This window comes from Glycine soja, chromosome 4 (genome assembly GCF_004193775.1).
Source record: "Glycine soja cultivar W05 chromosome 4, ASM419377v2, whole genome shotgun sequence".
NCBI lineage: Eukaryota > Viridiplantae > Streptophyta > Magnoliopsida > Fabales > Fabaceae > Glycine > Glycine soja.
Window position 1 is genome coordinate 48,912,611 of NC_041005.1, and position 233,813 is coordinate 49,146,423.

The 233,813-nt window shown below is 31.8% G+C and overlaps 25 protein-coding genes and 2 long non-coding RNA genes across 47 annotated transcripts; 13 read left to right on the forward strand and 14 right to left on the reverse strand.

The window, feature by feature from the left end:
* Positions 1-1,424: 1,424 nt before the first annotated feature.
* On the reverse strand, positions 1,425-6,111 carry LOC114410175 (probable LRR receptor-like serine/threonine-protein kinase IRK). The gene is made up of 2 exons (XM_028374002.1): positions 3,982-6,111; positions 1,425-3,173 (listed from the first exon to the last, which is right to left on the reverse strand). The coding sequence occupies exons 1-2, from the start codon at positions 5,466-5,468 to the stop codon at positions 1,724-1,726; spliced, it is 2,937 nt and encodes a 978-aa protein (XP_028229803.1). The 5' UTR covers positions 5,469-6,111; the 3' UTR covers positions 1,425-1,723.
* Positions 6,112-16,872: 10,761 nt separating this feature from the next.
* Positions 16,873-23,637, forward strand: LOC114410176 (aminoacyl tRNA synthase complex-interacting multifunctional protein 1-like). 3 transcript variants are annotated; one of them, XM_028374003.1, is made up of 12 exons: positions 16,873-17,090; positions 17,609-17,704; positions 18,554-18,724; positions 19,051-19,116; positions 19,647-19,712; positions 20,978-21,094; positions 21,695-21,858; positions 21,992-22,082; positions 22,178-22,246; positions 22,359-22,450; positions 23,167-23,230; positions 23,330-23,637. In XM_028374003.1, exons 1-12 carry the CDS (start codon positions 17,022-17,024, stop codon positions 23,432-23,434), a joined length of 1,170 nt encoding a protein of 389 aa, XP_028229804.1. In that variant the 5' UTR covers positions 16,873-17,021; the 3' UTR covers positions 23,435-23,637. The 3 variants fall into 3 exon arrangements, with proteins under 3 accessions (XP_028229804.1, XP_028229805.1, XP_028229806.1); XM_028374004.1 differs by having other exon boundaries at positions 19,653-19,712; XM_028374005.1 differs by lacking the exon at positions 19,647-19,712.
* Positions 23,638-29,968: 6,331 nt separating this feature from the next.
* LOC114410177 (two-component response regulator ARR17-like) lies at positions 29,969-31,643 on the forward strand. Its single transcript, XM_028374006.1, has 5 exons — positions 29,969-30,274; positions 30,494-30,570; positions 30,908-30,985; positions 31,078-31,148; positions 31,269-31,643. Exons 1-5 carry the CDS (start codon positions 30,148-30,150, stop codon positions 31,354-31,356), a joined length of 441 nt encoding a protein of 146 aa, XP_028229807.1. The 5' UTR covers positions 29,969-30,147; the 3' UTR covers positions 31,357-31,643.
* A 151-nt stretch (positions 31,644-31,794) lies between these two features.
* Positions 31,795-32,637, reverse strand: LOC114410179. Its single transcript, XR_003666277.1, has 2 exons — positions 32,400-32,637; positions 31,795-32,302 (listed from the first exon to the last, which is right to left on the reverse strand). It is a non-coding gene; the product is annotated as an uncharacterized LOC114410179 (long non-coding RNA).
* Positions 32,638-46,001: 13,364 nt separating this feature from the next.
* LOC114410180 (WRKY transcription factor 55-like) lies at positions 46,002-50,289 on the forward strand. 3 transcript variants are annotated; one of them, XM_028374007.1, is made up of 3 exons: positions 46,002-46,569; positions 48,589-48,726; positions 49,428-50,289. In XM_028374007.1, exons 1-3 carry the CDS (start codon positions 46,127-46,129, stop codon positions 49,864-49,866), a joined length of 1,020 nt encoding a protein of 339 aa, XP_028229808.1. In that variant the 5' UTR covers positions 46,002-46,126; the 3' UTR covers positions 49,867-50,289. The 3 variants fall into 3 exon arrangements, with proteins under 3 accessions (XP_028229808.1, XP_028229809.1, XP_028229810.1); XM_028374008.1 differs by having other exon boundaries at positions 48,592-48,726; XM_028374009.1 differs by having other exon boundaries at positions 46,003-46,569; positions 48,595-48,726.
* A 5,097-nt stretch (positions 50,290-55,386) lies between these two features.
* Positions 55,387-57,951, reverse strand: LOC114410181 (WRKY DNA-binding transcription factor 70-like). Its single transcript, XM_028374010.1, has 3 exons — positions 57,432-57,951; positions 56,608-56,709; positions 55,387-56,112 (listed from the first exon to the last, which is right to left on the reverse strand). The coding sequence occupies exons 1-3, from the start codon at positions 57,794-57,796 to the stop codon at positions 55,626-55,628; spliced, it is 954 nt and encodes a 317-aa protein (XP_028229811.1). The 5' UTR covers positions 57,797-57,951; the 3' UTR covers positions 55,387-55,625.
* A 17,120-nt stretch (positions 57,952-75,071) lies between these two features.
* Positions 75,072-81,139, reverse strand: LOC114410904. The gene is made up of 4 exons (XM_028374807.1): positions 80,969-81,139; positions 77,357-77,425; positions 77,080-77,262; positions 75,072-75,216 (listed from the first exon to the last, which is right to left on the reverse strand). Exons 1-4 carry the CDS (start codon positions 81,137-81,139, stop codon positions 75,124-75,126), a joined length of 516 nt encoding a protein of 171 aa, XP_028230608.1. The 3' UTR covers positions 75,072-75,123.
* Positions 75,223-77,062, forward strand: LOC114410182. Its single transcript, XR_003666279.1, has 2 exons — positions 75,223-76,041; positions 76,086-77,062. It is a non-coding gene; the product is annotated as an uncharacterized LOC114410182 (long non-coding RNA).
* On the forward strand, positions 81,027-84,347 carry LOC114410183 (transcription elongation factor TFIIS-like). Its single transcript, XM_028374011.1, has 3 exons — positions 81,027-81,143; positions 81,254-81,431; positions 82,982-84,347. The coding sequence occupies exons 2-3, from the start codon at positions 81,276-81,278 to the stop codon at positions 83,930-83,932; spliced, it is 1,107 nt and encodes a 368-aa protein (XP_028229812.1). The 5' UTR covers positions 81,027-81,143; positions 81,254-81,275; the 3' UTR covers positions 83,933-84,347.
* A 1,154-nt stretch (positions 84,348-85,501) lies between these two features.
* On the reverse strand, positions 85,502-88,462 carry LOC114410184 (protein NETWORKED 4A-like). 3 transcript variants are annotated; one of them, XM_028374012.1, is made up of 2 exons: positions 88,310-88,462; positions 85,502-87,163 (listed from the first exon to the last, which is right to left on the reverse strand). In XM_028374012.1, exon 2 carries the CDS (start codon positions 87,153-87,155, stop codon positions 85,695-85,697), a length of 1,461 nt encoding a protein of 486 aa, XP_028229813.1. In that variant the 5' UTR covers positions 87,156-87,163; positions 88,310-88,462; the 3' UTR covers positions 85,502-85,694. The 3 variants fall into 3 exon arrangements, with proteins under 3 accessions (XP_028229813.1, XP_028229815.1, XP_028229814.1); XM_028374014.1 differs by having other exon boundaries at positions 85,502-87,155; positions 88,310-88,455; XM_028374013.1 differs by lacking the exon at positions 88,310-88,462 and adding an exon at positions 88,039-88,219.
* A 12,088-nt stretch (positions 88,463-100,550) lies between these two features.
* LOC114410185 (methylesterase 17-like) lies at positions 100,551-103,871 on the forward strand. Of its 2 annotated transcripts, none has more exons than XM_028374016.1 (4): positions 100,551-100,916; positions 101,078-101,218; positions 102,605-102,739; positions 103,383-103,871. In XM_028374016.1, the coding sequence occupies exons 1-4, from the start codon at positions 100,671-100,673 to the stop codon at positions 103,674-103,676; spliced, it is 816 nt and encodes a 271-aa protein (XP_028229817.1). In that variant the 5' UTR covers positions 100,551-100,670; the 3' UTR covers positions 103,677-103,871. The 2 variants fall into 2 exon arrangements, with proteins under 2 accessions (XP_028229817.1, XP_028229816.1); XM_028374015.1 differs by having other exon boundaries at positions 100,568-100,916; positions 102,602-102,739.
* Positions 103,872-106,608: 2,737 nt separating this feature from the next.
* Positions 106,609-111,874, reverse strand: LOC114410186 (probable inactive receptor kinase At5g58300). 4 transcript variants are annotated; one of them, XM_028374020.1, is made up of 5 exons: positions 111,533-111,874; positions 111,287-111,367; positions 111,054-111,109; positions 108,316-109,719; positions 106,609-107,482 (listed from the first exon to the last, which is right to left on the reverse strand). In XM_028374020.1, exons 4-5 carry the CDS (start codon positions 109,604-109,606, stop codon positions 106,851-106,853), a joined length of 1,923 nt encoding a protein of 640 aa, XP_028229821.1. In that variant the 5' UTR covers positions 109,607-109,719; positions 111,054-111,109; positions 111,287-111,367; positions 111,533-111,874; the 3' UTR covers positions 106,609-106,850. The 4 variants fall into 4 exon arrangements, with proteins under 4 accessions (XP_028229821.1, XP_028229819.1, XP_028229822.1 ...); XM_028374018.1 differs by having other exon boundaries at positions 108,316-109,725; XM_028374021.1 differs by lacking the exons at positions 111,054-111,109; positions 111,287-111,367; positions 111,533-111,874 and adding an exon at positions 110,089-110,999.
* A 3,333-nt stretch (positions 111,875-115,207) lies between these two features.
* Positions 115,208-119,964, reverse strand: LOC114410187. The gene is made up of 3 exons (XM_028374022.1): positions 118,779-119,964; positions 118,329-118,601; positions 115,208-115,817 (listed from the first exon to the last, which is right to left on the reverse strand). The coding sequence occupies exons 1-3, from the start codon at positions 119,247-119,249 to the stop codon at positions 115,548-115,550; spliced, it is 1,014 nt and encodes a 337-aa protein (XP_028229823.1). The 5' UTR covers positions 119,250-119,964; the 3' UTR covers positions 115,208-115,547.
* Positions 119,965-120,303: 339 nt separating this feature from the next.
* Positions 120,304-122,816, reverse strand: LOC114410188 (60S ribosomal protein L10). The gene is made up of 4 exons (XM_028374023.1): positions 122,680-122,816; positions 121,121-121,622; positions 120,744-120,825; positions 120,304-120,553 (listed from the first exon to the last, which is right to left on the reverse strand). Exons 1-4 carry the CDS (start codon positions 122,687-122,689, stop codon positions 120,476-120,478), a joined length of 672 nt encoding a protein of 223 aa, XP_028229824.1. The 5' UTR covers positions 122,690-122,816; the 3' UTR covers positions 120,304-120,475.
* A 3,682-nt stretch (positions 122,817-126,498) lies between these two features.
* LOC114408231 (hydroxyacylglutathione hydrolase cytoplasmic-like) lies at positions 126,499-129,433 on the forward strand. Its single transcript, XM_028371295.1, has 5 exons — positions 126,499-126,782; positions 127,497-127,575; positions 127,783-127,896; positions 128,675-128,851; positions 129,139-129,433. The coding sequence occupies exons 1-4, from the start codon at positions 126,529-126,531 to the stop codon at positions 128,693-128,695; spliced, it is 468 nt and encodes a 155-aa protein (XP_028227096.1). The 5' UTR covers positions 126,499-126,528; the 3' UTR covers positions 128,696-128,851; positions 129,139-129,433.
* Positions 129,434-131,394: 1,961 nt separating this feature from the next.
* On the forward strand, positions 131,395-138,130 carry LOC114410189 (E3 ubiquitin-protein ligase RNFT1-like). Its single transcript, XM_028374024.1, has 8 exons — positions 131,395-132,433; positions 133,389-133,465; positions 133,590-133,758; positions 135,610-135,698; positions 135,801-135,965; positions 136,086-136,163; positions 136,920-137,023; positions 137,727-138,130. The coding sequence occupies exons 1-8, from the start codon at positions 131,842-131,844 to the stop codon at positions 137,830-137,832; spliced, it is 1,380 nt and encodes a 459-aa protein (XP_028229825.1). The 5' UTR covers positions 131,395-131,841; the 3' UTR covers positions 137,833-138,130.
* Positions 138,131-144,591: 6,461 nt separating this feature from the next.
* On the forward strand, positions 144,592-155,820 carry LOC114410190 (autophagy-related protein 18c-like). Of its 4 annotated transcripts, none has more exons than XM_028374026.1 (6): positions 144,592-146,879; positions 150,030-150,114; positions 151,158-152,002; positions 152,573-152,831; positions 153,591-153,714; positions 155,341-155,820. In XM_028374026.1, the coding sequence occupies exons 3-6, from the start codon at positions 151,220-151,222 to the stop codon at positions 155,432-155,434; spliced, it is 1,260 nt and encodes a 419-aa protein (XP_028229827.1). In that variant the 5' UTR covers positions 144,592-146,879; positions 150,030-150,114; positions 151,158-151,219; the 3' UTR covers positions 155,435-155,820. The 4 variants fall into 4 exon arrangements, with proteins under 4 accessions (XP_028229827.1, XP_028229828.1, XP_028229826.1 ...); XM_028374027.1 differs by lacking the exon at positions 144,592-146,879 and adding an exon at positions 149,603-149,778; XM_028374025.1 differs by lacking the exon at positions 144,592-146,879 and adding an exon at positions 149,603-149,774.
* A 4,419-nt stretch (positions 155,821-160,239) lies between these two features.
* Positions 160,240-164,085, reverse strand: LOC114410192 (quinone oxidoreductase-like protein 2 homolog). The gene is made up of 6 exons (XM_028374029.1): positions 163,661-164,085; positions 163,469-163,577; positions 163,263-163,354; positions 162,717-162,975; positions 162,203-162,346; positions 160,240-160,632 (listed from the first exon to the last, which is right to left on the reverse strand). The coding sequence occupies exons 1-6, from the start codon at positions 164,002-164,004 to the stop codon at positions 160,540-160,542; spliced, it is 1,041 nt and encodes a 346-aa protein (XP_028229830.1). The 5' UTR covers positions 164,005-164,085; the 3' UTR covers positions 160,240-160,539.
* Positions 164,086-166,834: 2,749 nt separating this feature from the next.
* Positions 166,835-168,450, reverse strand: LOC114410193. The gene is made up of 2 exons (XM_028374031.1): positions 167,766-168,450; positions 166,835-167,550 (listed from the first exon to the last, which is right to left on the reverse strand). Exons 1-2 carry the CDS (start codon positions 168,220-168,222, stop codon positions 167,006-167,008), a joined length of 1,002 nt encoding a protein of 333 aa, XP_028229832.1. The 5' UTR covers positions 168,223-168,450; the 3' UTR covers positions 166,835-167,005.
* A 230-nt stretch (positions 168,451-168,680) lies between these two features.
* Positions 168,681-170,579, reverse strand: LOC114410194. The gene is made up of 4 exons (XM_028374032.1): positions 170,030-170,579; positions 169,889-169,947; positions 169,193-169,249; positions 168,681-169,118 (listed from the first exon to the last, which is right to left on the reverse strand). The coding sequence occupies exons 1-4, from the start codon at positions 170,525-170,527 to the stop codon at positions 169,019-169,021; spliced, it is 714 nt and encodes a 237-aa protein (XP_028229833.1). The 5' UTR covers positions 170,528-170,579; the 3' UTR covers positions 168,681-169,018.
* Positions 170,580-175,565: 4,986 nt separating this feature from the next.
* Positions 175,566-183,182, reverse strand: LOC114410195 (cytochrome P450 714A1-like). The gene is made up of 5 exons (XM_028374033.1): positions 182,588-183,182; positions 179,507-179,733; positions 177,700-177,953; positions 176,770-177,154; positions 175,566-176,152 (listed from the first exon to the last, which is right to left on the reverse strand). Exons 1-5 carry the CDS (start codon positions 182,892-182,894, stop codon positions 175,727-175,729), a joined length of 1,599 nt encoding a protein of 532 aa, XP_028229834.1. The 5' UTR covers positions 182,895-183,182; the 3' UTR covers positions 175,566-175,726.
* Positions 183,183-187,050: 3,868 nt separating this feature from the next.
* On the forward strand, positions 187,051-191,574 carry LOC114410196. Of its 2 annotated transcripts, none has more exons than XM_028374034.1 (8): positions 187,051-187,523; positions 188,209-188,356; positions 188,463-188,613; positions 189,638-189,763; positions 189,865-189,945; positions 190,172-190,364; positions 190,442-190,712; positions 191,010-191,574. In XM_028374034.1, the coding sequence occupies exons 1-8, from the start codon at positions 187,323-187,325 to the stop codon at positions 191,279-191,281; spliced, it is 1,443 nt and encodes a 480-aa protein (XP_028229835.1). In that variant the 5' UTR covers positions 187,051-187,322; the 3' UTR covers positions 191,282-191,574. The 2 variants fall into 2 exon arrangements, with proteins under 2 accessions (XP_028229835.1, XP_028229836.1); XM_028374035.1 differs by having other exon boundaries at positions 191,013-191,574.
* A 2,279-nt stretch (positions 191,575-193,853) lies between these two features.
* On the forward strand, positions 193,854-201,678 carry LOC114410197 (protein stum-like). 5 transcript variants are annotated; one of them, XM_028374037.1, is made up of 11 exons: positions 193,854-194,116; positions 194,878-194,985; positions 196,767-196,952; positions 197,041-197,152; positions 197,233-197,266; positions 197,449-197,489; positions 197,642-197,676; positions 197,762-197,914; positions 198,037-200,522; positions 201,015-201,104; positions 201,250-201,678. In XM_028374037.1, the coding sequence occupies exons 2-11, from the start codon at positions 194,915-194,917 to the stop codon at positions 201,315-201,317; spliced, it is 3,276 nt and encodes a 1,091-aa protein (XP_028229838.1). In that variant the 5' UTR covers positions 193,854-194,116; positions 194,878-194,914; the 3' UTR covers positions 201,318-201,678. The 5 variants fall into 5 exon arrangements, with proteins under 5 accessions (XP_028229838.1, XP_028229837.1, XP_028229839.1 ...); XM_028374036.1 differs by having other exon boundaries at positions 193,854-194,109; XM_028374038.1 differs by having other exon boundaries at positions 193,854-194,102.
* Positions 201,679-203,175: 1,497 nt separating this feature from the next.
* LOC114410199 (SET and MYND domain-containing protein 4-like) lies at positions 203,176-214,649 on the reverse strand. 2 transcript variants are annotated; one of them, XM_028374042.1, is made up of 14 exons: positions 214,438-214,649; positions 214,061-214,360; positions 213,295-213,499; positions 212,788-212,906; positions 211,347-211,736; positions 211,111-211,245; positions 210,735-210,875; positions 210,449-210,604; positions 209,291-209,503; positions 208,395-208,555; positions 208,069-208,183; positions 207,310-207,390; positions 204,617-205,024; positions 203,176-203,518 (listed from the first exon to the last, which is right to left on the reverse strand). In XM_028374042.1, exons 1-13 carry the CDS (start codon positions 214,564-214,566, stop codon positions 204,800-204,802), a joined length of 2,370 nt encoding a protein of 789 aa, XP_028229843.1. In that variant the 5' UTR covers positions 214,567-214,649; the 3' UTR covers positions 203,176-203,518; positions 204,617-204,799. The 2 variants fall into 2 exon arrangements, with proteins under 2 accessions (XP_028229843.1, XP_028229842.1); XM_028374041.1 differs by having other exon boundaries at positions 204,608-205,024.
* Positions 214,650-216,433: 1,784 nt separating this feature from the next.
* LOC114410200 (membrane protein of ER body-like protein) lies at positions 216,434-223,031 on the forward strand. Its single transcript, XM_028374043.1, has 9 exons — positions 216,434-216,960; positions 217,866-218,447; positions 218,829-219,008; positions 219,405-219,761; positions 220,302-220,421; positions 220,721-221,092; positions 221,264-221,488; positions 221,932-221,993; positions 222,373-223,031. The coding sequence occupies exons 1-9, from the start codon at positions 216,543-216,545 to the stop codon at positions 222,835-222,837; spliced, it is 2,781 nt and encodes a 926-aa protein (XP_028229844.1). The 5' UTR covers positions 216,434-216,542; the 3' UTR covers positions 222,838-223,031.
* A 3,223-nt stretch (positions 223,032-226,254) lies between these two features.
* On the reverse strand, positions 226,255-228,166 carry LOC114410201. Of its 2 annotated transcripts, none has more exons than XM_028374044.1 (4): positions 227,986-228,166; positions 227,819-227,894; positions 226,637-227,357; positions 226,255-226,533 (listed from the first exon to the last, which is right to left on the reverse strand). In XM_028374044.1, exons 1-4 carry the CDS (start codon positions 228,051-228,053, stop codon positions 226,493-226,495), a joined length of 906 nt encoding a protein of 301 aa, XP_028229845.1. In that variant the 5' UTR covers positions 228,054-228,166; the 3' UTR covers positions 226,255-226,492. The 2 variants fall into 2 exon arrangements, with proteins under 2 accessions (XP_028229845.1, XP_028229846.1); XM_028374045.1 differs by having other exon boundaries at positions 226,623-227,357.
* A 2,801-nt stretch (positions 228,167-230,967) lies between these two features.
* On the forward strand, positions 230,968-231,691 carry LOC114410202 (protein RESPONSE TO LOW SULFUR 3-like). Its single transcript, XM_028374046.1, has one exon. The coding sequence runs from the start codon at positions 231,101-231,103 to the stop codon at positions 231,464-231,466; it is 366 nt and encodes a 121-aa protein (XP_028229847.1). The 5' UTR covers positions 230,968-231,100; the 3' UTR covers positions 231,467-231,691.
* The last annotated feature ends 2,122 nt before the right edge of the window (positions 231,692-233,813 follow it).

A 233,813-nucleotide genomic window follows, 5' to 3' on the forward strand; every position in this document is an offset into this window, starting at 1 on the left:
GTATTATGATGATTGCCTTAAACCACACTCTAAAACACTACATTATTACAATAAAATAATGAAAATACTATGTAAAAATATACTGATCACAAGATATTTTTAAAACTAACCCTGTCTTTGTTTTTATGCAGAAAAATATTTCATGAACACTCATAAAAAATAGAAAAAACTATGTATTATAAAATTGATGATGTGATAAAAAAAAAGAAAAAAATATTGATAATATATTCAAAATAAGTAAATATCTTTATATCATTTTTCTTTTATATATGTCAATCATTTGATTTTACGCTTGAAGCTAATATATCTTATCATTATTATATTTTTACAGATTATTTTTATTATTTTATTCTAATAATGTAGTGTTTTAGAGTGTGATTTAAGGCAATCATCATAATACTAATTTACAATAAGATTACAACAATTATTTGTCAATGGATATAACCCATCACCTACTAAATTATGTAATTAAGTATAAGGCATTCTCACAGGAATTTAATTTTCTGGTTATACACAAGAGAAAATTTTATTAAAAAAGATAAAATTTAGTTTGATGATCACTATATTTAAGGGTTAATCTCATAATTTTCGACTATATATATACTTTCTAAAAAATAAAAGTATAACAATATTGAGTTACAAAATAAAGTAAATTGCACATTCAAATATATTCAAAATCACAATTAAAAAAAAAAACTAAATGAAAAGCTCAGCACGAGAGCTAGGAAGTAAGGAATTCAAAAAAAGAAAAAGAAAAAGCAAGAACATGGGAAGCAATATAACACTGAAAAGAGAGCTTCTATTCCGACAGCATCATATCGGGTAATATTCTATAATCCAATAAGAGAGATTTACTATTGTCGTCGTGATCTTTAGGCGTGCTATCTGCATACGCTCACTTTTTTCCCCCACGACCTTTTTTCTTCCCATTCCATTATATGCAAAATGCAATGCTGGCATTCCATTATATGCATTGCTGATTAGATTTTAAATTAGGTGCTAAGAATATAGTAAGTCCCGAGGCTCTTCTTAAATCACTTTTGACTTCTAAATTGGCACTTTATTTTATTCCATAGTCAGTTTTATCTGTCAAATTCATTTTAGCAACAACCACATCATTCCAGCACGAAATCAGTGCAAGATCAATTTCAAACTAAAGACAATACAATGTTGATTCCATTTTTCTCTTGGGCAAGTTGACCTCTTGAATAACTCAAATTATTGGATGCCAATAACTTTTTCCCAACATTCCCTCCTCAAGTGGAATAAAAAGGCATAACAAAATGATGCCAATGTGTGCTAGTGTGCTAGTGTGCTAGAGCTTGCGCTCTTTGCATAAGCCTCATACCAAAAGCGCACCGACAAAATATATATGGATCATTCCTAGATATATAGAAAAGAAAAAAGCTGGCCAAAACAATAAGTGCGACACCAAAACAGACAAATCAGAATATGAAAGATCAGTAATTCAGCAACAATTTTCAAGGGGGGGTCCAAAACGGAACCCGGTGAAAAGGAATCCGGCATCCTAGGTGTAGTAGCATAACACGAGAAATCTTAAAACAAACAACTAGAGACTAATTAACAAGGGAAAAAATACAATGAAAAAGTAAACATTTTGCAACAAAATAATTCCTCTCTCTCTTATAATAAATAAAACCGGATTCTTCTTCCCCGGACAACCCATTGTCTATCCTCCTAATAAAGAAAATCGCAAGTTAATTCATGCCAATTCTTCTTGTCCTTCAGAGGGACATCTTATCAGCTCCAATATGTTAACTACCTCTCCCATGTCAGGCCTGTTAGATGGCACCTGAGAAGTACATATTAAGCCTAACTTCATCACAGGAATAGCTTCTTCTGCTGGGAACTTCCCTTGGAGCCTCTCATCAATGCATTCCTCCACCCTGCCCTCTTCCAAAGCCCCTCTCACCATGTCGCAAAGTACCACCACATCATCCTCCATGTATTCAACCGGCCTCTTCCCTGTAACAATCTCCAAGACCAAGACACCGAACCCATATACATCACATTTCTCGGTGATTTTCACCGTCTTGCAGGCAAACTCTGGTGCCATGTAGCCGAGTGCGCTTTGAATTTTGCTGCTCAAAACGTATCGATCAAGCATTGGCAGCAGTCTTGCCAGGCCAAAGTCCCCTACTTTTGGTTCACCATAACTATCAAGAAGGACGTTGGTTGACTTAATGTTATAGTGAATAATGTTGGAATGGTGCAAGTGTGCCAAGGCCTTTGCGGTTCCGAGAATCACATTAAACCTCTCGTTCCATGAGAGGAAATTTCCACCAGATCCTTCATGGAGATGCTTATAGAGACTACCACCAGAGAGATACTCATATATGAGGAGCTGCAGTGATGGAGTCCAATAATAACCCTCAAGTTCAACGAGGTTTTGGTGTCTGATTTTTCCTAATTTCTTCACTTCTCTTTCAAAATCTTCTTGAGACTTGACAAGGCTTGATACTGTGAGCTTCTTTATGGCAACTGAATGTCCATCTCTAAGAACTGTTTGGTACACTGCTCCAAATCCTCCACGTCCAAGCTCACAATCCTTATTAAGCAAAGCATGAGCACCAGAACTGAAATCAGGCTCACCTGAAAACATGACAAGCTTGCCAGAGTTAGCATCTGTAGTCGGGGAATGGCTGAATTCGTCCCCTGCAGAAAATGTGAGGGCAGCTGCATCACGAGATGTAGAGGAGCGAACACGGAGATTGAGAACTGTGATGCTTATAACACCAATTACAATGACAGCTGCTGCACCAATGGCAATGAGTGCAGAAATGCTGAGAATGATTCTTTTGTGACCCAAATTTGGAGGCAATGAACTAGGGCCGGTGTCAGTAGAAGTGTTGGGATTTAGAACAATAGGCTTTGGGAGAACAGCAGGGCATGATTTGTTTACTGCAGCGCCACAAAGAGATGGATTGCCAGAAACAGAGGAAGGCGTAATGGTGTTGAAAAAACCACCAGCCGGCAGTTCACCCTGAAGGTTGTTATGAGATAAATTGAAGGTAAGAAGATTGGCAAGGTTAGCCAATTGCTTAGGAAGGGCTCCAGTAAGATTGTTAAACGATACATCCACAGTTTGTAGGTTGGTAAGTTTTGCAACTGCTGCAGGTATTGGACCACTCAGCTTGTTCTGTGACAGAATCCTACAGAATGTACCAAAAGAGAAAGGGGTAAAGAAAACAAAGCAAATCCGGGGAAGTCAGAGCAATAATAAAAAAAGGAACAGTTGGATCTCATCTTACTGTATGAATTTTAAAAATTTACCGCAGGACTACAAAACCTACATAATAGCTCCTACTAAAAACAACAATGCATGAAACTGCAATGCCATAAACATTAAAGCCACATAATAATAACAGTTATTTATGTACCAAGAAAAAAATATAATGAAAATCATTCATGTCACTGACACCATCCATTCCCCAAGATGAATTATTGACATCTTTTCTTCAACCTCTATGCTTTTTCTATTTTGTAGGGTATACAAAAGTTTAGAACTTAGAAGTATAAATGAACTTAACCAAGTTGCTGCTGCTAAATAAATAAGTATTGCATTGTGCATGTTTATGCCAAAATACCAAAACTACATGCTAGACTAATTCAAAGCCAAGAGTTTCAATTGTCTTGCATGTGTGTTATGTTACTTATGTATCATGTATTATCATAAGCAACACATCTCAATAGAACGTGGAATAAATTATAATACAAAGAAAAGCTTCCATCAAGGGCGTATGAACAATGAACAAACAGGCTGGCTTTAGTTAAATGCATCAAAAGGTATATTAAAGTGAGTTAAACACCTTTTTCACCAAATACATAGCATGCAGATTAGCTAAATCCGTCTGATGAAACTTAAAATTATAGTGAGAGCAATATAAATGTGTCTACTGTAAATACAAGCACATCTATAAAACGCCAAAATGAAAGATGGCACAGGGAAAAGGAACTTACAAAGTTGTTAGCAAAGAGCAGTTCTCAATTGACGTTGGAATTTTCCCATTTAGGAAGTTCTTTTCCAGTACAAGTTCTTTCAAGGACACAGCTCCTCCTATTTCCCAGGGTATGCTTCCATTCAGCTTATTATAGCTCAAATCAAGACTCGAACATGTTTTCAACTCACCAACGGCAGGTGGTATAGGACCTCCCAGAGAGTTATTTGCCAAATTCAAAACCTGCAAGCTGCTTAACCCTCCAACAGCAGACGTGATTTCACCAGAAAATGCATTGTGAGACAAATCCAAAACTTGAAGACTTTGAACGGCAAGTTCAGCCATGGCAAACAAAGGGCTTTTCTTGCTCCCACTCTGTACATTTTCTGACACCAAAACCTTGTCCAAATCTGACTTGAAAACCCACAACGGAAGCCACCCCGACATTGAGTTCCGGCTGACATCCAACACCAAAAGTTTCGTACAATTTGCCATAGACTCCGGCAGACTACCAGTGAGACCATTTCCAGAAAAATTCAGCATCTTCAACGACTGAAGATTTCCAATAGAGCTTGGCACCTGACCGGTAAACCCATTGTTTGAAAGGTCCAACGTCTCAAGCCCTCTCATCTCCCCAATCCACTGAGGAACCCCTCCCGAGAAAGCATTCCCGCGCAAGCTAATGTAACCACACAATGTAAGTTCCTTAAAATCACCAGGAATACTCCCAGAAAAAGAATTGTCCCCTAAATCAATGGACCTCAAAAGCAAACAACTTCCAAACCCATAAGGAACATTCCCAGTCAACCGGTTCCTCGCCACGCTAACACTCCTCAAATTCTTCATCGCCTCAATCCCCTTAGGAATCTCTCCCTCCAACAAGTTATCAGACAAATCCAGAGACCTGAGAGCACTCAAAGACCAAACCCTAGAGGGAACAGAACCAGAAAACTGGTTATTAGAAAGGTCAATAGCAGCAAGAGCAGAACATGCCCCCAAAGTAGAGGGAATGCTCCCAGAAAACCTGTTCCTGGCCAAGGAAACAGTCCTGAGAGACCCACATTGTCGGAAAACATCCTCAGACACCTCTCCTGAGAGACTATTCCCACTCAAGTCAATGACCCTAAGGTTATCTATTCGAGCAATGTTGGGGTTTATCCCCCCAGTGAGGTTGTTATTCGCCAGAGAAAGCTTTCTCAGAAACTGCAACCTTTGCAACCCTCTACCTATTCTCCCAGAGAGAGAAAACCCATCAAGGTTAACCTCCACCACTCTATTGGATCTAGGGTTGCACTTCACCCCAACCCAACTACCCCCACATGCGCTCTCATCGTCCTCGTTCCAAGACGCGAGCTTCCCCTTTGGATCTCGTATGTCAGCTTTGAACACAATCAGCCCCAAAACGTCGTCGTTCAGAGAAGGGTTCACGGCGGTAACCGCCACGCAAAGCAGCTCCAACAACCACACAAGACGAAGAAAAACTCTCATGCTTGAAAACAACGCTTGCATTTTGGAATACTAAACACCCATGTGAAATTGAGCTGGGGGAAACAAGTAACGAAGATTAAAGACTCCGAATTTGGACAAGGGAAACAAAACCCAGAAACCCAAATTCAGATTAAGCACAAGCCAAAACCAAAAAAAAAAAAGCTGGTTATTTTTTGGTAACGGCTAGATTTGAGAGTGAGGGAGCAAAAGGGAATGGTGTGGAACACGACTAGAAAGTAGTATTTTCGGGTGAGGGAATTCAAGGAAACGTTACAAAGAACCCAAAAAAAAAAAGTAAACTAAGATAAGAAATGGTCACAGAAGATAAAGACTAAAGAGTAACCGAACTCTAAATCCCACTTTGCAAGTAAGGTACTTTTTTTTTTCCTGGGTGTGCTTCAAAGTTAAACAAAGAAGAAAAAATGAAGAGAAACAGCACCAAGAGTGTTGTAGAAGACTCGATCCAGAAACCGAGAAATGCAGGAACGGGGTATTCGGAGTTCGCCGGAAGAGTTTTCAACTGGAAACGGAAAACAGGCTTTCCGGCGAGAGTGACCGAAAATTCCTCGCCGGCGTTAAAAAGCAACGTCTCTCTCTCTTTCTGTTTCTCTCTCTGCGTAGTGTCTCTCTCTGGTGTGGTGCGAGTAACATTCAGTTTTTATTAACGGCACAAAGGGGTCCCGGTTGGTAGATAGGAAAATAAATTAGGACAATGCCACGTGGCATATCCATGCCGAGGTTTCGGTCCTACTTGTCTGACACGTCATCAATCTCAGTTATGCTTTTGACGTGGAAGCTTACCTGGCCTTCCATTTTTCAACATTGCCCCTTCCATTCCTACTTTGTGTTTTATTTTATTTTGTTAATTAAAAATTGTTAAGACGTCACTTGGCTGTGATTTCCGATTGGAATTAGAAATTGTTGGTGGAAAACAGAGATATTAAGTTGTTCTTTCCTTTATACCTTTCTGCTTAGAAAGGAATATTGCTAATTGTATTGACCACAATACTTTTTTCTCAGTTATCTGGAAAAACGCTGCACGTGATTGCACGAATAGAAGTGTGTTTTTTATAAGCATTTAGAAGATGTAACCATTGATCATTGATTACTTCTGGTAACATTACTTTTATTTTAAAGCTGGGAAAATAAACATAACGTAGTGTACTTAAAAAAAATTACTTTTGCCAGTCTCAAATATGTAATTTTTAATATATTTAAAATCTTTACAGCAATAGTATTTGTTCACAAATGACAGTAGTGTATGCTTTTGCGAAGTTTCGAAAGGTTTTTTATTTCTCTCCTTAAAACACATTGTTATTGAATATTAACCCAAATTGAAGATTTTTTCACTTTAACTATTACTTGCATTAAGCTTCAGTAGATACTTTGTATTTTTCTTGCTTAATAAAAGTAAAATGTTTCGTTTAATCTAGTATTTAATTCCGATTGCTTTTTTGGGATGACAGTCTTAAATTCTATCTCTTTAATCCCTATTGAAACGTAACTTTAGTAATTAAAACGCATAATTTAATGCCGCGGTACATGGTTATTTCACGAACAGGAATGGAAAAAGGAATGAACACGAGCTAGTAAAAGGCTATGAAGTATTATTATACTGTACTAGCTTATTACTAAATTTTTAGAGTGGCTAGGTACCTGCTAAATGACAAAATTCAAGCATAGGGTCTTGAACTACCACGACAAAGCATGTAGTAGTAGTTTTCTTCAAAATTGAAAGACTACCATAAACCAAAGTAGAAAATGTGAACCAGCTGAAAAATCCTGGTTGACTAGAGGCGTTTCCTTTGGTTGAGTGCTTTGAACTTTACCGCTGATTTAAGATATTATGTCTTAACAGAAAATGAGATTTTCAGTTCATGAAAAAGCTCCTCTTTGACTATATAATTGTGGTTTAGCTAATAGACCGCATAGGGTATAGTGATGATAATACTTGCAATGTAGATGGCATGTAAGTTTAATTTCGAATGGGGTGTAGTAACAATAGTAATATAGGAAAACAAGAAGAGCATTTATAAGTGTACTTTTAGAGTGAAAGTTGGTTGGGTTGAAAGTGTCCTGTAGGAAAGAAAAAGAAAGGCAATAAAAGCAAGTAGGTGGCTATGGTGGGTGGTGCAATTAAAAGAAAAGGGAGAAAGATGGTGGGGGATGAATGGTGTAGTAGTAACTGTGTTTCACATTTATCAGAGTGTTGTTTAATTTTACCATACCACTGCTCAGAATGATGGGGGTCATATAATAGGGTTGGAGTACTACAATAAAGTGCAGTTCAAAAAGAAAGATTTCATTAAAAGAAATAAGTTAAGTTTTTTAATTGAGAATAATTATCAATAAATTGATAGACATTTGATATCTATAATATTATAGTGAATTAAATATGATTTTGTTCTTTCAAATTTGATCGATAATATTGTAATGGATTGAACATTGATTTTAGTCTTCTAAAAATAATTTTATTAAATTTGGTCATTGAAGTTTTTAAAATTCTCTTTTTAAATTCTTTATTTAATTTTGTTAATTTTTTGTTAAATATAAACGATCTCTACCTATTGTAGACAACATACATGCTTGAGACTCAAATTGTTATAATTAATGCACTTATTTATGGTTGTTTCTAGAATCAGAATTTGCATTAGTTAACGAGAGATTTAAAAACATATATTACCAAGAAGTTATTGATAATATTATAACTTAATAAGTTATCAACGTATGTCACAGAATGACGTTGTTACTTAACACTTTGTCTTATAGGGACAAAAATATTATTTATGTCTTTCTTTTAATACAAACTTATTCCTCTTAAGACTTTAACAATTTTATTTATTTGTTATTTTTTCAACTTATTTTTGTTAAAAAATTTGTTTTTATAATAATTTATAAAAACCAAATTTATTGAATAAAAATGCATAATATATTTAAAAATAAATTTATTATAGAACATATATACAGGTTGTCACTCCCTTTCAACGTGTTATTGATCAATACAACATCTTTTGACCATCACCTGTTTGCTAAATTTAGCTTATACAGTAGCTACAAGCTTATAAATTATATAAGTAACAATTAATTAAAAAAATTATATACTTATAAGCCAGCTAAATGTATTAAAATGGATTGATAAGATTAGTTGATAAATTAGCTAATAGATATAAATGACATTAAGGAAAACCTATTTGGTTATTAGAGGTAAGAAAATTAAAATAAATTATTAAAAATGAGAATGGAAAAAAAACTAACTTACATTTGATAAAATTAATTGATAAACTAAGAGTTAAAAAACTGAAAATTTATAAACTAATCAATTTAATTAAAAATCTCTGGTAGAATTAGTTGATTAGCTAGCTAATAAATGTCGAATGACTATATTTAACATTTAGGTAAATAAACTATTTAACCCCTAAATTATGCATTCATTAAAAATTTGATTCATATATTTTTAAAATAATCAATTTAGTCCATAAATATATAAATATTATAAAAAAATTTAGTCAAACTCTTATACATACTTATAATTGGATCCTTAAAACACGGACATTTAATGTCAAGATGATTTTCAAACTACATTACTTATTAACAAATTAGCACATGCATACATGATTTATAGTAAACGATTAACTAATTTATCACAACCTTATGATTAAAGTATCAATACATATAAAAGTACAGAAACATTGACTAAGTGTGAAATCTAAGACATGATTAAAAATATATTTTCCCTGTATGAAATGTGCGTAAATTTAATTTACTAAACAAAATTCTCAAAGGAGTACTTAAGAGTAGTGTGAACCGTGAAGAGGTGGGGAAAAGGTAGAAGTGTGAAGAACACGAAAGCAGTTATTTGGATGTGAACTGTGAAGAGACAATAGAAGATAAGAAGATCGAAGCCCGTGAGTTCCATTCAGAGGCACCACCAACAACAACAGCACCATCTTCTTTGTAATAATCAACAACAACAACATATATGCTCGTACTCTGCCACTACATATATATTTTGTGGCTCTGTGGTTGACTCCTATGTCCTTTCCCTCTGTGCCTTATTCTGCAACCAACACAATACGACACCCAAATCAATTCTATATTTGCATCCAGTTTGTTCAGTCTTGCTCCTGCCATGGGAGCAGGTACCCATCATGTGGGTTTTTATTTAGTTCTAACAAAATGCATGCCCTCCCTCTTTTAATTAATGTCACATTTTTTTTTAATTATTTAACATGGATGATGTTATTAATAACTTATATTAGTTTGTGTCTCTTAAATAAGTAATTCTAGTTTAAATCTTGATTAATTTTTTATTATGAAATAAATTATATTGTGAGAAGAATATTTATCTTGTATATATTTAAATTTTCGATAAAAACTAATCACCAACTATATGCTTTATACTAATACCATCATAAAAAATGAAAAACTTATTATATATGTTAGGCAATTATTTACACGTTACAACTAATAAATTGATGCTAGCTCAATTGCAAAGCATGTGTAGACCACATCAATTTTTAAATTTGGTTGACAATGACAAGTAATGAATGTAGAGCAACTTACAATGGAACTAAGTTTGTATTTGGATAAGTATTAATAAAATTGATTTTGAAGTGAGTAATTTATATTTAGATGTTTTATTATAAAATCTAATTATGAGTAAAATGTATTACAAAATTTTGAATCCAAACAAAAGTTACTTAAAATTATTTTAATCCGGTATAATTAATTCTAGATCCATAATCAATCATAAATTGTTCACTAAACATTTAAAAATATATCTAAAATAATTGATAAACTCAACATCAATTTTTTAACATGAAATCACTAACAAGAGTTTGTTTGGTTTGATTCACATAACTACTGAACGAACAAGTTGCAGTAAATGCCGTATGTGGGAGAAGAGTGGAGGGAGACAAAATCCGAAGAATGTCAATGGAAGAGAGATGGCGATAAAACGACCAAGCACTAAACGACAAAAGACTGGTGCCTTTAAGGGTCCTTTGAAATGAAAAAAAAAAAAAAAACAACATTTGCGACTTCCAAAATCAAAGTGGACGAGAATCTCACAGCTTTAGCGATTGTGTGCATTGGTCAATCCTTACGCTTGCAGGCTTTACAGCAATGCAATTTCTTGTCAAGCTTTTGCTGCTTTTCTATCTATCGTTGTCAAAAACTAAGGACCCTTCTACTTTTCACTGTTTGGGCTTTGGTCTTTCTTCGGAAGCTTTTGCTTTTTTATAAGTGCAAGTTTGATTAATGTCTTAGGATGAGTCGGACTTGTCAGCCGGAAATCTTTGGCAACATTTTCTTTTAAGAATATAAATTACACTTATATTTTTGAAAGATACTTACTTGAATTACATTATTACTATTACTTTTTTAGAGAGAGTGTCATTCTTCAAATGGTTGAAAACATTACAACTACATTTATTATAACATTTTTTCCAAATGAGACATTATCTAATTTATATAACTTTTGTATTTTGTCTTTTAAAGTATTTATTTTGATTCTTACTCTTTATTTAAACCCATTGATTTGACTGAAAATATAATATTTTCTTTGATAGTGAATGGAGAATTGATGGAGGGAGAAGTCGTTGTTTGAATACCCCTCCTAACAAAAAATGAAAATACTAATTTGAGCGTTAAAATACTTGTTAGTACATTTCATAAAATAGTACATTGCTTAATAGAACTGCGACAATAAAGAAAAATAGCATAGAAGCTATAAATTGTATCTTTCCTTTGAAGCATGTTGAGATATTTTTAGTCATTTTATTGGTGTGAATTGATAACTTAAAACTTGAAGGGATCCAAACCAATTCTACTAGTATGCACATTGAGATGATAAAACGATAAATATCAAACATGTAATATGTAGATAATCAATACCTGTGCTTTATCGCCAAGAAAAATAAAAACAAATAAAACTCTACTTTATCCATTATATGCATGCTTGTTTGGTCACATGTGTTGGACATATATTTTTGCATCAATTAAGAAGCTGGGCTATGAATTGTAGCGTCCACGTCATTCTACTACTTGACAAGAATTTTGAGGCAAATTGATCAAATAGGTTTTTTTTACAAAATATTTCTCAAAATGGGTCCCTTTTCAAACAAATTATGCAGGGGATTCCTTTTTACACGGATTCCGCTATACATGTTTGCGAGATAAATACTAACGTGGAGCACTGAGAGGGGTTTCTCCATTGACATTGGCAAAACCCATGACGTAGGTGCAGCAGGCAACACGTTGCACAGACAGGGGGCAGTGCAACATGCCATGCACGTTTCGTCAGTGGTAATGGCAAAACTTGTGTAGTTTTGCTTTTGCCATTTTGAGTGGTGAAACATGTGGTGCAAACCCCTCTAAATAGTAAGCCTTCATTGATGCTTTGTTGTGCCTTGAAAATTTGTATTCATTTATGAAGAAAGCCTTCAAGTTTTTCAAGTTAAGTTTCTAAATAATTCTTCTCGCATCATTCACAAATTATTTATTTAAAGTAATAATTTTTTTGTTAGAATGAAATTTTAATCTGAACTTTAAGTGTAGTATTTTTTGTAATTAGATTTTTATTTTGAAGTTATTGTTCTTACGGTTAATTATTTATAAGCATTCGTTGATGCTTTATTCTGCCTTGAAAATTTCTACCTTCATTTCTGACCCTTCACAAGTTTTTCAAGTTAAGTTTCTGAATAATTCCTCTCGCATCATTTTTTTTTTGTTAAAATGAAGTTTCAATCTCAAGTTTAAGTGTAGTATTTTTTGTAATTAGATTTTTTATTTTGAAGTTATTGTTGTTATGATTAATTATTTATAATATTATTTTTGTAGGTATATGATGAATTCGGTTATAACAATCTTGTATTTCAATGAAAGAGTATATGAAGAAAATGATGGCGTAATATTTGAAGATAGTAAAAAAGCAATTGAAATTAAACATGAAATTAGTTTCAATGCTTTGGAAAAAAAAAATTGAAAATAAGGTAAAGTTAGAAAATAATGAAATTATTTCTGTTATAAGTTGTAGATTTTTAGTTTCAGGAAAATATGTGGCGTTGCACATTTGTGATGACAGAGATGTTAAAACGACTAACATGTGGTCGAGTGATTTATTTTCTATTATGGGAGCAATCCTCTTTGGAGCGAAAGTTGTACATCGTTCTCATGCTCACATTTGTATTAAAATGTTTAATTTAATCATACTACCTTGAAGTTCACCTTCTTGTGGTCTCACTTCTAACAATTTTTCACATAAATCAGCCCAATTAAGATTTGTTGAACCAATTAATGGTGACCCATCAATACGGAGACCTAATAAAACAGAGACATCTTGGATACCGAAACAGATGAATAATTTCGTCTGGTATTTCTTTTCAACCTTGATACGTGGGAACAACTCGTCTAATTTATAATTTTCTACTTTCTCATCCCAAATATGTTGTGAAACATGCTTATCTTGCATCCATAAAACGTCACCATCAATTAAATTAGACTTCATTTTTATATTTGGTGAACATGATGAGGAAGATGCCATTGATACTGCAAAATAAAATATAATACAATAAGTTGACAAAAAAAATTTATACATTATTTGTACATAATATAAAAAAATTAATATATATTTTAAAAACAAAATATATTATACAAAACAGAATATATATATTTTAATTTATATATTTTAATAACAAAATATATTATACAAATAACAAAATTTAAATATATTCTACAAATAAATTAAAATACATGCAAAGATAAATTTAAATAAATAACACAATATATATATTTGAATAATAGAAATTAATATGCAAAGACAAATTTAAAAAATATATGTACAAAATTAACACAGTATTAACACAATATATATATTTGAATAATAACTTAGAAGCTATTTGACACAAATAATTAACTAAAGGTGTGTAATATTAACACAAATAATTAACCTAAGGCACCAGAATATTAACACAAATAATTAACTTAAGCTATTTGACACAAATAATTAACACAATATTAACCTAAAACAAATAATTTAAATATCAACAACAGAATAAACAGAACACAAAAAATATTAACTAAGGTACCAGAATTTGACACAACCAAACTGGAATGACCACCACAACGTAACAGCACAAGCTATTTGCTATCACACAGCACAAACTTTTCGCCACCATCACAAGCCTAACAACACCAAGAAAGTAGAAGATGAATGTGTTCATTCATTCGCGAGAGCATTTTACATAACAAAACCATGCACCACGTGAAAACGTGAAAAAGCTTATTTCGTCACTACCAATTATGCACAATTCTTTACTAAATATCTAACACTTTCTCTACATATATACATTATCAACGAATAACACAATTCATTATTTCATGTAAATATACAAATTGCATGAAAGCCTTTTCGTCATTTCATTACTACCAATTTCAATATTTACAATGCACTTCTCTTTATTATTTGGCCATGGCTAATATCAAGAGTATTCAACTATCATACATAATAATAATACAAAATAAATATATGATACATGTTTATAATAAAAAAATTTAAATAACAACAACACAAAAAATACTTGCCCTAGAAGTGTTTACCCACCACTTGAACCCGCACCTCAAGGATTTTGCTATCACCTTTAGCGAAACAAGGAAGGCAAAAAAATATTTTGAGCACGCAGCACCACCAGCGATGCGTTAAATAGCGAAATCTAGCATGACTTGTTTTGCTAGTGGGAATGGCGAAACCAACATGGCTTGTTTCACCCGCCGTGCTTACAAAACCTACTGCACCCTGCAATTGCAGCTGCACCTTGTGCGCCTACCACCTGCACTTTGTGCACCTAGTCCTGCATGCCTACCTCAGCTGTATTGCCAGGTTGATTGATGGAATCACTATTTCGCAAGTGGCATTGGTGAATCCGCCATGTGTCGCGTTCCGGCCATGTTTCACCAGTCTTCTTGGCGGAATGTGTTTAAAAAAAAATCTCCTTTGAAATTTCTTTCAAAAGAGACTCACTTTGAAAATTAGTTTGTAAAACTAACCCCATTATATCAATTTGCCTAATTTTTACATCTATAATAAGGTAGATTAAAACTATATAACTATACCCAATCGTCAAACACGGTATAATTTTGACTTTGGTAAAGCTCCGTTCCCCACATATCATGATCCACCAAACAATGTTAATATGAAATGTTTTTTTTCTCTGTCAGTTGTTTTGTTTCTCTCGATTGTTTTCACTTCCTATGAAAAAAATTGTAAAGTTGGAAATATTAGTATAAGCAAAGGGGAATTGGAGGTACGTATCGAATTTTAATCAGCAATTGAGGTCGATAGTTTGTGTACTAGACAGTCGTTCACTTCCATTTACGTGGTGACAGATCCACGTGTTTATCTATGGTACGTATCATATAATTTAAGTGTGTATACTGTATGGGGTACGTATTACTGTTAGCTTGTTGTTCTCTACGAAAATCCATATAAAATACCGATAAAAATTTAAAATAGTTCATATTGTGATCATTATTATGTTGGCAGTGACTAAAAAGGCAGGATAAAAAAAATACGAGAAAGGGAGTTAAACTCTAACTGATAAATGATCAGACATTTCGAAAAATGGATAAAAGTATTTAATAATCTAAGCTCACTTTAAGTCTAATGATGTTGCCTTTTTTTTTGTAAAAGTTTTATTTTAAAATTTACAAAACTATTATAAAATACATAGTTTAACTTTTTTGTTTAATCAACCAACTGACAATAAAAATAAAGAGATAAGAAAAACAACCACAATGTATATATTTTTTTATTCATCTTAAAATCATGTGAGTTGTAATCTTTGATCATAATTATGATTTTTTTAACTATACTATAGTTTACAAGGTAATAAACCTTACTTTCTCGAGCATTCTTAATTAGTTCCATTCAAGCTAAAATTTAAATATTGTTTTATAGCATCTTCAATAGAGTTGCTTAACTTGATTCTTAAAATTAAGCAACTTGCAAATATTATTGGAGGAAACAAGTTCTTAAATATATTTGGTTAACCGTTCAAACAATGTTTTTGGATACTAACATTTCTTGAGAATAAACTCAATTTGGTGACATATTTAGTAACTCTCAACTATATGTATTTTAGTATTTTAATTTGTCTAGAAATTCAGTTGTGTAGAAGTAAGAGTTGGATTGTTTTTTAAATTTAAGTTATAAATTTTAATCCAAACATACACCAGACTGTTTACTCTCACATAAATTACTTATATAAATAACTATTGGCAATGCTGCTTAACTATTATAATTTTTTAAAAAGTAAAAAAGGAAGTTGCTAAGTCAGTAAAAAGGTAAAATAGGACCCATTAAAAATAAGTTAAGAATTTAAACTGAGTTCTATCATTGAAGTCAAAATAGTAAACATTCTTAAATCTTATGCAACACTAAAAGATACATTTAAAAAAATTAAGATTTCAAATTGAATTCTTGTACTGGAGACACTCTTAGGTTTGTATGTTTACTCCCTAAGGTATGAAAAGTAATTATAAGTTATTTTTCAGATGAAATATAATCAACAAAAAAGCAAAGATAAGTCAGCAAAAGAGCCTCTAAAAGAATTAATTTGCATGGTATATAGAGAAATAAATGAAATTGTGAATGCAGAAGGAAATGTTAAGTGTGGTTCATCTAAACGCCCAAGCATATACGAGTAAAAATCGAAGACCATGAACTCGTTTGAAGTCTCAGATAATTTGAACGCTAAATCTTGCATTAGAACGCTAAGTCTCCTTTTGTATCAAAGATGGTGCTCAAGAATTAGCTAGCGCTAGAAATAAATTTTGTTTATGGAAGTCAATTTTCTTCCTTTTTTTTTTCTTTTAGGTTAACTTGCAATTTTGTTTTCCCTTTAATTCTTGATATGCTATTTGAGTTTCTTTATTTTTTTTTTGGTTTTAGTCTCCACATTTTAAAAAATTCTCAATTTTGCATATATTTTTTATTTTTATATTTTAATTAATCAAATTATTTCTTGATTTTTTTGGTACATCTTATCTATTCTTATACAATATTTTTTATGATATCTTAAATAAATATGGTAAATTTAGGGCTTTATTTTATTTGTTCGGCAATTGTTAAATACACCCTACTAAATTAATAAATATTCCCCTTCCCCCCCTTTTTTCACTATTTTTCCTAAAGCATCCTTACAATTTCGTTCCCAATTTCAATTCCTTTCCGGAACCCTTTATCCCCTCTTTCCTCCTAAACTCACCCTCTTTCTCTGTCCGAAAATTTCTATTTTTATCAAGTGTGACGAGCCTTCCCTTCAGCCCATGCAATTGTTATTGGGCCTAATGACCATACTGGACAGGCCCACTGTTGAAATGCAAAGGATGTTAACACGACACCGTTTTTGACAGCGAACAAAATCCCAGAACAATTAGGAAGACAGAGAAATCGGACAAAAACCTAAACCTAAACCCTGCAAAGTGTTGAATTTACAGTTTAGTAGTGAGTGAATTGAGAAATCGAAGTTAAAAAGATAATAGATAGTAACAGCACCATTCAATCACTCATCAGAGATGGCTACCATTGAAAGTAGAAGGAAATCAGTGGCTTTGGCTCTCTCCAAGTACTTTTCATTGGATCCTGTAAGTGCATGCTATGGTTTCCAATTTGCCACTCATATTTTCATTGAGCACTTCAAAACCAATGCAGAAAAGTTTCATGGGGTTGGGGTCGCATTGCATTTACCTGTTAGTAAAATTTTGAGTTATTATTGACTTGATTTTACAGAAAACCAAAACGGTGTTTTCTCTTTTCGAAATATCCAACCAAAATCGAGACAAGGCTCTGTTTGTATAATTTTTTCTATAATCACTTAAAAGAAAAGAAAACAAGAAGGTGAAATGAAGTGAGTTTTTTTGGAGAAGTTAGATGAGAGAGTTTCTTTCTATAAAAGTTAAGTGCATATATTTAGCTTACAAGAGAAGCTCAATTCATTTTACCTTCTTATTTTTTTGTCTCCTATAAGTGCTTATGGAGTAGTTGATTTAAACAGGACCCTAGATAGATAGTAAAAATATTAGTTGAGTCCTGTGTATGAGTTCTCCACTTCTGTATGATAAATATGATGATGCAAATTCTGATGCTCTAGCTTTGCTTGCAGAGTGTTGTTCCAGCCGATAGTTCAGACAGTGATATTAAGAGTCTTTACTTGAACATCATAGCGGTTTCTGGACATAGGGTTAATCACTCTGATGAGGTAACCAGGTTATAACTCAATTTGATTAGGCCATTAATATCATCAGTGCCACATGCTTCTGCTTCCCTTGCTTATTCCCTTCTTTTCCTTTTTTTGGATTCATAAGAATACTGCATCTGGTTATGCCCTTGATCCATCAGAAATAATATGATATGCTAACTGTGGTTGTTGGACGCTAAGTGTATGTTTGGATTAGTTGTGATTTTTTTTTTTTTATTTCATTTCAATAATTGCTTATATGGAATAAGTTTAATGTTTCATTTGGATTGTTTGGAAGAATCTTTTTTATGTAGTAAAATTACAAAAATGATTTTGAAGTTTTTTGAAGTAGTTGGTTTTGTATTTAAATTAATCAATTGTTGGGGATAAAATGGAAAAATAAAGGTTAGCTAAAATATAAACTGTTAGCTTTTCATCTAAGCTCCCAAAATTTGTTTATCATCAAAAAACTATTTCCTTTGTTGAGATTATAATGTTTGATTGTAGTCCAAATTACTAAACTTATTTTGAATAATATCATCAACACTTTTTTTCTTCTATCAATCAGGTTATGTGTCCATTTGGCAAACCTTCATAATAAATTCCTCCCATTGTGACACACGTTTGAGTGTCAAATCTGTGGCTGAGATTAATCAAATCCTCATTACATTCAATGCTAAAAAATAATTCCATGAAAATCAATTTCACCTAATTTTAACAGGCCCTGTAGTCTTTAAAAGCAATCTAATCCAAACATGTTATATATTTGAATGTTCCTTTAACAAAATTGATATGCTCCCCAGAACTTGCATGTTTTGTGCTTTTCCTGTTAATTATCCTGAGTTGTATATTATTCAAATTCAAATTTAGGTGTTGAAGTGGGTAGCATTTGCAGAAGCCTTCCCCGTGGCCCTTGATGCATGCTTTGAGAATCTCAAGAGATTAAATGATGAACTGTCTGGAAAGGCTGTGCTTCTGGGCAATGGATTGAACCCCTCTGAAGCTGATGTTATAGTGTATTCAGTGGTTCATTCTTCCCTGGTATGCATTGTCACATTCATCAGACTCACCATGCTTTCAGAATAAAGGACTGCTTCCTCACCCCCCATGAACTAAAGTAGTTGGCCAAACAGGATTTTTTGGTCTTTAATGCTCTTGCTTTCTTGTTTTGTTAGGATTTGTGTATCTAACATATCAATTTGTATAAAATTCTTGATTCTTGATTTGTGTTGAAGATATATCTAACCATTTTGTTGGACTAATGTTATCTTAAATCTTCTTTTGTACTGAAGAGTTGATGATAATCATGCTATAATTTTAATAATCATTTAGGTTTTAATTAGATATCTCTGGTTGCTTATTGCCAGATCAACCTTTCAGATACAAGCAAGGAGAAACTGCCACATGTCTTGAGATGGATGGATTACATCCAGGTAATGCTACACCTTAAATGTGCTTTATGTTCATGGCTATTTATGTGTAAGAGATTATACTACGTTGCTACTCATACATGATATATTCTGCTAATTGGTGCTACTTCCACAGTAAATTTTAGTAATCTTGAGAATCTGTGACTGTAGTTGGTTAGATGAAGGCCATTTTTATCTTTTCATCTCTACAACAGATGACAAAGATCAAAAGCTAAATTATCCTATCAAATAGTACATAAATTGAGTAGATTGTTATTTACTGAGGTGACACCCCTCCGCATTATAAATGAACTTATTTTATTTGCATTTTTATGCTTTCAACTTTGTTTCCAATGGGACATTAGGCCATGTAGGACTCCAAGGCCACAGTTTTAAATGGTTGAGATACTTGCATCAAGTTTCCTCTGAATTGTGGCATATGTTGTCTAGTTATGTGGAGTTTACCAAAAAAATGCATTTATGTAAATTTTACTCTCAACTTTGTAACAAGACCATTTATTAATTGTTCTGACTGTATGTTATTCTTTTACCAGCACAAGCAAGAATTTGTAGGTTTATTTGAGAAAATATTGTTGAAGAAGCCTGAATTTGAGCCTCTGGTGAGACATCATTGCATTTTTGCTTTTTGATTTTCTACATATAGATTAAACAAATGTAATCCACAAAGTATTCAGCTGTAGTCATTTAAGGCATTCCTTTAATAACATTTTTGGAAAATAAAGAAAAGATTTAAACAAGTTAAATTTGTATTTTTGTTTGTTGTTTTAGATTTCAACAATTCATTAAAGAATTAGATATCAAATGTCAAAATAAAAATAGGTTAAGTTTCGTGCAAATATTCCTTAATTTTTTTTTATAACTAATTGGTCTAATTCACAAAGAATTTTAATGGTATTGACATGGTAGTCGGCATTGCCCAACAATTTGCTGATGTGTCAGTCAATATCTATCTTGACAGTTTTGGTTCCAAATTCCAATTGAAATGAAACATTTTGAAAAACCAGTTGAATCCTTTTCATTGATGGACTAAAATGAAAAATTACATACTTTTTGGGGACTCTGTAATTAAATCTTCTGGTTAGATTGATTATAATATAGACATCAATGAGTGCTTGTATCAACTATCAAGTTCTGGATTTTTATGTACTCAGAGCGTCCCATTATAATTGTCATGTAAGAGAAAAAATTTGTCCCAAAATAATTGTCATTTTAGCTTTTCAATGTAACATTAATAATGTTTTTCCACTCATATCCCTTATAATATTAATGGCGGACAACAAAATCTATAAATGAATTAATGATGATACAAGGATCTCGAACTTAATGATTTGGATAGAAGTATGGTACTTGATAGAACATTATGGCGGAAGTTGATCCATGTAGCCGACCCCACCTAGTGGGATAAGGCGTTGTTGTTGTTGTTGTTGTAATACTCTCTTTCATCTATTTATTGCTTTTTCTTGGTCTATCTAAAACAACCTATGATGTCTATTATTTTGGGACGGAGGGAGTATTATTTGGATTTAATCTGACCTGGTGCTAAGTTCCTTAAGTATAGCCTTTGTATTTTGGCATGCAGAAGCTACTGTTAACTGTCTACTGCTAAGTGATAACTAAGCTGAAGCAGTGTAAATAAAAAAACTCAGCATGTCCTCTTCAACTTAATGGTTTTTTCTATCTAAGACAATGAAAGTTTCCTTAAAGAATTGTGAAAGCTGTTTGAACTTTGAAATGAACATTGTGTATATGCCCATCAACATGCCTTAAGAAGTTCAATCATGCACCCTAAGACAGGCATATGTAGATTTGTGATGCTGATGCCTAATAGCTGCTTTGTTTTTTTATTTCCCTGATATTTTTGAAGGTAACAAAACCTGTTGGTGCTGTGGAAGCTGATTTAAAATCAAACAAGACTGAGCAAAGTATAAAGAATGTCAACAAGTCCGAAGCAGATTCAAGCAAGGATAAAAACAAAGCTGAGGTAAATTAATGTATTTCTTTTTCACAACAGTCCCAATTCAATATATATTTTTTGCTTTTATTTTTCTTTGTAGGAAGACAACCTAGATAATGAGATATGACAGGATGAGGTTATGACCAATGACAATGATAAAAAAAAAGCCTTTTCTGGAGAAAAAAATTGTAGGTTAACTAGTATTGTAAATGTTGGGTAAAACATCTGTCTTGATCCATATATAATAATGTATAACAAATTAACCGTTTCTTAAATTTGAAAGTAAATTTTAGTCAAAACTGATACCAGTAACTTCATACAAAAAAAAAAAAAGAATGACAGAAACTAAGAATACTAAATTGATTTTAAATACAAATTTAGGCTATCAATTCTTGATGCACAAGATTGGAATGGTGATAACTGGTAACTTTTTCACTCATAATTTGAATATCCCTCAAGGTTGATATTTATTTGGATAGAACAATACAATCTATATGTTACTCTAGAAGATTGAGTGTTATAAATGCTGATTTGTATTACAAACTCCATGTACTTTTATAGCTATATTAAAATACAGTTTTTTCACTCTGGCTTTACATTTGATTTCATTTATTTTTGGACAATAAGGGAAAGGCAACAGGAGGAAAATCAACTGGAGACAAAGAACCTACCAAAGGCAAGGCAAAACCTGCTGACAAAGTGGCTGAGAAAGAGAATGAAGTTAGCGTCAGTTTGCTTAATATTCAAGTTGGATTAATTCACAAAGCGTGGAAGCATCCATCTGCAGATAGGTCCTTTGACAAACTTATCTGAAAAGCTTTTATAAATAAACAGAATGTTAAACTGACAGCAATAGAGTCTGATGCTTCTGTATTTTGATAGGTTTGAGGTAAATATTAATATCATTGAACTTAAATTATGCAGTTTGCTAGTTGAGGAGATAGATGTTGGGGAGGCCAAAGTGCGGCAGGTTGTTAGTGGTTTGGCAAAGTACTACAGTCCTGATGAGTTGATGGTATTGTAGTTTCCTAACTGCGTGCAATGGTTGGTTGTATTGATTTTGCATTGTAATTAACTCTTATGTTTCTGCTGTTTGATCTCACTATACAGAATCGTCGTGTTGTACTTATAACAAATGTCAAACCTGGAAAACTACGGGATGTGATGTCTGAAGGACTGGTATTGATGCTCATTCTTGTTGCATGTGTTAAATTTTTTTGCTGTGTGTAGCTTTTGATGGTCAAGCAATCTTAAGGGACATATGTATTTGGCTCCCCGTTCCTCTTTACAGGTCTTATGTGCTTCGAATGAAGGTCCAACCATTGTGGAGCCCTTGCTCCCTCCAGAAGGAGCAAAAATTGGTGAACATATTTCTTTTTCTGGGTAAGCTGTTAAAAATCTTTTAGACAAGGCAGTCAGTAATGTATTTCATGGTGGTATATTTTTTTTATCATTGAGTAAGGGCCAGTTTTAGAAAAAAAATTGTTTTCTTTAACACTTGGTTGGTTAGCAGGTGGGTTAGTGGGTCACATCTGTTTAATCTACAGGTTAAATGAGCCGGGTTTGTAAACTTGTGTTTACATAGACCTGCTAATTGCCCAGTTTTAATGACCCCCAAAAAAATGCCTAGTTCCTATCCGTGCTGGTTGAACAATGACAATTTTTTCCCGTTTGATTTCTCATTGCCCTTAACTGAAGCAATTTATTCAATTGTGTCAAAGTATTAGCAAAGTAGGAAAGCAGAGACAAATTATGTTTGGGAACCCATTTAGTTTTTTTGATATATCATCTTCATATCATAGTTTGCCAAATACCTCATCACTTTGTTTTTTAACTATATGCCTTTCGTTGGGTCTGGAGACATCACTTTAATAATCATGATAAGATTGAATTTAATGTAAGCATCACTGTGCCAGCCATCAGTCAAACTGAAGTATCAAACAATAGATATGTAGTGGCCTCATTCCAACTGTATAGCACTTAACTAGAAACTTGCATGTGGTTCAAATTTAGTTTGTAGCACTTGTTGTCTTATTGTGCTATAGATATAACTTACTTGAGATGATTCATTATACCTATGCTTTGTCGTTCTAATATAGGATTGATGGAAAGCCAGAAGATGTACTAAACCCAAAAAAGAAACAGCTGGAGAAGATTACACCGGTATTTTCTTTGCACTCGTTAACTTTGCATTTTTAAACTTCATAATGTTCATACTAGAAGTGATGATGTTCACAAGCTCATGATACTTTTTCCATGCAGCATCTTTTCACTGATGACAAGGGGGTGGCCACATACAAGGGAATACCATTTATGACGTCTGGTGGACCATGCACATCATCCATTCCCAGAGCAACTATTAGATAACGGAGATATGGCCCATTCATTGTTCTTCACCACTACAGATTTATGGTACCACAAAATATTTAAAAGTTTTAATTACGTGAATGAGACGTTACTATCCTGTTGGCAAGTTTATGTTGCAGTTGCACTTGCATGGTCTTAAATGCTACAAATATAATCTTGAATCCAATTATTCTTGAGTTAATACCATAGTAACTTCATACACATTTTGAAAAGAACGAAAGACTATTTTAAAATTATACAACCTACTTCCAACCAAGGGTTATTATGCAGGTCTTCAATGCTATCGAATCCAATGAGTCGAGTTAATGCTACAATAACTATATACAATGTCAAAGAACACAAGGCTTAAATTATAAAACTAGGCAGCCCAGGATTGTTACAATTCTTCATAATTATACAAGAGTTGAGGCTGCGAATATTTCTCTTGGATTAAAGAAAAAAAATGCACCAATGAAGATGGCTACGAGGAATTTTGATCAAACATTATTAAGATGAATTTACCGAAATAAAGGGGGAAAAAAGAATTGATTTGAGGCTGCAAGATTGAGGTAATTTTTCTCAAGTTGGTATGTTGATAACTTGATTTGGTCAAAGGTCTACAAAAATTATAAATTAGGTGTAGCAAATATGTAAGGACAAAGATGTTTGAGCCGGTGGAACAACATTATTAAGATGAATTTACCGAAATAAAGGGGGAAAAATAATTGATTTGAGGCTACAAGATTGAGGTAATTTTTGTCAAGTTGCTATGTTGATAACTTGATTTGGTCAAAGGTCTACAAAAATTATAAATTAGGTGTAGCAAATATGTAAGGACAAAGATGTTCGAGCCGGTGGAACAACATATTCTGTTTTAAAAATGTAGAAATAACAAAGCGGTTCAATTTGTGCTCACTCTTTCCACATAATTCACCCGTCAATAAGAGTTGAAAAATATTATTGTTGATATATGAATATCTTTTCGTTATAAACACTTCGTTAACATCTATAATTTTTTTACTGTCTATCACGTTATGATACATATTATATTTATATTTTTCTTTCTATATCTCTTTATCTTTTTAGGTGTCGAATAGGATAGAAATGCCCGTTAATCATTTTTCAAAAATATTATTGATAAATGATAATTCACCCCTTTTTTTTAATAACCATAACAGCTGTACTAATTTTTTATGTTATGTGAAACGGTGTCATTTGAAATCATGTAGGCAACAAAAATATATAAGTTAAATGTTTTAATAATAACGTTTAAAATAAAAACCAAATTGATAGGTTTGTACGCAAAATTTTTAAAAAATATTACTTTTAAAATAATAGTTTTTATAAATGTATCTCTGGAAGACAGGGCCAGGGTGCAGTACGTATCATTCTGGTCATGACATTGGGAAAAAGAAAAACCGTGAATGAATGACATATCTTTCCGCATTTCAAAGGTGTTTGTTTGGCGAATCTCTGTCAAAACTGTAGCTTTGGATTTGATTAGGGTCAGCCAACTTACTTTCACAGGTTGACTGTGTCACTCCAAACATTCACAAAATGTCAATCCAAATATATATTCATATTTCATCCACTTACACCCTTCGTTATTCGCTTCTTCGTGTCTTTACAGATTTAGAAATAAAAGTATAAGCGACCATATTGTATTGTGAGGCCAGTGCTACTCTGCCTCAATCAACTACTCAAACATTCAAGATTCTATAAAAAAATAAGAGGAATTCTATTTTGTTTGCTTATGAAAATATTCATATTCATATCCCTTATTGTATTCGGAATGTTGTTTTAATGGAAAGAATATTGTATCCCTTATTGTAGTCTTTTCATCCACTATTTACCTCGGTGTACAAACTACGGAGTGCTTATTAGAGCATAACAATGTCAATTATGGTCCGTGAGTATTTTAAGTAACGAATGATATGTGAATATTTATTTTACTTTAAACACTTCATTGGATTTTGGGTCCTTTAAATATTATTTTATTTGAATTGTTTTAAAAATCATTTTTTATGATGGAATTACAAAAGGAACACATGAAGTTATTTATAATATTGATTTTGCATTTTTTTTAACATAATAAGTGAGGAATAGGATCGAGAAAAAATTTAATTAATTAAAAATAATTTGATAGCTTCTAATCATATAAATTTTGCTTATCAAAAAAACTTTTTCCTATATAAAAGCCTTTTTATTACTTCGAAGTGAGAATCATTTTCGACGCCAAATTTTACCAACCAGTAAGCACAATTTTTAGCTTACCTCAACATGTGCTCCCAAAGGATATGATGTTCCAATTTCTAGAAAGGAGATCTCTTACGTGAGCAATAATCCATGCATGTCCCACAGACTGGTGGACGTTGTTCTTGACCAGATCAATAGCCATCTTTTAGTCACAATTGCAAACTAGGTTACGAAAAAATAAAAGAAAATGAATAAGAAATTTAATGTCTTTCTTTGTTCTATTTATAAAATGAGAATGATCATGCTAATTTCATATCAAATGAGAGAAATAAAAAGATCATTAAGGAGACAATTTTCTTATTTATGCAAATCCCACGTTAATTTGTTTTCTTCTTTTCCATTGTCTCTAATATTTTCTAAGGCTGTGTTCGTTTTCTAGCAAAGAAAAGGAAAGAAAGCAACTCCAACAATGAAAAGGGATGAAAGACGGACTTTCACTTGTTCGGTTGAGTTCAAAGTTACAGGAAAAATGTGATTCGGTGGTTTTCCAAATATAACCCTGTCAACCATATTCGATTATGTGCAGCCATATTCGATTATGTCATTAAACTGTGATATGCCAAAATCGAATATGTTATCCGCTTGTTATATATGCCATATTTGAATAGGCTTTGTTGATTTTATGCACCGCAACATGTGAATATAATTATAGAAAATAAACTATTATTTAAACGTAAAACTTAAAATAAAAACTGTTAAAGCTTTAAAAATATACAAACATAAGGATAAATCTGAAATTACAAATTTGCTTAAATTTTATTTTTTATTATCTATTATATTATTTTAATTTAAATCTTTGTTCTCTTTTTCTCTTCATTTCATCTCAGACTAACAATTTCATTTTTCATGTCTCACTTTTACTTTTTTTTTTTTTTTTCTATCCTTTCGATCAAACACTACCTTAAGATTTGCACTCTCAGTTTTACACGCCTGATGCAAAAAAGGAAAAGAAAAGAAAATTTCATCCTCTCTGTATCTACACTACTCTGCTCTGGATTCTGATAGATGGGACCATGAGCTAAAGTAATTTAATTTCCCCAAGTAAAACCAAGTTTTTGATACTGTTTTTGACTCTTATATGATATATAGCACTGACACGTTCAAATTTCAATGGCTGTTATTGACGCAGGAAGAACACTTAGACACGGATTTGATACTAGATTCTATAGACTGAATTTCTCTCTTATTCTGTAACTAGGTATAGTAGCACCTTGATGACACAATCACACGCTCACGTTGGACTTCATTTCTGCATCCTAAGACGTGATCATGTGATCTGTACGGTTAAACACTCAGTGGAGTCATAATTCCAGAAAAAAGAAAGGAAAGCAAAAACAAATTAGAGATTTCTGATCCACAAAACATGTTTATATTTTCTTTCTTTTGAATTCTACTTTAAAATCATGTGCACGTTTTATTACCATTATATATACAAATATGATATAATATACACACATCAAAATTCCGTCTGACAATGAAACCCTTGATATGCATAGATTCTATCCAGATGCTGGAAGCAACTTAAGATACGATCTTTTGTGTTGGACAGATCCTATATGAGAAAATATGAAAACATCAAATCAAATGTCCCAAAACAGTTTGATTTACTTAAGGTACGGATAGTGCACTCCAATCATAGAGCAAAGTAGCATAAGTCATTTCTACCTAAAAAAAGTGAGCACATGCCATTTATCTTTTATACGCGCGTACCTAAAGTGATCATAATAATAATATATTCTCATATTAATATCTTAATTCATTGCTGCTACTTTCCTCCCAGATTCCACTTTTTATTTGTTTTCCAACCTATGGATTTGTTTCGGCCTCTTTTCCTTATTATTTTGAGTTGACTTTTGGGCCATTCAAAAAAGTGAAATTTGATTTGCGATGAATCTCCGTGTCCCATGAATATTGTTTTCGTGATGAAATACTAATGAAGTTACACGAAGAGCTATCACTTTCTTATTAAGGTAGAATTGTTGGCAGGCAAACTTAGTTTGTTGAGTTAGTTAATGCATGTTTGGATTATAATTTGTAAATTTAAGTATTTCACTAATTGTTTCTCTCAAACTGAATTTTCAGCTTAAATTTTAGTCCCAACTATTTTTTTGAAAAAAAAATCAAATATGATGTCAAATTCTTTTTTTTTCTTCAAACTGAATTTGAAACTTCCCAACCAACAAATCAAACATTGTCTTAGTTGAATACGTATGATCATAAGGGATTTAGAAATGATAATTCAAAGAATATGTGACCATGTGCACTATTATTGGTTTACATGTATGAGCATGTGTCAGAGTTATAGGAAATTAACACACAATACTCTATCATTTAATGAGTGAAAGAAGACCCTTGGGATTCTTGAGTTGGACCTTGAGAATGTGTGGACACTTAAAGGCCAAATTTTCCTTTGACCCGCTTAAGCTGTGATAGAGGAAAATTTGACCTTCAAGAGATTAGAGTTGGCTTAAGCTACAAAAATTGGCTCGCCTGAGCTACGGTAGAGGAAAATTGGCCTTCAGGGTAAGTTGGCTTAACCCGCCAAAATTGGCTCACTTAAGCCAAGACAATGGTTTCAAAGATCTTCAAAATTCCTAATTAAGTTTGTGATAACTCTTCAAATTAATAATCTCTCCGAATTTCCCTTCAAAGTGGTCCCTTTGCAAAACAACTCAAAACAAAACAAAACAAGTCAAGATCATATGGAAAAAGCACAAAACCTAAATTCCTAACTAACAAAAAGCATTTATTCAAGGATTAACCAAATTAGGTAAAAACATATCTTACAAAAGCATAAGAGATATACAATAATTGCACCAAAAAATACTACAGAATGCAAATATAGGTGACAATTATCTTTTATACCGTTATGGAGATTTTTTGGAAGTCAAGTGACTAGCTGAGTGAAAGAAAGACATGATATCGCTTAACACCGGACGAAATTGTCTAAGAAAGAGAACAAATATTTCAAATCATCCTCCAACTTGTGTTTAATATAAATGAGTTACATATGTTTTTTGATCCGTAAGTATCAAACTTAAGTATTAAGAAGTTTACATCAACTCATTCAATTGAGCTATTCCAAATATTGATGAGGTAAAAGTTGCAAATAACTATTTAAGTCATTCTTATTTTTGTTAGTTTAACCTTAGGGAGTTTTTGCGTGAAATATCTATTATATTGTTGTAAGATATTGGGATTAGATAAATATCGACGGGTTGAGATGATTTATACAAATTATAGATTTAAACTTTATCGTTTCTATTTTATAAAATAATAAAAAAACTGGTCATTTCACATACTATTGTGAAAAGGGTAAAAGATAACTAACTAAAAATATTCTCCCACTCCATGAATGGAAACAACAAAAATAGATAATTTTTTTATAAAAAATAAAAAATGAGAAAAAAGTAAGATTTGAAAGGAACCTAAGAACAACGAATATAATGTGTATAATATAATTGATAAATAATTTTATTTCTTAAATATATAATCAAGATTTCGATTCCCTAACCTATACGAATGAACAAACATTTGTGAAAAGATATCAAATATTTAAATAAATTTTGATATTTTGAAAATTTAATCCTTCATTTTTGACTAAGTATTATCCTCGTTTAAAAAAAACTAAGAGACTAGGAAAATCACTAAAAGGAGGTAATTAATTAATATAGCCATGAGGGTGGGTAGTATTTAGATTTTGCGTTTAAGAATATACTACTACTATCTTATAGGAGAGGAGACAGACGGTGTGAGCATCTCACAAACGTGCATGAATGCTGAGATCAGAGTGCAGACAGTGATGCTGAAATCTCGTCATGAGAGACAAAAAATTAAGACAGAAACTATAAATGAAATGAGAGAGATGAATTGATGATGGATGAGATGAGAGTGTAGGCTTTGTTTTGAATACGCGAGCTAGGTGGGGACTGAATCAAATCCTAGATACCCCAAAAGGATCACGATATATCTGTGACTAGATTTTTATCTCTCAGATATAAAGTCTGATTCTCTCTCTCTCTCTCTCTCTCTGGTTTTTCTAAAATTCTTCGCCCACCAATCACCTTCGAATTCATATCCATTTACTCTCTCTCTCTGTGTAAGTGTACATATATATAGGATATCGGTTACGTTCATACAACTCTTGTGACTTTCAACTTATGTTTTCTCTCTGCATTTATACATATACGTCTTGTCAACCTAAGCGTTTTTGTTTTTCTTTTCGTCCTCTTCTCTTCTCCACAATTAATATTATTAATTGCAACTGCGTTTATTAGTTTACCTTCTTGTGTAAACAACATGCTAGTAGTACATACCTTCTTCCTTCCCCCGTTACCATCTTTTACTCATCACTAGTGTAGTTGTTGTGGGGGAAAAGGAAGAAAAAAACAACAACATAAGAGAGAGAGAAGGAAACGAGGACACAGTAGTACCATTTATTCCTCTGCTTATTTATTAGCTATCAGCAACTGCTACGCATGGCTGCAAGTTCTTCTTCAAATTGGGTCATGGAAAGTGGTGATGTTCCTCATGTTTTGGCCGTTGATGACAACCTTATTGATCGCAAACTCGTTGAGAAACTCCTGAGGAATTCTTCTTGCAAAGGTACACCTAGCTAGCAACCGCTATCTATTCTTCTTCTTCTTCTTCTTCTAAAACTGGCTAGTGTTGTACGTTTCTTTTGTGGGGAGAATAAAAGTGTTCAGTAACACCTTTGTTTATGCCTCTTTGAGTGGTGTTTGATGCGTTCATTTTGGGGTTCTGCTTGGGAAATAGTTTTCAATGGGCCTTTTTTTGGTTGCTAATGCTGTTTATTTGCTGCAGTTACAACTGCAGAAAATGGGCCAAGGGCATTGGAGTTATTGGGCTTGACAAGTGGTGGACAGAACAACATGAACGGTGTAAGTCTTCTCTTTTCAGATTAATCAAAGTTTACCAACATGCGTGACACTGTTAACAGATATGTAACCATGTTTCTTAAACATTAGTTAGATATTTGATTCTGGGACTAGTGTATGGAAAAACATTAAATATTTGTAGAAAAATGTCTAACACCTTAAATAGTTCCAAATTTTTAATATCCTGAAGTATTAGTCTTCTGGCTCAGGGGACTCCCTGGATATTTTTTTTAAGTTTAATTTAATGAATTTAAAAGTGATAAATCAGAGTGTTCTACTACATACATTTTAACCTAGCTGATACGTGCTAACTAATTATAGACTATTTGCTACTTTGTAGAGATCCAAAGTAAATATGATAATCACAGACTATTGCATGCCAGGGATGACAGGCTACGAGCTACTTAAGAAAATTAAGGTATTTTTTAGCTTTTTATTCTTTTTGACTCATAGATGCATTCAATCATGCGATATTAATAGCAACCACAAACTGCATTATTTTTTAAACAGGAATCGTCTGTAATGAAGGAGGTTCCAGTAGTGATCATGTCATCTGAGAACATACCAACACGGATTAACAAGTAAAATTCTTAACATTAGCTATATATATAGTGCTACCATATATTTGTCTCTAGAACTAGAAGTGTAGATGTATTTTTCTATTGTTAAATCTGCACTGTCATTGTTCTGCTGAAAAACAGGTGTCTGGAAGAAGGAGCTCAGATGTTCATCCTAAAGCCCCTCAAACAATCTGATGTAAGAAAACTGACATGTCAGTTAATGAATTGAGAAAGTGAGATTTGACTTTTAAGAGAGTCTAAGCTTAAGCAAGAAGGCAAACACTATAATGAGATCTGTGGTCTGGTAATGTGAGCAGCAGCACTCCAGAACCCTGCATTTGTCATGGCCGTCTTTTGCTAAAATCTATAGGCCTTAACCAGAATGTTACCCTCTAATTTTAGTACTAGTTTAGGTGTAGGATTTCATTTCATTGTTTTTGAAGATGCTTTACTTTCTTGTAGACCTACATATTCCAATTTATTTTCCTAGAATATAATTCATGTTCTTTTTTTCAATGTTTAATTTACTAGGTGTTGGAAGAAGTTAGTTTTAGTGCCACAATAACTCCCCCCCTCAATATGAATATCTCTTGCTGCAGAAAATGGTGGTTAATACAGACTTTTCCTGTTGCCATAATGCAGAATCATTGCGTTTACATGCACTATCTATGAATAATTTGTTGACAATTTTCTATAACCAAAAGAGATGGCTGAATTGCATATTGGAGAGCAATAAGACCTTAGAACAACTCCTCCAAATTTCCAAATTGTTTATCCATAATGAAAAGAATGATGTAAAGCTATGTACTAGTATTACTATCACCAGAGGAAAGATAACAGAACCAAAGTGAGAACTGAACCATTTATTCATCCTTCTCAAAATTTCCTAAATCCCTCCATAAGAATGCTTGAGTCTATTAACCATTTTGGTTGGTGTCACCAATCAAAGTGCTTGCAATGATGGTGGCGATGTCTATGTTCATCCAAGCCCAAGCACTGCACAACAGGGTAACATGTGACAAACATGCACCTCCCTATACCTCGGAACATGCACGTTGCTGCACGACAGGGGCAACGACAACATATCATTAACTTGTTGCGCTTGTTCACTTTACTACTACTCTTCCTCTTCATCTCCTTGCTACGCTTCTGCCTCTCAACTTGTTGATCCATTTCTAACATTAAAAAAGAACACCCAGAAAATAGAAAACCAAAAAGATAAGAAATTTGGATAAACATGAATTAAGACAACTAAACAAGGTGTCTCCTTACCTTGAAGTCTTGAACTTTTGGTGAGGAACCAGCAAAATTGCCGTCAAGATGATGAGGGAAACAGCATCGGATGCAGTGGCGGTTGGAGAAAGAAAAAGATAGTGATTCTATAAAAATATTATGAAAATTTAAGCAAAGAATATTCGTTTTGAGAGGCTACCACTGAGTGAAAATTGTGGCATAGGTGAGATCTGAACAAGAGACTAGAGAGAGCCTTTTACGCGTTTTCGTCTTTTGATTGCATCCCAAATATATTAATTCTGTCCTTGTTCTTTTTACTATTCTTCTCATAACATTTTTTATTTTATTTTATTCTTTTGGTTGTTCATTATGGCAGCTTTAATTATTGATATCATTTTTTCATCTTACAGGTTGCAATCAAACTCATCTATTGTAATCATGAATGTGACTATTCGCATTTCAATATGTTACATTTACTTTCCTTTTTACTAATTTCGATAAGCATTTAATTTTTCTCTTCAAATACAAGTAAAAATTAATGTCTACTGGTATTCTTTCGTTTCCATTTTTTTTTTAAATTCCTTATTTTTCTTAAATCAAAAGTATTTGAGTTTACTATGAAATACTTTAAAATGTATAAATAAATAAATCAATACATTTTTTATGCACAAAATAAAAAAAACCTATAATTATAAATGAAATAATTTGAATGATGAAATACTTAAACAAGAGTAAGTTTGGAAAGTAAAGTAGAAAAAAAAGGGAGGAACATAAATACTGTATAGACATATTGGAGTGCCAATAGTCCTATAATTGTTATATTCATTTAACTTAGTTGTAACCAAAATTATTAACTCTGTTATTTCCAATATTTTATTTACTTTCCCAACTCATCAAGTAACCTTAATCATGTCAAATTTTGATTGTTCTTTTGTGTCAAATTGATCCATTGTTTCTCTTTCTCACCTCAATTTAGTGTTGTGAATCCAACCCCCAAGCCTTCTAAAAGGTCTTTGGTGAATATCATGTGTGATGTAAGAATATATAGAAAGGGGCGATGGTATGTGGTGGTTTGGAAGGCAAATAATGCAGCATGATGGATGATAAATCATAATTAGAGGGTGGGATCCTCTATTTTATGTCACAGTGAAGAAGAAGAAAATAAATTTTATAAAGAGTTGCTGCCATGATTTGGTCCTATAAACAAATAAAAGCTGGTTGAATAAACTTCGGGAATGAACAAGAACAGTGAGAGAACCGAAAGGAAATGTGAATTGTAGTAATCATTTCATATTTATTTTTTATTCCCACGAATATAAAAAATGAACAAAAACTCTACTATAAAGTGCCCACAAATGTCAAGAGAATATTCAATTCATTTAATTAACAAATTCATTTAGGATAGTGGTAAATGATAATTAAGTACTTTACACTATCAAAAGAAGGGTATTTCCTTTATAAAAAAATTAGTATCTAGCATTATGATACGTGTTTATTGATTAAAGAACTTAAAATATAAATACTTTTATTTAGAGAAAAAAAATTATGTTACTTATTATTTTTTTATGTTTTCTTATGATTTATATAATATAAATATTTTTTTTCTTTTAGTTATTTGTTAATAAGATGTTTAATTTTATTATAGTTTAAAAGTTAATTTATTCCTTGTCGGTAAGTTCCTCTTTTCGTATTCGTTAGTGTCAAGGTATTCTTTACGTATACGAATTGGAAATGACAGCAAAAACTAACGTAGGGAGGCCGTGATTTGCTTTCGCAATTGGAGGTCAAATTAAGTTTCTTAAATAGTGCTAAAATGAAAAATGTAGAAACAATACAAAAATGGAATAACATTGTTATCATGTGCATTGCGACATGCCAATTGTCAAATTAAAGAGTTTGATAATGACTGTCCCCCAATCTAATATACCATAATTGTTGTTTAATAAATCATAATTTATAGAAAAATGAAAACTATAAATATACAATAATTGTTATATAATAACTCATAAAATAATCACAAGATAAAATAACACGACTCCTAAATTTTTTACTAAAGATTAATTATTTATGTAATACATGTTTGATTAAGTTATTATCTTTTAAACCGATTAATATAGCTTATAAACTATTGTGACTTACCAAACATATTATAAATTTGTTTGGCTGATGCTAAATAGTTTTATAAATTTCTTGAAACCAAAAAATAAGAGTATTTTTAGTTGAAACTTTAATTATTTATCAATGATATAATAAAAAAAGTAACGTAGTATTTTATCGTAATAAAACTTTCTTAAACTATAAAAAATTAGATATTCACCTTCATGTGAGAACAATTTTGAGAAAAATATAACTAAAAAATATTAAAAAAACAATATTTTCTGATAATGTTGTTTTAAAAAAAAGTAAACCAAACATGAAAAATAAGTTTTCCAACTTCAGATTTTTTGAAAAATTAAAAATTTCTCTTATACCAAATAACCCCTAAGTAAAATGATTGATTTCTTAAGTTCATGTGTTAGCAAGGACGTTAATTAAACAAGTTATAATTATAATTATAACAATATTTTTATATGTGAATCTAAGGTATCTTTTGATAAAAAAAAATTAGGGATTAATTCTTCGAGATAGATCTATTTAATTGTATGATATCTCCTGATGTATGTCATTTCATATATATTGACTTAAATATCAAACTTTTTACCATATATATAAGGAACACAACTATCTACTAATCATACAACACTATGTAATGGATTATAACAACAGTAAATCATTTTATCATCGAAGTTAGCTAGCTAGCTATACCATGTATTTTTCCATATATTTTTTAGGTGCATGTAATTTTTTTAATCGTTTTTTTAAAACTTGTTCAATTGAATTAATGTATTATTTGAATCTATATATTATTTTTACGAATAACTTAATACATCTAAAAATTTTCTTTGAATAATGTTAGTAGAATACTTAATTAGTATTTAAACATACACTCGAGATCTACTTTTTTCTTTGTTGCGTCTTATTTGTACTTCAAATTATTTGTGTGATGCTTTATTACATGATACGCAACTAGCCGGATATTTAATTACATGTAAAGGACTTTGTGCGTGTTTTTAACGTGTGAAGGCGAACAACTAGAAGTTTAATTGGCCCTGGTTTCAGAGGTTTGGTCAAAAGTTGATGGATTGTTGATAGATAAAAATTTGGTAAGGGCATAAAACTATCCATTGCTTCCTAGTCCTTATTCTAGAAAATCAAATATCTTTTTCTTTTACCATTGAAATCAAATCTCCTTTTCAAGTTAATAACCCTGATTTCATAGGTTTTTTATTTTGAAGAAAATGGTTTAGGAGAATTTATATGATCACAAAAAAAAAAATCAGAAGAAACGAAAAAAAATGGCAGCACCCTCTCAAAAACAACAGAAAAATAAAACCCTTATTCATATATTTGTAAGACTCAGAAAAGAAAAGGATGCTAATTAAGAACAACATAGAGCAAAACATGTCTATTTACTAGGAATTGTACGAAAATTGTGTAATTTTTTCCATAAATTACTAAAATGGATAAATTTTATAAAAAGTTAAATAAATGAGTAAATCATCTTTGGAAAGACGATTTCAACATAAAAAAAAACTGTGTTCCCAAGAACAATTTCTCTTTTCCAGATTTTAGTTTTTTATAAAAATTGTGATAGTTAAAAAATCATTACAAATTAATTCTAAAACCCCCGGTTTCCTTTGCTAAATAAGAAACAAATAAATGCTTATGGGGACTAAAGAAACAATTTGTGACGGTTGTGACCTCCACAATTTTTATAAAAAAAATTGAAAAAAGTAAAATCACCTTTTGGAGCACATGCAATTTCTTCATGTTAAAATTATCTTTTAAGATATGATTTGCACATTTCTGTAATTTTTTTAATATCTATCCATTTTAGTAATTTATGAAAAAATTACAGACCATTTTTTCAATCCAACAATAAGAAACACCTAGTAGAAGAAATTGCAGCATATATGAAACTGCTCCTTCGTTATAATTAAATTAATTGGAAAAACAGAAAAATAAGCAAGATGACTTAGATGAGCATACAAAGGATAAAAGAAATTGAAAGACAGACAAGTAAAAGCTAGGTTATAGTATAGCTCATATATTGCAAAGAGAAGAACAACATTGCAACTTGGCCATCATCATATGGTAAACTCTCCACCCAAACAAAAGGCAAATAGAAAAGACTCTCTTTCCCATTGCCTAGCAAAAGAAAATTGGAGGCCTAAAAGAAACTTCTGTAGCTAATGATTGCTTGATAACAACCACAAGTAAGCCTCAATTTATAAAATTTCATTTACAAAAGCTGGAGCTGATTGCAATTTATATATTAGTCTACCAATTTCTTGTAAACACTCAAAAGCGTCATCCATTAAATGTTGCATAATATATTTTCTTTTTAATATTGTAACTTTCTACCAAACAAGGCTTAAACCATTCTCATAGCTATAGCGATCGTTGGGTTGAAGACATTCACATATTTGAGCAATTAGTGATTTTGAAGATAAAGCACACTCCTTAAATAAGCTAATAGTCATTTGATCCTTGACTATAAAAACTTCGTACCCCATTGTCCGGAGGCTCTTCGCTATGCGAAGGTATGGGGGAGGGATGTTGTACGCAGCCTTACCCTTGCATATGCAAAGAGGCTGTTTCCGGATTCGAACCCATGACCAACAAGTCACCAAGGCACAACTTTACCGCTGCACCAAGTCACCAAGGCACAACTTTACCCATGACTATGTAAATGAAAAAAACTTTGTTGATAGATGTGTTACCCACTTCAATAATCTCGTCTCTCCAAATAAATTAGTCTGCAAATGTGGGCTTAGAGATATCTTTCATGCAAAAAAAAATTCTCACTCACCCTGTTCTTTCCACTTATTCAACTTTTTTTTCCTATTTGATGCCACTGAACAAGAAAAACACTTATTCACTTAAGACGCTTGTTTTGTTGCCTTATTTATTTTTTTTTTCACTCTTTTACCATACACAACCCGGGACCGCCACAGAATCCTTATTCCTTAGGTTGTCCGGTGGTCCAAGGCCATCACTGACATACTATCAATGATGAGGTTTTGCCCCCATTATCTTAATTGAGGCAATTGCGTAGGTATTGCTTTCTTTAGTTGATAGACAACAAGAATTTTCACTTTCAAATTTTGTACTCAATGTTCTCACATCACTTATTGATCTATATCTTTTGTATAGGCCACACATAACGAAAAGAATTGCTCTTGTATGTTACTAGCTTGCCGTGCCCATATGTAAATATCCGTACATGGACGTTCCTGAATCCAAGTAATATAATCTGATATCTATCTCAGCATGAGCTATACTTGGTGTCATTGTGCATTTCTTTTGTTCAATGGCTTCTTGTGCTGCAGAAGGATAGGGTCTAGGGGAAGTTAAGGCTTAAGAAGCTTGTGCAGAAATGCTCATGTTAGCTGTTCTACCAAATTAGAGGCACTGCAATTGATATCCTTTCTGACAATTAGTGCATGAATGATTTAGTTTATTTTCGAAACTAAATGCATAAGCCCACTCTACCCAATATCGTGTGTTCGTGAACCCATACTTCAATTAGCTTGTATGTAACACTAAATAATGTGATACATAAACCTTTTGAAATACTTTTATACATACAATTGTTAGATCTTTAGATTTTGCTAGAGCGTTGGCATCAAAAGACAAAATGTGCAAATACTTCATCAGCAAGTAGCTGGCTTCAAGTCATTTAAGAATTACAATTAGCACATTCGTTAGACATTTTTTAATTTCATATCATACAAGAAAGGGCCTTAGTTTTTATTCAATTCTTTTACAATAAGAATCTACATTTGATCATCTAATGTCTTGTTAACCAACGTTTCGTTCCGAATAAATGAATGGATAGATTTCCTGCTTGCTTTTACTCTGTTTGCACTATTTATACTTGGTTTCCGTTTCTATGGTATGTCAAAGTTAAACGATTGTGTATTTAGATTTAGGTGTAAACAGTCAGCTTGTGATCTCCGAAGGTGTTACAACATAGTAGAGTTGAAATGGAAGATGCACTCAAGTATGTTGTTGGGATAGTGGAAGGTGAAGAATCTTGGTAACATCACAGTGGTTACCCTGAGGCATAATCAGAAGTGAGAATAACTTTGCAGCCACGGGGTTGTGCAACTCTTAGAATTTATGAAGTGTATAGATCCTAGACTATGCATAATCTCATATATATATATATATATATATATATAGTATACTTGTCATAAATATAGTTCAGGAGTATGGATGGACTAGGGCCCAAATTATACGCAGAAAATGATATATAAACTAGGGGGATAGTAAATAATAACATAGTCAAATGCGGAGTTCATCATTCCTATTAGGTGGTGTGGGTTATGTGGGTTCTAATTGCCAATGACCTTTGTTTATATGAATCATGTAGGTCCAGGATCTTAAGGTATTCTTCATCATGTTGAAGTATGCTATAAGATAATGGAGATTCCCAACTTATGTACTATTCTGCACTTCTTGTGCTTATTAATAATATTGTTTTTGCCTACCAAAAAAAAAAGGGTGGTGTGGGCTAGGATGGGAAGCAGCCCAAACTGAAACTGTCGTGCTTAATTATTGCCAAAAGCTTAAAACTATTGCTAAAAGTATAGGCAAGGACTTGAGAACAGTTTATCAAGTGTAGTCTATGTGATTGTTGCATTTTTTTTTCAACAACTTATGTAATTTGTTCAACCAATTAAGTTACATTTCCTTGATTGGTTGTATTTTCTTATAGCTAATAACCTTTTTCTTCTTCAGTCAGGAATTAGGGTTCCTAGTTTCTTATTAATATGTGAAATATTTCAAGTTGTATTTTAGGTGGAACCTAGCTTATCTATAACTAATAAAGGTAATAGGAAATTTTGGTTTTTGCTTTTATTTATTTATTTATTTAACTAAAATAACTTTCAATTACACATACTGTTATTTTATAGAGTTAATTATATACTACTCTTATTTTCTACTCAACTTCCTCGATCTCTCTCTCTCCCTCATCTTCAATCTCTTATTTTATGTTTTATTTTTAAAAAAAAAGAATGTAAAGACTCTCTTTTCCCTACTAACCACTGAATTATACCTACCTTTTATTATAATTCTTATACATTATTATATTTTTTACATTCTTGCTTAGTGTATAATAATTAGGCAGAGATAATTTTTTCATTATTATTATATTATCTATGAGGAACATTCCACTGTGATTCTTTTTCAATAAACTTTAACTATTCTTAAAACTTATGAGAACATTTTTTCTCCATATTATATATGATAAATATTTACGGAATAATTATATAACCATTGTTAAATCCTCTAAGAGCTATTTTTTATATAGTTTATGATAAATGAATATGCAATAATGATTTAACTATTGTTCAAATAAAGAAAAATATAGAGGTTAAGACTTATTTTCTATTAGTTTGTAAAATTAAAGGTTTTTGACAATTTCTTATTTTATAATAAGATTAATGCTTTTATGAATATATCAAGTGTGACGTGGAATACTAAAGGGGTTTAAGTTAATTGAATCATGTATGTAAATTGTTGTAACCTTTAATTTCTACTATCCAATGTTTGATTTCTCTCTTTAAAACCAAAAAAATAAAAATTGCTGTGGAATGCAGTGTCCATCCTTTCTTATATAATCAAACTCCTATATCTTAACTCATTTCTTAGAGACCATTTTTATAAAAAAATCCACTTTATATCGATTTAATAAAAATAATGGTGATTCACTTTTTTCATTTATTTTTTTTAAAAAAAAATCAGTTGTTTCTCAATTCTTATTGCGGCACCAACCAAACATACTGCGGCACCTTGTTTTGCTGCCCCGTCTTTGTCTCCTCCTTTACACACAAAAAAAAAAAAAGAAGAAGAAGAAATAATAAAGAAAATTCTCACCAACCATTTTATTACTAAAGACACAATCAACTTGTGTACATGAGTCCAACTCTATACAATTAATATCAGGCGTAATAGAATAGCATATTCATGCAGCTGTAATACTATAACGGTTCGATTAAATTTGTAACTTTCCTCTCTTTTCCATTCTTCTTAAATTTGAAATAAATGTTTTAATCCTTATGAAATAAACAAATTTTAATTTATCTTTGTAAAATATTTTTCTTTAATTTCTATTTTTCTAAAATATGAAAACAATATTTTTATGTTAACCTTAATTTTAATGTAAATAAATAACAATGATCTAGAAAAAGAATAATTAAAGGTATCATTTGCTGTCATAAAATTACATACATTAGTGGATATTATTTGATATTATTATTTAAATTTTCGTTGAACACATAAATAATTAACAAATGTTAATTAATAGTAGAGGAAAAAATAATTATTTAAACCTTTTGAAGGATGGAAACTGTTTTTTTTTTAATAAAAACTAAAATCAAAGGTAACTTATTTTACAAGGATCCAAAAAATAATATATATATATAGGAATCAGGTCATTAAATTAAAATAAAAGATCACTTACTAATTATTAATTAAGACTACACGTGCATCACAATAGAAAGGATTGGGAATCAAGGGTGAAAAATACCGGTGAGAGAATAAATATTAAATATATGTATAATTTTAGTTAGCAATTAATTTTGAACCTTTTATTTTAATTTAAAAACGTTATTTAATCCTCTTATCTCTCATGCTAAAAACACTTCTCTCGACTTACCCCTATATCTAATATCCTTAAGTTATTATTGTAGTATGAAGGTAGCTAAAGGTTGGACACTTGAACGGGCATCAAGCAGTAATGGACGTTTGACCCCTTTCCAATAAACAGACATAATTTTAGTTTATTCCACAAACCAATGACATTGGTTGTAGACTTGAAGAAGATTCTTTCTAGAGACAAGTGTAGACTTGAATGCACGACCTGGTAAATGCGAAACTCTATATTGTTCGCTTCAACCAACTCCTAGGAGTTTAACTTTATTTAAGAAAGTCTTTTTCATTTTTATTAATTTCTTTTAAAAAAGAAGAGTATTCCTTCAAAATTATAGATTAAAAATTGAGCAGTGGTGCGATGTGTGACAGATCAATCACACATTTTGGAAGCATATGTTCTTAACATTCCAATTCCCATTAAGCGTGGTTGCAAACAACACAGAAAGCTGTGTGATCGCCACTTTCACATAAATACACAGCCTTCAGTCTACTCTTGTAGACCCGTAGTTATGGCCAAACGATCCAGGCTATTTTTTTTAATTATTAAATGGGGATAAAAATATTTAAAAAAGAATAAATAGTATGATATTTCACAAATTCTGACTTTTAAGTCAGTAAATTATTTTATGATTTTTATTTTTTTTATTGAAATTGTATAAATATTTACAACTTTATAAATTTTCAAATTTTTTATTTAATATTTTCTATATTTTTATTTAATATATTTTTTATAAATGAATCACTAATAAAATGAAATTGTGGTTATATGTATGGCTTTAAAGTTAAGCTAGTTGCAATCTATTATAATTAATAAAAAATCCTTAATATTAGAAAAAAAATATAAAATAAAATAATATATAAAATATTAAATAAAACTAAAACTAAAACTAAAAATATTAATTTAAATAAAATTATTTACGATTTCAAAGTGGAATTTAAAAATAATTAGAAAGTCGTAACTTTTTTTATAATTTCATTAGAAAAGAAAACAAAAAATAAAAATCATAAAATGATTTACGATTTTGAATTCAAAAATCATGAAATATCCTATTATTTATTATTTTCTGAGTATTTATTTAAAATTTATTGTTTGATAATTTAGAAAATAAAATTAACCCTTTTAGGTAATTTTGTCGGTAGTTATCAACATTATGAACATTATCTTGCTCCTTAAGCTACTTTCATACTAAAATACTACTAATTAATAACTTACTCTAAACACTCGGTTAAAAATTATATTCAGTTGGAGTTTTTTTTAAGAAAAAAAAAAACTAATGTTTTTTAACTTATCAAGACATACATTGCTAATGGTATTACTCATGAGTTATCAAGAATAACTCTATTGGATCTTGATCTCTATATTTTTATAATTATATGAGATAAGTATTATTAAGTAAAAAAAATTATAAACTGATATTAATAAAATAATATTAAAATTATATAATACACAAATTAAATAGTATTAAAGAAACATATATGATATCATAATTTTATGACATTAAAAATTAAAATATAATTTTATACTCTTATCATGTCCATATATCCTATCATATTCTATCGTATCCTCAATCAAACCAGTCCTAAAGTACATATACAAGTTCAAATCAAATATGTATTATAATATTTAGGTCTAAATTTCAAACAATAATGTCCATTAAAAACAAGTTTATCTCTAAAATTAAAAAGGAAATGATATATAGCTTTTTCCATTTTATTCAAGAAAAAAAAACATATAACACTGTATTAAGCATTTTTCATTGACCAGATGTATATCAGTTTTCTGTCGGTTCTTCATTGGTTTTCATCGAGTTTTCACATTTTGTCTGTTTTTTTTTGTTCTTTAATCGGTTTGTCTATAAGTCGGTTCAGTGGTTTATTTGAACCAGACATTGGCTAGTTCAAGTACTATTGTAGTTTTTTGGTCTAAACGATCCATTCGATGCAATTTTCAAAACAGTGAAAAAAACAACTCCTCACTATACTACGAAGATTACCATTATATGCTAAGAGAAGATAAAATGGCCATTGAGATATTTCTTTTTCATTGATACAAACCCTGTACTAATTATAATTATAGGTCTACATGGAATAACAACTATGACATCATCTTCGTTTAGGAAAAAAAATCCTAAATTCATCGTATAAAATACTTAATTTTCCTTCTTTTGGATCTTCTTTAAATCGGCCTATCATTTTTAATTAATAATCTATATGTATTTAATTAGCACAAAAGTCCGTGCAAAATACGATGGTTATTTGTGTATATATTTATATTATATAATTATATATTATTTATATTTTCATTTTTAATGATAAATTTCTTAACTTGGTAGGGGATATATATATATATATATATATATATATATATATATATATATATATGTTGATACTTGGTAGGCTATATGCATTGACAAAAAAAACTATTAAATTCATTATGATTTTAACCGTATATGAAATTGTTTAAAAAAAATCAAGGAAGAAGATAAGATAAATAATAAAAAATAATACATTTCACAGAAATTAATATGAATTTAATTGAGATAAAAAATTACATTGACAAATAATTATGGACTTTCATATTATTAAAAATTATTGAGTTTTATAATAATTACTTAAAAAGTTATATATAATTATTATTAAATAATTGATATGATGAAAATATTTACATTACTAATATAACAAAATTAAACACAATAGAGATTAATATTCTATAAATACTGTATTTCTTTGGTCCAAGCTATCAAAATTGCAACGGCCACTGACCAAATAGTTGACTGATAGTTATTAATAAATCAAATTTATTTTATTTTTTAAAAAGATATTACACACAAAACTTAGCTAGCATTGACGGTATGTTTAGAAACATTTAGTTATGGGTAAGTTTAGACTTCATAATGGAGCTTTTTAGTCTTTACACCTTTTTTTTTTTGTAATGTACGTAGGAAATAAAAGACAAAACAAACAGAGAAAATGCATGGGTCCATCTCAATTGGTTAGTTAAACATGCCTACCAAATGCATGGGTCCATCTCAATTGGCCTTTTTATTTTCTTAACAAGAATTGACCTGAGTTTATTGGTTTATAAATTGAACAAATCAATAGTATATATACTTCTTAGTACAATAAAATTTTATATTACTATTTAATTATAAATTATTAGATTTGAAATTTATTAATTAATTTTTATAACAACTATCTTAGAAGTTGTAATATTATAATGAAAATAATATTTAATTAGTTAAGTTGATTGTGTGAAAAAATAAAATATTACGCTCCTAGTATTGGCTTTTTAAACTCTTATAAATTTCCCTACCAAAAAAAAAACTCTTATAAATTTAACTGCTTAACATGCATGTGTTACACGGGATGATGTCGACGCGCCAAAGTCTATGTTCGTGATTTGTAATTTAATAAAGTGAAAGCTAGTAAGTAATTCTTTGCTCTTCAAATTTTTTACTCAAGTTACGCGCGTACCAGTTATTTGGAAATTGGAATCAACTAAAATAGCATGAACAACCAATAGAGACTGTTTTTTTTTTGTTTTTTTTAATAAAATAAACTTATTTTTAATTTAAATTTTTTTAGAAATTATACAATAATTAAATATTTTTTAAAAAGGAAAAACATAAAATCTTTATTTTAATATTTTTTTAGAACCCTAAGAATTATAATAACTTCTAACAATTAAATGTGTGTGCGATTAACCAACTGCCCAAATTTACGATTTTTTTCATAACCTTATATAAAAAATACATTTAAATTATGTGAGTGATACTTTAATGGTCATCATAAATATCAATTTTATGATTTAAATATTTAGTAATATATAATATAATAATAAATATTTACCTGTATTTTAAATACCATATTGTACATTAAAATAAAATAATGTGAAGAAGTATGAATTAAATTTTAATTTATATAAAATACTGTAAATTTGATCTTTTTAAGTTGAATAATTGGATTGATAAAATATTAAAATATATATATGTTTCATTAAATATCATTAAATGTATTATTTGATTAAATTTGACAATTAGGTAATCAATGGTTATTTCAAAGTATATTATTACATTACCAGGAACGACATTCGTATAGGAATGTCATATTTAATAATTTTTTTCTTGATTGAATTGAAAATGGAAGTTAATAGTTAATTAAAAAAATAACTTTTCATATTTTCATACGGGTGCTGCATGGCCACTCCTCTCTGATAGAATACAAATAAAGCATGGTAAGGTAATATTATTTCTTTATGAATCAACAACACCCACAAGCCACAATTTATTTTAAGCCTGTAAAAGAAAAAAAAATGTCACATTTCTGAATTTACATTCTCATGAAATGGTTTTGTGTTAATGTTTGAAGAAATTAACAAGCACAGTGTTAATAACAAACTATATATTAATTTGAACAAAAAAAATATATATATATATATATATATATATATATATATATATATATATATATATATATATATATATATGTGTGTGTGTGTGTGTGTGTGTGTTGTTCAACGGAACCGAGTATATATACTAAGAAGTGAGATTAAAGGATCGTTCCAAGAACGTAGGAATTAATTAACAATCGCATAGTGTACGCCGAGAAGAAAATTTCCAAGTTGGGTCTAAAACCTAGAAAATTCATCTAAGGGGTCCAAAAAAGTAATCGTTTCAATGGGGCAAATGGGGTCTTCGTCTAGACCCAAGGAAAAGATCATCAACTTTGAAATTTCAAGTAGCTACAATTCTTAACGACCAACGACTGAGTCGTCGTTTCCACGCACCCTTTTTTTCAGCGCCGTGTAAATGGAAACATATATGCATGTTCTCTTTATATTATTGCTTCGATTTTTCCTTACACCACAGCACCAACGTAGAAACTTAGCACGAAGCTTTCAGTTTTGACAACAAAACTAAACATATAAATATAATTATAACCCTTTGTTTATTTTTAACCAACCCCATGAAAAACACAAACCACGACTAGAATTAGAAACAATTATGGAAGAGGTAATAAATTCGATTCGACGCGCTTGTGTACTGGCCCAAAACCTTGAACAAGACCTACCCAACTTGGCGAACCAACCAGCTATGCTGTCCTTGTCCATTGATCAGATAACTGAGGCTTTCAGTGGTGCCAAGGAAAAGATGTTATTATTCTCCCGACAGAACCAAACCTCGGACGAATCTCCTCCGACGTTGGTTCATGAAACGACCACACAGCAGTCTCAGATGGATGCTAGTCTAATGCAGGAATGGCTAAGGTCTAGTCATGCACTGACAATGGATCAGTTGTTTCAAATGCATCAGTTTCATGCTGCAAGGAGCACGCTGCAGCAGATTGGTGAAATGGGAGGGAAAGATGGGGAAGATTCTGAGAGAAACAAGGGATCTGAAGGGGAAGTGCAGGGAATCCACGCGTCACCCTCGCGGCCACGAAAAAGGTATATTAATTATATAATCATACATAGGTTTAATTAATCGTTTCATCTCTATAATTACGCAAACATATGTTAGAGAATATGTTGCTGTTACACTTCAATAGTCTTTCATTTCACTTTTGTATGATTCTGATTGTTTGATTGATGATGGTGATTCATGACTACGTGTGATTGAAACTAGTTACTATAATTATTAATAACGGGTTCCTTCTGGTGCATACAGTACTGCCTTGCACCACGGGTAACTAGGTTATATGCAAAATTTATATTGAACAAAAAATAAATTGAGGTATTTGAGAATTGAGAAGGAGATGAAATAGTGATAGTAGAGTGGAAAAGGATTAGGGTTCTTGCTTGAAATGACAGCCTAGAGAATGGGAAAAAAAAAAATGAATATCGCTGAGCGCATTACAATAATTTTCTAAAGTGATTATAATGAACATGTATGTAATGACTGCCAGTATTCCCACCCTACATAATTTCGACCATGTAGTATTACTACATCCCTTACACTTTCTAACCTAAGCATTCCATGAAATCCATTAACCATTTATAATTAAACGAAAAGGAAAAATTAGTTTCCTACTAGCTAGACAATTAAACCCAATATCTAAATTTTATCATCAACTCAAATAAATTCAAGATTAAAAGCATCATTAATTTGGAATATAACTATTTCTATATATGCAACCATAGAGATCGTAACAAATTAACAAAATAAACCACCTTGCCTTCTTAAGTTTCTTAACCTGCAAGTGTGTTGTAAAAAGTGGTGTTTAGGCTTCATGGGCATCCATACACTTAATTTATACTCTTCATTTTCTTTTAATCGAATTATATGTACTTTTATTTTATAAGCAAAAATTTTATAAATAAAAAATACCTTTGATTTTAAGCACAATGTGTACCAAAATAAAGACCCATGAAAAAGATACATAAAGGAGCATCAATATTATTTATTGCCTTCGAATTATATTAATTATTACATCTATCTTTCTCTCTTTATTACCACTTTCTCTTTTTTCAAAGTGTCTGCATCGTTTTTCAATTTGTTAACGCCCTTGTGATAAAATATTCATTGGTGTGATTGAGATCGAAAAAATATATATATTTTCGGTCTCTTCCCCTTAGTTAGGGGTATAGTATAGAAAATGCCTGATGGGTAGTTTGTGGAAGAAATAAATAGAAAAGTGCAAGATAAATGAAAAAAATTGTGAGTGTGATAAATAAAAATAGACGTAAAGGAGAAAAGGAGTGAAAGAGACTATTTTTAAGGGAGATGTAAAGGAATCTGTAATAAAAAAAAATGATGTAAAACAATCATGCATGATTGAATACAAAAGGGAGGAGATGCAGTATTCAAGAAACACAAAAGGTATTTAATCTGAATGTCGTGATATTGGAAAAGGAAAAATAAAAATAACAATATTTTCCTCAATAAATGCTGAGAAATCAATTTTATTACAATTTAGAAGTATATATATCAATGACATTTTAACGGATGCAGTTAAATAAGTTTTACCAAATTATGGATATAATGAAATGCAGAAGCTAGAGCTTATGTCCATCCTCATGAATTGTAGACGACTTACACATATACAACCACCGACAATGATTAAAAGAAAAAAGAAAAAAAAAAAAGAGGAAGATCGAAAACAAAAGTTCACTAGTGGAAAGCATTTAGGTTTTTTCCAGCTGGCTAGCTAGCTAGCTAGCTTTAGTTTATCGTAGACCGTAATCGATTATTGAGATGTATCCGAATGGGTACTGGCCTGGCTAGCTTAAAAGTATAACGAAACTTTCCAACATCTTTCTTGGTAATTAGGCAACAAGTCACATAGATACTTCTTATCAACTACACTGTTGGTTAATTAACAATATTATCTTGTACTATAATTTTGACAAGCTATATTGAATAGTACAATAAATTAATGGCTTTTACAAAGTAGCTTCTTAGACGACATTATATTTTTATCCATATGATGATTATATTTCGTCATTATTAATATATACATTAACTAGAAGCAGGGAAGCTAATCAAGAGAAGAGAAAAGTGATGGTTCCTGCCCCACAGTTTGGAAACACGGAGGTGCCACCAGAGGATGGCTACACTTGGAGGAAATATGGCCAGAAAGAAATACTTGGCTCCAAGTACCCAAGGTATGGTTGGTGATATTATTATTGGTAAATTAATCACACGACTTGATCAATTCAACTCATTAATGCAACTTATATCAAGGACATCTTAGCTTCTTAAAAAAAAAAAAAAACTTATATCAAGGTTATCTACCTGCCAACATTGAAACGCCCAAATAACACGTCCCTTTTTTGTTGTAAACTTATACACACTATCTATATAGTAGTTTATGCCACACTCAATTCATTCTGAGATTTCTTGCTCCAGTCAGAAAAGTCGGAAATACCCCAGAAGTGTATAACTCCTCCCCACAGTCCCACGTAATGAATAACAAGTGGTTGAGGCATTTCTCTGGCATGCAGTGACCACTTGTTTCGCAAGTTGATCGAACAAGACAAATGTTTCTTTTTTATATTTACAACAACTCAACTACTACTGTATCAACCCTGACAAAGAAAATCACATCGAAAATGCCTTATCATGACTTAATCAATCATCCAGTCTTGTTTGATTGGTGTCTTAAAAGTACTACATGTAACAATACTTTTAACAACGACCCTAATGATTGTTTTTATTAAATTCTTTTTACTTATATTTTCGTAGATTAAGATACTCTTGGCAAAGAATGAAGGGAGAAGAGAGGGGCACTCTTTAGTAGATTAACTTTATATACGTAATGTTACTTCTTTTTCTTGATTGGAAATGGTTCTTTATTCCTTCTCAGGAGTTACTACAGGTGCACACACCAAAAGTTATATGAATGCCAAGCCAAGAAGCAAGTGCAAAGACTTGATCACAACCCTAACATATTCGAAGTAACATATAGAGGAAACCACACATGCCACATGTCCTCCACAGCACCATCATCAGTTCCACCACAACAACTACTGGTGGACATATCACAAAATAATAGTAGCACCATTTCCTCTCAGTTGTCTCCTACAATGAACCTCAGCCTCCACCCTGGTGGCGGAGGCGCCGCCAGCAGTGGCAGTGGTGGAGCCTCCACTTCAAGATACGGTGGTGATTATCCTGTGGTGGATATGGCTGATGCTATGTTCAACTCTGGTAGCAGCAGTGGTAACAACAGCATGGAATTTCTCTTCTCTCCCGCTGAGATAAAAGTGATCCAAAAATTGAATAGAACAAGAGATGAAGATTAGTTTGGCTGCTTAAAAAGGGGAAACATTACACCAGGAAGCAGAATATATATAATTTTACAGAGAATTATATAATTGGTTAATCCAATTATATAATCAACAAATAATGAATTAGTGTATAACTTCAGTACGTGATGACTTATTACTAGAAAATGATTTTTGATGTGTAACATTTTTCTTTTTAAATTAACGGGTTTTTTTTATTATCTCTGGCGAGGGAGTGGCGAGCAGAAAAGGGGCTCAACCTAGTCCTATGTTAACCAAAGTTTTCTTTTCATTTTTTTCTTTTGGAAATTTTTTGAATGAGGTTGCTAATGGGAAAGTGTGTTTCTTGGGTTTCAACTTTCTAAGTGTTAGGACAAGTAGGTTAGAGCATCTCTTGTGTAACAAGTTGAAGATTTGGTTATAGCTTCATAGTTTTTCTTTGTCATAATTCTTCGAACTTATATTTAGAGATGGGTTTCTTTTGAACATTTTGGGTATTGTTGTCTGCAAATGAATGTCTTGCAGTTTTGAAGTTAATTTTAGATTTGGTAGAGTGGGGATGAGTTTATTATAATTTTTTATAATTTAATAAAAATAACATTATTATTTTAACTGTCAAAATTAATTATTTTAAATAAGATAACTTATTCTAAAACTAACAAAGTTACTCTCAAATTCATAGAAAGACAATATTGACTCAATTAAAAGATAAAGAATCCAAATGATGAATTTTACTATAAAAAAATAAAGGATCAGAAATATATTTTAGCCTAAATTTTAATATCATATATAGTTTAATTAATTAGGAGAAGTTGGTTACAAATTATAAATAATAATTCTGATGTAAAATAATTTAGTGATTATTTATAGATTTTTTTAAAAAAAACCAAAGTTAGCTTATGTTTTTCATAATCAAAAAAGTATTTTTTTAGAATAAAAAAATATTTTTATGAGAAATTCTTCAAAATAACTTATAATTTTGATCGTACTTTAGATTTTTCTTAACTTAAAATTTTTTAAAAATGAAATACACACATTTTTTTAAAACGGTTGCTTTTTTATTTAAAAAATATTTTTTATGAAAAATTGTAACAAATGGGTCCTTAATTCTATCTTGCTTACTTCACTAATATTTTTTGTTTTGTTTTGTCATTTAACATTTTCTAAAATTTGAGTGAAAGGAAAAAAATAACTTATATTAATTTTATTCAATTTAGTTACAAGTTCAGGTTTATTAGACGTAGTTAAAATTTATGGTTATAACATTTTTATATTTTAACTCAAATTTTAATAAAATTCAAAGACAATTTTTTTAAAAAAAATTATTAAACTAGAGGAAGTAAAACACCATTTTCATATATAATCCTCATTGTCAGAAAATTGATGAACTCTAGTGGCTATATAGCAAGGGTGTATTTTTTTGGGTAAGGTAAATGGCATGTGTGTATTTAGATAAATAACTTAATTGGAAATTTATGTAACAAATGCTTATTATATAATCTAGCTCCTTTAAAGTGATATATTACGTGAGTAATTTGCTTTAGAAGATATAATAAATAAGTCATTGATTGAAAAATAAAGGCTGATATTAGGTGTACATACATTTGAAATAATGGATGCATAATATATCAACAATTGATTTTTTTATATAAATGTTAGCATTAATTCCTCTTTTTTATGAACAATTAAAATTATTTGATTTATTATCACTTTATAACTGTAATCAATTTTTGATTAGATAAGTTTACTAAAATGTGGTTTGAAAGGCCACTGGTTAAATTGGTGAATTATTAGTCACACCACATAAACTTATTTATTATATATATTTATAATTGTGTGTCTTAGAAAAATTATTTTTGTCATAATAGTATAACCTCCTTATATTTTGTGGTTGTTCTTGGGTTCGAATATCATTCACATTATTAAATTAAGTCTTTTTAACTTTATTTAAATTGTCTTATTTTTAGTACAAGTCCATCCCCTATGATACAGGCCTACTGAGCCGCACAACATTCCTCCTTTGTCTTCATAAAAGCGATTTTTCTTTTCACTTCATCTTCTTCTCTCTATTTGCATGTTTCTCTGTCCCTTTTCTCCTTATTTATTGTCCTTAATTTTTATTATATGATTTTGTAATTGGCATGTAGTTTAGATCTAATCAATAATTATTTTTTGGTGATTTATAGTTATTTACGATGATATAATGGAAAGTTGAGTCATCGAGTTATATCAATTTAATTTAATTCACCCCTAACTTGGATAATGTCAATAATGATTCAAAAAATAGATATGATATGATGACTTGACTTGATCAATCACAAGTTCGATTCTTAGTCACTAGTAGGAAGATTAATAGATTATACTATTTTTTATACTTTGTGTAGTATGCATGAGTGTTTCTATTCTCTAATGTTATATTTATTTTTAGGTTTAGGTTGATTGTTGCTTATGTTGATGGATATTATATTATTGGTGTCTATTTTGATTGTATCTTGCATTGATTTTTGAAATGTTAGGATTGAGAAAGAAGGTGTTCACTCAAAATTCATAGTTGGATGGTAGATAGAATGTGTCATGTGAATTTGCATCTTAATCCTTCTTCGGCAATTATGTTTCCACATCGATTTTATATTGAAGGTAAGTCTTTGAACATTGATTAATGTAAAAAATAAGATTTAACAAATATTAAAGTGGAAAATAATTGAGCACTCACTTTGTGTTCCACTTTATAGAATGTAGCATATGTTGTTCGTGTTGGATCAAGTGTTTACCACTAGGCCAAAAGATTCTTAAAGTTACATATAGCTTAAGTGGTTGTGCTTATTCTAGGCGTCATGAGGAGGAATGTTAAGCCCATCAAATCAATGGGAGGCTTTGGATGTTAAGCCAGCAATTTAAAATGCTTTTTTAAGGTTTATGCTAGTTTAACCATTGGAAATGCTAGCTATATTCATGATCAAGTCCAAGAAGCATTGTCAATGCCAGATGATTGAGGTGAGGTATACACATGCTTTAGTATTTAGATAGAGCTTAGTTTTGATAAACTTTTCTGCAAGCTCTACGTTTTTTTAATTATAGATTTAGTTTCATTTTTGTACTTGGTCTTAATTTCTAATTATGCTAACAAGTTATAGACATGCCTATGAGGTATAACATAGTAGATGGAGTGGCCAAGTTGTTGAAAGTTAATGACAAGGCTTCAATGTTACTTTGACTCTTACCTATCACCACATAAACAATGTCTTCCTTCTTATTCTCTTCTTCATTAATGGTGACCATAAAATTAGGATTCATTTCAACCTATGTTGAGGTGAAAAACTTATTTGCTTTGGTGTATATATTATTGAGTCTTATGATAGAGAAAGCTCATGTTATTGTAATTAATCTTATTGTTGATATAGCTTAGGTACTTTTTTATTTCTGGTTTTTTTTAGTAAATTTATTGAATTAATTATTGCATTAGTTTGTGAGGACCGATGCCTATTAGTTCACTTCCTAATGAGAGATGTATGTGGAAAAAAAAAATCTTATGCTCATTGTATCTATGTTAATATGTTATATGCATTATGGGTTGTATTTTTTTTCCTTTCCTATTTTCGTGAATTCAAAATCATGATAGTTGAACCTCCATGTAAGAAATTCCTAGAGTTGTTGTTGAGTGATAATTTTCTTAATGCTTGCAAGTTCTACCATAGTGATATGCCTAGTACCCAAGAGTTCAAAGAGAAACCTTTTGTAGTCAAATACCACAATATTATCACTATCTAGTTATGAAGGAAGCACCGACAATTATAGTAACAATTAATCAATGAAGCACTTGAAAACAAACAATTAATTTGTTTTTCATTTGTTTGCTCCTCATTGTTTCTATAAATTTTGGATGTTTCCTCCATAACTTAATGGTGATAATATTGTGGAATTTGGAAACAAAAGGTTTGTCTTTGATATCTTAGGTTTTTTAAGCAGCCATAATCCTTGTCTCCTTTTATTTCCATGTGTAAAGTAAGGGGAAATGATAATTATTTGTTTTATATTTATTTTCCTCCAATTTATTGAACAATATATTCTTTTTATTTACTTTCTCTTCTTTTCATGTTTTTTATGTATTTTCTTTTTTCTCATTTTTTTCATCTAAAAAAAGTTTAAATTTGATTAAACGGTTTATTAATTACTGGATAAGTCGTAAGAAAAAATATAATTTGTGTTATCGTTAGCCCTAATTTTACATTTATCTTTACAAACAGGCGCGCACCAGTTAAGCATAACTGTAAGTCTTCAATAGAAAAGTAAAAAAAAATAGTCTTTATAATTGAAAGCATGTATATTTACAAAACAAACAAAAATTAAAGGCATTGATTTAAGCAAAATACATCTAGAAACCATATACTACTTTTATAATTTCCTTTCCAGGGCAATAATTGTCTTTTTCCCATCGCTATTTCGTGTTAGGGAAGGAGTCTTGCGTTATGAAGAGATTCCAAAGGTAGAATCAAAACAAAGTCTTCAACAATGTACTATAGTTCTTGAAAAGACCCATTTTGTTCATTAGCTATAGCTTGAGATACAGCTAGTTTTGTTTGTCTGATTATGTATCTTACACCCATTAATTGCCTTCTCATTACGCATATGTCCTTGGACTCCACTTATTGACGACATTTCTGTCCCACTGGCTAAGTCTCCATGTCTTTGTGCTGAACATCACAGCCGCTTTGTGCGTGACTGATTAGTTCAAAGCAATGTCATGTTTTGCTTTGCGAAATCCTCTGTTTAATTCCATGCCCATCATAGTTCACAACCATTTTCCTACGCACACGCTTGCTGTTTGACTTATTTTGATGAAAAACAAAATATTTTAGGGTAATGGGATGGTACTAGTCTTGTAAAAAGGATGAGAGAGATACCAAACTGACTATCAAAGAAATGTCAAGAGGAATCTTATGATAAATAATATTCTTTCTAATTTTGGATTTTTAAGTATGTTGAATGAGATCACGTTATGCATATAGTGGATTCAATTATTAGGATAAGATTTTATTGTTATTGTTAAATATGTAGTCCAGACATCAAAATTCATTAAACTCAAAATATGTTTCATAGACTTAGGGTCTATTTAGATAATTTATTCCATAAATACTGAAAAGAAAATAAGAAAAAATGAAATAATTGTTTCTAGAAATTTAAAATTAACTTATACATAAATTAAAAATCAAATCAGTGTATAGACAAGTTAATACCAGAGAGAATTTCACAAATAAACTTATAAAGAAACTCTTCTTATTTTATTTTTGTAAAAATATCTATGGAGAAGTTAATCCAACAAATACCCTTACATGTAAACGAATAAGAGGCCTATAGCCGCAGTTTATCAAATTCAAAATTTTATTTTATTTTGTTTAATCAGCTCCTCTGTGTTACACTTAAGTACTTGGCTAATTGGAACCAAGGTACATGTCCCATAACCCTTTATAATAATCACACTGTGGGTTCTTAGGCTCATGCATGACACTGCCTTAAAAGGAGACAAAAAGAAAAGGAAGCTATATATATGCACACATATGTTTTATATATGTAGCACCCACAAATAATTGACTCAGTCTATGTTATTGAATCAATCTTTTCAAAGCACATTTCAGACAGACATTAACATACATTACATTAGACTGAAATGTGAGAATGATTAGTTAATTATTCTCTCCATAGTGTACATGAAACTTGGAAAAAGCAAATTCTAAAAATATTCAATCTGATCAATACATGGTTGAAGATTACGGAAGTAACTAAAGCAATTGGCTTTCATCAAAGTGGAAGTCCTCGGTGCTGCAGAAATGAGAAGAGAATATCCCAAAATCCATGTCCAAACTTCTCGAGCCAGTGCATGAATACACAGTATCTGCATTTTCAGATGCTATTTTCAAACCTGCAGGCTTGTCATTGGATAGTTCAAAATCCTTGAAATCAGACCAAAAGTTAGCATCTGTGAGATCACTTGGATCAGTCTCATCGTTGGGATATTCTTGTTTTACAATCAGGCTTTGTGATCCAATAGTGGAATCATGTTCATTCGGCACATCATTTGCGTCAGGACCAAGAAATGAGTCCCAAGTTTCAGAATGTGTCACCATTTGTGGAGCCTTGAGGGTGTCTTTGCATGTGTGAAAGCCAATGTACGTAATGGTGTACATATCAGGATTCTCTTGTATCCGTTGCACTTGTTTGGTTGCTCGGCAACCTTGTTCAAACTTCCTAGTGCACCTGAAGTAACTCCTGCAAAATTATTTATCAATGAAATGGTGAGTTAAAAAGTAATAGAAGACAAGTTTTTGAAACAAATTAAACTCATTGTGCCCACGGAAATACTGGTAAATTTGAGTGTCCTAAGAAGTAGTCTCAGTGTACAGCAAAGTTTCATAATTCGGGTTTCTGCATTAATTAGTTTCCAGTTGCCGTGTTTGAGTTTAGTTTCTACATTTGGTAGATCAGAAAAGGAAATGTTCATACTTGCAACAGAAATAACACAGAAAAAGAAGTGTTCTACTAGCATTTCCAATTATAATTAATATTCTTTTTAAGATGATGTTTCTATATAAATCACTCTGTTGGTCAACCTGTTTTCTTTGGCAATGGAAAGAAAGGAAAGGAACCAAAAATAGAAAAATACGATGAGTAGTGATGCAATTTTTGCACAAATTAAACGAGTGAATGTCTTTCCTTAGTAGGAAAAAAAAAGACTGTGCAAGAAAAATGGAAAATGATTATTACCTGGGAAATTGAGAATTTAGGATTTCCTTTTGTCCGTACTTTCTCCATGCATGATTATCATCAGTAGTTTGGGCAACTATGGTCCATGTCTGTTCAGTCTTCCTGCGCAGCAATTTAAGATATAGCATGCATGTTATTTGGTGTAATAATATATCATTGTTGGAGAATCAGAATATGCAAAGAAAAATAATCGTTCCTCGTTGTTTTTATTTTTAAATTATCAAATTATGTAACACAAGGTAAAAACAAAAAGGAGATAGAGAAAAAAAATACTTTTCAATATAAATATGAAGGAAAGTATATAAAAAAAATTATGTGAAATAATTGCATTGTGCCATGCGATCATATCAAGGCAGGCCACTCCACTATAAGCTAAAATAAAGGAACCCACTTGAAGCAAAACTCTTGAAAATTCCTAGCACTATCAAAATCAACGGATGAGAACTCACTACATTAATTCTCAGTATTAAAATATTTCAAAAGTCCAATCAACTTAACCTCAAAGCTTCAATGTTGTTGTTTTTTTTCGTTCAAGAAAGATAATCTTTACTCATATGTATAAGATGACTATAACTAGTAAACTGTCCGTACACATCTCAATTCACCAAATCCTCTAGGCACCACCCCAAATTCCTGACACACAACCTTTGTTGACTGAGGAAGTCATAAGATAACAACATCCACATAATATAACCCCATTTAGATAAGTTTCACTACAACTATTCTTAAGTGAAGAGAAAGAAAAAATTGCCGGAAACTAAAATTAACTTATGCATAACGTAAAATCAGTTTAGATCGGAGAAGGAGAAAGAAAAAAAAAAGACCTTCTTTTATAGGACCCTCTCCGATCCTTTGATCCCTTCTTACTCTCAGTTGAACCCTCAGACCTCGGATCAATGCTTTCCACCTGCGAGGCATCTTCTCCGGAAATTACAAGATTCTGAGCAACTTCGTCACGATGATGATCACCACTTATTGCAACCTCGGAAGAAGTCAACACAGAGAGAGTTTCAGTGAAAGATCTCAGCACATTGGCCACAAGTTCCTTGGCTGAAACAGACCCGTCAGGGCCAATAGGCTTCTGAAGCAGAAACTTGAGCTGAGTGGCATAATCTCGACCCTGAACAAGTTCTCTAATGACCCTTTTCCTCTTTGTTGCTGAGGAACTTCTTGGGAAGAGAATACTCATTACTCGGTCTCTACTGGATGGCTAAGGATCTGTTGTGTGTTGAAGTTGTGACTTGTTATATATTTTTTCTTGGAAATTTTTGGTTTGGCTATGGACTAGGGAATAGTGAAAGAAAGAAAGGGGTGGGGTTTTGCAAGGAAAGAGAGATACGAGTGAATGGAAAATGTCCGGAAGGGAGGGAGTGATGTTGAAATGTTGGAGAGAAAAAAAAATTCCACAGATAATAACTACTTTACTTGGCTTACAAAGCTAACCATGACGTTGCTTCCATGATGCAAGGGTGACGCTCCTGTAAATTTACTATTCCTTTATTTTTTTGTTCTTCGTGTGACAACTGTTTTTTTATTTTTATTAATACAGTTGGATAAAAAAAAAGGTCACTGTTTGGGTTGTACTCAACCAAGTTGCTCGTTTTAATGCTTATTAAATTCGATCTGTCTTTGTTTTTATCTGTGTATAACGGTGTATAATAACGGTGTATAATAAACTTACGTCATCATTTAATTATAATTTATTATATATAATAAATTTATTAATATTTATAATAATTATCATAAAAATACTTAATTATTTATAATTTAATAATAATATAATATAATTTTACACCATTAATATATTATCATTAAATTCAAAAAATAATATTTTTGCTTATAAATTATGCTAATTTTAAGTTAAATTATTTTATATTTTTTAAAATTAGTTAATAAGTTTTAATTGGATTTTAAATTATTTTTTTAATTGGATTCTTTATTTTATATTTGTTTCTTAATTAAAATCTTTCATCTAAATATTGTTATGAAAAATTAACCACGATAACTTAATCAGTCCATAAAGCTACATCGTCACATCTCTAGATGACGTTATTATTTCCAGAATTTAATATTATCACTTGTGCACTACAGTGATTTTTTTTATCTCTCCACGTCTATATTCTCACATATCCACTCTTTGGACAAGTTTTCTAGCATATGAAAGTTTTAAACTAATTTTCTCAATCATAGTTCCACTCAACTCAAATTTTCTTTTATAAGTTCATCAACCATTAATAAAGTATCCCCTTGTTCTTTATTTACCCAATGATAAAAATAAATATCAGATTTTGTGTACTACAAAATGTTATATACATATTAATGAATAAAAAATCTTAATTGTTATGTTTGTCCTTATTGGTATAATTTATGTTTCACAAAATTTGAACAGATAATACTTTAATTTTTTTATTAGATATTGAACAGATAGTACAAAATCTATTTTATACACATACCACAAATATCATAAAAAAGAAATATTGTCTAAGCTAACATAGGATCACTATGACTATGGTCTATGAGCCATTATTACAAAGTTTGTGCGAACAATCCAATTCATTTTAATAACAATGTTTAAATATGTTTTTGGCTAAGATAAATTAGTGTTTTTGTTAATTTTGATACTTCTAAATTTATTTTTTTAATTTTAGTTTCTGTTAATTAATGTTTTTCTTATTTTGATTTTTGTAAGTTTTTTTTAATCCTTTTAAGTTTGTGATTTTTAATTTTAGTTTCTTTAAAATTTATAGTCTCACAAGTTCGTGTTTACAAGAGAGACCAAAATTAAAAAAATACAACTTATATAAAACAAAACTGAACAAAATATTTTATAAAAACCAAAATTTATAAAATTTAAAATTAAACAAAATATTTTACAAGAATTAAAATTAAAAAAATTCACTTACGTGCACGAAAAATATATTTAAAGCTAATATATATATATATATATATATATATATATATATATAATTTTATCAGCTAGCCAGGACGGATGTAGGTTAGGGGGTGGGGGGCTGATTTTTTATAATCTTATCTTTTTACAATAAATGATATTTTAATATTATATAAAGTAATTGATTTTATAGACGATATTATAATATTATAGTAATTAATTTTATTTTATGGGTTTGAATTTAGACATAATAAATACTGAAATGTTTTTTATCTTTTACTTAATTTTGATAAAATATTTTATTATTCTTTAATAAGTGCCATTGTAAAGATAATGATATTTTACTTTATTTTTTAGATAAATATTTTATTTCCTTTTTATTGTGTTTATTGGAAGATATTTGTATTTTTTTTCTCTTTTTAAATAAACTACTGGAATATCATTTGTTTTTTCTGTATAATTTGTTATTACTATTTTAAAAATAATAAATTATTGTATTTTCAATCAAATGAGTTTACTAGTCTTTCCTTTATATTAATTTGAATATTAAATGTTTTGTTTATTAATCCTTGGCAAACTTATGTACACTAATATAAAATATTGACACCTTAAGTTTCAAAACATGCAAACTAACTTTCTATTTTTCTATCACAATTCTTTCTCTTTGTTTTTCTCCTCTTTTTATTGGTCATTGTTGGTGAGTTGCTAATGTGCCTTTTAAATTGAGTTCATGGATCTAAACACATTGATTTATAAACTTTGGAAAAATAAAATATAATTTGGTTAAAATAATTTACTTTTTCATTTTTATTTAAAATATTATTAATGCATGAAAATAACACTTGTTATATTATTTTTTATTTTGAAAATATTTATTTTGAAAAACACTAAAAAATTGAATGTAAATTCAACCATAAATATTTTTTATTATATGCAAAAGAGATGTTTTCATAAATTATTTATGTAAATAATGTTTTGAAATATATAATTACTAATAGTTTATATGAAAATTGATACATATATATTTATTGAAATATCTATGTAGAATAAAAAATAATTATTAAGTAAAATTAAATTTTATACTTGGTCCCCCCTCCCACAGGACTGTGGCTCCGTCCCTGCAGCTATCCAGATTGTATATATCAATTGATTAATTTATTAGTATGACATAAGTAAATATTAACACAATTAACAATTATAAAAGACACAATTAATAAATAATTTTTTTCTTAATCATGCTAACACGAATGAGGGTTTATCCTCGATTGTGTGTGTATATATACAGATAAATGTTAGAAGAAATAGAAATTGCTTTAAATTTTCTATCCCTCGAAGAAATTCAGTATCCGAATAAAAAGGGTCTGATAACATCACAAATCATATTATTAGCATGATTCCAGTTTAATTTTTATCTAAAAAAAGAATACACCAAGTTAAGCAAACTTGAATCTTTAAGATTTTTTATTACTGCCTAGCAATTTAAGGGGGAGATCCACCCCAGTATTGTTTTTTATCAGAAAAAAAAAAGGTTGTATTATGTTGTTGTACCATCCCTTTTACAGAGTGTATATTAGGAGCCCAACCTATATATATTATGCAGACTCCCTCTGCATAATGCAGAAATTTTGTGGATAAAACAAAACATTATAGTCAACAAACCCCACATGCTAAAATGACTATATATACAGTTACAACTCAAAAAAATTGTACTCCATATCCCTTTAAAGATTCCTTCAAAAAGTGTTCCTTATGTAAACTGTATCCAGTAATCCCAATATATTGCCCACTGTTATCTCCTTTCTCTCCATACCGTTCCACAGATGCCACCCAAAAATAAGTATGTACAATTACACGTCGTATCGTATAATGTTGATAGATAAAAAGAAATAAGAAAAAAATATACATTAAATTAGTTTAAAAAATAATGTGTTTTTAATTAATTTCTACAATTACTAAATGTTACAACTTTAATCCTTATTTTTTTGTAATTTCAAAAACGAAAAATAGCCTTCATTTAATGCAATAAGTAAAATTATTGTATATATTAAAATAAGATAAAAAAAAAAGTTATGCATTAAAAATATAAAAAATATTATCTACTCATTCAATCACAACCCACCATATATATATATATATAATAATTTTATTAACTTTTAAAATAATCATTTTAAAATAATTCAAATAATAATTTTTTATTGAATAACAATCTAAAATTACATTAAACTCTTAAAATAATTTTTCTTATAATTTCAAAATAAAATCGTCACTTATAATTTGTAAACCAATTCAATATTTTGACCAAATAAGCCAATTTAATATATTCCTCGACAGAAAAGAAAAATACATGACTGTTGCCAAATTTTATTGTTATCCGTCACGATCCAACTGTCCAACTAGCTAGGCATACGGTCTTGGACACACACGTAACCAAGCTTTTTACGAGTACCATTCATCATCACGATGTTTAATTAACTCTGCCTCCGATTTGGTTTTGGTGAATTAAGACAGAAATTTTCTCATACAAAGAAGAATCACGCTCTTGAAACCTTAAGAAAGGAGGATAAGAAAAATATTTTTCAATACATTTTTTTATACAATAAATTTTAACCAATAAAAAAGAATATATTTAGAGGAATATTAAATGTATTCGTAGCACCTCTCACCTTTAATAAATAATTAATAGAAAATTATGAATAGATACTACAATGTTATATTGTTATTTAACATTAAAAAGAGAAAAAAAGAAAAGAAAAATAATTCAATTACATAAATTATATTAGGTTTAATTATTCTTTTGTTCCTTACACTTATTCATACTTTGCATTTTAGTTTTTATACCTAAAAAATTTATATCTTAGTTTTTATATGAGGATTTTTTTATATATTTTAGTTCATGTCATTAGCTACCAAGTAATACCATTTGTGATAAATTCTTTAAATCGCCACAATATGAAGTTCTAAAATATTTAGAATTTTTTCTTTTAAAATGAGACAAAGTTGATTAAGACAAATGCTAATGTGCATGAAGCAATTTTCACAACCCGCTAGATTGGCCTAGTGGTGGAAGATTGAAATAGAATGTATGAAATCATAGGTTTAAACTTGAGTGAGGTCATTATAACATGTTAATTTGTGCATTTCGTGCAATATTCTTTCTTTACAAATAGCACGAAAGATTTGCATAACAACCCATAGTAAGAAAGTTAATAAATACAATAAATGATAGAAATAAATCACTATTGATATAGTTGATGGTTCCAAGAATAAATGTACAATTAAAATACAATCAGAAATTTTCATTCATATTTATTTTCATAAAAAAAAACTCTCATAAACGATGACGACATAATTTTTTTTACGGCATTTTAATTAAATTCATGTTTCTTTTAGTGATAAGTGCCCCTAACCATTCATTGAAATGATAATATTTAAGAATAAAAATGCCAGGCTACTACATGGCATAAATCACAAATTAAGGCTATGTGCGATAAAATTATATGAAAATTAGTTAAAAAATTAACTAATGATTAAAAACTGAAAATTATCTTATTAAATCATAAATATTTGTTTGTTTGGTAACATTATCTATCAAAGTAGTCAAAAATTATAAAATTATAAAAATAATAAATTTTTGTCTTAAGTATAAAAGATTAAAAAGAAAATCTAATAAATATTTAAGGATAACAAGGAAATAAATATAAAAAAGAAACTAAAAGCTAGCATTTTTCAAAACATACCTTAAGTAGTGTTTCAAAAAATATTAAAAATTATTAACAAGTGTTTGGTAAAACTAACTAAAAGTTAACTAAAAGTTGAAAAATCAACTGCTGGAAAGCTAGTTAGTAACTTAAAGCTAAAAAACTAATTTATTAAATTATAAGTGTTTGGTGAAACTAATTGTTGAAGTAACTAAAAAATATACAATAAAAAAATAATAAAGTTATGATTTATTTAAAAATGGTAACCAAAAAATTGGATAAATATATTGAGGATAAAAATGAAAGAAAATATAAAAATTTAGAAGTTAATGTTTTAAAAAACACTACTTCAAGAAACGTTTTAAAAAATATTAAAAGCTACTAAAAAAATTTGTTTATCGAATAATCAAACAAACTTTTCAGTAGTAAAAAAAAGTTAAAAACTAATTAAAATATCTTAAGAACATGATTAAAACTTGTTTACCAAACCATCAAATATATTTTTTAGCTTGAAGCAAACTTAAATACCTTGTTAAACACATTCTAAAACACTCTTTTACCTTGTGTTTGGATAAGAAATTTCAAAATTTCAAGAAATTTGAAATGTCTAGAATTTGAATTGCTTTGATTTTAATTTCCTTCATTTTTCAAATTCTTTATTTGAATAAATCAATTCAAATGTCTTCCATTTTAAATTCTTTGTTTGGATAGGACAATTCAATTTCCTCCATATGCAAAATTTCAATTTTCTCCATATGCAAAATTTCAATTTTATATTTTAAAAAGATGAAATTTTAATATTAAAACTTTATAAAAAATACACACAATCTAATTTTGAAATATTAATTAAAAAATCTTTTCAATTTTTAATAATTTATAAATATAAAATACTGATAATTTTGACTAGGGTTGTTTTACCTGACCACAACCAGTGATGTTTTTAAACCGACATCAACCAAGGCTATTTTTTGGTTGACATCAAATATGGTTTTTTTTGTCAAAGTATATCGGGAATATTTGTCAGCTGGCATCAACCGGGGCTATTTTTTGGCTAACGTTGGTTGAGTCTATTTTTCAGTCGATGTTGGCTAGATTTTTTTGCTAACGTTGGCTAGGGTTTATTTGGCCAACACCGGCTAAGATATTTTCGAATGACATTGACCAAGACTATTTTTAGCCAACGTCGGCCTAAAAAATCCTAGCAGGCGTTGTCTATCAAATATCGGCTAAAAAATAGCTTGGTCGATGCTGACCAATATAACCTGCTCGATGTCGACCGAAAAACATCATTGGTCAACATTGGCCGAAAAATCCCTAGTCGAAGTTGGCTAAAAAATAGCCCTGACCAATGTCAGATAAAAAATCCTACCCAACATCGGCTATAAAATAGTCTTGGCTGATGTTGGCTAAAAAAATAACTCTGACCGACGTCGATCGAAAAAACTCTAGTGGATGTCGATTGTAAGAACTTAGTCGATGTTAACTAAAAATAGTCATGTCCGATGTCGGTCAAAAATACCTAGTTGGTGTTAGCAGAAAAAACCTTAGCCAACATCAACCAAAAATCCTAGCTAAGGTGATTAAGAAATAACTATGGTTGATGTTAGCCATAAAAACCTAGTCGATGTCAGCAAAAAAATCCTAACCGACGTCGGCTAAGAAAATCTAGTTGACATCAGCCAAAACCCCCTAACTAACATCGACTAAAAAATAACCCTAGCCGATATTGGCTAAAAAATAGCTTTGGTTGATGTTAGCTGGAAAAACCTAGCTGACGTCGACTGAAAAACCCTAACAGGTGTCTACTAAAAAGTTAGTCATGATCGATGTCAGTAGAAAAAATCTAGCCGGCGTCGCCAAAAAAATCATTGGTCAACATCAACTGAAAAAACCTAGATGACAACGATCAAAAAAATCCTTAACCGACGTTAGCAAAAATTTCCCATGACTAATGTCAGTAGTAAAATAACCGTAACCAACATCATCTAAAAAAAACTTAGTTGATATTGACAAAAAATAGCTTTGGTTGACATCATACGAAAAAATTTTGATCGAAAAAACCTCGACCAACGTCAGTGAAAAATAACTTATGTCGATATCGGTCGTAAAAACTTTGGTCACCCGTAGTTGTGAGTGTTGGACGATAAAGAGTCGTGAGCAAGAACGTGAGTTAGATTGAGTATCTCCAAAAAAAGAATTTTAAATTCTATATTTTTTAGAAAATTTGAAATTTTATTGTTTTAGTCTATCAAAATGATTCATAATAATACTAAAAATTAAATCTCCTTACAAATGCTCTATCCAAACAAGCTATTTTATCCTGAATCATTTTAAATTTCTTGAAAAATGAATTCTCCTACTTAATTGCTCCATCCAAACACATTATTAATGATTACCAAAAAAAATCATTATATTTTTTAAATAAAAATTACCAAAACTCAGATCATTACACAGATTGGCCAAGTCATTTTTAAATTAAATAGTATTATTAGTTAGATTCTTGCCTTAACTATATTTTTTTTATAGTAAAGAGCAGTTATTTTGTTCAATGGAAGAACGAGCATTTACATCGTGTTGTTGCAGCAAATAGCTCTAAAATGCTAGGAGCCTCATTTATCCAGCAACTTTCACGTGTAACAAAAGCTCTAAAAAAGCCTTAACTAGACCTTATGTCGCATTGAATAATTAATTTATTTGGAGCAAATTATTTTCAATTCAGTATTTTTGGTTTTCGTACGTTGGAATCTGGTAGATGTACGTACGACTGGAGAATTGAATTTTTCAAGCCCCGTGCTCCTTAGACAGGCTTGCGTTTTAAATCACAAAATATATGTACAGGCATTAGGCTTAATTGACGAAAGGGCGTATCATTAAAAGAGAAAAATATGCAATTAATATTACAAAACATGGAATCAAAATGAGTAATAATATAAAAATATGAGATAAAATGTGTAACATTATAAAATATAAAAATAAATGTGAGAAACATAACAAATTATAAGTTTAATTATTCTTTTATTCTCTATTGTTGCAACAACTTTTCTCCTCGGGTTATACTCCAAGATGAATTTTACTTTTAGTATCATCAATTTTATCTTATAATAATCACCATTCAATGAGAATCTTTACTTGCTTGTTATTTTTATTTAAAAGTTAATCTCACAAATATATTGAAGAAACTAGCAAAAGAAGAAAAAATATCCAAAGATATATTTCACCATTAAAAATATCATCAATTATTGGTGTACTGACTAATGAACGAGACAGGTCATTAAAAAGATATAAATATCATTGGCCAGAGAGGCTCATTAAAATTTGGAAGTTACAAAATGGCCAATGGGATTTGCAGGGCCTACCAACCATATGATTGCAACTGAAAATTGCTTGTTCAAAGCCGAGTTCTTAGGATCTCTAATGTGTTATTGTTGTTTCCATAAATTTCAATTGTTAATTTTTGGTTATAGAGGAGAATCCAACCCATAATCTTCCTCTGAATCTCTTGTTTCTCAGCTACTCAATCCACATTATATCGTTTGTTTCATGTGTTTTGTGCGCCGGATTCAATTCGTGAATATGTCACATCTAACTCAATCCAATTACTTTCATTCGATTATATATAATTAAATTACTACAATAAAAACTTTAAATTAAGAACATTTCATTCTCAAGTTAATATATTTTTATTTTGAAGTAATATATTTTTTTATAGTTTATTTTAAGGTAATATATTTTTTTATGAATGATCCTTTGAGTATATATATGTTTATGATTTATCTTTGTTTATCTGTTTGTTATTTGAGTAGTATAGTATTTTATGAATATTATTTTTAAAAATATGTTACTATTTTGTCAAAAAAAACATCCTTATTATTTTTTAATTTAAGAATTTCTTTAATTTTTTAAGACTTAAAGAAATAATAATTTTTTAATAATCCAAAATGATAATTAGCCCAATCCAATTAAAATTAGATTAAATTAAATTGAATTAATAAAATAAAAAAAATAAACTCAATTCAACCCAATTAAATTTAATTAAATTAGATTAAAATATATATAAAACTCAACGTAACTCAAATCACCTACCCTCCTACCATTATCTATGCCATTTCCTCCAGGACTCCAACCATTGGTGGATCGTACCATCTTTTGGTTTATTAGTTGATGGTTACCCATCTTTTGGCCCCTTATAATACCCAACCTATTGGGTGTGCGGCAATTATATATGCCACATCTCCTCCAACCATAGGTGATCGTGTCATCTTTTAACCAATTATATAGAGAGAGATGTGATTAAATTATTCTTAAAACAAAGTTATGTGTTAAAATGAATTTATTTAATCAAGTATCAAATAATTTCCATATTTTATAAAAAAAAAATTGTACACTTGTGAACGGTTTTAGATTTTTTAGCCAACTTCAGGTCGAGTGTTGATTGAGTAGGCAAATCACATTTGAGGAAGAATACCTTATACCGATTTTCCCTCTTTGGCTTTCAAACTCAATGGTATGGGAATGCAATAGTCTTGAGCTATTGGATCGACCATAGGTCTATTGTAGACTAAGCTCAAATCAATCTTAATCTAACTCAAATTTTGGGTCAAATACTTAACTCTTTGGCTGACCTTAAGTTCATCATAAGATGATCTCAACTCTAGACCGAGAGTAAAATTTCCTGCACTCTTACTATTATTTTCTATACTTTTTCATTGCATTATGAAAAGTCCTCAAAATACAAGCTCGATGGACTATCTAAATAAATAATAATGAGTTTGATTTCATTAAAATTCTATTGAAAGCATGCATTAAATGGACTACATTTTATTGTTCCCTAAATTACTATCTATAAGTTGAATGGGCCAACTTACGTCAGTTAGCCCAATGAAAAGATGGTAACATTGCAACAAATTTTGTTAAACCACGATCTGCCTTATCGAACCAAAAAATATATAATATAAGCGCTGTCTTATTTTACAAGAATTAACTAAACCAGTAATTTTAAACCCAACATCGTTTTACGCTATCCTTTTTCCTTTTAACTAAAATAACAGTTCAATATAAAAAAATAACTAAAAGAGAATATATTATAATTTTGAAAAGTTAAATTATGTGTTGTTTTTTAATTTAAGGTGAAATAGAGAGTATACATGATTTCATTTCCTTTTTATTTTTTATATGTTTATATCTCTGTAAGGCTTTGATTATATGAAGCAAGAATACTTTGCTATATATTCCTGTGCACCATCACCAATTATTAGTATCGTGCTAGGGAAACAATAACATGGAAGCAAGATGGGCTTCTAGCCCCTTTTATACATAAAAATAAATAAATGAAAGCAAGGACCACATCAGTATTCTTTTCATCCCAATTCAATCACATCCATAGCTATGCATGTCATCCAGTAATAAGAATTTTTTTATAAAGTGTCATCCAGTAATAAGAATTTGATGGGCCTAGTTTTAAGAAGCAGTCAAGCCCAAGATTCGGTATTTTGGTAATGTAGCAATTTCAAATTCTAAACCTGACATTAGTGTTGTATTTTGTTTATTGGATAGAAATAGAAAATAAAAATATTTAAATTAAAGTTGACTGTAAAAATGCAGGATCCACTTAAAACTATCATTATTTCTCTCTTTAATAAACAGAGCCTAGAAGTGCAGTGGCTTCTACTAGTCTAATAAACAATAACCTCTTTGATTCCAGAATAAATCTGTGAATTTGACTGCTCCAAAACTCGGGGGCTATTTTAGTCTCTAAACTTGTTCTTTTTAAAAGAAATGCTTTCTTTAAAAAAAAAAGTTTGGCATAAATAGTTAACAGAAACGGAAAAATCTTTTATTTTCGTATTATTTTTTATAAACTAACACTCAATTACCCAATCAAACCGTTTACATTGTAAATTGTTTCAAGCCTAGTTGGTAGGTTATGAAGTTAACAACTTCTATGATAAAATTGAAAAGTGAGTAAAGTTCATAAAAAATAATCTCTTTTTCTGTGCTTTGTGAGCGCCATGATCTCAAAAAGGTGCAGGGTTAGTTATGCATTCATTTTTCATGGTGTTTATTTTTAAGTAAATCTTCATAGTATTATTTTTAGAAGCATTTTACTAACACATTTTTTCACACACTCGTTTTAATACATTATATTTTTTAATTTAATAAAATTTATAAAATTATAAATGAGTTTAATATATAAGGACTAGTATAACTCATGTGGTCAACTTAAAATATGTTATGTGGTTAACTAACATATTTACTAACTTTAAGTGGTGAGGGGAGAAGAGGAAGGAGAAGAAGTTGTAAGTTCAAATCCTCTATTAAAAAATGTAACAATTAACAACTAACATGTATTACTAAAAAACATAAACTTTAACAATACATTAATAAAGTTATTTTTGTTATAATGGTATAACCTCCTCATATTTTATGTTGACTCATGATTAATACAAGCCCGTCCAATATGATACAAGCCTAATAAGTTCATTTTTAATCCTAAATCTTTGAATCTTTTTTATTATGAGATGAGTCGTCACACAATTATCTTTTAATTTGTGATGAGTTGCATAGTTCTCCTCCTTGATATTCATAAAAGCAATTTTTATTTTCAAATCCTCCATCTTCTTCATTTTTCCTCTTTTCTTTACATATATGTGTCCTTGTCCCTTTTCTCCTTATTTCTTGTCCTTAATCTTTTTATATGGGTTGTTGGCATGTGGTTTAGATCTTATCAATACATATTTTTCAGTATAAGTTATTTTTTATGATACAATTGAAATTTGAGTCGTTGAGTTATTCAGATTAATTCAATTTGTCATCGATTTGATGACGTTAATACCAACTCAAAAGTATATCTAATTTGATGAGTTGACTAGACAAGTAACAATTTTGATTTGGTTTTGATCATTGGTAAGAAGATTAATTGATTATACTATGTAGTATGAATGATGGTTTCTAGTCTCTGATGTCAATTTCATTTCCAGGCTTAGGTTAGTTGTCGTGTATGTCAATGAATATTACTTAGTGGTGTCTATTTTGATTGTATCTTGAATTGATTTTTGAAATGTTTGATTAAAGACAAAAGACAATCGTTCTAAATTCATAGTTGGACGATAGATTGAACATGTGCTATGTGATTTTGCATCTTAATACCTCACTTGCAATTATGTTTATACATTGATTCTTCATGTGAGTTTTTGAACATTGATTAATGTGGAAAATAAGATTAAATAAATATTAAATTCAAAAATAATTAAACACTCACTAGTCACTTAATTATCTTCCACTTTATAGAATGTAGCATATGTGGTTTGTATTGGATCAAACACTTACTACTAGGCCAAAAGCTATAACTATTAGCAAGGGCACAACTTTATTTCCTTAAAAATTCTGAGAGTTGCATCAAGCCCAAGGGGTTGTGCTTATTGTAGGCCTCATGTTGCGGAGGAGTGTTAAGCCCATCTAATTCACGAGAGAAGTCATATGTTAAGCCAATAGTTTGAGATGCCTTTTTTTAAGCTTGATGCAAATTTAACCATTGGAAATGATAGTTATATTAATGATTAAGTCCAAAAAGCCCTGTTAGTAGCACATGATTAAAGTGAGTTTATACACATGTTTTGGTATTTAGATGAAGTTTAGTTATGCTTAGCTTTTCTAGGAGCTCTACCTTTTTAAAATTATATATTTAGTTTTAGTTTTGTACTTAGTCTTATTTCAAACTACCCTAACAAGTTATATACATGCCTACGAGGTATAGCATGGTAGATGGAGTGGTCAAGTTGTCGAAGGTCAATGACAAGGGTTCCATGTTACTCTCCTTTTACCTATTACCTTACACACAAGATATTCCTCCTTATTCTCTTCTTTACTAATGGTGACCATAAGATTAAGACTCATTTCAATCCACTGAATCTTTAGTTATATATGTATTTCCTATTTTTCTATTTGCAATAATGTATTTGTATGATCAATTAAGGTGAAAAAACTTGTTTGCTTCGGTGTATATGTTATTGTTGACTTATGAAAAAGGAAGAAGGAAAACTTATGCTATTGTAGTTAATCATCAAGCTTAGTTCACTTTCTAATAAGAGAAGTGTGTGGAAAAAACAAATGAATGTGTTCATTATATCTATGTTAATATGTTATCTGCATTATGGCTTATAAATTTTTTCTTTTTATATTTTCGTGAATTCAAAATCATGATAGGTGAGCCTCCACATAAAAAAATGCTAATAGTTGTTATTGGGTGAAATTTTTCTTAATACTTGCAGTTCCAACTATGGTGTTATGACTACTTGCCAGGAGCTCAAAAAGAAACCTTTTGTTTCCAAATACCACAATATTGTCACCATTAAGTTATGAATGAAGGACTCAAAAATTAAACAATAATTAATCAATTAAGCACTTGAAAACAAAAAAATAAATATTTTCCATTTGTTTACTAGTTGTTACTATATTTGTTAGGTGCTTCTTTCATAATTTAATGGTGATAAATATTGTGGTACTTGAAAATAAAAGGTTTCTCTTTGGCTGTTAAGCATAACACCATTGTTGGACTCATAAGCATTAAGAAAATTTTCACACAATGACAACTCTTGGTAATTCTGACATAGAGGCTCATCTTTCATGATGTTGAATTCACGAAAATGAGAAAACAGAATAAAAATTCATAAGTCATAATGCAAAATAACAAATTAGCATGAATATGTTAAACACAATAAATTTTTTTCATGTCTCTCTTGTTAGGATGTGAACTATTAGACATCAGTCCCCACAAGCTAAGACAATAATTACTCCAATCAAATTTACTAAAGAAGTCCAAAAATAAAAAAGTACACATGATATGACAACAATAAGATTAATTACAATAACATAAGTCTCCCTTGTTGCTTCTTCACAAGGCACAATAATATATACACCAGAGCAAAAATACTGTTTACCTTAAGTGGTGCACCAAATTTATTATTGTAAACATGAAAATATGAAATATATATATATATATATATATATATATATATATATATATATATATATATCAATGCAAAGTTTGAAAATGAGTCATAATTTTAATGCATAGTTCTTGGGGTTTTCTTATCTAGGACTTTATTTTGCTTTCTATGAGTTTTTTGTTGTAGGAAAATTTTGCACAAGTTATTTTTGCTCTAAGGATGAGCTCTTAAAGATTTTAAACCTTACGGAAAAAATTAATAACCTTTAGAAGCTCGAAAATCTACATTAGAGAACATATAGACCATCTAAGCACAAACATTGTTAAAAAACTTGAGGAAATCATGAAGAGAAACTCACCACCCTACGGTGGTATTCGCCATTCCTTGGTGGCACTCCTTTTGATGTTGTTGCTCTATTGCACATGTGTCACCAAATGGTGGTATTCACCATACCCCAATGTTGTTTTTCCTAATGCTAGAAACCTCATTCACACATACAACACTACAAGGATTTGACTTCTCTGTTGTTCCTTCCCATGCTGCCCCATTAAAACCATACAATTTTCATGATTTTTAAAATTAAATGTCACCATTAAATATTAACACAATTGTTGTGCATTATTATTTTAATGGGACAACACATGGACAACATGAAAAAGAACAACAGAGAAGCCAAATCCAACACCATAGGGTGGGGCCTTCACTGATGTTACATTCTTTTATTTTAGATCCACCACAACGTGGCGACACCCATCACTCTGAGGTGGCACATTAGAAAGTCTATTTGTTTTTATTACCTTGTTTTGATTTGGCTTGGACCCTAATTGTACCCAAATTATAAATTACCCTTGTAGAGTTATGGGAAATGTTTTGAACCTTTACGTTTAGACAGTGAAAAGTGAGACCTTGGATTCCTTTTTTCTCACTCATTTATGTTTGAACCCTATATTTTTTTCTTCTATTGTTTTATTTTACATGGTTATGCATAAGTAGTCATCTTATTCTATGTCTGAGGCTACAACTATTGATGTCTAATTTAGGTATTTTTATGTTTTTTTGGGTTTTTTTTTTATTTCTTTCTTGTTTAACTTTTCCACATGAGATGTTTGATCACCGTTTTTCATAATTTTAGACTTTTAAGGAACAATAAAAATGTGAACCTAATTGTTTGATCCATGATGAAAAAATTAGACATTAAATCTTGAATGTATGGATAAATTCAATTAGTTACACCTCTGTATTCTCAAAGACAGTGGATATTACCTTAGATTAATTCACCTTTATAAGAATCAATAAAAGCATAATGGTAAAACGATTTAGTCAATAAAAATTATTGATGTAAACCCTCCATCCTAGCAACTCCCTGGTCATTAAATTTACTTGATTTTAATTACTTGTTTGTTCTAAATTGATTCAAATCTTCTCTTCGCAAAATCAATCTTCTAGAGTTTTTTTTTTCCTTTTGCTTAATTCATATTGAATCGTGATAATTATAAAGCTACACATGTGATTCTTGTGAATTTATTGTTTATTACTTGATGACAACCATACACTTATGATTATCCTCTATCATGTTCAATTATTTTTATTTTCAATTTAATATTTTTGAATTCTTTTTCCCACGTTAATCAATGTTCAAAGACTCACCTTTGATGAACAATTAATGTAAAAACAAATTCAATCATAGTTTAACTATGAATTTTTTAGTGAACACCTTTTGTCTCAATTCCAATATTTTAAAAATCAATGCAAGATACAATTAAAACAGACACCACTAATGCAACATCCATTGGCATGAACAACAACCAACCTAAACCTAATAATGAATTTCACATTAGAGACATGCACTTATATAACACAAAGTAAAATCTATTAATTCCTACTCAATCATATCTTATTACATTTTTTAACTGCATGACTGGTTTAAAGTATTTATCAGTTTCGTTGATAATTAATTTATATTAGATGATTTGACTAGACATTTTTAGTGAAATTTACTCTATCAACTATTTTTTTATTTATAATACTCAAACCCAAAACATTACTTAAAAAATTTGAGTCTAACTCGACTCAAGTGACTTATTAGTTTCTTGCATATTAAAAATTTATAATTTCTTTATATAACTTTATTTTTACATATTTTCTACAGTGAAAATTTTCTACAGTGCTTTCACTATTAGTTTAATTTTCATGATTTATTTGTATAAATTATTTACATTAGTAATTAATTTAAAATATAATTTTTAAAATAATTATTATAAAAATTAATAAATTTATGATACATAATAATAAAATATTAGATGATAATGTGAAAAATCTTTATAGCGTGAGTGTATTCTAATTAAATCCTTATATTATTAATATATTTTAATTAATTTTTAATAGCATGCAATTATAATTTTTTTAGAGACACAAATAAGGGACTATTTTGCTCCAACTAAGTAGAACCGGAATGGAAGGTAAAATAATTCCATACAAATTAATTAATGTGTTTAGTAATATAAGAAAAGTTATAATAAAGAGTTAGTTTATTTTTTTTAACAAAAGTAAATCCTTAACAAAAAAATAATTAATACAGTAGGTTTATCTACACACAAATAAAAAATTATACTTTTACTTAAACTTTATTATTTTTTAATAAGTCATTTTACATTTAGATAATTTTTTTTACTTTAGATGCCACATTAAAAAATTACTGTAACTTCAGAAAATAATCTTTACGGCCTTTTAATCATTGAAAATAAAAAAAAATATTTAATAATTAAAAACTACTTAACCATTTAGGCATTTGCCTTTAAGCGATTAAATACTTTTCTAAAGAGAATAATATTAAATGAAAATTATCCGACACTGTTTGTTTCATCTAATAAATAATTCTGGGACCTTTGACAATTTAATTGAAATTGAAGAAGCGGTGTTTCTAGGGTTCGCTTTCGCAGTTGAGATTTGAGAATTCACTTTGAGAATCGAGAAAATGGCCGGTTTACCAGCGAGGATCCGTCTCCAACCCACCGACGTCAAAGCCGCCGCCTTGTGGGGCGTCACTGCCGTCACCGGCGCTCTCTACCTCGTTCAGGTTAACATCCCCTTTTTGTCCCTCCGTTATTACGATTTTCTTTTTTCTTTTTTAATTTTTAGCTTAGGAAAATTATGTCTGATTTAAGGATTTGTGCCCTATGCCTTGTTTGGCTCCTCGCATTCGGCGACGTAACATGCTGATCTGAAATTTAGTTCTCGAATTTCTGCTTCGATGTAGCCTATTCAAAACTCTAATTCGGATTGCGTCGTATAAATTCGCATTCTGAACTTTGTGGTTTTTATAGATTGTGTTTATTTTACGTCTTGGAGCGTTTTCCATTTCCCCGATCGCTCGCCGATGTGCTGTCTGATTGATTGATTCTATAATCACGTGTTGGAGATTGTGTTAATGGCTTCTTAGGTGCAGTCTTGTCATAAATTGCGTGAAACTTTGGATCTCCATTGCGTATAATTCACTCTTAACTTTTAGGGATTTTGTTACATTCTTAAAATTCAGTGTGAAAAATATTCAGGGGTGAGTTTTTCATGTAAATTTCAGTTTCTTACTTTCTTATCTCCTTAATAGCATAAAAGAAAATAATTGAGGGACGGAATCCATGTGCTCAAACAATGTGCATGAAGAAAGACAGAAATGGAATAAAGAAAGATACCAATTTTTTTTTCCTTTTCTTTTGAGTTTCGGTGCCTTCCCCCCTTCTTTGTGATTGGAATGTGAAGAAAGTGGAAGAAGATAACAAAGTAGGCAGGCATAATTTCTTACCAGATATTCATTGATGCAATGGAGAGATATAAGTTTTGTGTGATTTTATATGCTCTTTTAGCTCTAGCATTTCTCTTTTCTTCCTGCTGAATTTTTAATAAGGTATACGAGTATTTCTCTTTTCTTCTTGCTGAATTTTTAATAAGGTATACGAGTATTTAAATAGTAGTTTCATAAAATTTAGTGCATGTTTGTTTACCATCTAAAATCAATTTTACAGTCTGACACTTGTTTCAATGTAATTTTTTTTTTGTTAAAATTAATTTCGACACACATGAATAACATTCTGACAGTTTAAAAATCAAAATCGGTTATACCAAACTTTAAAACCAATGAGCACATAATTTATTTAAGATTCATTGTCGTTTGGTTGATATTTTTAAGTAGTGCCTTATACAATTTTGGTAGCTTTCGTGATGGACCAAATGTGTTTAGTAGTTTTTGTTTGTGTGATGATGATGGAAATCTTCTATGTTACAAATTATACTCCAAAGTGCCAACAAAAAAATTATTCATGTGATCTGCTTTTGATGGGTGTCCCATTTCATGTTCCCCTGCTTCAACTTTAAGGATGAAGAGTGATATAGCGGGACAATGGTGCTTGGGTCCACAAAATGACCCCAACTCTTTGATATAGATCTTGATTTTAATGATGTTGTTTGTCAATAACCTTTGACAGGGACTGATTTTTACTGGTAAAAACAATGGAAACTGGCACCTTACACAAATAGCAATTGCAGAAATTAAAAGATAAATCTAGAGTTTTGCTGATGCTCAGAACCTCTAGCCCAAACCCATTCCTTCTTCCCTTCAAATCATGGCTAACTGCACTTCCTATCTTCCCTCCTTTACTCTCAAACTGACTTCCAACCTTCCTCATCCCTGTTCAGTTTTTTAATAGAACAATTTCGTGAGCCTGTTTCAGTGCTCTTGACCAACTTTCTTTAGGATGTTGCAAGAAGCAGGCTTAATATTCTTCTTGTCTGTGTATTAATATCATGGATATTCATGGGTTTCTCTATTTTGGTAATTTTGTCTGTGCTACATTTTGCTTCATATGCATATCCATATCTATTTTCTGGTTGGTTCTGAGTGCAGCCTTGATTAATTTTTTTGTTTTTTTGTTTTAATCATTAACAGCCATGGGGATGGTTGAAGAAGACATTCTTGGAGAAGCCAGATCCTGAGCAAAAATGAGTTGGCATCTGAGAGAGTGATTTGAATTTTTTGATCATGCAAAGGATGGGTCAAAGAATAACAGTTGAATAATGTTATTTTCTGCTGAGGTCTTCTCGCACCTGTATTGCGTTCTGAATTTGGATATTAATTTTTAATGTTCTGTGCTGGTTTTCACTTGGAGATTTTCTGTTTTAAATCATCTTCCTTCTGGCTCAGCCATGTTGAATGAGTGAACTACAGAATTTATGGCAATAGGATTCTTTGCTGAGGATGATAATGCAAGATATGTTTGGGAATTCTCACCTTTCTATAAAGGATCACAAATTAACAGTTCGAAATAGTTCATAAAAAAACCTAACGTACCTCAATGGCTGGAGACTCCTCACTGTGAAGGTACAGGGGATGGTCCTCAATCACCACGATTTGATGTGTGTGGGTACCCTTCACTTATTTTTATCACTCACTTAGCTATTTTAAATCAATTATGATTTAAATTTTTAAGAATGAAAACTCAAAATTTTCTTTGTAGAACCATTTTAGACATGTTAATGTAGCTTATGCAATTATTATTGAGGAATCTTTGTAATTTACAGAAAATTTCCTACAACCTTAAAGATAATATTCTAATTATGTTTTCACGTTTAGAATATCATCGTATCATGTTTTTATATATATCTTTAATTTTTTTTACCCTTATTACCTATATGTGTAAATATTTGAGGATTTCAAGGTATGATGTAAAGAAATGTAAGATCATTTTGTTTAACCTTATTTATTAAAATAAATGTTTATTTTAATAAAATAAGAAATTTTATATTTTTTAATATGTTTGTCTAAATTGTTTCTATCTGAAAAATAATTTTCAATTTATTTTAAGAAATAAATTTTATCTGTTTCTTAAAAAAATACTTATATAAAAAATATTTATTTTGAAGTTTTTTTTAGTTTAAACCTATTCATCCGTAAGGATAAATTAAAAATATTTTCAATGTTTTTATAAGTATTGCATTTAACAAAAATTGAATTGAATTAATTTTGAAATAAATTTACATTTATTATCAAAATAAATAAAAGGTTTTGTGAATTTAATTTTTAGTTTTAAAAAATATTCTAACCATCATTATTATATCACCACCACCATTGCTCCCGTTCTTACCATCAACACTAAATTGTTATCGTTAGAGTACCATTTCATCATCACTACTTTCAGATTTCGTCATTGTTGTCTTCATCACTACCACCATCATTCCACCGTTGTCACTCCTATTCCACTATTATTATTACTGTCAGTGTTGCTACCACTACATCACACTGTTGTCGTCATCGTCACCATTTCATTGCTGCTATCGTCACCAAGGCCACCATTTTGTCGCCTCCATCATCATTGTCGTCACCATTGTCACTATTCTATCTCACCACCATTGATAAATTTTAAAAACTGAACCGATGATCAACCCGATTAAGGCATTAGATTACTGACTCAATGGTCGAATTAATGGATCACTAATTGACTTGCATGCCTAATCTTTATTAAAAAAATTAAAATTTTATACTCAACTTTAATTGACTCAACATGTTTCCTCCCTTGGATGCGACCTTACTGGGTCAGTCTTAAAACACAACATCACCATTTTATTGCTATTACAATTATCATCACCATCATCTCATTGGCACTATTTCATCCCACCACTATCTTCACTATTACCACCACCGTCACCGTTGCTACTCTCACCTTGCTACATCTATAATTGCCATTATTTCATGGTAAAATGAGATAAAATAAAACAATTGACTCATTTTATTTGTTTTCAATTTGTAACATTTATTAAAAACTAAAAAAAAGAATAAATTGAAACTCAAAACTCAAAATTTTGATTTTAAAAAATTTCAAAACTAAAAACGAGAAATCACCTCGAGTAGGACCTAAGATTTTCAAAATTATTTGTACCACAAACTTGCAAGTTGCATTTTATGTCCTACAACTTTTAGTTGGCCCTTACAATTCACCCTCCATCCTGCCAAATGGGAAGTATCTTTTATCTTTTTGTTGGAAGCAATGTATTCATATAGTCGAAAGTCAGAGACTAACCTTCAAAGTGTAGAAATCACGAAAGTGAATTTTATCTTTTTCAATAAAATTTTCTTCATATGCACGATGAAAGAATGAGATCCCTCTCAGTATACTTGAGAAACTCAATCATATATCAACTATATTAAACCTTGTTATTACAAAAAAAAAAAATTATATCATCCACGGATATTTATCTTAGTGAGAAGCGCTGTCATGTTTATTAAAGCAATAGTATTGATATTTGTACATCTAAAATATGTACTTCTAATATTCATCTAACAACTGCGACTAATTATTTATGTAAACATTAATTTATTTTACGTGTGATTAATTATTATTAAATATTTCAATGATTTACTACATTCAGGCATGCGCACTTCAAATTAGTAAAAAATATAATGTCATTAACATTTGTTATTCTATTTCTATTTTAAAAAAAGTGTAACAATGACATTCTAATATATTTATTCGAACAAACATGACCTTCTATAACTTAGTGAGGGGTATGTTGTTGCACATTTTATAGTTTGGATGGGGTTCTGCATGCTTATGGATTTGATTGGCACCTAATGGTCATAGTTTTGATTTAACATGATTTCCTTTTCTTCTTCTTCTTTTTTTCTTTTCCAAAATGGGTTTTAATCAAGTTTCCCACTTCAAATTCAAGGATGCTTATTTTGTCGTGGAAATGAAAGCAGTGACCGGTACTGTTTTCCTTTCCAAAATTCCAATTTAGGGTAACTCCTTGCATTGCATTGCACACACAGGTGAAGTGATCTGCTTTGAACTCTTAACAGACACCAAGTATCTTTCAAGTTCTAAATTCCCACCAAAAAGCAAACAAAATAACAGAAATACCAAACCTACACTACCTACCTACCGTGTCCTCCTAGATACTGAAAACAAAAAAAACCTTTGCTTCAGTTTAGAGTTCACACTCTTTTTATAAAGATATATTCTCATTCATCTATCCTCCTAAAAATAGGATAATAAAATTGAATATATATATATATATATATATATATATATATAACTGCCCACCGTATTTTACACACCTTATGACCCGTTCCAATCCCAAGTTTCCACCAGAAAATATAATATTTCAAAGCAAATAATGTTTTCAAATTCAGTAGCTCTTTAAATATTTCTTAATGATTTACATTTAAAATTTATAATCGTCAAATTTCAAAGATGAAAAGTGCTAAATATTTTATTTAAAAGAATTCTATGTAAAAATATAAATTGTGCAATAATACTTTAATACAATACCATATATATTAAATGACTTTAATTTTCATATGCTCTCTATAAAGATTTTATCGACTCCATCGTTTACAAATCATTTTAGATAAGTCTATTAATTTTAAATTATATTCATATCAAAATAAAAATTTAATTTCCATCTACTATAATTATAGGCTCAAATATATTTTTATTCTTTAAAATGAGTTTCTAGCAAATAAAGGACCAAAACAAACATTAATAAAGAAACAAATGACTACAAATATATTTTAACAATGTTTATATTATCAAGTAATTATTATAAATTATTAATAATTATTTTCTAAAATTAGATTATAAGAAATATTAAAAAATACAATGTCTTTTGATTAAAACTTGAATTTTAAATTTATATATGAAATAAACTGTGTTGTGGGAATATCTATCTTCTAAATAAAAAAAAATTAAAGAATCTTTACAGTCTCCCGAGTCCCAATATTTAAATTAGATTCAAAGTGGAAAAAAGAATTCTATAAAAGTTAACATTATCTGAATTACCGGATCGAGAATGTTCGATCCCCTAATACAACACGAACCGTCGGATCTGATTGATCTATGATGATCCCTCCGTTTATATGTGAGACTAGGTGCTATGTTGAATGTTCTCTTCCTCTCACTTGCCACACCACCGCCGCCGCAGGAGACAACAACAACAACAACACGTTCCATTCTCGTGTGTTTTCACTCTCTTCTCTAATGTCTAGTTCCACAATTTCTTTTCTTTATTTTATTCATTTATTTTGTTTCTTTGGGGTTTTGATCTGATTGGTTTTCTGTTTTCAGGAGGAGAGAGTGGTTGGGTTAGATGGAGAAGGAGTTGGTGGAATTGTACGAAGCGGCGAAGAAGGCGGCGGATGCGGCCATCTCCGGCGACGGCAAACATGAGGAAAGCCGATGCATCGATGCGCTCGAGCAGCTCAAGAAGTTTCCCGTTAATTACAAGATTCTCGTCAACACCCAGGTTATTTTTCTCTCATTCTTTTTCTCTCTTTATTGTTATGTTTTTTTTTTTAAGTTTTTTTTCCTGGGTTTTGATTGGTTGATGTTTTTGGATGAGTTTTTTTCACTATGAAATTATTTTTTGCGGGAGAAAGTGCAGAAAAAAGGGTAATTTGAGATATTGTTAGGTTGTGTGATATGATATTTTTGATATTTTGTAAAGGTTAGGTTTCAATTGTAAACAGAATACATCTCTCGTTATAATATGGTATGTGGTGTGTGATGTGCACTAACAAATAAATTTGTATTCTTTTAACATTTGGGGTTTTTACTTTTAGGTTCTGTAAATTGCTTGTGGTAGAAAGAATAAAAACCCTTTTTTTTTATGTGTGTTTGATGTTGGGGGCTGGAATTTCTGTTAAATCATTATTCAAAAGGTTTTTTGGGATGATTGGACTAATATTTTCTGCATTAATTGGGTCATGTAGTCATGAGGTGTGGTTTTTATGCTTACCAATGTTCAGAGAGTTGTTTTTCTAGGTTTTGGTAATGTTAGGTTGCAAAAGTTTTGCTAGTGTTCTCTCGATTAACTTTGTTAACCGAAGAGTTTTAGTATTGCTCTGAACGTTAGAATGAAGTTGAAGTTACCGAATGTTCCAAGGTTACTGTTTGTATAAATCTACAAATTGTTATAGCTTCCCAAGGCTGTCCTTGCAGTTGGGATCTATTATTTGGTAGTGCTTGCTAATGGCTATGGAATTTCTGTTAGGATTTGGATCATTTCCATTTCCTGCAAAACATGACACTGTTGTGTTTATGAGAGAAAACGACAAACTACTTTGCGTGGAATCTGTAGACCCTGAATTGGTAATGGTGGGCCTGACACAGTAAGCTTGGGCTTTCTCTTAAAACAACATGACACTGTCATGCTCTTTAGCAATAAGAGAGGACCCAAATTCATTATTGACTTGTTGTGCATAGTGCACTAGAGTATGAGGAAGTTTGAAAACTTCATCAGCAGTTTTATTTTTTTCCACTAATATAATAGGTATTTTAGTGGTTCCTGCTGTTTTGTATACTTCATACTTTGGATTTTTTTTTTTTTAAATCCAAGTTCTTGATCTATCTGGAGGTGACAGTGGAGGCTCCATCTGTTCAGAGATGAAATGGGGAAATAAACAAATTAAGTTAAAGCAAAAGTAAAAGAGGTGATTCAATATGAAAAAGAATTAGATAGTGTAGAAACTTGAGTATTTTGATTAACAAAAATAAAATTTTCTAGAATAATTGTAGAGTATTTAGAAGTTCACTTATGGATAGTTTTATGTTGCTGGATTCTGTGTTTGTGAACAACATTACGTTCTCATCATTGGGAGTCTTAAATTTGGGAGGAAATGTTCGAGATGGGTTTATCATACATTTTTCATTTAAGGTTCATTCCTCCCCCCAAAAGATATCAGAACACTAAACTGATCTCAAATCTGTATTGATTTCAGACTTGAAGATTTGTTTTACTTTTTTAATTTAATTTTCAGAAAGATTTGTTGAATTTTTTTTAATGTAATTTTTCAGGTGGGTAAACATCTTAAAGTTTTGACAAAGCACCCGAGGCTGAAAATTAAGGCCTTTGCTATTGACCTAATTGAGATATGGAAAGGCATAATTATCAAGGAAACAAGCAAAAATAAAAATGGGGGCTCTGATAGTAAGGTTGAGTCGGCTAATGGGGAGAAATCTAAAGCTGGGAAAATGCAAAAGAGTCCTTCGGTAAAGGTTGAAAAAGGTGAAACTGTTAAGGTTGAGAAAATTGATAGGAATGGTACAACAAAGTCAAGCTCAGAAAATATGAAAAAGGTACAAAACGATGTCAAGAATGAGAAAACTGATCGTTCTGCAAGTGTCAAGGTGGAAAAGATAGCCAAGGAGGAAAAGCCAGTTTCTGGAGCAAAGAAAATGTCATCCAGTTCTGCCGCTCCCCCAAAACTAAAAACTATGATTAAATCTAATGATGCAACACGAGACAAAATAAGGGAAATTCTCCACGAGGCTTTATCCAAGGTTACTGGAGAAGCTGATGAAGATCTTGTAGATGTAGTCAATAATTCTGATCCTATCCGTGTTGCTGTGACAGTGGAGTCTGTATTATTTGAAAAATGGGGCCCTTCTAATGGGGCACAAAAGGTCAAGTATAGGTCCTTAATGTTTAACCTTAAGGATTCAAACAACCCTGATTTCCGGAGAAAAGTTCTGCTTGGTGTTATTGAGCCAGAGCAACTGATCAACATGAGCACAGCAGAAATGGCTAGTGAGCAAAGGAAGCAGGAATATCAGAAAATCACAGAGAAAGCTTTGTTTGAATGTGAGCGTGGAGGTCCGCCAAAAGCTACAACCGATCAATTTAAGTGTGGCCGATGTGGTCAAAGAAAGACCACCTATTACCAAATGCAGACTCGCAGTGCTGATGAACCTATGACAACCTATGTCACTTGTGTTGTCTGCAATAACCGTTGGAAGTTCTGTTAGTGCAGTTGTGATTAGTGAGTCTCACTAGAGCTGTTGTCTTCTGTTACTGATTTAGGGTATGAAGGTGCGAGTATCATGGTTCCGAATTGCAATCGTGCCAGAATTTTCCATCAGACTGTTTAGATGTAGAAATTTTTAGGCAGAAAAATTGTACTTTTTATTCTTTCAGTTTTAACTCAAGTTTTCGCATTATTGTAGTTTGCTGTAACTTTACAAGTGATTGCACCAATGTTTTTCTCAGGTTCTACTCATCAGTAACTAAGTACTTAACCTAACGGCATCCAACCTATACGATTAGTTAACAGAATGGTCAGTTAGAGCTAGGTTTTATTCATAAACACTAAGTGCATTGTACTTAATTTTCTTTGTAAGCTTGCAGCACACTTTACAATGTAGTCTCTTCGTTTCATTTTAATTTTGGTGTCAGCTTAGCTTTAGTTGCAATGCGTTGCTTGTAAGCTGCGAACCCTTTCAATGCATCTGTAGTTCAGTGAAGAACTCTTACCTTAAGCTCACAAGCTCATATGAACTCCAAGTTTGAAAAGCCATGAACCATGTAAGATAACAGTACAAGATCCATGATAAATAACCAAACCTATCCTAACAACACAACGTTTTTCACTTTAAGCCTGATGCTCATCGAAAGACTTATCAAACCTCCAAGTTTAAGGGTGTGCGAGCAATCCTAATGAATCAGACCATACCTAAAGTCAACTTTTTTTATGGATTACAAAAGTTGATTTCTAATTAAAAATTAATAATGAAAAAAGTAAAAAAAAAAATAGAGATTTCAAATTGAAAAACAAATTTGATTGTTATGATTTAATAATATATTAAAAAAATATTGATTAATATGAAGAGAGACCCATAAAGTTGATAAGATAACATAAAATAGATAAAAAAAAATAAAATATTACAATACATGATGAAGAAAATCATAACAAAACTAGATGAAGAATGAAAAGATTAGAATTTTTTGACAAAAGTTTTGAAATTCAACTGAGTAAACTAAGGATTTCAAATTGAAATTAATATTGATTCAAATCAAACTTTTCCTTTTTTTAAAAAAAAGGTAGAATTAAATAAACTTATATTGTTTAAAATTAATTTTTAATATCTAAACGTTTCATTAATAATATTATCCTAAAACAAAAAATATAGTGTTGCTTCCCTACCTCCACAGAATCATCAAGGTTCCTATTTCTTCCTTTAATTTCATAATTTCATAAATTTACTTCCAACTCTAGTACCACTACGTGTTGCGGATCTCGGCCGCAGCAAAGATGGGGAAGGAGAAGCGAAAAAAAGAGAAAAAAAAAGTGATGCTGATGCTCTGGGGAGAGGGTATGCAGAGGAAGGTGAGAAGGAATCTAGTGTACAAGATACATGATATCAGTATAAATCTAAGATGAATCTAACGGTTATCAAAAGTGATTCATAATAGACCCCTAAATAGGTGGTCCACGGAAACCATGGCCCCAAAGAACATTATCCTATATATAATTTATTTTCACACCGAAAGTCTAGACTATGAATATAGAATAATGCCCTTCAAACAAACAGCAGAAATGAAGACTGAGAACTGAATATAGAGATTTCATCAACGTCAATTACCAATATAAAAAATGTTTGACCTAATTCGATAGGAAGAGTTTTAAGCAATGTATAGATGCACAACAAGAATAAGGGAACGACATGAAAAATTGATAATGCGCAAAGATCTACAACACAATAAAACGAAGAGACATGGGTGAATGCAACTTTAGGCAGCTGTAACGGCATGACGCTTGTGCCCAGAAAATGCTTGAAGAAGTTCTTTATAACCACTCCTATAGTGCTCAATTGAAAAGCATAGTTGTCGGATTGCCTCCCTCTTCTCCTCAGCCCTGTCTGAGATCACTGCATTCTGCCTAGTCACCTCTTTTTCAAGCTCATCAACTTTCAGTTTCAACTCATTTACAAGATTCAGTGTAGCTGCAGATCCTGTGATCAGCTCTGCCTTTTGTTCACATACCTGGATTATCTCTCTCTCCAGATTTGCAATGTGATTGTCTCGGTCTCTTGTCTCGGCCATAAGGTTATGAATCTTAGCATTGGCCTCATCTTTTTCAGTCATGAGCACGTCATACTTCTGCCTGTGCCTGTCAAATTCCTTATTCACAGCTTCAACATCATGTCTTCTCTGATCAAGTTCTTCCTTCAAACAACTGATTTCACCTTGCAAAACCATTTGTTGGGTGGCAAGCAGCTCTTCTAGTTTCAGTTTTTCCGCTTCAAATTGCCTTGATTTGTTTTCAAATATGTTGCTTCTAGACTTATATTCCTCAAGTCTGGAGCCCAGCTGTTTGTTCTCTTCTGACAAATGTGCAATCTCAGAATGCAACTGATCCTTCTCCAATGAGAACTGTGCTTGGGCATCAAGCATATCAGCCTTCAATTTTTGCACCTCAAGTTCATTGTTGGTTTCATTAGTTTTGTACCATGTAACCCTGTCTTCTAGGTCATGAATCTGCTTTCTCTCTGAGTCAAGTTGGTTCTCTAATGCAGCCACATTATCCTGTGCTACTTCAAGCTGACCTTGCAACTCACGAGTACCCAATGACCTGCTATTAAGTTCCTCTTCTAATCTTGCAATTTCATCATCTGATATCTTAAGCTGTTCTTCAGCCAACTCCAGCTGTGCCACTAACTTTGCAATTTTGAGGCTGCAATCTGGAACATGTGTTTCCAAATCAGCTGTCTTTTTTTGCAACTCCAGTACCTGTCCTTTTTCATACTCAAGATCTTCCTCTTTCACTTTTAATTCTACCAACGCATTATTAAGCTGACCCTCACTTTTCTCAATTTGAACCTTCAACTCTTCTTCTGAGAGCTTAAGTTTAAAGTTGGAAAGTTTCAGCTCTTCCTCATTTTTAAGGAATTCTTTAAGCAATTCATCATAACTTCTATTCTCACTCTCCCATGATACATCATCTGTTTTTCCCTCCCCAACTACTTGATTTTCTTGCTCTGAATCCGAGGATGATGAGGATGATGAAGATGATCCAGGGCCCTCTTTCATAGAAGCCGCAGAGCTATCACCACCTGAGCTAGGAGAAAACTCTATGTCAACAGGTTGAACACCAGATTTTGGTAGCACGTGCTTTGGATATGGGGTATAATATGGTGTCACCAATACATTCCCTTGGTCACTGCCTGCATCAAAATTTTCAGATCCCTCCATCTGAGGTTCTGAGGTTAAAATCAATCATAAGCACTTTGTACTAGAAGAAAAATGAAATCCTAAAAGATGTGAAATCTCCACTCAAATCATCAGCAAGCAGCAAAGAAAAACTATTTCAAGTTATAGAATTGAAAAAAGAAATAGAAATAACATGAGTTATATATCTGGATTGCAAAACCACTTAGTGACCATTTATTACCTTTTTTCTCTTTATTTTCCTAATATATGAATTAAATATAAAACAATATCCTACAACTTAAACTACTGCAATAACCAACTCTTTGCTGAAATTTCAAAATCCTTCAATCAAGTTACATAGCAAAAGGACAAGGCATACTTTGAATCTCTACTCTCCAAGAGAAAAAGTTAACAGGTGGAATCCTAGACATATAATTCATGTTATAGGTTCTAGAAAATCATGCCTTCTTGCAAGAGTGCATTTCTTAGTCTTCGTCAAGTAACCTTCCTAAATACATACTAACACCACTGAGTTTAATGAAATATATGAATATACAAACTTTTAATTCTCTTCCTTCCACAGTTAACTCCATTATTGAGCCCACAAATGATTAGTGCAAGTGGAAGATACAGAATTACATCATAAATATTAGTCCTATCTGAATGCTTGCAACTTGCACACGGCACACCTACTCGCATCATACATTGAACATACACAATTACACACTCGCTCTAGATTTTAAGAGCTACTTCATGCAGTCACAAGAAACAACTTGTTGATGATGCTACGCACAATTCATACACGTTAGTATGCTTATTTACAAACAACAACCACGATCTATGCTTTATGAACGATCCAAAGTCGAATTCCACAAGAAATTAATGAAGCTGAGCTTTAAAGGAACAACCAAAACCTAAGGTCAACCTCAACAGGAGTAAAGTAACTCAACTTGCGCTTCAGTAGTTGGAAAAAGGAAACTACGATGGAAACGCAAACGCAAAAGGTGAATTGAAGACATCGAGAATAAAGAAAATCAAGTAAGCAGAAAGCGAAGGAGTTAGTTACAAAATCACAGACATGAAATAATTGGAAAGAAGAAAGAATCGTAAAAGCAGAAAAGGATTAAAAAAAAGAGAAAAAGAAGAAAAAAGTGATAACGGAGATGAAGATGGAAATGGAGTTGAGTGAACCGTACCGTAGGAAATGGCGGAGAGATCGGAGAAAGAAAAAGAGAGAAGAAAGCAAAGTGGCTGTGAATGAATTTTGATTTAAAAGACAGAGAAGAGACGGAAATAAAAAGGAGTGACAGAGAGACGTGGCCCCTTAATTTGGGGATCCCGCCTTCCCTCTTCTCAAATTTCAATTCACTCTTTTTTCAAACATCAACAGTGACGGAGATGTTCAAGTTTTCAATTTTCTAATTTTAATTTAGTTTTAAAAAATAATTTTATTCTATTTCTGTACACCGTGAGTGTAAAAATTTGACATTGTCACACAGTAAAAAGAAAAGTGTAATAGGTATGTTATTGGTGAATTCTTTAAATTAAGTATTGGATAGGAGTGTTGCCAATAAAAAAATATCTAAAAGAATACTTCACAATTTTCTTTATTAAAAGAATAATTATTAATAAAATTGATAGATAGTATACATTAATGTCACGGTAATTTAAAATATATAATTAATATTGTTTTTAAGGTGATTTATATTAAAGTCAATAAATTTATAATATATAATAATTTATAATTAAATAATATTTATAAAAGTTCTTTGTACAAACCTAGTGCGTACACTATTTATTCATTTTGAATTGTAATAACTAAACAAGATAATTTTCCATCTATATACTTCAACGGTGTAAATGAATTAATTAATTCATACATTATTTGGATTCTTTCATTAAGTATTTTATTAAGTTTTTTTATTTAAATAATCGATTGTAAAGTTAATTGTGCAAATAAATTGTCATAAACTCATTCATTAAATTATAAAGGCGATAAACAAGTTAAGTTTAAATTTCATATGTTTTTAATAAATCAAACGATTGAACAAAAAAAACTCAATTTTAAAATTTTAATTGTTTAGATAAATATAATTCAAATGTAAACATCACACTTTTTTACAAACTAAATTTAAGTTTTAATACTTAAATTATCTCTCTTTAAATACTAAGGCCAGCCTAATAATAAAAGATTTAGATAGCATGTATCAAGTCATGGGTTATAATCTCACCACTAAAACAATATCTCTCTTCATTTATACTTCTAAGGTAAAGTAGATATACAATTAACTTGCATATAATGTTTTGTCATTTCTTGCAAATACATCACCCCATCTTCTATCAACTTTATAATTAATAAACCAAGCAGTGTCATTTAAATTAACAAATAAACATGTATTCTCTTGAAACAATTATAGTTAAAACTTGGTAATAAACAAAGTTATAATTACTCATAAAAAAATAAACAAAGTTATTAAATGTATATAATTCTAAGAAAATATAAAACTATTTGGCTATATTATCATTTTACTTTATTAATGTTTTCTTGTTTTACTTAATTCCATAAAATGACGATTTAAAAAAAAATACCTAAACGGGAAAATTGATGCATTTTTATATTGATAAAAAGAACGAAATAAAATATAATAAGTTCTTTATTCAAAATATCTAAAATAAATTGAAATCATTTTTATCCGATATCCCGTATTTTTTTCTTCCCTTTTAGTTTAAAATGCATGAAATGAAATAATTTTTACTTTAAGGGGGAAAATTGTAATTCTATTGCTTTATTTTATCAACCATTAATTATCCAATGTTTATATTACTCAACTAGTCAATGTTCCTTTCGTCCAATAAGAAGAAGTAGAGCATTGATACGTAGTACGAAAATTATCGGGCACGAATTGCATGAAAACAAAAATAAACGATGCTTATTTTTAAAGAATAAATATTAATTAAATGATTTGGAAACATGTGACACGGGATTTGTTACAAATGAAAGTTCGTGCGGTTACACGAATATAACATTTGTGTTAAATAACATTTTTCTAATAGGTATCGCGTAAGAAAAAAAAATAAATGTTATTTTAATTTTTTATGTAATATTAATTATTTTTATATATATTCTTATAAATTTTATGAAATTGTTATAATTTTTTTATATAAATTTTTCCTGGTCTACCTACAAAATTTAGAACGATATTTTTTTAAAAATTAGTTGTCCATTTTTATAATTTTTTAAGTATCTTTTGTCATAACTATTTTACAACAAATATTATAATTAAAAAATAAATTCATTTTTTCTCTTATGAGAATTGAAAAAAAAATTATCAACGCACATTAATTAATTAACTCAAAGAGGGATAGAGGGATAAGGGCCCAAGCCGCCTCTTCTTCTCTTGATACTTCTCATTTACATAGATATATATATTTATGTAAAATCGTATAAAATTATTTATCTAAATTATTATTATAATAATGATTAAATTTAATAATATAAAATTAGTTATATTTATTATTATTATTGTAATGGTTAAAATGATAGCTAAAATAAAATTATATAAAATTAATTGTATGTTTGTTATTTTTAATTTAAAATAAAAATTAATTTCAATTTTATGTGTAAAATCAGTAAATAAAAAATTATTACTTGTTAAAAGTTAAACATATAAATAATTACAGGAAGAAAAAATTCTAATCTTCTCTGATAGGTTTCATTATTAATAGATTAAATTGTCCTCAAAACTATGGCCAAGAAAAATTGCCCTTAAAATGTGGGGCATTGCCAACCCACACTGTCCGGTGGCCGAGAAGGATCAAAGTTCTGGCGGGAAAAGAAACAAATGTCGGGGGCACTTATCGGCGCTGGCCCAGTGGGCCCGTTTGTAATTGACTTTCTTTTTCGGCTTCAACTCTCGGTGGGATTTTAATATGACCAAAGAGAAAAGCCACAAAATAGTTTCATACTAACTTTCACAATTACAGTACCTACCTTCCCCATCGTCATTTTAATTTTGGATTTAACTTTGACGCAACATAATATTTTATAGATAATAATAAAAATTTAAAACTAAAAAAAAGCAGTATTCTCACATTAAGATAATTGCATTACTTTCATAATCAAGTCGTTTAAAAAACTAATTAAACACCAGCTACTGATAGATTAAAATACTCTAATTTGTTATAAATATTAGAAAGGATTTTTTTTTCTTTCAAAAATACCCATTTAAAGTAAGGAAATTTTGTATCTTCATGTGTTAAAAATGCAAAAGCTACTCACCAACTTATTCACGATTTATTGAAAATCATAATAATTTGGTAAAAAAATCATAATTAAGTCTCTTCGTATTTCGTAACAATTAATATTATAATACCTATTCGAATAATTGTATTTAATTAACTTAAGGTTAGATTGTTGCGTAGGTTTAGAATATTTGAGTATTTTTAATTAGATCTTTAAATATTTTTTTCATTAAGTGCTTAAATTTTTATTTGGATCCTTTTGTTTAACTATTATTAGTTTTGTTGATGAAAAATTAATAAGATGGACGTAATTAAAAAAAAAATACAAGTTTAGAAATTCAATTAAAAAAATTAACTAACTTAACTAAAATATTTAAATAAAAGAAGGGATCTACTTACTATAAAAATATTTTTTTAGAGTTACTTATTGTTTTGTTTATTTTCTTGTAATCTAACATATATGATTAATGACTTATTATAATAATTATATTTTAAAAAATAATAAAAATAAAACTCTTAAAGTAAGTGGATCACTCTTCTTTAAATAGTTCATAAGCTTATTAAGTAATTATAGAATTTTCCTTAGACTTTCACATTATTTTCTCAAACTTTTACAAACTGTTTTTGAATTCAATATTGTCACTTTTGAAGGTTTGTACTGAGTATTCTTGGCTTTTTAGGTAAATATTTTCATCTCTTCAGACCTATTTTTCGCTTTGTAACTTCCGAACTTATCAACTTTTGTAGTTCTTCAATGTATTTTTACCTCTACAAATTCACTTAAATATTCTTTTACAAGTCTTTCCAAGTAAATCCTACAATAACCTTATCGCAAATTCACACAAGGTAACTCACTCAAATGATCTTTCCTGCTTTTCACTATCAAAATTCAAAAGTGAAGAATAATGTGATTGGGCAAACTATTTATGTGAGTAGATACTCCCCTGTCTAGAAGCAGATCGAATCAAATCCCAGAATAGCACTAAGTTTATTGGCAATACAATACAATACAATAGTAGTGTTTCATTCATAAGTACTGTAGCTTAACCATCCCTATAAATACTCCACCCATTCAACGCCACTTATTCGCTATTTTCGGAGTTGTGGACATTCCATACTAATTCTTGGAGAACAAAGTTGTACCATCTGTCTCTAAGGTTCATAATCTATGTAATCACTAAAAACATAATGATTTCACGCTCACATTTAGTGTATGGTTGTTACTGAAATCTCCCCCATCCTTTGAATATTCTTCATAATTAATAAAAATAAAACAATTAGGCATAACTGAAGATGATAGTTTTACAAAAACCATCCCTCTCGCAGCAAGTTCCAAGCCCAAACAACATTTAGGACCCCGAAGCGAATCTTAAACTATACAAACATAAGACTTTCATAATTGAAGATACGAAACCTGCTTACAATTCCTTATCAATAATAACATTTAGAGACGAAACGGACCTATCAAACAAGTTGCTGGATTCGCTTGCCATTGCTGGAACAGAGAGGAGAGATCATTTATTGACATATTTAACCTTTTGATGTTATTGTATTGTATTGCCATTGACAAGGGCAGATAGATCTCACAGTATCTTGTTTAATTAGCGAAAAAGAAAAAGTATAGATATATAAATTCGCACTTGATTTGAGGGTTTATTTTTTTAAAAAAAATTAAAATATGTATAGGAAAAAAAATATTTTATAGTGTTATCGTGTTTTTTATTTGGAAAAGGTTAAAAATATTGATTTATTGTTTTTAATTTTGGATCTATTTTTGGAAAAAATGTTTTCTAAATTTTAAGCAAACATATTTTTATTTTTATTTTCTGATTTCTGTAAAAATGAAAACATAAAATATTCAATCCAAATGTCACTTAATATTTTACTTATTTTCTAAACCAATTTTGATCGTATACACTTCATGGCACAAGATTTGAAAATATATGATGTGCGTCCATGTGAGGGTCTTATAATATAAATAAATACCATCAGATTTCAACAAGCAGCCAATTCATACAATTAAATTAGATCAATCTATTTATCTTCTCGTGACGTGATAATCCTTCCTCTAAGGGTGTGTTTAATTAAGGAAGAAATAAGAGAAATAAAGAATAAATTGTGTGGATTCTATATGAATTTCACATATCTTACATCCTATTTTAATTGGATTTTTTTTTATTTTCATCCTCTAACTAAACACGTTCTAATTTCTTCACAAAACCTTATAAGAAACGTGATAAAAAAAAAATCATAAGTTGAACGTTCCACTTTCATCTTGATATCATGAAGTTCAACTATGTTTTATATGGGGCACTAAGCGGGCCATTTTTCTTCATATCTGGCCACTTAGGAATTGCCAAATTTGAGTGACTCACCAGTCACCATCCCCTCAAGTCCATTATTCTCTATATGCAGCACCAAACATTTCATTTGTTTTAGCTCATTTTTACCCCACTATACTTTTCCAAATTTTTTTAACCCTCGGAAGATTAGATGTTGCCGACACATTTTCCATTTTTTTTTTCATTTTGAGCTAAAACTGTTCTCTTCAATCAAATGAAGTTCAAGTTGCAAACAAGGGAAGTATACTGCTTCCAAAAGGTCATAGTAGCATTTTATTTGTTGTATATGTTATTTTTTTTTTTTTTTTGCTTTGGCTTCATTTTTTTTAATTCTATTATAACTTTAGAGCAAGGGTTTATAGAAAAATCCATCCAAACAGGACTTATATCAATATAACTTTAGTTTCTTTTCTTTTGAAGTATCAATGGGAAAAATTATCCAAACATGATTTATGTCAATATAGCTTTAGGAATGACTTTTCTTGTATCTTCGATCAAGGGTTAAATTTAGGTGGTTCTTATCACTAATCACTCTACTACATCCCCAAGGGATGCATAACCCTGATTTTGTTTTGGATGGACTATTGAGTGTCTCATTGCTTGGGTCCATAACGTGGGTGAGTGAGTGTGAGATGAGTTGTTTGACTATGCAATCAAAACAAGAGCATGCATGGAGGGAAAGTAGTTTTTTCTTCTTCTCTGTTATCAATTTTTTTAGGGCCTCTAGCTGTTTTCAATTTTAGGTAGTTTGATTTTTTGAATTAATTTTTCACAATAGTTTATGACAATGAGGGTTTGATTGTTTTGTTTTCTCCCTTATGAAAAGAAGACGCATTGCTACTAGGAGAAAGAAAGGGAGGATTGGAAGTATATTACTATATTGTATAGCTAACTATAAATTTAGTTTTGATTAGATTTAATTATAAAAGTTATTCCTATTTTATCTATTTTATCAAATCGATTTTTCTATTTTTTTAATTTACTATTTGAGTTTTTTATATTTTAAAATTCAATGAGCTTGTTTTAACCGTTGACTATTAAATTCTAAAGGTTAATTATACTAGAAAATTGACTAATATTTTCTTAAAAAATAAAAACTTAAAAAAATGATTGAGAAATGACTATAATATATAAAATAATGTGTCATTTACTTCAAGGAGAATAATTTTATTCATTCCTTAAACATTTATTAAGTTCTTATTTTTTTAAGAAAATATTTATCAATTTTTTAGTGTAGTCAACGTTTAAAATTTAACAATCAGTTAATCAACCATTAAAATCAGTTATAAGGACTAAGATAATGAATTTTAAAATATAGAAAAACTCAAATAGTAAATTTTAAAAAATAAGGAATCCATTTAGTGAATAAAAAAAATAGGAAAATGAATTTTGTGATTAAATCTTTTGAATAATCTTTACAAAATTAATTTCGATAAGAAAAACAGTTTTGAATGTTTGTGAATTGATTTATCTTTGAAAACTTTTATTTCTAAGTTTATAATACAACTTAATGTGTGTTAATTTGATTCAAATTATTTTTAAAATCAGATTCTTAAAAGAATTTTTAGAAAATAAATAACTATATCTGTTAAAAATACTTTATTAAATCAACACACAAAGCTATACACGCATATTTTTAGAACATACTTTTATGAACAATCTTGATTTTGATTAAAATAACTAAACATATATTAACACCATCTAAGATGTGTTTTTATGTTACTAACACAACTAAAACGGTGTTCCCTAAAAAAAACCCAACTAAAACAGTGCATATCGGAGACTGGTTGCAAACTTTATTTTAGATGATCTTATTGATGTTGATTTTACAGGATTATTATTTTTACCTGTCCTATTTTGTTTCACTTTCCAATGACAATAGTTACCCTACCATCCGACCATACATTTTTTTTTCTTCTTTTTAATCTATCACTCTTTTAAAATCATCCGTTTGATTCATGTGCAGATGAAAAGATTAGATTACCTTAGTTTCGAATCACTATATACGCAACTAGATTTCAGAACTATTGCATCATGAACTACTTTTTGAGCTTGTACTTTTCCGGTTGAAAACGTGACAGCAAAATCACCAAAACTCATAGACTCTTAAAAAAGCTTCTTTATTTATGTAAGCGAAATAAATTTCCTATGTACTTGGACCCCTTTTTTGGGGAAGGGGTTGTTATTGCAAAATTGGCATGAGTCAAATTAAATTAATGTTCCTTATTTATTCACTTTATAAAAAAACTTTGTCTTTCAATGCTGGGAAGAATCATGTATTATGCTTGGGATGAATTACAATATGCCAGAGTCCACTGGGGAACAAAATATACATTTCTAGGAAATTTCAAAGTCAGACTCAGTGCCCCCAACAAAAGGGCTTTCCACAAAAAATAAAAACAAATAAATAAATAAATTGCGTAATGTGCCTCTACTCTAGCATGTATGGGTAATTAAAGAGTCGGTGATGTGGGGAAAAATAAATGGCTTAAATATATTTTTATCTTGAGTTAATTTTTTTAAAGATATTTTGTTTATTTTTATCTTTTGTAAGTTTGTGATTTTTTAATTTGGATTTCTATAAATGCAAACTTATTAGAATTATAAATAAAAAAATAAAATCTTAAAGAGATTAAAATTAAAAAAACAAACTCATAAGACTAAAAATGAATAAAATATTTTACTTAGATCAAATTTGAAAAAATATAAACTTACATATAAAATTTTAAAAAATAAATTTAAAGGGACCAAAAGTGAAAAAAAATACTAATTTTACAGGATCGAAAATATATTTAAATCAAAATAAATTAACAAGAAAGTGTTTGGTGCTGACATATTTTCATGTTTTGTTCTTTTTTTTATTTGAAGAAATCAAATATAATACAAAAAATTTACAATGTCTCACATTTTAGTTAATAAACTAAATTAGACGTTTTTCACTTTCATGTTCACACAAAATAATATCCATGAGAAAGAAAAAAAAAGGAAAAAATAGAAATAGATAACCAAAGAAGAATAAATTATTGCTATACTTTAAGTAAAAGACAGCATTATCTTATATTTAATGTTGGTATAAAAATTAAAAGCAAATGAGTTTTATTCTAAATAAAAAAGTGGACTGTGCGTAAGTGAGCAAACAATAAAAATATTATAATATTTTATTTTAAAAAAATAATAATAACAATAAATGAATCTTAAGTGACTTAATTATTTTATGTTAAAAACTAGATTTAACTGGTATAAAAAGACAAAATATAATAGTTATTAATTATAAATTTGGTAATTAAGATTTTTATAAATTTGTAATTTGTATTGCGCGTTGATATGTTGCATTATAATTTAAAACATTAATCAATAGTTCTTGTTTATAGAGCATTAATCAGTCATTATTTTTTTTTACGTACGATGATGACAAACTACCGAGATTTCATACCACTAATTATTATTATTATTCAATATGTATTACTATACTTTATTATTTAAAATACATGACACTGTTTTAGAAAAAAATAATCCTTAAAAAATTAACTATCTGTATTCAATTGTAATAGTTTTCGGAAGACTTATTATTTTTTTTTGGTGAATTGCGGAAAACTTATTATGAATCAACTCTCCGTCCCAAACAAATATTTGACTACACCTCTGGCTATATAGGGATCAAATTCAAACCATTAATGTCCTATGTTTTATAAGGAAGAACTGGAAGGTCAAACACTTGGAACCATTGAGAGTTCGAAATGCTTATTATTAGATACGTGTGCTATCGGATTGGATTAATTGGATCAGATTAACAATTTAAAATAAAATCAATTAAATTTATTTGATTAGTAAATAAAAGATATTTTTTATCATATTAAAATCAATTAAATTTATTTGATTAGTAAATAAAATATATTTTTATTATATTACTGATATAGAATATTTATTGATGTTTTTATTTATTTATAAGATTTGAATATGTTGCTCAAGAGAATCCAAACTCAATATTACTTAAACCAATAATTTTGTGATAAAAAATAATAATTTTTGTTCTGTTTTTTGCTTTACATATAATCTGAATTATTGATAAAAACACTAATCTGAATTAATTTTTGAATTCTTTTTTTAATTTAATTAGAATAATGATGTGATAAATTATTTTTAATTTAGATTAATATATTTTAGACTTTAAAACTTCAATTTTTCTTTTATTTTTATTTTTATTTTACTTTGATCTTGTTATGATCTTATATATATATATATTGTTTCCAAGTGTCTTAATTTAATGATTTACAAAAAAAATAATCTTAATTTAACCATGTTCAATATATAATTTTGATTAATGGTATATATAGTTAGTGATTATAAAGTATAACCTAAAAAAAGGATTATAACGTAATAATTATAGGAAAAAAATATTAAATAAAATATATAACTAGTCATTAAAAAGAAAAAAATATTTTTTTTATCTTCTATTGGCAAAAATAAATATTTATGTAAAATAAAGTATATAAAATGAAAAATTGAAAAATATAATTATTTATTTTATCATAAGTCGTTAATTTGAATCAAATCACCTCGAATTTAGTATGATTAGCTTGCTCTAGGTTGGCCAACTTTTTTAAAAATCTAAATCAAACCAACCAAATTAAAAAATATCAGTTTAGATTTGGTTTTACTGTAAACTCAAACTATCTTGTCATGGTGATAAAAAAAATACTCAACTATTTCAACCTATGAATATCGTAGTGGCTTCGGGTTTTGTTGTTGTTGTCCTTTCGTGGAGCTTAGCTCTGGCCATTCATGGTGGACCAATTAGTTGTTTCAGTCGCTGAAAGGAGTATTAGTTTCGCCTTTATTTGAAGCTTCTATATTTTTTTAACAGTAGTGCTAAATCTTGTGTTGCTTGATAGGCAGAAAATGCTCCATTTATGAGCAACCTTGTTGCACGAAAGCTATAAAGGCAATCAACAAAATTATACTACTAATTTTAATATACAAATGGGCCTATGAGACTTAATATTAAGTGGGTCTGAATAGAATTTATTTATTTTTAAGTAAAATTTTAGAATAAGATTTTATGGAAAAAAAAACGTAGGAAAAAAGATTCACTCTGATTTTTTTTACTACAATTAATCTGATTTTTCAACAAACATTTTTTTAAGGAATTTTCCAACTAGTATTAATCATTAATAAATTGGTCAATAGTTTACACTTATAAAATAATAATAAAAATGATCTGATAACAAATGTCCATTATAAGTATAACTATAGCCAATATTTTATAGAAAAAAATAAGGATATTGTCGGCCAGCAATATCTAATAAAAAAATATGGATAACCGATATAAAATAAAGATTTTAATATTTAAGTAATGAAAATATAAAATAATTTTATACGATTATTTAATTATAAATTATTATTCAAATTATTTTAAGGTAATTATTTTAAAACTTAATATATTTATTATACATTATAATGTGTTGTAATTAAAAAATTATGTAAAACATTTTAATTTTCATTGCTGTATAATTCTTTTTCTCCGAGAAGAAATCAATGTGTCATAAACATTAGTAATAAAATGGATAATTAATGTATGTGCCAAAAGAAAACAAATGAAGATAATGTGTGACGACCGACCGAGTCCACTATCAAACGCTTATGCATTAAATAAAAAACAAAAATTCTTGCCGTCCCGTGGACGAAACACCATTTCCAAAGCTAAAATCTTCTTTGCACGAATGCCTTTCTTTTTATTTTAGTTAATTAAATGATAATGGAGTTTTTATTTATTAGTAAGTAGAAACTCTTTAAATTAATACTCGGTAAATTAATAAATTCTTTAAAATAATAAATTTGTTCGGTCCCGACTTGGGTCAATGTAAAAAATTAAAAAATTCGATAAAATAATAAGATAATAATTTTTTGTGAGATCCCTTTATAATTTTCTGTTCTAAGAAAATCATAAATTAATAAGATCATAATTTTTTGTGAGATTCTTAAATATTTGATTTGACATAGTTGGTTTTGCAACACCTTTTAGATGAGAAAACATCTTGTGAGATATGGTTTGAATACTCTAACACATTCATGTCATTTATATATGTCAAACTTATTTAAGAATATATTGAACACATTTGTTTCTCTTGTTTACATTTATTGTACTTTAAAAGTCATTATTGATTTCCAATGCATATGAACAGAATCGTTACTTTACGTTGAGTTTCAAGGTTCGCTGCAACATAATTCTAAGCGGCATAGACTAATTTGTCTTTTTATTTGGTATGTATAATATAATTACTTAAAAAATCTTTAAATTAATAATTATTAATTTATCGATAAATTAATAACTCTCTAAATTAATAAATTTCTCCGATTATTAATTTATAGAATTTTAACTGTATATGATATTCAAATGCTTTGTTATTTATTAAAATACCACATCATGTTCATTAAAAAGGAAATAAAAGTATAAAAAAATCCAAAAAAAATGTAAGAAAATATTTATTTTAATTTTTATTTAATATATATTTCTCCCAATAAATTTCTCTGTTTTCTTTTCTCTCTTTAATATTAACCTTTTTATTACATAAGTGCATTTTCTTTTATTAATCATTGTTGAAAAAGATTTTTTTCAAGATACTAAATTGAAATTAAACTATTGTACAATTTCAATCCTGTGAGTGCACCCTACGCCAGTGTTATGCAAGACTGAGTTATGCACCACAGATGTAATGTAAGCTATCAATCAATTTAGACATTTTCAAAGTTCTGACGATGAATGGAAATGACCCCAAGCCAAGAGGGAATATATATATATATATATATATATATATATATATATATATAAACCTCTGAATATCCGAATAATATTAAGAAGGAAAGTTACAAAGATAAACGTCATTACTTCTGCTGACCCTTCAACGCATACTATTGATTGTTATCCTATATATTCTCACTCACCAGCAAGGTTGAAAGCAAAACGATAGTGACCATGCCTAAGAGAGTGGAAGGAGTTGTTGCCATGAAGCAGCACTTTGTGCTTGTACATGGCATAGGTGGAGGAAGTTGGTGCTGGTACAAAATCCGGTGCCTTTTGGAGAATTCAGGCTGCAAGGTCTCATGCATAGACCTCAAAAGTGCTGGAATTGATCAATCTGATGCTGATTCCGTGCTATCTTTTGATGATTACAATAAACCACTTATGGATTTCATGTCTGATTTGCCTGAGAACGAACAGGTGGTAATTTGGTATCAATTATATATGTTAATTTTGGTCCCCCCCTACCCCTTTATGTGTCTCTTTCTGCACCTTATGTCATGTGGGAATATGTGATTGCATAGAGTGGCAACATCAACCTGAACTCAACGTGTATCAGTGATGTGATTTGGTTGCTATAGGTTATATTGGTGGGGCACAGCGCTGGAGGGTTGAGCATTACTCAGGCCTGTCACAAGTTTGCAAACAAGATTCGTTTAGCTGTTTATGTGGCAGCAACTATGCTCAAGTTCGGATTCCTGACCGATCAAGATCTTAAAGATGTGAGAGAATCCTTTCCTTTTCATTAACTCTCTTGTTTGTTCTTATTCTTTGTTTGTGTTGGTTTGCTAACAAGATTATTTGAATTCATTCTTCCCCGCATGCTTCTTCTTTGAAATTTGAGAGGTTTTGTATTATTTAGGGTGGAATGAGTACTATCATAGTTAAGGTATCGTTCAGTAGAGTAGAAAGAAATGAAATTGAATTAAAGCAGGTCGTAAAAGCGTGGGATTTATACCAAATTTTAAAACTTTCCTCTTATTTCTTTGCTACTTTTTACACAAGAGAACACTACCTTAGGGGGCACCATAAACTTGGGGCTAGAGATATATATAGGATATGATATATGACAGTGATGTGTATTGGCTTCCATTATTGTTGTTGTTGTTCAGTGTCTCTGGAATCTTGAAGGTTTTCCAGCAAGGACGGTGCTGATGCTCTCTCTCAAAATAATTGGTTGCCAACTGTCTTCAAAAACAGATTATAGTTCTTAGCCAACTCTGAGGCTCACCAAATTATGCTTCTACCTACTCCCAAAATTTTCTCAAGAATAGCACCATATGCAAACAAATCTGCAGCTGTTATGCAATATCTGAGTTTGTTTGTTTTTCTTTTTTTAATAGGGAATTCCATTCATTTCTCTATTCACGTTATCCACCTCTTTTCTTTCCTTAATTTGTATTGGACACAATTCTTCTTAATTTTTTTTAGCTTATTAATGGAATTATCAATTTAGTCAATGACCTTTTGCTACTCACCTTGCCTCTTTTTCAGGCTTTTACAACAAACTAGTTGTAATTTAATAATGGTCAGTAAAATGGGCAAGACATTCTGACCCGGACCCGGGTTTTTTATGGTTTGTTTTATATTTACTTAATTCTGAAAAATGATGAAAAGAAATCTAATGTTAACCAACCTCCTATATAAAAGCCTAAAACTAAAATGTGTACTAAGCAAGCTAATTGTCTATTTAAAATCATTATAGCAACTTTAATAAAAAATTTCTTCTATCTGTCTATTTCACTGATCAATTATCATCAATAATTATGTGTCATCTAAACTCCTATAATATGTAATCCTTGAATTAATCATTGTAAGCCTTTGGAGACAAGAGAGTCAAATAAATTTCTTGCTTTCTTTTCGTTCCCTCAATCCGACAACCCTGTTTATTCCACAGATCCACTTTGTCCTCAGGAGGTAATAAATAGTAACAAAATTTCACTGTGTTCAATGTACCACTTATCATTGAAAAGTAGTGACAAAAAATTCACGAGCCTAATTAATTAGACTATATGACAGAATAGTAGCTAGTTTTTTTTTTTTTTTTTGTGCCAGTGGTAAATAATGGATATAATATAAAGTTTTCTTTTCTGGTTTGAATGAAGCAGGGGGTGCCTGATTTATCCGAGTATGGGGATGTGTATGAGCTGGGATTTGGATTGGGACATGATAAGCCTCCAACCAGTGCTTTGGTGAAGAAAGAATTTCAACACAAAATCATCTATCCTTTGAGCCCTCACGAGGTACACAAATACAATAATAATATCTAACTACAAAAGAAATAAAAAGGACATGCTAATGCCATGCTATGTTGCATGCAGTGCCAAAAAACCTGTTTAACTCAGTTTGTCACTTTCTAGGTGCATTGGGGCGTAGGGTACCCCACATGACATGCTTTGCCCTATTGTTAATTTCATCCTCTGCTTTTGCCATATGTAGGACCATTTATGGCAATTTTAAAAAATATTCTCTTTTTTTCTGGCCAGTGTTTCTAGTTTTCCACTTATCCTAAGCTGGAAGAATTTTAATTACTGATACAATAGATTACAAAGTGATAATTTAAAACAGTGGTACAATGTTATTTAATTACAAAACCCGATGTATATATAATAGATATGTTTGTTAATTTTTATAATAATATAATATCTATCCGAAAAGTCATATAATAATATAATAATATAATAACTATCCGAGGTTGTGATATTATTTTACACTTTTAATACATCAACCTTAAATTCTTAAGTTATTAGTGAACATGTATATCGTATGCATGTGATTTTGTTGGGTAGCGTTTGTGGCAGCAACCTAACCTAGCTGGGATTGCGTGCACTGTACATAATTGAACTGTGACCAATGTAAGGAATGAATAGTGCAATGATGGGTCAGGATTCGACATTGGCCGCGATGCTGTTGAGGCCAGGGCCATTGCTGGCATTGACGAGTGCTCAATTCAGAGAAGATGGTGATGGTGATGGTGAAGTGGAGAAGGTTTGCCGCGTGTACATAAGGACAAGGCATGACAAGGTGGTGAAGCCAGAGCAACAGGAAGCCATGATAAAGAGGTGGCCACCATCCACTTCATATGAACTCGACAGCGACCATAGCCCCTTCTTCTCCACCCCATTCCTTCTCTTTGGCTTGCTTCTTAAAGCTGCTGCTGCCTTGGACGCAATTAACTAGTTCAGGATTGGGCTTCCATGCATGCCTTTTCTTCGTTGCTCTCCAAAAGTTTCATGTGGGTAATTAATTTCATAAATATATCTAGTTTTATACGTTGGTTGTAATTATCACTAATAATATATGAATCACTATTCTATGTAGTTGTACCAGGATTTGTATTGCATTAAAAATGGAAGTTTCTATTACTTGGCTTTATTTCTGGTAATAAAATAATCAAATATATGTGATTCATACACAAAAAAAAAAAAGGAGACGAAAAATACTGGTTAATGAAATATTAAATATTTAACTAGTATTCTTTCATTTTTATTTATTTAATTTATATTATAATAGAAGATGTTATCAAAACTCAAGTGAATTATTCACTCGGTCAGGATTTTACAAACTAAGTTTAGTATTATTACATAAAAAATTAAAATAACACTTATTAAGAATATGAAGAAAAAAAAATTAATATTACATTAAAAAAATTAAATATAACGTTTATTTTGAGATATTCTTTTTTTTTTAAATGTAACACTTATTATAAATTGGAGATATTATAACACTGAAAATAAAGAAGTTCAACTGTGATTGTTAATTCAATGATAGGCTTGTAGGCATCCAAGTTACAGCCTTTCACGCTGAGATGAGAAGACAAATGGAAAACCTTCCATGCTAGTTGGTAACCATCCTTATCATCTCACACCTGTAAATACAAAAACTATAGTTAAATATCTTCCTCATCCTAAAATATTGTTACTTTGTTGAAATTTATATTAACTTGAGCATAAAGTCTCTACAAGTATCCCTGCCTTAATTCATCATTCTCAACTGTAATAAGAATAGCAATTTACCAGAGAAACCCTTTATATATTCAAGAGTGGGCTTGGTATTTTCGGCCACCTCGTATCAATTTACAAATTCAAATAATTAACAGTATGACTAAATTTTCTTTAAAAAAAACATGACTAAATTTTATTTGTTAACTAGCCTAAAGAATTTATATTTATGTTTATATAGTAGAAGACATGCCTATTTATTATGAGTTAAAAAATATAGTTTTAAAGTGAAAGAAGAACTTGAACAAAGAAAAAGAAAAAAGAAAAAAGAAAAAAACTCTGATGGTATAAAATTCAGAATAAATTGAAATGAGTGGCGACCAATTCGATTAAAAAAAAATCCATGTCGACTGATACGGGGATATATAGTTGAGTGTGGATGAAAACCAAGTGATCTAAAACTAGTTACCATTCTATTTCCCCCTTATCACATGGATTTGTAGAAAAAGGAAAAATGTAAAATGGCTAAAGCAGAAAAGTGTCTCTGGGATTGCTTGCTCATGTAACATCACAATGGATTTATAGAGGGAATCTTACTGTCTATCCTTATCAAGTTCTGTTAAACGTCCTATGCATGACATGCACCGCATGTTCTTTAAAATTGATAGGTGCTGTTTGCATAACCATTATGCTAACGAATTTAAACAAAATCAATTTAGAGATTACTATGCTTGGGTTTAAAAGAGAAGACAAATGTGAAGACAATTTAAGATGGGAGGTACTTATTAACATGTCGAGAACATTTTCTTCTTAAAAAAAATGGAGAAACACATCAAATTGCCCCATTTTAAATATGGGACTTCAACATTGAGTTGGAGAAACACATATTGCTTTCTAATTTATCTAGGCATTATTTTTATTTAATGTGAGACTTTTAATATGTTTCATTTTTCTCATGATTATCTGTTATGTAAAATTTTCAATACCTCTTTTATCTAAGTGTGACCAACCACAAAATAGGATACAGACATTGAGCTGATGCTATGTTCCTTCAGCTTAGGACCCACTAGCTCCAGAATTCATGTGGTAAGTTGGCCGTCGAATGTGAGGGATGGGTCATTCTGTTCAGCAATGAGCAGGGCTTATTATGGTCCAAATATCATTCAATGACATGCGAATATTTGTTGATGAAAAATCTTATTCATAAGTATGGAATGGTCTGAATTATCTTATCTAAATCCATAATAATAACTTTGCTGGTAGTTTTCGAAACTAATATAAAAAGTCATGTAAGGAAATACAGTATTATGTAATCTTTTATTTTTTGCACATGGAGATGTGATGCGAGCATATAAGTAAATAAGAAAAAAAAAACAAAAAAGTAATTCAAATGTTGAATATTATCATTGCACTGAATTTTTCAAAGCCCATTCCAATCACTATCTTTTTATTAAGTCAATTTTTGTATACGCATTAGTGCAATTCTATTTTCATGTCTTGTACAAGGGGCAGCACTTTTATATAGCCAGGTTAGTTTGCTTTCTAAGTTTTTTTAATATTTAGTATTTCATTAAATTTTTAAATGTCTTTATAATTTTTATTTTATTTAACAATGTTTTTATATTTCTAAAAAAAATAAAACTAAGAACCTTTTTTCAAGCTAAGTTTCAACTAGATAGATTCCTGCTAATTATAAAAAAAGGCGTAAACATTATAATTTTTTTTAAAAAATGAATATCTAAATTTTATTTGTTTTTAGTGGAAAAAACTAAAATTCTAAAGCAAGTATAGTTTAGGAATGGAGGGCATAATACATTCAAAATAATTATGGAATAGGTATTTTAAAGCACTTCATAGATAAGTGTACTCTTTTCAGAATATCTATTCACCGTACCTAAATATCATAATTCTCGAATGCCTATTCTGTAATATATTAAAAAATAGTTACGAAACATGTGTTCTGGAATTAAATAATGCAGGGTATTTTGGATGTCACATGAAGATTTTAAATGAGAAGGGGTGCAAGATGATTTTTATATGGTGTAGGAAGAAAAGGCCCACTGTCAGCCCTCTCTAGTTATATTCGGCTTTGCCCCCATATCCGAAATCTCATCTTGTTCAGGCCCAATTCTTCTGGGCTAACAGTTCCTTAAGTATTTTCCGAAAAGAAATTGAAAGGAAAATGAATACTTGAATTATTTCCACCGACTGAATAGCCAAAAGTGACATAGCTCAGAACGTAACAAATAATGTGAAACATGAAAAAGAAGCTTTTATGGCCAACACGAATAAAAACATCATCATGAATAGTATTTTACAATGATACATGCTTATTTGGTTGAGGGCATGCAAGCAAAACACAATATGAGGAGGCAAGAGAAAATTTGATTACTCTCCCAAGAAATGCACTTGATCATGGTGTTGGTGTCTGCACATTAGAGTCAGATTCATGAGAGGATTGCCTGTGGTGGTTCTTCAACTCAGGATGCTTAATCTCCTCCAACATTCTAACAACTTCATCCATTCTAGGCCTATTATCAGACCCCTTAGCCACACATGCCAGTGCAATCTGAAGCATCTGCACCATCTCCTCTTCAACATATTGCCCTCTCAGAAGCTCCTCATCAAACACTTCAGCAGTCCACTCCTCTCTCACAACAGACCTCACCCACCTTGGAAGATCAACCACATCTTCATAGCCAGGGTACCTCAAAGGGGTCTTCCCTGTCAGCATTTCAAGCAGCAGCACGCCAAAGCCGTAGACATCAGACTTGTGACTGATCTTCTTTGAGTCTGTGACTTCTGGAGCTCTGTAGCCATTGGCTCTTGACATGGTTGCTGGAGTGTTCATTAGAGGCGGCAATCCCACATCGGAGATGCAGCCGTCCAGTTCTTGGGTTATGAGCACATTGGTTGACTTGATGTTGCCATGTGAGAACTTTGGACCCCCCTCTGAGTGGATGAAAGCTATTCCCCTGGCAGCTCCTAGCAAAATTTTCACTCTGGAGTCCCAGTCTAGTGGGCTTCTTCCTGCTCCCCTGTTTCCTATTGTTAGAATTGAAGTTGGCAAGTAGTACATGTGACAATTAGTTTTAGTTCCAACAGTAACATAAGCAAGGCATTCAAAGCACAATTTGGAAAATGTTAAATATGTCGAGTAAAAAGTATATGCAGTGATTGTAAAAGACTTTTACATTGTTATGTAATCATGAACTGGTATGAATGATAATGTGTAATTACAATAGAAATCTTAAAAATCATAAAGATGATTTTTGATTGATTGGATGCATAAAATTTGAGAAAACATGTTATGCAATGAGAGAGTGCAAAGTAATATTATACCGTCATCTAAATATAAATTTCTGTGTATGATAAATTTATTGACTTTTATGACAACTATCTCAACAGTCATATTAATAATCATTTCTTATTGAATGACAATATAAAGTGCTTTACACTTTAGCTCTATTAAACTCATAAAATTTTCTGCACTGCTGACATATAGAAATTAGACTAAAAAAATCTTTACTACCACTCTACCTGAAAGGCTGAAAATATAAACATGCATTGATGAGCTATTTTAATATCAAGAGTCAACGCTCTTATAGTCTTTGTGTGTGTGTGTTGAGGGGTTTTCTAACCATATTGGCATGAAATCACCCATGACATCGTGGAAACAAGTTGGTTATACTGTAATTGTCAGTTCCACTTCCTATTTGAATTTAATGAACAATGATTGATACTGAGAAAAGTTGATTTATCGTAGTTTAGTTAAAACTGAGAGACTCGTGTAGAATCATAAAACATGTTTTTTTTTAAGTTAGAATCATAAAACATGTTATTTTGAAGAAAATGAGAAGATTTTTGTCATCACGTACCATGCAACAAGAAAAACAAGCTGCCACCTGGCATGTAGTTGTAAACCAGAAGTTTCTCATCTTTGGAATAGTAATAAGCCCTTAGTGGCATCACATTGGGGTGGTTTCCAATTCTCCCCACAATCTGCAACTGCTGCTCAAACTCCTTCTTTCCTACCACAACTTCCTTCAACCTTTTAACTACCACTGTTGTTCCCTCCTCCAAAACAGCCTTGTATGCTGTTCCATAACTTCCTTTTCCAAGAACTTCAGCTGAAGCCTTCAGCAAATCCTCAAGGTCAAAGCTGTGAGAGGAACCTTCAAAGAAAAATAGCTTGTTCTTTTCAGCCCCTTGCACTCCACTCCCAAAACTCTTTGAAACCTCAGTCTTTCCAGCACAAGAAGCCTTTCCTTTCAGTATGCCACTGCTTTTGCTGTTTTTCTTCTTCTTCAAACAGAACACTACAACTATTAAAGAGATGAAGGCAATGACCCCAATGACTAGAGCAAGTATAGTAACTAGGCCAAAGTTTTCCTTATGGTGTGTAGCATTTTGGTTTTGGGTGGCTGGTGGAGTGAGTGGCTCGTAATCAGTGGAAGGAGATGGAGAAGGGGAGATTGTAGAGCAATGATTGAGAGGTGGCCCGCATAAGAGAGCGTTCCCAACAAAAGAAGTGTAAGGGAATGCCTTTATGGAGTTTGGAATTGAGCCATTCAAGTTATTATAGCTCAAGTTCAAATGCTTGAGACTTGGAAGGTTGAAGTCAGGAATAGCCCCAGATATGGAATTGTTTTGGAGATACAACCAAGTGAGTCTTCTAAGGTTCTGAAAAGCTGGTGGGATGGTGCCAGAAAAGGAGTTAAAAGAAATGTCCAATGTCATGAGTTTAGGGGTCACTGGAGAAGGAATTAGGCCAGAGAAGCTATTGTGCTGAAGGTATGCAAATTGGAGTGAAGGAATGGAGAGTACATTAGAAGGAAGACTTCCTATAAGTCCATTAGAATGAAGACTCAGGACCCTAAGAGCATCTAGTTTTCCTATGCTGTTCTCTGGAATGGTCCCGGTTAATCCCATCCCTGGAAGATGGAGGCCTACGACACGTGTGCCGTTGGAGTTGCATGTCACACCAACCCATGAGGTGCAAATTGAAGCAGAGTCATTCTTCCAGTTGAGCCTTGGGGCATGTGGGACACTTGAAGCAAACTCCAAGAGAGCATGTTGGTCAGAGTTCAAGTCAGCTACTATCAGGCCACAGAAGGACAGTGTGGAGCCTAATAGAACAAGTGCAACAATAGAGAACTGCAACTTCATGGGTATATTTTGGTGCAAAATCAAGGTAAGTGATAGTTCCAGTTTCTGAGCTTAACTTTTCTTCATTCTTTCCTGGTCTGGCTTTGGAAATTGGAGCATGTTGTTAGCTAATCCTGTAGCTAGGAAAGTATAATATATTCGAAGTTAAACTTCATACAAATGGAGACATTGGGGTAAGCATGATTGCATGAACCTAGGACCTAGTCCAAAATCAGTGATATTGTAATTTTTAAACCGAAGCAGCACTTAAACAAGAATTGATAAGTTTACGGGATGAAAGGGGCAGGAAGAACACATTATGAATTTAGAAATCATAGAGGGTTGAATTAAAAAATTTGAACTAATTTCTATCTCTAAAAATTTGAATTTTAGGATGAAATTTTTTGTTGTTTATGCAGAAAACTGAAAACATCATTTATTGCAGCTTTTGAAAAGAAGAAAAAAAAAACAAAACAAAACAACACAGACTCATTCATGCTTACCATTTACAAATTAAGGGGACTTCCTTCTTTCAGATGCATCAGCATTTTCTTTCTTTCAATACTTGAAGTGTTATGCTGACTCCTCCATTTAAAAAGAGAAAGTAAAAAAGCCAAAGGTTTGTCTATGAACTTTAAATAATGGAGGACTAAAGTGCATTTTTCACTGAGAATAAAGAAATTGCCTCACAAATCGGTGCTGATATGTTTCAGAAACAACCAAGAAGGGAGAATTGAAAAAAAGAAAACAAAGGGAATTGTGATAACTGAGAATCCAAGAAAAAATAGAACTGAAAAAGAAAAGGCTAAAGTTTGATTCTCCAATGTACTTTATGAAGAAAAAGCATTCTTTCCCTAAAGTAGCCCTCATTCTCAATTTAAAAAAGATCAACATAAATCATTGGTGTTGATTTCTCATTTTTGCCACCTTATCTGGGTCAGTGAAAACTGCAGAAAGGCCATTTCGAAGTACAGAAGAAAACTATTTGGTGAATCAGGTTTAGACACGCACAGGAACCAAAGATAATTAAAGGGATGCAGATGGGTCAAGTATTGCATTAAATAACTCAAAGCTAGCATAGCATCAGCATTTCAACAAAAACAACTACCTGATTCCTCCACTTAAAGCAAACAAAACAAAAGATTTGTCCATCATCCCAATTAAAGCAAACATTAAAAATAAGTCATTAGAGAAAGAGATTGAAGACATAACTGTTCACACTAGAAAAATTCTCCAGTTTGTAAGACATATATAACCCAAAAGAGACTTAAAACTTTAATCATGAAGAAGGATAAAAACTTTATGGGGATCATGATCCTAGAACAGTTATGTGGTGAATTATAACTATGACCAACAGTAGTAACCGGAATTTTCTATCTTTAATAATGGATACTGTCAAATTAAGTGTTCCCTAGCTAGTGAATGCAAGTATTCAACATGGAATTTGAAGGAAGTGAGAGATATTTACCTTGGCATGAAATTCAGTTCTGAGAGGTTGAGAACACATCATAGAGTGAAGCATCACTGCACAAAAAATGAGTAAGGAAATATTTCATCGAGGTGAAGAAGAAAGCAAGTTATTAAAGCAAAGCACAGTATGAAATGAAGCGCAATAGGACTTGACTATTTGTGCTTAAAAATCTAGTATGACTTGTAACTTCAGAATTGGAAGGGAGCTTAGTTTCTCTTAAAGTTACTTACAACTCAGCACAATTGGAGTTGGTAGCATCAGACTTGGCATTACAGTTTTGCCACTAATAAGAATCTGATTTCTTCTCATTTCTAGAGATTCACACACGTCAAAAAAGAAAGGGTCAGCTGAATATGTCTTGGTGAAAAACCGAAAAATACTTTCCTACTAACTAGTACAATGACAGCAATAATGAGGGAGTTAACCAGAAAAGTCTTTTATCTAACTAACTGTAGTACTAGTACATTAATATCCACCTGCTGCTGTTGAAAATGGCCCAACATAAAAGGAACAATGCATCGATTGTGTAGATCTAATCGTATGAAAAGAAGTATCAAGGCGACAAGAGCATAAATAAGGATTTGCTGACATGAAATTGAGTAAACCACTGAAGAACCGTATGGTAGAGTACTTTCAAAAATTCCACTGCCGCATCATTATTACCCTCACTCAACAAGACTGAGATATTAACTCTTCCATTTCTATTTACAGTCAAAACTTTCAGCGTACTCCAAGTCCCTCAGATATAGTAGGGGACAAAATTGTTTTGGCAAGGGGTATGAGCCAATACTCTTTGTCAAAACTAGCACTAAGGAGTAAGGACTGCCCCTAATGGTTATGATTGAATTGTAAACCTTTTGTGAAGGAGCAATTACAGGTTCAAAAAGAGGAAAATGATTGAAATAATAGCATGTTTTGAATTCTTCTTCAACATCAAAATCCATCATAATGGTCCCCCTTGAGAATTAATTAATTAAAACAATAGGGAACCATGGTGGGCACTTTAGCATATTGCACACTACTAACTTATTATCGTATAGGCCATGATCAGGTATTAATGAGGGGAATGAGCTTAGCTAAAACCTTCCCTTTGTTAACTAGTTTTCAAAACTCATTACATTGATTATGAATATTTTGATGATTACTTATTGTCATCTTCCAAAGTGTATTGTATTATGGTTTGACAACAGAGAAGTAAGAAAAAGACGACCATTCATGAACTAGGAATAGGATAAAGGTGTTGAACAGAAACTAAACATTTAAAATTGGCACATATTGGCTGTGTTTGTGAGAGGGACTTGACTATAATGGGGCCAACCGTGTAATGAGTTATTCATAAAAACACGAAGAAGGTAGTTGGCTGTTACAGAACCATTTGAAATCCTTTTCTCCCTTCTACACTATGTTAATGCTATTTTAGCTATAGGTAAGCTGTCACTCATAACTCATCGTGTCAACTTGAATCACCGTTGACACATCTTTATTTGAAATTTTAATAATTGGGTGTTTAAGAGAGGATTTTGATAATTAAGCAGCAATTTTTACATTGCATGTAGTATCACATTAGTGACGATATTGACAATTTTATACTGTGGATCAAACTAGCAAAGAATTATTCTAATTTAATTAGTGATTTTGAATTTGGACTTTTAAGTATGTAACTATTTTAATATTTGGAAAGAGAAAATTATGATCTAAAATAATCTTACCCTACTCCAGTAAAATTACATAAAAATTACATGTATTTCATGAAAAAACAAAAAAAAAATAGTGATGATATGCTTTTGGGAAGTTGCATGTTTTCCTCTTAGTTTATTTTATTGAAAAGATGACGTCCCAAAAAGGTTCTCATAATGAGAAACCTCTATAGAAAATTAATTAACACGTCTGTATAGAAAATTATAATTCATCAAGTTAGTTCCTGATTATCTGTTGAGCATTTCCATGCTAATGCTTACTATAGTACTTAACCGTGACACAGTTATATATATGTTCAAATATCTAAAGAGCAATAATTTTTAAAACGGAATTTCAAGAAGGGACGTGAGGCTCGACAGATAGTTGAGGGGCATATAATATAGCTATGAGACAACTAAGATAAGTGCCTCATTAATATCAAAAGCAACTAGACTAGTCCATTTTTTACTTCTATTTCAGACACGGTGGCGGTGCAGGTGTACGGAATATTTGAGCAATCACACACTGGAAAGGCCTTTCTCTCTTAAATTCTTCAATTCCTAACAAAACTTTCATTCTGTACATGTGCCTATGAATAGGAATGAAAATATATACTCCAATCCTATAAAGTTAGTTAGAATTAAGATTGAAAATGAATATTTATTCGTATTTTTTTTGGAATGGATGGGGTATTATAGTACTTACCTCATCTCATACATATATATGTCATATATTTTATATAATAATATAATTAAAATGTTACTTAAATATATAATTTATAATTTATATTATACATATAGTCTTTTATAAAAAAAAAATCATATTTTCCTAATTTTATGACTAACAATAACAATCTAACACAAAATAATGATCTCATCTCAACATCGTTATATTAGATTTGTTTCAGATTCTATTTAAGGATATTGAACTACTATTTATTTTTATCTATAAATTTATGACTTTGTTGAGAAATTATTTTAAGATTGACTTTTAATTGTGAATTGATACTTTATGTTGTTTGGTGCTTCAAATTAGTGGTGTAAATTTCTACCTATTTAATGATTGTTGTTTATTTATGACTTAAGTTTGGACGAATCATGTTTGTTTGTTTATATATATATATATATATATATATATATATATATATATATATATATATATATATATATATATAATATTTTTTGGTCTTAATTATAAGAAACATAAAATTATTTTATCGTTAAATTTTCTTTTTACCCCTGATTAATTAATGATATGCAGTCATTTTTTTTATGAAAATAGGTGCATTTATCCAGCTAGCAACAAAACAATGTATACTTATTGATTTTAAAAAAAATATCTTTAAAAAAGAATTACCTCTTAACTCATTTAATGTTATGGATAGTCTTAGAATAAAATTAAAAATTATAACAAATTAACTAATTTAATCACTTATATTAATCTTGATCAATTAGATAATTGTTCCTTATATATAGGACCATAGATAGTATTATGTGTGGATGCTTCTAATATTATGTTTGAATTACATAGAGTAAAATTTTAATTTGCTTGTAGTATTTTTTTTTAATCAATATATTTTTATTGATGATTAACTTTATACATAAATAAAGTCTGAGTCATGAGTGTTGGCTAATATGAGTATATAAGTATCCCATAGATAAAAAATGATAATTAAAGTTATTATGCATGCAAAAATAAGGTCAGATATAAGTATTTTTTTAAAAACACCAATATAGAAACAAATACTATATGAGCCTACTCATATTCTATCCATTATCTTTCCTACCTATGAAGCTGTTGTTTAATGCTTATCATTCGTTTGATTTCATATTCATTGATAGTTAAGTTTTTTTTGTTCAATATTGATATTTGAAGTTATGTCATACAAATTAAGAAATAATTAAGTGGCATATACTTGATAAAAATACCTTTATTTAATCTTCTTCCAACTAAATCATAAATTGCATTTCAGATTTTCATATTTTTTTTATTTCCTACTAAATCATAAATTGCAGTGTAACATCAATTCTCTTTATTCTAAATAGGACTATATCTGGAAAATTATTCATTAGGTCTTTAGGTTTTTTGTTTCGACCGAAGGTCTTTAGTTTTTAAATACATCAAAGTTTCAAACCAAAATGAAAAAAGTTAGACATCAATAGATATGGCAAGAAAAAAAAAAACCTCTTGCTATGTTTTTCATCAAAGGAAAGAAAATAAAGAAAAAAATTAAATGAAAGGAGAACCTAAAAGAAAATCTAGTTTTTTTTATACTTTTCTCTTCAATTAAACAATGAATTTTTTCAAATTTTCATTATTTTACCATTTTCTTGCTTTACACCCAAAACATACGTGAGTTACAATTTTTAACGCTGCACTGTATATTTAAACCTCTTGCTGAAATTCTAAGTGTGAGCTACATTTTTAACGCTGCACACTGAGAATCCTTTGGATATTGGAGGAAAGTATAAGAGTACTAGAAACAACTTTCCATTCAAGGGGAATGGGCCAGGTGGGTCAAAATTTAGGTTCCTGAAATGACATCCAACCATGGCAGATAGTAACTATATCGTAGACAAGGATTATCCACTTGAGACAAGGCTACATCGAAACCAACAAATGCCGAGTCCATTCCAATGCACGTTGATCCCTGTCAGCTTTATTTTCAGATAAACTTGGTCATTTGTGGTACAAGGGTTTCTAAATCTAGGGAAAACTCGAACTGATACAAAACAAAATGTGTTTAAACAACATCAACCTCCTGTAATCAACAAGAGAATAAATCACAAGAGAAACATCACGAAAGTCTATCCACTAGGTGCCACTACTCTTTTCAAGCTTTTCAATCTCTTCATGCTCCTTTCTTTCAGCCTCTTGCCGTTCTCTTTCAGCATCTTCCTCTTCCTCAATCTCATCAAGATCATCAAATTCCTTGGTTGCTGCCATTGCTCTCACTACAGGGTCTCTTAGCTCAGATATTATCCCCCCACCGACCCTGTACTCTTCTTCATTCCCAATTAGATACAACCGCTGGTCTGGACCAGAAGCCATGGGAACATCAACAGCCAGCAGCTTCATATGATACTGCGTGTGAACATAATGGTAAAGGCTAAGTAAGCAAACCCTGAAGTACCAATTAACTCTTTTACATTTATTTTTCTCGAGACTAATTCTTACTAATTCCACCATATAACTATTGCGGGAAACAAAGAGGCTAGTTATGTTATGCAGAAAACAACAAAACGTTCTATAGGTAGTACTTAGATAAGGGATGGGCACAAATATAGGCAACTACCTAGGGGGATGAAGACAGAAGGACCCAGTTGAAAGAGGAGCCAAAGTCGAACACTAAAAAATGTTATGCAGCCTTTCAAATTCTATAAATTGGTACAAATTTTCTCTGTTTTTTAATAATCACTAGCATCACTTCAGAGAAAAGCATTATCATAATAAAAAATAAATTAAAAAAAATCTAAAGCTAAAATCTACTTGATTGCACTAAGTTTTTCTATTTGAATTGAAGGTAAGTACTAAAATAATATTAAAAATTGGCATTGTACGACTGCCATCAGTAGAAGCCAGAAAAACCTCATTACAGTGAGTGCATAGTGTGAGGAGGGCGGTAGAATTACTGGATACTTAAAAACAGTTTTTTTTTCCAGGAGGGCTGCCAAAGTGCTTCCTAAATTATGAGTGCAGCCATTACTAGCCCATGCTAGATTTCCATTTTCTCTATATAGACAGAGCAGATAATTAAGCCCATTAATTCTGGTTAATATTCTTAGGCCAAGCACAATCCTACTTCGGAAATGAAAAGAGAAATTAAGAAGATATACTGAAGATCAGAGATACTACCTAAACCTGTTCTAAAGTAACTCGGGGGACATTGCTGGAAACAAACCCATGTTATTTGCACATATAACAAACTTCTTAGGGAATATCTAGAGCATGCATTTATCTTCAAAGACTTGGACTGTACTTTCAGTTCGGCGAGAATTTTAGACTAGAATTAAACACTATTTCATCCATCCTAATCATTAAACCAAAAATAGGATTTAATAATCACAAAATAATATATGTTGAATTTAATTTTGTATTGTGAAAATGTTATAATCACAATAAAGCAAATATCAACAGAAACATTGGCATCAGGAAGTGAGATACTTCAAAACAATCAACCGATCCATAGAAATAAGACATCATTCACTGCATTTGAACCCTTTAGAATGTAACTTCAAAATAGAAATCCCATCACAGTTGGGTCTTTCAGTATCGCCTCAAAAGCTTTAGTTCTCATTAAATTTCTGCTCTGCTCTCACTTCTTTTAGATATATCATAACATATGCATACACAAAAAATTGAAGCAAGTCATATTTACAACACAAAATGATCAACATCATGATACTTCTATAGATATCTAACTATGTCAGTGTATTACTTCTCAGCTCTGGGTGATTTGATGAACACCAGAATCCAGATCCCCCTCCTTCTGCCAGTAATGCAAGATTCAGGTTAAAGCATGTTTTTTTTCTCATTAATATTTCTTCACGAATCCATCCTAATTGAGGTAACAGAGAACCAATGGCCATAGCATCCCTGCACAGAAAACTCTTCTGCTATCCTATGATTTTTTTTATAGATATAAAAGAAGAAATTTCTAAAGACAGAGAACTAAATTACAAGGAATTTAGACCATAAGGAATCCTCCTGTGGGAAAAAGTATGTAGCCGACCCCATCTAGTGGGAAAAAGCTTGGTTGTTGGTGTTATTGTAAACAGACACACACACACCTGTTAGGTAAATGCTTTTAAATAAAACCTGCTTTACACCAAATTAGAAGCTAAATGCCTAATAAAGCCCTAATCAGCTGCAGAGCCAAAGAAAACTCCCTCCAAACATGAGCATTATGCTCCAAGACTCCAACCGAATGTGCCAAAAAGTACGTACCATATATTGCACATTACCTTAAAGATTTAGTTCAATCTATGCTCACTGAAGCATATACTATTATCAATTTATCATATGCAACATCAAACTCATCCACAACAAGCCAAGTTTTGCAAAATAAACCACCCAGATACATATACATATCTTCCTGTGCGGACATACATAAAAGAATCCCTCATTTACATTAGTAACTACTGTATCAATCTATTGATTAATTTGATTTACAATATGAAAAATAAAAGTAGAAACTCTATATAAAAATGTTTGAAGCTGAGATTCCCTGTACATACTCAAAGCGAGATATTTTGTATGTTTATATTTGGTTGCTTACATAGATCTTGGGTTGGGAAATTTATCATCTGCATTCATAGACTGAACGAAATCTGATGTAGTTATTTTACACAGATGAAGGTGGAAATACTAATCACCAGGTATGAATTTTTGCAAGAAATCAATCTAGGATGTAAGTATGTAACTAGCAATTCTCAAAGACATGGAACAACAAAATGTACCTAAATCAACAACATTAGTAATATTTGAAGTAAATATATGATTTTGAGACAGATAAGAGAAACAACAAATGCCAACGTAAGACTATCAAATTCTGTTAAGTAATTTACTAACATAAACCGAGGTGAGTTGATTTACCTGGCCCTTCTTTTTCTTGACTTCAACACTGACTAGACCCTTTTTCTCAGACCCTCTTATGGGGAAAATGAGAAAACACCGTCGGCCCCTAACACTTGGCTTGAACTTCTTTACAGTGAGCCCACCCCCTGACATGACATAGGCTCTCAAATCAGTTCCAGAAAGAGGGGCACCCATAACTTCAAGAATCCCAGCCGACGTGTTAAGTTTCGTCATGGCCATTCTATAGGCTTTATCCGGGTTGATCGTGAGCCTCGCACGGATATACAAGCCCTAAAAGACACAACACACATATAACAATTAGACAATGCTGCATCCCATACACCATTCATTCATTCATAACAAGTTCCACCAGCAGCAGCACTTTCAATCCAAAATGAAGGAGCCTAGAGCATGTATTGAATAATAATAATTGAAGTAGCCTAGAGCATGTGAAAGAACTTAACTTACAGTAAAAGCAACGATAGCAGATGAAAGGGCAAGGAAGCCATACTTGGCCATGCCTTCGGAGAGTCCAACGAAGAGGTTAGCGATCCCGAAAAGGATCCTCCACAGAAAAGCGCAGAGGACAACGCCACCGGCGCCCCACAGAAAGAGAGTATTCCTCTTGAAGAACGCCTCGATTTGCAGCCCAATTGCCTCGCGGTAACGCGAGAAGGCCGAGGTCACCGTGGCGGCCGGTTTATCAAATACCTTCTGCGCAAAGCCTTTGTCGAAATTGGATGAGAAGAATCGGAAGGTGCTATTGCCGAGGCGTTGTTGCGGGTGGAACACAGGCGAAGAGGCGCGGAACGCGGCGGCATTAGAGAATGAGGGTTTTGATGCAAATGAAGAATCGGCGACGGCGGGGCGGCGGAGAGGGGAGCGCTGGTTGGTGGTGCCGCGGAGTAGTAGAGCTCGGAATTGGGTGATTCTTGACATTTGCGTTTCTGATTAATTTTTTTTTTCCAATTAAACGCAGCAGTGCACTTCACAAAGCCACTCCTGTCGGGTCAACCCTTTCTATCTAAATCTAACTAACATCCCCGGCTGCGCGACCCGACCCGTTAACAGCCAGTAATAACTTCAATCAATGGAGGTGGAAGAAAACGTGCAGAAGAAGACAGGACTATTTCGTAATCGTGCATTTCTACCATGGGACGGTAACTTGGTTTAAACATTTTTTTCTTAATGGTAACTAATTGGATTTCTTTCATGGGAAGGTATTGCCTCAAAAGCCAAGATTATGGTCAATATGTGGCTATTTTTTTGGAGACACTGATCTCTTGGACAAGTTCCTAAGTAACTTCCTATTACAAAAGAAACTGTAAGCTTTTAATAAAGAACTAAATCTTGTGATGATCCAATTGGTTATTACTTAAGTTGTAGTCAACCATGTATGATTAAATACCAATATAAAATTTTGATTGCTGTAACTTTTTGCTATTTTTATCCAAGTCCAAGCAACCTGCTAACTGTTAAGCTGGAGCATACTATTTGACTGCAGAGAATTCTGTACTTCCTGTTTTTTTTGTCATGCTAAATGCTCTCATCCTCGCTTAACTACGTTTGCACTTTGCAATCTTAAAATAAAATGAAAGAATTTATTTCATTTATTTATAAACGAATTCTTGTATGTAAGTTTTGGGAATTATATATTCATTTAAAAACCCAACTAACTATTGTCTTCTAGTATTTCATGATTTGCATCCGTTTCATAGAACCGTGTCTGAAACACCTATGGATGCATTGAATGATTCCTGATGTGGACTGTGGACTTGAACCCAAATTTCATCCTCTTTCCCAGACAAACTTTCGTTTTTTCTAACCTGCTCGGTCACTACATCAATGATCGCTATTATGTTAATAGCAAAGAGGATGAGCAACCGCTTGTTTTCACTGGAGATACAATGGTGGTAAGCTTGTCTGATCGGGTCTTAATCTTAACTTTCTCATTAAGCAATTATCAATCGCCAAACAAAATCATCAACAACAATGAAATACCAACAAAATATGACATTCATTCCATTTAAGATGGTTCATAAAAGATTAGATAAACTTAACATAGTTTAATAGTTTAATACTACGAGTAGAGCAATTAAGAAACTCAAATTGAGTCAAACACAACTATTGTGGTCAAAGCCCACTGTTTCCATGTAACAAGCCATCTAAGCAGTAGCAGTAGCACTAGATAGAAAAGCTTGTCCTGGTTGACGGTTTGCCAGTGGTCCATGGCACCCAAGAAGCTGCAAGGCCACGAGAAGGAACTTGTAAATTAGATAAGCTAAAAATAACTTTTAAAAAGATCAATTGAATGCAAAATATGCTTCAAACAAATCCAGATCCAAGTATAAATAAACAAATAAATGTCTTCAAGCATGAAGAAAACAACATGCAGTGAAATTTCATCCACATGCAGGTGCAGCTTTCCATTACCTTAGCATTCACACCATCAGGCACAATCCTGCTCTCTGACTTGTACTTGAGATAATCAGCACGGCTAAACTTGGTGAAACCCCTGAACAAGCATTTAAAACAACTACAGTTAAACCAAATATGTAAAAGAGTCACGTAGGACAAAGGACCAAAATAAAGAAACTAAAATCAAATACTTGACAAAACAGGTAGTAATCACAACCCAATAAAAATACAAGTTTTTTTTTTCAGGAAATATAAAATATATTGCTCATAATTCAAATCAAGGTACAATGGCAAAAACCCAACTCAAGTCTAAAACTGATTTAACTGATCTATAAGTATTCATGTTCAGAAACAAAAGCTTACTGTCAAAAGAATTAATAATTAATACATACCATTTCCGGCTAACTATGATCTTCTGACGACCAGGGAACTTAAACTTAGCACGACGAAGAGCCTCCTGTGCATGATGACTGTTGCTGTCCTTGCAGCGGACAGAAAGAAGAACCTGACCAATGGCGACTCTAGCACATGTTCCCTGTGGCTTTCCAAATGCACCTCTCATTCCAGTCTGAAGCCTATCAGCTCCAGCACATGAAAGCATTTTGTTGATCCTAAGAACATGGAATGGATGTACTCGGACTCTCAAGTGGAAAGCATCTTTTCCAGCAAATTTCGCCATATATTTGTTGCATGCAATTCTAGCAGCTTCCAATGCTTCACTTGAAACATTTTCTTTTTCCCAGCTAACCAGATGAACACAGAAGGGAAACTCATCAACACCTTTCTTCTTCATACCAACATCATAAATTCTGATCTTAGGATCAGGAACACCACGGCAAAAGCGTGATTTGGGGTATGGCTTGTTTTTTATCTGCCGATAACACCTTGCAGGCCCTAAAATCATACACCATTCGTCATTCCCATCATGCCATGAATATGACACATAAAAAGTCAATCCTTATTCATTCTGACACCATTTTCAATAATTACAGTATACAAACACATATTATCATTCAAGTGATTCAACCATGATACATAGGACTGCACTGTAGTCACAGAGAGAACGCAATTAAAAAGAAGGACCTCCTAACTGATATCAATACTATAAAGCTCTAAATACAAATAACATTGAGCAAAACATACGAGTCATAAAAGGATTGATAAACAATATACCATTGTAAGACTAAGTACTACACAATTGACTTGATAGTGGTTTTTCAAGGAGAGAATAAAAACTGTGTAAAGGAATAAAAAATGACATGTTCTTGAAGCATGAACCCATAAGCAACAGCAGACATATACCAATAGTGTAACTCCTCATGTAGGAGTCTATGATATGTAACTTTCAGGCAAGGTTATCAAGCAAGGATGACCATGAACACAAAATTAAAGGGTATACAAGCTTCAATAAATGGACTTAGAAATCACAAAATATGCGTTTAAAATCTTAAGAAAACAATTAATCTACTTGAATACATTGATTAAACCCATACAATATATGGCCACAAGACGATGTATTCAAGTTACAACCACCTCCAAGTTATGTCAAATTTTAAATAAACAAAACAATCAGACTGCCAAACCAATTATTAACCGGTTTTCTAAATCAAACAAAAAACATGGAATTCCTCGGTAAACAGAATTGCACATATCATAAATTTCATTTACGCTTATAATCAACGCGCTGCCTATCATAATATCCACCAACCACAAACCAAATGCAACAAGGGAGCTTCCAGGTTCAAACAAAAAAACTAAAACGGCTAAAATTATTCTCGCTTTGCATACAAAGATTCAACATATCGTTATACAAAGCATATTTCAATCTAGCTATCCTTCGAATCGAATGAATCCTCAAGATCGAAGAACAAAAAAAAAAACCCAAAACGCATACGCAACTACGAATGCAATATCATAATCATAATAGATAACAAGGAATAGAGATGCTTACTCCTCCCCATTGCGACGTCTCTCTCTGAAACGCGGTGTGTTCAAGCTGTGCACGGAAGAGGGAAGACCTAAATCTAATAATAACCCTCGCAACGATGCTACATAAGTAAATTTGATCTTTGCTTATGGGCCAGCTTCTGTTTCGGCCCAATCTAAATAATGTTAAATTTCGTTGCTTGCCTGTGAAAGAAAATGTTGTAACCAAAAAGATAAAAAATGAAATATTAAATTTATTTTATTTAAAACTAGTGCAAAATGAAATTAAATAGTATTAATTTTTTTTACTTACGTATAAAAGATGACACTAAATGGGTTATTTCCTTTATAACAGTTATAGATGATTTATTTGAATTTTAATTAATAATTTCTTTAAATTTTAACTTAAATATATTTGTAATTTGTAATTGTAAAGTTCTAACTTTGTTTCTAGTTCTTATTTGAACATTTCATTTAAAAATTAAAATATCTAATTTAGTTTAATCTGTTTTAAACATTAAAAACAATTTATTTTATTAAAATGAATATTAAGATTAAAAATGAAAAATAAAGATTAAGGGATTGTTTGTTTTATAGAATCATATTATATTCACATGAATCATATCCCAGGTATGAAATGACTAGGAATATTATTCCTGCATATATTTAAAATACATGTTTGGTTATATTTTAGTATTCTTAGGATTATTTTTTAAAATTAAAGATAACGTAGGTAAAAAATAAACTAGCTTAATATCTTATGTCTTGCACGGGTATTAAATTTATTTATTTCATTTATAGGAGTAATTTTTTATATTATTTTAAATTTTAATATATTTAAATTTTAATAAATATATATTAGTATATATGCCAATTTAAATATATCTATATCTATATCTATATATATATATATATATATATATATACTTTAAAAAAAATTATTATTAAAAGTATTGTCCTAGATAGAATTTTCTTTACTTTATTAATGTCTTATATATTTCATTTTGACTTTCTAACAATAAAAAATGATTTTTAAGAATTAATGGATTATTTGTTAACGTCAAAAAGTTTAAATTACGATTTTTTAATAGTGATTGAACCAAATATTCAAGAAACGTATAATTAGACTAATTGAATAATTATTTTATATTTATTATAATAGAAAAAATCATTTTTAATATTTAATGGGTTGATGAACTGATTTTTAATGTGATTGTAAAAAAAATATTTGAATTGATTGCAGAGAAGAATAAAAGAAATAAAATAAATTAATTGCATTTAGTATCCATTAAAATCTGAATATTCACAGAATGGAAATTAAAAAAATAGAATAAATATAAAATCTAAATGTTCTAATTAACATGGTTATAATAATTATCATAGTTATATTTGTTTGAATTAAAAATAAAATAATTTTATTTAATATATTTTGGAGGAAATAAATATGCAATTATCACACCAACAAGTCGTTTGTTTCGAGTAATCATGAACTTGATCTCCTTAGATCTTAGGTTTTAATTTTATGAATGAGAAAAATATGTTTGAAAAAGGATAACTACTATGTATTAAATTCTCAATTTTCATGAAAATATTTCCATTTCCATCCCTCTTCATGAAAATAATTAAGAAAAACATGAAAAAATATAATAAAAAAATAATACATTTTCAGAAATCAACAATATTCAAAATTAATAATTTTTTAAATTTTATAATAAATATGAGAATGTTATATTTCTATGCTTACATATCAAAAATAAACTTTTAATTCACCGAAGATAAAACACTTTAAAAGTAAAAAGTAGAAGGTACTCTATTTTCAATTTTAGAAACCAAAACCATGTTTTGGGTCAAAAGGGGACAATAATTTCAAATTAATACTCATAAAGAGGTAAGTTATACAATATTCTATAACTTTTGAATATAAAATCATAAATTATTTCATGACTTTTATTTTTATTTATTTTATTTTTTATTAAAGTCATAAAAAAGTAAATAACTTTTAATTCTTTTAATTGTGACTTTAAAGTCGTAATAGTTTTAATTTTTTAAAATCGTTATTAGAAGTCATAAATGATTCACTACTTCAAGTCATAAGTTTTTAAAATTAATTATTAACAAATTTAAATTTTTTTTAATTTTTATTTAATATTTTTATATTATTTTATTTAATATTTTTGTATTTTGTGTATTATTTAAAATTATTTTTTAAATTATTATTAGAAGTCATAATTTATTTTAAAATTAATCATTAAAAAATTTAAATTAATTTTATTTTTTACTTTATTTTATATTTTATATTGTGGTGGGATGATATCAAATAAAAAAATATAGAAAATATTAAATAAAACTATAAATTAAAACTAATTTAAATTCATTAATAATTAATTTTTAAAAAAAATTATGACTTTCAAATCATAAATTATTTACGACTTCTACTAACAATTTTAAAAAAATTAAAACATTTACAACTTTAAAATCACAATTAAAAAAATAATAAGTTATTTACTTTTTTACGATTTTAAAAAAAAATTATAAATTAATTTATAACTCTGTATTCAGAACGTCAATGATCCTACAACTTATTCCTTTGTAGGTTTAATATGAAATTTATCCCATTTAACAATTTCCAAAAATTATTTACTCTTTTGGTAGTTTAGCCCCCATGTTTTGATTATTTTACAATTACGTTAAGTTGCCCATTATTTTACAATCACAAAGTTACAGTCCTATTCCACCTCAAAAAAATTAAACTAGAAAGAACCCGAAGCTACGTTGTGTAGTGATAGTGATTATCGTTGCTTCTAAGTGCCTACACTACACACAGTCTATGTTCCTTCTCTTCGAACCATGAAAATCTATCACGTTCCTTGTCTTCGAGACAATTATTCCTACTTGTAAGTCTTATATATATGTTGTTCTCTGCAATCCTAAACAAATTTAACATAAACACACGTGAACATGTATAGTTACAGCACAACTTGCATATTCTAGTACTTCTGGCCTTCCAAATGATGCTTCACTGTTTATTATTATTATTATTATCAGGCAATCCTTTAATATAATTTGGTTTTGCACTGCTGCAGAATCGTTGACAAGAGCACCAAAGAAGGTGCGGTGGGGGACCCTGTAGAGCCTCAGAAAGTTCTAGAAGCTGCCAATTCACATTGGGTCAATCTCAAGCTTGTCCTCACCACACATCATCACGGGTGCTGCTGCTACTAGTTTCCACTTTTTTTTTTTTACCATAGTTAATTTCATTTTGGTTGGTCATGTGTAGAATCATGGTTATTTGTTTAGGATATTTTAGAGTCTCCTTTTAGATAGATGCTGTAATTTGGGTCCATATAGTTTAACTCAGGGCTCTTATTACTTCTAAATTAACTTTACCTAGCTTAGAACTGTGGTTAATATCGCCACTTTGGGATTTTAATATCCGAATATGTACTACTACTATCTATGCTTAAATAGGGCTTCTTTTATCCTAAAAAAATGAATGTAGACTGACTTGGTCTTTTTCATATAGATTTTTTTTTCATGTTATTTCTGCTTGTGTTGATAGTACAAAATTGTGTACGAATAATATAAATGGAATTACTCGGCTCAGAATTGCAGTTGATAATATAAATGCTAATAGCACCTGTATACTCTGGCTTCTAATAACTTTTGAAGCTTAGTAATCTTCATATACTTTTGCTTCCAATAACTTTTAAATGCATTTATTTTCTGTACGATTATTCATTTATCATTTGAAATATCTGTACTTAATTTGGTGCATTTTTCTGACTGTTGTCACATGGATTAGCTGTTATGTATTTATCAGTTTCTTTTTATATTTTTTATTTTATTTTCTGATGTTGACTGTTGAGAAAGAAATATGATCAATGTACAGTTTATGCAGCTGTACTTGGTTATGAACATCAGATATTGGCTGGTTATGAACGTTTGTAAATTTTGTCATCATGACAGGGATCATGCTGGTGGAAATGAAAAGATAAAGCAATTGGTGCCTGGAATCAAGGTCTATGGTAGCTTAATTGATAACGTCATAGGTTGCACTGATAAGGTTGAAAATGGGGATAAGGAGTCCCTTGGGGCTGATATTTATATATTGTGTCTTCACACACCTTGGTATGGTTAATAACTTGTCAATTGGATATTGTTGTTAGTCCCTTTTCCACAACGTAAAACTGGGAAGTTTGGATTTACCTACCAGCATTTCTGGAATAAGACTGTAACTTTGTGGTCTTTCCTCCATTTTGTATGAAATGACAATAGTCTAAGTGCCTTGATAATGCACTGCTGGAAGGGGTTTGGAAAACTCATCAACCCGCTACTATTTGTTTGCAACAAATTGTGCTGCAGTGCTGCTTACTGAATTTTGTCGTGCTGCTGCTAAGTGTGCTCGTCCTTGGTTGCAAATTTACCTTAGTTGGGAATCCTTAAAATGAAAGAAGTGATTTTGTTTATAAATGAATTATTGTATAAAAGTTGTAGGGAATGATACTCATTTAAGAATCCAACTCGTAGAGATCATTTTGAGGTTTATGATTTGACATCTTCGCACTTCTGATAGGTTCTAAATCATTTCATTTTAATTCAAAAACTATATTCCTCCAAGTACAAGAGTATTGTTTCATAGCATTGTCTATGTATGGAAACCAATAGATGCATTGAGTTTAGTTATAAGCCACCAATGAGGCATTACCCTGCTTCATTGTCTTTATTATTAAATACATGTTGTTGCTTGATGATTCCTTATGTGGTTGGACCTAAATTTCATCTTTTCTCAAGACACATTTCGCTCTTTCTTGTTAACACAAACCATTTTTCTGCCTGCTTCAGCCACACCAAAGGTCACATAAGCTATTATGTTACTGGCAAAGAGGAGGAGCAGCCTGCTGTTTTTACTGGAGACACACTGGTAAGCTGACTGATCAATCTTACCTTTCTCATTTATTAAATTGTCATGAACCATGTTCAAAAGATAAGAGTTCTTAGGAAAGGATACAATAAATTGATTCTAAAAGCTATGCCAAGTGCTTGGAGCCAGTGTATATATGACTTACCTTTTGGCCTCTCTCTATGTGAATGCTTAGATTTATTTCGTTATTACCTTCTTTTTTTACAGTTTATTGCTGATTGTGGGAAATTTTTCAAAGGAACTGCAGAGCAGATGTATCAGTCACTATGTGTAACATTAGGTTCATTACCAAAGCCAACACGAGTTTACTGTGGCCATGGGGTAATGTAATACTAAAATCCCCTCTACCAGAATTCTCTTAGCATCATGGTTCTATTCATGAAACAGATGAGCATATATTTAGGATGCATAGTGCCCCAACCTAGGAATGCTTGGTTGCGAAAGTTATTGTAGATAATCCCAAATAATTTTAGGCCAGGCCTTACTGGTAAACTTGTACAAATGCAAGGGTTACATCTCCACTTGGTTGCACAGATAAGTCAGACTGATTTGAATGTAATGAAACAGAAATTATTGACACTTGATCCATGTACCAAATTTAGGTGTAAATTAAGACTATTAATGGTTCCAAAACTTATTAATGCTGGAGTCCCTGTATCCATGTGCTTAAAATGGACACTTAGGTTTCTTGTCAAGAAGCAATTGCTTCAGGAATCCTTACGCAGTTAAGCATGACAATCCATAGATCTTTAATAACACAAGGTTTTGGAGATCCAATAGCCAACTTCATAATTATAATTGGAAAAAGGAGTGGATTTCTCTTGATACTCCTTACTCAATGAATGTAAATAACAGGTGCATTTGTACCAAACCAGTTGTACAATACCAAACTAATTATTTAGATTTAATCAGAAGTTTATAACCTGAGGCATTCAAAACGTACAAGGGAAGAGAAGCGGATACTCTAGATTATTTTATTATGTGCTTGTGGACTTCTGACCTACAAAAGCTTAAATTCTTGTTCATTTATTATGCTGCGCCTCTTTCTTATAATTTACATTATTAATCAAATGTAGGAGTTTGAATTTCTTGTGTCTAGTATGCAGTGAGGAACTTGTAATTTGCTCTGACAATTGAGCCACATAATTTGAGGATACAACAGAAATTAACATAGGCTAAGAATCAGCAGCAAGCTGGTCAACTTACAATTTCCTCCACCATTGAGGAAGAAATGGAAACCAACCCATTTAAGAGGGTTGACCAACCCGACATTCAGGTTTACCTCCTCCCCACTTACCAACTCTTCAAAAGAAAAAAATTACTATTAGGTAGTTCAGGATTAATTGTTCATGATCTCAATCTTTTACCTGACATGTATTTAAGTTTTTTTATTTAGGAGAAAAAACTAATGACAATTAGTTAAATGTTATGTGATAGTAATTAATTAAGGATATACTTAAGAGAGTACAAATTGATAGAAAGAAGTAATGAAAAAGATGTACCAATAGATGTACATTTTTATTTGTTTGTTTTACACACTGACAAATGTTATAATCCTTGAAGGAGAAGGTAGGGTGCAAGTCTCCCGTTGAAGCTTTAAGAGAGTTACGGAAGCTGAAAGACAACTGGAAGGGGTAGTGGAATTAACTGATTACTGCATACTCCATGTGAAGGTGTTTTTATATGCATCTTGTTACTGTTGCTGAAACTGATCGAAAAGAAAGATATGAGATAATTGTCTTGTCATGTTAGGGGAGCGGATTGTGATTAAAATTTCCAATTCCTCGTATTGTCATCTAGACACGTATGTTACGTTGGTTAGTCTAATACTAAGATGTTCCATTTCATTCATGTCATATACCTGTGAACTTGAAAAACATTATTTTTTTCCTCTCTCTCTCTCTCCCTCTCTCCCTCTCCCAACCGCGAAATTTTAATAAAATCAAGCACAGAAATACAAATATGATTATTTTTTTTTATTTCTATCTGTGGTTGTCATAGAAAATTATGGCCTGCTTTTTACTGATTTATTTTGTTTCATGCCATTTTTTTTTTATTAAAGTGTTAATGTTTATTTTGGTACTAATAGGTCTTGAGTGCGGTGATTGCGGGGCTCCTTTTATTTTTGTTGGAAAAAATATAAATTATATTAAACCTAAAATAATACAATAATAAATGGGACATCAAAAGTCTTTCTAATACAAGAAAACTTATATGAAGATGTTAAAATAAATGCAACAGGTGCGCTTCTCTATACATAAGAAACTTAATCTTGTTAATAACTTCTATTACAAAAAATTAATAATCTTCACAAATCAACTTGTTTTTAGACAACCAGATGCAATAGACTGTAATTATACAGATGCAACAGGGACTCCTCTTTTTATTTTTGATTGGAGTAAGTGTGGCTCAAACTTAGCAAAGTGGACATTAAATTAGTGGCAAAACGCAACTAGCAACTGCTGAGGCGGTGCCCATTGTGATTTCAAAGTCGGCAATTGATTAATACTAATTTTGCAAGTAAATACAAATAAAAAGGACATTTTATTAAGTTCATTTTTAATAACAAATAAATATTTTTATATTAAATGATAATTTGGAAAATGTAAAATATTTCTAGTGATTAATAAAATGAAATTTTTTATCTATATATAATAAAGAAATCAATGTGATTACATAAGATGATTTTGTTTTAACATGTTTCCTAAATGCGGGTTTGTATCTTAATAACTGTGTGATTCCCTACGAAAACCATATTTACCTAATAGAAGTGTTTGTGATTTTAGTGTAACTGCAAATAAAATTTATATATATATATATATATATATAGTCTAGAGCATCACATACAAACCTAGCCTCTATGGTTGGTTGTATCACATAGTTTAGCAAGACTTGGATAACAAGTTGGGCAAGAGTCGTCTTTCTTGCTAAAGGTGGCAAAATGGGTGGCCTCGGTGGACCAACCCTAACAACTCGTAAAAAAGGTTGAGAAATTTGAGCTGAGTCAAACGTTCCATTTTATCACTTGTACTTCTCGCATCTTATAAATCTCTTTCCAAATTTCCACGAAAATACTGATTAAAATTATTTATGTTTCAAATTCTTCACCATAATCTTATTTAAAATATTCAAATGAAAAGAGTAATTTGAGAAATTTAAATCAATAAGATTGACAAAAGAATCACACTTGCTTACTTTAATTCAATTAGTAAAAAACTTATAAAATTAAGATCGTAGGCAGCTCAGTTTCTTTAATTTTGAAAATAAAAAATTTTGAAAATCTAAAATCACAATTGGATTAGTCTAGATAGAGGGAGTGACAAAGACTAAAATCACACCTAATGAGAAACCGTAATTAGGAAACATGTTTAAAATGTATTACCAAAATAATCACCAATAATGCTAAGAAAAAAGTTATATTTGATAAAATTAGTTAGAAATTAAAAATAAAAAAATATTTTATTAAATCATGAGTGTTTGATAAGATGATTTATTGAAGTGGTTAAAAAATTATAAAACTACATAAAGAATAAACCTAATAAAATATTACCTAGAAAAGATTAAAAGAAAATCTAATAAATATTTAAAGATAAAAAATGAATAAATATAAAATTATATAAGTTAAAAACTAATATTTTAAAAAATATTACTTTAAGTAATATATTTAAAAAAGTTATAAACTACTAAAAAAGATTATTTATCAAATAGATAAAAAAAAGTTAAAAATTAAATAAAATATCTTATCAAATACAATAAAATAGTTTGGTCGAAGGACAAAAACTTATAATAAATACAGCTTTGGTCCTTTGGAATAGGAGGAAGGCAAGAAAAGTAATAATATCCAATCAAACGCGTTTGTCTATCATCAATGTCAAGCTTGCGTCCTCTCTCTCACAGGCTGCGACACAGTCACACACAAAATATCGAAAGAGAAGGTTTCAGCTTCCTGACCTTGACTTTTCTCCTCTCTTCCTCTTCCACCATGTCCATCGCACGATCCGCGTTCACATTAAACCCTCTCATCACACACTAACCCTCTCGACATCTTCTCTTTTCTTTATTCACAAAACTTCATCCCCTTTCTCACAATTAATTCCGCGCCAAATAACCTAATCCTAAACCGAAATCTTATATCATCACGAATGCTTTTGCTTTTCCAGTATTTGCGATCGGTATAATCAGAGGACGCCGTACGGAAAAAGGAACACGCACGGTAGGTGAAGCGAAAGCGAAAGAGGTTAGTTAGTTAGTTAGGGTTTCGGCGAGATGGAATCGTCACCGTCCTCGTCGTCTTCTGGAAGCGACACCAGTGGTGGTGGTGGTGGTGGTGGCGGCGGCGCTGTCACGTGGTTCGGGATGAGTTTCCCATTCCGTTCTCCGCTCTCTCTCGTGATGGATTACTGCGTACGCGAGGATTCTGCGGAGCCTGTGATTATCATTCCCCGCACGCGCCCGCGTTTTCAGGCGCATGCCGAATCGGACGCTGCTTCGGCCTCTGATTCCGATGAGAATGCGTGCAACGGCGCTGCTGAGGAGGTTGCGATACGCATAATTGGGGTCGGCGAGCAGGAGAGCGGTTCGTCGCCCTCATCGTCGAGGGGCCGGGGCGGGGAGCTGGGCGGTGAGGAGGCGGTGGTTGGGAGGAGCGGGATGCTGTCGTCTCGCCGGCGAATGGCGGAGGAGAGGGTGCCGTTGGTGTCTTTGGATGATGGGATTGTTGGCGCTAGGGATTCTTCTTCTTCATCATCGTCCTCTACTTACCAGAGGTATGATATTCAGCAGGTTGCGAAGTGGATTGAGCAGATTCTACCGTTTTCTCTCTTGTTGCTGATTGTTTTCATCCGCCAGCATTTGCAAGGTATCGCTTCTTCAGTTTAGTTTTGTTGTCTCTACAATTGGTTTTTGCATCAAATGCAAAGTACGTGTTCAACTCGTTGGATTGGATTGGATTTATATTGTATGTGCTAGAGTTTGAGGATGTGGGTGGAGCAAGTTGTTTAACTTAGATATTAGAGAGATTGTATATGGTTGACTTGTTGGCAATATTTTGATGATATTGTAACTTGTTTGGGGTTATGCTTTTTTGCATTATGCTCTTGATACAGATACTTTTTTCTTCGATATAGCATTCCTTTGTCTGCCTCTTGTATTTGGAGGCCTGTCAAGGTTTTCTCATGGGATGTGCTTAGGGGAATAATAGTCTGTTAAAGAAAGGTTGCTTGCCTTGTGGAGGGGATGAAAACTATGAAATTAGCATTCACTAACATACGTGCTACCCAATTCCCCAATTAAATTATTTTTTGATGTTTCTGCTGCCATGTGGCTTTCAACACACTATGTTATTGCCAAGGAAAGAGGTAGAGTGAAAGAAAAGATTACCCGAAACAGTTTACTGCTTCTCCTACTTGGAGCCTGGAGGTGCCTCTCCTTTGTAAGGAAATTGGACTTTCCCTATCATAAGAGATGTGAAGATGATTTTGTAGAGTTAATTCAGAGATAATCTTGATCCCTTGTGTTTTTTTAAGATACTATTTGATTATGTCAGTTTTACTTGATGAAGAATACTGCACTGCATGCTTTGTATGTTCCCTGTGACCGTGACTGTATCTTATCTTCTTTAAATTTCATCCCTTCTGAATAGGGAAAGAAGCAATGTGGTTAGTTTTTTGTTTTTAATATGTTGAATTGGTTGACTACAGTTTAGGAGAGTGGCACACTGGTTCTCATGCATAGTTTCAGTTTGTTCTGAATTTCTACTTTTGATTTGACTCTTTCCACATAACTTTGTGATATTCATTTCTGGGAACTTGCAGGTTTCTTTGTCACAATTTGTATATCAGCTGTGATGTTCAAGTCAAATGAAATTGTTAAGAAGCAGACTGCCCTGAAGGTGCTATACCTAGAATTTTGCAAGTCCTTTAAAGTTTCATTTTCTATCTACATGTTGAATCCCATCATCCTCATAAAGAGATGAAAATAAAACTGGAGATCTCATTTTAAGTTCTATTTTGCAGGGAGATCGGAAAGTCTCTGTTCTTCTCGGTATCTCTTTTGCCTTTATGCTGCATGTGATAAGCATTTACTGGTGGTATCGAAATGATGATCTTTTATACCCACTGGCCATGCTTCCACCAAAAACACCGCCACCTTTCTGGCATACAATATTCATCATTTTGGTGAATGGTATGGATTTATTCTATGTGGACTCTATATGCGATCATTACATTGCTACAGTTTGTTTACACTAGACAGTTTTATTTTCTCTATTGGACATAGAGACATCAAATGTCTGTTAATAGTATGTGATTGAAACAGAAAATTGTCTCCTTAGTGAATAACTAAGTAGTTTGTTTTAATTGTTGAGTGCTTGATTAATGTGCAAGGGACTTGAAAGTTTTAGCAGAATAGTAGGGCTATTTGCTTGATTCATAATGATGACATTGAAGACTTCCTTTTTTCTTTTCTCTTGTGCTTGTGCTTCATAATTTCTAGTTTGGAATATTTTATATTTTAAAAATATATCTTGAGTGTGGAAGAATCCAATAATTACGATAAAATGGGTTGTTTAGTTTGTATTTAATCAGTTGCCCTGGACCAAAATTGAATAAAAATTGTTTAAAGATAAAGCTAACAGTTAGTTTCCAACTAGGGCTGCATGAATTGGGTTTGAATCTTTGGGTCCCTCATTGCTGGGTGATTTATAATCTCATTGAAGGCGGTTTTCCTTGGCCTTAGAATGGGGAGAGCCTTAATTACCCCAAACTGTTATCCATCAAAAAGGTTAGCCATTCTTTTTTTCTTTTCCCTCTGACATAGAGACAAAGTCTGCCTTTTGTGCTTATGCACAGTCATTGCTTGATCACTTATGTTGTCCACATGTCAGTAATTCCTCGGGAAAAAAAGGAAAATCACCACTGAATTTGTGTTCAAGATCCAAAATCCCTTAGTGAGACCGATTTTGAACTCCCAATTTGTATATCCACTCATTTCTGGCCTCTTTAAGGGGTATTGCGAAGAGCTTTTATGGCGATTATTTGAGCTTATCTTATCACATTCAAGTATTTAAGTTGAAAATCAAATTGAAGGTGTTTGATTAAGCTTATAAAAGTGGCTTATGATCCTTCTATAAGCTCTGTTTAGCATATTTCAATGAGATTTCATGGTGAAGGTTATCGAAATAAGCTTATTGAATTAAGTGTTTGTGATATAGGCTCTCATGTGATAAGTTTTTTTTGTTCAAGAAGTGTTTAATTAAACTCTTACCCCCAGATGTGCCATTAGATGAGCTGTTGTAATAAGTGCTTATGTATTAATGAGTCTTACATTCACACTTATACAACTTTGCAATGGCTAGCTTCAAAGCTTATTCTAAAAGCTTGAATAAGTTTTATCTTGTGTCTAGTATTAGCTGAGCTTGAAAACATGTAGCCCTTCTCTCCACTTCTTTCATTTGAATTGATATTGTCACATGAATTGTGGAATTAATATCAATTGTGTTGCTACTGTCAGTATTGTGGATGGATTTCATGCTTATCTCTGAATTTTTAGGTTGCATACTACTGTCTGCCATGCAGCCAAGCTTGGTGGAACCTAAATGAGTTAATTTTTGCAATATTAAATGTGTTTTTAATGATGAACCAAGATTTGTGGGTCTTCCAGTATGTGCCATTTGATGTATTTTCTATGTTCATATTGAAAGAAGAATTCTCAAATTTGGTTGTTTGCATCATACTTTACTAGTTCTCTTTCATTAAATGTTGTTTTGGAGGAAAAAAATGTAGCCGCCTATTTGCATTAGTGAGATATTGTTCAACACTGATAATGAGTAGTATCTTTGTAAATCTCTTTAATGCTATATCAATATGTTTTTTGGATTTTTGGGTGTCCTGGTTGATTGTTTCTCAGTGTCTTTGCTATCCTTTGATATTGGTATCTTTCCTGGCATATAATATCATTTTAATTTTGTTTGCAGCAATTTTATTTTATTTTATTTTTTTGGTTGATATTGACTTTTCAGATACATTGACTTTTCAGATACATTGGTGCGGCAAGCAGCAATGGCTTTCAAATGTTTGTTGCTTATTTACTACAAAAATGGAAGAGGCCATAACTTCCGTCGGCAGGTTTTTAGTAGCTTCCTCACTTTTTCCAACAAGCATAGTAGCATATATTTTTCAAGTATAGTTTCCTCCTACAATCATCTGATATTATTTAACTTATTTCAGGGTCAAATGTTAACTCTGGTCGAGTATACTCTGCTGCTGTATCGTGCCTTGTTGCCAACACCAGTTTGGTACCGATTTTTCTTGAACAAGGATTATGGAAGTCTCTTTTCCTCACTGACCACAGGATTGTATCTAACTTTCAAGCTAACATCAGTAGTTGAGAAGGTATGTTTTCATTCTTTAAAATTGGCATTCTTACTTCATACTTCATAGTGCTGTATTTAACAATTTTTGTACATGAACCTAAATTATTCCATTTTATTCAACCTTCTATGTATTTATTAGGTCCAGTGCTTCGTTTCTGCCTTAAAAGCATTATCAAAAAAGGAAGTTCATTATGGGGTTCATGCCACAACGGAACAGGTAAATAATATGTAAAATGCTCTGATTAAGTCTGAATTCATAATTGCAATTATAAGTAATGCTTCTCTCTCCTTTGTTACTATGCGTTTATATTGATACTGTTATATGCTTCTCTTTTTTTCCGGAAATTTTAGCTTTCTTACATTTGTAACTGCATACAAAATATATTTAAATTTGGGCATGCCTTTGTGTTTGCATTTATCTTGTGCTAAATTTGATATATTGTAACAATTTCTTAATTATGAACCATTAAATTTCTTTATTTGTATTATGTTAACTATTTTCTCTCCTATAGTTTGTTTGATGAATGTGGAGATAAAGTAATATAAGTTAATGCAACTGTTTCCTATCATATTCCTTAAAAATATAATGCATTATGAATTTTAGTGAAGTGGACATGTATCATGGAGCTGATAAAATTACTATTTAAGAATTTAATGCACAGGAGTATACAATGTTGATTGTGAAATGAATGTTGATTGATTAATTTTTGACTCAATGTAATTATCCTTTCTACTTTGATGCTTGGTTAATGGTTTCTATATATGGTGGTCTTTGACACATTGACGTCGACTTTATACTTTGATTCTGTATTATGTTTGCTATTGATCTTTTGTTATCCGATGCTGTGTATTCATTTATTCCTTTATGATGTTTTTTCCTGCCTTAAAGGAAAAAACTCTTTTTATACCAATATTGGGATTTGTTGAAGAATCCTTTTTGGCAGCCTTTCTAACAGTGATTATCTAAATGCAGGTGAATGCTGCTGGTGACATGTGTGCTATATGCCAGGAGAAGATGCAGGCTCCCATATTGTTGAGCTGTAAACACATGTTCTGTGAGGAGTGTGTATCTGAATGGTCAGTTAATAGTTTTATTTCTTGTTTGCACCTTTTAAATTGAAAGCTTACTACATATTTAAGAGAAATGAGCTATAGGATTCTAAAAGTAATAGATAATTGTTTAGGGTGGACTAGCTATCTGTCAAGAGTTTATCCCATAAGCTGCATCAATTAATTCTCTGTAAAATAAATTCGATATAGTTTGTTGATCTTGGCTATTTGTTTACATATCTCTTTCTCCTAGATATAGTTTGTTGATCCTGTTATTTTTTTTCCCTGACAGTTTTCAATTTCTTTCTTTATGCTTTTCCTTAGTATCTAAGTTTTGCATGGGTAAGTTTAGCTTGTAATTTTATGGAAACACGATACTGGGGTATTTGGGAAAGAGAGGTGCTCTCCTGCATTATACTAGTGAGTGAAGAAAAAAATGTGATGCTGATGGAAATGAAAATTTTTCTAGAAAGTGCACTCTGCTACTATTCTGTGCGCTTCATGGTCAGAAGTACTTTCCTCAAAATTTAGGACTCCGACTCTATGAAAAGCTTTTATTTTCTCAACGTTTATATTCATCAATTGTTTCTACCTATCAATAACTGTCTATGATAAGTATGTAGATGCCTTTGACTTGTACAGGAGTCATTTAGATTGTATTTTGATTTGTTCATAGTCGTCCGTACTTATCAGTTCTCTCTTAACCAACAAAGATACATTTGTTTTTCAGGTTTGAGAGAGAACGAACTTGTCCATTATGCAGGGCATTGGTAAAACCAGCTGATCTGCGGACCTTCGGAGATGGATCAACAAGTCTATTTTTTCAGTTGTTTTAAGTTCATTTTCTTTGACTTGTTGGGTCATGTTTTTGAGCCAAAATCTTCCTGGAAAATGTCACCATCTATGGTTTGGTAAAATTTTCCATTAATGAAATTGAGATTGAAAAAAGAATAAAGAGATATTTATATGTATGGTTAAAGTATATAAGTTCATTCTAGAGTAATGAGGTCAGATGTACAAAGGGATATAGATAGCTGGCATTATACTGAAATCCGCGTGGATCTCTTAACCTGATATTCGTCACGTCACACAATGGAAACTTTTGTTTATAATGTTACATTTCAAATTAATTTCCCTCTTCCTCCCATGCTATCCTGCTGTACGGGTTACTCTACAGGTATACGTTGGTAAATTTGTTTTAGAGCAAGTTGACATTTTATTAGGTTATTAAATAAATGTTTATAAACATTGAATTTTGTCAATAGAACCAGTGCTGAAAACTTTATATGGTAAATGGTATTTATTTATAAAACTTTATATAATAATTTTTTTTGGCGATTTAATGTAGTGCTTTATTGCGAAATCTATTTTTTTAACACAAATATTGGCTATTGGTTTGCAAGGTAATAAGGTTGCATTTTAGATTGGTTAGATTTGGATTCAACATAAAGTTTGAACATGAAGGTTTATAGCAGAAATTCTTCACAAGATTTTTTCAACTGTTCTTTTTATGTAGTAAAATAAAGTTTTGAACGTTTTGCATACTATTCAAACCCTCCAGTACTCGTGTAAAGTAGCTTGCTTTGCAACCTTTTTGTTTAGTTAACTTTTTTCTCCTTTAAATTGTTGCAAAATAATTGAAGTTGTTTTTCTATAAAAATACAATACTGGAATTGGATTCTCTGCAGTTCAAATAAAACTGCGGTACAATGCAATTCAAATTCATTATTCATACTTGTAGATTTGTAGTTATATTTTTTTCTTCACTCCAAATTAATTATTTATGGCTTATATGTTCTAAAGTTAATAAACTTTGGAGAATCCTAATCTCAATCTATAGGAAATATTCATTGCTTGATTACATAATTATTACATATTGGTGATGCTTGGACATGTGATCTTTCTTGTTTTCCTTAAATTATCCGAAGTCTACATCCTAGATTTGTTATGCTGTTTACATAGGATTATTCAAGGAAAGAGCTTGTTTACATAGGATTATCTAAAGAACTTCGATTGACTGCATGTGAAAAGAATGTGATACTAGCAAATCAATGTATATGAAAGTGAGGGAGAAGTTTTAGTTCACTCGGCTAAGATAAAAACAAATAGTATAAAATAGAAATAAAAAATTACATGTACACTCACCAGTGCTGGTGGATGGAGAATGACAAAAGGATTAAACTATATATAACTTACAATGTGGCAATCCTATACATACACAAAAGTGAATGTGGGTGGCAACATTAAATTAATAACTAAATTAGGGAGCAGAAGAGGGACACGTTGAGAAATAGAGGGATTGTGCAAATATGGTGATGGAAAAGTGGAAATAAATCTAAACAGAATCTGGGCAGATTTAAAGATTATGAAGGGATATCTTTGGTGGCCCAATGATGGTCTGGCTGCTGCTCCCCACTCTGGCATTGTGGGAGAACACATTATTCACTGCATCACTTCAACTTTTGACTCCCCGCTCACTATAAAGGCCAACCCTTCATGCCTTTCCATTATCACTTTCTTTCTCCCTTTTGATTCATAATCTTCATCATCGCCTTTTTTATGGGACTTCCTCTCCTTTTTTTCCCCCTTTCCTTCTTCCACATGTCCATTTCTTTAATCAGTTTAGTTTGTACTCCATTGCTCCCTGCTTCGCTGTTACTAGTTTTGCTTTTTCATTCCCATATTTTCACTGCAATCAAAGTTAGCACAACACTGAATTTCATTTTCTAGTTTTCTCTGAAATTAGAATTTGTGTCTAACTCAATATTACAAAATTGATTTGTAAAGTAAGAATTGTTCTTATTAATACATACAAGTTTAATAATCATTCAATCATAGATTATTATTGATATAATTTTTAAAATAATTATTATAAAATTCTATAAATTTATGATATATGGTAAATTATGATTAAATTACAATATAAAATTATTTTATATAACATATTTTTCCTATACATATTACTTTGCTTATATGACTATTAGTAGTAGATCTGGAGATCTCCGACGTATATAGAGAGAAACATAAAATACACATTTATGGTAAAATCATTTGAGGGTTATGACTTATATTATGGTGAATAGAAAAAAAGGGACAACAAAGTATATATTAATTATTTAATTTTATTGATTTGTTTGCTTAGTTTGTAATAGGAGGAAGAGAGAAAACTAAAATTGATTTATCACACTCCAAACTATACGCTAATGCAATTATGTTTGTTCTTTCATTTTTCTTCTTTTTTATGATGTTGCTTTTGAGAATCACTGTTCTGTTAATGTTAGCTAGCTGGTTAGCCCAGTGGGGTGGAATGTATAAATAGTTATAGTTCGCAACGGCTTATATATGTACGTAAAACATTAGATCCCAAATGGAACTTAAAGGAATTGAGTTGTGGAGCACAATGCACGTGCTGATAAGGTTCTCTGACAGTTTTATGGAATGTTGATGATGAGGAATAAGACTAGGAAAAGCACAGCTGAATAATGCATACATTGCATATATGGCTGGTCTCCATATGTAAGGAAGAATATAGCTACTGAACAGCTAAGGAAGCACATTGTGAAATTATTTATGAACAATTTTCGTGATATTTTTAATATTCTTAAGAAACCTATCGCGTTTCCTAGGGTTAAAACCTTTATACCTTATTTGAAAGATTTAATTTTAGTTCTATTCGGACAAAAGACATGATAATTTTCGTATTTAAAAAAGATAGACTATTCATGGATGTTAGCTTTTGATATTTAATTTGGCAAACGGTCATGCTATTCTATGCAAAAACTATTTTTATGGGTCAGCTTAAAGTTTAGTTATTTGGGAATAAATACATTTTAATTAATAAAATTATTGCAATTGATTTCTAAATAATGTTTTGTATATTTTTTGAGATATAAAATTAAAATATTTCATGTATTATGTGATAATTTTTAATTAAGTTAAAATTAAAATGAAATAAAATAGAATTAAAATCATAAAATGAAAATACATATTTAATCTAAATAAATAAATAGAAAATATAAGTATCTTAAATTTAAGGAAAAAGACTAAAGTTAAAAAAGTAAAAAAAAAAAAAAAGAGAGAGAGAGAGAGAGATAATTAATTTGAGTGTATAAATAATTGAGATGTGAGATAAAAAATGAAATTTCAATATAAATATATATTAAAATTAATATAAATGAAAAATTTAAAACAAATTATAATTTTATATTTTTATAGAAATAAATGCTAAATAAGAAATCTCATGTCGCAAGAAGAAAGATGGTATTATAAGAAATGTCATCATGTGTAAGAGTGAACATTCTCACTTATAATATAGGGTTAACTATGTTTTTGTTTCTTGAATGTTGTTAATTTTTTTTACTTTTAATCCTTAAAAAAAATTGACTAATTTTAGTTGCTGAAATTTTTTTCCTTACCATTTTTAGTTCCTCCCATAAAGTCTTGTCGTTAATGGAAGATGTGACAACTTCTATAAGCCTTAGGAGCTTACGATTAGGTGTGCCTTAGTTTTTTATGAGACTCAACTTTTTCTTTTGTTGAAGAAACTCAAATACTATTTTTTCATATAGTTTTTTTTTTAAGAAAAAGGGGGAATCAAATCAAATTGGTTTTATACAGGTTAATGCATGTTTAGTTGACAACTTGAAATTGTTTTTTTAAATGAACACTTATTTCATCAACTTTCTAATAAAGCTTTCAAATAAAAGTAATTATTTCTGAAGTTAATTGATTACCAAATGACACTTGTAAGTTATAGTATACTCTAATTAATATTACTTGAAAAAATTGTTAAAACATTTTTAGGATTCAATACATTATTAAATAATGAGTGTAATAGAGAATGTGTTACGTTCAAGAGTAAATATTAAAATTCATAGATGAATTACACTATGTCATTTCTTATATAAACTTTGTTTGCCATAAATTTTGCAAATCAACATAATCTATGGTATGTAGGATCACATTCTCGATCGTGAGGTAGTCAAGTGCGGCAAAACTACTTTTTAGTTTAATTAATTTGAGTCGGGTTATTGTCATATCTTTTAAGATGATAAAATTTTCTTTTGGACTATTCTTTTTAAAATAAAATCTTGTTTAAAAAATTAAACTCCTTAATCATCAGTTAGATCAAATGATGTACACTGGTTTATTTAGACTTAATTTAAGATTTTGCAAAAGCAAACTTCTTATTTTGTTTGTTTATTAAACACTTCAAAATAATTTCAATGACTTTCTAATTAATTGGTTAATATTTTTATTTTTTATTAATTACGTTACTTTAAAATTAAACAATAACTTATCTAGGAATATTGTTTAATTAGGTTTAAACATGAATACTTTAGTTTTTTAAACATGAAGATTAAACAATAATTTACCTAGTATAATACTTTATTTGTCTTCTGTACAATTTCATATGAAATGTACTTATAAAAATTGTTTGCATTCTTTAGAATCATGATGCAGTTTAATTTAAAGAAAATGAGATCATAAAATTGAAACTTTTGTTCAATTATAGTGTTTAAGACTACGGAAAAACAAATGATACTAACTTGTTCTTTTTGCAAGTACGAACAATAAACACTTCTCGTCGCTTCCTTCCCCATTCTGAGAAAGAAGTTTGCCACTCTGACAACAAAAATAAAAGTTGTCTACATATGAAATCTCAATAATAGCCTTTGCATTTTTTTTAATTGTCCGGAGAGGCTAAGTTTTTATTTTGATTGAAAATTAAAAAATGTTTCTAGAAAATACTTATGCAACCTTCAACACACCCATTCACACACAAAAGTGACACAACATATATAAATCATGTATATTTGACGTGGTTTCAAAGTCTCTATATATGTTATCGGTTGTCTTGATCTATATAATTAATTAATATATTCTTATTAAATCCTCAAGAATTTTTAAAAACCTGTAGTGCGTGAGATATAGGAATTAATTAACAAACAAAATGAATTTACAATTTCTAAATATAGATTGTTTATTTTATTTTAATCTCATTTTCCTTTATCAAATGCAGAAAATTGCATTGCAGATAATTAATTTCCAATATATATATTTCTTAATTACTTCTCAGTCTTGAAAACAAAGCAGCATTTTACTTTTGGTTCAAACTTCAAATCCATTTTCATCACATTCCCAGTTTTCTCCACTTTTTCTACTAACTACACACTTCACACTTCAATATATAGTTGATTATTTATATCAAATACATTTGAATAATTATTATATGTATAACAATTGAATAATAGAATTAAAAAGAGAACGAACAGAAAAAGTATTCTGTATTTAAATTGTGATATATATAAACACATTTTTTTAGCTAAATTACTTTAACAATTAATTAATTTCACATATGCAATTAAAACATAGGAAGATACTAGCAATTATTTGAGCAACAAGAATGTTTCTAAAACAAATGTGTGGTTATGAATTCGTGGTGCCTCACCTTGTACGTATAGCACAAACTTGTGAAAATTTACATGCGAAGACAAACATAAACAAAATAGGAGGGAATCTAACAGTGTAAAAGTTATAAAGAACTACCATCCACATTGATCTTGATAGTATGTTGATGAGGAATTGGAAGAAGCTTGTTCGGACATCTGAACCATATTCTGGATCTGGTTGATGATGAACCAGTGATGCCAAACATGTTCGATTCTAAGCAATTACTGAAAATAGCACTCCCTTAATTTCATCACATCGCGTTTCTAAGCAGCCAGATCAAATTATACAGTCTCTCAACACATGAAAAGGAAGCAAAACACTATCTCCAATGGACATAACATACATGATAGTTGGTCAAAGAAATAGGAAATTTCCTTCAAATCAAGGATTAAAGAAAAAACACATGTTTGAGGTGTTTTTTTTATATTAAGAATGATTAAGAAGATTTGTGATATTCATTATTGAGGACTTTTTTATTTAAAATAATTAAGAATATTTGTGCATTCATTAACAAGACTTATAAAAAAGTAAATAAAAGAAAAAACCAAATTACTGAACTTCAGTAAAAAAACAACTAAACAAACTACAAATTAATTCAACTAATAATCTATTTATAATAATAACATTATTGATACGAAAAGTCAAGTCAGGGGCCAGGGTCCCTACAGCTCAACGTTACTGTAACATTACTAAGAGTGAAATTGAATTGTAAATACAGTGTAGAAGCAGCAGTCAAAGTCGTCATCTATTAATCTCTGTCAGAGTCGTAATCTATAAATAGAAAAAATGAAAATTTTATATGAAAATATAATATATAAATGTCGATTGTATATTGTTCATTTTTCTCTCCTGTATTTCTTTGCAAAAGAAGGCATCTAAGTGTCACACAATTATATTTATTTCTTTAGATATTGGGCTTACTTTCCCGTCTCTGACTCTCATGGGGACAGTGACCCATCATGTGTCCCTACTCTATGAATTCTGCAAAAACAATAAATAAATAATAAATACATAATGATAACCTTTTCTTATTTTCATTATTGATCATTTTGTCACTTACCTACAAGTGTTTTTTCGTCTTTACACTTTTTCACTTCTTTATAACTCTCGTTTTCTTTCGTCAGTTCAGCGCAGATACCCATAAAAAAAATACCCGATTTAGGGTTTCTGCCACCATCTCCCTTGCTTCTTCTCCTCTCATCTTCAATCCCTCTTCCTACTCAATTCTAACTTCAACTTTGTGTTCTATTCATTTCTCATCCAAACTCACTCAATTAACATCCTTTCAATTCGTTCATATATATGTATACGCCCTTATCTTTCAAAAATTTAAATTACTGTATGTGCTTCCCGTGGCAATTCTATATATATTTGGGTTGGATTAATCTTTCTTCTTCACTGATCATCTTGCAATTCTCAAAGTAGGGTTCCCTATGCCTACTTCCTAGCTATTTTCTTCTCTAGGTGTTGGATTGATGGTATATATATTTAATTATATAGCCCTATATGCTGGTACCAATTTTCACCAAAATGTTTTTCAAATGAAACTTGATTCCCAGTTTGTAAGCTTGCATGTACATACACATATATTTATACACCTTCTTGTCCAACCTCGTTTGGAATTTGTCGTGCCTCTTGTTCAGCTCTTTTCCTTTTCCTAGCTGCAAGTTTTCTTTTATTTGAAGCTGTCCTTATTAATTTTGGGCCTACAGAAGTGCCTTCCTTTTCCAGTTATTTCTTTTCTTTTAGTTTTATGTGAATTAATAATTAAGCAGTCAGTAATTGGCTTTGCAATTGCATATTAGGTAGATTAATTTGGGTTCAGAATCAGGATAAAAGGGTTTTGTAACTTTAGCAAACAATTCTGTCATCTGACCTAATATTCATTGATTCATTTGACAGAATCTGGATATATATATATATATAATTGTCCACTTTATCATTAATTGAAACCTTTAATTATATATACTTTAACCCCACATATATTTGTTTTTCATTAAACCTATATAAACTATAGTTTAGGAAAATGATTTCTAGTGCCAATTGCACGTACGAATTCTAAATATAGTTCATAATCCATGATTTTTGTTAATCATCCAATCTCCTTTATTTTGAAATTTACATATTAGTCAATTACATTATATTATAACAACTGTTTCGTAAGAAAATTCGCATCATGATACCATTTAACACTACTCTTATTAATTTCCTGCTAGCAAGCATACATATTACTAGTTCTTAATGTATTTTTCTAACCCTTATTTTGAGAATCTTTAATTAGTTAACTAGATTGATTTATTTACTATTTATCATCATCTCTCAGCTACCATCAACAACATTACCAAATACACAGTACACTCCTTCAACCCCTCATCAATGTCATGTATGATGTCTCCTGTCTCGGAAAGGAAACTGAAAATGTACACACACAATAACAAGAGATGTGCATTGACATGTACAGTAGTACTGGGAGACAAAGAGAGTGAAGGAGCTTCCTTCAGCCCACGCATGGGTTCGGGGGATTGAAGGGTTGCTGAAGCATCTGCTGACTCATTCATACACACAGAATAGTGATTCAAATTGCTAAGGTAATTGTGTGAATGAAGCAGGAGATATTTTGCATCCCTCTTTCTTTGTGCTTGGACTGAAGGGGAGCTCCTTCTTTCTGTTGCCTCCACTTGTATTAATATTAATCTCTTCTCTTTGTCTCCAACACTATCTTAATTAGGATGTGTTTATTTTACCGTTGAAATCTGTTGGCACATGTTATAACAATGTAGTATTTTATGAAAAAATAACAAATTGTTACTCTCTTTATTAATTTTGGATCTTTTCTAACGAAAAAACAAACACACTTAATCTCTTAATATACATGATCTACTTAAGTCGGGTACAAATTAAAAGGGTGCAGCTAGCTAGCCACAACCACTGTAGCTGATGTAACTTATCGTCTTCTAGGTCTTTGTAAGTATTAACTCTTCACCACTAGCGCTGCCCAAGATTCGGCAAACATCCGCAACACTTGCATATGATCACTTTTATTTATATAGCTCCATGCCCGGCCCACCTAGCTAGTACTTTTTCACTTTGCCTGCAAAATCATCATCACCATCATCACGTCCTATATATATATATATATATATATCTGTGTGTGATCTGTTCAAATTAAAATGATTGCTCTCATATAATATAACTTTGTGTGTGATTAGTGATTACTTAATTAATTGCCTAACATGTTTTTCAGGAAGCGAATTAGCATTCAGTACTGTACATGCTACTTTACTTTCCGGTTCTTGTACAAGCTTACCTTCTCCCCCATCATCATACTTTCCTTCAATTCTTTTTTTTTGTGGCTGAAAAAGCAAAATTTAGGTCATCTTGGGTCCAACACTTCACTTGTTTGTCTTCCTTCCATACTTGCCAGTTGAAGGTACCAATCATTCAATCTAAACCTTAATTCTTTCCCATTCCTAATTTAAGTGCATTGTATCTATCTATCTATATGAATTTGTTAACCTACACAGATAGATAATATATATAGATAGATATATTATTGATATATTTTAAAATATTTTTTTATTATAATTTGTTAACACATTTATACTAAAAAAAAAATCCTGTATATGTTAACAAATTCGGCCACAAACATTTATTAACATATATACTTTTATTTTCTAGTATTAGTGTGTTACTTAAAACATATATATATGTGGATGGGTTAATTAATTTGGAGCTGGACTTCATTTTATATTCAATGTCCTTAGCATAATATAACATGTCATACTTAATCAAGCGTGGTGAGTCAGGACCGATCGAGTAAAGTATAATATTAGTACTAATTTATAGATATGTACGATTTGACACACTCAGCAGACAGGATATTGAAGCAGATTATGATGTCAGACAAAATATCAACGACAATTAAATATTTTTCTCTAACAAGTAATTAATGGGTGGTTTTTGAGCACTAAATTTTCTAGTAATTGAACTACTCATTAGTGTCTTATTATTGTTTTCTCAATTCTTACTATATCAAAAACAAAACTGACATAAGAAATGAGGTGGTAGTTGTTACGCGCCAGGGAGTAATTAATGAATAAGAATTTATCGTTGGCGATTTTTGGGGTAGTAGGGGTATTTCGATTCGATCCCATCTAAAGGTTTTGCATGGAGAGTGTTATTAGATAGAATACAAACGAAAGCCAACCTATGACAGAAATATGATGTTAGACGATAACAATATCTTATGCCGGTTTTGTTGTCAAAGGAGTAATCTATACAACTCACCTTATGATTTCATGCACCTTCTCTTATCTATTTGTAGGAAAAACATTGCTATAGGTGGGTAGGGGTTCAAGCGGTAATGTATAAAGACCGTAGGAATCATTTTCGACAACATTGTTACCATTTTACAGCCTGGAAAAATACTCAAAATGGCTTGGTGGGTTGTATTTATTTTTTGTTGGATAAAAGGGAATATTGTGGGTTGTATGATTTACCTCAATATAGACTTTATGTTGGGTGTGTATGTAAGCATTATAAGTAGAATGTTAAGTGTACTTTTCATGGGGATACCTATTGTATATTTTGGGTGTGTTTGATTAGCTAAAAAATAATGAATTAACAATATAAATATATTTGTCCAACGTTTGATTTTAAAAATAATTGAAAGACAATATAAAATAAAGAATGATAAACCGGATAAATATCCAAAAATTTGTAACTCACTAAATTTTGCACAAATTTTTGTCCATCTAACAAAAGTAAAAACATAATATTATCTTTATTTTTTGACTTTTCATTATTTCACACCTTTTTTTCTTTTTTCATATGTGTTTCTTTCTCTAAACTTTCCTCTCCAAACTTCGTATCTTGACCACCAGCGAGGCCTGCATTGGCCATTGGCATGGGCACCTTGGCCCCCGATGAGGGTATTATGAATTGTTATTATTTTCTTTTTGCTCATTATTTTTTTCATTGTTAATTTATTCAAATGTTCTTATCGTCATCTTTCTCCTTTTCACCGTGTTTTTTTTTTCTTTTGGTCAACTTCGGTGAGACCACGTTGGGCCGTCATGTCGTCACTGCCATCACCGTGACCCAGTGGTGGCCTTGCATCGGGTGGCGTCAGGGGCCGCAACTCCTTCATGGAAATGTCTTTCTTTTGTTGTGTTGTCAAGGTGCTGTTAATGCACCTAAGGTTTTATAGTAAACTTTATATTATTTTGTTCAGTACATGAGCACATCAAATAAAATATAATACAAAATTACTTATATTGTGCATCGACCACCAAACAACATACAATACAAAAAATTATCTTATGATGCAACTACCTCTTATCTATTACTTTTTTGTCCGTCTTATCTTTTTAGCAAATTAAACACACCATTTATCTTTGCTGATTAAAAAACCCAATAATTAAGTAGTTTTATTTCAACTAGTTTTTCCCCTATAATTTTGCCAAACACAGCAACCATGTCATGTCATGTCAATGAGATTGACTATGTCTAGAGCACTAGTAATCTAGGGAAACAACCCTCTCCATTCTTCCCCCCCCCCCCCCCCCCCCCTCTCAAATTCTTTAATGGTTTTGAAAAAATAAATAATATTTTTCATTCAATGTGTATCATGTTCATTTCAATTACATTTCAATTATTTCTCCAAAACTTTAGTAATAAAAGAAATGTAGGAAAAAAATGAGGAGGATGTTGACCCATAACTAAAACACTTTTGATAGTAGAAATATTTATAAAAATAAAATATGTTTTAAATCTCTCAATTTTCAACTGCAATTGATTTTAGTTATCATATTTTAAAAATAATATTGGTTCTTGATTTTTTTAATTGGTGAATTAATATCCCTCCTTAATATCTTAAATTTTTATAAAAAGGAATAAATTCATCAATTATTAAAAATACAAACATCAAAATTGTCATTTTAAAAAAATATAAAAACCAGGAATAGTTTTAATTAAAAAATTGAAAGAACTAAAACAAAGTTTATCCTATTTATTGATTATTAATTATATTTAATAAATTTGCATGTATTTCTTAATCATGTTTTTATTAATATATTTTTATATAATAATTTTCATTATTATTTTCCTTCTGTTAACAAAACAAACCAGGCATGAATATGGACGGATCCCTGAAATTCTCCAATTAAAAACTAGAAAACAAACAAACAGCTAAGGAAGGAGGGGTACAAACGGGACGAATCACAAAGAAAAAACTAAGAAAAAGAGGCAGAGATATCATATGATTATGAATTTGCAACAGAACCCTCTGCCTCACGCTTACCATTCTGATCTCCACTTCTTCGCTGTCTGTAACACGTTTCATGCAATTTAATTTTTCTTCTTCTTGTTATTTATTTGCTTTCATGATTTTATGCTTCCCTTTTTCTTGGACACCCGTTACTGGGAATTTCAATTTTCATTGGTTTTGTCAAATTGATTTTCCCAAAGTCACCCGCCAATTTTTTTTTTTTTTATGTTTTCGTCAATTCTTGCTTGTTAGTTGTTAAAGTTTGCATCTTTCCTTTCAATTTTGAAACTTCTGATCATGGGATATGTGTAGGTGCGATGAAGTGAAGTTTCATTGCTGCGAAGAGTGAGAATTTGCTGTCTTTGGTCAGAGTTGCTCCGAGTGATTGCCTCCGCTGGTACCCTCTTGTTCCAATCACATTTTTACCCTTACTTGCAAACATTTCAAGATGTACAACACGATGCATTTTATTGATAAACACTTATAATGAGCATTTTTTGCTGGGTGGGAAGAATTGCAGTTTAACTGCATACTGCATAGTCTTGGTTTCATACAAAACCCTGTATAAACAGAGAAGAAATAAATATGGTTTCAACTTATGTTTATTGATTGAAAGCTTGACATTAATATATGTTATGTGGTCATTTTGGTTATTTGGGACACTAGATAAATTGCCTTAAAATTGCTCTTTCTGTAACACTTGAATGATTGGTCTGTTTGAACTCTGATGGGCATCAAAATCTAGGGCATAGTTGTTGCTTAGATAAGTCTAATGAATTTGGGTACTTGTCATTTTAAGTGAGATATAGAAGCTAGGGGATCTGGTGGTGCGGGAACTGGTGCATGAAAACAGAGCTTGTAGAATTAGTAAGACTTGTAACTAACTATAAGATAAATCTCAGGCATATAGGTTTATGGAAGTTATGAATAATGACCCAAGCAATGAGCTTAAATGTGCTACACTAAAACTCTGATTGTGGTTTAGAGTTTAGATGCCGAATATATGTGATATATTATCAGGAAAATGAGGCCGGAAAGGACTGAGCTGCAGAACGAGTACGAAAAGTGTGTGTTTCTGAGTTGATGTGTGTGCTACTCTTTTAATTGAAAAGTTCTGAGTTATTGTGTGTGTAGTGTGTACATTTAGTTTTCATACCAAACATAAAAAATGTGAATTGCCTATAATCTCGTGGACTACCTTGCCTTCCTATTTATTTCTTATTTCTTATTAGCCTGTTTGAATGACCATTAAGTAAAACACTCAGCTATTGTTGAATATATATGAAGACAATTATAATATAATTTTTTGCATTTGGTAGTATCTGATTAATTCCCTCCCAGTACTTTAATCCCCCAGTTTGCAACTTGTAAACATTACAGAGTCTGATTAATAATTTGTTTCAAGTAATATCAATGAATTTTTCTTGTCTGTTGCAACAGAAATCTCCTTTTGGCACTTCACTTACTATACCTTGGTCAACTGAGGTTATTGAGTGCAGCAAATGCTGGCTGGTGCCCCGTCTTCTCATATGAGTTCATCTGTCTCAACATCTCAAGGAATATTTCCAACTTCAAGAATTGGAAGTGGTGAATCCCCCAATAGTGGGGCCTCTTCTTTTACCCAGCCTATTGCAGATATGAATGAAAATGACGAAACAGACTTGCTCTCAATATCATGGAATCAGGACTATGGTTGCTTTGCTGCTGGCACAAGTCATGGTTTTCGTATCTATAATTGTGAACCTTGCAAAGAAACTTTCAGACGTGATTTAAAAAGCGGTGGTTTTAAAATTGTAGAGATGCTGTTCCGCTGCAATATTCTAGCACTTGTTGGTGCTGTAGCTAATTCTCACTATCCACCAAATAAAGTTTTGATATGGGATGATCATCAGAGCAGGTGCATTGGTGAATTTACATTTAGGTCTGATGTTCGTGGAGTGAAATTAAGACGTGATCGAATTGTAGTTGTTCTTGAGCACAAGATATATGTTTATAACTTCACAGATTTGAAGCTTCTTCATCAGATTGAGACTCTGGCAAATCCTAGAGGGTTGTGCTGTCTTTCACACCATTCAAATACATTTGTTTTGGCTTGTCCAGGTCTTCACAAAGGACACGTTCGAGTTGAACACTTCGGACTGAACGTGACAAAATTGATCAATGCTCATGATTCTCAAATTGCATGCTTCACTCTGACATTGGATGGGCTCCTTCTTGCAACTGCTAGTGTGAAGGGCACTTTAATTAGAATCTTCAATACAATGGATGGGTCTCGTTTACAAGAAGTAGGTTACTACGAAGTGGATTTTATTATTGTGATAACTATTAATTTATTATGTCTAACTTCCTGCTTTGTATTTTTCTTTTTTGGGAATTTTAATTTTCATGTCTGCATAGTATAGTATGGATTGACTAAAAAATGAACTTTTTTCTTCTGTAACGCTGTTTTATTCAAAGGTTTTCATATTCCTCTTTTGATTGATGAAAGTAGGAAATCAAAACAAACTATCTCTCTCTAGAATTAAACATCTTGTATATAAGATATATTCATTATTGTGAACCATTTATTGTTTTGTTTGCACACTCCCACTTGATCATTTTTAAATAATACTGGGATATACCAATTTACTTTGCAACTTTGGATATCTCCATACAATAATAATGTTTTAGCATGTTTTGTAGTTACTCTTATTTGTGTTGTTTATAAAAAGAAGCTTTTGTGCCTTAATAATCTTGGATTGTCCACAAAATTTCCAAAAGTTATAACTTTTTTTCCGTAGGAACTGGTTTGATCTTCTCTATCAAATTTTCTTCTTTATTTTCATGTTCTATGATCCATTTACTCTTGCTTGTAGGTAAGAAGAGGGGTAGATAGAGCTGAAATCAACAGTATAGCTTTGTCTCCAAATGTCCAGTGGTTGGCAGCATCCAGTGACAGAGGCACTGTTCATGTATTCAGCTTGAGAGTGAGAGTGTCTGGGGAGGATAGTTTGACTCAGCCAAATGCTTTTCAAGGGCCTGCACTGTTTCATCAGAATTCTTCATCTTCTTTAGATCCCTTGATTTCTCCAAATACTGGTGCTAACCCCAATTCATCATTATCTTTCATGAGAGGTAAAATAAATTTTCTTGAGCAGTTGAAATTATCATAACTTGGAGATTCATTCATTTTATCCAGTTTACTCATTGCAAACACTCTCTCTAACACTCTGCTATTGATTGAAATTTTTTGGAAATCACAAATTTTGAAGGTCTCACTTCTAAATCAAGAGAGAAGGTCATTAAATGAGAAGTGGGACCCACCCAAAATTGTAATTTTCAATAAAATTCATCCAATAGTAAAGATAGTGTTGATGATACCTTTTATAGATTAGAAAACTTGATGGAATTACTAGATCCACTTCAAACCATCTATCTAAAGGTCTACTATTTTTATATAAGTGCTAGGTAGGATCACCTCCCAAGAACTGGTGTATGTGCATGCTTGTCCTGTTCTGATTGCTAATTGCTTAGACACACAAAAAGCCAATTTCTTCACCTCCATTAAGTTTACCTTTGGATTTCCACAGGGTTATACTTTTCTGCACAAATCTAGATGAAACCAATGGCTCTGCACATTAGTTATGCTTTTTTGGGGGGTTATATAACAGTTGTTGACGTAGCATTATCCTTTTTAAGAATCAAATCCTTGTAAAGCATTGCTGTATTAACATAATCTTTTCTAACAGAACCCATATCTTTCAAGGATACAGGGTTTCTGTTCTCTAAATCTACTCATGGTTATGAAGTTTTTCTTTTAAAATGGGATATTGCACAATATTCATGGTACATGTATCCTTTTATGCTTACAATTTTTCCTTGACCATATTGTAGGAGTTTTACCAAAATATTTTAGCTCAGAATGGTCATTTGCCCAGTTCCACTTGCCTGAATACACTCATTTCATTGTGGCATTTGGATCTCAGAACTCTGTGATAATTGTTGGTATGGATGGGAGGTATGTATATTATCATTGTCCTACTATTATTGTGAACTTGTCTGAGATATTGAATCGTTGATCTTTAAATTTTTCATATAAAGTTGAGATAAATGTAATATCTTAGTGTTTGGAAAGCTATTGGAATGCACTTAAATGGCCAATGATACAATTTTCTCCTTCTCTGTTTGATACCTGGGAATGTGTTAACTGCCGTTTGCAGCATTCCAAACTTCTAAACATGCCTTTAATGAAGCATGCTGTTGAGATTAATAGCTAATTTAGATAATATATTGTGGTGATCCAAGTAAGACTTGTAACATATATCATTGATATTTACTTATCATTGAATCATGTTCATGATGCCTTTAATGATGAATAACCTTTTGTAAAATGCAAACTTTATGAACTTCTCATTCAATCATGTGATATTTTTGGTGTCTGCATATCAAATTTAAGATAAAGCAGAGACTCAAGTTCTAATTTAATAGTTGATATTTACTTATATTTTTAAAGTATATTGTTTGTTAAAATGAGGGTGAGCCTTGGCACAATCATAAGGTTGCTGCCTCGTGACAGGATTGAATCTTTAGAAAGAATCTGTCCACTTGGAGGGGTAAGGTTGTCTACATCTATGCTTCCGAAATAACACTAGGTGGGGGCCACTTTATTGTTTGTTAATTAGATTAAGAAGTTCCACTTGATTCTAAAATTCTACAAAAAGCTATTTATGGAGTTAGTGGATTCTCACATATACACATATATAGTGTACTTTCAAATACATGCATGAATGCAGAGAAAGTTTCAGGAGCTACTTCTATACAATTATTGTTTCTGTATAATTACTTTGAAGTTGATCTCATGTTAGGATTCATTAGCCTAAAAAGGAGATATATAAATGTATAAGACTATTCAGTTTATGTCACTTCTCTATCACTTATAGCCTTGTGAAGGAACTTTGTTCTTGTCAACCTTACTCACAACTAGGGGTGAAAATGAGTTAAGTTGAGCCGAACTCAGTTCAACTTGACTCGGCTCGTTAATATTTAGTTCAGCTCGAAGCTTGACTTGAACTCGACATGAATCTTTTTTTTTTTTTCAGCTTAAACTCAATTTGGTTCAAGCTCACGAAACAGCTTGGTTCAGTTCATTAGCTCGAATCACATGAACCAAAGAGTTAAAATTTTTAAATCCTATACATCTCAAATTTTCAACTTATTAGTAGATTTTAGATAAAATGATTATTTAATTTTTTAAAAAAGAAAAATTGAACTAATTCTATTAACTTTGTAGTGCCACATGGTATGACAAAGAAAAACATAATTATAAGCAAAGTCTGCATAAATAAAAACTACCCCACCTTGCATATATAAAATAATAAAAAATCAAATCAATTATATATATATATCGAACTGATTCATAAACCAAACAAGTCAAACTATATGCAACTTAAGTTTGACTCATTTATTTAATGAGTTGATTATCGAATTGAATTTCGAACTATTTTCTAGTTGGTTCGGTTCATTGTCACTCCTACTCTCGAGCTGTGCTCTCTTTTTTCTTTCTTTGATATCAGTTTATTTAGTTCTCATAATTCTTGTTAACCTCACTCACAACCTTTTGCTCTCTTGTTTTCTTTGATACCAGTTTCTATAGATGCAGCTTTGATCAAGTACATGGGGGAGAGGTGGTGCAGCAGGAGTATGTTCGTTTCTTAAAATTTGAAAATAGGCCCAAATAAAAGTTGCTCAACATCCTTGCCATGCAGCAACTATCCTCAAGCCGCGTAAATATGTGTCCAGCACCAGGCAATAAACTCTTCTCATTTTGTGTAAATATGATTCCCCTGTTTTGGAGGATCTGGAGATACATTGTTGTATATCCTGTATATTTTGGGGGGAAATTGAAATTGAAAAGGAGAAATACCGATAGCATCAGCTGCATCACAAATAAATGACTTACTTTTTATATCACTGTAGCAGTGGCATGTTTTGCTGGAGTATATTGTCATGTTACTTGGGTACATTCATTCAGATGTATAGTTGCGTTTGGGACTCCTCAATAGTATTGCATTTACTTGGATAAGGTTTGATAATACAAAGAAACTGAAACTCCTCAATAGTATTACATTTTGTACACAGCGTAAGTATCCCATTTGGTTGAGCAGCCGTTGCTTAAATAAGTGTCCCTTATATACAATCGTCACCTCAAATAACTCTAATGGTGAAACTTAATTACCGTTGTTTTTTTATTAAATTAACTAAAGTAACCATTGTTGAAGATGTTCTAATATCAGTTGTTATTATCATTCGTCATCTCTAAAAGTGCAACTCGAGTTGTGTTGGACCGTGAATTGGTTATGATTTGTAACTAGGGAGTTGACGTGTAAGAAAAAAATGGAATCTTTAGAATTTTGGGATTTTGATCAGTATTGTTGCAATGTTTTAGTATTCGTTTGTTTTTAGATAGGACACACTTCAGTGTTCCTCTCCTCCGTTGAGAAATTTGGTGGTGGAATGAAGAAGATAATGGTTATAGCAATGATGATGATGCTTTATTTACCTCTATCCTTGATGCAGTGAAAAAATTGTACATCATCAAAATTGAAATTGCCATCAGACTTGTTGACCTCATATAGTTAAACATTTCCCTTCACATTATTCATACATAAATAAAATCAATCAATCCCAAGAGAGAGAACATACTTATATAGCTGTGTAGCTTGTTGTTAAGAAGATTCTCAAATTCATGAAAGAACACATGGTCTCACCAAGAGTCCAAGAGCAAACTACATATCAACAGATCATATAACAAACATACAACAAAACAGTACACAGAATCCTCATGAAGTTCCTTCTGAAACTTATAAATGTCTTCCTTATTGAAACATGAATACGATCTCCCTACCAAAAATATAAGAATTTAGAAACCAAGCAACATCTTCAGCCAACATTTTCATCTACAATTTGGCTAATCTTTACAATGCTTCAGTATAAAATTGACCTCAGCAGTGGTACACAATTTTTTTCCCAACAAATTGAACAATTGTATGCATTGAGGATAAAGTACAAACGAATATCAGAATTGCCTTCCCCCAATAAGGTGACAGGTAGTTCGAAACCTTCAACTGGGTTAGAGCATTCCTTTTCCATTTCTATTGCTGCAACCTGATATGCAAGATCATGCACGATGGAACTGCAAAAAAATTATTGGCGTTTCCTTTTCAAGTGTCATGCTTCTAGTGTTGCCTGCGCCTTGGCACCCCACTGTAACTGTTAAACATCATAGTAGATGCTTGAGAGTTGAGATATGAATTCAATTTCATATGCTTGAATTAGTCCAAAATGCTTCCTAGCAATTTTCAAGTACTATGCATGTGTAAGTGCAAGTTAAAATAAAAAGAGAAAGAGAAGCACCTTAATTTCAATAATCAATTTATACATTATCCTAAATACAATTTTTCAAGTACTATTATATGCAAATACCACAACTTTAAATCAAAATCAACAAATAAAAAGATGAAATTGGGAATTTGGAATATGATCCTTCTTTTGTCGCCAATCCTCATCCCTGATAAAAAAAAAGTAAAAACAAAAGAAAACCACAATAAGTATAATAAAGAATAACATTAGACAACATAAAATCTTATTACATATATTACCTTTGATGAGTTGGCCTACACCTGCAAATGCAAAATGAATTAGGTGAAGCATATTATTATATAAAGGAAAATCTCAGCAAAATCAACACAGTACACACCAACCATTGTCGTATCACCCTAGCCATGATATTTAAGTTCTCCTCCACAAGAGAAATTTACAAAAATGGATTCAAACTGGTTACCCACAACATATATGTTTGATCTCGCCAAGTAATCAGTTAAGCATAACCACGTGAGAGACGAAAAACTATTTAATATAGCAAAATTTGGAAAGCGAGAACTTAACCATGGCGCTTGGGTTCCTCTCTTTTTTATGTACCCGCTACCAAGAAGCTGACATACCAGTTCAATCAAACTTACCATTATAACTTGGGAAAGGCATTGACCCCTCTTAAAGATGAAGGTGTATTGATCATGGGTTCACAAGTTGAGAGCACTTGATCGTGATCCTAATGCCGCGGCTTCTCCATGGGCTCTAGAATTTGATAATTAGTCGAAAGAAGCTCTTCTTGATGTTCAAATTTGCAAAATGCATAGTTGACTTTGTTATGGATGTTAAGCCATTCAATGTCTTAGAGTTTGGCTCTTCATTTTCAATTGCCTTTCTAGATACGAAGATGTAAATCATTATTATGAGCAGTGAATTAAAATCAAGGGTGAATGCTAAGCAAACTAGCTGTGATGTGTTTGTGACTTTACCAACCGGGGTGCAAGCTAAGCAAACTAACCATATATGGTTCAAAAGTATGTATTAAAACAGGTTGTACTGCAATTATGCTTGGGATTTTGCTCATTCTTCATGTATTAAAATCAAGGTCTGATAACTGCATCCTTGCATGTTGGATTTCCTGTTCTTTTCTGAAGAGGCCAGCTAATATGAATGTGTATTCAGTGTGTCTGAGTGGATTTTAATTGGTCGGCAGCAATTTACTGTGATGATCCAAGAGAAGACTGATTTATGAAACATGGTGTGCTCTAGAACTCGTTGGCACATAATATTGGTGCAATATTTTGGGAGGTTTAGGCCTAGGGGAAGTATTTCTTTGATACTACTGGCACTCAAATTCGCAAAGGGAGCCTTTTAAACATTAAATTATTAACTTTGACCCATCTTATCAAGAGGAAAGGCTAATTAAGTGATAAACCTACATATATTCGTGCAGAAAATGGAATGTGGAAATGCTCATTTCCACTGCAGAGCCAGGTTTGAAGAAGGGTGAATCGGATTTGGATTTGCCTTTGTCCACCATTCTCACTTCCTGCCTGCCTTGGGTTTTTGCAATTTGATCTGTACTTTGAAGATTTATCGTGGGTTTATCTGTTATCAAAATTTCCATAGGGTGATTTATTTAATATTTGTTATAAATATTTACTCTTTTTTTTTTAATTTGAACTTCTAAAAAAGGATTACTCCATATGATTAGACTTAAATAATTAAAATCAAAATTATTGATTTTATTTTATATGGATTACAATACAATTACAATGACTATATACTCTAATTAAATCTATCAATTAAGTAAATACATTTTATATTCACAATAAGAAAGTTATTGAATCTTTCATGAATGTTGATTTTATAAAATACGATATTCATCAATTATCGTTATCAATCAATTAATTTTCTATCTTTTTTCCATCTAAATTCCATTAATATTTTTGTTCCATCTAATATATCAAATTTCCATCTAAATTTCATCAATATTTTTTTAAGATGATTTTAACCAATCAATATATCAATCAATCATTATATAAAAATACAGTTACCAACTAAAATTGTTGGTAGTCGTGTCACCATCTGCAATTTTTTTTCTGATTTTTTCGTATCCCTCATTTTCCTACCATTAATAATTATTGGCACAACCACAGTCTTTATATATAGAAATTTAATAGATTTATATTTCTCCTTCCAAATTTTAATAACCAAATTAAAATATTATATGGTGATTAGCTTTATATTTTAAAATAATATCGTGATAAGCAAATTTGAAAATATTATTTTGAATGTTCTGATAATCTGCACAATATATTGATTATTTTAAAAATTCAAGAAGAAAAAAATTATTTTTTTCATATATACCAATCATTGATTATGTGACTAATTTTAACAATGATAGAAACGAAGAGACTTAATATTTTAATAAAATTATTAACAGATTTTTCTGCCATTTTTTTTTATAGAAATTCAAGTCACATCAATAATCATAGAGAAGAGGTTAAAAAATTATTTACGGATAGGGTCACCCACATAGTCCAGACTCCATAGTATTACTGTTTTTATTTTATAGATGTTAGAGTGAGACTAGCGGCCATCACAAGATAACTAAAGAACAACCTCTGGATAAATTTCTCAAACTAGGTTATTTTTAGAAACTAATTCTCAAAAGAGGATTGTTTTGAAACTTTTTCTAGGGGGTCTGTTTTTTAAGGGGACTCGCCAGTGGGACTGGCGAGTTGGACACGTGGCGACGCCTGATGGACTCGCGAGTTACTGTCCACGTGGCAGGTTCCGCCACTCGTACTGGCAAAATGCTTTTTTACGGAAAATTTTTTTTTAACTTCAAACGGGTATAACTTTTGATAGGAATGTCCGTTTGAGGCCCATAATATGTCAAAATGCTCGAAATTGAATGAAGAATCCCTTGGCAAATTCCCGAAGGAGATTTGGTCAACTCATTTTCCCAAAAAATGTCTCTAAGTAGCTCAAAAATAGGATTTAAGATTAAAAAAATGGATGGTTGAATCTTAAATCCATTGACACTTGGCAAAACGTGGCCAGACAGTTTTAATATATCTATTGATGAGATGCTTGAATGGTTTAAAGAAAACCAGAAAATAAAATGAATCAAACAACCGGTGGTACCTAAGTTTTTGTATCATAGAAGTACGTAAAAAATTAAGTCTCTCATTAACAATAGAGTAACAGCTTTGAAACATTGTATAGAAAATTTTCTGTAAGCAGTACTACAACTTGAAAAAAGAAAATCAATCTTAGCAACAACGTAAAGATTTTACATAACAATGTGAGGGCTTCAAGGGTAATATTTTTTTTCCACATAATTTGACAATGATTGCTCCTTTTATTTTGTTTCCGTACATTAACATCTCTGGGTTGCTAATATAGGCCTTCAATCCTTGTGTACCCAGAACAAATTATTCAACCATTTAGCATAATTTTGGCAGGATCACAACTTAGATCTTGTAGGTTTTTCATCAAAAACAATCATCACCTTCCCAATAACTTTCCTATCTTTGATGGCAGAAAAGGCGAGGTAGGCCTGCAAAGATAAGAAACTGTTCACACCAGATTGTACTAGCCCCCATCAAAATTAAAAATCTATGAAGCACAAAAATAGACAATGAGGCAAGTGATACGAATTTCTAAATATATATCAATTTCTCATATATACATACATACATACATATATATATATATATATATATATATATATATATATATATATATATATATATATATATAATATGATACTTCAATCAATGTATGAAAATGATGTAAGAGAAAAATGTGTTTTTAGTCTTTATACTTTAGCTCAAACGTAGTCAAAAACCCTTTGCTTTCACATCAATGAATTTGGTTCTCAAACCTTAAAAACATGTGGATTCAGTCTCTCCTCTCTAAGAACTTATCATGTTTTTTAAAGTTAGGAGGGATTAACTACTCGTCACTGACATTACAACCAGTAAATTAGAATATTTAGATAAATGCTTTTGTCATCTTGAAGCCTATATTTCAGAGACACATGTATAACCTTTCCTATTTTCCACCATGACCTAATTGCTAATTTTAACCTGATGAAACAGGACCCCCAAGAAAATAACATTCAACTACATATTATGAACAGATATTTATATCTTCAATATTCCCACACATATCTTCCATACTGAGTGCCAAACGGCTATCTAATTTTGCAGAACAATAAAGGAAACTATTTTTCTAGACTCAAGGTTCTTTTTTTTTCTGTTAATATCTCTCAAAAAAAGCTTTGTCCATTCTGTTATTATTACAAATATTACTCTAAAATGTTTCCAATTTTCATTGCATACACATGCTGGGTTCCTTGATGAAAATCCTGTCTATCTACTAAGCTATATGGTGTGCTGCTATAAAGAACAAAAAAAGCCATGTTTTAGCTTTACCATGTCTACATCAGACAAAGGAAATTCACTTATGCCTTTCAATGTTTTCCTTAAAAGAGGGACCTTGGTAATTGCCAATTTGATTGCAAAGTGGTAACGAAGCAAAAGTATGCAACTAATTTTTTTTTCATATTTTCTTTAATCCCTATGTCACTACGAAGAAATCAAATAGATCCTTTATTTCACCTCCTTTCTTGACTTTAGCCTAGCTCAATACTTTTCAAAGACTTGACCTCGAACTAAATGACCCCAGTGACCAAGTCTCTTTTCAATAACTATACTACAATCTCTGATGGTGTCTTAGTATAAGTGTATAAACTAGGCAAATCTCATGACAATTCCATATCACGAGTCGTATAACACTTAAATGAGCAACACAACAACTGCAGTTTGAAAGAGTAGCATTAAACCAGCGCCCAAACCACAATAGTGATGGACAGATAACAACCATTGCCACTCCATGTGGCAAGTTAAACTGAATTCACTGTTGAACCTGATTACCTGAATATGGCCACTAAATATGTTGATTTAGCTGTAGTGAATAGAGAAATATACTTCCTTGTAAAGGGTTACAGCAGCAGTAAAATCTCTTTAAAATAAATGGTTAAGTCTTGGAATATGTATAGAATTAAAGAAAAGAGAAAGAGAGACACAAATTAGTAGAAAAGTTTTAACAAAGAAATTCCTGACCTCTGACAAGGGGTAAGAATGAGAAATATGGATGGAAATCAAGCCTCTTGCCAACCAAGACAGTAGCTCCTTGAGTGAATCTTCGAGAACACCTGGGCGGTGTATTTTATAGCTACCCCAGTAAAGCCCATGCACTGTCCAATTCTGGTACAATAATTTTTAATAAAAGCAATCATAACCCAGAAATCATAACCAAAAACTTATACCAGCTATGGCAGAATTAATGTGAATATGTAATGCAGGCAGCAAAACCCAAGAAATAAGTTTAAAGATCCAAAGTTATTGGGTTTAAGGGATCCAATCAATGTGGCAGCCAATTGTCTGGCACTCTCAGTTGTGCTTCCCCCCACATCCCTTTCTAATTAATTTCAAATTATGTCTTGCGCAATGTGATTACAAATTTAATAGTTTATGTGAATAAAGCATGATCAGATTAAGCAACAAGCATAAAATAATTTAGCAAATGAGGTTAGACAAGATAAATTCATGGTCTGAAACATCATTCCGGCCATACCTTAACAAGAGCTATGTTAGCAGGGATGACAGGAATTTCTCCACTCGCAAAACCAATTATGAGAATGTGAGCTCCCCATTTCAGAAGCCGCAAAGATTCTTTAGTGAGCTTGCCTCCAACTGGATCATACAGGACATCAATTCCCTTAAGCCTTCTAGCCTGAAGGAACTGTTTGATACTCTGAGTAACATTTTCATTACCCAAGTCCACCACATGATCAACCCCAAGAGATTTCAAGAGCTGCACCTTTTCAGCTCCCCTGACACCAGATCATGCAAAAAAAAAGACTCAACTCCAAGGGATATAGTTGTTTGTGACGTGAGACAAGGATTCACATTCAATGTGCCTCATAAAGTGTAATCTAGCTAAAACAAATTGTGACGTGAGACAAGGATTCACATTCAACGTGCCTCAGAAAGTGTAATCTAGCTAAAACAAACACAACCTTAGTAGATGGAGATAACTAGTAAAATGCCATTATGTCATTTTATGTCATATCATATGCAACCCATATATATAATAAAGTTTAAAAAAAATATTCACTACCTAGCAACAGCAATGACAATGGCCCCACATGCTTTTCCAATTTGCACAGCAGCAAGTCCCACACCTCCAGCTGCACCCAAAACCAACAACACCTACAACACAATTCCACAACCCACTTAACCACACAAAAAGACAGAACAATAAGCATTACCAATTACCATACAACCATGCATATTGTGGGACTTAATAGATACATACACACATACCTGACCGGAGCTCAATTGGGCCCTATGAACAAGTGCCACGTGAGAAGTGCCAAACGCCACAGCAAGTGCTCCAGCAGCAACAAGATCACAACCTTGAGGCACTCGAAACCTTAAAAAGACAACAACTTTACATTAAGAAATTCTGAAAAAACCAACATTAAAAGGTAGTAGCAGGAGCAAACGGAATCTCACAACTGGGACTGGTCAACGACGATGAACTGAGCGAAGGAGCCGAGGGCGGCGAAGGAGCAAACGGCGTCTCCGACTCGGAAGTTGGAAACTTTGGGGCCAACAGCGTCGACGAAACCGGAAAAGTCGGAGCCCGGGATGAAGGGCAAAGAGGGTTTCTCTTGGTACTTGCCCAGTATCTGCAAGTAGTTGGCGAAGTTCAAGCTTGTGGCTTTGATTCTCACTCTTACTGCAGTGGGAGAATCGAGTTGGGGAATTGGGTGATTCTTTGACAGAACTATTGGGCTATTGTTGTCTTCCAAAGATACCGTTGGATCACCCAGTTTTCTGCACAACAGTGCCTCCATTTTCTCTCTGTTGTTGTTGTCTTGGATTTACCAGAGGATTATTTCAAGTAAAAAAGAACTAACAAAAACAAGAAAAAGAAAATGACGTCAAGGGAGTATACAAATAAAAACAAAAGAGATACAATAATTATTGGCCGAAACAAGGTTACCAACTTTCGATCAAATTCTAAATTAGTTAGCTCTCTTTCTTTCTACAAAATGAAGGATCAAGAAAAAAAAATTAATGATTAAAAAGTAAAACTTATCAGAAACGTGTCCTATTCATAGTCGAAGTTAATATGTTGGTAGTTTTCATAATTGAAGTTAATTAAAAGAAGAAAAAAAACAAACAAAAATAGCTTAATTTCTATACCATAAAAATCTTATAGTGTGAAGTTAAGATAATATAAATTATGGTTAAATTTAACAAATTTATTATACATAAACCAAATTGAACAAATAACTAAGTGTTAGATGTGTGGGATTATTTTAATTATGATTCTATTGGACTTGAATAAAATTATTTTTACATGTTGTTTAGGGGGAAAAAATTGAATTGAACGATAATATTTTATAAAATACGCATGAATCATTTAATCCACAAGGAACTAAATTAAAGAAAAAATAATCATATATTCATAACATTTTCCTTAAATATCTTGTTTCTGTCAAAACTAGTTAATGTAATACTGTCAGCTTTCCGTGGCACTGTTGTTTACTTATTTCAGTGTTGCTGGTAGTTGTATTGTATTATATCCGTTTGAAAAGCATAAAGCTTGAGCTGATAGGAAATTGGAGCAATTGGGTTGAGATGATGATGGTAAGGATAGGGATGTGTTATGGGGAACTGGGTTTGCTTACCCCTTCTACTTCTACTCTTTGTTTATCCCATCGCTGCAATAACTCTACATTTTCACATCCTTCTCCTCTAATATCTCCGAACTATGCTACTCACAATCACAACAAACGATGGCATTTTCCGTGCTTGCTACCCTGCACTTCATTAAATTACTAAATGCTGAGAAGTTGATTTTAGTGGGGTATGTGAATATTCTATCTTCTGTTCTGTTAAGTCCTTTATTTTTCTCGGGTATCAGGCAGTTTTCAACAACACAAGTAAAGCATACTTCCCGCTGTATTTATAAGATGACAACTGAATAGGTGATTATAACTTATAAGTTTCATCCCTGCATCTGGATATGTATTTGTTTGATTATCTTACATTTATGAGTTCTGCATTAATTTGATTGTCATTTTTCAAACCATAATTGTTAAATCGATCAGCTTTTCTTTTTCACCATTCTGAAGTAGTAGTCATGGTAATACAAAATCAGATGTTTTCCTTTTTTTCATCTTAACCTTTGTCCATTGAAGCAGATCTTAGTGCTGTATAGATTATTAACAATGCAAATAAATATATGCTTATATGCCTCTGCACCATAGTCCCTTTTGTAGAAGCTGAGATGTCTCCAAAATGACGTGCCAGGCACTCAGCTGGTTCACTTATAGCAGTTAATACTTATTTTGAAGCTCCGGAATGTGTTGCTGCTCTGATCCTAGTTGCCCCAGCAATTTTTGCCACACTTACTACACCGAAAGTTGTTAAAGAAAATCAATCAGGACATGATAACCAAACGATAGAAGACAACAGTTCCATCAGAAATTTAGTGGCAATGAATAGGTTAACTGATCTATGCTCTCACCAGAGATTAATCAAGATGGAGTGAGGCTCAATGGCTCACACCTTATTTATTCTCTGTTCAATCCAGTCAATACTTCTGTGTTAAGATCAAATCTGGATCATTAAAATGTTAAGTTGACAGAATCTAACTGCTAAGTGCCAACCTTTGTTACTAGAGATTTTCTATAAACTGGGAAAATCAATTAGCACATATTTTTTATTTATTAATTTGTTATTTAGTTATTTGTTTATTTCCTTGGATTTATGTGTTATTGTTCCCATATTCATGTTGAATGATGCAAATCTTTCCAGTAGCAATCTAAATCTGCTTGATAGCTGAGTTGAATATTGAGCATAATTGGCGATGGTTGTTTGAATAAGCAGTTATGATTGCAACTGGTGATACTGACCGAAAAGTCCCTTCATGGAATGCTGAGAGACTTTCACGAGTCATACCAGGAGCATCGTTTGAAGTAATTAAGCAATGTGGCCATCTGCCCCATGAAGAAAAAGTGGAGGAGTTCATTTCAATTGTTGAAAACTTCCTAAGGAGATTAGTGAGTGATTCAAACGAACAATATCTACAAGAGGCAATTGCATAGAAGATTCATATAATATAGGCAGATGCTAATGCAGTTTGATAAAATGGACAAAAATCACTGAAGGCATATTGATGCACACTCATTAAATTCATCAAGCTCGGTGATCTCTATCTAGAAGTTGGAAAAATGCTGATAAGCAATAACCTATAACTCATTTTTACACTATATCGCTGCTAGCTTGCTATAGTACTTGAAATCCTCTTTATGTTTACCTGAATGAATGATCTGTAACTACGTTCATATCATAGGCCATTGAACCTAACATAGACATCTCTCGGATGTAAAAAGACTTATCATTTAACAAGTAATTTCTAAATTATATATTTGATTTTGGGATGTGGATAACTGCAGGCATTGCAGTTCATGATCGAGACATTCAATTTTTGAATTGCAGTTTTTCTTTTAATTTAATATAGAATAAAACATATTAATAGACAGGATCTCGTGCAGTTCATCATCCATGATTTTGATGTTAAGCTACCTTTTTTCTTGTGTCAAAAATGTTAGCATGAAGCTATTAAAGAGAACAAGTTCTCACTGAAAGAAAATATTGCCAGTTAGAAAGAAATGTAGTAAACAACTTTATCTTTCAGCCCTATCATATCAAAGAAACTCAGCATTTTTTTTAACAGAATTATACTTAAGAATGTGAAAGTGGAACCTATTACAATGACATGTAGGTTTTGCTGGTATGCTGTGTTCAGCCAAATACAATTACTTAAAGCTGATCAATGCTTGATCAGAAAGCAGGATCAATTCCTCTGTTGAAGCTAGAATCTCCTATGCCCGGAGGAACATCAAATCCTGACATGAAGTCATCACCAAATATTATAGCACCAGCAGCTAGTGCTCCAGCACCTAACCCCATTGCAACTCCTGCAGGTACCCTCTGACCAGGAGCTTCCCTGGATGTTGACATCTCTGTGTAGCTTGGAGACAAGCCATCATTTCTTGGGAGAAAAGTTGGAATATAGCCAACATTTGATGGTGGGGGTGGTGGAGGAGGCGTTATTGTTCTAGGCAGTAGATAGCTTGGTCCAGCCACCTCATGGTAGCTTGGTTCACCCATCTCATGGTTGCTTGCTTCACCCACATATGGATCATAATAGTCTGTAGTGGCGAATGGCACTGAATGGTAGTCTGGGACATTTGTTTGTACATGATCTTTTTCTGGCTGATGAATTGAAACTTGGGGCTTCTGTGGATAGACTTGCCTTATTCCTTCCTCTATGGTCAACTGGGTACCATCACCATCATCTAAGAGCAAAATTCCTTCCTTGCTACCTACAGAACAAATTTACGGCACCAGATAATGCCAAGAATTTTCCAAAAAAACTAGGGTTAAACTTAAAGCATACCTCTCAACTTCCTATTAAACTAGGCAATCCATTGTAAGGATGCTGAAATAAGAGCTCGCTGAAAGGAGAGAAAAAATTATGATTGTAGATGTAGAAGAGCAGCTACATTGATAGGTTGTGAAATATGAAATTATCATATACCTGGGTGGGAATTTGGCTCTTTCTTTTTGTCAGAAATACGAATTAAAATATCAATGAAACCTCTTGGTTTGCTGGATTTTTTCTTTCGTAATTGGTAGCTTCCAACTTCCTTTTGCCTAGGTTTTGACACCTCAGAATTCTTTACCCGCTTGACAAGAAACTCTCTCAGAAAAACTGTTGCTGAGCCTAGAAGCTTTTCCGTGAAGAAAACGGGGTCTATACTGTAAACTTCCACGTTCAGTGCCAAATCTTGGATGTTTGACACCGAGTCATCAACAGGAATGACAAACTTGATTCTCCATACAGGATTTGCATTCCCAGAATTAACAACTTTGGTGCAATATTTGCTATTATGATCAATCCACCCAACAGCAAACCATTGACGCTTCCAAAGTGAGGTTGAAAGCTGGAGTCCATGTGCAGATATCAAGCAGACCTCCACCCATATAATCCCCATAGAAAGTGCAGGAAAGAAAAAATGAGATGTTCAAGGGATGATGTCTCCTGTAAGCTTCTTTAGATAAGGATTGGGCAGCAAAAGAAATGAACGTGTTTTACGTTTCGAAGGATACTTTACTTTGATATCAGAATTTTTTTTATACCAAAACTCCGTTTGGAGGTGCCCTCATGGCTCATGCCAAGTTGCTAACTTTTCCCCCCTTGTTATAAGTGCATCATCACAGCGACAGGTATCTTCTACACTCGTATTAGTCTCTCAAAGTTAAAAAATAGGCCATAGAGTGCAAACACCTTTACAATAGTTCTCTGAAGATTTTTTTTTTTTTTTACCAAATTAGTCTCTCAAAAAGACAAATCCGTTATCAAATGTATTTATATTTGTCACACCACTTCTTTAGTCTTTTATACAGATACATTTTACAAGAGACTGATATGAGAAACAAAATTTTAACGGACTGACGTGAAGACACAGATCTTTAGACAGACAATTTTGGCAGTTTATTCCATATTCGGTTGTGCTCTGTACAAAAAATGTATTTTTCCAGAAGCCACAAGTTTTCCCACGTTTGCACTGAAACATGTTTTACCTATCCATCAATTGAATTTAGATCTACAATGAAATGACTTAAAAAATGGCAATGTTGAACCTCCTCTAGCTGATCAAGCAACAATCTTGTTCATTGTTATTTATAAAATGCAGCTTGACTCTTTTCCTTGAAGATTCGTAGGAGGGTTCCTCAATAATAGGTGGAATCAACAATAGGCAATAGCTTTCGGCCTGCACGTGTAACTGTCTATTCACCTTCCTGGATTGTTAATGGAGCAGTTCTCCTGTACATCATGGTAGTAGAGCCCAAAATGTCATTGCCAAATCCACACGCCTCAAAAAATAACCTGACAAAAGTTAAGAACATCATGTGCTGTCCACAAAGGTATAAGATCAAGCACTCTAGAGGACAATGAACAACCTTTCATTCCCCGAACAAAGGGCTGCTATGTCATAGATGTCTCTATTTGTAAGCATTCTGCAAAAGGATGAAATCATATTAAGACATTTGAAGATTCACGTGTCTATCTGTAATGAAATAAAAATAGCAAGTACCAGCACACTACAAAGGTCTATGGCCAAGAAAAAAAGTACAATGATAACAGCATGTGATCAATCATAAAGATAACAATGCTACAACCGGTAGACTTGCATGATCAATAATTGTTAGTATGACTTTTAAAGAAGTTATGATAAAAGTATGAATGTCACTGGATGGTATTGTAAAAGCATGATTGTCAACTAATTAGAAATAATCGTTGGTGTGTAACTTTTAATAATTATTATAAAAGTTACAACAAACTTTTAGTAACAGTTTGTGATATAATAACCTGTGATCGGATGATAATGTAAAAACCTATATGTTGTCATTGCATATACTATTTACTCTTTTCTATATTAATCTTCAATCAAAATTGAAATTTCACCTCAATAACCTGTGCCAGTCTCTACCAAAAAGAAACACTAATTCTAATTGAAAAGTCGCTCCAAAATTGGCCAAGTAACTTCGACTAAAGTTTTATTTTATCCATTCAAAACAAAAGTTCTATATCTGCAACAACTGAAGCATAACAATAACTTGATGATTAAGAGTTAAGTCTCGTCCACAACTGCATACCTAACAATTTTTTTAACTATCATCTGACCAATTCCCATTCTCTGCAGGGAAGGAATAACCTGCAAGACACTGAACCAAGTTGATACACTAACTAAGAACGAGCGTTTATTCATTTTCTTTCTTTCTTTCTTTTTTCATTACCATGACATCGTAAATAGAAGCGGTGAGGCCATAATCGGAAACGGCGCGGCCAAACCCGACCAATTGATCGCGTGAAGGAGAAACCGGCATGAAAATATCCGCGATTGAAGACGACGATGAATTCTGATGGAAAACGGCGTTTACATGTTGGGGGTTGTAGAAGACGGAGACAAGAACGGCACTATGAGACAGTGCAGTGCGGAGCTTGCGGATATCCACGGGTTCGGGTCGGGTAGGGAATCGGTGGGTAGAGTGGTTGCAATCAGCGAAGAGGTCTCGGAGACGGTGCGGGTCCACATGGCGTGGGTCGGTGGAAATGTAAATTGGGAAAGGTGGTTTTGATGATAGCTTCTTCGTCTTCTCGAGCTGAGAGCTTTTGCTTGTTCTTCGCCTTACCCATTTTAATTCCATGTATTTGGAACCGAAACCCTCTATCATGTGTTTCTTCAACTGTAACTGTGTCTGGGTTTGTGCTGCGACTCTCATTATTGTCACCATTTCTGTTCTGTGTGTGCTTGGGCAACGCAAGAAGTTTGGAGTGGATAATGAAACTGGATTTTGCTACCTTTTAGGCGAGCCAGGTGGGACTCTAATTTCCACCAATGTTTGATTTTTTTGTCTTCTTTTTCTTTTCTTTACTAGAATATTTAATTAATTTCTTGTATATTATTACACTTTCAAATATTACATTTTCACATTTATTTTCACATTAAGTGATGAAAAGATATGAAATGGAATAAAAGTGTGAGGTGAAAAGAAGTGAAAATGGATAAAAGATAATAAAAGAAAAATTACTTTAGTTAAGAAATTAAAAGATAAAGTATTTAATGTGAAAATTATAAAATAATGAAAAAAATTGAGTAAAGTAATTTTTTATATTTCAACAAAAATATTTCACATTTTAATTTCTTAACTAATACTCTTACGACTTTAGCATTTTAGCATTTACATATAGAGGGCAAACAATCAAGGTTTTTTTTTTTGCAATTTACCATTTGGGGATAAATTTTAAAATAATACAGCCAAAGGGATAAGTTGTAATCAATGTTACTACTTCTGAATTGAAATTAATAGCATTTGTTATGATTTTTTTTTACATTCGTAAAATATTTTATGATTTCAATTTTTTTTTAAAAATACCACTTTAAAGTCATAAAAAAATTATGACTTGTAAAACATAATTTTTTTTTGGAATCGTAAATAAATTTATGACTTTAATCTTTTTTGCATGTATATTTTTTTAAAAAAAATTGTTATTTATTTTAATTATTTAATGAATTAATGTATGTTTTATTTTATTTAGTTTTATTTAATATTTCTGTTTTTTTATATGGTTTTGTTTAATATTTTTGTATATTATTTTATTTAATATATTTTTTATATTTAATATTTTTCTATATTTCTTAATAATGTTCTGATACAACTTCCCTCTATTCAAAGATATTTCCCCTATCCACATGTCATCTCAAAAAAAAAAAAAAATTCTCCCACCTTCCACCCAGCATGGCTATTAAACCAATGTCTTTTTTTTTTCTCACCCACATGCCCCCATTAGATCTCTCTACTGTAAAGAATTTCTTCCTGAATATCTTTCCCCCAAAAAATAATTATGATGACCATATTTAGACACCAAAACTCCTTTTCACATCCCTTAAGTTGGTTGTAGCATCATTCACCTCCATTTACCTAACAAAGCTTCATTAAACAAGAAATTTTTTTTTATGCCTAAACCTCCCTTTGACTTTGGTTTGCATACATTACTCGAACTCACTCAAGATATTTCATGCTTTACTTGTTCTTCCCCCACAAAAATTCTCTTTACAATTTTCCAACTCCACTCAGTAACCTAAAGAAGGAAAAAAAAAGGAGAAGAAGGAGGATAACACTGAGTTAATAGAGTTACCCTCCCTCTTAGGGATAAAGATTTACTTGACCACATTAAGAGTCTACTTTTTGATTTTATGGATAATAGGACTCCAAGTAGCTTCTCTTCTTGGATTAGCACCAATAGGGATACCCAAAAATAAATTAAAGGTATCTCCATGATACCACAATTGAGTAAACTGACAAAAGTTCTCAAGCTTCCTATATCCACCATCACCCCTATCAACCTACCCTTATGAAAATTCATTTCTAATCCGGACGCCATCTCAAAGCATCTCAATGTAGCCTTTATGCACATGACATTTTGCACCAAGGGCTCAACAAAGAAAAGATTATCATCTACAAACTGCATTAATGACACCTCCACATTATTCTTCCCTACTTTGTATCCTGAAAACAAGCCACCCATATGAGCCATCCTCATCAAGCCACTCAACCCTTTTGCCACCACCAAAAACAAAAATGGTACCAATAGATCACCTTGTTTTAGGCCTCTAGACATTGTAAACTATTCAGTTGGATTTTCGTTCACCAATACTGATATAGTAACAAACTCCAAGCATCCTTTCACCCATTTATTCCATGTCTCACAAAACCATAACCTCCTTAACATGTAATAAAGAAAGCTCCAACTAATTGAGTCATAAGCCTTTTCGAAATCCACCTTAAAAACTAAACAACCCCTTATTCTCCTTCTAGTATCTTCAACTACTTTATTTGCCACAAGCACCCCATGAAGCATGTTGCAACCTCCAATGAAAACACATTGTCTTTCATCAATGATGGCCTTTAAAACTCCCTTCATTTTCTTAGCCAACACCTTAATGATTACTTTATAAATGCCAAAGATATAGGTCCCAATGTCATTCAAACCTAGTGGGTTATCTACTTTCGAAATCATAGCTATGAATGATGGATTCCCCCCTCTAGGAATCTTACCATGAGCCCATAACTCCTTCATCATCAAAATAAATTCATGCTTCAAAGCCTCCCGACATCTCTTCATAAAATTGAAGTTGAAACCATCTGCCCAAGACTTTTATCACCCCCACAATCTCATACCACCTCCTTAATCTAATATTCACTAAAAAAATTGACATAACTGAGAATTTGCCTCCACACCAATTTTAGGAAAGTCCGCCCCATCTAATAGGGGCCTTTCACCCAAGGCTCATAAAATCTCTCACAAAAGAACTCCTTGATCTTGTTTTTTACTCTAGTAGAATCCTCCACCGAACTCCCATCAATCTATAACCCTCTTCATTTATTTTTTTCCTCTAGTTAACCAAAGTGTGAAAGTACTTGGTATTTTCGTCCCCCTCCCTCACTCATTTAGATCTAGCTTTTTAATACATCAAGGAACCATGCCTTTTGGAAAGTTTTTAAAATTCCTTCATCATTTGTCTTGTACATTTTATCTCATCCTCTTATAAGCCTTCATCCTCATCTTTAACATCCAGAATATTGATGTTAACAACTAACTCCTCAATCTTCTTGTTTAATTCCTCATGCTCCTCCTTGTTCTAAATCCTTAACTCCTTTCTAAGCTGCTTCAATTTTTCCTTTTGCACAAAAGTAACCCACCCTTAAGCCTCTGATTCTTTCCACTTGGTATCCATTGAGAACCTTGGAGGGTTTAGGGCACCAACCAATCACCACATTCTTCATGACAATTGGGCAATGATGTGACAGATTCCTATCCAACACGTATTCCTCAGACACCAGGTACTTGTCCAGTCTACTCTTAGAATAAGAGTTAGACCTATACAGGTAAAACTCCTACCAATCAACGGAATATCTTCAAGCCTCATTTAAAAAATAAAGCTATTAAATGCTTCCATCTCCCTCCCACCTGTTGGATTGTTGAAGTTATCCCCTCTTTCTTCTAACTTTATAATTGAAGTTACCTTTCTTCCAAATACCCGTAATTCCCAAGAAACCAACCCCCGAGAAATGATCAGTGACATCAAAAACACCTTTTTCTCCAAATAGTTAATAATCCACCAGATGAGTTGATTGTTGAATGTTGGTAGAACTCCAACTATGAATCTCCCCAAATAGATGAACACACCGTGAACGAAATTGTTTCCAAATTAGTCTCTTGGAAACATGTCAATTGGATCCCTTTTGCTCTAATAAGGTCTCTAATCCTCCTCCAATTTATCCCCCCCAGCAAATATCTCATGTTGTAGCTTAGAACAATCATGAGCACATCTTGCCATCCCTTTCAATGTTGTTGTTTCCCAGGTCTAGTTTCTATCTAACATCTCTCATTCCCATTTCAAATATTCTTTCCTCCATTTTTCTTTATCACATCTCCCTGTAACCCCCATAACCTTTTTGCCTCAGCCTAGTCATCCTTAACAACCAAGGAACTGCTGTGGAAAGACCTAGCCTATCTTTATTTAGAGACTCAATCCCTCCTAAAATCTTTTAATTTTTATTTTTTGTACTTCCTTCCGCTTTCCCTTTAGCACCTATCCTATAGTTGTAACTGGGCCCTCCCCACCTTCTCCCACCCCTGTCTCCTTTTCATTTGTCAAACCTTTCGTCTTCTTACTTGCCGCTTTGTGAGAGCATGATGCCTCTGACCCTTTCCTACCCCTTCTGTGTTTCATTCCATCACACATATGTTCTAAACAGAGAGACCTCTGTTGTATCTGCTCAACAAATCCCAAAAAAGTGGATTTGTTTTTGAATTCTAATAGACCCTTCCTCCCCCACCTCCCTGCATACCATCCTTACTTGGCCCTCAGATTGCTTTTCTGTACCATCAGCATTAAATGCTTGACAAAGACTATCTCCATTACCCAAACTACCCTCCTTGCTAACGTCCACTTTCGTTTTTCCGTTCACCGTCGCCGGCAATCGATCACCCTCCGGTTTCTTTGTCCTCCATATCTTCCTCCTTACCTAGACACTCTGAAAAGCTAGATTTATAACCCCTATGATTGATGAGCCATCAACTGATCTGAGTCTCTCTTCACCATAGCATGTGTCAATAGTAACCCTTTGTATTTCCATCTCCTCTACGATCCTCACTGTATAAGACCTCCCTTCAATCTCAGACATCTGGTTGTGCAAATATTTTTGTAAAGAAAGTGTGAATAAGAACTCTGGCATACTCTAAATTTGTCATGTTTAGAGTATCCTCATCCACTGATAGCATCTCCCCCATTATCTCTACCATATTTTTAAAGCATTGTGGATTCCAGATATGGAGTAAAATGCCAACATGTATCCTCACCTTTTGGTTTCCTGTGGCTTGCTCTAGAGACCACGGTACAATATATTCAAATATCTCGTTAAGCCACTCCTTTGCTCCGTCAATCATGTTCTTCAAATCCTCTCCCACCAGAGGACTCAATAAGACTAGGTTATCCCCTAACCTTCTCGTAGATACTAAGTTTAGTCCTTCCATGAAAAATAGCTCTTGAATACCCTCCCTTTGTATAGAGACATGTGTTCTTTAACCACTCCAAATGAGTTGCCTCCACCATGATGACTTGTTCATGTCTGTCACCCTTTCTGCTGGTTTCACCAAAATGTGTTTTCCTCTAAATCCGTCACATGCAAAAAATATCTGGAACCTTGTTGCTTTGGACTTGACTTAATTATAAATATAAATATATACACATCTAAAAGCAAAGGATTAAAGTAAAGAAGAAACTTTTCTATAACCTAAACAATAGTTTTATGTCTACAATACACATACAAACATATGCAAAAATCTTTGTGTCATAAGAAAAACTAAATGCTTGCACGTTAATGAAAATAAAAGTTGAATTATTTGTGTCATTAGCTATGAGCCGATCAAATCTCCTGAATGAGAATATGTACACCATGTCCCGGTTCTACAATCATTCTATATGCCGGAGAATGCCTATAACTAGGAGACAAAGAGAAGCTAAACTTGGAGATGATAAGTGCTAGCACAACCTTCAATTGAACCATTGCAAAGTTCTTTCCCAAGCACAAGCGGGTACCCAATCCAAATGGCACATAAGCATGTGGAAACCTGCAAGCCTTGGAGACACCCTCGCTAAACCTTTCTGGTTTAAACTCATTTGCATCTGGTCCCCAAATTTCAGGATCTCTATGCAGTGTTGGGATCAGAGTCCATAAACAAACGCCTTTAGGAACATTGAGGTTTCCAATTTGGATATCTTCATATGCCTCCCTTGAAACAAAGGCTGCTGGTGGGTATAAACGTAGCACTTCTTTAATCACCATAGCCACCTGTAAACAGCAATCAACCAGAATGAAAAGGGTTTATAAAGTGTCAAAAAATGTGAAATCAAGTGGGATTTGAGGCAAGTTCTTCCTCCTTTAGAGAGGGAGAGTACATTTGTATGTAGTGAGGAAGAAAATGGTTTATTTCTTAGTGGATTGTCAAATTTTAACATGATAAGCTTATGTTCATAACTTTTGTTTATCTTTTTTCTTAGTAAACAATAAATAGGTACATTACAAAAGAAAAAAAGTAATTTCAAAAGTATATATGTATATGACTTGACTTGACCTTTGTTAACATATATAGAACATGTTTGGTTTGCAGTTGTGAAATTACGTTTGAGGCAAAAGTAATTTTGTCAACAGATGAGTACTGTTGCTTTTGCATTCGTTTTACTTTTATCAATTGGATATGCATTGGAACACACGCATCGTAGCATTTTCAACTGCAAACCAAAGATACACCCAGTCTGTTGTCTAATAGAAATTAAACTTAGTATAACATTAGGGATCCATACTAACATACAAATACAACAAGCTAATATAGTATAAAAAAAAATACATATTATCAATGACATGCAAGACTAATTATATGCTTCCACAAAATCAAACTGCATGTGTACCGTTTTCAACAGAGGGACAGAATCTGCATCTGGTACACCATTGGGGCAAAGTTCAGCCACCTCAGTCCTTATACGGGTCTGCCATTCAGGGTGCAAAGCAAGAAGCATCAGACACCAAGAGGCTGCAACAGCTGTGGTTTCATGGCCAGCAAAGTAAATGTTTTTGCAGTTATCCACAATGAAACGCTTGGAGAAGTCCTTCCCCAGACTCTGATCAGTCATTGCTGCTTCCAACAGCAACTGCATCAAATCCTTCTCTGATGAGGATGTCCCTGAGCACTCCCTCTTGCGTTCCTCCACCAACTCCCAGATCAGTGACTCTATCTCTTTCTCCAAACTTGCTATCTCGTTTTGCTTCTTTGACGACAAATGCTTCAGTTTGTCACTGCCATTAATTAATAATCAGTAAGTTTTAGACTACAATTAAATTCACCATTCTTAGTTACTTTGTATAAGGCTTTAATGACACACTCAATGTTATATAGATTTTAGATAAAGCTAATTAGAAATTTAATACTTGTACCACACATTATATGATGGTTTTTGGTTTAACTTAAGTGGCACTCGTGAATTCAAGTGTCACACATACAATTATGCATATGTACGTGTATGAATGTAAGAGTTGTACTATAAGATAGTGGAGTTTTAAAAGAGAAAAATGTATTTTAAGTCTCCCAAATTTTGGGCAAATTTAATTTTAATTCTTATATTTTAAAAATAATAGTGGTTTTGGTGGCTCTCGTATTCTTATAATGTGGTAGCTATGGTTCAGAGTCCTGTACTTTATTTTAACTTGTCTAAAGATAATATCTAACATAATTTAAAATACAATAACTAAAATCACCATTTTTAAAATGTAAGAAGTAAAACTAACTTTGATGAAATCTTGAGTGACTTAAAACACATTAGAATAATACAGCATTGGCATACCGGAAACTGCTGAGCCCAAAAAGGAAGCCACCATGCTTGGACATGGCCTTCTGTATGCTTCTAAGCTTTGAGAAGACTTCTTTTCCCTTGGAATAAGAATGGCCAAAGCAAACCCTTGAAATAACATCAGCTGAGAAGCCCCTCAAATCTACATCCACTTTAACTTCAGCTGTGGCACTTCCTTGGCTCTCAATAAATTGCTCCCATTTTAGTAGTAATGGCTGTGCTGACTCTATCATTAGGCCCACCATACCCTGCCATAGTTATTAGGAATCAGAGGTGAAGAATTGGTGAGGGAAAAAGAAGCTTGAGAGCTTGAAGATTGAAAATGCTCAAAAGGAATCATATTGAAAATTAATAAGATGAGAATTATACAATGGGGGACTCTTATACACAGAGCTAATTGGATTAACCATTCCTAACTAATTTTGTAACTTCCTAACTCACTAACTTTCTATTACCTCTATTAATAGTGATGAATTTCACTTCAGATACACTGTTGACTGTCCTACCACGTTTTCTTTCTGCTCACCAAGGATCATTTATTTAATTTTTTCTTTTATACAACAACGACGACGAAGATTAAACTTAAATTTCCATACATACTATCTAAACTTCATTATTAGACCAATTCTACTGGATTGGATCTTTTTTTTAATTATTGAAAGAGAGGGCGAGCCCTGGTGCAGCGGTAAAGTTGTGCCTTGGTGACTTGTTGGTCATGGGTTCGAATCTGGAAACAGCCTCTTTGCATATGCAAGGGTAAGGCTGCGTACAACATCCCTCCCCCATACCTTCGCATAGCGAAGAGCCTCTGGGCAATGGGGTACGAAGTTTTAAAGTTGATCCATGTAGCCGACCCCACCTAGTGGGATAAGGCGTTGTTGTTGTTGTTGTTGACTGATTGAATCTGAAAACAGCTTCTTTGCATATGCAAGAGGAAGGTTGCATACATTGACTCTCCCTCATATCTTGGAATAACTAGAAGCCTCATGACACTGGAATACTTACTTTTAGACATATATTCAAAGCCTGGCTAGATTATTTGGTTGATAACATAAGCTCTGCGACGGTTCAGGTGGGGTACTTTCCTATAAAGTAAACAGGTAAAGAGGGACTTCCCTATCCATGCTTTAATTCACTTTCATTTCCCTCCAAAGAATTGAATTAAAAATTAATTTCATCTTCTAGATAGAGCAGGTACAATTGCTACTAGCAGGTGATAATTTTTTATGTGGGGCAGGCACTGCATATATGTGCAAATAATGTACTACTATACTCTTCTAGAAATATGTCACAAAGCAAGTTAGGTACTGAAAATAGGTAAAATTACCAGAAGAAGGACTGCATGTAAAAACAAACCAAGATAATTGTTGTCTTAAAGACAGAGGGGGTGCTCACAAAAATTTATCGTTTATGATAGAGTTAACTTGAAAAGTGTACTTTAGATAGTATGGACATCACAAGGACATGAATATATGATACCGGATATATATACCAAATTTTAAAAATTACTAGTATAAGATAAAAATAAATATAAACACAATGCATAAATTAGTATAAAATAAAAATCTTAAAAATACGAATTATTATAGTTATCGTAAAATAATAAATCTATTTAATTATTGTGGTACTCCTATTTGTTACATTAATATAAAAAAAATATAAAATATAATCAGAAGTATTTAAATTGTTCCTAAAATGTCTACTTACAAATACATAAACGTATATATCCAAGACAAATAAGACTTACACAGATAATTAAGTTGAGGTATTAACAGATATATAGTTACAAATTTATATATACCTTAACTTTGTCCATGAAGAACTCAGCTGCAACAAGTTTCCTCTGTTGGGCCCAACTGAGCCCGTTGGCTCTCAAAATGCCATTGCCAAGCATAGGAGCAAGTTTGTTTGTTATATAAGTAGGCTTACCCAAATCCAAAGTGATGCACTGATTCATTTCTCTCACTAGATCTGGTTGGTTCACATACAGGTGTTGCTTCATCCCTGTGGAGTAAGTGTACAGTAGACCTGCATGACCAGATATTCATATTCATGTCTCCAAATCATTAATTGTTAGATGCATAATGCACACCATTTTGTACAAATTTTGATCTTATATACTCACTCGAGACTTATGTATAAGAAAAAAATGATCCGGTATGTTGGATTTAAATATAAATAAATATAATTAATTTTGTTTTATTTAATGTTATTATTTCTAAAACATTTGTTATTGAATTCTAATTCTATTTTTAATGTCTTATTTTTATTCATGATAATAAGTTTGAATGAATGATATTTTAGAAATAATCTTATCTTGAGATTTAGAAAATTAAATGATGTCAAATAATTTTTTTAATCAGTGTAAAAATAATTAATTATTTTTACTTATATATTAATTTAAAGAAAATAATAATGATAAAGACACTCAATGTTAGTCCTATCATTTAATGGCCCCCATTTTAGATAACCCCGATGCTATGCTCTCCCCATTGGAGAAGTACAAGTAGCAATACATTCATTAAGATTTTTTTTTTTGTTTAAGGATCATGTATTAAGTATTAACAATATAAAACAATTTTAGATTGTCAACCAATAACAAATTATTATTGTTGTAATTTAAAAAATGATTATTATAAAAGTCAATCATAAATGATGATTATAAAATTGTTTAAGTCTCATTTTTTTATTTAATGTATCTTTGTGATTTTATAGTTTTTAATAAATTTATAATGAAAAGTGGGTTAGAAGAAATATGATAAAAAAAAAAGGTTTTATTAACTCTTTCAAAATTGTATATGTATATGTTTTGAGTATAATTTTTTCGTTCAATAAAGAAAGAAAGAGAAAATAGAAAGTATGAGAGAGAATAATTAATAGGATAATAAATAAGATAAATCTTGACTTGTTATATATAGACTACAGCATAGGCCCATGAGTACCCAAATTGAAACACAACAACAGCTGTAAAGTTGACAACTACAAATGTATAATAAGAATTTTGCAGATCAGTCTAAATATAGAAGATAAGATACTCATGTATCTTCTGGACCCCACATTGGTCAAACTTATTATCTGTCTTTATTAGTTTTGTTTTTTTCTTAATTTTTTTTCTTTTGCATTTAATTGCATATACCTTAAGAATAAAAATTCAAGGGAGTTGCTATGCATATACAGAAATCTAAAAAAATTGGTACAATTATTTTTTTATCAATAGTGGAATGAGAGAGAAGGGAAGAAAAAGCTTCTCTCAATAGTAGTTCCAAAACCTTTAAATTTTCAAAAATGTCATAGAATTTGTCAAATTTCAATCCAATTTTTGTAACAAAATATGGATTGTAGCAACAAGTGAAGAAACCTCTTGTTTTTTTGTTCCGTAAGTTGCAAATACAGGCAAGACAATTATACAAATGATCAAACAGGAAGGATACAATAACTGAAATCATAAATAATCGTCAATTACAACTTAAAAATGAAAGATTTATATTGTGTAGATTAATTCAAAAAAATTGAAAATGTTTAACCATAATGCATAAATTACTTAAAAGAAGATGAAAAGGATATGATCCTTCTTTTCTGGTTCATCATCTATTATTGGCTTTTAAAAGTGTCAAGGTCATGTTTACTTTAGAAAAATCTCGGCTTTTTCTCTGCCATCCCAATCCCAATCTCAATTTTTCCCACTTGCAAACTATATACTCCACCATAAAGACGAGACGAACGAGGAATGTTCAAAAAGATTGCTGTCATGTCTAAAACTCAACCAATTCGGTAACACCAAATGCATAAACACAGGGCTTTTTTGCCCCTTGGATCTTGGTTCACCGTTAAAGAAGAAAACATTGCAAAAACTGAAAAAAAAAAACGTGATAGCACCATGTCTTGTTGAAATTAGTGCTCCAACAGAGTTGCACATTTAGGCACAGATGCACCTAGCTAGACTTTCGGCAAAAGTTAATAACCTATCTTTAAATTCATGATTGCCAAATTTTGAAACTATTTGACACGCCCATAGTTTTTTACTCCATACTTTAGGATAAATTTCTTCCTAAATTCTTATTAAGAAAAGAAAATAAGAAGTTAAAATCAATTGAGGGTGTATTTGGATTATAATTCTGTTGAACATAATCAATGGTTTTTTTTTCAGTAGTGTTGTTCTTTTTTGGTTATGTGCTTTGGAAAGTGTGAACTAATGTTTGGAGCTTCAGAAACGACAAATTAAACGCAGCCGTTATAGTGCATGTTTGGATTGGTGGTGAGCTGAACTCACCATGATTTTTGGAAGCAAAAATCATAGAGTCTCACCATGATTTCTCACCACACTAGAGAGTAGCTTTAAGGCTACCATGATTTCACACGGCGGTTCCAAACACGCTCATAACCTGTTTGAGTGGTTGAGAAGGAGGGTTTAAGGGGAAGGAATAAGAAAAAGAAAAGTGGTGAATTCGAATTTCCTTAATAACATTGGCTTCATAAAAATAAAAAAAACTTATAACCTGTTTGGTTCAGCATTTGAGGCAAAAGATCCCAGTCCATTGAGAAGCTAAAAAGTCTAGCTTCTCTGCCTTTTGAAATTCTTGACGCAAAAATCATAGGATACACACGTCTTAGACGAGTAAACAAGCATACACTTATACACTTCAACTTTTAAAGAAATTAGATGAGAACACTTATATAAACATAAGTCCTTAAGTTATTTCTTTATTTTCTTCTGTTAAGAATAAATTTATTCAAACAGGTCTAAATCTATAATAAAAAAATGCAGAATTTTTTAACCAGGTTTCTAGTTATCCAACATCCTCAGCACCAGATTTGTTTACATACATAAAACATTTTTAAAAAAATGGTAAAGATTAATAGATCAAAAGTAAGAGAAGGGTACCATATTGTTTCCTCCAGTGTTCAAAATAGGGGAAGAGGGTTGCAGTGTAGTCATGTGCTAGAAACTGATCAGAAAGGTCGGAGTTGCAAGTGGAAGCAGCTTTGGCCTGAGATTGAATTCTTTGCATATCAGGCAGATTCCCATGTAGAAAAGAAGGTGGAGGCCCTTTTATACCTTGCATTTGTAGCCTCTTCCTCAACCTTTGAGACTCATGCCACAAATTACCATACACAGAAAGAATCCAGCTTAGAATCCCCACAACAGCAACTGAAAAAACCAGTTTCATTGCCAGAAAAAACTCCTCCATATCTCTCCCTTCCTTTCTTCTGCCTCTTGCTTACACTCTTGTAATCTAAGTGCTACACAACACATAAAAACTATAACTAATGTGTCAGGGAGCAAAAAAGCTGATTACTTTAGCCAGTTGCAGAGTTTTATTATATGTATTAGAGCATAGAGAAAGGGGTGGGAGAGAGATAGAAAAGTGGTTTCTGTCCAGTAAGAGGTGGTGAAAGAATCTATAAATGCAATCGGGGAATGAATCGCTAGGAAAGTAGACAAGAAGCTGAGAATAAGGACTACAACAGGAGGAGCCACTGACATATGCAAAAGCTTTAAATATATGCATGAATGAATGTTACTATGATATTATATTATAGACAAATGATAAGAGTCTCATAAGAATATTAGTAAAAGAATTTAAACTATAAATATTTTTATTGAGGTAAAAATTATATTATTAGTAAAAAAAAATTGTTTTTTATATCATTTACATAATAAATATTTTTTAAAATTTTTATTTATGTTAGGACACTAAGACTCTATATTATATGTGCACATGCTTTCATGAGTGGAAACTCCTATGTTAATTGACCACGAGTCAAATGATTTAAAGGAATAAGCATTTGTTTATTCATTAAATTAAATTATTATAAGTAAATGTAACAAATTAAGGAGATATTTACAAGTTATATTATTTTTATATCATGTATTATTAATACATTTTACTCAATAAAAATCATATATGATATAACTTATCAATAAGTTATTGTCCAAGTAATATTAAAGTTAATTTTTTAAATAAAATTTTGAATTCAAATCTTATAGATAAAAAATATATTTGGAAGAAAAAAAATTATTAAAGGTGATTTTTTATTTTCCGACGTATATTTGTTATTAACAAAATTGATGAGTTCGTTGACACTAATATTATGGATAAAAAAATATAAGATATAACTGGAGTTACAAAACAAAATGACTGTATAAAAAACTAAAAAGTATATTATATTTATAATGTTTTTTTTTATGATATGCGAACTTAGTAACTTTTATTTGGCAATGCACTGGACGCTATTGGTAGCATATTCCTTTCAGCTTTAAAGCTAAAGAGATACCAAAGTACAGCGTACTTGATGTAGAGAGATCGTTCCTATTCGTCTTTATTTATTTTTTTCTCTATGTCAAGTTTCTGTATATTATTTTGGTAAAGAATGATATGTGATGCTTGGTTTATGAAGTGGGGGAAACTTAATGAACTTGTTGTTGATGACACCTCCCCTGTCCTCTGTCGATTATTTGGTGTGATGCTTGGTTTATATGTTTAATTATATATTTAAATAAACTGTAAAAAAATATACATATATGTTTATATATATATATATATATATATATATATCTTCGAATGTATAATAATAATAGTAATAATAGAAACAATAATATATCTATTAATTTATACTTTTAATTATTAATTTAACAATTTTTAAAAACAATCAAATTAAAAAATATAGATATATAAGTAAATTAAAATTAAACATAATTATTATTTTTTTGCTGAAGTTTCTCTGATGAAGACAAAAGTATTAATTAATGTTATTAATATAATATTTATATAAATGCATAAATAAACCAATTTTCTTCTATACAACATTGATTATTATAATTATTAAATATAATATATATTAATTTAATATTATATCATCATACTTTTAAAAATATTTGCAAAAAACCTTTATATCCCATGCAAAAGCTAATCATAGAATACAACATTCATAATTAGTGAATAGGTTAAAAAATCACTAACCTCGAGATCTTTCATGAGTACAATGCTTTATAGACATAGTTTTGTACCAATATTAGTAAAAAAAATGTTATCTTAATGAAATATTTTTATGGCAAATTAACACAACATTAAGAACATAAGAAGAATAATAAGTTTTTCACTTTAATCATTACAAAGTCTCAGGAAAAAAACATGCAAAACCTTTAAAAAAAAATGGAGAAGCTACTTCAAATGTATGGATAACAATAAAATTTCATTTCATCAAATAAACCTTTGGATTTCAATTACATTGTCTATCATGCAATTAGTCTCAATGGAATCAAACATTTATTATAAAGGGTAAATAGATTTTTGAACTAACATCTATAATTTTAAATGATTGAGATAGTAAATAACAATACTGATAATTATACAAAAATTTTAAACTTACACAACAACTGCAAACCTACACTACAAACATCAGTTTTGGACCTCCACTTGACTATTTTTATCTTTTATACAACATCAGTTAAAACACTAAGAATTGGTTTATGGGAATGTACGTGTAAAAATGAAAACCCTAAAATTAAAAAATTCACAAAAAATCGATGCTCATAAATAGAATGAGAAAAAGATAAGATGAAGGTACCAATATACTAATTAGTTACCAACCAAAAATGATGTTGAAAGATGGAAAGGAACAAATGGGAAAGATGCTAAGGAAAAATCAATTAAAGCCTTAGAGGAACAAGATGTGAAGGTTGAAACTCTTAAGGAATGAGAGGGTGAAACTTACTCAACAATGACTTTTGCTTTAGGGAGACAACTCTGTAAGAGTTGAAAGAAAGTTGGAGGCAAATAGTTGTGATGCTAGGATAAGGGTTATGTTAAGGTTAAAATGAAAAAAAAAGAATATATTGATGGTTGATAAAATAGACTCCAACATGACTATATTGATGGTTGGTAAAAGAATATACTAGTGCTCAAACCAACTTCGGTCTATTTATTGGGACTTTTGCTAAAAGATTTTGTTCCTCGTATATTTTTCAACATATGCATATTTGCCCATATGATGTTCTGAAAAAAGATAAATGCTTATTTCAATTCCTTCATGAGAAATTAACAATAAAAGAAATAGTTTATTTCTCATATTGATGGTGTCTCTTCCACCATTTTTTGCAAGGCATTGACCATCTCATCCTCAGATTATAAAATTGGTGGTGGTGATTTATTAGTAAAAGAAAATGGTTACCTTCTACATGTTCACCATTCATCATTTCAAAATATTTGAGATGGGATATTAACTTTTGACGTAAGATGTAAGTAATTTGTATTAGGTACATCATTGTATGAAATAGTTTAGAGAGTCATGTAACCCTTTTCACGCTCACGAGCAACCTCCACAATACTAATATATGTGTGAATAAATGTGAGCCCTGATGTGTGAGTACCATGTCCTTCAACTTTGTAGAATTAAACTATTTTATTTTTCATTTTTTGCTTAGCCCACACCATTGGTTTACATGGTGTAGTTGTGGGCTCTTGATCGAATTGTTTTACCCCTGAATTAATGATTGGTTTGTTTCGTTTAACTATCGAATCACTTATATCCTAATTATTGGCATAATCAATCCCATTGAAATAATTTATAATTTGAGCTTTCTCTCATACTTTTAATTCCATCCTTTGCCAATTAATGAAGGTTTTTTTTTTTGTGTAGCTATGCAAATCTCCCTTCTTATCATCCATGGACAGATGAAATATAGACTCTAGTTTGTGATTATTAAGTAATGATCAAATATCATCCATGGGCTTTTATGTATCACCATTTTTTTGCCCTTTGCTTTATCAAACTCTATCACATAAAAACTACAATCCACATGCATGATATTAAAAGCCTTCTAAGTGCCATCATTTTTCAGTCTATCCTTCATTGTATTCAAACCAACAATCTTTCACAGGACTTTAATCACAAATGAATTCTATCAGGGGTTACACAATTCCTAAAAACTCGACTATCCAAGAATACCTTAAGCAACAATCGATCTCTTCCCTTGTGTACCATGCAACCATCTTTTGTGCAAAAAGAAAATCTCGCATAAGTGGACTTGGCTTATTTTGATGGACCTTGTCCTAAAAAAGTTATTCTTTTCGTTCTATTAACTTTCACCATCTTCTTATTCAACTGACTTCTGTGTTGTCTTCTCTAAAGAAAATCCCGACCAGTGTCATTTTGCGAAAAAAACACAAATCCTTCCGTATCATAAAATGTCTAGATTCAAATATATAAAATCCCATCATTCACCAATGCAATCAACAAAAATAAAAAATAAATCAAAATAATAAACACATAAAGAAGAAAGCGATGATGACTTGATTAAAATAAAAAGAAAAAACACCAAGACCTGGTAAGATATTCAATTTCTCTTTATTTTAATTTACATATTTATAAGCGCTCGCAAAGCAGTGAGACTCGAGAGACAAAGAGAGAGAATCCAAATTCGGATTTTTGAAACGGGATCGACTCCATTTCTCTTCTTCTTCTTCACTGTCACACACACTCACACACTCCTTTTCCATCGTTTCTCCCCACCGATTCACGAAACCCTAATTTTTTTGGTTCCTCTTCCGGGGAGCGAAGATTTAGGGTTAGATTGAGCTGAGGTGGCAGATGCAGCAGCATCTCCTCTGAGAAAAATGGAAGGTGGCAGGAGAATTACGGTGAGTCCTCGACCTTGCTGCGGCCGCAGAATCGTTGCCGCAAAGAAGAGACCGCGTGCGAACGATGGCTTCGTCAACAGCGTCAAGAAACTCCAGAGACGCGAAATCAGCTCCAAGCGTGATCGCGCTTTCACCATGAGCGATGCTCAGGAGAGATTCCGGAATATTCGCTTGCAGGTCCCATTCTCTTAACCCTTTTTTTTAATTCACTTTTAAAAAAGTTTGTATTCGAATCCTCCGACTGTGAATGGAATATTTGGTTAGGGCTGTAAAAAATTTCTGGTTGGATCGGACTTGGAAGTCGTGTGTTTGTGTTCTGTGATACCTTTACCCTAACTTCGAAGCTAAAGTTTTTAAACAAATTAGCAGAATCTTGTTTTTTGTTGGTAATTTGTGATAGTTCAGGGCCTGCAGATTATTGATGGACTGAAGCATTGTTTCTTTGATACAGAATGACTCTGTCGACTGTAGTTGACATAAAGTTTGTGTTTGGTTTCAGTAACTCTTTTGTTGTGTACTCTATTTGTATTTGGTGATTTAACAGGTGGTAAGGACTAGACCACTGACCCTGCCGCCTGATTGTGTTTTCAATATTCCAGTCCGATACAACATGGGATAACTGGGATAGAAAAGTGGTGTGGCGTTTTTGTTTGTATCAATCCCCCTATGCTTGTGTGGGGTATATTACATTTTAAACTTTTGTTTCTAGTGGTATAACAATCCTGCATTGCTTATTCTATTTTAAATCATTGATGTTGAAGAGTCTTCTGTTCCTCTTTTATGATAGTGAGATGTGTACTTTACTGTACGTACGTATGCCCATTTCCCTGCACTTGTATATGTCTGATGGTTCTGTTTACAGGAAGAATATGATACACATGATCCAAAAGGTCCTTCATCTATGGTGTTGCAATTTCTGAGAAAAAGATCAAAGATTATTGAGATTGTAGCAGCACGCGATATTGTTTTTGCTCTTGCACAATCAGGTGTTTGTGCGGCATTTAGCCGAGGTAGTATTAGTATCTGCTAATTGTATGCTTTTTTAATTCCATTTGTGACTAAAATGGACATATTGTATATGTGACGTCACTGATGTGTTTCAACTGTTTGATGCAGAGAACAATCAACGGATATGCTTTTTGAACGTCAGTGCTGATGAAGTTATAAGAAGTCTGTTTTATAACAAAAATAACGACTCACTTATCACAGTTTCTGTATATGCTTCAGACAGTTACAGTTCTTTGAAATGCAGAAGCACAAGGATCGAGTATGTATTGTTCTTTGTTTTTTGTAACATTTACTGTTACTCCCAGTAATCCGGGATAGCAGTGGGCCACAAAAATGCTATAGTGGGATAGCTGCTATTCTGAAATCTTTTATATAGTTTATATAATGTATAGGTTGTCAATAGCGGCAAATAGTGCTATAGTGCCGGAGTGCCCCCTAGTCGCTACAATAAGAATGTAGCGTCTTGGTTTACTGGTGTGGCATTGTAGCTGCTATCCGCCTATCCTGGAGTGGAATAGTGGGTGCAATTGCGGTGGTGGAGTGGGAACAACTCCAAAAGTTGAAAGAAATCCCTAAAATGCCCTTATTTCATGACTGGAATGGGGGGTATTTTGGGGATTTTAGTTGTGCACGAGCCTTCAAAGGGGGAAATACCCTCGACAAGTTATTTGTCCCTCCTAGTCTCCTGTCCGTGTGATGTAGCCTCTGTTTCCAGTGACCCACTTTGTTTCCCAGCAATCCTCTCTGTTTTCCGGCAACCTACTGTTTTCCTCCCCCCCAATCCTGCAGGCTGAAACCCATTTTCCTTCTTCATTCTCTTCTTCTTATGCCCGCTTTTTTTCTTCTCTCCTTTCTTTTCTAGATAGGAATCGTAAATCAGGATCTTCTAAATCCAAGTCGTCTTTATCATTTTCACCACTATTGTAGATTTTGTTTTTGGAAATTGAAATCCCAAAAGTAGCCCCCCCAAAAGTCCTAATCTCTCTGTTCAGAGGGACTTTTTGGAACCAACACAAAGCCATTATCCTGTTCACTGCAGCTGCTATTCAGCCTGCTATTTGGTCTGTGGCTATAGCCACTACATTAAACTGCTCTGCTTCAGTGTTCAGGGGCCACTCTGCCCTGCTATGCACAATAACATGTTATTTGAGCCCTGCTCCTCACTCTCAAAAGAGAAGGATAGAGAAAACAAAATTGCTCAAGTTGCACAATAACTAAAAGAAAAGCAGTTGGATGCCCAGGTTTGAATTGTGTTCTATGCTAAGATTTTGTGTCATTGTCAGATATATAAGGAGGGGTACACCAGATGCTGGCTTTGCTCTTTTTGAATCTGAGTCTCTGAAGTGGCCAGGTTTTGTAGAGTTTGATGATGTAAATGGGAAGGTATTAACATACTCTGCTCAAGACAGGTATGTGTTTTACTGTTCTGATATTTTTGCATGGGGATATAATTATGTAATATGTCAAGGCTTCTTGATGGTGATACTTGTCTTTCTTTTTAATCCTGTAGCATATACAAGGTATTTGACCTAAAAAACTATACAATGCTGTACTCTATTTCTGATAAAAATGTCCAAGAGATTAAGATCAGGTAATTTTTCTTACCGTGCTTGTATTATTTTTACTTTTAGAAAACACTTCCATCCATAGATGTGATGTTCTATGGTCAATTGGTCATGCACAACTTTCTGAAATTATATCACATTAACTATTAAATTTTTAAGAATATATTAGTTTTTTCTACATTTTATAGTTTCTTTGGGCGATCCTGGTTTCTATACAGACTCCTTTGCTCTTGTTTGATGATTTTATTTTAGCCCGGGAATCATGTTGTTGATTTATGCTAAAGCAAGTAGCCATGTTCCGCTTAAAATCCTTTCAATAGAAGATGGTACTGTTTTGAAGTCATTCAGCCATCTCCTTTATCGGAATAAGAAGGTAGATTTTATTGAACAGTTCAATGAAAAGCTACTCGTAAAGCAAGAAAATGAGAATCTCCAGATTCTTGATGTAAGTAATTTTCTCCTTTACGTGCATTGTGTATACATGATTCTACATCCAGTCATCTGACTTGTAATTAATTTTAGGTTCGGACTTTTGAACACACAGAAGTTTGCAGAAGTGAATTTATGACACCATCTGCATTTATTTTTCTATATGAGAACCAATTGTTCCTGACATTTCGAAATCGAACTGTGGCTGTGTGGAACTTCCGTGGAGAGCTGGTAACTTCTTTTGAGGATCACCTCTTGTGGCATCCTGACTGCAACACCAACAATATATATATAACCAGTGACCAGGATCTTATCATATCCTACTGTAAAGCTGATTCTGATGATTCATTGTCTGAAGGAAATGGTACTTTCTGTATTTTTTTTTTCCTGTCTGCACTCTTCGTAATTTTCCCTTTGTAATTTGCCTTGTGATGGAAGGTACAAAGGGAGATATATTTTTTTATAGTTGTAGCTTGAGCACCAGACCAAAGAGTTAATTTAGCTAAATGTTTCACATTTTGACTTAATACGTTAAAATGTAAAACATGATAGCTAATCGTATTAAATATAGTTTTCAATGTGGTGTCTGTGATCATTATATATATTTTGCAAAGGAGCAACTAAAGGTGCATTACTGATGGGCTTTGTTTCTTTTATGCAGCAGGTTCCATCAACGTCAGCAACATCTTAACTGGCAAGTGTCTGGCCAAAATAAGAGCAAGCAACAGCTTTCCAGTGGATAACAATTGCAGTTGCAGTGACAAACCTTCTCGTAGCTATTGTTGTAATTCAAAGAAGAGAAAACATGGCTCCAAGATGAGGAGCACAGTTGCAGAAGCTTTGGAAGACATTACTGCTCTCTTCTATGATGAAGAGCGCAATGAAATCTATACAGGCAACAGGCTTGGGCTAGTTCATGTCTGGTCTAACTGATGAATGTAGTATTGAATTTACTGTTGCCCTGTGTTATTCTTATTGGATTTTCATAGTGGGTACATTGATTATTCTGATCTGCTATTGAGAACTTTTGGGGGATGTAACTATAAGTAACTTTGAATCATTCAATTTTTTTTCCTTGTCATTTACGCCTTAGGCGAGTTTGTTCTGTAGTTGTAAGAGTTGTATGAAAATATGTCGGTAACTCACCGGATGTTGCTTCTGCTGTAATCTATATTTTACATTAATGGAGCGGCTTCGATGGAATGTAGCATGTGAATTATGCCAAATCTGTTCTCTTTCTTTTTCTCCTTTTGCCCCTCGTGGCATAGTGGATTGATTCATAATTCCTTTGCACACATCACATGGATTGTAAGGGCCGCGATGCCAAATAAGAGGTAAAGGTCCAAAAGCAATCAATAATCAGTAGAGTGGTAGCTTTACGATTTGCCAACCTTTCCTTCTCAAGTTTCTGGTACTCCAATCAAATTCACTTTTTTTTTTTTTTTTTTTGTGTGTGTTCTATTCTATCCTACATTTTCCTATAGTTTCTTTTCTGCTAGCTACCATCTAGTTCTTGGAAAAGCTGACACACAAGACTTTGCCTTCCACTTTCACTGAACGGTCGGTTAGGGATGAAATGGAATCCACCTTGGTCGTGGGCCGGTTTCATGCGAAGGACATTTGATAGGAAGTGACATACGAAGTAAGGTATATATTACTTACAATTGTTACGATTCGAATTTTACATCAAAAAATTCAGGGTTATCTAAATTTATATCATTTGTTAAGCACACGATTAAAAGTACAATTATATCCGTAAAATTACTTGTCAGGGTTATAATCTGTTCATGGGTATTTATGTACAGTATTTCAATTTCATTTTTAAAGTTGTATCTTAATTCAATTCGGTATAGTTTTGTTTTCTTTCGCTAAAGATAATCAGTATACCTTTTTTTTTTTAATTTTTTATAAGAATCGGTTCATTTTTCTCTCTCTCGGTGAAGAAAAAGTTGATATGATTAATGATTCAGATCTTGGATCTGGTCCCTGCTGCGCTTCATGCAGTCGTTTAATCATCTAAGCGGATCCTAGACTGACTGATATAATCAAATTTTGTGTTACATGTGCGACATGGACACAAACAAAAGTTAGGTGATTTCTTAATTTAATCTCTTACTTTGTTCTCATCTCATTTAAACGAAAGTTCGAGCATATTTAATAGAATAAAAATATGAAAGTGAATCATTTCAAAATTGTATAAAATACAAGTAACTTACTAATAGTGTTTTTTTTTTGGTGGAGAACTTAATAATAGTTTAAACTTTCAAAATGCTTATAATAATGACCCACCGTACAATAAAGTAACCAAATTCAGCATAAACAAATAATGGTCAAATTACATTCACACCCCTAAGGTTTAACAAATTTTTAATTGATACTTTTTTTCACCCCAACACAAACTTCTCTTAATTTGTATAAAAGTAGAATACAATTACTTGACCCAATTAAGTTGATACTTTTTTTAATTCCTTATCATTTCAATTCATATTTTCAACAACCAATTTAGGTGATCAATACTTTTCTCAAAGACTAAATTAATACTCATTTAATTTTTAGAAATTAAACATGTATTAAAAATATAAAAAATAATAAAAAAGCTAAAATATTTTACACTTGTAATATTAAATGATTATACCATATTTTCAAGTGATTTTTTTTAAAGAGTAGATTAGGTGGTTATTCTAGATAAATAAATATGGGAAAACCTTTCGCTATATGTCTACTTCGTACTTTATCTGACGAGTGACGAGGAGAAGACGAGAGAGGGACAAGATAAATAACGGATATGTATATGTTGTCCCTATATATCCGTTTCTTAAATAAAAAGAAATTAGAGGGATTTGTACCAAAAATGAGGTCTACTGGTATATTATAGAGACATTTATTTTGTTGGATTTGAGGGGCATGCATGATGCACAGCACACACGTAAATTACCGACAATGGACAAGTTATCTTATGGGAGTAGATACAAATTTCAAATTAGACGCGGTTGCGGTGAGAATTGTCGTTTAGGCTTATTCTCATTTCTCAACCCCAATCTCTTTCTCACTCTTCATTTGTCCACCTACCCGTTGCAAATTAAATTATTACTAACACTAATGTATTCATCCCATCTCATTCTCATCCATCAATGCAAACATAATACACCCAACCCCGATAAACCCCACAAACATAATTAAATAGAAAAATAAAAGTAAAGATATTTTATTGGAGTTCCTTTTTTTTTTAGTAACTACAATAATGATCGAATTTAAAATGAATCTATCCAAGTCTCTGTTAGATTAATCCTAATAAGTATGAGAATTAATCTTGTTTAACTCAAATAGAGTCATTATTATTTTTTAAATATTTGTATAACACAGTTCAAATTAATTAAGTTAAAATAATTTTATATCAGTTGATTTATGCTATTCATTTATTTTATTTTTTTGAAAGGAGGAAAAGAAAAAATGGAGAGAAGAAGAGAGGTAGAGAGCGTGAGAGCACGCGCGGGAAGAAGAAAGCATATTTGAGAGCATGGAGTAGTGTAGTTAACTTGGCGGACCACAACACACATCACTTAGTCTTTGTTCTTACATTCCTGGCTCATCCCTCATTGCTCATCTGGCAGATTCAAATTCGCCTCACTCACTCGCTCGCTCTCTCTCAGTTTCGAAAATCTCTTTCTCTTCATCTCTCTGTCTCTGATATTATAGACAGCAAAACTCGTTTTCAGATCTCAAACGGTGCTAGTTAGAAGAGCCGACGTGAGAGGTGAGAGGTGAGAGTTTCAAACACCTTTCTCTTGCTCCATCATCTTATTGTTCTGTTGCCATTGGTATTTCGCTCCCTCGCTTTGGTCATTTTTGTAGAATCCAAGATTTTCTCGCTTAACCGCTTCGCTGCAATTTACACTTTCTGCGATTTATCTTATCTTTTTGTTTTTGTTTTTTTTTTAGAGATTGTAGGTGTCGTGCTAGATCTGACTTCAACGCACGCATATCTAGCTGTTTCGTTTTCTCTCTTGATCTGGATATCGCTTTCTGATTGTTACTGCGCGTTGTTTTATTGTGTTTCGGAGCCTTTTTTTCTTTTTTTGTTTTCCTTTGTTTGTTTCCTTGCGCTGTTCATTATTCTTTTTTTTTTTTCGTTTTTCAGAAATGAGAATTTTCTGGGTTTAGTGTTTTGTTTTTGTTTTTTTGTTCGCGGTAATTATGTGAAGTACAAGAGTTTGCTGATAATCAGACTGTCATATTTGAAAAGAAAACGTTTCACAAGTTTTTTAAGCAGTTTTTATTTACATTGTGTCTTTATCGACCTTTGTTCTATATTATATTTAATTTAATTGTAGCTTGATTTCTCTGTGTTACTGTTAAAGATGGTTTAAAATTTTATATTTTAAGATAGTGAAGTGTGATTTAGTTGCTTGGTTATGGTGGCTGTTTATTAGTTCTCTAACTCTGGTTTCATTTGTTTAATGGTCAGAGTATTGAATAAATTCAGAATGGAATTGATCATGTATTTTGTCTACTTGCTAATTTCCTTTCAGGTTCACGTTCCTTTGTTTTGCATCTAAAATTTTGGAAATGGAGGACGCGGTAGATGCTACAGCAACTTTGGATTATGTTTCAATTCAGATTTTTCCTAACCAAAACAGGTTAGCTTTAATGCTTCGTGGAGTTAGAATGGGGCTTCACATGCTTTTTTCATTTTGTAGCAATCTCGTGGGAACTTATTTTAGTATTATATTTTGATTTTGAAGTTGTTTAAGGATGTCTTATCCTCCTTTTAGATGTTCTTTTCCTCTCTTTTAGATGTTCTTTTCCCCTTCTCTTCTTTGTAATAGTTTTACTCTTATATCCAGAGAAAACAACCGTTCTCAGTATTTGACTTTAATTGCAAAATGTGACATTGCTGAATTAAAGACTTCGAAAATTTTCATATTTTTGAGGAAATAGTAGTCCATATGTGTATTTCTATTGTTTAATAGTAGAAAGCAGAAATGAAGGAACAAAGGGCATGATTTTCCTCTAATCGTAAAAGATGATGTTTATGATGTCCTTTCAAGAATTTCAAAATGGAATATATTCTGTGGCAGAATTCCAAATCGAAACCTAATCATAAAATGAAATGAAATATCCCAACTATACTATATGGTAGTCAATGATGGGCTTTAAAGGGACAACATGTGAGAAAAATGGGAGTAGTAGAAATGAGAATGCTAAGATGGATGTGCGATTATACAATAAAAGAGAATATGGAATGCCATTATATGAGAGACGATTGGTGTAGCACCCATTGAGGAAAAGATGACAAAAAATTGGTTAAGGTGGTTTGAGCATTTACAAAGAAGGCCACAAGAGGCGCTAGTTATAAGAGTAGATTGCATATCTTTTAGCCCAGGAAAAGGAGAAGAGGGAGACCGAAAAAGACGTCGGAGGAAATCATCAAAGGAGATCTTAGACTTAATAATATTTCTTAAACTTTGGTTTTTAACTATGTTGTGTTGTGTGATCCATGTAGTTGACCACATCTAGTGGGATAAAACTTTGTTGTCGTTGTTGTTTGGTTCCACCTCTAGCTCCAACCGCATCATTCAAAAGGATTCTATCAATTTTCATTGAGGTTAAAGGAGACCTGTAAAAAAAAATTGAGGTTAAAGGAGACCTGTAAAAAAACCGTGAATAATTTTCACTTTCAAATCAATAATACTCCCTCTGTGTCTAAATATAAGATTCTTTTAACTAATTCACATCCTTTAAAAAAGTTGGTTAATATAGTTAATAGCATTAAATTTATCAACAATCTATATTATTTTGTCAAAATAACCCTTGAGTTTGTTGGGACTCATAATCTCTCTCGTTCCACTTAATTGTTTTCACACTTAATTAATCGATGTGTGCTAGCCTTTTTATCCAATCCTTATAAGAGAGATAATGTATTTATCTTTTAAATATATAGCATTTATTGTAATAAAGGGTATTTGGGTCAAAAAATAATCAATGCAAAAGATAACTTGGAAAGAGTCTTATACAAAGGGACAGAAAACTGAAAAGAGTCTTATAATTAGGAAAAGAGGGAGTAGATTATATCATTAGTTATCCTGCATCTTTTTGTACTGTTTTTTTCTTAATTTTCTAATGCATTTTTTTTCCTGGAGAAAGGTTATGAAGTCTGATTTTTTCTTAATACTAGTGTAGTTGTTGTCTGACGCAACATGTCCTTACAACTTAGAAGCAGGATTATTCTTCTAATATATCACAGACTCACCATTGTATGTATGTAATTTATTAGAAGAGTTATTATGGTTCCCTTTGCTAGGGAGTTCTTCCTGATTGTGCATTGAGTAGTTTATGCTTAATCTGCTCCTTATGCGAATGTTATACATTTTGTTTTTTGCCAGATATTTACATATTTCTCTCTGTGGTGGTGGGATAGGTATGAGGCATTTGTCTGTAAGGGGAAACAATCTGATAAAGTGGCAGCTGGACATTTGGAACATTTGTTGCCTCATTTACCTGCAATAAATGATTTGTATGCTGAAGGATTTGATACAAACTTTGATCTTAAATTACCAGAAAATCTGCATGGTGCTGAATGGTTTTCCAAAGCAACTGTTCAAAGGTTTCTATCAAAGAGTGTTTTATTTGTTTTTCCTTTGCGTTTACTTGTAGGAAAATCTTACTAGCTGTAATATTATTTTGCCTCTTAGGTTCCTTCATTTTGTTAGTTCACCGGATTTGATACATGCCATCAGCAGTATCCTGGATGAGATGTCTCAGTTGGAGGATTCAAAGAAATTTCATGTTTCTTTGTATGGGAAGGTGATACACTGTCTTTTATTAAATCAATACTGGAATTGGATGTTTTAAGTTTCTGATTAATGTTTGTCTTCTGAAATTAGGGCAATCAGGATCATCTTGAAAGTGGGGAAAAAGGTAATTTTCACTAAATTCTATGTAGTTTGGTTCTTGATTCTTGTTTGTTACCACCAACCAATGGGACTAGGTGTCAGGTTTCTGATATATTTTATATGATAATGTTTTATTTGCCATAAATAACTTTATCATTGTTCTCTGTAGTTTCTGTTGATTTTAATTGTATTTCCCAATTTTGACAGATGGTACTTATAGCTCTCATGGTGAAGCACCAACCTCCAAAGTAATTCCTTTTCTCCAATGCTTTAGAGTGGGTTTATTTTGCAAATTCATTCACACTATTAGTCTATTATAAAAAAAGCAACTTATTTAATTGTCCGGTTTTTACTTGATTTTCCATTGTGTTTCCACTAACAATTTATTGCATATGAACAGCCTGAAGTTAACATTGTGTCATCCGATGCTTCAAAGTATGTTCTTGTGACTGTTACATTACATTTAGCAGATATAGATAGGCTGCACCCACTATTAAGCTTTCTGAAAATATGCTGCCAGGAATGAATTGTTACGAGCAATGGATCTAAGACTAACAGCTTTGAGCGAGAAGTTAGTTGAAACTTTTAACAAGGCCACTGGTGCTACATGCTCCCCTGAAGATCTGAGTTATTTAGGAAAATTTTCTCAACATTTTGATGCCACTAATATAGAGTAAGTTTCAGACTGATTTATATAATATGTTCATTGCCCCTAAGAATGTATACTTGCAAGTTTTGGATTGCACTTGTATATTTTTTTTTAAACATTGCTAAGCACGTTGGTTATGTTCTCAGGCATTCTTTATGCAAGTTTATAGAACTTACCCAAAAGAGCCAGGATGTTGGTCCCCTGAGCAAAGAAACAACCTTGCACTCATGTGATGTGACCAAAGATGATGCAAACAAGGCCGTCAAAACCCTGCAGATTGCAAAACCATTACCTTCAGATACACCAGTTAAGTATGGTGTTTCACCAGCAAAAGCGGCCCAAGTTGAGAGACACAGTTCAACAGAAAGTGAGGAATCTTCTAAATCTAGTGATGAGGATCAAAGATCTGCCGAGAGAAGTCGTTCTCTAGTAAGATCTGCAACACCCAGAAGGTCAGCATCCCCAATGCGAAGGGTTCAAATAGGAAAAGCTGGACCCCGCAGAGCCGCTGCATTAACTATCAAGAGCCTCAATTATTTTCCTGGCAGAGAGAGGCCAATATCGTTTAGAGATGCTGCTGAAAATGACTTTGAAGGGGAAGTATTTGAACTGCCCAATAAAAAGTCAGAAATTGATGTCAAGAGGATAACTGTACAAGATGCCATCAGTCTTTTTGAAAGCAAACAGCGGGATCAAACTACAGATGTTCAGAAGAGGAAGTCATTAGTAGATGTTTCTGTTAGTACAAATAAATCTGTATTGAGAAGATGGAGTGCTGGTATGGGGGAAACCTCTGTTCAAGACCAGGCAGAACATGTTCCTGAAGATCCTGTTCCAGTGACTTCTAATGATGTGGTACATGCTGAGGCTCCTACAAATTCAGAAGTAGGAGTGGTGTCTGATTTTATTACCGAAAGTCACAATAATAATGATAACACTGATCCCGACGTAAAACCAGAAAGACAGGAAAATATAGGTTCTTTTGCTGCAGATAATCCAGATGAAACCAACCCAACAGTGAAAGGGGAAACTAACAAAAAGTTAGCAGCATCAGAAGAGTGGAATCAACGAAAGCAAGAAGAGTTCAACCAAATTCTTAAAAAAATGGTCGAAAGCAAACCTGTTTTATTTGGGAAGTCCAAGCCCAGCAGAAACCAGAATATTTCATTTGAGCAGAGAGGAGGGTCTTATGATAATTATAAGGAAAAACGTGATGCAAAACTTCGAGGAGCAAAGGCTGGAAAACAAGTAGAAAAAGAAGCACAATTTCAACAAATGCAGCAACTACTCGATAAGAGGAAAGTTGAAATGCCCAAAAGTGTGAGTGCAAGTAAAAAAAGTTCTCCAAGGATGCCCCAAAATTCTCTTAGAAAATCAACTCCACCTGCAAATTCCACAAAGGAAACCTCTAAACCTTTAACTACGAAAAAAATATCATCTAGAACATCACCCATGCCTGCTACACGTAAGTCTTGGTCAGCAACACCTTCACCAAGGGCAGCTGGGACATCCCCTGCCAAAGTGCGTGGTGGAATTTCATCAGCTAACACCACCCCAACACGTCGTAAGCCAGTGTCAACAACATCTGTTCCCCAACCAACCTCCCAAAGGGAAAAATCTATGCCCTGGAACAGAAATGAGAAAGAAACTCAGACCAATAATGCCAGGAGCCTCAAAAGCATGGATGAGAAGCGGCAGCCAGCTGTCCCGAACAAGAACAAGGCAATCAAAGCAAAAGTGACGAAAGCTTCTGAAGAAGCCTCTGTTCCTTCAAAGACTAACATTGGTAACAAGGGAACCAAGAAAAGCAGTGTGGTGCCATTGGAATCGAAACCATTTCTACGCAAGGGTTCTCGAATGGGGCATGGAACTGCTGATCTTAACAAGAAAAAAGGTCCTCCTAAGATGGACAAATCTCAGAGAGAGAGTGCAGATCTTATTGAAGATCAAGAAAGTGAGTTGGTTGTCAATGCTTCTGACTTGGTCAGTCAGCATTCAGATGGGGACACAGTGACACCTATTCATCAGAATGCTGCTACAGAACCAGACCCACAGATACATAACCAACTGCAATGCAGTGAGACAGAAAACTTAGACCAAAATCCTACAGATGGTGAGGTCTTAACATACACAGAAGAGTCTTCCTTAAATATAAGGAATGAAGAATCAACCATATCACCTTCTGCCTGGGTGGAGACAGAAGAGGATCTGGAAATGCCCAAGCCATGTGAGGATGACACATTTCAGTCTGTATCTCTAGCCAATGCTGCTCCAGTGGGATCAGCTAGTCCTCGTGTTCGTCATTCTCTGTCACAGATGCTGCAAGAAGAAAGTAGTGAACCTGACACATGTGAGTGGGGAAATGCTGAGAATCCTCCTGCCATGATATACCAAAAAGATGCACCCAAAGGTTTTAAAAGACTCTTGAAATTTGCTCGGAAGAGCAAGGGCGATGCAGGTTCCACTGGCTGGTCTAGCCCGTCTGTTTTTTCTGAAGGAGAGGATGATGCTGAGGAATTTAAAAATTCTAATAAAAGGAATGCTGACAATCTACTGAGAAAGGCCGCACTCAATGTGAAAAGCTATGGACAACCAAAAAATTCAGTACATGAAGGATATGAAAGAAATTTAGGTAGTACATTTTCCCCCTTTGCTTTGTTCTGATTCGAATCTGATGGCATTGCAATAAAGTTTGGTATCCATCAATGTTGTTCACCTTTCTCTTTTATTTCTTCTCTTAACATATTCTAGAGAAGCTCAAAACATTAAATGCTTTCCTTGTGCTCATCCATATCTGTACTCTGGTGAAACTCTTGGCTGCATTCCTGGTTGCAACATAGTTAATTAGCGATACCCTACTTAGTTGGTGCTTAATATTATCTTGAAGTCTCTGGTTCAGTTATATGGGGCACATCTTGGTTAAGCTTATGAAAATGAACTATAGCACCCTTAGGAACGAGGAGCTTAACAGGGACCGTAAGTCAACTCGAAAAGATAATGCTATGATTATTTTAATGCTTGTTTCTACATGCTGTTGTTTATGTTACTCTTGACTGGTTGAGAGTTAGTAAGCTGTTTTTTTCTTTCTAATTCCTAATGTCAATAATATTCTCATCATCTATAGATTTTTGCCATGCTGCAGGCAGAGATGATGGCAAGGGTTCTCACAAGATGCAAGACGGGCGTGATTTAGGTGCTGGTTCAACCACAAGAGGTCAGTCATTTACTCCATGACCCTAAGACTTGTCTATGTGATTTTAGTGCTCCTTTATGCCATGGAATCGCGCACATTTTCCTTTTTCACCAATGGTGATCCTTATTAATTCCTTCCTGTTTTGTTTTGCATGTCCATGTTACAGCGTCAAGGTCATTCTTTTCTCTTTCAGCTTTTAGGGGAAGCAAGCCCTCCGAGTCAAAGTTTCATTAGTGCTATGGGAACCTACCATTAATTTTGCCATCATCCCCTGACGTGGTTTTTGTCAGGTTTAATATGGAGTGTTCTCCCTATTGCATCAACTAAAGCTAAATCAGAAATAATTTCAGTGCGTTGATGATATAAATTATATGGCAAAGTGGGGTCTTTGGTGGAATGCTGTAAATTCATTAAATTGTGTCGCGCTATTACAATACATTACCCGAAAATTATAATTCATATCATCTGGCTTTTCCCTAGGAAATTTTCCTATAGCTGGATTATTTGTTGTAATATTGTCCCCAACGTTCATTTCATCGTATGTTGCTGTTACTTCGAAATATTAATCATTGTAGATAACTGAATTATAGTTCTCTCTCTCTGTCTCTCTCTCTCTCTCATTTATCCGTGACCCTTGCTAGCCGTTAGGGTAGTTACGAAGAGAAGGAAAAAAATACAAAATTTTTAAGAGTGACGAATGCTTCAATATATTAAAACAGTTCTGCTTCATATTCTTATATAATAAAAATAACATGCATTGTTTCAACATCTAATCATTGCAAAGTAGACACCAAAAGTAAAATTTCGACGAAAATCACTAATACTGAAACTGAACACAATGGATCAAAATTGGATTGAATTATTTTTTTACATAAAAATCCAAACATGATAGATTTATATTCTTTTGTCAACTCAAACTTATACCACCACCTAGCTTGATAATTTACATTTTTTAAAATGAATTTAGCCGAATGGGTTTTTAAACGTTCTTTTAAAAAGGTGATTATTATATTAAAATGTTATTATAAGACCATATACGAAGAATATTAAATTCAACTTGATTAAATTTGACAAAAAAACAAAGATCAATCCAATAACCAAGTCAAGTTAAACTGAATCGGGAGTTATAAAATTAATCTAATCACTCAATGCAGATCGACTAATCGGGAGTTATATATATTTACTTGTTTTCTAAAATGAATATTTTAGCAAGTATATAATAAGACATTTGATATTTATTCTAATTTATTTAATTTAATTAATCATTAAAATTGACATAATATATATTTTTAAGATATCTTATTGTTTAATTTATAACAAAATTTGACATAAATAACCAAGATAATATAATTCAATAGTTTGATAAAAAAAATTCATTCCATATGGAGTTATTAATGTTATAATACTAGTGTAAATATATACACACAAAATACTCTTGAATTCATAATGTGAGTCTCTGTTTAGTACAACTTATTTATGTAAAAATAAGTTGTTTATTTTTATCAACTTTGTATGAACTGAAAAAAAATATCCTGTTTTCAAAATCCAGCTTAATGAACCCAATATGAGATTTCACTCAACGCATTACACAAGAGATGTATCAAATTAACAAATAAAATTAAGTGGAAATAATAGACTATTGAATTTTAAATGAGTAACTAAATTGAGACTTTTTAAAATAATCATGTAATCAAGGTTTTCATTAGATACGTACTCACAAATTTATAGACTATCAAGTGTATGAGACATATACTTACCATTAAATTTCATCACAAAAAACTCATTAAAACACAGATTACACACCTTTTTAAACAAGTCACCTAAATTTAATCCTCCATAAAATTGCCCCTTTATTTTTGGATATGTAGAAGTTTATGGGGAGAAGGGAAATTGATATATCCCACAAATAGATTATGAGTTTGTTAAATTTCTATAGATGCACACATCCCAAAAGAGTATCATTCCCGCCTCGTAATCTGGGCACCATAAACTTATGCACTATTTGATTCAATGGTAGGGGAGAAGAAAGGGGAAAGAAATTTAAATGATTAACAACTTTGGTTTATACGGGGAGAGGAGAAAGGAGGGAAAGGGAAAGAGAAATAAATTTATCATTATATACTTTGAATAATCAAATAAAATTGTTAAGATAATATAGTCCAATTAATATAAAAATTTATCTCTTTCAAATTCTCCCAATTTTGGAAATTGGGTAAGAACTAAGGAGATATTTAACCCCCTCCTGGCCTCCCCCCCTTTCTTTCACTCTATTTTTCTCTAACCGAACACCATATTAGTGGGCAGATTATGGGGTACTCAAGTCACCAGCTTTGCTGAAACCTTTGAACTTGCCTGAGGTATCCCAGCTAAGTCACAAATGCCCAGAGCATACCTAAAAGCCAGCAACCACGTGCAACACTATGCATCGATCTCACCTGAGACAAGCACAATCAACAACGATCCAATTAGGAAATTAAAAAAGTAACAAGACATGCGAAAGTCAACAATCAATCCCAAGAAAAGAAAAATAACTGGTGGTAAGCCGATCAGAGACTCAAGTTCCTGGAGATGAAAATAATGCATTCAAATTTCTCCAAAGAACTTCTATAGGCTTGGTAAGTAACCAAATATCCATTGATGTACTTCATAACCACATGCAAGAATTAAAATATCTTTGATGGGTTAATGGGATCAGTGAAACAATTTCAGGCAGGGAAGAGAAGGAAAAAGCAAGAGCCAACAAAATATTAAATATCAATTCAGTAGTGCTCCGACGAGAATAAAAGGAGCATCACCCAATAATCAAATCCTCTACCACACTAATTTCCAAAATTCTTTTATTTATTCCTTTGCCGTTCCTCAAACTATCATTTGCATTTCTTTCCTAACTTCTATTTCCTTCTATTTGCCCCCCTTTTGGAGTATAGATTTTTCTCATTTTTTCTTTTTCTTTTGGCATTCAATTTTTTCTTTTTCTAGTCTCCGATTGTCTGAATAGCATAAAGTTTGAAGAATCTGTTCGTCTTAAATCAATCCCTGTGACTTTAATGCTTGATACTCTATCTCACTGTTACTTGTGCAACAAGTATAAATGCATCATAGAACTAACATATCTTTCACCTATCCAAGTCTATCAAGAAAAAATGAAAAAAATCCTGCCAGCCTTGCCATCATTCCTAAAGCTTTGCACCATACGTTCTAAAAAACAGCACATAAAATATAATTATCAAAATTACATCATCTACTAGGTTTACTGCTCCCCACTTTCACAAAACCATTTAGAAAGAAAATCCTTGGTTCGATTTTAGTACTAGTAGGTATAACTTACTGCAAATAACAACTTTCTTTGGGAACCAAAGCTATAACATGAAAAGTGATTGTTGATACCCATTGTAACTAATTGAGATTTCATCCGCTGGGATCTCAAGACAATCTTTCAAATATATCTCCTCCCCTTTAAATTTGGATTAATCTTACATCAATGAAACACAGGTTCAAAAAGAGAGAGCAGTTAGAGAACACACCTGACTGACCTGAGTTCAAAGCCCCATTCTTATTTATGAGGCAATATGTCCTGACTATCAAACAGCTAGGATGAGCTTAGAGTAATCTTTCTTGAGGTCGTTGACTATAGCATATCTTTCATATCAAATGACCTGTCATTTAAGCTGTGATATACCTCACATTTTATAGCTCACTTTGTTGCAAAAAGCATTTTATTGGAGAGCCTTCACTGAAAATTTCTTAATTTCTCTCCTAAGGTATTGAAGATAAGGGAAGACCAAGTCTGCATGAAGTCCATAATAACGTGAGAAGATATCATCTATTCGACTTATACTTTCCACAGCAGTACCATCACCCAAGGAAAGTTGGATGGAAGAAAGCTTCACAAGTTCATATGCAATAACAATATCATCAGTATCATATAGCTTTTCCAGAATCTGCAACAAATAAAAGAACAGAATAGTTTAGACCTATTACTTGGAAAGACTTGTAAATTTGATAACAGGACCATATTGGAAATGCATTCATGCACAAGTAAAACATCAATTGTGGGAATATCAGTTTAAATTTCCAAACTTAAATTAGTGATTCCATATGCATGGTAAATTGCTATGTTCCAGAAGTTATTTATCACAAAGTCAAAGTATTGATAGATTGTGGTGCCACCCATAACTTCATTTCCAAGGAACTGGTGGAAAATTACAATTAAAGGTGGATGACACTCCGTCATACATGGTAGAAGTTGGAGATGGACACAAAATTAAATGAAGGGAGTATGTAGAGAAGTTCCCCTGAAAGTGCAAGAAGTACCGGTACAGTAGCAGTTCTTCTTGTTTGGCCTTGGAGGCGTAGATATGGTTTTAGGTATGGAGTGGTTAGCAAGCTTAGGAGAGATTAGAGCCAACTTTGAACAACTAACGCTGGTCCTCAAGATTGATGGCAGAAAGGTGATTATAAAGGGAGAACCCGAACTTTTAAAGAAAGACGCCTCACTTAAATCTGTGTTGAAAGCTTTGCATCAGGGAGAAGGGTTCCTTATCGACTATCACCACATTCAAACAGAGATAAATTGGAAGGATACAATTCCGCCAGAATTAAAACATGTGCTACATGATTTCCCCTCCATCTTTGAACCTCCAGAAGGACTTCCTCCGCAACGGCGCCAGGACCATGCCATTCACCTCAAAGAAGGAGCCCAAATACCAAATATCAGACCATATAGATATCCTCACTATCAGAAAACAGAAGTTGAAAAATTGGTTGCTGAAATGTTAGAAGCAGGAATCATTCGACCGTCCACGAGTCCTAACAATTGCCTTGAGGGATCCACCATTCCTTCCCGCCTTGAATAAGTCAATAAACTAACAATTGCTTGAGATAAATTATTGGCTACTCTAAGAGAAAATTTGTTGAAGTCTCAAGATATCATGCGAACAAATGCCAACAAACGCCACCGGGACATAGAATATGCAGTCGGTGATTGGGTGTTCTTGAAGATGCAACCTTACAGGAGAAGATCCTTGGCTAAAAGGATTAATGAAAAACTCTCCCCTCAGTTTTATGGTCCTTTCCAGGTGTTAAATAAGGTGGGTGCTGTTGCTTATAAGTTGGATCTTCCATCTCATAGTAAAATTCATCCGGTCTTTCATGTCTCTCTCCTCAAGAAAGCCATTGATGACTCGTTCCAATCCCAACCTTTACCACCTATGTTATCTGAGGATCAGGAATTACAAGCTTATCTAGATTTTGTTTTAGATATTTGTGAATTACAACCTGGCAACGTGGAAGTTTTAATTCAGTGGCAAAATCTCCCTCCCAATGAAAATAGTTGGGAATCTGTGACTATATTACAAGAGGTTTTTTCGACTTATCACCTTGAGGACAAGGTGAGTCTTTTAGGCGGGGGTATTGATAAGCATAAGCATAAGCCACACATCACCAAGGTGTACACCCGCAAACACCCAAGGGGTGCAAACCACCCAACAGTTACAACCCACCCAAAGGGTGTAAACCACTCAATAGTTACAATTCACCCAAAGGGTGCAAGGTCAGAAGATGTGAATCAAGGAGACATGACCCTTGGGAATAGTCACAACCAACCGTTATGATCCGCCCAAGGGATGCAAGGTCAGGAGATGCGAATCAAGGGGGCATAACCCTTGGGAACAGTCGCAACCAACCGTTATGATCTGCCCAAGGAGTGTAAGGTCAGGAGATGCGAATCAAGGGGGCATGACCCTTGGGAACAGTCACAACCATTCAGAATAATTGTGTCCATTAGATGTAGTATAAATAGAAGTAAACCAAAATGGGAAAGACACTCTGGAATTAGGAAGAATCTGAATTGCGGAGAGACAGGCTCTTGAAAACCTGTGTAATGAAATATCTCAAATTATCTATAAATTTCTGTTTCATCTTTTTAAATCTGTTCCATTTTTATCTGTTCTTATCAGATACACTACTTGGTGAGTGTTTTTCATGTTTCACAAAACTTGAAATCTTGATTGAGATAGTAAACAATTTGAAATGTTTTTGTAGATATAGGCAAGAGGTGTCGAATCACACAAATTTTGTCTTCACTATTTTGTCTGTGGTGGTGTGTGTGTGAATTTGGTCCATGAATATAAGAAATAACAAGGATTCTTGATCTCTCAATTAAAAAATATTATTAATAAAAAAGATTAAGACATTTTTCCAGTAGGCTTATTAATAAAAGTTTTACCTGGATAGATGCTTTACAATGATCCAAAGATAATTGTAATTCTCCCACTAAACAAAATGCCTGGGCAATGCTGTCTTCTGCCTGCATGCATCATATGTTCAATGAAAGTTATGAGACATTGTTTGTCTACCAATCTATGCCCTTCAATAGTTGTTACACGCACATGCACACACTTATTTTCACCAATCCAATCATTCTGCATGTTTGGATTAGCTTATTTTGTGTTCAAAAAGATTAATCAAGCATCTAGGGAGAGCTTGAGAGAGGGGCGGATGGGGGCAGGCATGTGAATTGTAGTATTATTGTCATAATCACTTGTAACTAGTTTGAGATCAATCAAAAACTCATTAGCTGATAGTTGCATATATTCTGAAATACATATTATATATTAAAAACAAAAACGACGCTTTCACACCCCTAATGGGGTGTATACATACTTGACGGAAGAGAAAGAAAGAAGAGAGAGAAAGTAATAAATGTAAGGGGAAAGGAAAAAAAAGAGATAGAGCTATAAGGTGAAAGTAAAAAATGGCCTTTGAAAAATCAAGGTTGTTTATTAAAATGGAGTAATTAAGTGCACTATCAATTTGGTTTTAAAACTTTTAAAGGCCTGATTATTTTAATTTCACGTTGGTAAGTTCAATGCTGATGAAGTTATTGAACATGGGTATTCCAAGACTACCCAACACACACCTATTAGCAGAAACATAAAACTAGAACTCGAATGGAGTTTTTAAGTGTAGGGAGGCTGAAACTCACCTCTGCAATAAGCTTGTTGTATGCATGCAAATTTAATCTTAGCAATCGAAGAGATTTCAAAGCATCAGAAATAGTAATACTTGAAATTTGTTGTGACAATATTGCATCCTGCAACCTGTAATTTCCATATTTCAGAACGTAAAGTGCTCAAATTAAGCTGCCGTCTACTATTTACAATGAGCTCATGCAGGATTCAAAATCGGAGGAATTTATCAAGCTAGCCTCAAATTGGGAAATATTCAAAATTAGCTGTGATTATATTCAGAGTAAAAGAAAAGCTGTACTTCATGACAAGGTTACTAGGAGCCAAATTGAACAGTGCATACCTTTTTATGCATGTTAAAGCTTTACTGACTGCAGCACGTGAAGACTCCAAATCACAGTAAGAACCACATTTCAAACAGTATCCAGGTTGAATATCAATAGAGGCACCATTTTGTTTGAAGACACGAAGACATACTTCATAAATGTCAGCATTTTTGTCAACCTGAAAGAGTGAAGAATTTTTAAAGGGAAAAAATATTTCATCCCTGAAAGAGTGAAAACATGCATCATAAATGACATCTATCCAAGTTTTCCAACCCTTGAGCAACTTATGTGTCAGCAGGAAAATGCCAAGTCGTTCAATGATAGTGATTTGTTATAAAATGGTAATTGAAAGAATTGCCTATTCATATTATTTTCTAGTAAACATCTCCATAAATATGGATGAATAAGAAGACTTGATTATACCAAAATTTAACTGTATTTAATTCATGATTTGGTAGACATTTTCAGAACTCTGCCAAGAATGAATAGAAGGTGAAGGTAGGCTGCCTGATATTAAGATAGGAAAAAAGAATTGTTGTTATACATGAATTATTCACTTAAGTTGTAGCACAAGATTTGTTTCCTTATTTGCACAGACTTCTTCCCTTATTTCCATGTTCCCTCTATTATGTACAGATTTGTAGCCTAAAATACCAAGTTAGCATTTATTATGAGGTCTCTACATATGTTGTATTTAGCCTCAGTACAGATCATCAGAAATAATATTCATTTTTTCATATAATGTTATACGTCTCAATCACAAGAATGGTTTCCGTATAGTTATTTGTTAAGGTGATTTCAAGAAAATCAATACACCACTTAAGGCAAACCACACAATTTAAACTTTACCTACATTTATAATGCAAAGAACAATGGTAATTCAGTATCTACAAATGTCCTCTAAAGGGCTTACATGGTCAGAAATAGGGAAGTGCTTGATTTTCTGCTTCTCACTGTCATGTACTCTGCTTTCCAACACTGTGCCAGAACAATTTGTATTGACACAATGGAAGGCATTGAGGACAATGTCAGATAGATTAACTTCTGAACAACCAGTACACTGACAAAGAAATGCATACTCGTCTTTGAGAAAATTAAGGCGATCTTTACAATCCCACAACCCAACCTGCAAGACAAAACTGTATATTGAACAATTGAACAACGACATTTATACAGAAGACTTAACATTTGGAAGTCTGAGTAAATCACTTTTTCTTTACTGGTTTTTGCTTTCTTTTAGGATGTAGAGGGGAAGGAGGACTTGAACCCACAGGTCATACAAATACAATTCCAGACCCAGTAACCAGGGAGGTATGTTAAAGCCTAACAAACTGTTACCAAAATACCTAAAACTGGTTAGCCAACATGCTTGATGTAATTATACTCAAGCGAGTCCATAGAAGAGTATAAGTTCATTTAAAAAGTAAATTATTCCTTTTATCCTTCACTTTTATTTTAAATGGGGGACAGCTGCATTCTTTTTCCACCACGAGAGGATCTTCCATTGCACGTATCTTCTACTAGTGGGCTTAGGCTTGTACTGGTAGTTATAATACAAGTACTTGACCTAATTGATTTATTAGAATAAAATAGACGTCTCTTTATCATAACACATGATACAAACCAAATATTATATTATTCCAAGTTTCAATTTTGCCTATCTGAGCAAAAGTTACCCCCTCAAAGCCATCATAGCCATAAAATTCATGATCCTCGTTTCCTCTCTCACTTTTGGAATTGGTTTCTTGACAAGGCAACAGAGCCTCTTCAATTAAGTTGTCAAGAGCTCAATCCATGCAACCCTATTCTAATTAAGCTAATATTCCAGTACAAAGTTTGGTGGGCCCTTGTTTTGTCTATGCCTCAAGAACAAAGGGAATTTAAATGAGGAGGCATGTTTGAGATGAAAATATAAAATCATTCTTTAACAGCTTACGCTGTAAGGATGCTTGATCACTGACATTCTTTATCAAGAAAAAAAGTATAGACAATTAGCCATACCTGAAAAGTCTTCAGCAAAAAGGCTGACTAGCAATGTTAAATACAGCTTTTAAATACAAAAGGAAGTTACCTGTGGACCATAAGATAATTCTAGTTGACTCTCGGCTGCTACAACATTTGTGGTTCGTAAATAAAGAGTGCGTGAAAGAAAATATGCATGAGTATTTGGCTGGCAAGAATGGTTGAATAAACTGCCAGCTTTATAAATAGCTTTACCCACTCTGACCTAAGAGAAATAACAGAATATGACTTAGAATCACCAAGGATATAATAGTCACTAAGAAAAGATTACCATCACCAACAACGTCCAGATTATAATTGTAGGATTTGCAATAATGTTCACAAAAAATATCTACCTGTTCCACATTACTAGTTGAATGAGCACCAGATTGAAATGGAAATTCTCCAAAGCGACCTGATAGTCCATGGGCGTCTATTGATTTTAAACGAACGACAGTCATACAATTTACTTTAATTTGAGAAATAATTATAACAACCTGCAATGATAAAAGATGATGAAACCAGATTATTTAAATGATTCAAATTTCAAATACAAGTAACAAAATATATTACATATTTCAACAAATACTTGCTTGGTTGTATTGGAAAAATGTTCTACTACACATGGTGCATGATGGTACTGTAAGTTTTGTTATGAATAGAAGTACAAATAGATACATCCACATGCACATGCATATTGCATGCACACACACAAAAGAGTGTCAAAACAACCTGTGATATGAAGACTTCGTCTATGGAAAACATAATTCCACAAGAGTGTTGAAGACAATATAATAATACAACGGCATATATATGTGAATCCAACTTTCTTTCAGATGACATTTGTTTGTAACAATGAGAAAGCTCCTGCACGAGAAGAACAGAATCCATAAGCATGCAGCTACTCATAATCAAATGACAATGGCGCAATCAACTGAACTTAAAAACTGCATGCATTTAAAATATACCAGCCTTTCCACAAAGTTTATAATATCTTCAGGTGGGATATTTAGCAAAAACCTAGCTAGGATTCGACCAGCCAAAACTATCTCAGACGGAAGTACCATAGGCCAATGTACACCTTGACATTCATGTTTATGTTCAGTAATATCCCCAATTTCCAGTTCAGAATCATTGCATTGAATAACTTCAGCAGCATATTCTCCAAGATCACTGGGTAAGTTTTTGAAAAAGCCATTATACTCTGGGTAAATTTTGAACATTTGCCCAGTTGCCCGTATCCGGCATTGGTGGGAGCAATACAATGGTATTGAACACAATATACAAGGAACTCTATCAGCAGGTAGGTCGTTCAAGCAATAATGGCAATGGGTTTCCCGACATTGCTTTAATATTATCTGCAGAATAAAAAAAACTATCAAGTTAACTTCCAAGAATAAGTTTGTTTTCCTAAAGTAATACAAATATACAGAATAGGAAAAAAATTTATCCATTGACATCAAGAAAACTGAGGATTCATGTTTATAAGTTAAAGCTACTGACAACAAAGTCTTCTGTTAACCAACTATCCCAAAAGCAAGTTGTTAGGCGAAGACACATGAATGATTTCATAGTAGTATTGCATTTCTAACACACCCCTTCGCGCAAGAGCCATTTAGATTTGAAATGTAAATAATGCACAAGTCCACCAATTTGTGTTGAAATTCAACTTTTATTAGAAAAATAGGGGCAGCAAAAATCAAACACTTGATCACTTGGTCAAAGAGGTTTTGATACCATGTCTAGAACAAAGCTTAAGTTGTTAGGTGAAAACACATGGATGATTTTATATATATTTTAACAATGTCCTTATTTTCTCAAAAAATAATGAATGTAGATTGCAGTCAGGAGTCTCCAGTTCTCTGAAAAGGAAATCATGTACTTAAAAGTCAAAGAAGTTGAAGCCAATTTCATCTGCAATTGCAGTCAGGAGTCTCCAGTTCTTTGAAAACGAAATCATGTTCTTTAAACAATTGACTCTTTTATTTCCAGTAAAATTTCTTCCTTTACATCAACTCTATTTGAACATCAATCTCATCTCATAATAAATGGGAAGAAAGAAGACCTGTAAGTTTTTTTCCTGACAATTCTCTTTGCTTACAGTAGGTCAAATGCACTATCATGTATATAAAGCATTCAGAATTTCATAACTATTTAAACAGAATGTTTGGTTTACACAACAGCAATGATATAGGTTTAGGATGTTAATTGCTTCAACTGAAAGCTAATAGGGAAAATTGCACATGAACCTAAGTTGAAGGGGGTAATGTATATTTTAGCCAGAAAAAAATTAATTAAAAAGCTAAATGTGCACCAACCAAGCAGAATGAAGCCATTAACGTCGCTAAAATTGGACATATAAATACATTTATAATTCATGATATTACAGAGAATGTAGTTGTTTCTTACCATAGCATAAGGTTCTTCAGCATGAACCAAAGAACCTGGTGAAATGACACATGATGACACGATGCCTCTTCCTTTATCAGGTGTGGAGACCCGCTGTAGCTTTATGTGAGGCATCTCACCTGCCACAAATGCACTTTACCATCTTCTTATCTCAGGAAGAGTGGAAAAAAAAGGTACTTTCAATATATACTAGAATAGCTGATAGGACCCATGAACATGGTAAAAAAAATAAAAGGACAGAAGGCAAAGTAGATAGAGTTGGTTAAAAGTAGTTAGTGACAGAATTAGGCATGTAGCTAGCTTAAATAGCTAGAGTAGAAGATCACTCATTCTGTTTTGTTATCATTTGAGAACTAAGAATTAGCTCTGTTCTAACTTCTAAGAAAGGGGAAAGCCTTGGAAGGAGAATTCTCTTCTTAGGTGTATAACTACAATAACTTGACTTCAAGATAGTTTACTAGAGTCTGCATCTCAAGTTCTTAACAAGGAAAGCTTCTTAGTTCTTACCCACAGTATTGCAGTTGTTCTCTGTATGTTGTATTTGTTCTACTGCAGTCGTGCTTTTGCATTGGTCTAAAAGAATTTTCAGTTCACCTTCTATTTGTCTCTTCCCACCCATTGAAGGTTCCACACTCTTAGCCACATTTAGATCACAAATTGCATTTTTATAATTTCCCAATGAAGCATTTGCCTTACCTCTCCTGTACCATGCCTGAGGCCAAAATAGTAAATTACTAAAAGAAGAACTGAAACTATAATTAAATAAGAGTATTTTGTGTGGTTTGATATGACAACACAACAGTAAATAATTCTTACAGCATCTATATCCTTTGCCACAACAACCTACATCAACACATCCCTAAAAATTCATTTGCACCACAACAAATATTGATCATTTGGATGAAGAAACAAAGCATGTCAAAATATACATGTTACTTTGAATTATCATGTTAATAACTGAAATCCCAAGACAACCCCAATAAATTTGCAAATATTGCAATGAGGCAAAGTTCGAAGAAAACTAATCACTTTTTTTGTTGCTAAATTCATTTTATGTATTATGTATCCTTCCATCTCGAAGTATGGAGAAAAAATAAATATGATATTGATATTTCTTGAACCACTCATGAATGACTTGATCTACGAACATTTTTTGCACATATCAAAACAAACCTGGTACAAATGCAAGAATTCATCCGTTCTATAATGGTGTAAAGCTACATAAAAACAAGTAAACTTGGAAAAACAGTTAACCACTGAAACTGATTTTCACCTTAGCATAGCTTGGACAAATTTGAAGAGCTCGAGTGCAATCTCGTAAGCATTCTACTATAAGACTCATTTTATGCAATACAGTAGCACGATTGATATATAATGTTGCAACAACAAGATTACTCTCCATATCACTGGCGGTGTCTAATGGAGCCTCGCGCAATGCCTGAGTGTAGCAGTCCAAGGCCTTAGCATAATCTGCGTTGGAGAAGCACTGATTACCAAGCAGCCTGGATTTCAACGCAGCGTCCTTGTTCTTGGCGCACAGAGCATACTTTGGATCTGCGAGTTCAGTGATCATCTGAAGAAGAAGAAATTAGGGATTATTGGTTTGTTTAGTTGGTTGGGAATGGAGAAGGTTTATATTCTTAGTCTTACCTGGTGAAATGGGTGGAAGTGGAGAAAGAAGCGGTGAAGAGAAGAGCATGTGCTGCGAAGGTCATCGACATCGCTATCCCCTATCGCTCGCTTCAGGTTTTCTGGAATTGCAGCTTTCAGAGTCTCCATCTTCTTCTTCTGCTGCACTCTCTGATGAGAGTAGTTTTATCTTTCTTTGGTGACAACAGAACAGGAGACACTCTTCCAATACATATTTGTTACATAGTCGAACTATCTCATTGTCTTGTATTATTCATTAAAATATTAGAGAAGTCTTTTAAAAAAATTAATTTTTAACTAAACATGTTTTTCCCAAAATACACAAAAACGTCATTATGGTCTTTAAGAATGTGATCCCTAAAAATGTAATGTTTATACCTTAAAACAAATGTCTTTTTAAAATTAGGATTAATGTAGGAAGTTTTTATTTTTTTATTTTGAGACGATTAATATATGGAGTTACAAGGTAATTATAGAAAATCCTCGTTCATGGATATCAAAAGAGAGAAAGATGATTGTAGAGGATTCAAACTCTTTAATTTGTCGTTTTACCTTGGGTGCAAGAGAAAAAATCTTGTTAATTTGTGTTATTTAGTATTCAGTTTTAGCATGAGCCTTTTTTTTCTTCAAGAAAGTAAATACATTTAAATTAAACTATGGTTGAGGAAGTGGTACAAACTTTTTTTCTTTTATGGATGGAGTTTGATTTCTTTTGAAGTTAATAAAATTTTTTTTCAACAACTTATTCAAATAGTTTAAATAACACTTTGAGCAGAAAAAATATTATCTAAAATGATATAAGGATAAAATCCCTAGAGAATTTATCATTATTAAAAATATTACATGTCATTAATGTTTTTTATTAAGTCATAAAGAATCATAAAATAAGACAAATTAAATACTGTGTATGTCACATGCATATCACATAAATTTTATTATATTTAGAATTTAGGATTAAGTTTCTTGAGATAATGGTCACTTAAAGTAGACAAGTACTTAACAGAGATTATTAACTCTAGCAACTATTTATAATAATGGAAAATCTTTTAAGGATTAAATATTTTTTTAAAAATAATTTAGGGATAAAAAATTCAAAACTTTCATAAGTTAAGGACTAAAAACTTAATTAGTCAAAAAAAACATAAATATAATTTACAAAATTAAAAATAAAAATAATTTTATAAAAAGACAAAAAAATACTAAATTGTTAAGAAAAAAAAGTATTTAAGCTTATAATTTCTATACTTGGGATATTGTTGACTATTCAGTTCATGATTCTAATTTAATGCTTTCATGTTTCAACCCAAATGCATTTGTCCTCTCTCTGCCCGGACGGGATGTTTCAGTCCCGCGTGCTAATCGCCGTTGGCTTCACACGCACACTAGACAAAATAGCACCTGAACCAAATAAATAAAGACAAAGATGAAGATAGATAGTATTTTGGATTTGTTAAGCATGCAGTATGTGCCTCTATTTTATTTTATTTATTTTTAAGAAAATTATATTTTGATTCTTTATATTTTCAAGACTAAAATATTTTTTTCATAAAATTAAAATTATTTAAATTTTGTTTCCGTACAATTTATAGTATATTTTTTTTTTATCTTCGTAAGATTAAAATGTGTCAAGTTTTATTTAAAATTAAGTTTGTGTCAAATTGAAACCGTCATTGTTCAATTTTTAATCAACAAAATATTACAATTAGCGATAATTTTTTGGTAACCTTTAAAGTAAAGTATCATTTAAAGAAAAATTTCTCACTCCATATATGATTAAGGGGATCCAAACACCTTGCCCGTAAAACATAAATATTTTTTCAAAAGGAAATATTGATTATTAAAATATAGAGATATTTAAAATGATCATATGAATTTAAAAAAGAAATTATGTGATACCAAATTGGCAATTTGCTCGCATGCATATCTTTAGTTTAGGAAAGAATTGTGAGTAATGACTAATGAGTGGAGGGAGCTCAGCATTATCTACAGAGATAGTGTGTGAGCATGTTAAAAGCAGCCTTCACATTTTTCATAAATAAAAAACTTTGTCGTATTTTCTCTTCCTTCTTTTTCTTCTTCTGCTGCTTCTGAACAAGCCAGCTTCGATGGAACATGTGCACTATCACTTGGTAATGAAGGAGGAGGAACAACAACAACAACAACTGCAAGACAATGCTGCTTTGAAAGGAAGGCAATCCCTGCAACATGGGAAGGTTCATAGTAGTATTGTCACTGCTGTGCCACCTTCCTTTCTTTCATTGGAAAAACAACCTCTTCTTCAGAAGGAGGAATTATTTCATACTCAAAAAGAACAGAAAGAACAACCTACTCAGAAAGTTGAAGAAACAAGCAATGTTGTTGCTGAAAATGACAATAACTTGAACGGTGAAAGTGAAACAGCTGGGCTTGGAAGCATAGATGAGTTTGTAGAAAATGCAGTGAATGGAGAGGCTAAAAGAAGCGCTACCATAAATGTTGATGCATCGCAGAATAAGAATAGTGTTTACTTTGACAAACAACAAGGTATCATACTATTACATTTCATTTCATTTGTGCTTCTTTTTATCCTACACAACAGCAATGTTTGCGAGACCTCAAAGTGTATGTCTCTCAATAATACCATAAACTTTTGAGCAAGGGTATTCTTCACTATATAAGAGTTAATTATATCTTAGTAAACAATATGAAGGATGATATGCTTATGGCACCCCCCTTGGACTGAAATTTCTGGGAATTCATTTTTGCCATTCCGGTTTTTGCAATAATAGTAAGCATACATTTCATCACTTTTTTATGCGTGAAGAGATGTGGAAATGTCACCACTGCACATGGACCAAGAAATTTGACAGTCCTTGGAATGTGCCGCGTGGGAACCTTAATGGCCACTACTCTGACTTGCTCATGAATCTCAAAACTATGATTCAAAAAGGACCATGTTTTGTTTGTAAAACTTAAGGTCAGTAGGTGCCGAGATTTCTAAGGCACACATTAGCAGTTAGTTCTGATCCGCGTTGTTGCACAGTCTTCCAATAGGGTGGACTCTCCATGTTGACTTGGACAGACCTTGCAGTAACTTTTTTTTATATACCACTTAATTTTTAATTTGTTGGGTTAAAAAGCTTCTACTTGTTGGAATGTCTGCATAAACCATGCTCCACCTTTGTTCTGATGTTTTATAAATGCAGCTTTTTACTTTGTTTTGGAATTTGCTTAAACATATGATATGGTCATAATCGCAAGATTGATAATTATCTCCTTTGGCATAATGCAATTTTGTTCTATAATAGCCATATCTTTGAAACTTATTTTTGATATATATATATATATATATATATATAGTTATGAATGTAACATTTCCCCCCTCCACGATGCATGGACTTTCATGTGTGGCAATTTGGTATTGAAAAGTTTCTGTGGCATGCTTGCAGGCAATGATATTGATGGTGCAAACTCTATTCTTCCAAAAAATCTTGGGGAGGGAGACTTTGATGCACGGGTTGAAAATTCTGACATTCAATGTAATCCATGCAATGAAGTCAACAATCAATGCATGGAAACTGTTGATGAAAAAGAACCTTTACTTAATTCATCTGAAATACTGGCTGCAACTGTAGACAATTGTGGTGATGAAAACAGTGCAAAAGCATATCCTAACTTGGGAGAAGAAATAGACCAGCAACTAAAAGACTACGATGTTGAGGCAGTGTTGGCAAAACAAGAGACACATGACTTGTTTTGTCCTAATTGCAAATCTTGCATTACTAAAAGGGTTATCCTCAGGAAGAGAAAAAGGAGTACTATTCCTATTCCTAATTTAGACACCAAAGCAAAGCGTGACAAGTCAGCCACTGAGGTGGTTAATGGTTCCATAGACGTAACCAATCAAGGTGATGAGACAATTGCAACATCTGATGTTGGTAGAGTAGAGACACCTGCTGATAATTATGAACCTGAAAGAGAACCAGAAGTGTTCAGATGTTTATCATGCTTCAGCTTCTTTATTCCTATGAGTAAGTTGATTACCTTTCCTCATCAAAATAACGTAGTCTGGTCTTAAATTTTCAGTTTTATTCTACTGCCTTTGTGTGTGTATTTTTTTTTTTTTTCAACAAATGTTAGTTGTTAGAATATTAATTTTATTAACAGAGGGGATTGAACTCCCCACCTTTCCCTCCTTCCATTCTTCCTTAACCATTCCACCCACCTTATATCTCCAACTGCCTTTGTGCTTTAAAATGTTCCATTGAAAGATATCTGGTTATGAATATTGAAAAATAACATTCACATGTTTTGAGAGATGGTTAAGGAATAAAGGTTACCATCCTAATATTTGCAATGCATATGTCATATAATCATCTATTGTGTGCTAAAATATCTAGTTACTTTGGCAGGAAATGGAATCAAACTGTTCCCCAGTTTTGGTGGTACCCGTGAGCCTGAAACTTCACAAAAACCTTTGGTCACACCTTCATCCAATGTGGAAGATCCTTCAATCGTAGTAGCAGCTTCCAATGCAAATTGGTTCTTCAATCTGTTTACTTCAATCAAGGGAAGAAAAGATAGTGCGCAAGGTAATAAATAATAATAGTAATAAATAATATATAATTGCTACTGGGTGGAGCCACTTTCACGATGATGCTCACATGAACATAGGACCCGCCAAGGGGGTGGGCTCCTACCCATTTTTATCGTTGTCATTTTTAAAGGTATTTATACAGTAGAACATTGGTAAAATTTCAAGACCAATATTCATTTTTTATATGTTTGTTTGACTGTGATATTCAGGACTGAAAAAGTTATTTTCAGGACACAAAATATAGATCCTAAAATTTCTTATCTCTCTACTTTCCTTGTGATCTTTTTCCCCTTTTTCTCTATCAGAAGATATGTGAACCGACAGTTATTAGTAATGAGATCTTTCAGCCTCCAACTAAAAAGCCTGTGTTCTTGACATGTTGTTGTTGTAGTTGATGCTTCAATTGAAGATTCTAGAACAGATCCTGCTTCAATTGAAGATTCTAGAGTTGATAATCCAGAAAGTCCACTTGCTAATACAGCTATAAGTCAGAGTGTGAATCTGTCAGCAGATATTAAGCCTGGACATGGAGGTGTAAATTCTTCAATTCCCTCAATACTTAAGTCGGTAATAAAGATTGAATCATGGATAGAAAAAAGCAAGAAATCCAATGTGGCATTGCAGAATGAGCCATTGGTTGATCAGAATGATTCCTGGGATTTTTCAGCAAAGGAACAGCTTCTGACTGAAAATGTTAAAACCGATGTGGGAGACAAAAATCGTGATTCAGTGGTTGGGATAAAGACAGGTAAGCTTGAAATTTAAAAATGAAAATTCCTTGATTTAGTTTTAATTTTTGGACTTGTTTGGATAAACTTCTCCATAAACACTCATAGGAGAAGAAAATAAAAATGAAAACTGAAATAAGCTTCTCCATAAATTAAAACTAGCTTATCTATAAGCCAATTTATAGAAACTGTCTTATATTAGCTTATTCAGAAGATGTTTTTTAACTTACATATAAGCTAATTTTAGCTTATAGAGATATTTATTTATTTTTTCCTTATTATTTTCTCCTATTAGTGCTTATGGAAAAGTAACACACACTCATATTTTGTCAAACTACGCATGATGAATTTGGCAGCATAAGTAAGCTATCTGCTTTAAGAGGTATTTCCTTAGTCATACAGGTTCCACTGTCACGTGTTCAATCTTTGAAGACCATTAGTTAAAAATCAAGCATTATGGACTTGTGGCTATGATATTTAAGTAATTCCCTACATATTTTGGTAAAAATGTTATAAAATTTCAAAACCTGCAAAATTGTCTTATTGAATTATTCATGCAGATACTGTTGCAGATATATCCAAGCGTGATAGTGTTTTATTAACAACTGTTGCTACCACTGAAAATGTGAGAACCGATTTGGGAGAGAAAAATCGTGATCCAGTGGAGGTGATAAAGACAGGTATGTTTGAAATTTAAAGATGACAATTTCTTGATTTTGTTTTGATTTTTTGTCTTTTCAACACAAAATCATATCGTCCAACTATTCATGATGAATTAACATAAGTAAGCTATCTGTTTGGATAGGTAATTCCTTAGTTATACAGGTTCCACTGTCACAGCCTCAATCTTTGAAGGCCTTAGTTATAAATGATGCATTATGTTATGATCTTATCACTATCCCTATATATTCTGATGAAGTATTATAAAATTTCAAAACCTGCAAATTTGTCTTAGTTGCTTATTGAATTATGCATGCAGATATTGTTGCAGATATATCCAAGCCTGAGAGTGTTTTGGTAGCAACTGTTGCTACTACTGAAATACTTTTTAATGCTGGGAAACCTTTAAAGGATGCCATTCTAAACCCATATGAAGGGTCTCCAATCTTTGAGAAGTCACGGAAAGATGTAGACAAGACACTGGAAATAGCTCAGGATAGACATTCCTCTTTGATGGAAAAAGCACAATCACCAGATCAACCATTTGGCAGCGAAGTAGTTACAAATGATGTAGCTAGTGACAAACAAAGTTTTAGAGTAGATGCCACAATTCCAATAATTCAAGATTTTAAGAAAGTGAAGAAGGATATTGAAGAGGAAATAAAACCTTCCGTTACAAATGAAAAGGAAGGTCTGAACATGAAAGAACTTAAGTTAATGATTAATTAACAAGAATTCTTGCTCGCCTTATTTTTCTTGCAGTTTGTGTTCGCATAAGAAACGTTATAGGCTTTCTTTTCGTGTAATAACCATAATTATGATTACGATGCTGTTAGTAATGTGAAAGTTTTTGTTGAGGCAGAAGCAATTAAATTCTCAATGTCTAGGACACCAGATGATGTTCCAATTGAAGGAGCTATTGTGACTGAAGCACATACTCAAATATATATTGGAGAACAACCAGGGGCTGAAATTGGTGAGCACCAAGAGTGGGAAATACTTAAAAGCATTGTATACGGTGGTTTAGTTGAATCAATCACTAGTCTGGGGGTTGTGTCATCTGCAGCTGCTGCTGGTTCTGCTCCATGTAAGTGCTTCTCTCTTTCTCATTCTCTCTCCATGGGGGGGGGGGGGGGGGGGGGGGCAACTACGGTGTCAATTCATTAGATAAGATAGTTATCTCACAATATGTGATTCTTTTTCTTAGTGTAGAAGATGCTTAAGAAGTCTTAATTTGAGGTGTGTGATGGTTATGTACCTAGAAATAAATGAATAGAGATTCATTTCTTATGTTCAAACAAATTGAGATTTTTATCGAATCATATTATGTCCTTATATTTGCTCTTGCTAAATGAGGCAAGTTTATTTATAGAAGCATACATGACGTCACTCAAAAACAGAAAGGACTCTTCTGCTTTCAAGTTTTATGAGATAGTGATCTGAATTGCTAGAATTGTTATTTTATATTTAAAAAAAAATGATATACAGATTGGTAACAATGTTAATTTTCTAATCTTGTGATTATTGTAGTGAATATTATAGCACTGGGGTTGGCGAATCTGATCGGTGGACTTTTTGTCATCGGCCATAATGTGAGTTGCCTTCCACGTGTTGCTTATTGTCATAGTTACAGTTCTATTATAGCTAAAGATTACTTTTATTTTATAATCTAATTGACTCTGCATCACCCCTTATATGATGTGTCCAGTGTACCGTGTAGTATTTTAAAGATCTCTGCAAGAATGCATGATGTTAATGTTATAGCTGAGGTCATGTGTTTGAATTTGAATTGTGTTTCATTTTAGTAACAGAAAGGAAGTAGGGAATGATATCACACACCAATGTTTCTTTTTTCACATTCGTGTATCACATTATTGAAGCTTCCATAGTGATGTTATATCCAAACATGATCACATATCCTTGCTGCTTTGAAATTTCTACTTAGTCAAGCTCTTTTTTCTCCTTTCCCAGCTCATTGATCTGAAAAATGATCACTCTGGAGAGGATTCACTACAAATGAATGTGCAAGATCGGTATCAAGAACTACTTGGCCGCAGAGCAAACTTTCTACTCCATGCTGTTGTAGCTGTTTTATCATTCTTAATTTTTGGTTCTGTCCCTCTTGTTGTCTATGGCCTCTTGATTCGTGTGCACTACTATGAAGAAGTTAAGAATGCAGCTGTGGCAGCCACTTCTGTTGTGTGCATAATTTTGCTTGCTATTGGGAAAGTTTACTCCAGTAGGCCACCCAAAACTTATGTCAAAACGGTGTTACAATATGTTACCTTGGCACTTGCAACCTCGGGAATCTCTTACATAGTAGGTGATCTAGTTAAGGATTTCCTTGAAAAAATCAGTGGCTCAGAATCTGTTAATGTTCTTACCATGCCCTTGTCAGACACAAGAAGAATGAAACAAGCGTGGATGTCTTATTGAAGCATATCTTTGATAGTAGCTCGAGCTGCTGCTGCTTCTAGCCTAATATGAACCTTCCAAATCAAAATATATGAATGGTAGCTTGTGATAGTTCCAAGCAACATTTTCCGTCTTCTTGTTTTCTTGGATTCATTCATGTTATACATGTCAAGGAAAGATTGTTTTTTAGGAAATGGAGTGTTTTTTTTACGTCACGTTTGATTTGATTTGAGTGTTTTTTATTTTTATTTTCAAAGAAAACAAAAAATAAGAGTAAAAGTATGTTTGCCTGAAATTTTAAAAATATTTTTTCAGAAAAATATTTTTAAAAATAGGCTTAAAATTGAAAACAACAAATTAAAGTTTTTAGTTTTTCTGAAAAAGTAAAAATACAGTGACACTTTAATTTTTTTTCGATACATATTTATTAAATATTAAAAAATTAAATATAAAAATAAAAAATAAACGCTCTAACCAAACAGAAAATAAACACTCATAAAAATTAAATATTTTCAAAATAAACAAAAAATAAGTACTTAGTGTGTGGAATAAGTATGGAAAAAGTATCATTTTAACAATCGTTTATATTTTTAATCGGTTATATAAAATTTTATGTTTAAATATATAACATATAAAATATTTTAAAATAATATATTTTATTTGAAATGTATAATTTTTTTATTTTTTTGTAAATTTATTATAATATACATTATTAAACAAATAAAATATTTAAAGTTTTAACATAATTTATTGTGTTAGTTGGGTATTAGGTATTGTTGTTACTTTTCTCTATTAGAATTACTTCGTCTATCTCAAAATAAATGTCATTCTAAGTTATTTTACATATATTAAGAAAAGTTAAAAAATAAATGTAAGAGAGCACTAATTCTATAAAACTAATCTTATTAAATAGATGAAATAGTAGTATTAGATTCAAAAACTAAAGTAACATTTATTAGGGGTAATGATGAAAAAGAACAATAAATAAATGTTATATTAAAAAAACAAATGCAATATTTTGGGACAATTTTTTTTTTCAAATACGACACTTATTTTGGAAGGGAGTAGAGTTTTACCTTGATCATTTGCATGCAAATATGTACCTCAAATATCACACACAAAAAAATTATCCACTTTAACTAAGAAGTTAATTAATCACATTTAATTACAATTAAAATATTTTTTCCAACTTATCCTTCAAGTTGGTATTAGGAATAAAAAAAAATCATTAAAATTAATACCTCTATTAAATAAATGATATTTTAGAGATTGTAACATTAAATAAGCTAAAGTTAACTGAAAATTTTTTGTATTTGAGACCAAGTAAAAAAAGTTTTTTCTTCTTCTTATTTTTTTAGATCAAAGAAAATATTATGTTGATTACCAATGTAAAACTCCAATTAATTCTCTGACAAAGAATAATACCAAAAGTACATAAAAAAGTACCCCTCCATATTTATTTATAAGATATTGTTGATTAATTTACGCTTATTAAAAAATATGGTTAATTTAGTTTTTATCATTTAAATTTGTAATATATTTTTTTTTCAAAACTACCCTTAAATAATTAATGTATTAAGAGAGAAGTGGAGTTTTTTTAGAAAAAATTAAACTATTTCATTCTCCAATTCTTATGAGAAAAAAAGACAACTCATAAAATTTATTATTTATGGACTAAAATAATTAAGGGTATTCAGGTAAAAAATAATTAATGAAAAAGACTCTTAAAATAGAAATAAAAATAAAAATAAAAATAAAAATAAAAATTTGAAACATTTAGTTTCTTATAAAGACTCTTATAAAAAATAAAAATAAAAATTCGAAACAATCTCTTATAAAAAGAGAGGGAGGGAGTATCAAATAAAATATTTTAAATTATAATTTTGACCTCCCTAATATTTTAAATGTGTGATTTTGATCATTCTATTTCTAAATTAAAATATTTAGTTTCTTATTTTTTTTAAAATTATTATGACACTTATTTTATTCAATTAATTTTATAAACACTATTTTGCAATGTATTATTAGTCAAAAGTTATTAATTTTTTGAATTATAAAAATTTATAAATTAAAATAAAATATAAAATATTTATTTTTACATGCATTTTTTAATTAAAAAATTTTATTTTAATATAAATTATTATATATAAAAAAAATATTTTAATTTTAAAAAATACATAAACTAATAGATAGATTATTTTTTAAAAAATTATTTTATGTAATTTTATACAAATTATTTAAATTTAAAATAATATTTAAATAATCTAAAAAATAAAAATTTTATTACTTTTTATAATTAAAATAAAAGTTTGTATCATTTATATATGAAAATAAATTTACATAATTTTTATTAATAACCTAAAATAATTTACATATTACTTTATGTAATTTTCCTGATTTATATAATTGGTATTAAAAATTATTTACTAAATGAATTTTTACATTTCAAAAAATATTAACATGTAATTTCCTAAAAATTTAAGAAGAAGAAAATAAGAAGGAAAAATGAATGATTTTGGCTTCTTCAAAGAGAAGATTCTAAATTATGAATAAACTAACTTTATCTTAATTTAATTTTTTCTCCTTATTTTCTTCTTCTACGTGTTTATGAAAAAACTTATAAAAAATTGTCAAAGTCCTTTATGTACTGAATTTTCATTAACAATCGAGCTAAGCTAAGCATCATGTATTGAATTTTCATTAATAATCGAGCTAACCATCATGTGCAATCCATCTACTCACTTCTCCCAAGTGGAGCTGGAAAATCCTCTGTTTTGGCCCTTTTACTAAGATTTTATGATCCACAGGCAGGAAAGGTATTAATTGATGGGAAAGACATACAGAAATATAATCTAAGATGGTTAAGGACACAGATAGGACTGGTACAACAAGAGCCACTGCTTTTTAATTGCTCCATTAGAGACAATATTTGCTATGGCAATAATGGGGCTTCTGAAAGTGAAATAGTGGAGGTTGCTAAAGAAGCAAACATACATGAATTTGTAAGTGATCTACCACTGTCAGCTTTCCGGAGGACAAAAGCAAAGAATAGCCATTGCCAGAACATTACTATAGAAGCCTGCAATAGTGAATGCTTTAAAAGCAATACAACTGAAGGAAGACAGTGGCTTGTAAGAGAAAAGAATGAAGGCGTTAAGGAGCAAGGTTCTTACATAATTTCTGGATTCTAACTGATTTTATACAATAATAAGAACAAAAAACTCTATTCAAGTAATCTATTTGCACTTCACAACTTTCTCTGCCTTGGATCTTTTCCGTTGTTCTTGACATTATATGTATATTCACTTATTTTCCATGAAAATAAGAACGATAAGTAAGAGCCCTGACTTCCCTGTTTACATAGCATGAATTTTAAATCATCACTATAAATTTTTGGATCATGGAAAGAGACATATCTCTTGATAAGACCTCTCTGGCTAATGCCAATTTTACAACATTCTATACTTCTTTTTTTCTTTAGTTTCTTGACAATGATAGAGCTACAAATATTTGTATAATATGCAATTACCCCAAATCATCTATATGAAAGTTATGGAAATAGATATTAATAACAAAATATGAAGCTAGGAATGCAGATAAATTACATGAGCAGGGTCCAAAACTAGGAGATTATATTGAAGATGTCCTTTTTGTTGACAGTTGACTTGAATTCCAACTATTGTTCTTGAGTGACCATTATGTTGAAAGTATAGAGGCCTGTCCAAGAAAGAATTACAAAATTAAAAAACAATTTAAGAAACAAAATTATTTGAGGTTAAAAATTTGTATCTAAAATATGCCATAACTGGCGTTTTCTCACTGATCACAACATGCTGCTGGCAAAATAGGATTGAGCTTTTATCAGAAAAGTAATTCCACACAAAATCCATGAGAACTTGATAACCCTCACTCTTTTCAGCTTTTCTTTTTACTATGTTATGAATATTTGCTTTATCCCTCATGTTATCAACACTTGAACCTGTGAGGGATTGGGATTCCTTAGGACCAAAATCCACTACTCTTGCCCGAAGAGCAAAGGAACGCAAAAGAGCAGTGCACTCAGTAGTTCCTATCCATTCTTTTGAACCACAAATAACATGATTGAATTGAGCTGATCCAGGCGCATCAAAACCCTTTTCCCAAGCAATCTCAAGCCATCTCTGGAGCGACAGGATATCAGGAACAAATCCAGAACCACCAAACAAAGCTTTCCTTGCTTCTGGTCTTTCCACTAGTAAGTGAGAGCAAAGCATCTGAATGTTACACCAGCCACAACCCCATCCGGCATCCTCAGATTCAAGGCACTGGAAATGATCAACATAACCTGACAAAATACTATAAGAATTTCCAACTTCAGAGTCTAAACAGTTTCTCAACAATGCCATCAGACCACCTTCAACTTTGTAAAAATTGCTCCTTGTCTGCGAACCAATCAAGCAAGAGATTTTGTCATTCACTTTGCATTCCCCATTATCACTATTAGTCTCACCACCACACGAATAGTTTGCTCCGGACCGTGAGCCATTGGGTGCTTGCTCTCTCTGCAAAATATGACATAAGACAATCTGTAGCACAATTGAACAACTCATATATCTCTTATCTGGATAAGCAGAAAAAATCCTTTATTTTATATCACACATTATCTACACATCAAAACTTGTAAATGGGAAAGTTGGGAGGAAAAAAAAACATCAGAGAAGATTCACACATGAGTTAGTGTTTAGCACAGCAAGTTATTTTAAACATGCACTCACTCTCTCTTCCATCTCGTTTTCATCCTATATCTATCACTTTCTCTCTCTACCTTTTCTTTTTTTTCTTCTTATCTCTCCTTTCCTTTCACTTTCACCCAGGATACACCCATTAGAGTGAACGTTTAGTTAATTTCTGTAGCAGTAGATAGTGTTAAAGTTTAACAAATCAAATTTTATGGGCATGCAAGACACATTTACATTCAAAATCAAAACCTCTTTAAAATGAGAAAGAAAGGAGGAGATGGTACCGGAAGAGATTGAGATTGAGGTGTTGGGGGCAGGTCAAAATCATCGTCGAGATCCCAAAAGTGCGTCTTGAAGTGCCTGCGTTTGTTTGCAGAATCATAATATTCAAATGCGGGTAAGAAATGGAAATGAACATGCATGTTATGTACAAGGACAGAGACATGCATACCCAGTACGTTGAGAAAAGGGTACTTGTGAATCGCAGAAGGGGCAACTAACGAATGAATCTGAATCCATCTTCCCATTGCTATTACCACCATAATGGTGAAGAAGAATTCAAATGCGCTTTACTTTCCTTCCACAACAAGTTATATCACAGTTTCAATAACACTTGTGTTTGTAGTACTTTGTACCCGATCCGCTTCTTCAATCATTCTTTGCCTTTTCTATTTTTAGTTTAATTTGATTTACCCATGTTTTTTTCATTTTTAAGATTGGTCAAATTACACATTTACTCCTTTATTATTATTTTTGGTTAAGATTCAGTTTAATCTCATACTTTTGAAAAATTCAATTGAATTTGGGTCAATTTAATTTACTCGATCACTGTCGGTCACGTGCGTTGGCTCTTCTACACCACATGTCTAATAACAACGAAAGTACCGGGGCTGCGTTTTGTTACTATGGTATGACATTTTGCTTCTTTCTTGCTACCAATTTTTTACTTTTCTTATTTTGAACTAACTCATGTGGCATAATACTGGATTGGATTAGTCAAATGCATATTCTGTTATTTGAACTACAGATTTTAGTGCTTATTATTATTACTTGTTGTTATATTGTTATTTTGATTCAACTGGTTGCTATTTGAACTACAGACGCAACAAGTGGCCCTGTTATTTTTGGAGGCTAGTATTTTCTCTCCATGCTCACCACTTTAATTTTATTATTTGGGTAGTATGACAATAGTATATGTTATGTGCTTCATGATACAGATGATGTGACGAAAGGGCAACCACTTAGAGCAAAAAGGAGATATCTTAGGAATGACTTCTGCCCCTAAAGGACAATCAAAGTCACGGACAACATTTCCTGAGCACACAACAGGTTAGTGAAGTTGGCAAAGGTAAATTTTTATTGTTGCTTTGAATTTGATGAGGGAATTGAGAGGTAAAAATGAGACAGAGGCCCAAGAAAAAAAAATATAGGGGTTATTAACTTATTATAGCATCACTATGTTTTAACTTATATAAGTAATCGTAGCTTAAAATATTTATATTATAAATGACATAATTTTTTAATTATTGGAGTAATTTTTATGTATAATATTTAAATCGACCTAGAATTATAAGGATGGCAGAATTAAAATAAATAATTCATGTATATAATTATACATTATAGATTCCAAGAATATTATTTTGCATATAAATACATAAGTTGATCTTATATGTTGCTAGCATTAAATATTACCTCTATAAAATATTTTTCATCAAATCAATGTACTGCTATTTGTTATTTCATCCCACTTCTCACCCCCACTCCAACCACACTGTCGGAAACAAAATGTCGGAGCTGCTGGATATGGCCACTGGCCGAAGCAAGTAGCAAACCACAAAAGGCTGATGCAACATTTTGGGTGCATTCTCTGCCAAACGTGCACAGCATCACTGAAACACACATCACATCACACATACAACTTTAATAATTTATGTATGGATGAATTTTTATGGTACACAATTTTTTTAATAAATGACATTTTTGTTAGCTTATTCGCATAATAATAATAATATAAAAAAATTCAAAAAACTTACACGTATAATTAAATACCTCAAATTATTTTGAGTTTTTTTAACAGGTCCGTTAATTTTTTTTCTCTTTTTAAAAAGGCCAAGGACCAGTTTTTTATTTTCTTCTTTGGTTTTTTTTTCTAGTTTGTTAGGGCTTAAAAAAATATTCTTAACATAAAATAGGATAAACTATATTTTTAGTTTTTAATATTTTTTAAATTTGGTTTTATTTATTCTTTTTATTTTTTTCTCTAATTTTGAAAAATATCAGTTTATAAAGAAACCAAAAATATTTAAATTTTAGATAGTTTTTGAGAAATAAAAGTGATTCATTGATTTTTGGTCTCCATAATTTTTCATGATTTTACTCTTCATGTTATAGAAAAAAAAATCCATAAATTTAGCTTAATCCTCAAATTTGTATATATTTTACTTCTTTTATTTTAGTTCAGTTGAACTTTAAATTTGAAATATTTATTTAAGGTAACAAAAGAATAATTTCATTAATTAAAATATTAAAAAAAGAAATAAACGTTCACAAAATCATAAATTTGATCAAAATTATACATTTTTTAAAACAGAGAGTAAAATTTAAAAAAATTAAAAGAATCAAAATTATAGATCAGAAATTAAATGATACGAAAATTACAATCATATATATAATAATGTCTCAGGAATGTGGATAATTTTGGGGAAAAAATGTAAATAGAGGTATATGTAACAATCGTCTTAATTTTTTCTTGATATTATCTCATTCACTATTTTGAATTAAATAGTTAAATTTATAGCAACGCTATCTTTTAAGTACACTCTGTTATTAATTAGTTTTTTTATTTAATTTCATGTTTAATAATTTTTTTTCTTCTAATTTTATAATTTTTAATGATTTTTAACGAATGATAGAATGAATGTTAGAAGTGTGTTATAGAGTATGTTCTTAATACTCTTCACATTGAAAATAACATTCCTTTCACTTCATTTAGCAGTTATTTTTTTAATTTTTATTTTAAAATAAAAATAAAAATTAATTATTTCATTATACTTTTGTTTTTTCACCTATATAATTACATTTAATTCTTTCAATAAATATTTTAGTTATTAAAGTTATCTAATCATAACAATTTATATAATTAATATATTTATTAAAAACTCATGTACTACTTAAATTTTTTTTTAAAAAAAGTAAATTACACTTTCACCCCTCTTATACTTTTCTCAAATTACGTCTAGTACCTCTCTTCTGTATCTTTTTCCCTGCAATGAAATGAAAAAAAAGAAGGAAAAAATAACGTGATAGAAAAGAAATAGAATGCAAGCAATTACGTCAGCAACTTTGAACGGGATTCCCGGGTTAAAAATCTTCGGGGGTGAAAACCAGGTTCATTGAACCTGGACACATTGATTCCGCTCTATTTATATCCATGTGGCCACTCCACACAATGCAACCCTCTCTCGAATAAGCTACCTTGCTAGTTTCCATCATCGTATCTGTTAGTATTTCCAAATATACACATTTTCTATTTTATTCATAGAAATCTTTTACTTGAGAAGCATTACATGGCGCTGACGATGATGGCGGCGATCGGCATCGGCATGAAGCAAGAGAAGAAGATGCCGGCGACGCCGGCGCCGGAGAACGAGCTGAAGAAGCGGAACGCGGAGCTCGAGAAGGAGCTCAGAGAGAGCAAGGAGAGGGAGGAGCAGATGAAGCGCGAACTCCAGAGCGCGTGGGAGAGGCTGCGCGTGGCCGAGGAGGCTGAGGAGAGGCTCTGCTCCCAGCTCGGAGAGCTAGAAGCAGAGGCCGTTTACCACGCGCGTGACTACCACGCGCGCATCGTCTCCCTCATGGACCAGCTCTCACGCGCCCAGAGCCTCCTCCTCAAGACCGGTGCCTCCTCCATTTCGCTTCCTTCCTCCTCCTAAATCATAATCACACACACACACATATATATACAAAGATTGTAATAAATTTTTTTCATTTTCTGGTCAGAGTCATTGTGATTATTAGATGTATATGATGATGATCATGATCAAGATGATCCATATCGCCGTGGATCGAATGTGTTGTAAAATTTTGGTGGATGATTGAGAATAGTTTGATTGGTTTAGAGATTCGAGACCTAATTAAGTAACGTTCTTCACGAGTTTTTCCGTTCTGTAATTTTTTTACTATTTTGTTTTGGTGTCCAGAAAACTCAATTGCCTCATTTTGGAACTTGTAAGTCAATGTCATTATTGGATTAATTCTTGGAATTAAAGGAGATGATGGAAATGTCGAGTTTGTGAAAACTTAAAAGGGAATTAACGGGTTTTGAATTGTTCAGATATCAATTTCAATTTTCAATGGGAGGATTCGGGACGCTACACCACCAAAATTGGATGTTTGGACACGAAACTCTTTGAAAATAAAAGAAATGGTTATAATTTCAACGTGTCAATATTCTTTTTAGATAAGAAACAAACAATCTGTTGAAAGATCAAAACCAAATTTAAGTCATTTCAGGGAATTTGGTTCGTACTACCAACACGTTCTCTTTTTTCTTGGAAAAGAAATATGGAATGGTTTCAATTTTCAGCAGGTTATTGAGTTTTTGTTTTTATGGATTAATTAATTTATCGGAGAAAAGGAAAGAGAAATAAAGGAGGAAGGAGAAATTCCTCGGACGATCTCCGCCGGTACTTGTAACCGGTGAGTGCCAATTATCTTGGAGTTCCTGCGAATCGTATGTTGACACGTGGAAAATGATCCCTATTTCTCTCGCGGATGGATGGACTTGGCTTGTCCTTTTTCCGTGCTTTCAAAAGTGTTTTTAAAATTATATTATTCTCCACGAAAAAAGAACACAAACCAATCTGCGGATGCATGATGGGAGGGAGAGAACAATTATTATTATTATTATTCCATGCGTGTCTGATTATAAAAGATAATTTTTTAAATTTTTCTTTTTTTTCCTTCTAATTTTTATATAAATAAATTACTTTTTCTTATACATTTTTAATTATTTATTTTTTCCAAACATTAATAAAAAAATAACTAAGTAGATAAAGGAATAAAATGATAATACTAATGATTTAAAGAATAATAATTTTAAAATGACAATATAAATAATTCATATAACGTGATTATATTATATTATTTATTTTTTGAAGGACGTAAATTAATTAAAATGATGTTATGGACGAATTTAGTAGTACTTATCAATGTAAAAAATAAATAAATAAATTGATGGAGTGAGGTGGAGAATTGGTCCAGCATTGTGGCACTGAAAGCTACGACCCGAAAACGTTAAATGGTATAGTAGCAATCAATCATTTCGTTGTGAAAGGTTCTCCTTTCGCATTCTTATTCCATCCATAATCCCTTTATCTCTTCTTTTTTCTTCTTCTTTTTTGGATCAGACTTTTTTCCAATTAATTTCCTTTTTAAAATAAATAAAAATACTTTTTTTTATTTCTTTTAAAGTGCATTATAATATTGGTTTATTAAAATTTAAAGATGGGATCATTTTTATTTGCTCAACATGATTTTCTTTGAATTTAATAAACATGAGTTGTCACCGTCAATATAATTTTTTTATATTATTAATTATTTTTTACAATATTTATAAGATAATTATTATAAAACTAACAAATTTTATTGCATTTTTTATAACACATTTCATTGATAAGGGACAGGATCCAAGCAAAATACAACTTCATCCTACGCAATCTAAATTGATTTTATCTTAGTGGAGAAGTTTAATGTATGTTTTTTTTTTTTTAAAGTACTTGGTTACTTGTAAAGAAATTCGTAGCCTTCGTAAAGTGAGTTACACGTAACCTCAAGTCCTCAACATGCAACAAATTTCCTCGTTAAGATTGGTGTAAACTCTAAACTACCTAATCATTTTGAAAAACTATCACAAAATCTATGTTTGCTTTGCTTCCATTGGCACCAGGGTCGTGTTTAAACGTTTCCAGCCTTCCGGCGAATATATTTAAAGATTAATTTAATATAATTTGTTCAATTTCATTCTTTTTTATTAATTACAAAATTACTATTCAAAGTTTATATAATGAAGTATTTCCAAATTTTACTATCAATATATAAAACCATAAAAAACATTCAATTTATCTTTTAACACAGTTAATATCAGAGAAATTTTTTAGTTTTAATTTCGAAAAACAACTTTCAACAATAACAAGTACTACCAAATAACATTTTTAAAAAACAATGTATATATTTGAAAAATAATATTTTATTAAAAAAATAACTAATATTTTTTAATGA

Excerpts from the sequence above, each read along its gene's own strand:
- LOC114410194 (XM_028374032.1), bottom strand. The coding sequence starts at position 170,527 with ATGGTGACAATAATGAGAGTCGCAGCACAAACCCAGACACAGTTACAG. Across the intron at positions 169,948-170,029 it reads CTTCTATTTACGATGTCATG|GTTATTCCTTCCCTGCAGAG; the intron begins GTAATGAAAAAA and ends AGTGTCTTGCAG. Across the intron at positions 169,119-169,192 it reads CTTTGTTCGGGGAATGAAAG|GTTATTTTTTGAGGCGTGTG; the intron begins GTTGTTCATTGT and ends AACTTTTGTCAG.
- LOC114410184 (XM_028374012.1), bottom strand. The coding sequence starts at position 87,155 with ATGGAGGGATCTGAAAATTTTGATGCAGGCAGTGACCAAGGGAATGTA.
- LOC114410193 (XM_028374031.1), bottom strand. The coding sequence starts at position 168,222 with ATGGGGATTATATGGGTGGAGGTCTGCTTGATATCTGCACATGGACTC. Across the intron at positions 167,551-167,765 it reads AGAGCCAAATTCCCACCCAG|GTAGCAAGGAAGGAATTTTG; the intron begins GTATATGATAAT and ends TTTGTTCTGTAG.
- LOC114410177 (XM_028374006.1), top strand. The coding sequence starts at position 30,148 with ATGGCTGCAAGTTCTTCTTCAAATTGGGTCATGGAAAGTGGTGATGTT. Across the intron at positions 30,571-30,907 it reads GACAGAACAACATGAACGGT|AGATCCAAAGTAAATATGAT; the intron begins GTAAGTCTTCTC and ends GCTACTTTGTAG. Across the intron at positions 30,986-31,077 it reads AGCTACTTAAGAAAATTAAG|GAATCGTCTGTAATGAAGGA; the intron begins GTATTTTTTAGC and ends TTTTTTAAACAG.
- LOC114410176 (XM_028374003.1), top strand. The coding sequence starts at position 17,022 with ATGGCTACCATTGAAAGTAGAAGGAAATCAGTGGCTTTGGCTCTCTCC. Across the intron at positions 21,095-21,694 it reads AGGATAAAAACAAAGCTGAG|GGAAAGGCAACAGGAGGAAA; the intron begins GTAAATTAATGT and ends TTGGACAATAAG. Across the intron at positions 22,083-22,177 it reads ACAGTCCTGATGAGTTGATG|AATCGTCGTGTTGTACTTAT; the intron begins GTATTGTAGTTT and ends CTCACTATACAG.
- LOC114410183 (XM_028374011.1), top strand. The coding sequence starts at position 81,276 with ATGGAGAAGGAGTTGGTGGAATTGTACGAAGCGGCGAAGAAGGCGGCG. Across the intron at positions 81,432-82,981 it reads AGATTCTCGTCAACACCCAG|GTGGGTAAACATCTTAAAGT; the intron begins GTTATTTTTCTC and ends GTAATTTTTCAG.
- LOC114410185 (XM_028374015.1), top strand. The coding sequence starts at position 100,671 with ATGCCTAAGAGAGTGGAAGGAGTTGTTGCCATGAAGCAGCACTTTGTG. Across the intron at positions 101,219-102,601 it reads CCGATCAAGATCTTAAAGAT|CAGGGGGTGCCTGATTTATC; the intron begins GTGAGAGAATCC and ends GTTTGAATGAAG. Across the intron at positions 102,740-103,382 it reads ATCCTTTGAGCCCTCACGAG|GATTCGACATTGGCCGCGAT; the intron begins GTACACAAATAC and ends ATGATGGGTCAG.
- LOC114410195 (XM_028374033.1), bottom strand. The coding sequence starts at position 182,894 with ATGGAGGAGTTTTTTCTGGCAATGAAACTGGTTTTTTCAGTTGCTGTT. Across the intron at positions 179,734-182,587 it reads ACACTGGAGGAAACAATATG|GTCTACTGTACACTTACTCC; the intron begins GTACCCTTCTCT and ends CTGGTCATGCAG. Across the intron at positions 176,153-176,769 it reads CTGTCCCTCTGTTGAAAACG|GTGGCTATGGTGATTAAAGA; the intron begins GTACACATGCAG and ends TGCTGTTTACAG.
- LOC114408231 (XM_028371295.1), top strand. The coding sequence starts at position 126,529 with ATGATCAATGTACAGTTTATGCAGCTGTACTTGGTTATGAACATCAGA. Across the intron at positions 127,576-127,782 it reads TTTTTACTGGAGACACACTG|TTTATTGCTGATTGTGGGAA; the intron begins GTAAGCTGACTG and ends CTTTTTTTACAG. Across the intron at positions 127,897-128,674 it reads GAGTTTACTGTGGCCATGGG|TATGCAGTGAGGAACTTGTA; the intron begins GTAATGTAATAC and ends TCTTGTGTCTAG.
- LOC114410188 (XM_028374023.1), bottom strand. Across the intron at positions 120,826-121,120 it reads ATCATAGTTAGCCGGAAATG|GGGTTTCACCAAGTTTAGCC; the intron begins GTATGTATTAAT and ends ATGCTTGTTCAG. Across the intron at positions 120,554-120,743 it reads CTGATGGTGTGAATGCTAAG|CTTCTTGGGTGCCATGGACC; the intron begins GTAATGGAAAGC and ends GTGGCCTTGCAG.
- LOC114410189 (XM_028374024.1), top strand. The coding sequence starts at position 131,842 with ATGGAATCGTCACCGTCCTCGTCGTCTTCTGGAAGCGACACCAGTGGT. Across the intron at positions 132,434-133,388 it reads CATCCGCCAGCATTTGCAAG|GTTTCTTTGTCACAATTTGT; the intron begins GTATCGCTTCTT and ends GGGAACTTGCAG. Across the intron at positions 136,164-136,919 it reads TTCATGCCACAACGGAACAG|GTGAATGCTGCTGGTGACAT; the intron begins GTAAATAATATG and ends ATCTAAATGCAG.
- LOC114410199 (XM_028374042.1), bottom strand. The coding sequence starts at position 214,566 with ATGGAGACTCTGAAAGCTGCAATTCCAGAAAACCTGAAGCGAGCGATA. Across the intron at positions 210,876-211,110 it reads ACGAAGTCTTCATATCACAG|GTTGTTATAATTATTTCTCA; the intron begins GTTGTTTTGACA and ends TTATCATTGCAG. Across the intron at positions 205,025-207,309 it reads ATTGTAAAGCATCTATCCAG|ATTCTGGAAAAGCTATATGA; the intron begins GTAAAACTTTTA and ends TATTTGTTGCAG.
- LOC114410201 (XM_028374044.1), bottom strand. The coding sequence starts at position 228,053 with ATGGATTCAGATTCATTCGTTAGTTGCCCCTTCTGCGATTCACAAGTA. Across the intron at positions 227,895-227,985 it reads CCCTTTTCTCAACGTACTGG|GCACTTCAAGACGCACTTTT; the intron begins GTATGCATGTCT and ends AAACAAACGCAG. Across the intron at positions 226,534-226,636 it reads CCAGCAGCATGTTGTGATCA|GCCTCTATACTTTCAACATA; the intron begins GTGAGAAAACGC and ends TTTCTTGGACAG.
- LOC114410181 (XM_028374010.1), bottom strand. The coding sequence starts at position 57,796 with ATGAGTATTCTCTTCCCAAGAAGTTCCTCAGCAACAAAGAGGAAAAGG. Across the intron at positions 56,710-57,431 it reads AGAGGGTCCTATAAAAGAAG|GAAGACTGAACAGACATGGA; the intron begins GTCTTTTTTTTT and ends ATTGCTGCGCAG. Across the intron at positions 56,113-56,607 it reads CTAAATTCTCAATTTCCCAG|GAGTTACTTCAGGTGCACTA; the intron begins GTAATAATCATT and ends ATAATTTTGCAG.
- LOC114410192 (XM_028374029.1), bottom strand. The coding sequence starts at position 164,004 with ATGGAGGCACTGTTGTGCAGAAAACTGGGTGATCCAACGGTATCTTTG. Across the intron at positions 163,578-163,660 it reads GTCGTTGACCAGTCCCAGTT|GTTTCGAGTGCCTCAAGGTT; the intron begins GTGAGATTCCGT and ends TGTCTTTTTAAG. Across the intron at positions 160,633-162,202 it reads ATTCTTACCCCTTGTCAGAG|GCCTACCTCGCCTTTTCTGC; the intron begins GTCAGGAATTTC and ends TTATCTTTGCAG.
- LOC114410180 (XM_028374007.1), top strand. The coding sequence starts at position 46,127 with ATGGAAGAGGTAATAAATTCGATTCGACGCGCTTGTGTACTGGCCCAA. Across the intron at positions 46,570-48,588 it reads CCCTCGCGGCCACGAAAAAG|AAGCAGGGAAGCTAATCAAG; the intron begins GTATATTAATTA and ends TACATTAACTAG. Across the intron at positions 48,727-49,427 it reads CTTGGCTCCAAGTACCCAAG|GAGTTACTACAGGTGCACAC; the intron begins GTATGGTTGGTG and ends ATTCCTTCTCAG.
- LOC114410190 (XM_028374026.1), top strand. The coding sequence starts at position 151,220 with ATGCTGGCTGGTGCCCCGTCTTCTCATATGAGTTCATCTGTCTCAACA. Across the intron at positions 152,003-152,572 it reads ATGGGTCTCGTTTACAAGAA|GTAAGAAGAGGGGTAGATAG; the intron begins GTAGGTTACTAC and ends TCTTGCTTGTAG. Across the intron at positions 152,832-153,590 it reads ATCATTATCTTTCATGAGAG|GAGTTTTACCAAAATATTTT; the intron begins GTAAAATAAATT and ends ACCATATTGTAG.
- LOC114410200 (XM_028374043.1), top strand. The coding sequence starts at position 216,543 with ATGGAACATGTGCACTATCACTTGGTAATGAAGGAGGAGGAACAACAA. Across the intron at positions 216,961-217,865 it reads TTACTTTGACAAACAACAAG|GCAATGATATTGATGGTGCA; the intron begins GTATCATACTAT and ends GCATGCTTGCAG. Across the intron at positions 219,009-219,404 it reads AAGAAAAGATAGTGCGCAAG|TTGATGCTTCAATTGAAGAT; the intron begins GTAATAAATAAT and ends TTGTTGTTGTAG.
- LOC114410175 (XM_028374002.1), bottom strand. The coding sequence starts at position 5,468 with ATGCAAGCGTTGTTTTCAAGCATGAGAGTTTTTCTTCGTCTTGTGTGG. Across the intron at positions 3,174-3,981 it reads TGCTCTTTGCTAACAACTTT|GATTCTGTCACAGAACAAGC; the intron begins GTAAGTTCCTTT and ends TACATTCTGTAG.
- LOC114410202 (XM_028374046.1), top strand. The coding sequence starts at position 231,101 with ATGGCGCTGACGATGATGGCGGCGATCGGCATCGGCATGAAGCAAGAG.
- LOC114410904 (XM_028374807.1), bottom strand. The coding sequence starts at position 81,139 with ATGGAACGTGTTGTTGTTGTTGTTGTCTCCTGCGGCGGCGGTGGTGTG. Across the intron at positions 77,426-80,968 it reads GATCGAACATTCTCGATCCG|AAAGGTGAGAATTCCCAAAC; the intron begins GTAATTCAGATA and ends GATCCTTTATAG. Across the intron at positions 75,217-77,079 it reads TTCTTCAACCATCCCCATGG|CTGAACGAGGTAGAGAGCGC; the intron begins CTGTTAATGATT and ends GGGGATGTTAAC.
- LOC114410186 (XM_028374020.1), bottom strand. The coding sequence starts at position 109,606 with ATGAAGTTGCAGTTCTCTATTGTTGCACTTGTTCTATTAGGCTCCACA. Across the intron at positions 107,483-108,315 it reads CTTGTTTTTCTTGTTGCATG|GAAACAGGGGAGCAGGAAGA; the intron begins GTACGTGATGAC and ends TTCTAACAATAG.
- LOC114410197 (XM_028374037.1), top strand. The coding sequence starts at position 194,915 with ATGGAGGACGCGGTAGATGCTACAGCAACTTTGGATTATGTTTCAATT. Across the intron at positions 197,490-197,641 it reads GTGAAGCACCAACCTCCAAA|CCTGAAGTTAACATTGTGTC; the intron begins GTAATTCCTTTT and ends GCATATGAACAG. Across the intron at positions 200,523-201,014 it reads AGGATATGAAAGAAATTTAG|ATTTTTGCCATGCTGCAGGC; the intron begins GTAGTACATTTT and ends CATCATCTATAG.
- LOC114410196 (XM_028374034.1), top strand. The coding sequence starts at position 187,323 with ATGGAAGGTGGCAGGAGAATTACGGTGAGTCCTCGACCTTGCTGCGGC. Across the intron at positions 188,614-189,637 it reads TGCAGAAGCACAAGGATCGA|ATATATAAGGAGGGGTACAC; the intron begins GTATGTATTGTT and ends TGTCATTGTCAG. Across the intron at positions 190,365-190,441 it reads AGAATCTCCAGATTCTTGAT|GTTCGGACTTTTGAACACAC; the intron begins GTAAGTAATTTT and ends AATTAATTTTAG.
- LOC114410187 (XM_028374022.1), bottom strand. The coding sequence starts at position 119,249 with ATGTCAAGAATCACCCAATTCCGAGCTCTACTACTCCGCGGCACCACC. Across the intron at positions 118,602-118,778 it reads CTGCTATCGTTGCTTTTACT|GGCTTGTATATCCGTGCGAG; the intron begins GTAAGTTAAGTT and ends TGTGTCTTTTAG. Across the intron at positions 115,818-118,328 it reads TCAAGAAAAAGAAGGGCCAG|TATCATATGAAGCTGCTGGC; the intron begins GTAAATCAACTC and ends GTTCACACGCAG.